The sequence below is a fragment of the Ammospiza caudacuta genome, chromosome 2 (assembly GCF_027887145.1).
Source record: "Ammospiza caudacuta isolate bAmmCau1 chromosome 2, bAmmCau1.pri, whole genome shotgun sequence".
Classification (NCBI taxonomy): Eukaryota; Metazoa; Chordata; class Aves; order Passeriformes; family Passerellidae; genus Ammospiza; species Ammospiza caudacuta.
This window is the reverse complement of record NC_080594.1, coordinates 47,162,758-47,451,115: the sequence shown is the minus strand read 5'-3', so window position 1 is coordinate 47,451,115 and position 288,358 is coordinate 47,162,758. Positions and strand designations below refer to the sequence as shown.

The 288,358-nt window shown below is 40.0% G+C and overlaps 8 protein-coding genes across 10 annotated transcripts; 4 read left to right on the top strand and 4 right to left on the bottom strand.

Annotated features, from left to right (window-relative positions):
* The first annotated feature begins 18,624 nt into the window (after positions 1-18,624).
* On the top strand, positions 18,625-55,588 carry EXPH5 (exophilin 5). Of its 3 annotated transcripts, XM_058800336.1 has the most exons (7): positions 18,625-18,885; positions 35,864-36,021; positions 40,011-40,082; positions 40,185-40,329; positions 44,930-44,978; positions 46,503-46,629; positions 48,223-55,588. In XM_058800336.1, exons 1-7 carry the CDS (start codon positions 18,767-18,769, stop codon positions 53,526-53,528), a joined length of 5,976 nt encoding a protein of 1,991 aa, XP_058656319.1. In that variant the 5' UTR covers positions 18,625-18,766; the 3' UTR covers positions 53,529-55,588. The 3 variants fall into 3 exon arrangements, with proteins under 3 accessions (XP_058656319.1, XP_058656321.1, XP_058656322.1); XM_058800338.1 differs by lacking the exon at positions 40,011-40,082; XM_058800339.1 differs by lacking the exons at positions 18,625-18,885; positions 35,864-36,021; positions 40,011-40,082; positions 40,185-40,329 and adding an exon at positions 42,102-42,316.
* A 3,512-nt stretch (positions 55,589-59,100) lies between these two features.
* On the top strand, positions 59,101-74,492 carry POGLUT3 (protein O-glucosyltransferase 3). The gene is made up of 8 exons (XM_058824962.1): positions 59,101-59,329; positions 64,068-64,265; positions 64,643-64,929; positions 65,694-65,910; positions 67,249-67,445; positions 68,423-68,617; positions 69,646-69,750; positions 70,577-74,492. The coding sequence occupies exons 1-8, from the start codon at positions 59,110-59,112 to the stop codon at positions 70,700-70,702; spliced, it is 1,545 nt and encodes a 514-aa protein (XP_058680945.1). The 5' UTR covers positions 59,101-59,109; the 3' UTR covers positions 70,703-74,492.
* Positions 74,493-87,545: 13,053 nt separating this feature from the next.
* On the bottom strand, positions 87,546-143,518 carry ATM (ATM serine/threonine kinase). The gene is made up of 62 exons (XM_058822535.1): positions 143,447-143,518; positions 143,249-143,361; positions 141,891-142,036; positions 141,326-141,490; positions 140,370-140,535; positions 139,853-140,091; positions 138,936-139,099; positions 138,534-138,703; positions 137,616-137,987; positions 136,897-137,091; positions 136,461-136,556; positions 135,737-135,962; positions 135,477-135,608; positions 134,623-134,748; positions 134,410-134,499; positions 133,301-133,469; positions 132,450-132,649; positions 131,822-131,904; positions 131,578-131,733; positions 131,018-131,093; positions 130,749-130,879; positions 130,272-130,392; positions 129,013-129,189; positions 128,071-128,240; positions 127,496-127,742; positions 126,807-126,925; positions 124,954-125,080; positions 123,528-123,727; positions 122,086-122,260; positions 120,322-120,486; positions 119,936-120,068; positions 117,962-118,057; positions 117,087-117,258; positions 116,565-116,706; positions 115,754-115,930; positions 115,216-115,384; positions 112,627-112,714; positions 112,118-112,273; positions 111,233-111,341; positions 110,390-110,478; positions 110,192-110,294; positions 108,985-109,133; positions 108,373-108,477; positions 107,728-107,847; positions 106,601-106,835; positions 105,048-105,215; positions 103,080-103,199; positions 101,556-101,773; positions 100,625-100,832; positions 99,908-100,021; positions 99,342-99,500; positions 98,061-98,199; positions 97,622-97,704; positions 96,229-96,369; positions 95,233-95,349; positions 93,918-94,067; positions 92,994-93,159; positions 91,706-91,792; positions 91,511-91,625; positions 89,882-89,945; positions 89,092-89,228; positions 87,546-88,962 (listed from the first exon to the last, which is right to left on the bottom strand). Exons 1-62 carry the CDS (start codon positions 143,516-143,518, stop codon positions 88,779-88,781), a joined length of 9,201 nt encoding a protein of 3,066 aa, XP_058678518.1. The 3' UTR covers positions 87,546-88,778.
* A 1,935-nt stretch (positions 143,519-145,453) lies between these two features.
* On the top strand, positions 145,454-168,620 carry LOC131572125 (protein NPAT). The gene is made up of 18 exons (XM_058825084.1): positions 145,454-145,597; positions 148,647-148,765; positions 150,393-150,453; positions 151,908-151,980; positions 152,454-152,497; positions 153,209-153,442; positions 153,952-154,036; positions 155,063-155,195; positions 155,703-155,794; positions 155,878-155,965; positions 157,657-157,753; positions 158,188-158,319; positions 159,060-160,754; positions 161,980-162,095; positions 162,189-162,297; positions 163,354-163,411; positions 165,430-166,591; positions 167,310-168,620. Exons 1-18 carry the CDS (start codon positions 145,561-145,563, stop codon positions 167,385-167,387), a joined length of 4,413 nt encoding a protein of 1,470 aa, XP_058681067.1. The 5' UTR covers positions 145,454-145,560; the 3' UTR covers positions 167,388-168,620.
* A 461-nt stretch (positions 168,621-169,081) lies between these two features.
* ACAT1 (acetyl-CoA acetyltransferase 1) lies at positions 169,082-183,241 on the bottom strand. The gene is made up of 12 exons (XM_058825423.1): positions 183,163-183,241; positions 181,163-181,210; positions 178,545-178,662; positions 177,556-177,651; positions 176,367-176,467; positions 174,489-174,632; positions 172,528-172,678; positions 171,896-171,991; positions 171,110-171,223; positions 170,670-170,734; positions 169,879-170,036; positions 169,082-169,454 (listed from the first exon to the last, which is right to left on the bottom strand). The coding sequence occupies exons 1-12, from the start codon at positions 183,220-183,222 to the stop codon at positions 169,334-169,336; spliced, it is 1,272 nt and encodes a 423-aa protein (XP_058681406.1). The 5' UTR covers positions 183,223-183,241; the 3' UTR covers positions 169,082-169,333.
* Positions 183,242-190,271: 7,030 nt separating this feature from the next.
* On the bottom strand, positions 190,272-218,561 carry CUL5 (cullin 5). Its single transcript, XM_058824818.1, has 19 exons — positions 218,298-218,561; positions 210,866-210,975; positions 208,469-208,568; positions 206,921-207,097; positions 206,065-206,206; positions 204,875-205,020; positions 204,718-204,798; positions 203,438-203,531; positions 200,131-200,261; positions 199,263-199,370; positions 198,609-198,673; positions 196,453-196,585; positions 195,780-195,911; positions 195,044-195,167; positions 194,124-194,299; positions 193,844-194,005; positions 193,059-193,177; positions 191,706-191,829; positions 190,272-190,593 (listed from the first exon to the last, which is right to left on the bottom strand). The coding sequence occupies exons 1-19, from the start codon at positions 218,319-218,321 to the stop codon at positions 190,399-190,401; spliced, it is 2,343 nt and encodes a 780-aa protein (XP_058680801.1). The 5' UTR covers positions 218,322-218,561; the 3' UTR covers positions 190,272-190,398.
* Positions 218,562-227,883: 9,322 nt separating this feature from the next.
* Positions 227,884-234,704, bottom strand: RAB39A (RAB39A, member RAS oncogene family). Its single transcript, XM_058825681.1, has 2 exons — positions 234,382-234,704; positions 227,884-228,310 (listed from the first exon to the last, which is right to left on the bottom strand). Exons 1-2 carry the CDS (start codon positions 234,702-234,704, stop codon positions 227,884-227,886), a joined length of 750 nt encoding a protein of 249 aa, XP_058681664.1.
* A 23,556-nt stretch (positions 234,705-258,260) lies between these two features.
* Positions 258,261-277,987, top strand: SLC35F2 (solute carrier family 35 member F2). Its single transcript, XM_058825575.1, has 9 exons — positions 258,261-258,333; positions 258,743-258,839; positions 263,595-263,770; positions 264,297-264,424; positions 269,448-269,607; positions 271,100-271,256; positions 272,044-272,096; positions 272,810-272,964; positions 276,692-277,987. The coding sequence occupies exons 1-9, from the start codon at positions 258,261-258,263 to the stop codon at positions 276,908-276,910; spliced, it is 1,218 nt and encodes a 405-aa protein (XP_058681558.1). The 3' UTR covers positions 276,911-277,987.
* Positions 277,988-288,358: the final 10,371 nt, after the last annotated feature.

The following is a 288,358-nucleotide window of genomic DNA, read 5'->3' as shown; positions in this document are numbered from 1 at the left end:
CTTAGATGGTATGGATTGGAAAAATATGCTTTGCAAAATAAAGACCTTGGAGACACACTGTAATTCATGAAGGACATGAACATCAATTCAAATTTTGAAAAATGTATGAAAAATAAGCCACTGAAAAACATGCTCTTTCTAGACAGCCAGAAAACCCTTTGGAAAGCTCAGAATCTCGCAATCACAGCATAAGCTGAGTTGGAAGGGACCCAAAGCATTGAGTCCAACTCTGGCCCTGCACAGCACTATTACCAAGAGTCACACCATGTGTCTCAGAGTGCTGTCCAAACACTTCTTGAGCTCTGTCAGGCTGGTGCTGTGACCACTCCCTGGGGAGCCTGTTCCAGTGCCCAAACACCCTCTGGGTGAAGAACCTTTTTCCAATATTGAACCCAAACCTCCCCTGACACAACCTGAGGCAATTCCTTCGGGTCCTGTCATGGTCACCACAGAAAAGAAATCAGTGCCTGCCCCTTCTCTTCCCCTCATGAGGAAACTGCAGATCCCAATGACGTCTCCCCTCAGTCTCCTCCAAGCTGAACACATCCAGTGACCTCAGCCACTCCTCATATGGGTTCCCCTCAAAGCCTTTCTCCACCCTTGTTGCCCTCCTTTGGACACTCTCCCACAGTTTAATGTCTTTTTTATGTGGTGGCACCCAGAACTGCCCCCAGCCCTGGAGGTGAGGCTGCCCCAGCCCAGAGCAGAGCAGGACAATCCCCTCCCTTGCCCAGCTGGCCGTGCTGTGCCTGATGCCCCCAGGACAGGGTTGGCCCTCCTGGCTGCCAGGGCACTGCTGGCTCATGTCCAACTTGGCACAGACCAGGACCCCCAGGTCCCTTTGTGTGGCACTGCTCTGCAGCATCTCATTTCCCTGTACATCCAGGGTTGCTCCATCCCAGGTGCAGAATCCAGAACTTTCCCTTGTGGAACTTCATCTGCCCTCTCATTTGTTGAAGTCTCTCTACATGGCCTCCCTGCCTTGGAGGGAGCCAGCAGTTCCTCCCAGTTAATCCTGTGATAAACATAGCAAATTGCATCTTTAAAGGGAATTACAGGCTAGCCATATCTCTACTGTACAAAGCATGTATCCAAGGAGTTCAGGTAAATGGTTCCTTGCAGTACCTGGTCTCAAACCCAGCTTGCACACAAAATGATGGGATTCAGTGCATTTCCCTGATTTTTGGCAGCTGGGCATCACACTGCAAGGGAGCGTTGGAGGAGCATGGGTTCACAGAGACTCTTCTGCACTTCTGCCAGGAAGCAGCTGTACTCAGAGTATTAAAACTCTTGTGAACAGCTAAGTTTACAATGAGCTGCAGATTTTTAAAAGTCTCCACTGTATATTTATGACCATTTCTGTTGCCTCTAGCAGCTTAAATGTGCAAGTAGCATTCACAGTATATTACTTTTGAACTATCTCAGTAGTCTTATTTGACATTCCTGTGTTGGGTTAACTTCTTCCTGTTAAAGAAAGAGAAGCTGCCCTGGCAACCTTGAAGCTTGATCTCATTGTGCATTCTGAGGTCTAGGATTAACCTTAACAAAGTGTAAATTTTGTTCCAAAAATGGCTTAGATTGACATCAAAATAAATTTCTTAGGTTTACTTCATGATTTTCTTCAGAAGTAGGAGACCATTATCTGAACATAAGTTCATGTTTTATTATCCTGTTCATTTAACCAGATCATTTTGCCTCTGCAGGATGTAAATACAGAAAGAAAGAAGAAAAGAAAAATAAAAAAGGTAAAAAGATAAAAGAAAAAAAAGAGAGAGGAGGAGAACAGATTATGACAGAAGTTTCACAGTCCCCAGTAAAGACATAAAAGCATTGTTTGTCATATACATTGCATGCCTTTACAAACCTTTCTTCTGATTCAAGGTCTGACTTTGGGACTTACAGAGAGATGAGAACTGGTAATAGATACATTCTTCTCCTGAGTTTCAAAATAAACAAAGCCACTTTTTTCTTTCTTAGGCAATGGATCCTTCAAAGGCAGTAGCATATGCTGGTTTGCTTTTAAATAATTTTACAATTATTTATGCACTTATTTAGTAATTTGTCATTTTGGTATTCCAAGAGCTTCAGATTAGAGCAATAAAGGTGCTCTGTGTTTTCTAAGATACCACAGTAGTTTTTTATCTCATTTGCCACTTATCCATAGTACAGCTACATACTAGGATATGTAGATTGAGATATTGAAGGTCTACATCTGTTGAAGTGTCATCATTCACAAATGTTTAAATGGATACCTGCTTTGATGTCCCATTTAGTGAGATAAATTTATTTCATTAGTATTCTGCAAAGGCTTCTATGTGTAATGGTGACAGAGAAACAAACTCTTCCTACAGACACACATAAACATTATGGAAAAAATTATCTAGCAATTTGATTCAAGAACACTGCATAACAAGATTCAAATCCTCTAGAAACTCAGTAAACATATGCAGTTGCACTGGAAATATGGGGTTTATCTCTTTATCAGTTAGGAGTGGGTGAAACAGTGGTATTCAGGGGACTGAGGACTAGACAGAAGATAAGAAAAATCCTCAATGGCTCTATTGCCTTGTACTTTGAAGAGTAGTTTAGGTTATCACCACATGAGTACAATACACTGCTATTGTTATTAACAATGCTTGCAGTTGACAGTCACTTTGCACTGGAACAAGATCTACTTTCATCAAGTTACTAACAAATTATTGAGAGTAAGCATATGGTTAAGCAGATCTCCATTTAACAAGCTACTCAGCCAACTTGCAAATATCTCAGTATACATAAACTGCTTTTACCCTTTACTCAGGCAGTTAGAGAGTATTCAGGATTATTTTGTTGCATCATTTTCACTGGAAGGAAAACACCTGCTTTATCTCTGCATTGCCCTGCCTGTGCAAATCATCTACCCAAAGTCCTGTTTCTCAAATACAATAATAATACACAATAGCAGGAGGGTAACCTCCATACTCAGAAGCCTAAGCTCTTTTTCCAGATAGGTCTGAGTTAAAAAATTTTGATGCATTTTAAATTACAAGTATAGATTTTATTGGTGTATTTTGGTAGTGGAATATAGGCATGAAAACAATTTGATGTTTACTATTTTTTGTTAAATGATAAGTATGTCATTCTAAGAGAGCAATGATAGAGAATTATATGCCATTAAGTAATGTGAATTAAAAATCCAGTAAAAGATTTGAAGTGGGCTGTAAGGCAGTGACGAAGACTTGCTCTTTCTTTTGGGTTCTCCTTCAGGTCACAGTTCCAGAGGTCTCTAATGCTCTTTCTAATCTCCTGGTTGCTTTTGTACACCTACGCTGTGTGATTCTCATGCAACCAAATCCACTCCCTGTTCTAAGAGTCACTCTGGTCTGATCATCCACTAGAGTGGAGCTGAAGCCTCGCACAAGTAGGTCAATACTTTGCCTTCATGACACAAATCAATGACCCAGTCAAAAGTATTTTCCCAGCTCAAAGTTACTCCAAGTATGTTGCTGGGTCAGCTAGTAGGCTTTGTCACATTAGGCATTGCCTCTCTGTGCGAGTGATATCTGCAGCTGTCTCATCCTTTTCATCAGTTTCTCTGACTCTCCCTCCTATTCACTGATTCCCATGGCTATTGGGTCTGGGTGCTGCAAGTACCAATTTAAAATTTTGCTTTAACATCACATTACACTTAGTTGGCTTCTTCCTAATCTCTTACTCAATCTCTCCACACATCTGTCTTCCTCGTAGCCTGTTTTGTTCCACCCTCAGCCCTCACTGTTGCTTCCACCCTCACCTTGCACCAGCAAGGTATCACCACAGCCCACGCTGGAGCCATAATTAGGTTTCCCAGGCAAGAAGGTCATTTGGTAGGTCCTTTCCTGGTTCCCTCTTTTGTCATTTTCTGGGCATGGAGCCAGGACCTGGGCGTTTTGCCAGCACACATGTTGCTCTTCCACCCCACCCTGGACCTGTGTTCTTGCCTGCCTCACCTCTGGAGCCATGCCTGGGGCCACACCTCTCTCTACACCCCTGCTGTGGAGCCACTCCTGCTCCTGGCCACAACACCTCTGCTGGCCCTGCCTGGACTGGGATCCTTCACACACCCTTGGCCCTGTGCTTCCCTGCCAGCTTCCTCCGTGCATTTCCCAGCAGTGGAACACAGCTTGGGTCCACCAAGGTGTAGTGCTTGATGCGTTGAATTTTGAATGCAAATAAAACAGATACACAGATACATTCATAACTCGCTCTGCTTGAGACAAGGAGAGAACACAGGCTGCATCAGTCAGACATCCACAGGTCATGGATTTTTAATTGATTTGTAGGTTTACAGTGATACCCAGACATATCAGGCTCCTCCATAGGTATGTCTGCTGGCACAGGGGCTCCTCTCCTCTCACGACAGCAGCTTGATGATCAGCCCTTGCACTGGGTCTGGCTGGGATGGAGTTAACTTTCTTCATAGCCTACTGTGTTTGCTGTTTGAGTCTGAGACAGTGTTAGTAACACACCAGAGTTTGGGTGTTGCTGCTCAGTGTTTGTTAAGCCCCAAGGTCACTTTTTTCCCTTTTTCTTCCTCTATTCTGCCCCACCAGCAAATAATCTGGGGGTACACGGGAAGCTGAGAGGGGATACAACCAGGACAGATGACTCAGATTGACTGAAGGGATTTTCCATGCCATATAACATTGTGCTCAACTATGAAATCAATGGGAAAGAGGGATGTTTGTGGTTAAAGCATTTGTCATTACAAGTAACTGTTACATGTGGTGAGGCCCTGCTTCCCAGGAAGTAGCTGGACACCTTCTGCCAATAGGAAGTTGTGAATTAATCCTTTATTCTGCTTTGCTTCTACAAATAGCTTTTCTTCACTCTTTATCTCAATCCAAGCTTTCAGCTTTTGCATTTCCAAGTCTCTCTCCCATTTTTCTTGGGAGAAGTGAGCAACAGACTAGATGTAGGCTCAAGATCAGCCACTACAGCACACAAACTACTTTTGCCTTGGCTGACAAAGTCTTTTTGTTGTTCTGAATGAATACAGATCTGTTGTTTGTCAGCAGGGCTGATGGAAAACAGGTACACGTGTCCCCATCAAGACATGGAGGAAGAACTGGTTTTGCCTCTCACCTTGAATGAGGAGGTGTTTGAATGAAAAAGCATTTCTGGTACTCTGACTTAATCGTGCATGGCAAGGGTTAATTGCAAAGGCAAATAATTATTTCTTCCTCCTTTTTGAGCATCTTCTACCAAGCATCACAGTGCCAAGGAAATTAAGGAGAGAGGAGAATTTTTTGCTGTTCTGGGTAACAGGACTCAGCTCCTTCTTAGGAACTGTCTGCTTTTACATTACCAATCTTTTCATCCCCATCCCCTGGACAGCATATCCAGCTCCTAACAAGATCATGAACTTTAAGATCACACAAAATACTAGATATTATTACCAGAGGCTGTCCACACATGGGATAGAAGTTAAGGGTGATAGGCAGCTCCTAACTGCCTCCATAATATTTATTTGTCCAGGTGTGTGTCACCCAGGTGATGCAACGTGACACTTTTCAATGGACTACAGCACTTGGATAGTCCATTCTGCCAGATGACAGTAGTCAATTCTATAAGTGCCTTTTTCTACCGTCTGTGACAGCAACGGATCCCCAAAACATGCTGTCAGGTGTCCCAGTGTTGCAAAATGTGGTTATATAGAAAATTTTCTTAAGAAAGTATGTTCTTTGATGTTTGATCTTTGTGTCATTTCAGGCCTAATAAAAAGAAAGGAAATTGAATCCATGAAACAGATAGCAGCTAACAAGCTCCAAGGGATGTCTGGATGTTAGAAGAACAAGTTAGTTGTTGGCAGCACTGCATTGTTAAGGTTTAGGGCTTGACAAGCTCCAATGATCTCAGATCCAGGGGGAGGTTACTAAAACATGGGAAGAAGAGTGTACCACTGATAGTGGACACGAAGAATGCAGAATCTGTGTGCCACCAGGAAATTTGGCAAAATGTACAAGATAAGGAAAAAATAAATCCATCTCAGCAACTGTGCTGAATCAACCTCAGCTGGGGAAAGGTAATTCTGGTAGTGAGAGACTGACTATGGCTCAGGGCCCACTGACTCCCAAAGCCCACAGCTCAAGAGCAGAGAATGACTGAGAAACATTAACCAATAGAAGATCAGCAGCCCTATATAAGGATCTCTATGCAGCAATGGGTCTGGTGTACAAGGGCCTGCAGGGTGAGCAAGTCATTGCAAAATTAGCCCATGAGAGCAGATAGAATTTCCATTCTATATATGGCACAAAATCATTATTGTGCAATTCCACTGATTTGGAAATGTCTGTTGCCATGCAAAACCTGTGGCAATATTTCTACCATCAAACCCAGACAAGGACATAAATGTGATTGTTTACTGAACATGTACATCTCATAAATCCCTTTGCCTTTAAAGTCAAGCCATTGCTAAAGGTTGTGCCATCTTGGTTCTGTATTTTTCTTTTGCTCTTAAGAAAGAAGCTTCTATGTAGATTTCATAAGCTTGTAAATAAAATGAGAACTTGAAACTGATTAAGTTGCTTTGACATCTCTTGTGCCATCAAAATGACTTTTACTAGCATTTTTGGGCTAGTAATTAAAGTAACCAGACTCATCCTATCTTTATAGTGTTATAAAACTTGTGTGTGATTCTTTCATCTGATGAAATAGACCAGTATAAGGCAAAATTTATGGATGGTATTACAGGAAAATAAGAACATATATAAATTTTTCAGCATGCCACTGGTCACTGTACCAAAAAAGACCATAAAATGCTGCAGTTATATCAACATAACTTGATTATATACTTGAATGTAACCATAATTTATGTATGTGTGTGTGTAGCCTCTAATGCCTTCCCTGTGGAGTATTGATAAAATTTCTCAGTTTTTCATTATTCCTCATGAAAAAATTAGTAATAGATTTCATAGCACAGTCACTTTTTAATGCACAGAAACTTCACATTCTTTTCAGTATGAAATACCAAGTTTCTATGGTTCATTTAAAAAGTGGTAAATTGCAAGAAAACTAATAATGTAGTTACTTCAATTGGAACAGAAAAAACTTCTTAATTCTGCATCCCTTCAGGACCCAAGGTTTTACCTAGTCTGCACCAAATGTTTTTAAATACATGTAGACACAATTAGAACAAGTGAAGCACAGATTTACCCAGAAGGAGAGTACCAAAGAGGCTGAAGTTCCCTGCTAACATTACAAGATATCATCTCCAGTGCTCCCCACTAAAGAGCTCTGCAGAGCACACAGTTCTCCCTTACAGGCTTACACAGACCAACTATTCATCAGTGGCTGGATCAGGTGCCACAATAAAGGTTGTTGTGCGGATTGAAGCCAGAAATGGAACAGAAGAGCTCGTTTATAGGAGAGCCTCTTGTTTAGCAGAAATTCTCATACCACAAGAATGGGGTAGGCTAAATAAAAGAAAAAAACATTCAATTTTGCATCAGTGTTTCTAATGTATTGAAGTTGCTTCTATTTCCTCAGCTACTTAAATCCTCTTCATTTACTGCCAGGTGCACTGGAGAGAGTCCTTTGCTTTCAGCCCCTCTGTACCGATCCATTTATTTCATTTAATCCTGTTATTAATATGCAGTGTTGCTACTTCAATTTTAACATGTTTAAAATCCTTCCAAGCTGACCTCCTTTTCCTTTGCATTAGGGTTGCCAAAAAGGGTTGTCTGGGGAACTTGAAACACACAATTCTCAGCAAAGAGGCAAAGCAAGGCAGCCTCCTCTCCTTCATGCAGCTCCTGGTAATGTTCTGTCTTCTCAAACATGCGTTACTCTGAAGCAGATTTACAGGTAGAAATGGAAACTGAATTAGAGAATAGATGTGTAGTGTCTAACTCCAGGATTTGTAAATCTCACTCAGATGCTAGCTCCTTCCTTTCACAGAGTTCCCTCTCTCTCCTCCTCCAAGACCTCCATACCACTTGCACATCAAATCAGTGAGCTGTGAAGCCAGTTAGGTATTTAGCAGGAATTCATCAAGGAGAAAAGAGAACACAAATCTTCTGGCTTCATCTCTCCCAGCAAAGGCCCTGTGTTACACGACATGGTCACAGTCATGTAATGCACGCCCACTGTTTCCTCAGTTCCCCACATGAAGACCAGGACTGGAACCACACCCTGGCTACACAGAAAATTTTCAATGGTTTCATTTGGATAGCCCTTCATTTCCATCTCTGATAGTAGGGCCCAAAAGTTTCCATCAGATTTTCAAACTACAACTCCATTGCACTCTGTGTATAAGTAGTCCAATAAGCCTACTGTTACCTGGGGTGCAGCGCTGAGGAGCTCTGCAAAAGTGACAGTGTAAAACAAGTTTCAGAGGTGTCACTTAAACAGAGCAATAACATCCTGCTGGACTTCATTTAATATATTCCAGGTATTAATTAAAGAGCTAATAATCCTGTGGAAGGTAAAAAAATATGCATTCCCTGATGTTACTTGAATTAGAATTGTTAAAGACAGTTATCACTAAGGATTTATCTATACTACTTACATATCTAATTTATAAGATGGAGGGGGAAAAAACTAATTTGCAAAAAAATTCTGTTCAAAATACAACCTGTATTTATAGAATATTGTTTCTCATTAAGCATTGAGTATCCATTTCTCCTTGAATTTAATTAAGTATACTTGATTAGAGAGTGAACAGCAGTAATTGACAAGACTCATTAAATTCCCCTTAAAACATACAGTTATGGACTTCAGTGGGAGTTAAATCAAACCCTAAATTAAGAGCCAGATTGCTTCAAGATTAAAACAACTTGTTTCAAAGCCTGGGGACAGTTTGTTCAATTTCATACTGTATTGGTATTCTTCTTTTATTAAGTGCACAAACAGGTGGGATGAGATTCCTCTCACCTAACTTTAGATGCATACAGTTTACAATTTGGAGCTAGTCATGCCAGACTCTCTTTACACTCAATAGAGAGAAACAGCCTCTCTTAAGGCATGATTCATCTGACCTATTTAAATGTCTACTTTGGAATGAGATAAATTGTGTACTATAATCATTTGGTGTTCTTCATTGAAAATAAAAGTAATTAGGCTAATTCATTTAAAGGGAGCTGTCTGCAGCACAAGTGCTTATATTTAGGGAAATGATTACTTTCTTTGGCAGATGAAGGTATTTAGACTCATCATCAATGTGTTTAGGTGAGGATAAGTTAGGCAGTGGTATTGAAGCACAAGTGTGTATTTTACCTGATCTTTCAGATAGAACTTGATTGCTGTACAAAGAAAAGGTAAAATATTTTTTACTCGATAATGCTCTTTATTCTTCTGATCTGCTGTATTTGTAGCTGACTAACATCAAAAGTAACTGGTATTTAAAAGAAGGATGTGAATTGCCTACTCCTTCCCCTCCACTGTTAGGGGTATTTATGCAAACACCGGGAGGAAGGGAAAGTAAAGGAAGGATTTTGTCTAATTCTGGTGATTCTCTTGCAATAAAAGGACTCTTTGAGTTAAGGGCTAAAAATGACACGGAATTGTCTGTGATATAATTAAGTTCAAGATAATCTTCTGCTTTGCAGGAATGAAAGGCATTTTCATGCCACAATTTATATTAATTTCCCCTGGCATATTCACAGAGGCATTCTGATTTAGCTGTATCATACTTGCTGTACCTTGTTCTCTGAGACAGAGCATGTAAATAAAGCCAGAGATTTCTCTGGGGCATTAATAATTGTACTTGTTTCAGGGTTTAAACAGAGTATTATATGATTTTAGCTCAAAAATAATTTTACTAAAGATATCATTAAGATTGTTTATTATGCAATTTTATTATAGATTTTGAGACTTTAATTGTTTCATTTATTTTAATTGTCTTAATTAAATGAAAATTGAAGTAATATTTTTTGTAAAATGTATTACCTTTCTTCTCCACCCAGCACTGGAGACCATTAAATTCTAAGGACATTAATCAGGGTTGCTGCTGGTGACTCTCTCTGATAATCTGATTATTAGTCTCTAGTAAAAGATTGCTTGATATATATGATGAAATAAACTTCCTCAAGATGGACTACATTTACATCTTGCAGTCAGTACACAGAAGCATTTTCTGTCTCTGATAATTTTTGTTTTGAGGAGTTGAATGTGACATATATGCTATAAACCACTTGCAATCACAGAAGCATAAAGTAATCTACATGGACTCTGGGACCTTGTCAGGTTGAATCCCCTCTCAAAGCAGGGCTAACTCTGATGTTAGATGCTCAGTGCCTTCCCCAGTTTTACACGTCTGCATCTTTCCTAGACAACCTGCATCAGCCAGGTTCCATCACTGGAAGTTTTCAAGGTCAGGCAGTGTGAAGTTTTGAGCAACTTGATTTAGTGAATAATAACATCCCTGCCCATAGCTGGGGGAGACAAACCAAACGATCTCTAGAAGTCCCTTTCAACCCAAATAAATCCAGGATTTTTTTTTTTTAATAATGGTGACTTAGAACTTTTTCAGGGAATTTATGTCCATTATTACTTGTCTTTTTGTGTTGCACCTCCAAGGAGCTCTGTAACCATCCACTAAAAAGTTGTACACAAATTTTCTTAACCTTTTCTTTGGCTGAGCAAAACCATTTACCTCACCTCTAGTCAAGTGTCACAGGCTACACCCCTCTGGTCAGTCTTATGCTCCTCTACTGGACCTGTCCCTGTGTGCTAATGTTTCTTGTATTTGGGAGCACAAAACTGGATACAACACTCCAGATGAAGCCTCCTGAGTTCACAAGGAAGTCACTTTCCCTGGCCTGCTGGCTAGACCCGTAATAAAGCAGGCCAGCATGCAGTTAGGCTTTGTTGCTGCAAGGGCACATTGCTGGCTCATGTTTGGGTTGTTCACTGTGACCCCCCCACCCCAGGTTCTTTCCCAAAAGTCTCTGTTCTAGCCTGTCTGTTCTAGATTGTACAGTGGCATTGTGTCATAGAGCTTTAGATGAGGCTTTACTTGCCTTTTTTAAATGGCTTTTTTGTTTGCTTGCTTAGTTTTTTTAATTTCCCTTTTTGAACTTCAAGTTTCTGTCAGGCTGTTTCTCTAGCCTGTTGAGATCCCCCTGATGCCCTGCCATCCAGCATGCCATCTTTTCCCCACCTGCTAATGAGGATGCATTCCATTTCATCATTCAGGAACTATAGGTGGCATGATGCTTTAACCTGCTTTAACCCCATCCAGCAAGGAAGTTGAGTCCCAGAGGTACAGTATCAGAAGAGTAAAAGTGAGAACTTGTGGATTGAGATAAAAACAGTTTAATGAAACATAAGAGGAAGTAAATCATAGTAGTGTTAATTACCATAATAATAGGAATTAGAACAGACAAAACAAGTGATACACAAATGCAGCTGCTCTCCACTTCCCAAGTGATGCCCAGCCATTTCCCAAGAGCAGCCCCTGTCCAGCTTTTGACCTAATTTATATACAGCATGATGACATGTGATACTGAATATCCCTTTGGTCTTTAGGGTCAGCTGCCCTGGTTCTGTCTCCTCCTAACTTCTTGTGCCCCTCCAGCCTTCTTGCTGGCAGGGCATGAGAAGCTGAAAAGTCCTTTACTTGATAGAAACACTATTTAGAAAACTAAATATGTCTTATCATACTAAAATCTAAAATCTTACCATACTAAAACCTAAAAAATGTCTTATCATACTAAATCCAAAGCACAACAAGATACCAGCTACTAAGAAGAAAATTATCTATCTATCTATCTATCCCAGCCAAAACCAGGCCAGATGCAGCAGTTAGATTTGGGCTAGCTTATATGTAACAGCACATGCAGAGGGAAGCACAGGGACATTTGAGTAAGTCTTCACTGTCACATGAGATTTCACTTGAGTTTGCATGCTTTGCCTATCTTTCTCATGTGCTGGTTCACATGAGAAAGATGCTGAATCTAGCATAAGCATGAAAACTGGCATGAAAAGAAATTAAGGTACAACTAGAGAAATTTTGAGTTTGAATTTAATTCCTGAAAGCAGTTTGGATGCAAAAATGCACAGCTCATTTGAATTGGTCTATTCCCAATCCTATAAAGTTGTCCCACCATACAGAGCAGCCTCATCTATCCATATTTGACACCACTCTGCTTCAACTCTGATATCCATCTTTCAGCTGCTGGTAAACTGCAAAATTTTTAAGACTCTGATGATGAAGAACAGTTTGATATCAAAAGGGGATCTGTTGGCTCCTAAGGTTACATCTTCTAGTAGGAAATATCCAGAAACTATTTGAGGACAGCCACTCCAACAAAATCTCATAGCAGCTAGTCATGAACATTAGCAGAATAGCTAGGCATAAAAGAAGAGGAATCCTCATGAACTTTATTGCTAAGACAAGGAGCCTTCCACAGCCACATGCAACACATACTCCTGATTACAGCCATGGATCTGGAATCCAGAGTGATGGCCCCTCATTCTTATACTTGAAGAAACACCAAAGTTAATTTCTTTCCATCATTTCTATAGAAATATAGAATATACAGAACTCCATATTCTAATTCTCTCATTTATTTGGAATATATATGAATTTATAATCAGAATATATATGCAGAAATCTATGTTCATAAGGTAATATGTAATATAATCTATGTTCCATACAGCAAGTATGCCTTTGTCCTTACTATCCTGAATGTCTTCATATCACAAACTTTACCACCATACCAGCAAACTTGCTCACCTCTGCTCACTGCTCATTTCTTTTCCAGGTCACCTAAGCGTGTGCACAGAGCTTTGGGAAAATCAAAGGTTACCAGTGGTTGTGACCAGTAGTTACCACTGACCTTCCACTATAATAAGTAACCTGTCTTCTTACCCTCTATTTCCCAAATTGTAACCTGTTATTGACCCATAAAATGACTTTTTATTTAATCTCATAATACTAAGTTTCCTTGGAAGCTGTTGATGATGGTACTATGAAATGTCTTTAAAAGTACAAGCAGATTACATCAACTTGGCTTTGTCCAAATATTTGCTGCCATCCTTCAAAAAGAGCACTGTCAAGTAGGAATTTTGTTTTTAGAAGTCAAACTGAATCTTCCATAGTGCTTCTTTTATATAGCATTCATTGATCTGCCTCACAGACTCTCTGATGAGCTTCTTGATGTGCTGAAGAAGGGTTTAGTCCTCATTTAGAGATCTTCAGCAAGTTGTTCCTCCCATATTTTTTTTTCTTTTTTTTTTCCCTTTTTTAAAATATGTTATCAGCCTGGATTTATGAATTGTTCTATTTTACTCATTTGGATATGACTACAGTGTTTTAAAGGTTGCCTTCTTGCTTCTGATGACATCTCTTCCTTATGGTTTAGTCATGCCTGGTTCTTTGTACCTTTACTCAAGCCTGTCTTAATGGGTTGCATGCACTGGCATATGACCTAAATATATTAAATGTATAATTCTGCCATGTCCCAAGTATTGGCCTCTGGTGATTATGTTTATGCACCTATTAGTTAAAGAGGAAGAAAAGGTTGCCTAGTTTCTGACAAGAGAGCAGATGTTACATGCAGTACTAGCCAACCTATGGCTCTGACAGTCAAGACATCAGACCTCTAAAAAAGCAGAAACCCTGCATAATTTCAACCAAACATGTTCACCCTCCCATTCCAACAGTAGTTTTATACTCCAGAGCTGTAAATTGGTTTAATACTCCAGAGCTGTAAAGGTAACAATCTGGTTTGTATGCCTCTCAGGGCTGCAGCCCTCTGCAGCAACACCCTACAAGCCAAATCTGTCTTGCCCTGTGAGGGGGATCCTACTCACAATATTCTCTTCTCTCCCATCCAGAGAAAGTGAGTATTACAAATTAAATTGGTGATTAACTGAATCCTAAAAATAAGGGAGGAAGAAGGATGGTCAGTCATAAGGAGAAAGCAAAACAAAGGGGTGTCATGGATTCATTTTCCAAAGCAGCACCAAATACACAGAGGGTAGTGTCATGAATGTCAGGGACAGACTGCAGAGTCTGACCATTTCAGAGACCCCACTCAGATTTCAGTCACCATTTCAGAGATCTCTAGATCTCTCTCATGACCACCTTTCCTTGCTGCTATGTCATGCTAATATGCTTTTGGGACATTGCTCTTACCTTTCTTCTGGTAGGCAAAAACTAGATCATATTTTGATGTCCTTAAGTCCATTCTAAGGGATCGAGAAGTCTGTTTCAGCAGAAACAACCCTGCACAGGAAACAAATTGAGGAGTCCATATTGGCAATGGATGGGGCAGGAAAGCCTTGGAGCAAGAGGCAGCAGCAAGCAGTACTTGTAAGGTGAGGAAATGTGCTGTGTGGGCAGAACAGAGTCTAAAAGTGGGGGAAGGGAGCAGCCCACACTCCAGGGATGGGGAGGGAAAAAGAAGCAGGTGAATGACAGACTCAGCAAGACAAAGTGCTTGAGGAGATTGTGAAAAGGAGCAGTCTGCAGCCACACAGATGGCTACAAGATGTGACTTGGGAACACAGTGTACCTTGAAGACTGGCTGTCCCTGTGGGAGCAGAGCTGTTGCCCATGGCATTCACAGGGTGGTCAGTGATGGTCTGCACCCCACAGCCTGCTCAGCCTGGTCTTGGCTCCCTCCTTGCCTCACAAGAGGCTGTGTAGCACACAAACAGCTACAAAAACACAAATAGCATTTGGATATTGATGTCCAGGCAATCTTCAAAGTGCACCACTTCACAGCTGAAATGCCTAAAAGAGAGGCCAAAGCTCTCTTGAAGGGGGAATTAATGGCCCAGTGCAAGATCCTGGAGGACACCCACTGCTCAGTGGAGATGCTGACCTGTGGCAGTGGGAACCATACACTGCAAGCCTCCATGTCCCCTGAAAGGCAGATGGATCTCCAAATGTTAACCCACATCAATAAGCAATGACTATTAGAATAAATAGAGGTATAAACAATGGGCTTGTTAAACAGAGGAGAGGCACTGCTTTTGTCCTTATGAGTAGTATGATCTGAGTATTTTTCACCTAGCCTAGTGTCAGAAATATTTATTTCAAAAGCAATAAGCAGATCTAGCACATTTTAAATGGAAGACGCTTCATATTTATTTTTTGCCTTGTCACAAAGCCATTCTCACTTAACTCAGGGAGTTAATTAAATCAGCCTTCACTAATCTGGCTGACACTTTAGACAGTAATTAGTGCAACAGGAACAGACAAGACCTTACAGTTCTTTCAAACCTCGAGGCTGTTACAAGCCTCAAGACCAATTGCTACAAGATTTAACCAACCCTTCTGCATATTCCTCCCAATTCCCTAGGCACAGACCAACTTTTAGAATCAATCCTTCTGGCTTTCCAGAACCCTACACTTTTAATTCATCCACTGAGAATAAGTGAAGTTAGCAACACCCATTAGTACAGCAGTATTTGTGAAACACAGTTTTTGAAGAATTTGCCCTATAATTAAAATATGTATGTCAGCATCCTCTTCAGTGGCATTTGGCAATTAACATTACTAACGATGTCTCATGTCTGCAGCCTCTCATATGCTATTTTGGCCCTCTGTTTCAGGTTTTTAAACTGGAAAACTACTTATTCACAAGAAACACTTCTGTATCTTCCTGGAACAGCTGTTAACTGAAAAACATGGAAAAAATTTAAAGCATGTCTCTTATCTTAGGTTTATCAAGCAGAAATTAAAGCACATAAGGTGCTAGGGACTCCAAATACTGGAATACAGGCAGTGTTTTCCTGTCATCATGATCCATATATGGAAAAGACATAATTTGTAAGAGAGTTGGAGTAATGAAAAGACATTTAGAAAAGTGTTTTTTTCACCAAAAAGTGGTTGTTTTACCAGACAATAAATTATTGGTAAAAGACTCCATAGATAGGAGCTGTTTCTATTCCTGGTCCAACATACACTTTGTAATGGTTATGTGATGTACCAAAGATGCTGTGTAAAATGAAGGTCTTATACAGATGGCTATGCCCAAATCTCTAAATAGAATAGAATAGAATAGAATAGAATATTTCTGAATAGAAACCACTGAAATAATTATCATTCTGAAGTCTTGCAGCATCCCTGTAAAGCCATTAGTGTATGTACTTGTCACTCTTCTAAACAATTCCATTGCTTTGTACACACACACAAAAAAATTCTTTCTTATTACCTGACAGACTTTACATTGCTTATACATTAAATGAACATCTTGTCCCTGTTTCCCTCTGCACTAAAAAAATGCCAACAAATAATGGGAATTATGTTATTCCCATTATTAATGATGGGAAGAAAAATGCACCAATTACTCCAATTTGTAGAAATTAAGGAAAAGAATGACAGAAACTTAGAAATACAAGTCCATTCTTGACTTACATGCAGGATACAATTATAGATAGTCACCAAATTTGTGGGGAAATGCCACCCTTTATTTGTAAGAATTGTAATATATAGCTTCCTTTGCAAAACCGTAAGAAAATGCACAGCCTTCCTATTTATTTTGTATGCATGTATTTATGGTTTGGTTTCAAGGTCATCTATTCCAATCTCCTGCAAAGAGTAATGACAACTTGTAAGTTGCACAAGAAGTTAAAAGACCACAACTCACCAGTAAGATGCAATATTGTTTTTAAGGCAAGTGTGGGCATTGATGAGCTTCATTGCAATGGATGTACAGAAAAAAATGTTACCATGTTCTGCCCCAGCTCTGAATGATGCAGAAGTAGAAGCACGATGCATGATGCAGAAGCACAGTGAGCAACTGCTTCCCACCCTGCAGGTGCCAGTCAGAAAGGGAGAGTGATGTCTAATTTGCTGCCTAGGAGAGTCCCCAGGAGAAGTCCATGCACTCAGCTTCTGCTGGTGAAACAGTCACTCTGTTATGCTCAATGCAACAGAATGGGAAGGACAGGACATTTGTTCTTAGAGGGAAGTTCCCCTACTGCACCAGGGACAGCTGTGGCTCTTGCACCTTTAGAAACAATGTAGAAATGCTTGGACTTTACCCAGAAGTGTCTCCCATACACTATTAAAAATTCACTGTGTTTTCTCTGTTGGAGACATACCCTCTCCACATAGTTTGCTTTTTTACATTTTCATCAATTGTCTCACAGCCTTGGTTTTGTTGTTTGATTACCAGGAATCGGGTAAGTTTCTCTTTGGGTCAGACAAATGATGCCAGAAGCTCTTTCAAAACGAGGAACCTCCTGCAACCTGTTATTCCCACTGTGCTCTAAGGCCCTCATTTCCACTTGCACCACTCAGCTCCCTAGTGGGGCAACATTCTCCCGCAGCCCCACATCAGCCTGCTGCAGGGTGGGACAGTGGCTGCGTGCATCACAGCCCAGCTCCTGCTGCACACTGCCCCGCCTTTTTCCACTAACTTGCTTTGCCATAATAAAAATTGTGTTTTCTTTCATAGAATCAGGGGTTTTTAAGGGGCCCTCAAGATTGTCTAGTCTCAGCCCCCCAGCCATGGGAAGGGACACCTCCCACTAGAAAAAGTTGCTCAAGGCCTTGTCCAACCTTGCCTTGAATACTGCCAGGACTGGGGCATCCACAACCACTCTGAGCAACCTGTTCCAGAGTCTCACTACTGTCACAGTAAAAAAATTTTCTTCCTAATATCTAACCTAAATTTCACTTCTTTCAGTTTGTACCGATTACTCTTTGTCCCACCACTAGAGTTCCTAATGAAGAGTCTACCGTCTCTGGCTTCCCTGTAGGTCCCCTTCATATGTTGAAAAGCTGTTACAAGGTCGGCACAACAAACCTCTCCCAGGCTGAAGAGCCCAAACTTTCTCAGCCTGAAATAATTGACCATAATTTTTCTTCTCCATCTGCAGTTCAGCCCTGAATAAAGCTCTTCTCTGATGGAAAAAATTCAAAGGACATTTTACAAAGTTTTCAACCAATACAGCGAACTAGTCAGACACATATAGGACAGATACAGCAATTCATGGTGCTCTCACCACAGAGCTGAGTTGCATTAGAGCTGTTAGAATGGAGTCAAGATGAAATTACTCCCGAGATTTGATTATAACTCCCAGATCAAGAACAAGAATAGTTCCCTATTATTTCTTCAGGAAAGCCTTACAGGAGATAAATAGGTAACACTGTCCCGTTGTTCCCTCGTGCAAAACTTGCCGCTTTGTATCCACTCCGCACAACTACGGGCACGTCCTCCTGCAGCAGCGGGACGCGGCGTGCCCCACGGAGGAGCTGCCGGGGGCCGAGCGACGCCCGGGCGGAGCGCCGGGGCCGCATTCGGGTGCCGTGGAGAACCGGGCATAGACGTGGCGGGGCTTGCCCGGCGGGAACGGCGCCGTCAGCGCCAGGAGGGAACCGCAGCGGCCCCGCCGTGCGAGCGTGTGCTCCCTGGGCAGTGCCACAGCAAACACCGCTCCGAGCGCTCAGCGCATCACCCGACTGAACCGGGGTACACGAGCACGGGGCGAGCGGCCACTCCAACACCAACGCCCACTCCGGTTCCGGCTCCGGCTTCGGCCCCGACGGTGGTGCCGCCTCCCCGCTCCTCCCCGCTCCTCCCTGCCCTGCCCTGCCCTGCCCTGCCCTTCCCCGCCCCATCCCGCCGGGCTGCGCTGCGTTCGCTGCGGAGGGAGTTGCCCAGCCCGGGCCAGGGCGGTTCCGAGCGCTCGCCGCGCCGGCTGTCGCCGTTCAGGGACACGCGTGTCCCGCGGTGCCGGCGTGCGGGTCCGCCCGGCGCTCGGCCATGCTGGTGCGGCTGCACGCTCCGCGGGGCTCAGCGCTGCCCGCCCGCCTCCGCCCGCCCGCCCGCCGATAAGCCAAGCCATGACCGCAGCGCCCCAGGGGCCAGATCTCAGCTTTCTGAACGAGGAGGAAGCCAGGGCGATTTTCCGGGTGCTGCAGAGGGACGCGGAGCTCCGGCGGGCAGAGAAGGACAGAGTCAGGTACCGGCTTTCAGCCCGTCCCGCCGTGCCCATCGCGCCCGTGGGGAGGCGGAGGGCGCGGAACGGGGTTTGCGGGGCGCACACGGCCCCAGCCCGGCGGTGCGGAGGGACGCTCATCCCGACGGGGAGAGCGGGAAAGGAGGTGGGCAGCGGGAAAGGGGGTGGCGGGGGGCGCCCCTCGGGGAAGGTCTGCGCCGGCCGAGGGGCTGCGGGGCTGCGCGGCAGGGAGGGCTGAGCTCCCCGCGGTGCTGCCGGGGCTCAGCCAGCGCTGCCTGCCGCCGGAGCCGTCCGGCCGGGCACCTGGAGCATCGGGACGTTTGGGAAATGCGTGTTGTGACAGAGACGGCTCTGAGTCACGGCTGCGGCTCCCCGTGGCACCTCTCCTTCCCCGGGGAGGAGGAGGAGGCCACTTCTGTGCTTCGCCGTGCCGCTGGCATGGGGTGTGGGCTAAACACCGGTACCCGGGAGACCACGGCGACGGGGAAGTTGTGCCGGACCTTGCAGGGAAACGTAGCAACTCTGAGGCTTTTGAGTCGATCCTGGCAGCTTTTGGAAACAAAGGTAGGCGCTCACCTGCCTGAAAGGTAGTTCACGAGACTCTTTAAAGTGACTTAATTGAATTCTCTCTGCCTTATCAAGATATAGGACACCTCGACCTTGTCTCTAGCTCGTATTTCTCCTTTGTGCAATCATCAAAGCTATTTGTGTTGATAGTGAAAGCAAAGGTCGAGGAGTTAGAAGAAATTATGCTGGAAAATGAGCCGTTTATTATTAAAGGTTATAATTTCCTCCCGGAGGTATGAATTTTGGCACATTGTGAAGTGAGAGGCAGTGTGTCCTCTCAGATTTGCAAGTGGGCACTTTTCACAAGAAATGCTTTCAAGTAAGATATAGAGGGAATGTTAATGAGTAACATTTGCGTCAAGTGGATTTTTGTACTGTGTATTTTTGATTTCAGTAAAGTGGATTTTATGATGAGCATGGTTAAATATTATGTGTCAACAATGACTTACATCTAAAACTTGTCTTGGTTTTCTGTGGCATGTGCACCTGGACTGAGTTAAGTTTGGCAATTTCTTTCTTCCCTAATTTGGTATTACTTTTCTGATTAATTTCTGTTACATGTGTCTTATTATTACTCTCCCAAAAAGAAAAAATATTTTGCTGGATATAGGGAATTACATAGCTGGAGGCCTGTAAGTTTAAAACTAGAGGTTTTGGGACTAAAGCTGAAGCAAATGCATTCCAATGCTGTTGAGAGCCTTGTGAAGCAGTAGCCTGCTTTTGAGCTTGAGGCTTTCACCTACCCCCAAATTTGTATTTTTCTTTGTCTATGCACTTAGGACTTTGTCAATAGAAAATGTTATTTATGTGAAAGCTGTCAAAATAAACATGGTATAACAGGTTGTTTCTGGTGATGCTTTATTGAGATGTAGTCTGTTTAAGTCTCAGCTGAAGAGGTATTGACAAGTTGAGCAGAAGGTAGGTGAAGTATTTATGACCAAGGTGCCATACTGAAAATCTAGGTTAAACCCTGGATCTGTCAAAGGTATGTGTCCTTGGGCAAGTTTCCTAATCTCTCCTGGACCTAATAAAAGTACTTTCTTTCTCACTCCACTTGTCTACCTGGTCTTATTTAGACTGTAAGCTCTTCAGGCCAGAAGACTCTCATCAGGAGCAGACAGGTTCCAGTCTGTGTGGTGTTGCCCTGTGCTACTATAATCAAAGTAATAACAGTGATCACCCTGGAGGGCCAAATCTTGCAGTTCCTATATGACCACAGTGAGCTTCAGAGGCTCTAAACAAAATTGCATTTTTTGTCTCATATGCCTTTGTCTCATATGCCTGCCTCCTTGCCATTCTTATTACTATTATTTTGATAATTAACTTCATAGACATTTTTTCAGTATAAAAGTTTTAAAAGAATGCCTGAGAACTGTGGCAGCCCACTCCTGGGATATTTTCAAAGTGTGATTTTGTAGCTATTTGATTGATGCTGTCAATCAAACAAGGCATACAGGAGATACTGTGGAATGGAAGGAACAATTTCATTAAGACTACTCTTTCTGCACAAAGTTAGTGAAGTGAGTTGCCCTTCAAACTGCTCTTGAGCATGGTTTTGGAAATAGCTAGTTGGAGCTGGGCAGGGCCAGGGAGCAAATCAGTAACAACCAGTGGTCAGAAACAAATTGGTAAAGTGTTTTCAGTGACCATCTGTATTTACAATGCATCAGGTTCCTGTATAGACCAATGTAGACTGGACTGACAGAGGGAATGAAGCATTTGCTGCCAGACCAAAGTCAGGTTCCAATGACTGCGCTGATCTTCTCCACACTGATGTCATACAAGCAAGCACATAGCTGTCTGCCAGTCTCTTAAAAGATCAATGAAAAATTGAAACTCATTCCCACTTATAAAGTGGGATCTAGAATCCTAAAAGCAGGAACAAGCTACATTTGTTATACTGAAAAATGTTAACTCCAGTTAATTTTGAAAGATGAAATAAGAAATAAAATCAAAATATTAATTCTTACATTATCTGTGGTTTATTGTGACTTCATCAAATGTATTGAGCTTGCAATTATTTCCTGACAAGTACATTTATTTTCTTGTTGCTTACCTGCGCTGGATAGAACTGGATCTCTCTTCATCCAGTCAGCACAGCCGTTGTGAAATGAAGTGTATAATGGGGAGATTTTCTGGGGAAAGGTTGCTTTATACAGCCTCTCTCATCTCCCTTTCTCTTAGTAGCCTTTATGCAGAGCAGGAACATGTGAGTTATGTTGTCAACTGTGAACATTTGTGTAGCTCTCAGCTCTGCTTGGTGCTTCCCTCCTGTTGCACATTCTTTGGGAACCGTTGGCCCTTTCTTGGCTCCCTTGGAAGCCTTCAGACCTCTAAGCCTGGCCCGGGACACCTCTCAGTATAGCTTTGGCTTTTATACAGAAATGAACTGTATGTCCTGTTGGACCTTAATTTGTTCTTGCTCTGAGCAGGGAGGAGAGCTCTTGCTGTGTCCCGGCCTGCTGGTTCCCAGGAGTGCATTTTTTGGCCGGTTCTCTCCTTCCAGTGCCCTCTCGTGGCTCCTCTCAGCTGTACCTTTGAGCAGCCACCACAAACCAGCCCTACCTGCCTCCTTCTCCTTGAAACAAGTTCAGAGAAGCAGCAACAGTCAGCTTTGGTATAACTCATATGGCTGCTCACTGCTATTTACACCGAAAATAATTCAGAAACTTATTAATCACGTATATAATAATTTAAAAGAAAAAAAAACTTACTCATTTTGAACTTGGGTAATGCTTCCCTTCAGATTTCTTTGCTCATCCAATCCAGTTTCATTCATAATACCAATTCAAAGAAAATTTCATTTATCATGCTAGTGCGGAAGAGAGATGGAATTTAGTATTTTATATATCAATATACATGCATTATTCCATTATAGTATTTGCAGTATTAAGGCAGGAGTCCAACTCAAGTCATTAAATGCTACTTAATAAGCCTGGTTAGTGAAACTGATGATTTTACAGAAGCTTGTGGAAGGAAGTTCCTTATCACAAATACTTCAGTTAGAATTAGATGTCCAGGAGAAGGCAGGGAGGAATACAGCATGTTCACAGTGCAATATCCTGTTCAGATGGCTCTCCAAAAATTCTGTTTCTATAACAGTGCAATGAATACTTGCACAGGTATTAATATCACAGATCAACTTTCTGTATGTAATGAAATAGGCCAGAAAATCACATATTTGACTAATGGTTTCAAGACTACAGAGTCCACCCAGCTCATCTTCCTAAGCTTTGTTCTGCAGCTGCTGGGGACAGAAATGAAAAAAAGAACTGACAGCTAATAGTTGCACAGAGACCTCCAGGTCCCAAAGGCCAAACAAACCTGAAGGTGTTTCTCTTTTCTGTCCTTTATTGATGAAGCAAATGGGCAGGATGAAGAGAGGCTGACTGCCTTCCATCTCTTCAGGACAGCACTTCAGAGCCTGGCAGGTAGCAGAGGAACTGGCAGTCCCTGTAGGAAGTCTCAGCAGCATTAGGGCATGAAGCTATGGGATACAGAGGTGGAGCTAATGCCTTTTATCTCCAAGGCAGCTCCTCCCTCTGCAGAGTGTAGAGAGGCAGACGGTGCCCAAGCAGGTGTCATTCCCGTCAAGTTTGCATCTCTGATGTCTCATAGCCTGAACACTGGGTGTTGAGATGCACCTCCACCCCTGGAACTGCATCAAGGCCAAGAGAACGCAGCTGAGATGAGAAGATCCAGGAGACATGGAGCCAGCTACTTAAAAGAGGCAGCAGGTAGGAGGATGTGGCATGGGATCAGGTAGCTGGTACAGTTGCAGGTTGTCCAAAAAGTGAACAGTTGGAAGACAGAGTAGAAGAGTTATGGATAAATAGAAAATGCATGTAAAAGGGCACAAAAGCTCTGTATCCTTTAATAATTTTATTTAGGAGACTTGGCTGTTTTATGCTCCTATTACAATTGCATGCAATAGTCTTGTGCTGGTTTTGTTAATCCTTGAGAAAAAGGGAAATATTGTTATCTTCACTTACAAAAAAGATATTGAAAATAACTGAGAGACTGAGCCACAGAATAGGGAAATGAACCTATCTGCCCTAATAGCAATTTACTTTATAGATCATGTTTTGAGAACTAAGTATGCATGTATTATTTAAGGATTTTTTTTCTTTTTTTCAGTAGGAAGAATGGCAAAAAAATAATTGCCAGCTCTAGAACATATCTGGCACCTCAGCCACTGTCTCTGAATAGAAACTGAAAAAAAGAGGAAAGGGAAATGGAGTTTGTGGGAGAGGAGAGCACTCATTCTATTTAGTTTAATTTGTTTTGCTCTTTTCCAGGTTGGTTTATGCTTTTGGGGGGGGAATGTTTAGGAAATTTATTTTACAGATGACTATGAGAATAGACAGGAGCAAAACAAAGGTTTATTTTAATTTACCCTCAAATTTGAAGATGAAAAGCACATGAAATTAATTGGAAGGTACAGTCAGCACCACTCAGTGCTCCACTCTTGCTGACCCATTAACAACATTTGAGTGTTGTGGGAAAGATGAGTCCCCTCCTTTGACTGTTCCAGACAGTCTCTAAATTAAATCATTTGGACATAGTTACTTGTTACAGGCACACAGCTGTTCTTACTGCCTCACGCAGATCATTTACTGAGTTCATTTGTGGCAAGTAATTCCTTATTGTATTCTCCTGACTGCCATTTACTCTCACAGGTCTGGCAATAGGAGGGGAATACAATCCTGTGTTGGAAATGTATTTTTTTTCCTTCTTCTCTTGGGAAGACATTTGTTGCAGAAGTGCAGACATACTCAGTTTTGTATGTATTTAAGCATATTCATACTTGGTGCTCCAATTATATTGTCTTGCTTACAGTTTGAGGGGTCTGCCATTGCAGGCTTTATTTTGTCATATTCACAGAAGTAGTCCTCTTTACTTTCTTGGAGATCAAGAATAACTTGTTGGGTGTTAGAGATAGGGATTTGGGGCTCAACTCCTCACAATTACAAAGAATTTTTAAAAATCAGCTCCAAAGTACATGAGCTGCATGGATGGGGAGAGCAGACAGGATACCAGGACAGCATTACTGAACAAAGCATTAATAAAGAAATTCTTTCATAAGAGATACTCCACCCAGGAATGTTTCTGGGCGCAAGTGTTCTATTGTGTCTTGTTGTGGAGGAGATACTATTATTACTTACCACTGATACTGTGCCACCGGTGTGTTTAGTGGTTTGTAAACACTAATGAAAATAGGCCTTTGAAGCCCTGAAGGGCTAACATGCTAAAGAAGTGCCAGTAGAAGCAAAAATGGCAGGGAAGACCGGGACTTAAAAACCTTTACTTGCTTTGGTAAACAATTGCTATCATAAGAATCCCATTTTGAGACTTCCCTTGTTTGAGTGGGGGTACTGTAACCAAATGCAATTGGTAAGTTGCATACCAAGTTTTTTCCTCATTGTGTTTTTTAATAGTCCTATCTTGTGGTGGGGTCTAGACTCACAGACTGGGGCTTCACACAGGCTGAGAAGGAGAAGTAGGAATGGCCAGGGGCAGGTAGGCACTGTGTGTGCCATTTTCTCTGTTGGTTTTTACTCTATCCATCTGGGATAACTAGACCAAAGGCTGTGATGTAACTCCAGTTTTATGCCTACAGAGCAGAGTCTGGACCAGCCTTGCTGCCAGCTCATTGGTCTTGTCCTTTCATACTGAATTAATTTCAGTGTCAATCCTTTCCTCTAAAGATTTGTGCTTGGTGTTTGAGGGCAGGGGGTTTCCTATGGTGTGTGTGGTGGCAGAAGGAAGAACCTTTTGAAGTGTGTAACATTTGGAACAGCCTGTCAGCAGGGCACTGAATGTATTTCTGCTTTTTTCAGGTTACTGGGTCCATGGTGGCTCCCCACAGGGCTGGCAGGGCAGGGCCTGGCCACCAGGGCCTGTGTCCCATGACACAGATGGGCAGCGCAGTGATGGCTGTGGTGTCATGGCAGGGCCGGGGCCGGGGCCAGGCTGTGGGGCTGAGTCACGCTCAGGGCTGGGGTCAGGCCTGCTCCCCCACAGCCCGCTGCTCACGGGGCAGGGCCGGAATCATGGGGCAGGGCCATGGTCAAGATGAGCAGTCAAGACAGGGTCAGACCTGGTGCCAGTGACCAGGGTCAGCCATGGCCTGTGATGGCCAGGCAGGCCAGGGGTGAGGGGCCGGGCTGGAGGCCGAGTTGGGTGTCAGCCTAGGGGTCAGGGCACAGATGGAGCTGGGGATGCAGCTGGGGCTGTAAGTGGAGCACAGCCCAGCGGGACAGCCTGTGCAGCTCCCAGGGAAGGAGGGCTCACCCCTGCTGAGCCTGTGGCTGCTGTCTGCACAACACCTTTGTCTAAGGACACCCAGCCCTGCTCTGCCCAGGCTGGTCCAGGGCCCAGGCAGCCAAACCCACAGGAGCAGGAAGGACACTCTCAGGGCACTTTCACCCGTGCTCATTCAAACACAGGCTTTGTGCCTGGTCTTTCAGACTGCTGAGACTAACTTTTGTATTTTCAAGCGACCAAACAGTGTGAAAGTGAAAATCACAAAGATTATTATTGTTATTATTGAGTTCACTTTCTGATGTCACTAGGGCTGCCAAAAAGTAAGATGGTGTTGAAACTGGATGAGATTTAAGCAAAGACTTACTGTTAAGTCATAGGCAGACATTTTCGAAGTTCAAACTTAATGGTAAAAGCAGAATTCACTGAACTCTGTCTTTATAGATAAATTGACCAGCCTTCACGAATAAATAGGTCAGACACAGCAGAGCAAGCAAGCACTAACTATTGAGTAGACAGTCAATATGGGGAGTTATTCTGGAATAGATAATGCAGAACAGTCCAAGTTTTTAAGGTTTTCCATGGACTTGTGACCCAATTACAGTCTTGTGCACCTTGTAGGAAGTCTGCACACTTCCCAGGTCTGACCTTTCCAGCAGTAATAGTCTCAACACCCTCTGTCTCCTCCACAATTCAAGTGCAGAAGTTTAATTAATAATTGACATTCTAGTTGGAATGAGAAATTACTGTTAGGTGGAAGACAGCTTTCCCTACTAGGATAGCAGAGAGTCATTGAGGTGTCTATATGATGAGAATGATTATCTCATGCTGACAACTTCTACACAGTGTCCCAACACCTCCAAGTCCTTGCATCTATTTCAGAAATAATAAATTGGCTATGCCAGTAATTCAAAAAAGTGTTTTGCAGAAACACATCTGATTCACGTTCAGAGTGGCTGGCTATCTCCCCATGCGTACTGGCACAGCTGTGCTCTGGTGGTGTGCTCAGGTGACATGTGTGTCTCATAGGCCTGTGTGTCACAAAGACTGCAACACCTGCTTTCCCTAGTGAAGCCCAAGGAGCTGGAGTTTTGCTGGATTTGGCCCCTGATGTACTTCAAACTCCCGTATCCATCCAGACATGCAGCACTTGTACCTCCCGCAGACGTGGCTCTCAGCCTGGCTAACAGCTGGGGGCAAAGCTCCTTGGGCTGTGTCAGGACTCCAGCTGATGTTCACTGCTTTCTGTCAGATACTGTTTTGATGGCATTTGAAAATTGTGGTATCTGTCTCCTTTTCTTTTTATAAATTTAGGTTTTGCCAGTGGTTTGTGTATAGTCAATTTAATCATCCTTTAAAATCTTTTTTCTCTCTGAATCTAGTTTTCAAATCAAGTGGTATCTGGCCCACTAGAGTTTTGAATTTTGGGCACAGAGACCCCATTTTCTTTTCTGTTCCAGAAATTTAACACAGGACTATCTAAATTAAGGCCTGACCTCTGTTTGGTCTTTCTTGTAATTGTTTTAAATTGACAAATTACATATTTCCTTGGAGCTTACAGTCTGAAAAAAATCACTACTTAAGTATTCAATGCAGGAAATTCATTAAAGCAGGTAGAAAAAAATAGGATTTGTTCTGAGGACATGTGCATCTAAAACATCAAAGGAAATTTATTCCTAATCCTTCTCTGCAGCTAAATTATTATGTTTACACTGTTAAGTATAATAAACTATATTTAAATGTCTGCATTTTAAACTCTTAACTGAACCTATCTTATTTTTCTCAGAAATAAATAAATCCATATCCTGGTACCATATTAACTGTGAACAACACATCAAAACCACAATAGCCAGGAGTAAATTATGAAAAGTACAGTGTATTTACACTTTATAGCACATTAATTACATTGAATTTACTTTGTTATTGGAATAATCAAGGAACTGTAACACTTATACTGGCCATGTCTTTGGATTCTTAGATCAGCAGGGGTCTGAATGCAGAGAGCTGCAGTCAGGAAAAGCTTCAGCACTGTGTCTGGGGTGCTCTGCAGTCTCTTTCTTCATTAGAGACTTGTGTGTCCTTAAATACGTATTTATTTTTCTGTGTTCTTTAATATATGCAAAATTATACACATGTAAATATTCTACTTTAAAGCATTATTATAATAAAATATTTCCATTTCCAGTGGAAGAGTTGTGATAAATTATGTGAGTCTAAGGTACTGTGGCAGAGGATCTCTGTGTAAGTATGTATTACATACATGTATAGAAGCATTACATTTCCAGATGAAAAACACCCACTGTGTCAACTTTTAAAGCTTTCATTAATTCTTATGACCTATTTCCTTAGTTTAAAGCAATGTAAATGAGGCTTTTGTAGTGTTACAGTAACACATAAACTGTGTGCAGGTACACTGACCTGTCTTACTTCTGTTGTCCAGAGCTGTGAACTCTGCTCAGTGTGAGACTCTGTACAATTATCTGAGATTGCAGAGGTGCGTTTTGAGAGCCCTTGGCTTCAGGCTTAGCTCTGTACAAGCAAATGGCCTTTTTGGAGCGTCTCAACTTCAGAACTCTGTCCAAACCCATGGGTCATCATACACAAATCTGCTTGTAGAGATGAGGATTTGCTCTTAATTTGAAACCAATTCCCCTCCTACAGAGTTCTCACCTAGCCTGTGTTTTGTTTCTGGTTTGGGGTGGTTTTTGTTCTTATATTGTTTATTAGGAAAGGTTTTTCATAAAGAAAGTCAAACAATAAGATGAAGAATAGTGTCTGCATTTTATGTCTTTGTAAGGCAGTTAACTTTACAAGACATGACTGAGCTGTAAATTACTTGCAATAGATGACTATCTCTTTGCATGCTATCAATATTTATAAAAGTTCATTGTAATCAACTAGCAGCTCTACCCTGGCAGAGTAAATATGTCTCTGTTAATCATTAGCTTCAGATTTATTGAGAGACCTGATCATCAGCCTTCCAACCCATCATGTGGTACACATGGTATACATCTTACATTTCTATGTAAGATTTCTGGGACAGAAATTCAGGACCTCACAACTTATTCCAGTGTTTTTGGACTGAGACTACATCTATGACTGCAAATAAATCAGAGTCTTTATGTGGAGAATTATATCCATTGCCTCTATTAGCATGAATTAATATTAATAGAAATTCCTATTAATGAAGTAATCTCATTAGAGACATTAATTACTACCATTCAGAAGCTATGTGACACACTTTAAAGATGATAAGTGGGTTTTCTTTCCGTTGCATCATGGGTTTGTTTTGTTATTACCTTACAATATTGGTAGGTAGCTTGCAATGTAACACCCTTTTTTCTAGACTATCATTTGTAGCCTACAGAGACATGGTAACTAATGGATAAAACATTCACAGAATGGAGCTTTCCCCTGTATTGCATGCATTGTGAAAGGAACTGCAGAGAGTCAGCCCAAGCTGGAGAGTCACCAACAGCTGTGACATTCCTAGTGGTATTCCACCTCATTCTCTCCTAGTGACCAGCTGCCCAAAGAACTAAAAGCTTTCATTTTCTAAGTATTTATAACTGCTAAAAGATCTGTACTTACAGACTTTGTTTGTTCCAGCTGGGCTGAAATGATGTTTTCACTGTAAACCCGGGGTAGCTGCTAAAGAAATAGTTTAGTGTTAACAGTAATGTCTTGAGGCATTGTTGCACCTTGTGTGCATGATTAATCACCCTCAGCTCCCGTGATCTCAGGTTTCAATGCTCTGTTTTGAAAACGTAACTTTTTGAAGGCAGTCGTTGAGCTTCTCATTTCAGAGCATTAACTAAGAGCTTCTGATTCCTGAGCTGTCAGAACACAGAGGAGTTATGTAGTCAGCGTGAGAATTAACCTTTGTTCTTGCCCTTACAACATTTCCTAGTTTTCCATTTCAAAGGAAAGTGTGTGCTTTTGCTCAAAAAAGCAGACAAAAGCTTCAAGGGGAAAGGAGTGTTGGACTTGATGAAGGAAAAGAGCAGCTAGTGTAAGTCACTATATTAATTTCACATAGTTTAATATGAGAAGCTAATGTTTTGGAGAAAACACAGGTAACTTTTGGTCACTGTACAGAGGGTGCCAAAGTTAAAGAATTGTAGACACAAAAGTCATTGTGATTTATAGAGTAGAAGTATTCGATGTCCATTGGGACTTCAATGTTTCGTGTATGCTCATAAATCTCACTGGCTTTGCGGGTTGTGTGTAATGAATGCACACAGTGCCACTGGATTAGGCTATCTCAAAGCAGGTGATCAGCTTTCATTTAAATGAATAAATTTGCTGAATAGAGATAGTGTAATAATGTCAGATTTTGTGATTTATGCTATTTTTTAATTAAGAAGAGGAGAGGTAGAAATGGAAGGGTTTTCCTCATAGCAGATAAGGTAGAGCTTTAGTAAGGGTAGAGAAGATGTTCTGCCTTCAACTCACATATTCCCTGACTGTATCCCTGACACACACAGCAGGTCATAATGTATGAATCTGATACCTGTTCTCAACAAAAGTGTTCTAAGGACAAAATTATATTTCTGTCTGCAAGAGTCTGTTTCTGTAGCCCTACTTGCTGTTTAAAGGATACTTGTGACTGCATATCAAATTCATGGGCAGAAGTGATATCTTTGTGTTTTAAGTACTTCTGACTATTAAAGGTACAGTCTGGGATGAAAAACTAGAGAAGATCAATTACTTTTCCACTTTCCTCTGCCTTCTGCGTCTTGGTTTTGCACATAACTGGAATCTAAATACTTAGGGATAATTATGAGCTGGCACTGTCATGCGACCATTAAAGTGGAATTGAAAACATATGCCATACAGTTCAGTGCTGGGCACTCCTGGCCTTCAGGTGAATATTTCTTGGCACTTCCAGTTGCTCCTTTCCACGCAGGGGTGTCACCACTAGGGGACTCTCCCTGCCGCAGCCTGACCTGGTGCCTGTTGAGGAGAGTTGAAGTCCTTCCATTGCATTTCTTGGTGTTCAGGTCCTGGTCAGTCACAGACACTGAACTCACACTCTTTATTCTGCACTGTTGTGCCACATGCTCTGTGCCCACGCACATCTTTAGTTCTGTTGGTCACATACTCGGATAAATACATCTGAGGGCAACTTGGTGGGTTAATGGGCATTATAAAATGAATACATAATGACAAAAATGTCAAAAAGATGAAAAGGATGAACACTTAGAAAACTATTATTTCAGGGGAAGAGAAAATTAAATTTGATCAGCAACGACGTAGCAGGTTAGATTCAAGCATTATTGATTGACAACACATTTTATTCATCAAAATAGAGGAGACCTTGACTTTTCAGAGAATTACTGCAGAAATGCTTAATTTTACATATATCAAATAAACAAATAAGTGAATTTTCCGTTAGATCTTTTTACATTGTCTTGTAGTATGTACAACCAAAACATGGGAGTCTTTTTTCCTCTGTTATTCATCTACTTGTGCATAAAGTCTTACAGGTAATAATGAGGCTGACTTGGTTCATTTTTCTTAGCCAAAGAGACAACAGTAAGAAAGAAAAATAAACAAAACATGCTTTAACCTGAGTAAAAGTATACCAGCTACTAAGAATAAAGACTGCCTTAGAAAACAGACCTGTTAGGTGTCTGACATGCTAGGAAAGAGTGTGTTGACTCATTGTTTTTCTTCCTGGTAGGATTAGCCTGCCACAGGAGCTTCTCTGGCACCTTGGAAACTGAAATGTTGTTGTTATTGCTATTATATGTTTCTAGGAAATTACAGATAATAAATTTTTTCAAATTATTTCACATGTGGTAGCCTTTGCCTTTCTCAGTAATACTTCTTTTCCCTTTTTTTTCTAAATAAGATGACAACTTGGAAGCATGTCTTTAAATTGTTTTCATAAAATTAAAAGGAACTATAAGTAAGAAAATATACTTGCATATGCATTTGTCCTAGTTTGGAACAAATTTGGAAGGGAACTTCCAAAAGGATGTTCCCTAAAGGGCAAAATTCAGCAGCTCTTCCCCCCCATCTATTCAGGTGATAAACAGCCTTAGAGAAAAGTAGAAAAGTCTGTTTCTTTAACAAGCAAAGTATTCACAAACACAAGAAAATGAAAAATATTAAACAATGGAACCTCTCGCTGTTCTGAAGAGACGGCAAATTCAGAGAGTCCTTTGTAGTTCAGAGTCCTTTCCGTGGGTGTGTCCTTGGCTTTCTCTCAGTCTCTCCGGGGCTCGGGTCCGGTGTCCCGGCCGTGCAGCTTTGGGTACCCCTGGATGATGGTCCTGGTGTTCCCGAACCAACAATGGCCAAACCGTTCCAAAAAAACCCTTCTGGCTTCAGCTAACCAGAGGAAAAAACAGCAAATATAACAAGGGAAAACTCCCCCTCTGTCTGCAGAGCAGAGAATTCCGAGAGCACTGCTTACCTCTGTGTTGTGAACACAGCCGCGAAAAGAATTCCACCACTTGTCCTTCTTCCCCTCTTTGCTCTCAGATCTAGTTTTAAAGGTGCAGAATGTATTTCTGGGCTAAACAGACCAATGGGGATACAATCCAGCATCATAGGGTTGCCCCAGGAGAGCGTTTTAGAGCTACTTGCGGCTGTGACAACAGCCAGAGTTTTCTAGAAAAATAGCTGGTCATAGAAGTGATGGAGTTGTACAGTTCACCAGTGCAGCATAAAGTGGTATGAAGGGGGTAAGTTGAAGTAAAAAAAAAAAAAAATTGGGAAACAACAGGTTCTTCAGGCATTGATTTTTCATTGATCTCTAGCCTTTTCTTCCTGACAAAACAAGGAATATGAACAGAGTAAAGAGAAAAGCTTGGTTTAGGTTACTGCAAGTTATCTGCCCTGCTGTATTTTTTATCTAATGCTTTCAACACTACTTTTTTTCTGCAATCTTTTCAGTCTTGTATTTTCAGACACTGAGAGCTTTGATCCAATGAGCAAGTTTGATCTGTTTATTCTTCACCTGGTGCAATTTTTCATTCTTTGTAGTTGCTGTTTATCTGTTCTCTTTTGAAGTGTGTGGTAAGAGTCCTTTAGGATCAAATCCTGCTCTGTTAAACTCAATAGAAATAATAATTTCTGCTTTTAGCAAAAATAGGATTGAATCCTCTGTCCTCTGCAAACAAGTGCTGTCCCCAAATGTCCTATTTGGCAACCCAGTTTCTACTACCTTGAACACATGTTCCTCTTTATATTCAGAGTGAAGATGGTAAGGAAAATGCCTTTCCTCTTACAGTAGCAATTAAAACTCCTTATTATGCTAACAGGAAGTGGCAGGGGAGGCTGCACATCTATGGACAGTATTTATGGTAACCCACATGAAAGTCTAGAGCACACAAACATTTAGGGTAACTTTTCCCTGGAGATGTCTGTAAGAAATACTGGGACATCCTTGTGTCAATAAGGAAGAGACGTTTTTAAAAACACTGCAAAGAAGTTGCTCCTGAGTGATTCATTGGTTTAGACGCTCTGTAGAATAATAGATGGGGAAAGATAATGAGCCTGTGAGGTCATTTAGGGTTGCTGCCTGCACTGGTTTGTGGAGCAGTCTCCTGTAAGTAATCCTGGGAATGGATTTGCCTTCAACCCCACAATAGTTTATAGGTACTTTTCCCAGTCACAATGATGTTGTCTCCTCTCAAAAGGTAGTGGCTCCAAGTGTACAAAATAGCCGTAGGCAAATGAGGAGTAAGGATGGATGGAGCAGACTGGGAAGCAGGCTTAGTGCATTTGGTTTAGAGGCCAATAGGTGTTTTGACACTCCTACGTGCAGTGTCTTAACACATAATGTGTTATCCAAGTAACAATAGTGCTGCCTCAGAGGCAGGTTCATTGCAATACTGAGTGCAGATAGCATCTCCTGCTGTAATTGTTTCTTGAGATGGGCTTTCCTTCTGGCTCACAACCGGTGTTCATTAGTGTCGTGAGGGGGCAGTAAACTTGACAGAGCAGGTATGTAGGGAAATTATGTGGTTTGGCTGGGAGTCATCGCGAAGGAGAAATACTTAACAGTCGTGCAATACTGCAACTATGTATCATGTATCATACTCATTAACTATTATTTGTTACTCAAATAACTACATATATAGGGTTCCATATATGACTCTCTGTGTGTATAAATATAAATATGCACAGGCAGTTTAAAAGATTTATTTGATGAGTTGGGCATGACAGCACAATTCAAAAGGAGCAGATACACAGATAACGACTACATATAATGCCAGGCATGTACCAGTACAGACTTTATAGTGTTTAAGCAGTGAAGTCAGTGTTTGTGCAAAACTTTTAACTCCATTTCTCCGTGCAAGGCGCGTTCGTGCAGTGCCTGGTATGGTCTATTATAGAGTGATTGTGGGGTTTTTATATTTCCCTTTGCTCTGGAATGCGTAAATGTGCGGCCAACAGCTGTTTCTCTGCCCGTCCTGTCGCTCCCCGGCCGCGGGCGCTGGGCGGTGCTGCCGACGGCCGCCGCCGGGGGGCGCCACGGCCCCGCCCGCCTGCCCGGGAGCGGCCATGCCAGCGCCGCCTCCCGCGGGAAAAGCGATTCGGCCCGCGGGGATGGATCCTAACAGATGCTCTCCGCTTTCGGGACTTCAGCAGAACCGCGCAGGGGTTGTCTCCCGGGCAGTCGCTGTGGCTGCGGCTACTTCCCAAGCAGCTCATGCCTTCCTCTCTGTGCTTTTACTCCTCCCAGTATCTTGGATCCCCTTTACCACAGGAGTGAGGTCATGGAGTTGGCTATGGAGAGCACATTGTTCATCCCCTCCTGCTTCACATCAGTGCTAGGCTGCGTTCCAGACTGCACAATGCATTTACGGTGTTTAGTCACTCCCATGGTGCGGTAATATCTGCGATGAGTAACATTTTTGCCTCTATAATAAGTTTATTTGGAATGGCTAGTACTCGTGCAGGTGGCTGTGTAATCTTCTTCAAGGGAAATACTCATTTCCCAAAAATGTCTCCCTCCAGCCTTCCTGTCCATCAGATGCCACCAGATGCACAGTAGGGGCTAGAATGGACAATGAATTCCATAAATTCCAGATCAAAATATACCCATTTCCAGACTGGATGTTTAATTTTAAGTTTGTTCTGTGAAGTAGTATTGTCTCAGATGAGTTTTTACTTAAATTGATAACTGAAGCAACTTATGTTCTCTGGGAGCATCTGTATTCTGGACACAGATTTTTACCCCTGATTAAGGAGGCAGATTTACATGAAAGCCTTGCTCAAACATTGGTATTACATCTCCAGGCTGTGCACAAGGTCTCGTTTTGTTACCATCAGAATCAGTTGGGGGTGTGGATTTGCTGTATTTGCATCTATACTTTCGACACTAGTGTAAATGTAATTTAAAAACAAATAACTTTGCATGTCCCTTGCACTATTCCCACTCCTCTGCAATTGTACCTTTTTCTTTTCTGTCCAGTTAAACAATTCATTCCTATGACCTCTTGGTTTAAAATCTGAACTTGCTACTAAATATCTTCTTCAGTTGCAGCCACATGTGTGTAGCTTGCTCAGGCTGCGCCTCAGTGTGGCAGAACATTCATATTCATTATTGGCTGCCTCCATCCATATTGAACACAAGCAGAATCACTATGCATCAAGGAAAGAGGAAAATGTGATAAACTTGTTGAACATGTTTCATGAATATCTATTAGCTGAATTCTCAATTTACTGTTCTCCTTTGCATGGAAAATGTGTAGTGGGCACCTCATTGTCAGGGCATCAGTGATCTACCCCTAGAAAATAAAAATAATTTTGTTATTTCTTCTATTTAAATGAGTGAATAAATATTTCAAAATTTGCTTTATTTTGAGTGTTATTTATTCTAATTTGATTATTGGATCAACTTAATCTTACATTCAATTAGTTTTAGAATGCATATGGATTGCCTTATTCTTGCAAGGAAAAAAGATGCACTTCCTTAAGGATGAGAATAATGCAAGCATATGAGTCATTTGTTAAACAGTAGAATGTTGCTGTCACTAAAACTTTTATGTGATTGCTGTGAATGTCCCACTGCCTTTGTAAAAGTCATTATATGTAGAGATATACTGTAAATACTTTAATGAAAAACAGGGAGAGTTCCTAATGATGGCCCTGTAATATCTAAAATGGCTTTTTTTTTCCTTTTTTTTAGCAAACTTCTGAAGAGAAAGAAATCTGAAAAAGGGCTGCAGGGAGTGACTGGAGAATGGTTTGAAGAAATAAAAAGAAGAAAATATCAGAATTACATTGATGTCAATAGAATGTTAAAACCACCATTAGAGCATCAGTTAAGGAAGAGCAAAAACACCAGTGAGTTACATTTGTCCATTTCCTCATCTATATAATAGTGGTCACCAAACCAACGTCTTATGGCATGTCAGAGTGTAATAGTTAATCCTTGTTTCTGAAATTGCACTGAGCTTCTTCTCAAATCATAGTTTTACTAAAGATGTGTTTTCAAAATGGGTATGTTTCTTTGAGCAGGTTCTGTTAAAAGCAGAGCTGGGATTCACAACAGAAAATCCCTGATATTTTTATGCCATAGTTAGAATCATAGTATGGCCCAGGTTGGAAGGACATCAGAAGATCTTCAGGTCCAGTTTTTCATAGGAGAGGGAACCTGGATAAGATTATTTGGCACCATTTGCAGTCACATCTCTAAACCTCTAGTGATGGGGACTCCACCATGGCCCTGAGGAGGCTGTTCCAGTGATTAATTGTTCTCACGGTAAAAAAAGTCTTTATTAATCAAAATGAAATTGCTATAATTATAGTAAATACAATGGTAGTTTCCCAATCAAAGCAGGGATGTCTGCATTGTACAAAAAGGTTGTGGTTTAACCCCAGCTGGCAGCAAGGCACAACACAGCCACTCACTCACTCACTCCCCCACCATGGGAGGGGGTGAGAATTGGAGGGGTAAAAGTGAATTGAGGTAACAACAGTTGATAGATAAAGCAAATGCCACGCACACAAGCAAAGCAAAGCAAGGCTTTCATTCACCACTCCTCGTGTTCAGCATCTCCAGGGCTCCATCACATGTAACAGTGACTTGAGGAGACAAATGCCATCACTGTGAATGTCCTCCCTTCCCTCGTCTTCCCCTAGATTTTATATGCTGAGTATGATGCTGTATGGTATGGGATATTCATCAGGTATGCTGGCCCCAGCTGCATCCCCTTCTGCCTCCTTGTACATCCCCAATCCACTCATTGATGGGGTGGGGTGAGAAGCAGAAAAGCCTTGGCGCTGTGTAAGCCCTGCTCAGCAGTAAGGAAAACATCCCTGAATTACCAGAACTGTTCTCAGCACAAATCCAGAACACAGCCCCATATTAGTTACTATGGAAATAATTAATTATCACAGCCAAACCCAGCACATTCTTTACTCCTTATTCCATGGCTCAGGTCCCACACTCTTCAGTGTGTCCCCATTAACCACCCCACTGCCTTCACCTTGCCTCTGCTCCAGCTAAGACTAACTCATATACTGCAGTGTCTCAGGGGTATTCCTGCTCCAAGTAGAGTCACAGTAGAGTGAGAGTCTAGTGGAGTCACAGTCTCTCCAGGGATATACTTGCTGCAGCATGGAGTTTTCCACAGCCCCAGTCCATCTGAGGTGCACCTTTTCCAGCATGGCCTCCTCCGTGTGCCACAATGCCTTCAGAAATGCACCTACTCCAACATGGCCTTACCTGTGGCTGCAGTCTCCGTGGGGGAGTCATGGGCTTATCCATGGCCACTCACTTTGAAGTTCTCCACGGATTCTTGGAGGTGTGTACCTTCTACGCACTTACTCCTGGTCACAATCCCTTCAGAGGTGCACCATAACCATGGCGTGTAACCATTGCACCAAGGAGCATAGGCTCTAACTTACAGCCTGGCAAGCAATCCCCATGGCAAGCACTGGAACCTGTCAATTAATAGCTAAACAAGAATTCTAAGCAAGAACAGTGATAAATTCTGTCTAGCACATTCCACTGAGGTCTGTTGTTATCTCAAACACTTCGAGCCTTACACTGGGTATCCTAAAGAACTCTTGTGGTTTAACCCCAACCATCAACTAAGCACCACCCAGTGGCTCATTCACTTGACCCCCATCAGGATGGGCAAGAGACTAAAAGTGAGAGAACTCATGAGCTGAGATAAAGACAGTTTCATAGATAAAGGATAAACCTTGCACATGAGGAAGCAAACCAAAGAATTAAGTCACCACTTCTTGTGAGCAGGCAGGTGTTCAGCTGTCCCCAGGAAAGTTGGGCTGCAGCACACACAATGGTTGCTTGGGAACACAAACACTGTCACTCTGAACATCCTCCCTTCCTTCTTTCCCCCCAGCTTTCCACACTGAGCACGGTGCTGTACGGTCTGGAATGTCCCTTGGGTCAGCTGGGGTCATCTGTCCCAGCTGTGTCTCCTCCCAGCTCCTTGTGCACACTGAGCTACTGGCTTGTAGGGTGGGGTGAGATGCAGGAAAGGCCTTAACTGTGTAAAATATTCCTGTGTTACTGACACTGCATCCAGCACAAATCCAGAACACAGCCCATGCAAGCAGCCGTGAAAGAAAATTAACTATACCAGCCAAAACCAGCAAAAAAAACCCTGTTTTGCCTAGTTTTCTTAAAAAACTAAAAGCACCTAAATGACATTTGGAATAAGTAGATGAATTTGGGTGAGAAAGGTTTGACTATACCAGTGGAAAACTTTTTCTGGTAACACTGGGCTAAAAGCATGCTAGTGCTTATTATCAGGGTGAGTGTCAAAGCCTGAAAAGTTGGCCTGACCAGGAAGCAATTTCTTGAGATCTCATTTCACAGATTCTGATGCCCATCCAAAATGAATATGCAGCAGAAACACAGTGTCTCTAGAAAAAGCATGGTATTCTGCACTTTCATCTTCTATTCAGATAGTTCTCATGCACAATATATGCTTTTATTCCATTCACACTTCTGCATGTTTTTTATTGAGCTCCTCCTATTTGTGCTTCATAGCAACTGGAACTAGAGTCATGGATTTCGAAAGATAAGTGAAACCTTAAACATTTTCCTCATACTACAGACCTGCACAGAATAGATTGCAGGGTTTCCTGACCTTTTATCCCCAACATCCCCTCTAGTCCTCAGCTACCTACATTTTTTATCTTTCAGAGATGGTCTGACTAAACTCTGTGTAATTGTTCTCTGGCATTTAACTTTGAAAGCACCTGTTTCTATTTCAGATCTGAAGAAGGGCTTGTGTGCCTCAGAGGCTTGTCTGATATTTCCAGCTGTATAAGCTGGCTAAATAAAAGATCCTACTTCTTCCTGCAAGCCTTGCTGTGTCTACATCCTAAGACCATCCTGGCTATGGCAGTGCTATTAGGACTCTCTTGATGTCACCTGCATTGTCAAGTCCATGCCACCAAGAGAATAGGCTCTGAAAGGGGTAAAGAATGAGGCATTTTGAAGTACACAGAGATTGTCACTGAAGGGAAAGCCATGTATTACACACAAGATTTAAATCACATTACATGAATTATTCACTTCATTTGGACAATGTCCAAAATGCTGCCCCTTGCTGTTGTTATAAATGTCACTTTTCCCTAATTTCTGGGTTTGCTTTCTCCTACACTCATTGTATAAGCCATTTTCAGGCCGTTGTGCTGTTTCAGGCTTTAAATGTGTTGCTTTAAATGAAAAAAAAAAAAAAAAAAGTAATGCCTTATTCCTAGTTATATCTTGTTTCCTTGTATTATCCAGTTTGCTGTGGTGTGGTGCTGATCCTTCTGTTTCTTTCCCTTTTCTATAAGTGATACTCATCCTCATCTTCCCGCCAAATGCCTGCTGCTTTTACAGGCAGACTGAGTTTATGTTCTGTTTGAAGAAAACAAGTCATAACCTTTCCAAAGAAATAATTCACAATATCGTGCATTGAAAATACAGATGTGATATGCAGTTTGTAGCAGAAAAAAAAAGGTACTCTACTGGCCACAGGAATCCCAGTGTAAGGAAATCTGTGATACAGAGGGCACATTAGTCCGAGTTGGTGTTATGTAGTTACATTACAGTCACTTAGGTCATTGTATTTTCTGGGTTGTTGCATTTATATTTCTTACAAACGTAAAAAGAAAGCGAGTAATGATTGTGAGGGGCCTCAATTTTCAAATGTTTGATTTGCCTGTATTTTAAAACAGGTATGATTTTCAAGTAATTGAGTTCTGATTACTTTGTGAAAATCAGCCTCATGTAGCTCACATGCATCACCCAAAACAAATAATACATTTTGAAACTTTAGACCTGTTTATCTTTCTCTGTCTTCTAGTTAGTCATTATAAACCAGTATGTCACATAGTCTGTCCAAAAATGTCAAAACTGGATTTACCTGACATAAAAGGTAAGCAAAAGCAATTTTTTATGAAGATAAAACATTTATGTATATTTTAATACTGCATTTATTAAGAGCTCAAAACAAATCTGCTTTTTATCACATTTTTAGATCATAAAGAAATAAAAATGTCATCCCGCACAAATCCTCAAGCCCAAAAGAACACCTCAGCTTCCTTTCTGGGGTTCAGATCACCTTTTGCTTGGCTTTCCTCCTTTAGAAGATCAAGGAAAACCCAGACTCAGAAGCAACCACGGTGAGCTATAATGAGAACATACATTATTTCCAGCTTCTAAAAAGTATATGAATTGTTCTGTGGTATAGAACAAAGTTCTAAAGTTTTAGAAAATTTTGTTAAATTATTTTTTAAGTCTCATGCTTTTTACCTCATTGAGAAGATTGTGATTTATTTGGTCCTGTAATGAAAGATTATCTGTATTGTGTCAGAAGAAAGGGACTAAGTCACAAGTAGTAGGTAGAGTCTCTTGGCCAAACCTATTTTGCTCAGGTTTTGCATAAAGATTTGAAGTAAATGAAAGGCTGTAGACTTTGGAGCAGCTGCATCCTGTTTCATTCCCTCTCAAGAGGACACAGCGTAAGGTGCATGGGGATCAGGTGCCCTGTGGCTGTGATACAATAGGAAAGCACAGCTTTCCCAAGTCATGGCAGAGAGTGCCGGCCCCAGGCAGCTCTGCTGCATCAGTTCCCACCATTTCTAGCCCAGAGGCAGCTTAGAGGCAGCCCTGCAGCTTTAGCTCCAGCCAGGCAAACCGGACAGCTCTTGGCCCTTTTGCCTTCTGTGCTTTGTCAGTGCTTTGGGTTCAGTACTTGGGTTTGCTTTGGTTTACTTTGGTTTTTGAATCTGAACCAAAGTTGGTCTCATACGCAGCTCAGGAGCTACTGTTTGAAGAGCATCCTTCTCCTTTGCCATTGCCAGGGTTGAAGCTGCTGTTCAGAGGAAAAGGGGTGGGGGAAGCTACAGTCAGGCTGGTTAGGCTGCCTGATCTCTCTTAACTTTTGTCCTGTGTGGCTGTACGTCAGCAGCACGTGCATGAAATCTTGCTATTCTTGTGTGCATCATAGGGTAATGCTTGGGACTGGCAATCACAGGTAGAGCATTGTGCAGTGCTGTGAAATCCAAGTACAAAGATGCAAGATCTTTGTACAAAAAGCTGATTTTGCTCGGTGCGTCTCAGATTGGTATTCTGGTCTGTGCCTGGGGCTCCCTGCTGACATGATGTAATAAAACAGCTGTAATAAACAATGACAGGGAATGCAAGCCTCTAAAGAAATTATGATTAGTCTGATACGTAGGTTTTGTAACATAGCAGCTTGCTATTGTGGAGTGTTTGTATGAAAGCAGGAGATTTAAGGAGAGGTTTAAGTAGAGGCTTTGAGGTTAGCCTTGTGGATTTTCACTGGTAACAATTCTCTTACATAACAACACAACATGAAAAAAGAATATGCAGTGTTAACACTGCTCCATACCTGTCAATTTCTCCTTCCTCTTTCTTGTGACCTGATAATGCCCCTTATTCTGGAACACAGAAATACTGGGCCACAGTCTTCCCCGAAGAATAAAGGGACACTTGTGTAACTGAGAATCAGATTTCAAGGGTGCTTTATCCTGGTGCACAGTGAGGTAGCCAATGCACACACAAAGGTCGAGGCTTTGCTGTAGAATCTAAGCACTGAAATGATTTCTTAATTGAAGAAGGCAATAAAACCAAACTGTGCCTACTCATAAGATCAGCTTTTCTTGTGTGTGTTTATCTGTTTTTTCCATGGAAAATCTATCGTATCTCAGGCTCAGATGCCTTTGATTTCTGACCGTGCATAACTTGAAAAATAAACAAGTCAATCCTGACGTGTAACTGAGCTGATTGCTACATTTTCTAGTCACGCCTCTCTGTTGAAAACTTCCCCCACCCTCTTCTAGGTGTTGCCGTGGCATGTGGTTTGTTTTATGCATAGGCAAAGCACTGAAATAATCTGCCTCTCACCAGGTAGAGTTATTTTGGAGAGCTAGTGAAACACTGTAGGAGGCAGCACCGTAAATCCTGTAAGTAAGCCTAACTGGCGGAAGCTTTTCAATGGCTGAACATTAATGGCTGGTTAGAGGGTCCTTTCAGTTCTGGAGAGGGAGTTTCGGCAGCTGTCGTGGTGTTCTGCTCTGAGAGTAAACTATGGATGCTGCAGGAAGGAGTGCGCTCACATGGACATACAGAAGATGCTAATAAAAGGTTTGTAACTGTAGTCTGAAGGCAGTTTGATCCCTTTCGGTTCAAAGGTGTCAGTTCTTGAATTCATTCTTACTCTCTTCTATATGTGTAAGTGTGATTCATCCTGGATAAAAATGCTGTTTAATTGTGTTTTCAGCATATATGATTTATGTGTTTGGGTTTTAGTTGGCTTCTTACTTAGTACTGATAAGAATAGTCTTGAAGAAAATGGATTATACTGACATTGGACAGCTTGGTGGTAGCCTGGGGAAGACAGGTGCCTTGCCTCTGTGGAAATACTAATTCACAGCAGATTTTAATTCATGGATTTTTATTATTGTTACCAGTTGTGATAGTCATCTTTTACTTTTCATCTTACATTTGATTGTCATTAAAAAGATACATATATATGGAAGTGGAAAAGTAGAACATATAATTTTTCATTTTCCATATTGAGGATAATTTTCCACATGGCAAATATTTCTGAACTTCAACATCAATTTAGCTTCTTTCCTGTTTATGAATAACAGACAATATTTAAAAGTATATGTACATATGCATTGTGTGCAAAATAATGTAAACATTGCTCCATGTCATTAACCAAAAAGAAACTGAATTACTGTTTCCTAAAATTAGGCAATATTTCTCTGAAAGTAAGAAAAATTTTAATTTTTAAATGCTGGAAAATTTAAAACAGTTCATAGAAACTAATAAGGCAGTTTGGAAAATTGAGAGATTGGCATAGGGAAAATATTAAAAAAACCTCGTCAGTGTAAGTTAGCAGGGAGAAAAATAACGCAGGATGCAATGACCAGTTATTTCTGAGAGAACAGTGACAATAAAGACACAGATGAATTTAGAATAGTGCCACAGGTGCAAATGAAAATTTAAATTTTGCCTAGACTATCAGAAGACATTTCTAACTGACATTTCTAACTAACATGTCTACTTCACGTAGGTTCATGGCAAGGAGCAATTAATACAACATCAGGTGGGGAGAGCTTTGTGCTCTTGGGCTTTGCCAAAGAGTGGCTTTGCACAGTAAAGCTGAAGAAGAAAGCTTTAACAAAGCTTTTGCATTTTTGTTATGCATATAAGTATAACTAAGGTAACTTGCTAAGCCACAGGATTTTACTGAATTTAATTTACAGGAAATCATTGTAAAAGCTCTGAAACCTAAGTTTTGTTCTTAATTTGTTTTAGAAGCATTAAAACACAACTTTATTTAAGTTTAAAGGAAAAGATACATACAGTTCTGGGTTCTGGTTCTGTAAACTTCATTCAAAGAGGGAGGTAACCGCCGTTTTAATGGCTATTTTTATTCAGAGCTACAAGGAAAAATAAGGAATTTTAGATTCAGACTGTCTGGCCAAATCCTAAGCCCGCTGAAGTCAACAGGCTTGTTTGGTTTCAGTTGGACCCCATGTCAGAGAGGAATCCTGGTTTTACAGTTCACAATTACAGAAGCAAAAACAAATTGCACCTTTCAACTGTTCTTCCCTGCCTGCAAGCACATTGCAAACAAATGACAAAGCACTTCAGGAGGAAAGGCTGGGCCACAAAGAACTTGCCAACAAGCCGGTTTATACTTGCTGTTGAAGCACAATAAAGTAGTCTACCTGAGCACAAGGAGGCTTTAAGAGCCTAAGAACAAGGTCATTCAAAAAGACTTTGAGACAAACAGGACTGAGCAGAACCATCTTTCCCTACTTCATTTTCTCCCAAGAATTAACTTCCTGGGAAAAAAACAGTTTCTGAGACGAGGAAGAATTGGCAATCAGCACAGGCTGAACAACATTTCCTTCGGGGCATTTGAAGGGACTGGGTTTGCTTAGTTGTAAAACAAGGATCTGCAGACCTGAATAGACTCAGTGACGTCTAGTCCTGTTCTTTTTTCTTTCATTTATTTTGTATTTGTCTGCAAGTCACCCCATCAGACAGAGTACTTTTTGTGTTCGGGGCTTCTCGGCTTGTTCCAACCACTGCATTACTCACGGACCCTGGAGCCAGTTCTCTGCCAAGCCCTTGCAGCCTTAAATAGCTTAGGAAAGCAGATGAGCCTTCTGCCACGTCTTAAAAATTGGTAAATAAAGGCTGTTTTGGGTGAATAGCAGCAAGTTCTAAAGTTCACTCCAAAACCAATCTGCTTTCTGTCTCTCCTCCGTTGCAGGGACAGAGCACAGCTCTGCATCTGAGTAGGGTGAAACAGAAGAGAAAAAGAATGGAATTGCAGATGCAAACCAGTCAGAACTTAACAAGTATATAACTTAAGTATGACTAGTACCTACTAAATTATAGTTGTTTGGAAAAAGAACAAATACCATCTTACCATAATGCTGGATTAAAACAATTCTGTTGCAGACACTGAGATGTCAGTAGGTTGAGTTCATTTTTAGCTGTGCAGTTATGAAGTTTGCAAGCTGACAAGGCCAAACTGAATGGTACATTTTCCAAGAACTTTATTTTTGCAGGATATTGGCAGGGGGGAGGTAAGGATGAATTCTTCATAGAGCAAGTTTTTTTTCAGATGCTTCTCAATAGTTGTTAAAATGAGAAGCTGCTGGATATTTCCTACTTGATGAAATTACAGCAAGTTCCTTTTCAAAACCAACATTTAAATCCCTCTGCCTACAGATATGACAATTCTGCTAGCCCACCCTCAAAAGTGGAAGAAATGGCAACGGTAAGTAGCTTATCAATTTCTTGTCTGCAATGTTTCAATACAGAGTTTTCAAAAACTAGTCCCCTTGCTCTAGGCTGTTGCTTTAACGTGTTTAAATAGTATTCTTGCAGTTCTTGTTTTAAATGATGAGTAAAATGTCTTTGTTGTGAACTTGTTGTAGTAGACTGAGCTTTTCTGTTAAAATCCAAAGCTTTCCTAGCTAGGCCCTACATCTAGCTCTGCAGGATTTCAGTTCTCTCATAATGACAGAATAATTGCATGGATATTTTCCTAGGTCAGGACCTTCACATATCTTGGCAACTGTAACCAACCTGTAAATAGATCAAAACTCACACTAAATCATAATCTAGTATATTTACTTTGTTTCATTTCATTTGTACAAGGATGAAAAAGAGTAGCTGGCCTTTGACAGGCAGTAATCTAGAACCTTTTGTGCAACATTTCCATGCACAGAGTTACCATGTAAATGTAAATTTTGAAGTAGGAACTTTTTTTTTTTAATGGATGGATGTTCCATTTTATAAGCACAAGCTCATTTTAAGGATAAAACAGATATATTTCTGATGTAATTTAAGTGCATGCTGTTGAAATATCAGATTTGCTTCCAAGGATTATATTTTCTATCTTAATTATTTCACGACCCTGTATTACTAACATGTTTTTCCTCATCTTCAATTGGGTGGCATAACCACAGAGGGGACTAAGAAGGTATACAGTGTATAATCAAAGGCACAGAGGATGTAAACTGGCCACCTCCCTTCTCTCATATCTCAAAAACAAAGAGATAATCTATATTAATATATGACTGAGCAAAGATCTTATCAGGGAATCTTGTCTGTTATAGAAACATATTATATAAAGCTATATTATAGCTAGATGAGTAAAATAGTATAAATATGGCAAACAAAAAGTAGTAGGGTGGGGTTTTTTTTGAAAAAAGAAGGAAGAGTTTCAGCTAAAATTATTCAGCAGTTAAACAATTGTCTGCACTTCCACCATCTGAAACTGTGAGCTTAGTGAAATATGGGTGGGATAGAACCTCTCAGTTTAACATGTAATCAAAAAACAGATGGAGAATAGGATGACATTTTCCCCACTTTTATCACTAAGTGCTGTCTTTCTATAAGAAAATGGACTGTAGTGTTAAATTATTAAATCTCTGTTGGGAGGTCAGTGGGTGAATTTTAAAATACACTGGTCAAGGAAGAGATGATTGTGGAAAACTAAATTGAGAGATACAATGCAATAAGGATGCATTAGGATAAATTAAGTAAACTATGCCCTTATCCAAAACATACAGGATGAGGACAAGATGAGTAATTCTCCTTATTATATGTATAGACCTCTATAAACTGCATGCAATTTTACAACCCTCAGTTGTGTATTTTAATAATACATTATTTAATGGACTGACAGAGCTTGCTCACCTCTGGAATTTGTGACACGGGTTGTGATGTGATATGTGAAATGTGATTTGAACCTACATGTAGAACTGAAACCAGGTTACTTTACAATTTTTAACAGGCTGAAATGTGTGATTCCCCAATGTCAACTGAAACAAGTGGTCAATCTTTTGATACAAACCAAAATGAAACAGTGGAGAAAAGTACACTGGAATGGAATGAACAGCTAGAGAAGGAGATTTTCAGTGGTAAGTGTGTCCTTATTTTGGTATTGTTTGATGGTGTTGTTACTAGAAGTTACTATGGTTTGGGAGAATTTTCTGCAAAAGCACAGCTGTAAAAAAATGGCTCATTTCTAGCAGAGTGGCTACTTTGTGTTGTCTTTGTCTGATAGCAGAATGTCTACTCCAACACTGATTTCAGGAGATGTCAGTGATCAATCACTCTTAGAGTGCATTTCCTCTCATACTGATACAGTTCAGAAGAATCCCATGTAACTGTGCACAGTTCTCTGCTGCTTCTGCCTGGAGCCCACACTGCACCCTTTAGATGAAGACATATGGTTATGTGAGAATTCTATCCGTTTCCTGCATGAATAATTTGGATCATGATGAATCATTGGGCCTGGTTTTATAAACTGTAAAGCCAGAAACCACAGAATCAAGAGGCATTATGACATTCAGTTAGTTTTGTGGAAGCCTTTTTATACCCCCAGTCAAGAGTTGCAGGTTCTTTTTCAGCTTGGCTCATGTCCTCCCAATGGAAGACTCAGAAACAACTCATCTTGTTTCTCGTTCTAAGCTGGATTTCTCAGAAGTCTTTTATTTTGTGTGCTGAAGAGAAACTTTTGAAAAATGGAGAATTTTAGTACCTTTGGATCACATTTTATACCAACTATACATATTTATCAATGCTTTCTTAATGCTTTTGTAGTGTTAACACAGTTCTGTAGTGACTGATCACTCAGTCTTATGTATTTAAGTGGATTAGGAACTTCTGTAACAAAACAATCATATCCATTGTATGTTATGTGTAATATTTTGGAAATAGCAGAATACAATTAGCAAAGGAAAAATGCTTTTGACAATAAAAATAGTTTCAATATATTGCTATCAGTCTTCTGACTGAATATCTTGGTTAATTGAGCTACATAGTGTTTAATTCCATTTCATGAGTTTGCCTATATATGTTTATATAAATACATATTTGTTGCTAGATTGAATCACAGCTTCCTAACTATTTAATTACCCTTTCTTATGCAGAAAATGCCATTTTCAGTGCTCATACAATTCAGAAGAGAACTTATTTAATGAATGGAATAAACAGTGGACATGCCAGACTGCTGAATATGCTTGTTTGATGGTTTGCAGGATTCTGTTCTCTTATAGTTATGTCATAATTGTGCTTTGTGAACAGAAAGGTCTGTGTGTGCCTAGTGAATTCTTTTCAAGGATTTTTTTGCTTACAGACTGTATTTGGAAAGTTTACACACACACACACACACACACACACACACACACACACACACAAATACAGTGAGTGAGAACTCAGACTTCAAATTGTTTTGTTCTTCCTTTAAATAGCATTTAAGACTAACATTTACATAAAGAGCAGTCATGGAGGAGAACATTTTTTTTCTTCTAGTCATAATGGGTGACTGCTGAAAAGTCCTAGGGAGGAAGAATTTGCGGTTTGGGAAGGGTTTTGAATGCTGAGAAGATGACTCCTTTTAAAGCCAGTTCTGATTAATAATGTAGTACATGAAACTTTTTAACATAAGCAGTCAGAAGATTATTAAAGAAAACAAAACCAAGTATCTTTTTTTTTTTTTTCCTGTGCAGTTCTAAGTGATCTGGATGACCAGCTGGCCCAGGAACAAGCCCAAGACCCTTTGGACAGGATCATTTCTACAAGCAGTGCATCCAATGTCCAAAGTAGTAGTGCATTCCCTACTTCAAAGAGGCAGACTGTTGGCAGGGGGCAACAGAGAAATGACTGGAGTGACATGCCTAGAACATTTTTCCCGGATGGAATGAGAACGCTGCGGGCCAAAGATGAACACAAGATTTTCATCAGACCAAGGAAGTTACAGAGTGCATATATAAACTGGCACCAAGCAGCCTTTCAGGAGGATTGCAGTTATGGTGATGCAGTGGAGGGGAACCCCCGTCTGCAGCGCAGGAGGCTGTCCGCGGTGTCCTTCGGGCGGTCTTCCGAGGGCAGCTTATATCCCCCCTCCGTAACGCACAACAGCGGATTTAGGCACAAGGCTTGTATGAACAGGGATGCAGCTGGCAGGAGTTACTCTGTGTGTTCCCTTCGAAGGTCTCCATCATCAGTATCTTCTGATCAGCTCTCAGCATCTAGTCTGCAGCATCCATTGGCAAGGGAGAGCAAGAATGGTTTTGTACCAAGGTTTGGTCGACAGAACCCAAAGAGAATTCCTCTGTCTTCCATTGTATGGAACAACACACCAGACTCTTCAGAACAAGCTCCAGAAACAATGTTTAGAACTCAATCACTGATGGAATTTCATGCTACAGACCATGGTAGATATCCCAGCTCTTTACAAGAAACTAAGAAATACCCAAGTTACCACTCAAAACAGCACTACAGAAGATCTATTTCAAGCAGCAATTGCTTTAGCAGAGTTAGTTGCCCTGACAAAGCTACTTCTCCATTGCCCTTTGATAACTGGGAAAACTATCCTGTATACAAATCAGAAAATAATCTCTCTAGATCCTTCTATAGAGACACCTCTTCTCATGGGAAGCTGTATGCAAACCAAAAAAATTCTTATGGAAGAAAAGACAGCTATCCTTCTTGGACTGATATTCCTCAGTGTTACAGTGATGAGGTGTTTATTTCCCCTGACACCAGCTTTGAAGCATTTATGGCTAATTTAAATGACCAGCAGTGGGCACATGCAAAGAATGCCAAGTTTGGTTCACAGCGCCTGCAGAATGATTTTCACATGTACTCTCCAGAAAATACAAGTATCAAAAGGATGACAAGAAGTGCAAACAGAAATTTTTCAGAACTCACTGAGGGCTGTCAGCCTTGGCTAAGTTGTACATCTTCTGTTTCTTCATCTGGTATCAGAACTGATGAGTCAGGCTTTCCCAATTCAAAGAACCAACCAGAACCTACAAGACTGAACAGGAATTCAGTTGTTGTTACCCAAAGGAGTACAAAGGCAGACTTTACACACCTGGAAAAGGCTGAAGGTGTGAAACAGGCAGATGAAGACACGCTGTTACCGTCAGTTCCTCAACAAGCAGATACAAGCTACATCAACGCACGGAGTTTTTCCCCTAACAGCCCAGCTTCTGCCATGTGGCAAAGAGATGTATCTCTTTATAGCACAATGACATCAAAGAGACAAGCCCAAGCCACTGCCAGAGGAGATCCTGCAAAAAATTATACATCAAATGGTGATAAAAGAAGTATAGAAATGAAGGAAAATGATTGTCCACCCAATAGTGCGTTCAGTCAGCCTCCCTGTATTTTGCCAGGTGATGGGAGCAGGAAGGAACCTTTTCTTCCACGTCAGAAAGAATGGGAACATAATCTGCATTATGCAGCTCAAAGAGAGAGCAGCAAACAGGACAGTTGGAGTGCAGAAGCCCTTAACAAAGCTACTCCAAAGAGGCACTCCTCATTACTGAATGTTACTGCTGCTCTATCCACTGAAAAATTAGCAAACTGTCAAGGCATGTTGTCCTGTCCTCCTGAGCTCTCATCTAGTTTCTCACAAAATTCTCCCCAAGCACTTTCTCATAAAGACAATGCTAAATGCTTAGGAACACTATCTAGCTCTTCGGTAAATAGCACTGTTACTGAATCTCAAGCAGAAGAGGGGACAACAGCTGAAGTGAGTAGGACAAGTGTTAGCAAAGAGATTTCACAGAAAACACTGCAAAATGCAAGCACTTTAGTTACTAAGGACTATAATGGACAATTCACTACTAGTTCCCCACGAAATGGAAATTCTGGAAATATTTATATGCGTGGCTTTGATGGAGAGCCCAATACCTCTCAAAATAGTTTAAGTTATTTTTGCCTTGAAAAAAGAACTGAAAAAATGAGGAGTACTTCACCTTGTATTAGAAGATTTCACAAGCAAGACAGCTCGCCAAGACATAGCAGTAGCTGTAGCATTACTGGCTCTCCTGGCAGAAACAGCTCCAAATCTTCTGACCCCCTTGTTATTTATTACACTTTACCTAGAAAATCAGCCAGCATTGCTGGTAGTATTATGTCAGAGACACCTATCTCTTTACCTAGAGAAAGCAGAGCATATGATTGTTTAAGGTCTGAAACTCTGCATAGAGCTGACACCTGTTATTCTAATCAAAGGGATGTGTCTTGTTTAGATCCAAAATGTTCCTTTCTAACATCAGCATCATTAAATGCTGCCACAACTAAAAAAGATTACCACAGTCCTTTAGGCAAAAATAGTAATGATTCAGTCAGTAGTAGTACATCAGTTGATCTGACAGACAGATGTAAACATCTAAGTAGAAGAGAATCCTCTGTGTTTTCAGATTATAAGGAAGGGGGAAATTTTTTGCAGAAATATAAAACCACAAGCACATTTACAGTTTGTGTTGATGAAGATCATGTCAAGTATCATGAACTAGTTTCAATTTATTACACACTACCACGGAGGCATTCAAAAACATTTTGTAGCCTCTTTAGAGATAATTCAGAGGATGCAGATTTACCTTGTCCCAAAGAGACTGCTCAGTCACCAAGAATACAAAACAAGAAAAATGAAGGTCATGTGAGTTTAGCAAATGTTTTTTTCCCTACTACTTCAGAAAAAGAGGTGTCTTCATATTATTCTGACCAAGTATCTTCAGTTCTGGTCACACCTCAGAATTTAAGAACTGCTGTTGATAGTGAAGAAGAGAATTCTCATTTATCCCCTAGCTCTGAGAAGTCAGTGAGTGTGGTACCTAACAGGAAAGATAATTCAGCATGTCTACCATTAGCAGAAAATGTACTTTCTCATGTGGTGACAAAAGAAATTTCTTTTGGTGGCCCACAATCCACTGCGATAGTGACTAAGTCAGGTAAGGCCATTTCTGATGCTTCAAGCAGCCAAAAGGCAGAAATACATGTAAAAGAAAAGAAGGAAATTTTACAAAGAGCCACACCACTAATGTCCACTTTATCAACCCCTCCCAAGCCAGCCAGACATTTAGAGAAGCCTTTATATTCTAATTCGACAAATAAAAATATTGTACAGAAGGGAAGCTCTGAAACTTGCTCTCAGCCCCCAAAAGTGAACAAGAAAAATCTGAACAGTTTATTCATCTGCTCCAAAGAGAAGAGTTCCCTTGGAAGGAGTGGTAGCACAGAGCATGCTGATGTGCCACTTACTCCTGTGGAAGGTATGTACAGGGATAGTGCCCAAGTTAAACAGAGAGTAGATGTCCTACACCAAACCACCCCTCTGTGTAATAATAAATTTAGTGGACTGCAATTAAGGGCTGACAGTTCAAGAAAAAAAGAGAGCGGTTCAAACTTTTGCAGCAAAGTGCTTCCAGAGTCTCCAAGCAAAGCATCTGAGGTAAGCACAGCTTCCAATGCTGATCCATTTCTTCAGCTAGACAAAGTGGCTAGCACAGATGAAGTAAAGAATTCAAAAATTAAAAAAGAGCAAAACTCACAGAGTTCTCATATGGGTAAAGTTTACAGTGGTTTTCAGGAATCAGAGAGGCATATTGAGGGCAACCTGAACATTAAAGATAAAGTCCCCAGGGTTACACAAAATCAGAACACAACACAGAGTGCAGAAGAGGAGAACAAGCTTCTCTCTGACTGCACAAGAGACAAAGTCAAAGATATAGAGAAAAGGAAAAACAGACCTTCAATTAAAAATAAATTGGCAGCTGTTTACAAAACAAGTCGTAAATTTTCAAGTAAAAATCTACCCCCCAAACCACACATAAGTAACATTTTTTCACAGAATGATGGAAGTGCTACTTCTTTAGAGGTCAACATGTCCCTTGACTCATTGATTTCAATGGATTCCCACCAGCCATTCCTGGAATTGGACAATGAAAATCAGAATCACAGTCTGAACTCTGACAAGAATACTCCAAGACCAAGAACAGCTGATAATAAGAAGACTGAAAATCAGAATGATCCCTCTTTGCTTGCTAACAGCAAAAGGAGGCCTTTTACAAGTCCATATACCCAGAAGGAAGCCATCAGTCCTCAAAAAACTGCAGTGAAAGTGGAAAATAGGCCAAGACTCACAACCCTATTTCCAGATAAATCGGTAAGCACAAGAAATGAGAATTCCCAAGTGCTTGATCTCAGGTTAGAAAGCAAAAGCCAACCCATCTCCCCCAGTGCTACTACGTCATACCCACTGGATGAAGAGAAAGGAGGAGCTAGCAGTCATACCTCTGCTCCTCCCTTGCCACTATTAACTGACAAAAACTCCAACACCTATGTAAATAGCTGCTTGCAGGCAAACACATGTCCAGAGCAAAACCTGACTTCCCAGACAGTGCTTGGTCAGCATCAAAATACCTCTCAGCCTGCTGGCTTAGAAAACGCTAACCTCAATAGCTATCAGTTGTGCAAGAGCCGTGCAAAAAGTCAGCGAGAGCGTCACCTCTCCGAGGGCATTTGTGCTCGAGATTCCCTTGAGATCTCTGCCTCAGGAAGCAATATTCTACCCAAAGATGGCATACATGGCAAGAGATTTAAATCTTACTCAGAGCTGTTGTCTTGTGATGAGAATGAAAACTGGGCATCAGATGATGAGAAATGTAACAGCACCAGAAATTTAATGTATCCATCTGTGGAATTTGGTATATTTGGCAAAGAGCAACAACTGGCTTTCCTGGAAAATATCAAGAGGTCACTCACAGAAGGGCGATTATGGAGACCATGTCTTCTGAATAACCCTGGTGCTTTCAGAGATACAGAGAGCTCTTCTATAAGCAGGGCTGAGCTTCTGAGCTCGAGTTCTGCTGGGAGCAAAATGTCATCAGCTGCCTCGTCCCCCCGAGAGCTCACTGATACCTACGGGGAAGACCCAGCCGCTTACTCGGACTCAGACAGTGATACCACCACTGATGATGAATATTACTTAGATGAGATAGATAAAGAATCAGAGCTATGAAGGGACTGTGGTACTAAAAGGGCACAATAGTGTGGTAGTTTCTGGGCTGGCAAAAACATGTCAAATATGCTGAGCCCATTCTTGTGCTGCTATAAAGTGGTACAGCTTCCTTAGTTTCAAGGGAGTTAGTATGGTATATTAGCTGAGCATTTGACTTTTGTATTAAATGCGTGGCTTCACCTTTCGTGTTTCTCTCAGCAGGGAAAAAACAATGTTAAAAAATCCCTTCCCCAAATAATAGAAGGTAAACAGCTGTGGAGCTTTGGGCAGTGTAAGTCCAGGGATGGCTTTCCTCTGAGTCAGCAAGCAGTACTTAGGTTCCTGCCAGCTACACAGTGCTGGAATGGATAAATAGAACTTAATAGAAACCCAAGCAGTTATTTTGCTGATAATTTGTCGTTTCTCTGATCTTCCTCATTATCAAGCATGACAATGCTAATCCTTCCCACTGAACAAATATCCTCACAAAATGAAACCTCTTAAATCTTTACAGCGCATTCTGCATGAATGTTCTTTTTCTGCATTCCTGGGAAGCATAGCAACACTGTCCCTGGTGGCATTTTTTCTGCTGTGCTGTTAAAGCAGATTCCACACCAGGACTTTCCAGCATTGCAAGAGCAGTGAGCAATGTGAGTTGCAGAGGTACTTCTAGTGTAGGAGAAAAAGCTCAACACAGGGCACAGCCCTGAGAAACTGGCCAAAAGAAAGAAAGCTGAGCATGGAAATCTGCTTTCCAGACATGGAAGATTTATAACCAGCACTGCTTTGGTTACAGTTGACATGACTGGCCAGATTTCTGGTCTTAGAAACAGGTTAATTTGGATTAAAATACATACACTTTTAACAATTCAAAATATAAAAAGTTTTAGCTTGTTGGTTTCCTGTATTAACCTCATAGGTTCAATCTTTAGTTGTCCTGGTAGAGAGAAAATAACCAAAACAGTTTGTGGGGTCCTAGAGTTCTGTAGCTGGCTCTGCTTGGCAGGTCTCAGGGTGAGGCACCTGCAGCCCCTGGGCTCCTCCAGAGCAGCAGCACCTGGGGCAGCCTGAGAGGGCACTTGGCTGGGGCACCACTGCACCGTACTGACTGGTGGCTTTTTACAGGCAAAGTAAATAAAACCAGTAAGAAAGGGCTCTTTGCCCTTTGTCAAATTACTGTCCCCTTTTGGTATTTTTCAACTCTTCCTGCTGTGACCACAGTCTCTTTATCCTCTTAACTGAATGGGTGTAAACATATTCCATTGGCCCTTCCTCACAACAATAATGTAATATTATTACTCAGTAGCCAAAACTTGGCCCTGGCCATAAAATTTCTAACTAAGCCTTGTTCTCTTTTTATGAAAAATCAGAAGTGGCTCACTGAGCCAAAAGATATATTTTAAAATAATTAGACATTTTCTTCTACTTTATTTCTAATTTCATATATGGTCTGAAATGATGGTCCATATTTTTATATGCTTTTTAATCCAATAAAATTTCTGTAGGACATAATTATATTTTTCTAAATTGAAGGACAGTATATCGGTATTTTGGAATAATCCATTTTACACAAAACAAGCAATGCTTGTATCACTGACTACTCCACAAAAAACTAAAAGATGAAAATATTACAGTAGGTAAGAGGTATCCTTATTTTTTCATACTGTAAGCTTCGTTAAAGAAGTGGGTCTGTAGTTCAAATCTGTACTGATATGTAAGTATCATTAGTTTTTGCTGGGGTAATTTGTCTTTTGTTGTACATAGAAAGACTAACATAAACTGTATATTTATAGACAGAACTGATCTCTACCACATGCCTGTTTCACAAGGATAAAAGAATATACTGACATAGGCAATGCTGGAAGGAGATGACTACTGTATAATTGCAGTCTTGTAAAAAATGGTATTCTAAGGAGAGATTATGTTTTTCTGTAAATGTCTCTATTCTCTGTGTGTACAGGATTCTGTAGAGTAAGACAATAAAACAAGCTGAGTATCTGTGTGGAATTTCTGTTGTTGCACATTTCTGCAAAATAAATTAATCCAAAAATTTGGGATACTAGCTACATAATGTAAAGAATAATAAAAGAAATGTGTACAAAGGAAGTAAATGGTCATACAGTTTTTCTTGACTAGATGTGGATGATTTAGAACATTTTTATTTGTAACTATTTTCTAACCATTCAACAGTAGTTGGATTAAGTGCTCACCTTGCAGATACAATTTTTTTCCATTTCCTATGCTGTGTATGACAGGAAATCAGGTGGCTTGATTTAATGTAAGCAAGTAAAAACTGCTTTTGATTGTAAATTAATTGTGGAAGACTGCAGCCTGTTGAGGATTTGTAAACTAAAATTTACACTGAATAGCAGTATTCTAACAGTCAACTGCATGAAAACATAGGGAGAAATACCTTTTGAATAGCATTCAGCTCCATTCAGTTTAGCAGAGCCCAATTTTGACACTTTCACTCTTCCAAGATTTTCTTTGGCAAAAATATATTCTATAAATATTGATAATTTACAGGATTTTCACATTTAAAATTATTTGTTTGAAAAAAATTCTGCATTTACATGAAAAAAATGTATTGGTATTATATTTGTTTTTCACATGCTGTGAATGCAGTAGACTGTTAAAAAAAAAATCCAGCATCTCAATATGGTTGCTAACATCATCAGGGTGCTGATGGCCCACAAAGCCATGGATTGAGCAGGGCAGGCAGCCTTGGTCCATCTCACAGCTGTAGCCAGCAGTCACATCAGCTGCTGGGCTCAGGCAGGATGTGCTGCCTTCTCTTGTCCTGCCAGCTGACGAGGCTCCAGCACACAAACTAGTTTTCCATCCATGGTAGAACCTTTACAGTAGATATATTAAACCCTTAGAGAGCCATATGCCTGCAACTTGCCTTGAGGTGCCAATACTCCACATAGGGGCCAAGGGTGGTGTTTGATGAGTAGTTTTACAAGGTGATGAGCTCCACGTGAAGATCCCTTCAGCTGCAATTAGGCCTGAGTGAAACCTGGCTGCCACGTGTTGTGTAAATGTGTGAGAGCAATCACAGTCTTTCAGCCTTAATTACTACAGCCAGTACTTGTGGTACCTGAGCAGTCCTTCAGCCCGGCTTCAGAAGGAAACACGGTTTATGAACTAAGGTGGTTTTTCTGTCTAGACCTCTGTCTACCCAGTAGGTCGTGCATGTACCTAGATGATCTTTGAGCATTCTACCATCTTGATGACATTTGAAAGAAGGGACAGAAATGTCATGGTTTCATCAAAGGATATGTCAGGGTGGGTGTAACCTCAGAAGGTCTATGGTCCAGCCTCCTGCTCACAGCAGATTGGCTTTGAGGTCAGGGCTGGCTTTTTAAGGCTTCATCCATTTGAGGCTTGAAAATCTCTGAAAATGGAGACTGGACAGTCTCTCTGTGCCTTGGCCTATAACATGGACATGTTACAAGGTGACAATCACTTCTTTCAACTCATGCTAGTTGTCTTTCATCCTTCTGCCCTGCACCATATCATGATCTTCCTAGGGGCTCCTGTGAGGTCTACCCCCTCATTGAAGGTATCTCTTAACAGGCTTAACAAGTCCAGCTGCCCCAGTTTCTACTCACAGGGCCGGTGCTCCAGCTCCGCCATCTCAGTGGCTTCCCCTGGATTTGATCCAGTTTATTGATGTCTTGTACTGGGGAGCCCAAGGCTGGATGCAGGATCTAGATGTGGTCTAACAAGTACTGAGTGGAGGTGGATAATGACTCCCCTCGACCTCTGGCTCTGCCCTTGTTCCTTCACCCCACTGTTACTGCCATTGATGGCCCATGTCCCTCCATGCCCACCAGGATCCCCAGGGCCATTCCCTCAGAGCTGCTCCCAGCAGCTGCTCCCAGCCCATACCAGAACAGGGGTGGCTCCTTCCCAGGGACAGCGGCCCAAGAGCACCATCAGGCCCTGATCCCCCCACCTCCTCAGGGCTCCCCCTGCTCTCTCTGCCCATGGACACCATTTCTGGCCAGCCTGGGGCCATCAGTCCCTGCCCCACTGATGGCATAGGTCATTGGTCTCCATCTCTCCTCTGCCCTCCCTGCTGAGCCTGGCCCTATCTGCAGGCTGACAACCCCAGGACAGGCAGCTATCCCAAAGTTGTGTCTGACCCCAATTCCCCTCACAGGGACTGATCCTGATCTGCAGATTGATGTCCCCACCTGACCCCAGCCCTGCCCTGTACCCTGCAATACTACACAAGTTTTCTCTCACTTGTTGGGAGTATCAGACATGGTATGTCAGTGGAGATCTGTGGCTATCTGAAGTGAAGGAATTGAAGAGACTAGAGACAAAAGCAAGGAGGAAACCAGACTTGATAATTTCCCCTTCAAGGAACCTGTTTTTCATGGTCTGTATGCACAGAGACTTGAAGTTCGTGTTATTCAAAACCAGACAGAACTCATTTGTGCTCCCATTGCTTTGCATGTGAAAATCCAGGCTTGCCCAGAAGCTTGATTTAATTCTCCTACAGCCTTGTAAACCCTCCCATCTACTCATACATTGAAATACTTCCTAGTAGCAGCAACTAGGAAAAACGATAAAACAACCTTAGGAGACAAATCATTGGAGTTTTACCCTCTTTACTAGCAACCCAACATTTTAAATCCATGAAATTACTTGGTTGTTAAATTTTCTAGAGGATAACACTGTGATCCCTTTTCCCCCCTCACCAAGCATCACAGCACTGATGAGGGCCACCAGCAGCATGTCACGCACAGACCTCAGGAGCACCTGGGCACGGTTGCGTGTCTGAGCCTCCTCTCTGGGACAGGGAGTGGAGCCTATTGACAGGGAACCGTGTGTCCGTGCATCCTAACAGGGTCCATGCTCTGTCCTTTGCTTTAAATGCAATTGCTATGGGAAATCTTAAAAACAGTGAGGAATTTTAAATTGTCAGGTTTTGGGGGCTTTTTTTTTTCCTTTTACAGCAATCCCTGTACATCAGCTGACACAAGGCAGTAACAATAAGCGATAGAGATGATTTTTTTCCTCTCTAAATTCCAGGCCAGCTGTTCAGCTGCCGGCTGAGTCGTATCCTAAACCACAGGTAACGTGTTCTTTGAGGGGGCCGACACACCCCCGATCACCTGCTCCTCAGCGCGGCCCTCAAAGCGCCCACAGGCAGGGAAGAAAGCCCCTCGGCACAGGCAGCCGCAGACCAGCGGCCCCGAGCCCGCTCCCCGCTCTCCCAGCACTCTCACAGTGCTGTATTTCCCGCGGCTCCGGGGAACTGCACGGCTCCGAACCCGCTCCTGTGCCTGTGCCCCGCGGGCGGGGCTCGCTCCCGCCGCTGGTGCGGTCCAGCGCACACGGGCTGGGCTGGGCTCTCACCCCCCGACCTCCCCGGGGACATCGCGGGACAGCCCGGAGGAGGAGGAGAACCAGGAAAGGCGGACTCAGCCGCCCGGGGAAAGCTCGGCCCTCTGCTCGCCTCCCTCAGGCTCTGACCGGCCCCGGCGCCGTGGGGCCGCCCCGCGGGGCGGGGAGCGGGCGGGGGCCGCGCAGGGCCCGAGGAGGCCCCGGACCCCTCCGAGCGGGTGCGATAGGGGGCGGTGGGGCCATGGGGGGCCGCGGGCTGCTGCTGCCAGTGCTGCTGCTGCTGGGCGCCGTGGGGCCGCTGCTGCAGCCGGCGCAGTCGGCGGACCCCGGGGACCCCGTCAGCGCCGAGAGGAGCCTGGCGTGGGGCCCCGGGCTGGACGCGGGGGTCACCGTCCCCGTGCGGTACTTCTACATCCAGGCGGTCAGCGCGGCCGGACGGAACTTCTCCCGCTCCCCGCCAGGTACCGTTCGTGTGCTCCGGGGCGGGCAGGGGCAGGAATGGAGACCCTACCCCGGGCCGCGGTTTCGCCGCAGAACCTGGCTGGAGGTGCCCAGCCCTTGCCCTCTTCCCCTCTTCTTTGCTTCCTTCCTTCCTTTCCCCGTTCCGTGTGGTGGCTGTGCCCCCGCACCCGGTCCCGCAGCGCCCGGGACAGGCGGGATGGCAAGAGAAGCACATGGTCCCAGGCTCATTTCTTCTGGTGCTGCCCAGTGCCTCCTCTGCTCTCACCAGTAGTCTGCTCTAAACAGTTTGGAATTTACTGCAAAAAACCGTAAGCTCAGAAAGAACCAGTCTTCCTGGAGCTAGTGGACGTAGATTCCCAGTGCACAGCTGGGAAGTGGTAACGTAATTATTTTTAATGCTGCACACACACCAGTTGCTTAAAATTTGTGTCTCAGTCAGCAGAGCCTCTGGGCTCTGTTATCCTACTGCTGTTCCGTTAAGGAGTAATTTTCATTCTTGTTTACTCAGCACAAGCACAAACCATCCCACGACACTTCTCCTGAGGGTGGGAATTGGGCTCGTTCTTGCAGGCCAGTGGTATGATGCCAGTCAGCTGTTTGCTGCTGCAAGTTAACTCCACACACTCTGTATTAATAATTTAAATTTGAAATAAAAATTACTTTGGTGTCACAGACTTCATAATGAAGATAGCCCCAGAGGAAATCCTGTGTTGCTAATTTACATAGGGTAGAAGCTATTTAATTTGCTGTGTATTATTTACTGTTCACAGAGATGGTACTGAGCGGGCAGCTACCAAGTATGCATGGCCTCTTCATGTCTTGTTAGTTAGAAAGCTGCTGCTTGCAGAATTAAGGAGTAGCCATATATTATACAGGGGATGTGTTCAGTCTGACAGGAGTGTGGATACTTCAGATATTTCAGGTCTGGGCTTTCTCCATCTGCTGTTGCAGCTTGGTGCTGGATGTCAGCACAGTTTGTAATTGCAGTCCAGAATGCGACTGCACTGTGGGGTGGAGGCTGATAGCAGCTGCACAGGGAGAGCCCTGGGTTCAAACAACAGGTTGGGAAAGGTGAAAAGGTGTGAAGTTCAGTTGGATTCTCATGCTAGTGTAAGTCCTCCAAGGTAAACTGGGAGGATATGGGTACTGAGACCTAGTTTTGATTGCAGTGTGTTCGTATTTATGTTAATAAATTCAGTGTCCCAGGAAAGTTTCCAAGTCCCAATGCCATCTGGCATGGAGTGATCTCCATTCATCCCATGACCTGCTGTGGCCTCCAGTCAAAGACAGCATGAGTGCTGCCAGCAGGGAAGAGCTGCTGCCTCGGCCTGTGCTAGCTGCTGTCCCATGCCAAGAACTGTTTAGGAGGGTGCCAAGCATCCTTAAAAAAATTAGTGGTAGAGTTGATCATATTCAGTGCATGAGCACTGTTTAAAGTATTCATAGAGACCCTGGGTATAAACTTCTGTTCTTTAATGATTTAAAATGTTCAATTCTGTAAAACATCATTAAGAATTACCATTAACAATATTCATTCAGGCACCACTCTCCAACATAAACTAAAAACATCTCAAAATATACCTGTGGAGATAGCAAAAAATTGACATTATCACCCCCACTGCGAAACAGGAACACTGTGATCAGAGCAGCAGAACCACAGTTAAGGCATCACATTTGTGAAATGTGTCCAAATCTATTAAATTGTTTTTTATGTGCATTAGAATTTTGGTTAAGTGGGTCAGGACTTACTGGGATCCATTATAAAACTTGTGTAGCATAATAAGTAGATTTTAAATGCAGAATTGTTTTCTGAATATCTAGTCTGTTCACCAGAATTGATATGCATCATTGCACATTACACTGGAATTTCAGCCCAGAGGCTGTAACTGTTTTACCTGCCTTTGTAGGAGGTTGTTGAATGATGCAGAATTCATTGTTTCCCTAGAAAAATTATTTCAAAGATTAAGAAAATCCCTGCTGAAAACACAGAACTTTCTTTTAGTGTAAACTGCATAGATTTTTTTCCTTTGGCTACTTGGATAAGCCTTCTCCTTCTTTTCTGCTGGGTTTTATCCTAGATTTAACAATTGCCAACCATGTCTACTATTGACCGTGATAAAATCAGCTATTAACTGTTGCTCAGATGATCTCTGATGATCTGTTCAGATTATCTGTTGATCAGGTGATACTGTGCTAATAAATATTTTTCAAGGCCTCCCAGATACTCTTGTAGTTTTCACCAAATGCTTTCAAAGAGCAGGGCATGCTTCTTCCAGCTCTCATTGCAGTGCTGCCAAACAGTTGTACATTTCAGTTCACTCACCTTCATACCTGGGCACTGCAGGACCTCCCTTTGGTGACCACAATCCCTGGGCTTTTGTGATGGTCACACACAAGGCCTGTATTTGTTTATTACTGGATGTATGCTCTTGCATCCAGCTCTCTGAAAGTATAGGCTAATAATTTGTGTGTCCCTTTAGTGAGTCCGTCGATTTTGTGATTTCCATCTGTGAGAGTAACCAGCAACAATTCTAGTAAAACAGTTGAATCAAAAAATCTTCAGATCTTTTAATTTCTCTTCTGCATACATGTCAGAAATAGGGTGACTAGGATTTTTTTGCTCTTCTCTAGCAATTTGCCTAAATTCAGTATCTTGTTACTTTTTCTCTCTTTCCCTCCATTTCGTCACTTGTTCCTCCATGCATGGCATACCTCTTTTGCAAGCTGCACAGAAGAAAAAAAATGCATAAAGCAGGTGTCATTACCTGGGTTACCTAAAGTATCCCATTTTGACTGTGTCTATATTTTAGTGTCTCTTCAGTGCTGGGAAATTATTTGTACTCAAAATGCTCTCCCAGACAGGTTTTCAGGGTAACAGAGAAGTAGTAGCACTGCTGATTCATCAAGGACACATTTTTCTTTTGTAATTCCTTTGGGCTGAGAGAAACAAAAAAAACAGGAGTGAAAGTACCATGGTAACTTCCTCCAAATAAAAAATAAAAATCAGCAAAAAGTTGTCATGATTAAGTATACCATGGAGGCTTTGGCCCCATTACACAATCAATGTTGTAAATTACAAACAAGAAGTCTGTTTCCTCCAATGAATTATTTGTACTTACATGAGACACTCAGTCTCGTTTTTCTTCCCCTTCACTTTCAGTGGAGTTAGCTTTTTCCCATAGAGCTTTGTTATCAGTCACTTCCCTTATCAAATGATTCCTGTGTCCAAGTGCCACCAGCTAAACCCAACATATCATTTGGGCAGATCAAGGGCTCCATGTCTAGAGCAGGACGTACATAACCAGCAGGGGAAAAGACCCACTTAGGTATTTCCTGTAGGTCAGGACAAGGATATAAAATAGTAATACAAGTAATACAGGACAAGGAAGTAATATTTGACTTCTGATTTCACAATATTCACTAATTTTTATGATGGTTGAAAACGTAATTTTCTTCAGTGGGAAATCACTATACTCAGTAAAAATGCTGTTTAATAAAAGGGGTACAAGGAGACAAAGATGTGATACCAACAAGAAACAGTTGTCTGTGAACCTCATGACATACTCTGGATTTCAATGCTTCTTCATCCAAATAATACTAGGTGATAGTCACCTAGGGAGAGGGTACTTGGTTGAAGTACTCAGCTACTTTCAAGCAAGTTTGTGACTTGCAGTGACCTTTAGAGGCAGAGATGTTCATTTCTTTGGGAGAGTAATTTAATCTGAATATTCTTGCACAGTACTTGACTTGAATCCAGTTTTAAGACCCAGTGATCTAAGGAAGACATGATTAATCATTAAAAGACTGGTACTTACCACATCAGTGTATTTATCTGTGGATGCAAAATATAACTTTGACATCTCAACCATTTAGTGCTGTTGGGACATATTCAGATTTTAATTACATCTTGATTTTTTCTGGATTTTTTCAGTTTCATTTATTTCTGTATATTACTTGGTGGTAGCATTGTATTTGTTTGGTTCATAATGCTTAGACTGTCACACTTAGTGAATAATTTGTCCCCCTCCTTTTTTTTAATTAATAAAGTTGGCAATGACCACTTGTGATAGAACTAAAGACTATAACAGATTTATTTTTATGCATACTCATATTGTTCATAAATTATTCCATATCTTAGTGCATTAATGATGAAATGCTGGTGATCTTTAAGCACAGGTCAGACAGATGTCCAGGGAACATCTCTATTATCATTCTCTTATCACTGCTTTTCAGTAGCTGGATCTTTAAATGTTCAAGACAGTCAGCAGCAGCCCAAAGCTGAACAATTTGTATGTGACTCCTGCATGCTGCAACTGCCTTTCCACAAGCTGGCAAGTATTCTTTTCTCCTGTTACTTTCACTTGGTTTCCTGTCTTTCTTACTCTAGAGGAAATTATTGTTCCTCAGAGCACTAACTTGAAAACTTAGAATAAAACCTGATCTTAGCTTCAAAATACTGTTAGCTTTTTCTTCTGTCTTATAATCAAATATTTAACTTTCTATCTACACCTGCAGGTTTTCCATTTAGAGGTGTGCAATGACTAAGAATATTTGGTAGGGTGATATTTCATCACTGGAAACTAGTTTTACCAACTTGGTATAATTAAAAAATTGTACTGAAAAATAAATTAAATTCCGTGGTCTTAATTCAGTGGAGTTTGCTCCTTACCTTTATTTACTAGATGTAATTCTAATAGCTTAAAGTGATTTTGTCTGGTTTTATTTTCCTCTTGCCAGGAAAAACACAGTTTAAAGTGGTAATTAAAGCACTTTCTCCAAAAGAAGTCACCAGAATTTACACGCCTCGGCCTTTGGATAGAAATGATGGTACATTCCTTATGCGTTATCGGATGTATGGAAGTGTCACAAAAGGCCTGAAAATTGAGATACTTTATGGTGATCAGCATGTGGCTCAATCACCTTATATTTTGAAAGGTAAGGGTATTTTTTGTTATAATGTAATGTGTCAAAGTTCTGAATTAGGGTATATTTCAAACTGCAGTACGTGGGCTGTGGTAGCTGTGGACAGCTCAAACAGTTCTGAGTGCCCCGTGTGCTTGGCAGGTTCACAGAAATGGACCTTTATTTAGCAAAATAATTTCACCCTGATAACACAGAGTCTTGTATTTCTGAAAAGAGAAGAATGTTGCTGTTTTTTCAGTTACACTGCAAAATTCCAGAAATTATAGGAAGGATGATTTCCTAGGAAAACTGTAGAAAGTGTGGTATAAAAATGCCAAGCCACTGTAATATATAAATTATGCGTGCTGTAGAATCACGAATACAGACTCTGGGTGCTTTGTTTTCCACAGAACCAGTTTATCATGAATACTGTGACTGTCCTGTGGAAGACCCTGAGGTCTGGCAGGACATGATGTCCTGTCCATCCCAAGAGCCTCAGATTACAAAAGACTTCATTTCATTTCCCACCATTGACCTGCAGCGAATGCTCAAGGAAATCCCAGCCAGGTTCAGCCAAACAGGAGGTGCTATTGTCCATTACACTATCCTGGATAATCACATCTACCGGCGCTCCCTAGGGAAGTACACAGACTTCAAGATGTTCTCCGATGAAATGTTCCTGTCACTGGCCAGGAAGGTACTGCTTTGGATCATGTCACATATTAAGGCAATATCACAGAACCACAGAGTGCTTGGGGTGGGAAGGGACCTCTGGAGCACATCTAGTCCAACTTCCCTGCCGAAGCAGGTTCACCCAGAACTGGTTGCACAGGATCATCTCCAGGGTGGGTTTTGACTATCCACAGCCTGTTTGAGCAGTCTGTTTCATGGCCCCATCTTCCTCACAACAAGGAAGTTTTCCCTCATATTCAAATGGCACTTCCTGTGTTTAAGTATGTGCTTGTCTCCCCTTGTCCTGTTGCTGAGCACCATTGGAAAGAGTCTGGCCCCATCCTCTTGACAGCTGCCCTTAAGGCATTTGTGAGCATTGACAAGATCCCCTCTCAGTCATCTCTTATCCAGGCTAAATATATTTAAATATGGCAGTACTGCAATTGTTGTTGTATCTTCACATGTATAATTCCTGAAGCAAGATTTGACATTCCATCAAGACAACACTGGGTGTTAGGAGTAATGTGTGGGGGCTTCTCCTGGCAGTAATGGAAATGCTTGGAAAGCTCCAAGGGCTAAAGCCCAACTGGGAGCTGTTTCCTGGCCTCTGGGTGTTCCTTTCAAACTTGCTTGCAGGGAAAAAGCTTGGAATTCATGCATTAAGCACAGTTAAATCTATGAACTATCCAGTAGGCGCACTGAGTGCATGACAAGAGAGAACTGATGCATAGATGTAAGAGTGACAGACAGCTTCTCTGTGTTATTATCCTTTCTTGGGTGCACATCTAGGTTCGTCTTCCTGACGTGGAGTTTTATCTCAATGTTGGAGACTGGCCAGTTGAGCACAGGAAGGTTAATGATACACCTGGGCCTGTACCTGTCATCTCCTGGTGTGGCTCTGTGGATTCCAGAGATATCATCCTGCCAACATATGATGTAACCCACTCGACTCTGGAAACTCTGCGTGGAGTCACCAATGATCTCCTTTCCATTCAAGGGAATACAGGTGAGTTACACTGGGGGTTTAAAAAGAATTTGTGATTTCCATCAAAAAAGCTAGTTGCATTCAAATGTGTTGAAGTCTTCAGTTCAAAGTGCCCTGGGAAATCTCTAAATACAAGCAGCTTAGGCTTTACAGATTGCAGACACTTCTCAACACTGCCACTAAGCTGGTGTATCATTCAGAACCAAAATTTAAGAAGTCCAGATCACAATAAATGTGAATTTGACATTAAAGGTATCCAGAAGATGCCTACTGTGACCTGGCAAAGGAAAACTAAATGTAATTAAAAGGCCTTTCTCCTCAGTCAAGGGCTCAAATATGTTTCTTCTAATCAAACAGTAACCCTTTTCCTGACTGTTGTGGCTCAGTGTTCTGTTTACAAAAACTTAATTTGAATACTGAAAGAAGTAAGCTGATACTATGCTGCAGCCTCTTTCAAATTAGAAAACATTGTCTATATGAAGAAATACCTCAGAGTAAGATCTCTTGAATTGCTTTTCTGGCTTTGAAAAAGGAGTCAGCTTTACTGACAGTTGTCTTCCTCCCCCTCAGGAAATTAAAGAATATTTAGGGATCAAACAAATGGCATAAGCAATACCTAAGGAGTAAAACTGGAGTGGAAAGTTACTTCTTTTTATTTAATTAGTTCTCAGTTCCTCTTTTCTTTATTAGTTTTAAAATTAAATATTTCAATTAAATGATCAGTTAGAGGCATTCTGTGTTTACTGATTTAGTACAGCTGCTTTTCCAATTAGGAGACAGTAAGAGACTACTCCATATAGTAGGTGCTCTAGGGAAATTTTCAGAAGAAAGGTGAGGAAGGGCATAGTTAATGCAGTAAGCAGAGATTAAGTCTTTCAGACTCTTGCTACGTGTTGAGAAGACACAACATAGCCATTTCTTTTCTTTTTTAAGGCATCATTTAATGGTTCTTCAAGGACCTAACTAAATTACTGGGTAACAGAGGTGGATTTTACTAAAGAAATTAGGTTTTTGTGGCAGGCTTTTTGGCTGGAGAATTGCTTTAATTATTAGCATTTTCCTTACGTATTTTATTATAATCCCTTAGGTAGCTTTCAAGATAGTTGAAGTTATTGAAATACAAAATTGTTGAGTGGAAAAGCAATTCTCCAGTTTTCCTTGTATGAGTTTCCCATCCCAAAATTCAAACCAGAATTGTGAGTTTAATCCTGTGATTAATAAGTGGTTATGGGAAACCATGCCTGTCCTACCATGTCTCCAAATGTAATACCACTGTCAAACCAAGTTCTTTATTTGCCTTGAACAGATCCTGAACATTTCACTGCTGTTTGCTTTTGTCTTGTCACTCACTGCTCATAGGCCCCTTCTGGGACAACAAAACTGAGAGGGCTTTATTCAGAGGTCGAGACAGCCGAGAAGAACGTCTCCATCTTGTCAAGTTATCCAAGGAAAATCCAGAACTACTAGATGCTGGAATAACTGGATATTTCTTCTTCAGAGAAAAAGAAAAAGAGCTGGGGAAGGCTCAGCTGATGGGCTTTTTTGACTTCTTTAAGGTAGTACTAAAATTATAGTTTCTGATTAATTTTGAAATTTATTATTTCAAATAATTAATTTCAGCTGAAAAGAAATTTGTTAATTCTTTTCAGTAAACAAAACAATTATGCTGCTATAGTAGCACAGGTCCATGCAGAGTAGATAAACCACCTGTAATCCATGTCCTAGTATGACACACTTGTAGAGGAAGCCAAGAAAGACCTCAGTGAGGCATCTTGGCTTATGTTTATGTTTTAATAGACTGAGAAATTGGATTTCTCACCATCAGGGTTTCTTTGATTTGGGGTAAATATGAAAACAATGGACACAATTTACAGCCATTTCAAGTACACTATGGATATCTGAAAGAGTCTTTATAGTAACAAATTAGAAAAATAGAGAGTATTTTTGTTGTACTTCAACATACAAATTCTACTGCAAGAGAAATAAAAAAAATAAAGGGAACAGAATCCTGTGTAAAGTCATTACAATATATAGCAATTGAAATTCTGTTCTGAAGTTCAGTATTTCAGAAATGCTGTTACAGCCAAGAACATCTGCCAAAGCATGACATTAATGGTTATTTCTAGTATTATGTTTCAGCTTATTTTATATAATAATATGTTTCAGGTTATTCTGTATAATAATGTTGTCAGAATAAATTTACTGTTTGAATTGAAGTATAGATTAGTTTTATTTCCTTCCCTGCTGTAGCCCTTGCTCTATCCCAGGACACTTCAATAGGACACCCATCAGGCAGCTCATGTGACACAAAGGTTCTTGTCTGTCAGCCTCCTGTTGAAAACAAATCCTTTTTCCATTATATTATCCAGAAGACCATGAAACTACACGTGCTTAACACTGAAATGTGTTTGTTTGAAGATGAAAATGAATAAACATGATTACTTCTTGCCTGTTAAAATAATAATTTATGCAGTCATTGTTCCCATTCTGATACAAAACATTTCACCTTTTTTCCTCTCTCTTCATACTGTAGTACAAATACCAAGTGAATGTAGATGGCACCGTAGCAGCTTACAGGTTTCCATACCTCTTGCTGGGTGACAGCCTGGTATTGAAGCAAGACTCCCAGTACTATGAACACTTTTATATTGGATTAAAACCTTGGAAACATTATATTCCAGTTAAGAGAAACTTACAGGACTTGCTAGAGAAAATAAAATGGGCTAAGGTAAGTTCCATTATTGATTCAAGTTCAAAGTGATAAACAAACATGTAAACAATTTATCTTAATAGTCTCTTCTTTTGTATTTACACACACACATATATATATATATATATATTGCATGAATGCTGTTGAGATCCTGGTATAAAGGAAGTACATTTTGTTGTTAGTATAAAATGGGAAGGCCTTATTTGAAATAACCATCTCTATTTAGGGCAATACTTAAGTGTTCATTTTAAGTATGGGCAGAAGAGTTCATGAGTCAGAGCCTTAGCATACTGACTAAGGTAATTGTGAAAGAAACAACCAGATTCCTAGATACTACTTAATTAATGCTATAGCTTTTTTAGGCCCTGACTAGAGCAGAAGTTACTGCATGTTCTGTTTGAATGTACAAAAAATTGCTGCTCTCTGTAACGTGCTCAGAGTGGGAGGCTGGGATCCTGTAAGCAAACAGATAAATTCTGTGATTGAAAACACCATTTGTGCTTTAAGTCAAAGTGCTGTTAAGGTTAAAAAAACACATGAAGAGTTTCTTTTCTGAGAGTACTGTAATTCTACCTCAGGAATCAGAGGAGACTGCTAAAAGCTTTGCAACATAGACCTAAAAAGCTTGAGAATAAATACATGAATTCATGCACTTTTTTTAAAAAAGAAGACATTGAATTCCATTGCATTGGAGAGGACAAGAGATGTGGTTTTGACCTCTGTAAAACTAAGTAGATCTGGGAGGTATCAGAACTGATTTTGAAGAAGCTTGAGGCTTGGACAAAATGGTGGAGCAGTAATCAATTGAGTTTTCAAAATTGTAAAGTTAGTCATGAAAGTTGTTATTGATAGCCCTAAGGTAGCAGTAGTGACAATAAAAGCAATCCAGTATTTTTAAACAAATCTGCAATTTTAATAATGCCTTTGCAATCTACCAGTAATTGTAGTTAATTTTGCAGATTTGAATAACCCATTTAATAAAACTTCTAATGCTAGTCAGGCTTTGAGTTGCTCTGTTATTCATTTGTTTCATCTGAATTTTCAAGGAGAATGATGAGGAAGCAAGAAAAATTGCTAAACAAGGACAACTAACAGCAAGAGAATTACTTCAGCCTCACAGGTTTTACTGCTATTATTATAAAGTGCTCCAGGTGAGTACAATAGATCACTTTATTACTCTCCCCCCAGCTGCTACTAATGCTACAAATTTCATATTCAGTCCTTACTTAAATCACTAGCAGACATATTATTCATAGATCAGTGTGAAGAGCTTTGCTAAACCCTTCTTCTTAATTAAAGAATCTACCTGACATAATGGTTATTCTACAGAATCAGGAATTTTTTTTGCCCCCATCCCCAGTCAGCCCTGTTTTCATTGTCACTTGGTATTTGGTTTCCAGTAGGTCTCTGTAGGAGAAAATCTGTATATCCACTTTTCTTCCTTTTTCCCTTCATACTTCTGAGCTACTCTACTACAAAATAATGAATAAATGGAAAAGAAGTTCCAGAAGTGTGACTAGTAGAGTGTAGGGGATGAAGCAGGCCCAGTAGTCATTTCTTCCTTAGAAAATGCAAATCTCTAGTGAACAAAGTTTCTCCTCTCTGAAAGTATCTTTTTCCTATACTGCTGTGCACTTAGATGTCACCTTCACCAGCCACAGGTTAACATGAAAGATGGAACTGTTCAGTGTACAAAAATGACATTTTTATGCATTATCTGTGTAAAGTGGTTAGGCACAGATGATGACAATATCAAAGTTACCATAATAATAGGCAGAAACATGACAGGAGGTTTTCAGAGGCAGTGTAGCCCATTAGTAGGTGTGTTGCAAAGACACCTTGTGCAGAGGCTGTGAACAATGGCATAAGGAGCCTGGATAAAGGTAGGCTTCTGAGTGGAAGGGAGGAGGAAAATTCTGCTTCTTGAATTATATGTTGGTGCTTACAGCATTCTTAAATGTTGTTTACATATTTCAGAAATATGCCGAACGCCAAGCCAGCAAACCTGAAATACGGGATGGAATGGAACTTGTACCTCAGCCTGATGACAGGGACTCAGTGTGCACTTGCCACAGGAAAAAGCCTTTAAGGGAAGATCTATAACTGTACTGGATGGAGAAAATTACCCACGTAAAATGCAGGAATAGGAATTAAGCTGTGAAATCTAAGACTCTTATGCAGTACCAGGCATTCTTAGTTATGTATTCTTGTATTTTCATACCAGTTTTCCTGCTCATTCTGATCTACAGTGTTGGTTCTCACAGTTTTGGCTCCATGACCACCACCAGACAGACAGTGAGCCTGCAGTGGGGAGTGTCTGGGGGATTTGTTTGATGTACTGCATCATCAGGAAGCAGAGCACAGAGCTGCTCATGTTCCAGATGGGACCTGTTTACCAAAGTTTTGTGAGGAACTAGTCGCTGCAAAAGATCTTGCCATGAGTCAGTGCAAGTTATTCTAAAGGAGCATTTGTGATATATTGAAACAGTGTTATGATTTCTTCATAAAGTTTACCTCAGTGTTAGATTGTTTCTTATATGCAAAACAATTTTCAAACTAGACAAAGAAAATGAATATTTGAGATTTACAGATAGCAGATCTGGTCATGCTTTCAGATTATTTTGTGGTTTATGACAGGTAACAGACAACATGATATAACGCTCATCAATTTTAGAGGAAAATGGAGAGCAGGGGGAGAGATTAGAAAAATGTGTTTATAAGCATCGTGTCTGTGAATCACCAGAATTAAATATTGCTCTAAAACAGACTCTCTAGCTGTCACAGTGCCTTGGGTGCCAAGTCACCACTCTGAAAACATGTTCCCTTCCTGTGACTGTCTGTACATGTAGTCACAGTTCCACAAAAGGACTGGGGAATTTCATGCCATGGGAAACACTGGTATCTTAGTTCAGCAATACCATCCACAGTATTCTGGACTACGTGAAATCTGAAATTTGTTTTATATTTAGCAGAGTTTTAGATCAGCGTGGTTTAATTCTTTTGTAATAGTCTAGGAGTTAGAGTCCATGTAAAGCAACTGGGAAGCTGGTTGTCCTCCTTGGTTTAATTCAAGGCCATTTTTTCCAGAGCATGCCTTAGCTCCAAACTGGGCAAGAGGTTTTCAGGTCTTCTGCCAAAGTTCCTGTGCAGCCATGAACATTGCAGCTAGCAATGCAAAATTCACAAGGGCAGAAGGATCTGGTCATACCTTTGTGATAAAGTCTGCCTTTGGATGGGGCAGAAGAGGAATCCTAGTGCTGGGTACAACTCCAAATACCTCTGTTGATTTTTGTCCAAGTTTGTCTACTTCAAAATGCATAAATAGTTCTGGAAGGAGACACCAATACTGAGACCAGTGCCCACAAGCACCTATTTCTGTGTTTCCATCTTGGCTAATGCAGCCTGCCTGAGCAGCTCCTGACTCACTACAGGCAAATAAAAGCTTTCATGGATACTGAATTCTCCCTACACTAAAAAAAATGGAGATGTCTGCAAGACAGTAGACTTGTCTGATTGATTTGGTGCACTACACACCATGCAGGCTTCATTCTTGGTTCTACACTGCAAATTGCATAAAATTTCTGCATTAGAGCAGGAAGAACGGCAGTATGCTAAATATGGAAAGAGCTTTGTCTTTCTAAAGAGGTCAGTGCAACTGTCCATCAGTCATTTATTATATTATGCCAGTTAAGAAATAAACCTGTATCATGTTGTTCTACCCATAATCCTCTTTGTTCTGGTTCTAACACTCATATTTATAGTGGTTGTGTTTTTATTTAGCATGAAAACCAGTCCTAGAACTTCAGTCTATAAATATGTGTTCAACTCATCTGACATAAAGTTTTCTACATCGAAGTTCAGCAACAGGGTTCCATTGCTGAAGCTGACACTCAGGACTGAGTCTGTGCTCTCCTTTTGTTCCATGTGCACAGTCATTTTTACTGTATTACATGATCTTATTTTGGTGCACTCAGCAAAGGCAAGTGAGCATAAAAGTTGGTTGAAAAACAAAGTGTTCCACATATTTCAAATCAAAAGTCCAAAAGTGATTAATTTGTATTTTTTAAAATGAGAGTGAATAGGGGGAGTCATGACACATACTTCATGGTTCTTTGGAAATACCTATGTAGGAAAACTTGCCTAGCTTGAAACAGAAGTCTTTCAAACTGAAAGAAGAATCAGATAAAATTTAAATTATAAATAAATGTGAATATTTTATCCTTCCTTCCTTCCCTCATAAAAAGGGGAAGAAACTGTTCTTAATTCTTCTCTGCCAAAAAAAGTCCTTTCTTTTGTAACAAGTATCACTTCAAAGACTAGTTTGTCAACAGAGTCCCTTACAGTTGCTTTTATAGCTCACAGCAAGAAATATCTTCAAAATATGACTGTACTAATCTTCTTGCTGTAGTTAAAAAATAGTAGAGAGATGGTGGAACTTTTACTACAAGTCCATATTAATTTGAGAGAATCTTGTTCACTTTACAGCTATAGCTCTTCCAAAGGTAAAAGAAGGTAAGCCAAGGTCTCTCTTCTTTCCATTGGTGCTGCTGTATGCAATTTAAATTGTAATGAAGAACAGTCGTAACAAGTGCCCCACCAGGCCAGAAAAGATGTCAGATCTATGTGAGTTTGCTGAGAGGATGATACTCATCAGCCTGGTGTGTTACAGGAAATGATAAATACTGAGTAAAACCTGGTTTTGCATGTGAAGTGTAATACATACATTAAATAGAATTTTTAAGTGGCATACATAGACTGGACTTTGTATTATTCTGTGGTAGTTCTTGAACAGTGACTGTTCAAAGGTGTAGAAATCTCTCGTTGCTGGTAATTTTGGAAAATTGCTACCATACCACAGTACTAAATTTTGCTCTAGTAATTTCAGTTTTTAAATAGAGAATAAAACCTGTCCTGTTTTTGTCAGGGATTTACCAGTGATAACAGAGGCAGGTTGGTTTGTTTGAAATAGTACATAGTTTATAACAATGTATAGTCCCAGGGCCAATGTTTTCAAGCACAGGCATCTGCAGAGGAGGGGTTTAACATCCAGTAATGTTGGGAAGGCAGAATCTTTACCTAAGATTCTTTCTTTTCAGATTTCTTCAACCTTAACAGTGAACCTTCATATAATGAACACTGGTTTTATGTTGTATGTATGTCCTAATATATTTAGGCACCCCCATTGGGAAATACCCAACCTCAATTTTGTCTTGAAATGAGAGCTAGTAAATCCTGATCTGTTATACATAAAGGAGATACAGTTTCATGTATACTTTAGACTGTATTTTTTTATATTTACCTCAAGATCACTAATGTGCTGGTTTTGTGACAGAATTGTGCCAGGCCTGCCTTGTAGATTCATAATTTTAAAAACCCTATAATCAAAGCTTGTCTGATGGAATGTTAGATTCAAACATCCATGCTGGGAAGCATACACCCAACATTTATTACATTACAAAGTAAATTATTTAGTTAGGGAGGAGAGCTGACAGGGAAAACATACATCACCTGTTGGAGCACGTCTGAGAAGCTTGCAAAGAAACTATAATAAGGAAAAGAAGCATTATATAAACCTATGATATTATCAGCTCCTTTAGCACTGTAGTTTTGCAAAAATTTTTTCTGTGAGGGTGGTGATGAAGTGCAAGATTTTATATTGATATTGTTTAAGTTCACAGGATTTAATGATGAGAATCTTCTTGTCTGAGAAGTTTTAGAGGATTTTAATGAGTTATATGAGTACTAATGCTTGAGTTTTGAGTACAATGCTTCTGTTTAAGTTGTTAATAGGAAAATCTGTACTGCAGACAGTTATGACACTAATTTTGGGTTTTGCTGTGAGAATACGGGGAAAAGGATGATTTGCATGTTTGTTTGAAGTAGTTTTAATAAACATCCGTAGCACATCCCTTGAGTCCATCATGTGCGCAGTGATAAGCAGGAGGTGTCCTAGCAGGAGGGGGGCCAGCAGGTCAAGGCAGGTGTGCTTGGCAGTTGTGAGACAGCAGCTGGAGTCCTGTATTGAGTTTTGGACTCCCCTGTACAAGAAATACATGGACACCCAGCATGGACCACCAGGGTGATAAAGGCAGTGGGGTGCATGGGTATGAGGACAAGCTGAGTGAGCAGGGTTAGGTCAGCCTTAGGGAGAGAACACTTCTCAGCGAGACACAGCAGAAATCCTAACAACAGACACTAGCTGCATCATGGGAAATTCCAGTTAGATAAAGGAAAAAGAATCCTAAACTGCTGTCCCCAAGGAGATGAAGCTTGGTCTGTGTGACCTCCAGATGTTCATTATTCTATGAACTGCTTTTCAGTCACACAACAAGCATTTATCTAGTCACATAGCAGGAGGATGAACCCAGCTCTCGAGTGTCTCCAAGTGGTGACGTGGCTTTTCTGTGCTGACACTTTTGACACCATTTGTGGTTATGTCTCACTTGCTAATACAAAGTTTTGCACGTATTTTTGTGTTGGCTTGTAAGACTATGAAGTTATATATTAATATTAATTATACTTTTATACTATTAATATATATAATATAATAATTTACCTTACTAATATACATTATCACAATATATCCTAGTCATGCAGTACACAGAAGATTTTACAGAAGTGAGATACGTTGATTTGGCAATACAGGCCTGGACTGAAAGTGCAAGACCTCTTTCAACAAGCTGCATATATACTTTACAGGTATAAGACAATTGCAAAATATTGTGAATACAGTTATGAACCATCTAAGTAATTGATTCTAAGCAGCCAATGAGAATATTAATGTATTTTTAAGCTATACATATATTTAAATGCCAGCATACTCTGTAGGCCGCTGGTGAATGAGCATGGCATGTTCCCCTCTCAACTCCCAACACTAAAAAATCAGTCAGGATCCATCTGTACCACAGGTTTGCAATATAGTGTGGAGAGACTCAAGGCAGCTCAGCAGAATGCCAGAAGGGCCTACCCATTCAGGACAGGTGAGACATGATAACCTGCCTGCTGAAAACCCACAAAATATGTTACCCTGGATGGAGCCTGTGTGAAAGAAGATCAGTTCAAGTTGTACTTGTCAGACTCAGCTTCCCCTGTAGCTTATGTGACTCAAAGAGGTCTTTTACCATTAGCAGATGATTTTGCCTATCTTTGGGTCAACAGTAGCCACACTTTCAGTTATTCTTTGTCTCCCAAAATGCCCAGACAAGCATTTTCATCACTCCAACTGCAGAGATCTGCCATCTCATGGCTGATACCCACGATAAACTAAAATGGTTGCTACCACATTAATATCCTGCACGTTCAACACCTGATTTCATCTTGTGTGTTACTCTCACCAAATTTTTCACTGTTGCAATAGAAAGGTATTTGAGTATCTTAATAATTTTTACATGGAAATCTGCTCTCAGAGTGAAAAAAGATTAGAATGAAAATTGGGTTTTCTTCCAAATAATAATTTTTTTTTTTTTTTTTTTTTGCTCAGGCTATCAGCTTTTACCTCAGGAAGAAGGTAGTTTTGTCAGCACAGTTCATTTCATTTGATGAATGAAAAAAAGAAACATTTTTATCCCAAACCAAACAAAAACCACTCTGCAGGTAGAAGTTGTTACTCTTTTTAAAAAAGATGCCTGTTACAGATACATTGGTATGTTCTTTGTAGTGAAGGCAAAGCACTTTATAAACAAAATTAATTTGAAGGGATATTTCAGGAACAAACTATTCTATGTAATTGTACACTGATAGTGATAGCCAAGATTAGATAATTCAAAACAGTGAAATTTAGAGCCTGGATTATATAAGGTTTTATTTGCTAAAATGTAAGAAACAGAAGAATCAAGAAGACATACCTCTGACATAAGCACTCAAGCAAAATCCTATAGTGAAGAGATTCAGCTCATCTGCCAAATGTCCTGAAGTTTATTTAGGCTTTTTGGCAAGGTGGGTTATTTAGAAAATGTCAGGAATGTGTGTTACTGATAGAAGCTGCATCTCTGCCAATGAATTCTGCTTTCTTCTGCCTTAGGAACAAAGGGACTTTAAATATGGACTAACCCTCACTGACAAACTCCAGCATGCCTTTTCACACTACAACCATTCCATATTATTTCGACCTTGGTATTTCCTCTATTCCCTGAAAGATTTATTTGTGTTTGTAAGATAACCAACACTCAGACTGATCCTAAACTTCCTGTAACTGAAGCTGAAATGTAGGTGTGAATTTTAAATACCTGATTGGTACTAAATTAACTTTTGACTCTTTAAAAACACCAAGCATTTAAAGATCACTTAGATTATGACTCTCTGGTAGAGATCACTAAGATTATGACTTTCTAACAGTTGTAAATATTTGGCAATACTTAAATACAGGTAGTATGTAGATAAGTTGCAGAATGATTCTCAGTATTTCTTGTGAAATAGTTTCCAAATTCTGATTACCTGTGGGATGGTAAACTTCCCTGGGAAAAAATGTTGTCTCAAATCAAAATATTCTCAAACATTAATAATACTATATATATAGTGAATTGTTCACTGGAACCATTAATAGGTATTGCTTTATTCTTGCAAGATACATGCATTATATATAGATATATAGATATATAGATATATAGATATATAGATATATAGATATATAGATATATAGATATATATAATATATTTCTCTCATTGCACTTCCATTCCTGTCACAGAAACACACACTATCAATTGGATCTTTTATTTCAAAATGGAGAGAGACATGGGAAAATTGGCTTTTCCCTGTTAAACTTGAACGGATCAATTCAGAGCAGACAGCATGTTCACTTAAGATGCCAATTCCAGTTTGAATGAGGTCTCCTCTACCATCATGTACCTATCCTATGAATCTAATGAAATAAAATCTTCAGGAAGTCCTTCATGAGCACAGCGCTCTGAGTACCATCCACAAACTCAAGCCTTTAATCTGGTGATGACTGAGCTACCCTCATATGCAGTAGATGTTTTCTCCATTCCAGTCCCAACAGTATTACCCCAAAGCCAAACAATTCTTCTGCTCAGAAGTCACCACCTTCAACCTTCTCAAGCAGCTGTGGTCCACTGTCAAATGTGTTTGCTATATTTAATATCAAGTTACACCCTGCCTTGATGACATGCAGTAATGTGTAATTGTTGTCAAACTGGATCTGTTAAGTAGGTTACTGGGTGCAGTTGTCACCAGTTCCTTGATGGATTATCTTGTTAAGGAGGCCATTAAAAAAAATCACTTTTGATGGGGAATACAAATTATGTTCCCATAGAAACGCCAGACTCTGGTCCCATTAGAGTAAACAGCACTGGGTTTTTGCTGAGTGCATTCAGATTTGCAAAAATAGATAAGGTCTTGAAGGTTACCTGAACCAATGGAAAAATTGAGAAAAAAGCGCCTACTATTCATAGACAAATGAAAAATTAACTTGCTTATCTTTAGGATTAAGACACAGGACATCTAAATCCAGCTAACCAGTTTCCTGTTTCTAAGAACTTGATAACTTAACAATTTGTCCCCTCAATCAATTCCCTTGAACCACTCCATCATTAGTCAAGAGCAGCTCAAATCCTAAAGCAAATAAGAAATTATATGTGTAACTGGCAAAGCTATGGAGATGAAATTCAGTTGCTTGTCAGTTAGATTTATTTCTCATGGTTACACCATCAAGTAAAATTTTAACAACCTCTGCCCAGATATGAAGAGCCCAATGAATGTGGATGATGAACTGTCATTTTCAGGGCAACAGAGGCAACATCAACACCCACTGAACTCAAATCGGCCCTTGAAAATTGCATCCTATCAGATTGTAGTCTCCTACTTGTTTCTGAGAACTAAATGGACTGTTCCTGAAAAATTCTTAATTCTATAGAAAAAGAGAAAATATGATATTTGTCACTTAAGTAATCCAATTTAATAAGAAAAAATTCAGACTTTTTTTGCGGCTTCTCACTTAAAATGGTCTGGCTTTTACTGCAAAACTGTGTTAATTAACCATATTATTGATTTTAGACTTCTTGAAGTGGATCACTATATTACATTATCCCAAGTTAATAAATGGTTAAAATTTTCCATACTCACTAATTGCGTGGGAAAGCAGCATTTTCTGATTAAATGGATATATTCTGATAGTGCTCAAAGACTTAAAAGAGGTTGCCTGAAAAGAAGACAGAATGAAAACAAACTAAGGCTCCCTTTCACACAAAATATTGTATATTGAGTTGAATCTAAACCTATAAAGTTTCTCCTCTTGCCCTTCTTGAAAAAAATCATTGATTCATGAAGGATCAGTTGTTCACTAATTGCTGAGGCAGATTTTCCTTTGGGAAAGAAAGCAAGCAAAGCAAACAAATCATGAGTTACAAAACAAGTGTTTCCCTTCCCAGGAACACTTGCTCCCGTCATGGAGCCAGCAGCTATTCCCTTGGCTGGTATCTCAAGATCTGAGAGCTGTGACAGCTTTCCTGGCACTTCCCCAGGATCAAGCATTCACTCACAGCAGGGAAATCAGCCCCTGTATTTTCAGTTAAATCAATGCTTATTACAGGGTCCTCTGTTTTTCCATGGAACAATGCCATATATTTATAGTTACAGCTGCCTTATTTGTATAATATTGCACCTACATTTGTGTTTTCCCTGTATTGTCAGACTAATACTTGTCTGGATTTAGCTTTGCATTTTAATTTATGTTAAATTACGTGTAATTGCTTTCTGTAATAAATTTTCATTTGGAGTACTGATGGGGATGAGGGCCTCTGGCAAGAGCTGTCCCTTACAACTGGCCTGAGTGGTTTCAAAAGCTATCTTGTGAGTGTCGTTGGGCCTGCTTTCAAACAGACTTTCTATTACTTTCGCAGCTTTTTGATCGCTGTTTCAAAGTCTTTGTCTTTGAAAAGAAGTTGCAATATCATCAGCAAATCTAGGGTGTGTTTTTTCCTGTGCTTTATGTCCTCTTCTTCAATCAAGGATTTTGAAACTCTTTGTTATATAAAAGGCAACAGGTTTTGTGGAACAGTATCTCCTGGCTTAATCAGTACAGGCATTCTCCTCTTTTATTTACCTGGTTTTATCCATCTAGCTGATCTAACAGCACTAACCATATATAACTTTTTTATTTCAAAATAAAAAAAAACTTTAGGGTTTGGTTTGTTCGAGGTTTTTTTGCCTGTGATAAGTTAAACAATACAGGATAATATGCTACATGATAAGAAGGATTAATAAATTAAAATGAAATAAAGTTTCTTCTATCTCTGATACATTTAAAATTTCCCGTTACCTGAGGCTGGATCAGCAGTGTGAATATGATAGTTATCTCTCAGGTCTTCACATTACTGACAAAGGAAGTCAAAGTAGTACACATGCTGCTACCATATGTAACTGGTCACAGGCTATCCAATGTATTTATTTGCTTATCTGGTAATCTCTGATTTCAGAAACAGAGATTCTGCTTACTTACCAAACTGATGGACATTATATAAAAATACAAATGGATGTACACATCCATTTAAAAATGGATCTATTGGGAGATTCAATTGCATGTCTACAACTGTCATTGAACTCAGTAACAAAATCTACTTTGTTGGCAGTAGGTATTGTTTTCTTCTATTATTCTTGAAGTAATTGGATGTTCTGACAGGGAAGATACTCACCAATGCTCTCCTTCCTGAATGTTCTTGATACAACTTTAAATTAAAATCTAGAACTATTCAGTAAGAGAAGTATCACAGTAAACAAATATAAAATTTTTGAGAAAATGACCGAGAGTCACTCCCTGGCAGCCACCAGGCACCCTGGGCCTGGAGCAGACAGGGCTGGCTGTGGGAGTGCCAGCTCCCTGTGAGTCACCCCCTCCTCCTGGCTTGATCCTCAAAGAAAAAGGTGGATTTCTCTGCTCATTCCCAGCTGGTGGGAAGCACATTTGTCAAGCCATGACATGAGTTTCAGCTTATGTTGCAGCTTACATCTAAGTGTCAGGCTGAGGGGAAAAAAAGCACTGTGGAAAGATACCTGGACTCAGAAAACTAAAATGGGGGTAGTTTCATTGTTCAGGGATGGCTTTCTGTGATCTCCTTGAAAGCTGCCAGTTGGAAGGGACCCACAAGGATCATTGAGTCCAGCTCCTGGCCCTGCACAGGACACGCCACGAGTCACACCATGTGCCTGAGAGCCCGAAATCCTGTGTATCCCAGCCTCAAGGATCATCACAGAACTGCTCAAACTTTCACTGGTATCCTGTTCACCTCTCATCTCCTTTCTGCTTTCTCATGGTACCCCAGTCTGTTTTCTGGACCAGCTCCTGTGAAAGGCCATTCACAAACCTGCTCCTGCCTGCTTTGCCTTTCGTTATTCCTGGTTTGCCTTTTGTTATTCCTGCTTTTTTCCTTCTGTGCATGTCTTTTGTTTTTAATTCAGAGTGACTTACAGATGCCACTCTTCCAGAAGTGAGGACCATGCTTGCTTGTCCATCAGATGACTCTAATTCATCAATTATACACATATCCTCTCTTATTACTCAAAAAGGAGGAGGAAAATAATTCTTCAAGGGTCACAAGTTGTTACTTATAGCTAGAAAAGAATTAGCTTAGAAAAGGATGTGGATATGATGAGCTAATTTTAAGTTGTGTAGGACTAAAACATTATTTTTCAGAGTATCTCTGTAAATTCTAAGCTGGAGGAAAAGAGCTGATTTTCACCCAGTGGTTTTTTCAGGAAAAATAAATTCAGGAATCTTGATGCTCTATTTCAATCTGCTTTCTATGTAGTGAATGTGGGACTGTACTTTATACCAATACATACTTCTCTGTAAGAGCTTTTTCACTATTAGCTTATTCTAACATAAAAAGAAACTATTTCTTCTAAAAATGTGTTCCGTTTCTCTTACATGAATAGGATTTATTAGACCATTTCAAGTTCTAAAATTTTCTAAGTTTGGAGCGGGAAAATCTGTTCACAGCTTTTTTCCACAGCGGTAAGTTAGAAAGACCTTTTTATTTTCTATATTTGCACTTCTCTGCAGGGTGCCCATTATTCCTTTACAGCAAAGAAGCTGCAGGTGTTAGAGGAGCAGATCTTCCTCTTCTGGTGAGGAGCCTTTACCCTCAGGAGATGAGGGCTGTACAGGTTAGGGAATGCAATGCAAAGTAAGGTACATTCTGCTGGTGAGTGGCCTGTTGGGTTCCACTACTGGCTGTCCCACTGCTTTGTAGTTGTGGCATAGGGTTGTAAAATCAGGCTCATTACAGTAATTGAAACCAGACAGTTATTTTTGATTGCCCCCAGTCTTTTCTGGGTCCCACAGTTACGGATGCACTGTGAGGCTGAAAACTGAAACTGTGATCCAAGGGAAAACAAAGCTGAACATCAAAGTAAAGACAAAACCAAAGGGAAGGAAGAACAGAAGAAACTAAGCACACAGAAGGCAGCTGTCTTTTAGAGTTAATTATGATGGACTTGAATTCATCTCTTACAAGCCACTTGAAAGCTGCTTGATAATTATGAAAATATTTATAGGCCAACTTGACTTCCTTTGCTAACTCTTGGGAGACTGAAGATGCTGTATTCTTTAGGCAGCTTTGTCTGCCTGCTAGAAACCTCACTATGCTTTGCACGTTTTCTAGTTTCTCTTCTAAAGGGCCTAAACCTGATCAAGAGCCTGTTTCTGCAAGTACTGCCAAGTAATTGAAGCAGAATATTCACAGTAAAATACTTTCTGACCTAATTTCTCTGTAGGATGCAAGCATTACAGATCATTATCTTTCCTTGCAGACAGAGTTGCTTGGTGTTGCATCAGACACTGTCATCAAAATCAGGCTAGGTACTGAGGTACTGTGAGCATCACTTTACCATATGGGGAATTCTCTGTGGTATTCATTCTGGATGCACAAAGTTGCCACTGCATGAAAGCATTAAGAACATTTGCATTCACCAAACGTGTTCAGCAAAGCAAGTCAAAGTGGCTAAAACTAGATTCCTAAATCCTCAAACTCTGCAGTGCTAACCACTCTAAGTCATTGTTATTGACTTACAGATTTGTGGGGGTTCTGCTTTTACTAAACCACAGCTTTTTTTTTTGCTTTTTTTCTTTTTTTTTTTCCCAGCTCAATCTTCGTTTCTCTGTTGATTTCAGCCACACCTGATTCTTATGGCAGACTCTTAATGGCCAGATTTATTCCACCTGTCTTTGGTCCCCTGGCAGAGATACATCAGGAAGAGTTGTTCAAAGTTCTTCTGTAGTCAGCAGGAAGAACCTGGGATCTCTGCAGGGCAATTAATGTCTTGGCCCTTGCAAAATTGCTCTGGCAGCCACAGAGGGAGCATGTGGAGTGTAGGCTTCTGACTTGGGTGCTGCAGGGAGACTTGAAAAATGGTATGAGGTGCTTAAATGTTCTGTTACTTGAAATATCTGACTATCTGCTTTGATTTAGGCATAAAATGCTGGTCTCTTGATTTTTGGTCTCTAAACAACATGAAAAATCATAGTCCTATGTAAATATCTAATGCTTTTGGGCTATTTAACCAAGTATTATGGCTGCCTCACCTGAAATTGCTGAAAGGAAGCTAGGTTATTGCCCAGATGTCTGGCATTTTTACCAAATTTCTGCTTGTCTTCTATAATGATTTGATTTCTGTCTCAAACCTCTCCCTCCTTATTTAACTTTGGGTTATGCACAGAATATCATTAGTATACCTCAATTCAATTATACACAAGGAAAATGAAGCATTAGGCACATCTATACTTTTGAATTACTCTAAGGATTTAACTGGTTTTATTGTGTTTTATTGTTGGCATAGGGATTTGTTAAGCAAGATTGTAACACCACTGCCTATGCACTTAATTATTTTAGAATTAAGTTTATTTTGGTTCTGACTGTACTTTTTGGAGAGAAGCAATTAATCAATGACTGCAATCAATGCAGCACTTTCTTTCTATTTAACACTTCCAATATTAGGAAATAATGTCTTCTTGTTAAAAAACCCCAAAATACTGACAAAGGCCATACATCAATACATGGGAGTGGTATCGTGAATCTTTAATACAAACCAGCTGTTTTTCTTGAATCTGCAAGGATAAATCATAAAAAATTGAGCAACTCTACAGCAAGGAAGCAGTTTCTAAATGGATGAGAATGCATTTTCAGTAAATTCTAGTTACCTCATAGAGAGACTTGGAAGACCAATATCAAAATAATGAGTTATTCATAAATTGGATATGTTAAATGCATTGTGACAGCCAGCAATAAAAGTAAATTACTTATTTTATATAGAGAACATGTTGTAACAGCCTCCTCCTCCAGTTAAGAAATCCATTTAACTCCTTGGTGTGTAGTCAATTGGATCACTCCTGTACTGAGATACTCATATTTCTAATAAAGAGTAACTGGAAAATGCAACAGAAATGTAAAAATATTTTTAATACAATCATATTAGTTCCTTGAAATTCTTTTGTAGATGTGCAAATTCTTAAAGCATTATTGAACTTTAAAAGCTTCAAGCATGCCTATAATTAAGAGATGAGTAGTTCTTTCATAGCAAGAAAGTATAAAAAGACCCCTCAGCTACAGCTGTAGTGCAGATGCTGTAATGAAACCAGAGAGCAATGAGTGAAGCAGGGGAGGGACAGCCTGAGAGCCACATTCAGTAAGGGCTTTTGAAATTAAAAAAAAAAAAAATGTACTTTATAACCATTAGAACAAAGACTCAGAAAATTGTGTAGGAGTGAGAAGGAAAGTGGTTTGAGAAGAACAGTGAGAAACAGGGAGCCCACAGGCTGACTTGCATGTCTTACATAAAGTAAAGCTGGTAATTTGGAGCTGAATGATGACAGGACACTTTTGCTTGAAGTAATTGTTGCATATCCTGAGGAGAAGCAGAGGCTCAAAGGTTTGTGTTTATCTTTCTGTACATAATGTCTGCCTTAACACAATCCCTCGTGTGTTGTCAGTGCTTTACGAGACCTTGTGTGTAAATGGCAGAATTAAGGTGAACAGATAAGAGATAATTACAATGAGATGTGTGTCACATGGAGGTTTGCACCCACGGTGCTTTTCACAGACCTAAATAAATTGATTTAACACCGGTTTTAATTACACTGGTAGGACAGCTGTGTGCTGATAGGGCATCAGTTTCTGTGTTTTGACATAGCCAAGGGGCTCTTAGTGTGTATGATCTACTTATGCATTATGCAATGCATAGGTGTGTTAACAGAATAAACCGATTAAGGTAGTGAGGCAAGTCTAAAAACCAAAACAAAATCATATAAAGACCCAGATTCTCCTTTCCTTTCCACTGAGATGACTGAAATGGTTTGATGTAATTTAGGGCTTGCTGTTGTCTAGAAAAAAAAAACTGCCAACAAACTTATTTTGTGAGGAATATTTTTTTATTTTAAACTATGGAAAATTATGAACTGGAAATTATTAAGTAAAAAAAAAAAGACTCAAACCTCAGAGCACTGATATCAGATAATTACAGAAACTACTTTGTTAGATGTACCATCTTAAGGAAATTTAATTTCATTATATCTCCATTTCTGCAGCACAATAGAACTGTCTCTAGCTTTGATTTTTTTGTTGTTGTTTTCAGTTAGTTTTATAAGGATTTGTAGCAGATATGCATATAGAGGAATTTTAAAGATGTAAATTATATATTTACTAGCATTTCCACTCTTGTTTAGACTTCCAGTTTATTAAGTCACAATATGATCCATATCTACAGTGTAACTTTAGTGGAACAGAGGCTTTGACTCCCTTTCAAGAAAAAAAAAGAATTCATATCAGGACCAGATATAACACCAGTAAGTTCACTTTTTCTCTGAGAAAGACCTTTTTCCAATGGATACAAATATTAAGTGTTTATTTTTTTATAGTATTTGTTTATATCTTCTCTACTCCATTGTGATGTGGAGTTCTAATTTCAGCAGAAAAGCTGACTAAACAAGCACTGCCTGACTGAAAACCCAAATGTCAGTTTGTCAGCTGCTTTTATAGTGGACTCTGCTGTTTATAAACACCAATGTCAATATCCTGCTCAAAATGCATTTGCAATAATTTAGTTTTTCAGAATGCATTACTTCACAGCACAGCTCAAGGCTTCTGCACAGTAGATGCTGAATTAATGCTCATACTTTATACTAAAAGCTGAAAAAGTTGTTACAAACTGATCCTTTATTTTTAGCTTTTATTACCAGGATTTTTTAATCTTTAGCCTGTTTCAGTAACATTTACTTAAATACATTTTGTCTGTAAAATAATCCCCTCTGGACTGTGATTGGTCTCTTTCTCTGTTCCAGGCTGTTTGCTTTACTTCTGGCAGTTCACAACACAGAAGTTCCTCAGGACAGGATGCTGTGAGGGGATGTCACAGTCAGTATTGCTTTTAGGGAAGATGAAGCCAAACCACTGGGCTTGTCTGCAGCATCAGCCCTAAGCCCTAAAGAGCTCTGCAATTCACCTCGGATTTTGCTTAACTGAAGTCTTTGCCTTTATTGCTAAATACCAAAGGGTGAGGGAGCACGAGGGCCATGGCTCAAGCAAGCTGGACCCCCAATATCCCACACTGCTCAGTCATCACCCACTTTATGGCTCAGCTTCAGGCAGCACCACTTGGCTTTTTCTCAGCTTTGGTTTGTCAGAGAGTTCATTTCAGAAGTGGTGCAAAAGGGAACAGCAGTGCCTGGGGTTTGGCTCAACAGTGTTTGTATACACTGGGCTGTGGGTGAAGAGTCTGGTAGGAAAAGGAAATGCAAACCAATGTGAAGACAGAGATACTAAGCAAGGTTGGTTAGACATTGCTTCCTTTTTTATGTCTGATTAGAGTAACTGACTTAACTTTTGGTTTTTGAGTAAGTTGATGTTACTTTCCAATTAAAGGCTTATATAATGTGTGAGCTATTTTAGGTATCTTGGCAAACTTTGTGGAATGAAAATCTTAACCAAGGAGTACTGGTCTAGTCCTGACGTGCCAGCTGTCTGAACACAGGTCAGGGCACTCCAAGAGTCTCTCCTCCATGAAAACATTTGTTTCGGGAGCTGCCCATGAGAGGTACTCATTTAGGCAAAACATCTTGATTGTTGATAAGTGATATCCAGAACGTCCATGCCATGCTTAAGGGTGTGGAAGCAGGGCCGGAGACTTGAAGAAAAAGTGCAAGTCCCTGTCTAACAATGACTGATTGTGTTGATAAAATTTATGAAGTTAAATTCCCTTAAAAGGACAGTGGGTTGGGAAGGCATGCTGAAGAAAGTTACACAATAGCTGAAGCTTGTGGTGTGCACAATGTAATTTCAGGTTTTCCTTTGGCTTGATGGGCCCAAATCCAACAGTAGTGTCCAGGCAAAGGTGACCTCGGGTACAATGACTGGAAGGTGTCTGGACATTCCAGGTGAGTCATGAAAAGTACAACTGCCTTACTAGTAGTTTATTTTATACAGCCTCAACTCTGTATGGAGCACTTTTTGGACAGAATTTCCAAAGCCACTATTTTCTCTGCAGTGGCTTGAGAAACACCTACCACTAAGCATTTGGTCTTCTAGAAATCAGAATCTATCTCTATGGGAAATCTCAAGACTCCCTACCACAGACAGAGGTAGTTTGGGGAATGTGTATGTGGAGGCAAAGCTGGGTTTGTATGGAAGAGTTAACAACTGATGAGAATCTAAAATATCTGTATCAAGATGGAAAAAAAAATCACATAAAAGCAGGATCTGCTCTCCCTTTACTGAGGATATAATGTACAAAAATACTACATTGATTATAAGAGACAGTAACAATTTTTGGGTGCAGATTGATATGGAATACACTAACATTATAGATCACCTCACGACAGTCTCTGGTGAAGAAAAATACTTAAAGGACTTTTTGTTCAGTCCTTTCCTACCTGCCATTGCTTGATAAGACATTTCTCCCTTTCCTAAGTGTCCTTTAAATTTCACACAAAGAGCATGGGCTCTGTCAGTTACTTTAATTTTCAGAGAACAAACAGATCATTGGACAGTATTTCCTCCCCACAAAAAAAAGCCAGGATGCACTTTTGGTTACAAGGATCAACAGAAATTTATGTCAGTTGCATGAAAACACACTACAAAAGACTCATTTTGCTATATAGACAATATCTTATAGCATAAAAGTTGTGGGAACACTATACAAATAAAACCACATTAAATGCTGATTGGAACAGGAGTTCTTCATTTATACTGCTGTAAAAACAATACTGTATGAAATGTAAACTAAGATAATGTAAGGGTACACCAACCTTTATTCCTATTTTGAAACATAAAGATGCTTTGGGAAGATTTATTAACTATGCAAGTTAGACCATTATTTGAATGGATTCTCTAATTATCCGTATTCACTGACTACCTGATTTTTTACTTTTAAGAAGGAGCAATGTCTTCTGTAAAACCACATGCACTCAGAATGAGATTTTTGTGCTCAGAATACAACTTCAGTGTTTCTGAGAGGTGTTTACTGCAAATACAGTGACTGGTTTTTTTACAGGCATTTCCAATACACTAAGTTTCATTGTATGGTCAATATGTCAAGGAAATCAGAGCAACAAAAGCTAAATATTTTTTATTGTACCAGCATAAATTTAATTTACAACAGAAAAAAAGCAGCATATTTTATTTGACCTAAAGTTGTCATTTATATACACAAGCTTTAGCTTAAAAAACTCCAACCCCAAAACCCCTTGATTCATTACACATGAGGTTCTCTGGTTTTCTTTTCTTTCACTGTGAAATTAAAGTATAACCCCCTTTTGGAAATGTAGTTTGGGTGGTTATATCATGAATCCTGGTTTTTGGATCATCCATTTTACACAGTCATGTCACCACTACCAGATAGAGGAGTCCTGCATTTTAGCAGATACACAGCAGTGATGAATCTCATGTTTTAAGAACACAACACATCCAGTCTGCCCAAGCAAAGTCCTCGTGGGTCACAAGGAACATCAAAGCAGTGCTTGGTGGTTTAGACTGTAGGATGAAGCTAAGCAGAATAAAAAATGTTTCACAGTTACAGCTTATTGAAAAAAAAACCCCAAGCCATCCACCAAATGCTAATATGGATAAGGCATCGTGGTTACTCTTGATATAAATTTTGTGAAATACCAGTTTGAAATGTTAGAAAACTTAGTGCAAAGAAAAATAGGTTTCTTCTAAAAGCGTGCTGGATCCTTCCAAGTCACACCCAGGGTTTCCATCCGGGAAAGAGACGGCTCAGATTTTTAGGGTCCATGGCCTGTTGGATGAGGAGGTTCACCTGCCCTCCCACACTGAGCACTGTTCCCTCCTCAACACCTTTCAGCTTCTCCTGGAGTCTCATCAGAACGCGCTCAGCCACCTTGTTAAAACTCTGGTCATCACTGCTGGCAGAATAAAAAAAAAAAAAGAGATGCTCTAGGTATGGATCCTGAACAACATGAACAACATCCAGTGAGAAAACCATAAAGCAAGGCAACAGTGCAGCAAGAGGAGGCTAAGAAAAAATCTTGCACCTGGCTTTTCTTTTAGGTTCTTGTGGATCAGTACCAAGTGTAGAGCTCATGTCAGCCTCATCCTCCGGCCTCTGCTGCAAATACAAAGCTTTCAAGGGGTTCATGGTCCAGTCGAAAAGAGGATCATAGAGCAGCACCTACAGAGGAAATAAACCTCTTTTTAATTTCAGCTGTTAATTACAGCTATTTCAGTGCCCTAGCACTATTGGAAACACACACTAACCACAATATTGGGAGGGTGAGTGTTTTGGTTTGGTTTTTTTTTTTTTTAATCAGTCGAATTGGGCTAAATTGGTCAGTAAATTATCCAACAACATTGCCTCTGGGCACTTGCAGGTTTTTGTGTGGTTCATGCTTCATAAAGTTTTGCCATCAGTCCCACCTCAGCAGTGAATTTTTTAATACACTGCTAGGCACTAAAGAGAATCATTAGCTTTTAATGCACAGTATACCCTGCTTTCAAAAATCAGTTTAATTCTCTTCTTTGTGACTTATGCAAAGAGGATTTAATTGAATCACTATTACTCCTGTTGGGAATGTTGCACTATGGCTAGAAGCATGTAGGTGTTCAAGAGAGAGAACTGCCTGAAGGAAACAGTTTCCATAGAAAATGCAAACTGGTTACAGCTTTATCAAAAATTACATGAATTAACAAATCTGACCAACACCACTATGTTCTAATTCAGTACAAAACACTCTAAATGAGTATCTGGTGCAGTGATGCATACAAAGACAAGAAACTGAAGACATTCTGGCAGGTTACTATCCAAAGGCAAGAAAAAATACTTACCTCTACAATAGTCAACAAGGCTTCTTGAGAATTTCTCATAACAGCCATTGTTTTCTCACAGCATCTAGAAAATATTTTACAGTATTTTAGGCTATTTTGGTAAGATGAAATGGTATTTTTGTAGTTTAAATAATGGATATTTGTGCTCTACTTAAAGTGTGGTTTCTAACATAGGCGTTAACCTCTCTGATATTTTCACCTGGGGAAAAAAAGAAGAGAAATTTAGACATGTAAAACCAAGAGAAGACTGTGTAGTTCACTGATTGTTATTTCTCTGTGGAAAGGGATGACCTGTTTCACTGTCTGGAATATTTTGATATGCAGGATTAACCACTGAGTTAACACTGCCTATTAGGGTGTGCCACAGTGGCAGCAGTGCTTGGCTGGATGAAAACACGTGCTGGGCTGCTCTGGGATTGGAGAATCTTGGTAGGGCTGTTTCCCATGAAATGAGCAGATCCAGTAGCCACACTGTAAGCAATTTCTGAAATCTTCCCAATGAGTTTTGGTACAGAAGTGGTTACCTGCATTCACTCCCAAGCAAACTAAGCTCCTGGAAGGAATGCCAAACTATCCTATGGGACAGGGACTCCTGTGAAAGAGGGTTTGGGATCTGTCTACCTCAGGATGAGAACACACACACCAAAGTTCACTGAACACATTCACAGCCAAGGGCCTGATTACCACTGACACCTGAACTGTTAAGTACAAATCAGGCTGGCTGAGGCAGAAACAGCAGCTGCACCAGTGCCTTTGATACTCATTTACTTCAGCTGGAGCCCAACAAGTCAAGTTTTTCTGTATCATAGTTTCAGAAGTAATAGCAAACTGTGAGTTTGACAGAGTCATCTTTAGACTAGAACTGGCAGTGACTGCTCCTTCATGGGACAAAGGTGTACTAGGAACTACTTATTAGCCTTAATTGCTGCCTTAGAAAGACAACACCTACACCATGTGATTTTTTTAAAGACATGAAATTTGGGGATTGCAAGCATTACTTCACAAACATCATCCAAGTCTGGAATGAGAAATGTCCTGCTATTTAGGAATCCCTTGGGTCATTCACAGCAGGTAGGATGGAGGTTTACTGAAACTCAGCTAATTTAGGATTCTTCTGTTTTGCAGTCCAGATCTATTATGGGATTTAGATTTTGCACTTACAAAGTAATATAAAATATATGATCCAAAAGGGAATAAAATACTCCAAATTAAATTCATAAAACTAAACAGAAATTAGAGTCAAAACAAATGTTTTTGGTTCAAAGACATTTAACAGCTCCAAATATATAGTATAGCTGTGAAAGAAATACACAGTTCTGAAGGAAAAAAAATCATTCTGAATCAACATTTAGCTGTGGAGCCTCTGGAAACTGAGCCCTCCCTGAATTCCACAAGAGAGTGACATTAACCCATTGGCAAGTGAACAGTATGAAACACTGAGCAACAAAAATGAGCTTGCAGCTGGTTATATAAATACAAAACAGGAGTTAAAGGTCAGGATTTAGGTTTGGGTGTTACCAGCAGAAATCTGAGTCCCCTCTCAAGCACCAGAATTATTTAACATGTGACAATCAAAAGCTGGAAGTACTCTGCTGCCTCCTCACCCCTGTGCAGTTCAGGAGCACTCACCTCCTGAAGACCCCTTCCACGCCGGTGATGCCCATTCCATCCACAATGTCCCTGGTTAGCCTAAATGGAACAGTCTCTGGTGTGGGAAGGATTTTGCCTTGCTCAAAAGCAACCCCTAAATAAAAGGAATATAAAAGTTTTTTTAAAAAAAGTTAAAGTAAAGAAAAATTAAGGTTCTCTTGCTGTCCTACTTACCCAGATCTATATGCACCAGTTCTGCAGTTTGTTCATCTATCAAGATATTCTGAACGTGTCTGTCTCCAAGTCCAAGAATGTAGCCAACTGAAACAAAAATGTAAGTGCTGAAACCATGTCATAAAAACCACAGAAAGCTTAAGAAAGATTACTGTGAGAATATTTCATCCCCCATATATAGTGTTGACTAGGGAAAGAGCAAATACCATTCCACAAATCCAAAAAGAAAATGCTGACTGAATGAAATTGCAAAACGTTTATTCTCATACAGATGTGCTTTGTTTTATCTGCTCCACAGATTTCTTCCCCATTTTCTACTTGTAGATCAAAAATTATCAAATAATATTGCATCTTGCAAAACAAATTTAAAAATTAAAAGCAAGTGCACAATAAAATCAGGTTTTTTGTATTATTACTAACATTAGCAACCCCCTCCAACAAAACAGCTGTTGTCCAAGTCAGTTTTAAAAATCTCCAGTGATCCAAATTATAGGAAAGACCTTTCATGTAAGCCTATTTCAGTGCTTTACTATCCTTAAATGTAGAAAACCTCCAAACTACATTTCCCTTACTGCAATTTACACCTTTAATGTTTTTATTAGCTGATGGACATGACAGCAGTAGTATTTCCTACAAAAATATTTCTTCTGAATTGTATTAAACTGCAGATTTACCTTTTTTTTCAGTAAAAAGGGCGTGCACAAACATGTTACCATCTAAAATGGGATCTACTGCAATTTCTGAAATCTACTAACAAATGTCTTCAGGAGACTCAGTACAGAACTGAGTCATCAAGAAAAGAATCCACAGTACTTGCATTTAAGTACTTCTCTTTCTTTATTATGACAGGGAAAACAAAGGCTTAATAACCAAGCTTAAATAACCATTTCAGTCATGGATAATAATGCCAGTACAAAGACAGTAAAAGATTGAGCTTTTCAATTCACCTAAAGCATCAGAGGCTACACATGAAATGAATAAATTTTAAACTAAGACAACAGAAATAAAATCAGGTTAAAAAACCCAAAGTACCAGAATCTAAGAAAACAAATCACTATATAAACAAAGAGGAGCAGATTTTCATTCTTCCCTCTGCAGCAAAAATGGGGGTGTGGAGGAACAAATCAGAAATCTTAATTACAAAATAATGCTGATGTTCTTGCTGGCCTTTTTTGCCCCCTACTATGCCTTTTTTGACATGCCACAAAAGCAGGACAGCCACTATGTCTGAAATGGTAAAAACTCTTAGGCTGTGTAACCTAAAAAGGCCCTGTAATTAATGCAATACCTATAGAAGATGTAGCCACACTGCGAGTGTATGCCAGTCGCTTTTCAAACCACACAGCTGGGTCCAGGAATTTCTCCATGCAGAAATACCGGAACACAGGCTGAAAATTCTCACAGACTTCCATGAAGATTCTGTATTTCTCTTCAGAATGTTTCTTTTGGGCATCCTTTAAACACATAAGAAACATTTTAGCCATGACCAACTGCTTCAGAAGGAAACGAACTCTTCTTTCCTTTCTACCCACCTCCCCTCCATCAAATGCTGTTATCACTTCTTTCTCTTTCTGAGCTAAGAATTATTGTCTTTTTTGCAGCAATTATTAATGTCCCTAACTATCTGTCTTACTAAACAATTCTATTTTTATACACAACTTAGAGGCTAAAAAACATGGGGAAAAACCACTCCTATTTCTTTGATGCAGCAGCTGCATGTCTTTTAGGCATGTGGAGATATATGGATCTTGTTGAGAGACACTTCCTTTCTTTGCACTCTGTTCTGGCACCTCTGCTTATCTGATGGCCTCATGTCACTGTGAGAAAGTCATCCTCACTGATTCCCATGCAAATGCTCCACCAAGCATAAAAATACACTTTTATCCTGTTACTATGATAGCAATTTGAAAGGAAACAGATTCTTGCACAATCATGGGTATAAAAGTAACAGCTATACTTGACTGCAATTTTGTACACTTATGGTGAGGAAACTTATCATAAACTTATGATCATAAACTTAAAATCATAAACTTATGATCTGTGGAACTGAACTAAAAGTTTAAATATCTATCCATTCCATGCCACTGGTCACATTCATTATTAGATATACCAAAGCTATAGTATGTAGTTCTCTGTAAATTCCACCCCCCTCCCCCCAGTAAATATTATGAATCAGCTTTTGTTTTGTTTTTTTCAAGTTATTTGGACTCACCAGAATTATTTTATGACATTGATAGCTGGAGTAATCCTTTGGCCTGTATCTCTTGTGAGCTCCTTCTTCAGCATTCACAAGGAACTCTCCAATGGGAGTAGTTCCTGAGCACCACTCCAGAACTCCACTTCTCTGGGAAAGGGGAACCACCTGGAAAAGCAAAACCACAGAGGGGAGATTATACATGGGGGAAGGCTATACACACTCAACTGTGAGTACACACTCTGCAGAGCATGGGTGCACATTTCTGTTTGTTTAAAAAGACAAAGAAGGCCAAACCATGCAGCTGACACCTCAATATATCTTCTAAATAACCACATATACAAAAATCCACACAAATGTTTTCACCTAATAATTGCAATTTTTCCCTAGCCCATGAACCTTCCACTAGACATGTAATGATTAGCTACTGCCTGTTTCCTTCAATTTTTTTTTCTTATGGAAGTCTCTATATCTCACAATTCTATTTTTCTCACTCATTCTATTTTTCCTTGCTGTTGTTCATTTTTTACACACATAGAAACCTGAGTCTTACTTGAAAATTATTCCAAAAGTGACTTTAACTATACCTGAGAATTCTTAAAACCACACTAGCAATTCAGATAAGCACCTTTAGAGATTCCAGAGTGCACATTTCTCATTTGTCAAAGAGAATAGGTTATACTTTGAGAGTACTTATTCAGAGGTCACCTTCACAGCTATTATTATAATGCCAAGTACATAAAAGGAAGAAGCAAAAGTTCCTGTTTAAATACACTTTCTGCATTCACAATAAGAATTTATTGCAATTCTTATTCCCAATTCCTATTCCCAATTCTGATTCCAATACGATTTGGATCATATTCCCAATTCCAAAAAAAAACCAGTTCAAATTCTGCATGAAAGACCCTAGATGGGACTTCTGGATTTATTTGTAAGGAATGTTGCAAGACTAGAATTAATTGCTAATTAAGGAATATCACATGGCAAATTAATGAGAATTCATAAACAAACTTGTGTGTTCAAGTTTAATCACTAGCAACTTACAGTTTAATGACAGTGTATTACCTAATTTCTTTTCAATTAAAAGTTCATATAAAGAAATCTTTGAAGAGTATTTAAATATATATTAGGCATCAATAAATTCACTTTAATGATTTGAAAAAAATTAAATTGTAATAAATATATTGCCTATTCCATACCTGAAGGCACAGTGACTATTTTAATAGCCCATAACTAAAAATCCTTTTATATTGCATTTGGGTTAAAAAGAGGAGAAGAGGGAAATATGCTTTATTTCTCTACTGCCACAGAGAAGATTTAGTGTTCGGGTTACCTTGTATCTTCGGATATTTAATTTCCTCTTTCTTGTTTCAGTGTTTTGCTGGAGCAATGTATTGCACATCTGGAAAACTTGTTGCATGACAGCATCTTGTCTCAGGTCATCACGTCCCTTCAGCATAAACAGAAAAAGCTGTTGAAAAACACTTCTCAGCATCTATTTTTGCTCAGCAAGTAAAAAAAAATTATTTTAAAAATTGCACAAAACACAAGTTACTTTTCCACAATAATCACTTGCAATAAAATGTAATTAACAGTTGTTTTTTTTGTCTGTGTTTTGTTTTCTGTTAGTGCTCAGCTGCTTAAACAGAACCATCATTAACTTAAATCATCACCTTTTTTTTTTTTGGACAGATGTTATTTGATTCAGATGTTAGTTGATTCTATCAACCTAAATGTCTTATGGTTCTCTTTTTAAAAAACAGGTATTTGATTCACCACTATTTAGCAAGTCAGCACACAGGTGAAGCAGCATCAGTTGGCACTGCAGTTCTGATTGTTGGATGCAGATCTGGTGATTCATGCTACTCTTTAAAGCTTTCAAAACTAACCCATACTTAGCAGCAAAACAGAATTCTCCCAGCAACTGCCAAATGTTTGTTTTCAGAGAATGAAATCAGCTGAGTCTAAGAAGAAATAAAGTTTTTTAGAGATCTTTACTTCTATGTGCATGCTTTTGATTGTCTCTGAATTGCAAATACTGTTTTTATGTGGAAGAAGAAAGGAGGTATTTAACACAATATATTGATAGTTCTTATTTACAGAACACTTCAGGTCACCAGCTGAGACATGACCAGGCAAGTCTGGTAGTTGTCAGGTAAGCTACTAGGTATTAATTACATGCACTGCTGAATTACAAACATATTTAATATAATTACTTATTATTTATATTATATTACTTAGTAATACTTCACAATTTCGTTTATTAAAGCATTCCTCAACTAAGGAAACTGACAGTGAAGTGTGAAAAGTCTGCTCTGACAGAACCCACCTTAACCAGCTGCCTCCTTTCTTTACCATCTGATCCTACACAATCTATTATTTTAGGCAGATTTATGCCTCCTGCTAAACGAAATTCTCGCTTGAACGAACTTATTGTCACCAAATTTTCATATTGTCCTGTGGGATCCACCTGAAATTAAAAATACAGTTAAAATGAATGTAAATATTACCTCCATTTTACTCAGACAAAGCAGTAATAAGTTCTTTGCAAACCTCATTAGCAGACTATATGCTAAATATTAACATGAGCACTCTATCACCTACAAGGATAATACCACAAAGGCTATGAAAATATGCTGAGCAAAGGATTTTTTTTTTCTTTTATTCCTCCTTGTTCACCTCATTGGTAGAGGGGACATGGTACTGCAGACTTGCACTAAACAAACTGTGTCACAATGTCCCAGCTAGCACTGTCCCAAGAAACAGCTCACATAAAAGCTGGGGAGCATTAGGCTTAGACCAATCTAAGGACCAAATCCACAATCCCAAACCTGCTGCAGGGTACAGGATCTATACCTCAGCCACCCCCTGTACCCTCGTGCCCCAGAGGAACACTGCCCCAGGAGGCCACATCACAGAGCTGCAGCCATTTCAGTCAGTCTGTACTGGAGGAGAAGAAAGGCAAAGAAAAGAATGATCCAGTTGCACAAAGGAGCAACACCTGGGGCCAACTGGAGCCCTACAAACAGATGATATTTAGGATGGGTGGCAACTTCTGGTTTCTGAAGTCAAATACCTTAAAGCAGTCCCTTGACTTATTCAGCTTTATAGACATAGCCTGAGGGATTTCAACAGGAGGAATTCTGGCCTTGCAACATTTCAACTTATATGGTGGTCAAAAAAGCAACTCTATGCCCCTGAAACTGTTCAGTTTCCCAGGTGGAGTGCGTGGTATCAAAAGGTGAGCTCCTGTGCACCCATCCAGGGAATGGGAATGGATCATTGCCCATTACTGAATGGTAAAAGCACAGGAAAGCAGAAGAGGCACAGCTATTAATTCTCACACCTTCTGTGACATTCAGTTGCCTCCCTGAAACTCTGAGCTAGCACCTACAACACAGGAGATTCCCACTCCCAAATCCCCTAGGTGAGTTAGGGAGCTCACTATGGTACCACCTTTGGATAATGAGAGACTACTCAGAGGTAACAGTGCCAAACTGTCTTTGTACAATAAACCACTATCCAGCACACACAATGCCTGGGATCATGGTCTTCTAAGGAAACCATCTCAGCCTGCACCTCCCACCTGACAAGGAAGTATCCCCAGAGGTGGACCTGGAAAGACCATGGGAATTGGATGAAAACTTGACTGCCATTACAAAAGCCTGAAGATGGTTCTATGATGATGGGACTTTAGTGTGTATTTTTTCAACTTCAGTCACCTTAATTTCCATGGTAGGAACAACAACATCCTCCAAGTTCTTCAGTTTAATGATTGGCTGGTCAGCTGGAATACTTATTCCTTCTGTAATTAAGAGGCATTAACATTTTTAAATTCAGAGCTATAAAATACACCTGAACTGACAAAACCCAGCCTACATCGCTTTTGGGACCCAAAACCTCACTGCATGCCTTTACTGAGGAAGATGACCATAGGACAACTGTGGTGATTTTTGGAGTTTTGTACTAAGGGTCTGAGCCCTACAGTGCAAGTAATTACTATGACTTTCAATCCAGACTACATTATGTATCTATCAAAAACAGGACACAATGCTACTGCCTCTTTTAACTAAACATCAGTATTTAAAGTACACTTTTTAATCTGGGAAAATAAAACCTATCTTCATTATTAAAACACAAACCAGTTTTCATAAGACTTACTTCTTTCAGATTTCCACTGAGTACAATCTAAATTTGCTAATGTGATGTAAGCATCACAAAGTGCTTCCATGTCTCTAACCATAGGAGCTCTTCTTTTCCTTACAATATTCATTATTGCCCTGGCAGCTTCCATTCTGTCCTAAAAAACCCAAGGAAAACAAAGATCAGATTTTGTAAACTATATTTTTAATATTAAAGATGCATCATAACATGCAGTCAATTAAGTACAATTGAGATATGTCCTATGAAAACAGAGCAAATTGCAGCAATGGACAGCCCTTTGTGAGATGACCTGAAATAATTATAAGAAAAAATTCTGTGCTGTCTGATCTGAGATAATGAGTACTGTAAAATTTTATTGGCAATGGAGAGGGAGCAAACCTATCCAGGCAAAGCGCAAAAGACATGCAAAAGTTCTTCAGAAAAAGGACAAACAGGTTTTTAGATGTTCTTCCACCCTCTGCCTGCTTCTGTTATTTCCTCCCAGCTGAAGACGAAAATCTTGTATGCAAAAGACAGAAACCTGTCCATGCATTCCTTTGTGCCTGGCTCTGAGAGACTTACTTTAGCATAATTCCAATCCTAAGGGGGGGAATCACAAAAGAACTACAGATGTGAGAGAAAGGCCAAAAAAAAGCCACACTAAAAATGTGGTGAAAAAAATGTATGTGGGGGGTAAGAGGACAATGACAACCAACCATGTCAGGCCTATAATGATGGGGAAAAGAAGGGGCAACACTTTAGATGTGGGATGATTCCAAAGACAGGTTAAACAAAAATTAAGCAAAACCAACATTATCATGAAACCACAGTTCAGTGTTACCTATCAGCATGGCTTTTAACACGGACCAAAAGATGCACAAGGCAAATTGCTTAGATGGAACATGTTACCACTCAAAGCAGAAAAAATATCCAATTCAGTATGTACTTTCAACAATAAAGCCACTCAAGTCTTTCTTGCATCTAAAATCCTTTTTACAGAATGACACACCAGGGATATCTATCACAAGAGTCTGCAATAATCAGGGCTATTTGTGGCACAAAATGTTAACCGTATTTTCCTCAACCCTGTAATGATTTCTTTCAATAATAATTACCTACTTATGCACAAAAGGGGTTTTTAAATTATTAAAAGTACTGTTTCCCTCCTACTGCTTCTTAACAAAAGTCTGCTAATGAGCTCTATACTAAAACACCTCTCTACATGTTTTGGGTTTTTTCATTTTTTAACAAAATTAAAGGATTGAATGTGATTAATAGAATAGAAGTTTTTGTAGTCACCACATCAAGCTGGGAGATCTCTTTTGGTGCATTTTTAATTAACTTATTTCTTCTTATTGCATCTGGTTTTGTGAGAAGTTCATCTTTGTTAGCATTAGCCAAAGCTAATATTATAAACAAAGTATGATGCGGATGATCCAGTGAAATTCGAGACAATAGCTGCCAACAAAAGAAAAAGATCCCATTATTGAAAACAGTACAGAAGAGAAAAAAAAATACTTAATTAACATTATTATTTCTTTTGAACTTCTAAGGTTCCTAAGATGAAATAAAAGGTAATACTTTTCCACAACTGAAAAAACATTCAAAGTACATTTCTATAACTCCATAAAACTACTCTTATATTACAAGAAAATCAATAAAGTTGATTTTTTAAGTTAAGAAATGAAAGAAGTCCCCAATCCTCTTCCCCCACCATACTGATTAGGCATCACTCATTTTTAATACACTCTTATCACCACTGTAACTTGTTTAGCTGTAACTGCTCAGAGGAAGGTGGATATTGTTTAGAAGTAGGCACTACCAAGCCAGTCAAGGTATCTTTAGATAAGAAAAGCAAAAATTACATTATTCAGAACTTCATGAAATCCTAAACCACCCATCATCTTGGTTCCCATTCGAGCAGCCAGCTGGTACATCAGAGGCAAGAACTTGTATGAAGGGATCTTCTGTGCATTTTTCTGCAGGAGAGAAAACTCAGTTAGAGAGCTGTACTAAACTAAACTAGTTGTACTAAACCTAACAAAAACTGCAATAATAATAATAATAATAATAATAATAATAATAATAATAATAATAATAATAATTTTAAATTAAGAATTATTATGGCTGCCTGATCAAGCAGCAATTCAGTGGGTATCATATCATCCTGACCCATGTCTCCTAAATGTTGCAGGTCCTTCATAGGAGTACTATTTTCTCTTCTACCTTTCATGGCTTTTCACCTGAAAGTATATATAATATGAACAAGAATAATGTACCTAAGGATGTTGGAGATGGGTAGATTCCAAGGTATGTGAAGAACAAGGGGACCGCAGTAAACGATCATGACATATGTTTAATCATACAGACTTATCAAATTAAAACGCTAATTAAAGTTAAATTAATATGCATTGAGGACTACAGATCTCACTGATGAAAAACTAACTGATAAGCAATGACAACTGAAAAAAGAAAGTTTTCAGGAAAAGTTAAGGGGCTACATAATTTGTCTTTTAGAAATACAGGAGAAGATGGCTATTTATTTGCCAAAGCATTAGGAAATAAAGGGAGCAAACATATACCTTCATCATTTCATTGACTCTGTCAACTCCAGAATTTTCAAGCCAGAGGGAACAGAGTCGGAATATCCACATATCATGTTCTTCTCCACTTAGTAAACAGCTGATGTAGTTCTCCACTGCTTTACACAAGAAGCGTTTGCGGTCCTCAGTCAGGGCTTGTATTGCCCCTTCATCCAGCTCAAGTTCTCGCTGAACCTTCACTGTGTATCTACATGAATAGATGTCATGTTTAAACAACAAATTATTTATTAATCAACTGACAGCAAGGCCTTCCCTAGGTCTCACTATTTTAACATTTTTAAAGTTGTTCTGTATGTACAAGCACAGTAAAATAAACAACTAAGAAACTGTATGGTGGGAGCTACTCCTTTACTGGTATGTGCACACAGACTCACTGCTGTAAGTAAACTTCCTGTCTTCTGTCTCTTCTTGATTTAATCTCAATATTGGTACAAATGTGAATATCCAGTACAGATCATTTGTGTAACGACTTCAGTGTCCAGCAGCTGAAGTTCATCCTTTTCTGCTCACTTGCAGGTGCTCTTACTAAGTCTTTAAGAATTCTGTATTAAATTTCATTCTACTCTCTCACTAAATGTGAAAGAGAGAAAAATGCCAACTCATTATTTATACTATGTAACATTTTTGTCAAATAAACTGAACAGATCCAGGCAATCACATGAATTCCAGGCCATGACCATCCACACTGTGTCCCTGGCTTAGTTTTGGCCCACGCTATCCAGCACACACCTAGACCATGTCCGGGCACAGTTCAGAAACCATTCACAAGCAGCACTGTGGATCTGACCGCGGCTTTGTGGAGGAGGGAAAATGCAGCTGTAGAGAGGTCACCCACACTGCAGCTGTTGCCCAGAGAGTAAGCTGGAGCCTGCGACAGCTCCAGAGTATCCAGTCTCCATTTATTGCTCACCTGTTGGTCTGAACTCTACGCTCCCTGATGAGACCAACCTCCTCCTTGGCCTTCTTCAGCAAGGCCTGCTTATTTTCAAACTCCGATGATTTCATGTAATTCTCAATCCGCTGGTACTGATTATCAGAGAAACGAGCCAAGGAGAGGAAAGCCTTCATTTTTCCTTTCTTCAGCTCTTCACTGCTGTCTCCACTGTGGCTTGCAGCAATTTCCACAGCCTAAAGGAGAAGTTACAATAAAGGTAAGATCAATAATCAGATAAATAGTGCTGCATAAAACTTGATGAAACTCTGTTCTCACAGAAAAACGGAATGGTTGAGGCTGGAAGGGACTTCTGGAGCTCATCTTGTTCAAGTCCCTCCCTGCAAAGGGTCATCTGCTTGAATAGATTTAATACTGCCTGTGATGGAATAAATATGCATACAAAATGAATCTAACAGGCTGAATATTTTTCTCCTAAGTGAATTTAATCTTTGATAAATGTTTCAGTGCAAACAGTCAAAAAATATTGTCCTGTATGAAACAGCTTTAACAGCCATACAGGAATTTTCCATGCTTTTATCTTTTACAGTAACAAGGCATGACGTTTTAAAACAGTCTTATAGCCTTGTATCACAAGCTGGTGAGAAAAAAAAATGGAAGACAGTCCAAAAAGTGCCAAAAGTAAAGGAAATTATATAAGAAAGTCATGGATTCAAATCAGAGTGAAGAAAGCATATAGATAGCAACAGAGAAAGGCAACTATGTTGAGTTTCATAAATTAGTGTGAAATAAAGAAATGCAGAGCGGGCAAATATTAATACAAACATTTCTATTACTGGCTAAAAGTTAAAAACAAAAAAATTACAGCACTTTGAAACAACAGACCAAGACTTTGCAGCATCTCAGGGGTGACCTTATCACTATCTACAACTGCCTTCAAAGGAGGGTGCAGCCAGGCAGGAAGTCAGGCTCTTCTCCCAGGTAACAACCAACAGGACAAGAGGACATAGCCTTAACCTTAAGCTACACCAGGGGAGGCTCAGGTTGGGCATTAGGAAGAATTTCTTCACAAGAGGGGTGATCAGACACTGGAGTTGGCTGCCCATGGAGGTACCATGGTCTGGTTGACATGGGGATGTTGGGTCACAGGTTGGACTCCATGATCCCAGAGGTGTTTTCCAACCTGACTGATTCTGTGCAAATGCAATGCTGTACTAAAAAGCTGGTGAGTGAATAACCTGTCCTGAGAAGGAAGAGGAAGGGATAGGGAACAGGAAAGGGAAACTAGACTAGTAGTGGTAATCACTGCACTTCTAAGCCAATAAAAGACATTGCACTGTGATTTCTACAAAGCCATATTCTGAACTTTTAATAAGATTACAGTGTTACACAATACAATGTAAAACCATAATATTTATATAAGAAACCATATTTTCAATAAATAAAAAAAAGATTGCACTAAAAAAATCTACTTGACATTTTAACACTATATTTTAACACAGCATAATCTCACAGATAGCACATTTCAAAGACTGGATGCACCTTTTCTAAGTATTTCTGCATGATGACTGTAGGGTTTTCCAAGCATGTTTCAGCTAACCAGGTTCCACAGAGCCTCAGGCACTCTGTATACATCAATTTCAGGTGAGGATCATTCTCGACCTTTGAAAATGCAAGTTTTGGAAGAAAAAAATTAAAGAGAGAGAGGCATCAAACAAAAACATCTTTTACATATGAGGTAGGAAATTTCTAAAGCCTTTAAACCCTGAACAGAATTCAATCACTGAGGCCTATTACACATAATGCATCCACAGAGTCATTTTCCATCCACATCTACAGTAGTCAATAACCTTAAATCACATTCACATTCTATGTAAGGCAAAAGGAGAATGCACATTTTAAAATACCTGATAGCTTGAACAATCAAAAGCAGAATAAACCAATGACAAAATGTCATAAAAATTTTAAACATTCACAGCATGTTTTGTATAAATATCCCCATTTGGTCTGAAGTACATAGACAACTCCATAGGCAACAGCCAGGAACCACAAAAACAATGTGTGATCATCAGATTCTTCAGACAGATGGAAACTTGAATAAATTGTTATGGGAAGATGATGGAGCATGCTTCCAAAGGACTTTTCTCCAGACTGGATGTTCAGCTTTAACTGCAGAGTAGGATAAATTTGCAAAATACTTCTAATATAGGGTACACGTGAAAGACCATGTGACCAAGATGGCAACACTGACTGTGAAATACGTATGTGAACATCACAGGCTGTGAAAACACAAATTCTCCTTACATGGACACGGTAAATGTAAGAAAGGACAACATTTTTGGAGCGCCTCATCAACTGATTCATGGAGAGATTACAAAAATCAAAAGAGCAACAACTCTTGATTTTGCCCTGGTATGTACAGAAAACTTGGCCCAAAATAATGCAGCTTTTCTGAAGAGTGATATTCTTTAAGAACATACATGGATTAAAAGCAAATGGCTTTGAAATTCTCAAAGAATGCCATCATAGGTAAATGCAAAGGTATAGCCTTAAAGGCTTTTTTACCACAGTGGTACACACAATTAAGTTCTAGTCAAGTATTTGTAGACCATATTTTAACAAACATCATCCTGAGGAATCTGTAAAGGCTGGATTGATGGGCCAAGGCCAACCGTATGAGGTTCAACAAGGTAAGTACCAAGTCACAACAACCCCAGGCAGTTGTGAAGCTGCCCAGTGGAAAAGGACCTGGGGGTGCTGGCAAACAGCAGCTGAACATGATCCAGAGTGTGCCCAGGTGGCCCAGAGGGCCGATGGCATCCTGGCCTGGCTCAGCCAGGTGTGGCCAGCAGGAGCAGGGCAGGGACCGTCCCCCTGTACCCAGCACTGCTGAGGCCACAGCTCCAATCCTGTGCTCAGTTCTGGACCCCTCAGTGCCAGAGAGACATTGAGGGGCTGGAGCGTGTCCAGGGAAGGGCAGCGGAGCTGGGGAAGGGTCTGGAGCACAAGTGCTGTGAGGGGCAGCTGAGGGAGCTGGGGGTGTTCAGCCTGGAGAAAAGGAGGCTCAGGGGGCCCTCAGCACTCTCTGCAGCTGCCTGACAGGAGCGTGCAGCCAGGTGGGGGCTGGTCTGTTGTCTGAGGCTACAAGCAGTAGGACAAGAGGAAATGGCCTCAAATTGCACCAGGGGAGGTTTAGATTGGATATTAATCACTAAAAGGATTGTCAAGCATTGGAACAGGCTGCCCAAGGAAGTGGTGGAGTCACCATCCCTGTTTAAAAGGGATATGAAAGACATGGACATGTGGTGTTCATCTCTTTGAAAATCTCTAATGAGATTTGCTAACGCAGTTTTTTTTTTGCTTTCAGACATTCTGAGAGTACAACCCACATTTAGTATTTAATACTGCAGAGGGGTTTTCAATTTTCTTCTAAGGGAAAACTTCTGAGAGTGGAATTAGAATCTTAAATAATTTAATTCCTGTAAGTTCAAGACATTATGTAATACATACCTGAAACCAATCTGCATCTAATTTTTTTATCATTGATTTAAGTATATTCAGTGCAAGACTCTCTTCCTTTTTGGCCCAGAAAACCTGAGCTTCTTCAAGTTGCCATTCAGAAACTCCATTTCCATTTGGATTGTGTTGTTTGATTTGAAACATAGCTCTTTCCGGAAGCTGAAAATGGAAAAATAATAATGAACGATTCTTTAAGTAAAATATCTGTAACTCACAGCAAGTTTTGTTTTTAGGCACTGTCTCCATTTTCTCTATTTGTGCAGCATAGTCTGCCCATACAAATAAAAAATTTATTTGCAGCAAAGATGTGAAATTATTTTTCTATATACTTGCAGAAAATCCTGATTTGCAACAAGAATAGAATGGAATTAAACTTCACAAACTCTAAAATAAAGTATCTCTGTTTAACACTTTAAATTGGAGGTAAAGAAATTCTATAATCAGTACCTACCAAATTAATGGATTTACAGCTTAGCAATTATTATTACATTATTACATGCATTACATACATTATTACAGACCACAGAAAAATAATTATAAAAATGGCACCAGCATATACTAATTCTTTAGCATGCCTGCATCTTCACACATATCACTGGTAAAGTACCATCCTCACTACTTAGTATGACTATGACAGCACAAGGAGCAAACTGTGCTTTTAACAAACTTGAGGCTTTTACAGAATACTCACTGCCACAGTGCTGGTGGCTGGGCAGTCATGAGACAAAAATATCTGAAATCATTCTCCCAACAACTTCAGAGGCACTGAGCAAACTGTCTCTGCAAATTCATGAAATCAAAGACAGAGCTGTTCTACTGATTTCATCACTATTCATAAAAAGAGTTTTATAAATAGTGATGTGTGAAATAGCAAATAGTGAATCAAAGTTTAATTTAGTTTTGCATATGTGAAGTGTTAAACACCTTTCCAGGTTCTGTATTTATCTGGAACTGTTTTCTGTAGAGGTCCTTGGAGAATACTCTGTTGCTCTGTAAATTCTCATGTAGTTACTGATCCAGATGCACCACCTAGAACAAGCCAAGGCTGACTCTGGGCCTTAAATGCATGAGCAACTGAAAAAACCATTGATAGTGCAAATCCCAGGAAGCCATTCACAGAAAGAGATTTACCACAGTGCAATGGTGTTTTGAGAGTATGAAGCTTTAAAGACAACACTAAATACAGAGATGCAATGAAGTTATCTCTGCAGTTTTACTCTGGAACACTACAACATATGATGCAAGTGAAAGCTGGATATGTAAAGCTGCACCAAAATGAGAAACAGAGCTAGAAGAGCATTCTTCACTAAAAATGTCATTTCTGTATTATCTACCTCATTCAGTGGCTTACACTTATGAATAAAATTAAAAAAAACATGCTCATAAATACAATTCATTAATAAATTCTACATAATCTAAGTCTCAGATTGATTTATTGAATAAACTTAGAATACAGTTAATCATTAGTACTGTTAAAAATTAAGTCCTTTTATAAACTAAAAACAACTAAACATCTGTTCCTGGTCTTTCCTGAAATTTGTTACCTGAGTATTTTTAGCAGTTCTTGCCAATCTAGAGAGCTCCACCAGATGTTTGGTCAGGAGGTCTTTAATACATTCTCTTTTGGTGTTTTCACTCTCCTTTTCAAGCAAGATTTCCAAAATTACAGTGCGCAGAGCCATGACAGGCTCCTGGAAATGGAAGTCACTGTCTTTGAGAAGCTGGGACTGTCTCTGCCATTTCAAATAAATGTCATTCAGTTGTTGAGTAGTAACAGATCTGCAATAATTCCCAAAAGAAAAAGGACTTATTATTAATTTTCAGTAAATATCAGTGAAATGCAAGATGGGTAAAAAGTAAACTGCTGAGAAAGTTCAAAAACCTACACTTCAAGAAATAGTGATAAAACCCCACAATGGTTACCATATGCAGACTAAACTGGAAGCCTTCCAGTTTTAACAAACATGAAGTACAACAACACTCAGGAGAACTATTCCTCTGTAAATATTCTTGATTAGGCATCAAAAACTTGTGTTAAAGGTCCATCAGTAAAGGGAATCGCACTCAAACACAGAGCTGCTGAAAAGACTGTGGGGTGACTATTAGCTACTAAACTGACAGAACTATAGCAGAGAAAATTAAATGTTAATAGCACAGAGTTACAGATATAAATACCTTTCTGTGTTTAAAAAGCAATCTTAAGAATTTAGGAAGAATAATGATGGTAATAGAAGTCCATTAAGAAAATGATTCAAACTGAAACAGCTTTCAGTAAAGCTATGGATGTCATTAGGGAAATGGAAAACATTTTTAGAAAAGAAACTAAAAGAGGAGGACTCAGTTACTTGAGTAAACCAGAAGCTAGGAGATATGACTGCTACCTTGGAGTATGAGGGAACTCAATATAAAGGAAAGAAAACAATTAATTAAAACACTATATTGGCATGATTTCAAATAACTTAAACTAGACTGCAAACTAAGGCAGTCTGGAAATAAAGAAAATCTAAAATTGTCTTCATGTAGTGAAGCTAAATTCCTTGTCATTCTCAATATGAAGTTTGAGATGTTGATGAATACAATCTGTTAGGGTAATTTTAAGTTTTGTGCTATGTTTGATTACTAAAACTCCTGCAAACTGAGGAAGTGGTGTGAAACAATCTTAAAACATCACCTGGAGAACAGCAGACCTGCATTTTCCAGCTCTCCAATTAGCTGTAGTCTGCAAAGGGTTGGATATAGTGAATAAACAGACTCAAGACTGCCCTTGCACAGCTCTTCTACTTCATTCACTCTGTGGATTTAACAGAAAAACAGTAGATTATTTTTTATTTCATATCAGCTAGTAATTCCAAATATCCATAACATAGTTTCCATACAGTGAAGAGAATTTAAACAGCAAAACTCTTCAGTCTAGAGTTACTTTGCACTACCATTCAAATTAAAAAAAAATTAAGTTTGTCAATAAAGGAAAACACAGTAAGGACTCAGAAATTCCAAAATCCATGTGACAGCTCAGCTAAAGAAGTGCACTCAGCACTGGAATCCACTTAAGAAGTCCACAAAGTAAGGGGTGTGTACAGGAAATGTATCTTCAATTAGCACACAAATTACATATGCAGATGACATACTGAAGTTAAAAAATGTAGAGTTGCAGTCTGGAAGTAGTTTTTATTCTATGCATGAGCCTTTATTTGAGCTCATAAAATCCCTTGATAGTCTTTTATATATAACCTGTAACTACAAACACACACATTGTGTCCATCTCTCTCTCCCAGTATTTGCACATAAATGTCACAGTATTTGCATACAATGTTACCTGGCATCTTTAAGACTGTCATGGAAAGCAGAGAATTCCGTATCTCGTAAAGACTGAAGAGCATCATACAATGATTCATGGTACCCTGGACTTCTTGCTTCATCTCTAACAAATAAAACAAAAGTTAACATAGAATAAAATGAAAACCTATTTCTCTATGAAGAAGTCAATTTTGTCTTTGTGACAAACAGTTTTAGTTGTACAGTAGCCATTAATCAATACTGGTGTTTGCATATCCAGGACTTGATAACCTCTTGCGGCTTACTGTGTAATATTTCCCGTTTTCTTATAAATGAGATACTAAAAGCTCTCTCCATCCTTCTCTTGTATTTAAGATACAAGTACTATATGAATCAAAAATGGAAAATTTCAGTTTAACGTTATGAGCAATCAAAAAGAAGAATCACCTGTGTACAGTTTCCAAGGAAAACAAAAGTTATGTGCATTCAAACAAGACAAATCTAACTGAAAAACACAGCTTTTCAGTTCAATGATTAAGATGAATTAGGTGACCTGCTTTACAGAAACCATGTTCTGATCTTGTTTTTTTTTGCTTGGATCTGACCCCATTGCCTTTTGCTTAAAGAACTAGCAAAAAGATAAGGTGTTTACTTGACAGAAGAGATGTGGCTCCACTGCATATTCCTCCATGCTGCCTGGTACCGTATTTCCTGCAGTTCTGCACACCACTCGGTGTTTTCATGTTCCAGACCTTTTAAGTACATGGAAAGAGTGTGGGAAAGCCCAAAATTCTGCAAAGCCTGGAATTAAGAAAATTACTCAAAATTTATTTTCCTCCTTCATCAAACTGAACTGGTATTTTTTAAGGGCTTTGTTTTACTTTTGGAAACAAAGAACCCTTTGCAGGAAAGACAGGACCATGACTATTTCTAAACTCTACAGGTAAAATGAAAACTTTTTAATAAGACTACCAAGCACACTACTGATATCTGCAACTCCAGGAAAATGGTTTTATTACTATTGTGGCTGGCATTTTTTGAAATAATTTTTCACACTGTGAAAATTAATTAACTACCAAATTAACTATCAGCACACATTTCTCCATGCCATCATTCCTGGGTGGCAAGTCAAAATGAATTTTACTTCTTAATGAACTACTTCTCCTGATGAGGATTTGAAAAGATTTCCCACAACTCCTACCTGTTTGAAGGCCATAACATCTTTACAATTGTGACCAATTAACCAGATTACATGTCAAGCCACTATGAAGGACAACTGCAATGGAATTTTAACAGTGATACTAAATAATTTGTGGCAAGAAATTAAAAGTACCATAAGAAAATTAAATGAGGGGAAACACACATACATCTGTGCTACATTTTTTATAGAACTGGTATAAACATTTTTAGGCTAAAAAGGCAAAGCATATTAAGGATTAAAAACAACATCAATTCTTTTTATCTACTGTATCAGAAAAATCACATAGTCATTCATAGTGGAGTGGTTTAAGAATGAGATAGCAAAAATAACCAACTACATTACTTTCTGTATCCTGTCATTTTAGGAGCTGGCCTAAATCTGGAATAATATTGAATATACTTATTTTTAAGTATTTCACAAAATTCATTACCCATGATGCGGATTATGGGTGAATAACAAGAGGACTAAGAACCTTAATGTTTTCAGAACAAATACTGAGTTGTCTTATATCCACAGTTTGGATGCCTATGATAATGGGCTAGACTTAATGAAAAAAGAGATAACTTTCAGTCCTAAAACCATTTTGGACTCACTGCAAATGACTCAATATGATGAATATCACTTTTTACAATAATTTCCTCTTACAAAATAATATTACCTCTATTATTCCTGCCTGGCGAGTAGATGGAGAGAGGCTTGTCTCAAGGTCATATGTTACAAGGGCTTTCTCCCATACTGCTTCATGCTCATATGTTCTTATCCTGTTGTAAGTGAAAAAGAAGTTTTCAATTTAAGTTCCTTACTAGTAAATGAAAGCAATGCCTTTAAAGACCATAAGAACATGAATAAATTATACCGTGCCAATGGCTGCAACATTCTTCCTCCACCACAGCCATAAAGACTGTCAGGTTCTCCAATGCTTCTGTAGATGTCCATGAGAAGGTCCTAGAATATGCACCAAAACAAAGAACTATTTTTTAGAACCAGCTTTACATAAATCATATCAGTTTATAAATGTTTTTACAGATAACATCATTGCTTAATTTTCCTTTATGTAGTATCTGAGCCTGCTATCATGACAGGGAAAAAAAAGTTATGCAGTCTAGCCAAACTCTTCAGGCCTACTTTCAATGCTAATTTATTTTTTAAAGACCTAGAGCTGGGCCTTAGGTGGGCTAGTTGAAAAGCAAAAGGCAATAGTAGTAAATGGCATCAGATACACCAACTAAGCAATGCATCTTAAAAGTTATACAAGCACAGTCCTGAAATAATGACCTATGGAAAGAAGTAACTTAGATAAGGCTACTGGATCAGATTTGATATATCAAATAAACCTGAGGGAGATGGTACTACTTTGGTTTTGATAATTACAACTTCTACATCAATTGCTGATTTTTAATGAATATATATCTGCGACAAAACAAACTGAAAAATATGTGGCTGGCTACCACCCTGAAGGCAGTTCTTTTGGGAATCAAATCCTGCTTTACTGTGATTTCAGACTTGACAGTTAGTTAGTTTCAGGTGAACAAATACTCAATTTAATTTGTCTGAGTTCACTTTTAATTAAAATATGAGAAGAACTTTAAAACACATTTTTTGAACTCTACTAGACCTACCCTCAGCTCAGATGAAACCTACTGTTAATTATAATTATACGAGATCATTTGCATTCAGATTAGGAAGCACATACAAGTACCTGCAAACTTAGGCCAGTTTCTTCTTTACTTTTTTCATTCAAGGTAGCAATAGGTGTTCTTTGACTTTCCTCTTCAAATGTCAAACTCTTAGCTGCTTTAAAAGAAGATCTAAAAGAAATGCTTCAATATGAAATTTCTTATTGAGAACTAAAGAAATTCTGAGACAATACTCAAGAAATAAGGGGCACAAACAATAAATGCAAGACTATGATAATGATATTCCCAGGTTATTCAGTATGGCTCTCCATCAGAATGAGCAAGTGATCAGTTGAGCTGGGAATATCAACATCAAAGGATTTTAACACCAAGGTGTTTTTTTGGAGAACACACACATTGTAATTCCTAATCTTTTATTAAATCAAATTGCTTTTGTGAATGCCTGAAGTGTTCTTTCCTCTGTGAAAGAATAAAAGCAATAAAAGCAATAAATTAATCTATGTGCATACAACCAAACTTTTGTTATATTTCCTACTTTGTGGTTTGTCACAAAACCTAAACTAGTTCTATACTTTGATCTTGCTAGGCCAGAAAACAAAAATAATTGTCTGTTATGGAAGACAAGTGCCTACAAGGACCATTTAGCTCTATTCACAGAATTCCAGTCATCATTCTGAGTTTACTTTCTCCCCTTGATTAATTTTTGGCTGTAATTTCACCAACAGCACTAGGAAAAGTTTCTGATTACAAGTCAACATGACACTCTTTTGAGGCTTGGATCGCATTCAAGGACTGAAATATTTTCCATGTCCATATACACACCTATGGAATATTTTTAAAGCTTCCCTGACTTTTCATATAATTAAAACCAAAACACACATTGCTGGGACTCACAAAACATGATTCATTTAACCAGGTATGTCAGCAAACAGCACTCCTCCTTCTACCTTTTTTGCTGCTTGTCCCTATTTATCTTGTCTGCGTAGATTTCTGCGTAGAGCAAGGCTGTGAAGTGAGCAGCACAAGACTGTGCTGCTATAGCAACCTCCAGATAATTCAGATCTAGCCAGAAGCTGTCGTCAAAAACTGTACCTGAAACAGATCTGATTAAATAAAGACCTTAATATTGCTGTAACAGATCTTTTATGCAGCATTAAACATAATTAATCCAGTATCAACTATAAAGCTTTCCGAAGGCTAACTTTATCTTAGCTCCTGAAAAACCCACACTAAAAGAAGTACATCAGACAAAAGAGTTTAGAAAACTCCTTCAGCATAGTTAGAACCCTTTAACGGTAGCCATATCACTTCTGTAACAAATGCAAGGTCACCACTATATCTTTTCTTTTAAGCAACATGTTCTCTACCATGTTCCTTTTCTTTAATCTAGAGCACCAACAGATCTTTGAACAGTCACAATTCAATTAGGGCAACGTTTTGAAAAGCTTGGATTCACCTCTTTTGTCTTCTCAAGTAATCAACAACAGCAAGCATGGCTCGTCGAGATACTTTATCCAAACTTCTAGAATTATGGGTTTCTTGATCTGGGATGTATATTTCAAAGGAAAGAATATAATGAATTTTGTCATATCACATCCATTTAAAAAGTAATCACATCCAAAATAAAAAGTAATTAATTTTCAGTCAAGAAAATAACCAAAAACGTCCTTGAATTGCATTTCCAAAATTAAATTAATAGCTGTCACAAAATGTATTTCTTCTCCTTACATGACTGTTAGTGAGATTATAGTAATTTGTACCACAATTTGATGAAATTAGCTTGGTATTATTAGTTTATGGATTCTATTTCTTCTTACAGAATTCAGAGATAAACTAACGTCATTGCAAAAAGCTCTGTAACAGACTTCTGCCATTTGGCTTCCATTATCTAAGTTATTCCAAAGTCAGATAAATACTTCTTATTAAATTACTGTACTGCATAGAGTGTGTATGGCTACACAAAACCCCCTACTTTCCACATACAGGCACATACTTTCAAACAATCTATGTTTCCATGTGTTGCTTCTGGATTAAAAAAAAAATAATCAGACAGCTACAGGTTGTGTTCTGGTATTTGGGTTAATAATTTCTTCATTCCTCTGGTCATTTCTGAATTACCAATTAAAAGAAGCAAGAAATAGGGAGCACACAAGCAAAGGTTTGATTACAGTAAGGTGCAGAAGTAGCAATTTCCTCTAAAAAAGAAAAAGCCACATTTAAAAATTATCTGGGCATTTTCTGTGTTCCAACAAACAGAAATGAATGTGTTCAGAAGCATTTGACTCTCCCACATCTAACTGCTTGTTTTATCCCATTTGGATCCTGATGGATTGGAATAAAATTTATCTAGACTTTCTAGGAAGCGTTTTCTCCTTGTTTTCACAGGATAACAGATTCTCCTTGAGGATGACTAAAATTTTTGCTTCAAATACTGATGTTCTAGCACTCCAATTTTGGAATTAACATATCTTTGTTCTGTTGGCTACTGCATCTCCAGTTCATCTGTAAACAATTTGTCATACAATGAGCTGTGCGCTACTTCATGGTTTTGGGGGATTTTTTTGTTACCAGGACAGTTTTTCATCTGGAGAACTCCATTTAAAGCTTCTGTATGTCTTTCTTTATTTTTTTTTCTCTTTTTTTTTTTTTTTTTTGCATTTATTGCCTCAGTAAGATTCCTAAAATGTAATAATTCTTTTTAGGAAAAATTTCTTCACAGAAAGGGTGATTAGACATTGGAATGACATCCCAGGGGTTGGTGAAGTCCCTGTCCCTGGAGCTGTGTAAGGAAAGACTGGATGTGGCACTCAGTGCAATGTGTAGTTGATGTGACAGTGTTCAGCCACAGGTTAGACTCAATGATCTCAGAGGTCTTTTCCAAACTAAGTGAACAGAAGGTGCCTCCATCATTTGCTCACTGCTATTGTTGAACTAACTGCAAGTTTCTAGAACTTGGAAAAATCCCTTCATATTTTTCTTGGAACATTTTGGGTCACCCTGTACATCTGAGCATAAATTTGTGAGTTGTAGAAAGAGCTTGTTATCTGAATTCAAAAATATGAAAGAATACTGTTCCAGAATTTCAGTCCAGGCTAATGAGCATCCAAGAAAAATTTTTAAAATACACCTAGCATCATTAGGGTTATTTATACCACTCTTAGTAAAAACTGCAATACTAAGGGTTCCCCTTCCTCTCTGGCAACCTGAAGCTTGCATGACTTGCCAGTAAAGAGACACTGCAAGACATGGTACAGACTCTTTTTTCCAATGATCTGTCACTGAACAAGGGAGTTAGAAGATGTAGCACAGTAACTACTGCACAAAATACCCCAAATCAAACCAAAAAACAAACCTACCCTAACCTGAAGTTACTGTGTTTATTTCAGCTCCTGAAAAAAAGTGCATGTACAATTCCCAGTGTCTAACAACAAAGATCTTCCTTTTACACAGATTTCTGCTAAATTCAACCACAATCTAATTGGAAAGGACGTAAACAGCTTGTTTAAATGGTGCTTTTCTTTAAAAATAACTTACTGCCTTTCTCATACTCTGGTGCAGATATTTTGGTTACAACTTCCTTTTATTTTGCTGGAATGGAACAGATCTTCTGAATGTATAAGAAGACCATTAAAAATATTAGGCAATACTTAAAGCAAGGGTTAGTCTTCTCCAAGGGGAAAATTCAGGTGAAAACTGCTTTTTATTGCTCTTGTTTGAGTAACAGAGGAATTTATCTGCCCATCAGTCATTTTAAAAGACAGTCCATGACTCAGTCTTGCAGCATTTAACATTAGATAACACCTAAATTCAGCAAAAACATTATCTAGTTATGGATAAAAAAAATTAGTTAGACAGAAGATACTTCTTGGGTGCTGCCAATGAACAACTTCAAAATTATTGGCATCTCCATCAAAAAAGATCAGTCGGGCAGAAGCTTCTAAATTCTGCCTGCCTACAAGTGCACATCTTACATTTGATATCAGAAGATAGTTTTTTCACAACCAGAATTCCTCAGTTAGCTGAAACAAAACTATTATGGCATTACCTGAATCAGAATTTGGAGTACATCTACAGGATGAGGTAAATTTGCAACAGGCTGTAAAAAACTTCTGGATATGAAGTGACAAAAGATTTCTCCAAGATTCTTCTGAGTCATGAAGAAGGATATCATGAATCAGGTATGGAAGCAAAGTTTGACACAAGTCTGTTTTCACCTAGAAAATAATAATATACAGCAGCTGCTAAGAAAGACAACCAAAAACCATTCCTTTCTCAGGTTACAACCAAACTCACAACTGCCCAAACAAACATGTAATGCATGAGAAAAAAAACACAAACCACTCAACAGGGTTATGCTGGCATTCACTTAAAGCAGCCATATAAAGTTCTCCTATGTTTGCAATTCTCTCTCAAATCCTGTATTTTGAGAGTTTTTGAGATATTTTATGAGTACCCACAATATATGATCACAAAGGCTCTGAATTATTTAATAGCAGAAATTACTATCTGCTATCAAGATGAGTAATCACATTTTTTTGTGTATGACAGCACACATACATGTAAAAATGTATGATTTAGCTCACCTCACACAGTGGCTTCATCAGCTGGAGAACTTCATTTTTCACACCTCCACTGTCCAGGATTGAACTAGTTAGGTGCTTGATCCAGGTCTCATGGCTTTCCCCCAGAGGAATCCACAGGTTTGAGTCATCCAATCTTTCTAAAGGAGCCTCTGTATCATTAGCAGACACTACAAGAAACTACAAGAAAAATATACATATTGCAAATATAACAAAAATTCTATGGCATTTAAAAAAGCCACACTGCAATGCACACATTCAAACATATTAACTATTACTGGTCCTTCAGCTGATTAACAATATCAGTTTTGTTCATGCAAATATAAGTTTTTGCAAGGAAATCTGAAATTATTAAAATTAAAAGTTTAATGGTGACATCAACAAGGTCACATTAGGCATCATATCTAATTTACAAATAAAAAGTTTGAAAATCAGGAAATGTCTGATTTATGCACTTTTAATTATGCGCTTTTTTCCTCATTTATTTTCCACCATTTTTTGCATCAAATAATACTGGAATCCTGAGAAAGTATTACACTATCCATTAGGTAATCAAAAATGGTCTGTCTAAATGAAAGCACACAGCTTTCTAATGTCAAAATTGCAATTTCTTACATGAAGGGAAAGCTGCAACTGGTAAAACAGAAATGAGAAAGACATAAAAAAGCAATCAGATTTTCAATTATATTGATGCCAAATCCAGCATTTATCAAAGCCTACCTCAAATATCTTTTCAAATTCACTTTTTAAAAAAGATAGATATTTCTTTTTTCTCTACTCCACATGCCATGCATATAAGGTGTATCACAAGTACCTTTTTCCTGGATGTTCTGAAAGGCTGTAGATAGATTAACATGGGATCAGCTTTACTTTTATAAACCTCCCAAAATTCATTGCCAGACTTGGTGGCTAATATGTTCTTCAAACAGGAAACAGCAGCAGCTCTAACATCAATACTGAAAAAAGAACATACACAATATTGCTATCATTAATTTCATTCAGGTACTTGATTTTCAAAATCACCTTTGTAAGTACACAAGATAAATAATTCCACCATCCATGGCGCTATTGCATATTTTTTTACAGAACAAAGCCTGAGTATTTACTCCATAGCACTGCTACCCTCTACAGCACAGAGGAGACTCTCTGGCTTGCATCCTACTACAGAATTTCCAGGAAATATCTAAGATTGACTGGGTAAATAATCTGAGCCTTGGAGAAGCACATGGCTGGTATTAAGAACACTTTCAGGGAGTTATTCTGAGGTCATCTGAACAATGTACAACTTAATGGCTCCTATTTTGCTGTTGTGTTAACTAAATAAGTAAGTACTCACCAATTATCTGTTAAAGCAGAGTTTATTTGAATTAACATTATGAAGACACACTGAAGTTTTCTATCTTCAAGTAAATCTGCTGCTCTTGAATCCAGTGCGTTCTCAGCCCGCTGAAGAGCAGTGGTGGAGAAATCCATGGGACCTATTTCTCCCAAGCAACTTCCAACAGCCTCTGCAAATGGATGTCATTTTACAGTCTTTCTGTAGTCTTATGCACACTAAAACAAGGTCTCACCCTACTTTTAGAACTGAGACTTATGGGGTAAAAAGCAGCAAGCATTTATAAATAATCACTTATGGAGTTTTATGATTAAAATTACATGTGAACAAATTTTGCAGCTTAAGACTCATAAATATTACAGTTATGCTTTATAACTGAATTTTCTAGGAGTGCCTATGGTTCTGGATTTTCCAGCTTATATCAGATATGTCTTTTATGTTTGCTTCTGCCAGAAACTGGCAAATGGAAAAGGTCAGAATTACTCATTTTCAATGCCTAAAGGGTAGGGTAAATACAAACAGAAGCCTGTGTGAGCCCAAACATTTATTACTGCAAATTCAGTAAGAATTAATCTGCATTTTACATTAAAATGTGTATCAATGCTCATTTGCTCATTTGCTTTCCAGATAAAGTATTTTATCAAAACACACAACAACTGAAAAAAATAAAAAGTGACCTTGAAACTAATTTTTAACAAGGGATGTTAAATGTTCATTAGAAAAAATCCAAAATCTATTTCCCTGCTCTTTCCTTCATACTCTGCAGGTGTGTTGAAGTGGAAAGCACAGTGGGAAGTAACACTGAGAACAACCACAGTTTCAGTCTGGTGTTTGCAATGACAGCCATGATTTACTGGTGGGTCTAATTAACTTACCCAGCACTGCTTTTTCTCCTGTATGGTTAACTGCCATCTTGGACAGCTGCAGTAAGCTCACCACCAGTTTCACTATTACAGAATCTTCTGGCTTTTCTATCATTCAGAAAGAAAAACAGATGCCAAGCATGTCAGTATACTTGTAACGTGAAGTTACTAGAAGAAAATACTGCTTCAGTGTCTTTTGCCTACAAATGTCAATATGCATTATTAATGCTGAAGCAAGATGGTATCAAACAGTACATCAACTAAATTATTGATTTTTCTTATTCATCATGGCTTGGAAAAATGTGTGTGCACGTGAGTAAGCCAAAGAATCCCAAAACTAGAATGCACCTATGCCATTATTTTCAGTGTTTTGATGCAAAAATAATAATTTAATACATGAAGTATTAGCTTAAGTTGGTGTAAGAATGTTATTTGAAATAGTGAAGGCATACTATGTGACTCCACTGACAGCCCTTAAGTTAATGTCATCATTCTGTTCTAAATCTGAACCCAAGGAATACCTCAAAATTAGGCTTAGTGTCAGGAAATTTTAAGAATTTGATTAGCTTTCAGTTGACAAACTAACTGTGCCAAATTATAAACTCTCAAGACGAGTATTTCCTTACATATTTGCTCCCTGCTGGAGGTCTTTTTTTAAAACAAACATTCCAAACAAAATGGTCTAGGAAAACATATGATGATTTGTTAGTGTAAGGAAGAAAAAAATCCCAAGAAAGAGTACTTTTAAAAAAAGTACTGATTGGAGTACAAACCTAGAATCAGACTTTAGGCTTACTTGACATCTTTAGAAAAATGAATACACAGAATAATAGACTTGTAGGTGCTTAACAGAATTTTATTATAGGGCAAAAGCCCCATTAAGTTTGCCAGTCCATCTCCAGCAAAGCAAGAGAATATACTTCTCAGGGTTTGCCTGAGCACATTTTGACACCTAATAATCTCTATAAAATATGTCCAACTCCTTTTAAGGTCAGTTATATAGTTACTCTTCAGAGTAAGTATGTGCCATGGTGAATGTATTTTGAAGAAATTACATGGTTGCTCTTGTATAACTGCTCCCAGATTATTTAATGTGTTTTTGTCCTGTGATAAAAGTGGTAAGCACTCCCTACTATGCTTCATCATTCCATTCACCAGTTCATTCAGCTCCATCTATTCCTACTCAATCTCTTTTCCAATCTCATAAGGCTCTCCTCTGATGGAAGTTGTTCAAGACAAGCTTGTTGCTCTTTCACTCACTCTGTTCAAAGAGAGTTATTTGTAAAATTGTAAATTTGGGGATGTGGGGGCCAAAATGCACCTGGCACCACAGCCTTACAACATTACAATTCTTATCCAAATTTTACTTTGTACTTGTTTACAATTAATCACATCAATGTGTTTTATCTTCATGTCATGCACACAAGCTGATAAAGACTTGATAGAGAGGAGAAAAGTGAAATGTTCTGGCACAATTATCTGAAAACCAAACTAGGAAGGAACTGGGTCTGGACTGAGGGCTGAAACACAATCTTGGCACGTGTCTAAATTCTACTAAACTAAATCCTACTATTTGTTCTGAGAGTTTTACTTTCTAACATGCCTTTAATAAATTGAAGCTTTGTTTCATTTAAAAGAGTAGGGAGATTCATATACCAGAAAACGCATGAAGCAACCACAAATCAATATACTTATACATTGTCCTGGTCACTCACAACCATACATGACCCATGCCAAATGCCTGAAGGGTATTTTATCCTCTCTACCATGTAACATCTCATCTATTAATTTACAATTCACTTTGCTAAAGATATTTTTGATGTTGCATGAATCATAAATGTCAATCTACTCTGTGTGTCAAATTATAATATGATTACATTGTTAATTATACCAAAAATATTTCCATGTCAAATTAGAATAGGGTACACCACTAAACACCTAAAACCAGGTAGAAAAGAAATAAAACACATAATCAGACATCAGTACCCTGGAAAATTTTCAGGAGATCCTTCATCTGATCTTTATACTGTTCCAACTTTTTGCGTAAATCATACAGTCCTTCAAGCCGTGTCAAGGGCAGTGAATCACAAACCCCAACTGAGAGAAAGTGATTAATTTCCTGCAAAACAACACTGTATTAAGCACATACAGCATACAAGTAAAGGCTTCAGGTACAGAAGTGGCTCCAAGCAAGTGCACAACAAGGATGCAAAGTAAAAATGGAGACCTACAAGTATCTCCGTGGCTGAAACCAGCAATAAAAGAATCCATGTGTCTCATTTAAACCTAAACTATAGTAAGAAAATTTTTCTTCTGGGGAAAGTCTGCATTACAGAAAACATTATGTGAGATGTATTTTAAAATGTAATTACCTCCAAAAGAGAATATGGTCCTTTACTGTATTTTATTTTCTGTTGAGTTGCCCGCAAATCTTTAAAAGCAGGGTATTCAGGAAAAGGATCTAAGCACTTGATTGCATGGTACAGACATTCATTATCCTTATTTTCTATCACCAGGTATTTCAACAAGCCTAGGACCTGAACATAAAAAGTAAATGAAAACCAAAAAAGACAGAGGAACATTTTTGAGCTGTATTTCTTATTCAGGTTATAAAGTTTGTATTTCTCTAAGTTTCATTAAACTAGTAAGATAATTTATTTACATTTTTAAAAGTTGTAAGATTATTAGAGGCTTGGGGAAATCACAGATACGTTCTCAAATGGTGGAGCATTTTTGCTGTTCCTCCTTCCAAACAGAAATCAAAGCTTTTACTATCCCAGCCTGCAGTTTGCTCTGTCTTTTGAGGAAGCTGATATCAAATGCTGGCCAATATGATCTCTATGATATTCACAAAGATTTAACAACACGCTGCACCCAAGCATTTCTGGAGTTATTAGGACTTTCCTGTTCTCAGTAAAGTGCTGGTAATTTGGAATTTAGACAAACACCTATATATCATACCTTTCCACCCAAATCACTGAACTCTGGCAGAATTTGTATAACAACCTATCTACAACTTGAATAAATGTCAATGGAGTACCATACCTTCTTTGGAAAAACATTGTCTTTATGCTTTACTTAAAAATCAATGCAACTGGATATTAAATCCAAGCACCTTTGAGAAGTTTTAAATCTAAATTTTGGGGGTTTTATTTGAAGACTTCTATTTACCTGAAAATTATCAACTAGCCTCAATTCAATGCTAGAAGAAAAAATAAAAAAGAAGGAACTGAAAAGTGATCATTAGAAGGTGGGCATCCCTGCAGGAGTAGGATATGAGAAGGTTTCACATTTGACATCAGTTCCAATTCAGAGAAATTTCTGTCCTCCCCACTTTGCTCCTGCCCAGGGATACCCTGACACGTGGCCTTTGCAGATGTGCACGTGCAACTGTTCACACAGACATATTGTAAATCTGATCACAATCAGGAAGCTGTGAAACAAGACTGCCAGGTTATTTTCAGCTGGGCTGGCACAGCCCTCCAGCTGAACTGGAAGTACAAGGAGGACAGCACAGGGCTACAGTGCAACCATGTAGATGCCTATGGTACAGTGGAATCAGGCTAAGCCAGAAGGCAACATGAGGACTGAAGTGCAACAGGCACACTCTTCTAACCTACAGCTACTAATTGTAAATCTCTGAATCCTCTTATATTTCCACTCCCAGCAGAAAGCACATAAAAAGCAACACTAGAGGGGAAACAATGCTTGTCACACAACAGAAACTGCTTTGTTTCCCATTTAAGACCTGCATGCTACATTTTTTTAAAACGATCATTTATTAAATAAATAGCTGAACTACTGAAATCTGTTCTCTGCACAAATTTCCTTTTTGTCCTTTAGACACCTTGTACTAAAGATTTTCATCATATTTCCCATTAAATCATCCACAGAGTTTTTTAAGGAGTTGCTTAGCTGCTTGATGTGCTAGTTGGCAAAACACAAGTACCAGAAGTGAAATTGCATTTAAAAAAACTAAAGGCATAGTATTACATCCAAAATATAGTTTTTATATAAATCTCCAAAGCATAGGAAAAAGAAATTAAAACTGAACACAAGTACAGATAGAGCCTTAAGAACAGTGAACATGAACTGGAAAACTAACAGGTAAGGCATAAGCAGCACCACAAAACTACCTGTTCCTGAATCTGAGACTGGTCCATGGCAAGAGGTGTCAGGGTTCCCACAATAACATGAAGGTGGGTCTCCAGAGCATCGCTGCAGCATGTAACTGCTGTGTGGCAAACATGATGCAGCAGGTCACAGCACAGCGAGAAGCTGCGCATGGAAATGTCCCTGATTACCATGGGTCTGTCACAGGAAACAAAGGGAATTAAAGAAATACAAACTGGCACTGTCTTGAGTACCAACATTTTATGCATCTTGGAACAATAAGGGAAAAATAATAAAGTCAGGATGAATTCATTCTAAACTTTAAATTTATCAACTCAATGATAGCTTTAAAGACTTAGCTCAGGAAACACAAAGAAACACAGTGAATCTGACTGATCACTTCAGAAAATGGAATAAAATCTTGTTAAAAGATAAATACCATAAAGAAAAAAAAATCCCTAGAAGGGTTTTAGATTATTGCTTGTCAGAACAATCTTGACAGAAGCAGAAAAAATGGAAAACATGCTCTCTGAATCCTCCTCCACCTAAAATTACTATTAGTTAAAAAAAAAAAAAAGGTTATAAAGGACACCTGGAGATTATGCAGTGCAGCTTCCTCCCTTAAGCAGTGTCAGCTTGAAATTCAGATCAGGTTCTCAGGGTTTATTGAGCTGAATTCTGAGGTCCCTCTGAAAGGAAGTGTTGCTCTCCAGTGCATCAGCAGCCCCTGCCTCAGCTGAGTGTTCAACATAAGAACAGTAATGCCATAATAATGGCATTTACTATAAAATCCACACATCTCAGGGTATGAAATGCTTCAAACCAGCCGAGGAATCAATTTATACATAAACTCAGAGACATGTAGGCTAATAACTGTCTGGGAAACCCTAAGATGAAGCTCAAGTCAAAAAGTATCTATAATCTTCTTATGCAAAAGGTAAGAATCCCACTTAAATTTCAACCTGGTGAAGGTGAACCAGTTTTCACAGTCTGAAGGCAAGCTAAGAGAACATGTACAATTCTCACTTTGCTATAGGTACTTAGGGATGAGAATGTAAATGTCAACATTCATTAACTCAATAAGCACACTTTATTTGACATGTGCTGACTTTGCACTTAACCCCACATTTTAAATTTTTCTCCCATATGATTTAAATTCCTAAACACCACATCATCAAAATCTCCTAACACTGCTTATTTTTGCAATTTGATAACCTACTACAAATACAAAACCTTCAATATAGCAAACATCTAAATACAAGGCTAGCACAAAACATTCTATATTTTAGTAAGAGTTCTATGTTTAAATTCTGAAATTATAAAAGAATAGCAATTTTGTTTTTAATTTTAGCAATTTATAATTAATTTTACAGGTTAATTAACATCTGCTAGCAATATCAGAATGTAAGGTTACAGGAGCAAGGGAGCACAGACAGGAAGAACTAGAGATAATTACTTTGTTTACCTGCTGTTGATGTGGTGAATCAGGGTGTAAATTACATCTCGGAGGACAAAAGCCCAGGCTCCTCCTAAACTGTCTTTGATCTCTTTGAGTAACAGACCAACAAACAGGTGATAAATTATAAGAACTCTGTGTTTCTTATACATGTTTTTTGTTTCTGAAGCATGCTTACAAAGAGCTAGAAGGATTTTCTGGAATGAATCCTAAAAGTGAATAAAATACGAGCACAAAAAATTATTCATAAGGTCAATACAGATATCAAGAAAAAACTTTAAAAACTTAAAACCTAACATGGGCAAAATAGCTTCATTATTTTTATTGCTTTAAACAAACAAAAGACCTAGAGAGAAACCAATTCCCCAAACAGGACTATAAGCCATATACCTCTTCATTTTACTTTCTTTATTCCCCCCACATGAGATATGCTATGCCCATTTTTCAGAAAGCCAAACAATGATGGCAATGTCTATCAACAGAGAAACATCAATTAAAAACCATGAAAGCATCAGGTAAGAATTCAACCTGTATTTTTTCAAACATAATGTTCATGTGTGCAAGATGCACAATTTCACAGGACACAGCACAGCAGGCTGCAACTGTTGAAACTGTGAACTTATAAAACACTAGGCAGGTAGTGTAACATTTTAAAAATGGCTGGCAATATTAACTTTTACACTCAAAAGATTTAGATCAAACATGGTTTAGAAATTTTTTTTCCCTATTTTTAGATTATTTATAGATAGGCAAAGGAAGATGTTGACAATATATGGAATAAAACAGTATAGCTTTAAACAGATACATTTCTAAGGAACAAACTTAGAAGACAGTAAAATATTTATGATTTATTGCAAGGCTGCATGGTTTCCTATGTCTTCATATTTTGCTTTAACAAATGAAAATCAAATGTCAAAAAATATCCCTCAGTATAAAATTTTCACACTGCCAGTAAAAGTAAGTAAATTTTATATTTTATTTGTAGGCTGCATTTAGTTACAAGTATAATTGACCAAGTATATTGATTTTAGAACATTCTTCAAACACGTGACAAATATGCCACGTTCTAAACTGTGACTGCTACACAGAGATTTTAAAATAAAAACCTTTAAAATAATCTACTCTACTTCATATGTATTATATAATGTATACAATTACATAATTTACACAGTTATATAAGACATTTTACATACATAATATAATAATTAATGAAGTAATATAATTATATAGTGCACATAACTCTGTCCCTGAATTTAGGACATCTTCCACTTCAAGAGGCAAACAAATGAATAGAAAAGGGTCTAAGGCTGGTTTTTTGATTCACATAGAAATGCTGAAAATGTCTAATTTAACTAAAGGGTACCCATAACAGAAATTTTGCATTCTACAGGAAATAAATTTATCATTTTCTTACATCATACATCATCATACTTACAGGGCTTTTAGAAAGAACTGCTATAATACTTTTTAATTTGCTTTTATGGCAGTTGCTAATGTAGTCCAAGGTTGCTTTAATCACGTAAGATGGAAAATGAGGAGGATTAGGAGCAGGATCCAGTTCTCTAAATGAATAAAAAATAAATTTATATTTTTCTTCTCAAAAGTCAAACCACTTGTATTTAATATAGTAAGTCTTGATGAATAAACACATTAATTCCTAGAAAATACCGGCTTTCAATAAGAAGCATCAAAAGCATCCAGGAAAGTGACATGCATCTTATTTTGTATCTGCTTCTTGTTCCTCTATTGTAGCTTTCAAAACTGTACTTTCTAAACATTCTTTTACTTTTTTTTTTTTTTTTTTTTTGAGAGATGATATTGTTAAAAACCCACACATTTGCCTCATCTAAGGTACTTAGCACAAAAATCTAATTACAATTCATGGCTAAATCTTCTGCATTATGTAATTGTGGGAACAATTTGGTTGAGGAAAAACAAGGGAGTGAAATTTTCTGGGACCTCAAGAAGAAAAGAAATGCATCATGTTAGTAATAAAGGCACATAACCTAAGTTTCCTCACTCTTATTCTTACCATTTCCTTCTTAAAAAGAGCTTTGTTTACAAGCAGACACCACAGTTTGTTAATAAACTCACTGCAGAAAAATTCTTTGAAGAGTTTTTAAATTCTCAGCTATTTAACTTTTGGCAGATTTTCCAATAAATGCTTTGGACTCTTTCAACTAACTATTTTTACAATAAAGGTATCTTCTTCAAGAACTTTACAAATCGCAACATTTTTCCAAAAAGTTTGTATCTGAACATAAAAATCTGGAAAACTGTTTATGCAAATATGGATATTTTAGGACAAAAACAAAGACAGAAAAGGTAATGAACATGAAGATATTTCTGACACTAGGCTATTTCTATTAATTAGGAATTTATTTGGCATTGCCTAACTGATCTCCTTACCAAAGACAAGAGCTGCCACTGCCAGAACCACTAAGAAACAGCTCACTTTCCCTCTCTGTGACTTCAAGTTACTAAAAACCATTAAATCACTTCAATTTATAGACTAGAATCTGACCAATTTTACAGAGGGCAGTCCATCTAGGTTTGAACTTATGCCAATTGGCAGTGCCAACTTATGTCAATTGGCAGTGACTGTGTGGCAGTCCAGCTCAATGCCACACAACAGCACTCCCTGGCCCACTGTTCATTCCTTCCATTGCCTGGAGTATTATGGTGAAGCCATGATATTTTCTGAAAAGTCCCTTTGCCAGGATTTGTCTCCTGAGCAGCTGAGAGGCCTCAGAGGAAAAGAAAAACAATAATTATCTGCTGCTGTGGAATGCAACAGGTGCATCTTTGATTGGTCCATGTTGGTTGTTTCTAATTAATGGCCAATCACAGTCAGCTGGCTTGGACTCTCTGAGTCATGAGCTTTTGTTATCACTCCATTTCTTTCCTTGCTAGCCTTCTGATGAAATCCTGTTTTCTATTCTTTTAGCATAGTTTTAGTAGATCATTATCTTTTAATATAATAAAGTAATAAATCAGCCTTCTGAAACATGGAGTCAAGATTCTCGTCTCTTCCCTCATCCTGGGACCCCTGTGAACACCACCACAACTGGTGACCTTGAGTGAAGAAAAATTCCACATTACAGAGCTTCTCATCCTGACCTTGGGGAGTAAGTAACTACCTGAGGAGGTATGACTATGATTTATCACTACTAGTAACAATAAACCCTCTCAGCTGCAGGGTTACCTCTTCTTACGCCTGAAGGGCACATTTTAATGCACAATGTTACACAAACACACTCAGCATTTAGAAAATCTACAAGTACACACCTTATGTATTTACTTAGATGACACCCTTCTTCAACCGTGGTACCAGCTGGTTCATGTAAAGTCATCAACAGTTCAACCACAATCTCTGGCAAGTTACTATGAGATAAATTGTCCATTTGCTACAAGAAGAAAAATAGCATTTTATTAGAAAAATGTATTCCAGACAGAATGACTTCTTTGGCTTCTGAGAAAGCCTACTTGTATAGATTCCCTACTTGTTCCATCATCCATGACATATAATTCAGTCATAAATTAAGCCTGGTTAAGTTTCTCTCTGGTAGCAACAGTAGAATAATCTGCTTTCCTACAGTATATAGAAAAAAAAGTTTCACTTTACTGCTAGTTCTGAACATACAGTCTGCCTCTGGAGAAGATGACTCATCATAAAGCATTAACAAAATATTTTAAGAGGAAAATGTGACAGATATACAACAGAGAAACTCAGGGCTGTACAATGAATGGAAAAAAAATTATTGCATTATGAAAAAAATTATGCTTTAGTCAACTTTCTGCCTAAAGTTTCTATTGAACAGCACCTTGAAATCCTTGGGATAAAAATTCATCTAGTTTGTATTTAATAAAATATTACTTTTTCACCTATAAATTTGAACTATTTACATAATATATACATTTTTCTCTCTGGTCTGTTAAACACCATAAAACTCAACTTACATATTTTAAATGGATACCTGTTTTCCTAAGCAGTTTTCATCCTTAAGCATGTCATAGACTTTAGAAGCCATTTCTCTTTGCTCTGCTACTTCACTCCTTTCATGGCTTTGATAGACAAAGTATGGGAGGATATTGACAAGTAACTTTGGAAAGCAGTCTGCCAGAACTTCTCTCCAGTCCTTCTCAATCTTGTTGGCAAGTGATTTCACATCTTCAAACTGACTTCTAATCACCAGGTGTGGAACCAAAACTTTGTAACAAGACCTACATGTAGTAAATACATTTCCAAAATGCCCTTAAATTACTTTTTAAAAAAACCTTGAGCATCACATAGTAAATACCATTTCTCTACTAAACTAAACTTCCAATCATTGTTTAGCTACTGCTACACACACACACAACACACACAAAAAAAAGAAAAATCTTACCTGCGTAAATATAATACACATGATGCTTGGAATACACTTCAAATGTTCTCAATACATCATCTTACAACAAAATCCTGATGCATTGCTACATTCAGCAACTTGAGACCCTGTATCATAATTGTACATAAAATCTAAATAATACTGTCATCATATAGCAAACTCACCTGTAGAACTCCTCAAGGCTAGTATAGTTCAGAAGAACATAAGGAAAAGCAGACAGGCTATATCCAGTATCATTTATTTTCAGCCACTCCATCACCAAATAGTCTAAATGTGATGTCATGAAGTCTTCTATACTTTTATAGCCAAAAATGTCAGACACTTTTTTCAAAACCTGAAATGCATTAATTAATAATGCAAAAATAACATAGAGAGTAGATGGTATTATGGCAAACTGAAAATATTACACCTCCATGTGTACCCTCCAGCCTTTAAATGAATATCTGTGTAACTCAGCCCCTCTTAAGTCATTTTAGTATTTGTATTGCCATATCTCAGGAGATCCTGGAGTGCAATCCAGGAACCACAACTAACCCATATGAGTAAAGAAAGGATGGCCAGTACTCATTTTGCACGGTACAGACTGTGTGCAAAAACATGAAGCAAGCAGTGAATAAAAAGAAAGGATAAAAGGAACATGTGCACTTAAAAAATGCCTGGTATGAAAGGCTGATGTATAAGCAGCAATCATTTCAGTACACTCTTGTGAACTTCAAAATAGAATTCATTCCACAAGACACATACCATCTTCCAATACACTGCATTTATTTTACATATTTTCCATATAAGAAAACTTGCTTCCTCTGGGTAGAATGATTTTTTAAAATGAGATCTGCAATATTCAGCATATAAAAGTCTATTTGTATTTCAGATCTGTGCTTTCAAATCATACAAGACTGGCCATTACAATTGCCTTTCATGATTTTATTATTTCTATGTAAGTCATTAAATATAAAGACAAACTAATTCAGTAATGTAAGTACCATATTAGTTATACCTTTACAATATTTAACAAATTTCAATACTGAGCAAAACATCTGGTAGTCTTCTAATTTTAACCTAACCTTAATTTATAACCTAAATATCAAATGAAATATCAGACTTGCCTTTTTCACAAGGTGAGGCTCTAATCCATTCTCTTTCACAGACTGGCATATAGCAAACAGAGCTTGCTTTTCACAGACTGGGCTGCAGCACAGAACCATGGTTATAAGCATCAGCAAAACTGCTTTTCCATTACTCTGTTTGTCCAAAAGATCTTCAGGAGTTGTATCACCCCTGACCTACAATAAGAAATCATGAAGACCTTGAGCAAATATTCTGTTAAAGCAATCTCCTAGTTAATAAATCAGCATAAATAATGTAAAATTAAGGGCACTGACATCAATACTGCTGAACAAGTCAAGTCTCCTTTTTTAACTCCTTGAGGCACATAGGGAAGAACTGCCTTGCTATTTAAATGCAGTTCTCCCCCTATTAAGGCATTGTGTTGACAAGTGATGAGTTTAAATAAAAGTTACAAGAAACAGCAGTTAAAGGAGAAAAGCTAACAGACACCAGCAATCTGAGGGGACAGAACAAGGACCCAAAGCAACATAGAAATCAGATGATGACAAAGAGCTGGAGGTGACAGTACAGAGGGATGAAAAAGATGACAGAGAGAGGAGGCCTCAGCAGCAAGGCCACAGCAGACAAAGGGAGGAGAGATGACATGCAGGTAGGTAACAGCATGACAGAAAAAGAGGGAAAATGATGAACTAGACAACTTTACATGGTAGCAAGGAAGGGGGAAAACAGAAAGACACTAGAAGAAAAATTAAGAAATTCTACAGTACTGCATCACACTGTTGTATTTCCAGTCACTGCACCAAAGTGTAACTTTTCCTTCACTTCAAGCTTCCTCTGAATAGCTCAAATTTTGAAGCAAATCTCAGTTTTGTGCTCTTCATACCACTGGAAACATGATCTTTCTGAAATTTACAAATCTGGTTTTATACTGTGTAAGCACATTATTTAATTTACACTGCTCCTTACTCATTTTTTATATGGTTTCTAGATTATTGGGGCTACATTTTTCTGCAATTCCTAAGTGTTACAGTACTGAACCTGCCAACAACAAATAGTATGATAAAGAAGAGAAGTCTAAAACACACAGTTTACAAATTTACAAACTTCAAATGTGAGCAAAACTCTGAGTGACTGGATATGAAAGGAATTCGCTGACTATCACTTTGTTTCACGAGCTCAGATTACGAGGAGTCCAGAAGAATTAGTATTTTCAGAAAACTAAACATGATGATGTTATAGGTAATTTTATTCAAAACATCCAAACTAGGCAAAAACTAATAACTAGATGTTGGTATACCAGATTGCTCATTCCTTCCTGAACTCTGAGGTATGCATTCTCAAAAGCCTTTTGCTGAAGCTTCAGGGGAAGAGGTCTTGACATTCCAGAAGAATCTCTCTGTTTCACATCTTGAAACAAACTTTAAAAAAAAAGAACAATAATTTTTAGAATAACACCAAAAAATTACTGTATGTTATGCATACCAGTAAGATTCTGATTTTCCGAATATAATTATTTTTGTCTCAATTGCCTTATATAGATTTTTCTTTATTTTCTTATAGAGAAGTTTCTCTTTCTATATCAATCTCTCACATCACAGAATTATTGAAATGCAAAGTTGGAACACTTCAACAAAATTTGATAGGCTTTTATATTCTGACAAGACTGCAGTTCCACAGGTATTGAAAAGAGCAGCTATGCAGTAGCAGAAGTGACATCCAGTTAAGTGAAATTAAGCATTATTCCTCCAAACAGAAACAATATCTATATTATTACCTGTTAATTGACTTTGCAGCAAGAATTCGAACTTTATGGTGACTGTCTGCAAGGAAATGTGGGAAAGCATCACTCACAGGGAGATCTTCATTTTTCACATCAAGGATTGCCCACTTGCAATGAGGATCAACCTAAAGAAAATTAATATTGTGATTCAAAATGTACAGAAGATACACTGCAATATGCAAAAGATATTTTACACACTGTTTTTAAGTACATCTTAAATAAATATTTAGTATGCTAATGAATGTCAGAAAATCTGGGATTACCTCAAGCAAGGTTTTCATGCAATTTAAAAGGGCCACTCTTACTGATGCCGTGCACTTCCCTCCTTGAGATAAATGCCTAAAACAAGGAATACTCAATTAACAGAAAAAGTTGTCCACAATTTTGAGAAACAGTCCAGCAAGATAGTTTCTGCTGCTCACAGTTGACTCTTTTGTGCTCCATGGGCATGTCTGGGAGGATTTGACATTTTTACTGGTAATTGCAGACAGTATTCTTTTTGGGTTGCTGAAGTTCAGTCCTTGTCATAATTACTGATACAATTCAGCCTAGAATCAGTCCTTGTTTATATACAGCAGTGTAGTGTTTATTATTCTGGTACCATCTTAAGGATTAACTTTTTGCTACAAATATAGCATGACACAGAAAATCTGAGAAGTTAAATGCTGCATAAAGATTCCACAGTACACAAAAACAAGACAAAAGAAAAAAAACAAACCCAAGCAAGACACAGACAGCACTACAGTCTTTTTACTGATAGCAAAGATAAAAACTAAAAATCAAAAATTTTATTTCCAAAAGACTCCTGCATTAAGTAACATACCAGAAGGCTCCAACAACTGTCAAAAACTGTCCTTTGGCATTCCCTGCCTCTTCAGCAGGTTCTTTGAACTGGGCCAACCCTGCTGCTATAGGGAGCAAATGATTTAGGATTACTTTACAAACTTCTTGATCTCGACGATACAAAGAACACACAGGACTGTAAAGAAAGAAAGAAAAAATATGTTGAAAAAGCCACCAAATCCCCTGAAATAGATGTAAAACATGCTGAACAGTTTCCTTCTTACGAAAGAGGCTTAAGAAGCATCTCAACATCGACTGCAGGCAAGAGGTGTTCTTCAGTAGGGAGCTCCTTCAACAGGATCAAATACTGTGGAATAAAAAACTCGAATGGAATAAAAAGCCCAAACAAAACTAAAATGATGAACAGTACTTGGAAGAATAAGTAGTCAAAAAGAAAAATTAGGAACTTTTTTGTTAAGTCTTACACAAAACCATGTAGGAAGACACCTATCATCAGCAACTGCATGCTTGACTGGTCACCTTTTCATGCAAACACTGTTACACAGCAATACAGATCATCAAACTTTTAGTTCTGACAGTAAAATAAATGTGCCTTTGTAAACTAAGCCACAGATATTATTCTACTGCAGAGACTGTTTCTAGTTCTTTAACAAATAATTACTTATAAAGGCAAGATATATCTTTTTCTCAACTCTTCGTTTTCTGGCTTACAAATTTGAACTGCTGTTTTCCTGGCTTCCACACACTTCAAAACCACCAAATGGAGCCATTTTAAGTCTTCCCAGGGGACTGATGACAGGAGAAAGACAATGTGCAATCGAGGAGACTATGCAAATTTAGTAACAGTACAATTACAGAAGTGGGTCTGCTGTAAAAGCCCCTGAGACTCACCATGTGCAGATGCAGTGGCTTGGTGCTGTCAAAGACACTGCCTTCAGTCAGCATTAACAGCCTCCTCTGAATATCGCAGGCGCGGAAGCTCAGTGTCTGAACCCGGACCGTGGTTACACAAATACATAAGAACCTCACAATTTCAAGGAGAAGTAAATCCTGCTTTGTCAACTGCTCTTCAGCTAATGGGCTCAAAGCACCTGGAAGTAAGATTTTCATGTAAGAAATCCTTCCCAAAGGCAATAGAAGAGGTGGTAATATTTTAAGTCTTTGCAAAACTAATATAAGTTCTCAAAAAAGATAGAGTACAAGCAACCTTTGTGTTCATTTGTTATTGAGCAGCTAGGGCATTTTAAGTAAGAATTTAAAACAAAAGGTAACATCAGTACTTGTAGCTCCTAACACGAATAAACAGACAGATTTATGCTCCTGTCCCTCTGAAGGTCCAGATATAGTGTCAAGAATTATTGATCAGGAGAAGGAGAAAAGTTAAATAGGACTATTTTTAAGATAAAGAAGCACAATATAATGAGAGACAAGCATTTTATAGACACGTTTTCTAGTCTTTTCTATGCCAAAACTTCTGTCCAACTCTGAAAAAGTCAGTGTCTCTTCTTCCCTTATTTGATTTATAAAATTAAAAATAAATTACTACTTCTAAATGAGCGCGAACACTTCATTAACGTCTTTAAAGCATTGATGAAAATTATAACTGCTTAGAAAGTACCTGGTTCAACCACTACCCTTCAACTACTAATAATGCAGCACAATTTTATACCTTAGTAACTTTCAAGCAGAGATATTTGCAAAAACAAGCTTTTGGAAGTAGTCTGGAGGTAGAAAAGACTTACCTGTTACAGTTTGCATGTCACCAGATTCATTTGTATCACTGATGTCAGTTATTGAATGATCATCAAACAAACCATCAGATGCCTGGTTATCTACTTCCATAATACTTTCCTCAGGATCATTCCTGAGATCCACTTCTCCCAGTACACTTGGCTTTCCAGTAACTGTCATCTGACAAAAACACCACAGCCTTTTACAGTTTCTTTTTAGGGACAGAAGAAACACCACAGACATAGCACAAGGAGAGACACTGCATTTTTCCAGTGAACTAGAGCAGGTGAAGACAGTAAGGGTGACACAGAATTGATTAATTACATCCTTTGTGATAAATCTGTTTTCTATACACTGTCTGAACTATTCTCTTTAGGATAGAAGCCTCCTCAGATAGATACTCACCTCTGCATTCTAGATTCTGCCAAGGACAGTGTTAGTTTTTAAAAAAACAGTTCTCTTTGTAAGACTCATGAACTTCTCACCATACTTCATAATTAGAAAGAAATGAAAAGGAGGCATGTGACTTTCTGAGGGCAAATTAATTACTGCTTTCCCTACCAGATGGCAAGTTAACACATGGCAAAACCCCCAGCTCTTCCTCATCTGAAAAGCAGGAATTTGCCTACCTAGACCTGACTACAGAACCATTTGCCAAAGAGAAATTTTAAGTATTGTGCAATGATGTGTATACTTCCACTTTTCCCAGTGGGAAAGGAGTAATTTACAGTAAGATTTAATACATGATAAACACAAAAAACCCTGCTCCTTTACAAGTGCATTAATGTTAACCATCCAGTGGTATGGAATTCTTCTGTATACACCTCTACTGCAAGAAAGTATTAAAAACATGAAAAACAGCATAAATTTGTTTTTAATGTGAGCTGGAATGTTCACCTTGATCAAATGTTATCCATCTGCTCTTCTTTTTACCCTAAGCATGTGTTCAAATGCTAAACAGAAATGTTTCTGTTTAGAATTTTCTATAAAACTCATGTATTTCAATTTTATTTTTTTCAGTAATATGTATCTTGTTTGATTTGCCTCCAGATTACTGTGCTGTAAAAACAATCCCCTCACAGAATAGCACTGCATTCAGAAACAGACAGAATGTACTTACCAGATTCTGGCAAATATCTATCAGATCGTTCATAAATTTTGATGTTAACAAACGCAGGAATATATTAGACAGCATCTTATTAGCACTGTTCTGTAAGGAAGCAAGAGGTACAGATAGCTGAATTAATTATTTGCAGGAATTAAAGGTATGATATACTCAATTTCCTGATCTCATTAATGAAGAAAGAAATTTAAAGTCCTTTATAAACTTTACCTTGGTACAGTTGCACAAACATTTTGTACACTGCATTATCAAGGTCCTCAGTGTGTTGATCTGGGTATCTTCATTTAGTTTGTTTTTAGACTGGGAAATGCTTTCTCCAGCATAATGAATGAGAGACTAGCAAAAATACAACATGGTTAGAAAACCCCAGTGAAATGCCCCTATACACTGGCACCTACACAGTACACACATTACACACACAAAAGGAAAGGGTTCTCATTCATACATTCTCATTCATACAGCTTTGATATTCATAGTGTGCATTAATGAACCCACTTGCTTTCTGTGATTTTTGTTGTGCTCGTTTTGCTCAAGTAGCAACAAAAACATGGTTTAGGCATGCTTGAAACATTAATATTTTCATCACAAAAGAAAAATACAGCACATCTCCATACAGTGTATGTTTTGTGTTTCTGTATTTAAGCCAGGAACCACCTCAGTGTTAACAATAAAAATAATAGCAATAGCGGTCTTCATACTGGTTTAAACCACCAAATTATCCTAAATTCCTGAATAAAAGACCTACAAATAAAAGGACTTGCTCTCCTATAATTAGTCCTTTGTCTACATGTCCATGACTTCCATTTTTTGGAAAGCTGTGACTCAGAAATGTATCAATATTTAGAGTAATCTCCACTGCAAAACTCATGAGCTGGTGTACTGACAGAATTTCAGTGACTCCTCTCTTTCAGCGGCAGAAACTTATTTAAACCTCTCTAACCTGCCTTTTTCTGAGGAGACACCTGTGCTCTGAAAATGTGCCAATACAAACAGAATTTTATGAAGTAGTCAATATTCAATGCTTTATTTAATTTTTACTAGGTCCCAAATGCATTAGGGCTTACCTTAGCTTTCTGGAACAACTCTGACTTACAGGCATCCTCCTCTTTAAAAATACCAGTGTAGCAATAGCAGCCCAGAACGCCAGCCAAGAGACTGACACATCGGACAAGGTGCTCAGCAGCAACCACCTTAGACTAAATCAAATACACAGTATCAATACCAGCAGTTCATCACCACAAAATACAGACTCCATACACTTTGCCTTGGAAATAGATTGTTTGGGAGCACAAATGTAAGGATGTAACAACAATTTCTAACTTACCTTAGGACCACAACTGCTTAAAAGCTTTTCTGACATTGCTAAAAGGCAGCTCTCCAGTGTTTCCCTAAGATTTTGGTTGATGACAAGTCTTGAACCAGTCACATTTTTATCTGTAACATTTACTCCAAAGTTAGTGAAAATATCCATTTCATCAAATGTAGTCTGCAGGTACAGCTCTTCAACATCAGAAAAATTATTTTCTTCTTTCACTTGCACATGTTGCTCACTTGAAGAAGAGACACAGCTTTTACTTTAGCAGCCAGTATATAACTTAAAAGTCTTAAATACTATTATTTAAATACAGGAAATATACAAAAGCAAAACAAAATATTTTAGCTTTTTGTGCTTCTGAACCCTGGTTGACCAAGTCACTTCTGACATGACTTTCACTGTGGAATGGACAATACCATTCCAGCTCTAACTGAACTGTAAGGAAACATGAAGCCTGCTCACAGATCATGCCTTCTCCTGCAATTATGGAGTAGCATCTGCTTTAAGTCAGGGTCCCTGACTTCAGCCTACTTGACACAGCTGAAGCAGACATCCACAAAGCCCCTGAAAATAGTATTTTTAACTTCTAGTAGGTAAGTCTTATATTGTCTCAGAACAAGTTACACACATTTTAGTCTTATTAAGAGGAAACTGGATATAGTCCAAAGCATTGATGAGAGATGCAGCAGCATTCCTAGCTTAAGTACCTGTAATGATTAATTTAAAAACATACCATTTAGCATCATTTTGGAAAAAGACCATGGAGGCTCTGCAGTTCTTCATTGTAAGGCTCACAAGAATTTTTTGTAATACAAGATGAGGAAAATCACTGTAAGAAAGAAAATGTTTTCAGATTTTCTTGCAATCAGACAAGCTCTTGGGATTTGTGAAGCACACACAAACACTGACCAGATTAACAGGCTATCTTCAATGAAATTTAAGTTTCCACTGAAGATTTCTATTGCATAGGTCACATATCTGCCATGATATGGACAGATAACCAAATTATATCCCCAGAATGACATTCTTCAGGAAGCTGAAAAACCCTACATCCTCTGCTTAAGCTTTAATATAACAGAATTCTGCATTAATATAATACGTTTTTCTCTGCAAAATTTTTTGTGTTACAGGGTGAGCTTACATGTAAAATTATGCCACAAAAACTTTACCTGAGGAGCACAGGAGGCAACTCTGCACATTCTTCTATTTCTTCCTCCAAGCAGCTGGACAGAAGCCATTTCATTATTGCCTCCCTTAACACAGAACCCAGATTTCTTTCAGAACTGTTGTGTTCCATTCCTATGTCCAAATTTTCTGGCACTGAATAGGCAGACATTACTAATGATAAACAACATACAGCAGAACTGAAACAAAAATGGAACAGGGGATCTGTGAGAAACCATGTGGTATTTGTTGATTAGCACTCTAAAGCAAAGTGAGTATTTCTGCACGCACTGGAAGCATCAAGTACATAAGCAAGTTAAAAAGCATGCACACTGGTCAACTCCTTCATTAAAATCTTTGCGTTTTCATTTCTCTTGGCTATTACAGACATTTCCTACCTATCTAAAAGACTAAGTCAGAGTACTTATTTCAGAATAAAAATACAGAAGAAAAAATGCTTAACTTCAAAAAAATCAACATCTGTCTGTCAGATCTTTAAATTTTTTGTCCATTTAAAATTTTAGTATATTCTAAATGTGAAGATGATTGCCTCTTCTGCCTCTGCTTTCAGTCTTTTTACATATTTATGATAATTTCAACTGCTTAGAACACAAATGTGTGCAGTTCTTAAGCAGAAATACAGTCACAACAACAATAATATTGAGTAACACAGTAAAGAGAAATGTGAATCAGACACAGGACACTATCCTTGATTCCATTTTACCTTGAAGGTTTGCATGCAGGTCCTGAAAATATCTTCCAGAGCTCTTTATCTGTTACAACAAGATTCCCTTGGATCATAGCTCCAAGCAGCCCAAAGCTCTCCACTTCAATTTGCTGAAGGCTAACGCTGCGAATGGTAAGAGTCCAGATCTTTGCCCAGGTTCTCTGGAGCTCCAACTTGTGGGTGCTTTTCAAATCAGTTTTCTGGTTTTGACACAAAGCCACCTCTGTGAGACACTTCAGCACGTAGGGGGTCCTTTCTCCTCGGCGCTGCTGAGGCAGTAACTGGTGAAGGACATTAAGTAAGGCAGGCAGCTCACTGCTAGGAATACTCATGGGATACTTGGATATTAGCTGACTTGCAATCTGTAACCTTGAAAACACAAAGTGAAGCAATTAATACCAAACATACAGAAATTTGCACTTTCAGAAATAAATTAACAAACAAACAAAGCCTTCTTCAATTGCCATTTCTCATTTACATTTTACAGTATTAAGGTGATTTGTTTACTATCAAAAGTTGAAGATCCAGTATTTCTACCATTTTCACTTGTAAAGAGTCATCTAGCCTCACTATCACTAACAGTTTCTTACAGTTCAGAGGTCCCTCATGGCAAACAAAATATCACTCAATCAAGGTCCAAGGTAAGAAGCCAGGCCTTGGAACAGTTTTCAGAAGAGGTATTACAGAAAACTGTGTGAACTATGGCCAAAATGGCCAAACTCTTAATGGTTACTGTACCACGACACAGTCAGCTTAGAGCAACTTTCCAAGTGCTCTGACATTCTAAGTTCACTGCTTAGATATATAATCACAGCACATCCAGACACCCAACTTAAACACACAACATATTCAGGAGAACATTAAATGTAAAAAGATGTCTGGAGTGATACTTTTTTCATGTGAAGATGTTATTACCAAGGTATGACATCAGAATCCTTCTGGGATCTCTGCATGTTGTCTCGAATGACCCCCCAGCCAAGCTCAATCCTCCTGCGCTTGTTTGGCGCCGTGTCCTCACTGGGCTCTCTTTGTGAAACAGCATATGACTGGGTAATTTCCAGGACTTTGGTATCCTCTGTAAAAACCTTTCATAAAGAGAAATTTAAAAGCATGTAAATTAAGGGGAAAAAAAAGCAACAGTATTTACAAGTAAACTGAAATACAGGCTAACAAGAAACACAAGTGAAATACAGTATAATACATTTCTAAACTGTATGGAATTAACAAAACACAACACATCACAGACAAAAGTTACGAATACTTCAGCAAAGCATACAGCTCAGTATAGTCAATCACGTATTCAAATAAAAATGTTACCTGATGACAAATATCAGCCATTAACTCAATTAAATTTTCCTTTATAGCAATATTACGAGAGCCTGAAGAATACTTCCCTCTGCTACTGATGATATTTATTTCATTCACCAGCAGATCATAGAGGTTATGTAAGATGCTTTGCCACTTTGTTAAGTCATATGCACCTGTACATGCAAAAACAATTAAAAGATAGCATGTATCACCCACTCAATACAATACATAAACCTACCTAGGCAATGCAAAATACAGACAAAATCTGAGTAAGGCAAACAAAGCTCACCAAGTGCAGGCTTGAAAAGCAAATTCTATACTTTAGAACGGATAAAGTAAAAAGAGGAAAAGTTTAAGAGAGAACTTAATCAGCATACAGAAATAATTAGGGTAGGAATTAAGTTTCTAATAAACAAGTCCTCATCTAACTGGAAAGAATAGAGTTAAAGGTAATGGATAGATTTGTACAAAGCATAAAAAAACTATGCTAGACTTAAAATAGACCACAACAAACATAATTACTGAGTTATATTCTCTGACCAGTTTTACAGTGTAAGTCAGACTCATTCAACAGTAGTAATTTCTGGGTTTAAATAGATTTGGTAAGACACCAATACAAACCAAATCTAAATTATTATTTCCTATCCCCAAAGACTTAGTATTTTCATTTAGCAATTAAAACTACCTTTTGATTAAAAGATGCCTCAACCTTTAAAGGACTTAACACAATTAATATGATCTTAGTAGAAATTTGAAAACTCCTTTTCACTTTCACTCAGTATTAACCCATAGCATAAAACTACTGAAAAATAATCATCACTACCATTAATGTTTCCAAGACTCAGCATCAAAATTCAGAGTTGGCATAATAATTTAAACAACCACATGCAGAAAAAAAATTTAAAAAATTAAGCTTTTCATTGTACCTCTTCCCTGAGTTTTTGCACCCTTTGGATGATGAATATGAACTTGGAGACGAAATAACTCAATTATTGATTCTTTCAGGGAATCCTTTGGTCTATACTGAGTCCATATGTAAAGCACTGTAGGCAAAATTTCTTCCCCTACTTTGCAAATCTGTATGCGACAGTTGTCAGCAAACTTGTTGCAGAAGATATTCATTGCTCCAACAATATGATCCAGGCCTGCAGTATTCTTCTCCTGCCTGTAACACAAACCTAACACTCAAACTTCCAAGAGAAATAATCTTATTTATTTTCATAAGTATTGTTTAAATGCAAATTCTAGCAAGTAACAACATTCAGAACAGTATTTGCTTAATAAATGTAGAAGCCATTTGTATTTTAGAGAAGTTCCTTAATTGACATTCAAAGACAGAAGAAAATATATCTGAAGAAGTATCACCTATTATTACTCAAGTCTAATCCCAAGTACTTAATATAAGTTATTTTCTAGCATACAAAAGGAGCACTTGCAACGTACCTTGCAGACTGCATTGCTTTTGAAAAGAAGACAAGCATGTCAGAACACAACCCATCAGTTTGGAAGCAGTACCCTCTTGTAAGTGTGTGAATTATCCTAGCCACTAATACTCTATTAATGCTTCCAGAAGGTTTGAGGTATAAATGGCCATACCGGGTCAGCAACTCTGCAAACGTATTAAAAAAGAATGCAGATAAGTATAAACATACATATTACAGAGGATTATATTAAAAAATATTGACACAAAATATTGCATTAAAGATACAGAGACCACCACTCTGAGGTCAACAGCTGGAATCCATGTTCTTACTTTCAATGGCAACAGATCCCTGATTTTATAAATAAAAAAGCTGACTTCTCTGATGTACCCCAGGAGTTATAAGCAAGCATTAAGGTGGAATCACTAGAAAAGGTTATAGTAACCTTTACAAAGATTATATACCCCTCCTTTAATAAAAACAACTTGTTCCACTCACTGGATTAAAGTCTGACTTGCTCTAGATTTACGGCCTTCAGCCCTGCCTCACCTCAGTAACTAAATTCCACTGTGCTCCTTACAATCTAATGTCCACACTTCTGCCACACTTCCCAGTTTTGCCCATCCACAGACTCAGCTAACTTCCATGTTCCTAAAGAAACCACCACACAGCAACCCACTGGCTCTACATGCCTGTGCTCTCTCCCACTGACCTGTGCAGACCATGCAAATGTGACCTGACTGCACAGAAGTGCTTATGTTTCAGCAAGAATAGACAAACAGTACACAGAAAAAAAAAAATCAATTCCTAAACTTTGCTGCTTTGTTTACTTCAAGTGTAAGCCCTTAGAGGCTGACACCACTTTACTCCATATTTTGTGCACTACCTCACACAACAGGACATCAAACAAATTAAAACGCATCTAAAACATTCTTCTACAAAAGGAAACACATTTCTAAGTAAGTTAAAAAACGTTACCTGACCATTGCTGCTGGGATATCTCACACCAGTATTTTCTTACTGATAGGATATCCTTCAGGAGTATACTACTACAGTCAGAACCATAAGCAGCACAACTTATTGGATCTCTTATAATTTCCACGACATAAATCAGAAGTTCCTGACATTTCAGCCTGGGTCCTCCTATATGAAGAAACAACATGAGATTATTTAATTAACTCAAATTCTACCAAATAAATCTGTAATTAATTGTTTGTAAATTAAAAAACAAAACAACAAAACCCCAAACTTCCTCCTAGTTCTATGAGGAAATATTTTCTTAAACTGTTTCTAAAATATAAATTACCAGTGGGAGGATATATCAGTTACACACACATTGAGTAATTAGAAAAAGGCACTGTGAACATCAAAAAGGACAGATAAGGAGTACAAGTGACAGATTCACATTAAGATATTTAAATAGCAAACATCTGGAAGCAAATATGACGAACCCTATATTGGTAACTTCAAAGTTAAAATTCAAAGTTGAAAGCAAAGTACCAAACCAAACCAGTAGCTCTATATGATAATGCATATTACTGACGTTTATTAGCACATCTGATGAAGTATTTGACCAAGCTTCCAACTTCTTGTATTTTTTTCTGTCTTGTAGTTTGAGTTGAAGCAGATGCATTTGGTTTTGTCAGCTGCAGGTTTTTAAGTTCTTTCTGGAAATATTTCTGCAAGACGCTTCAAAAATAAAAGAGAGATTAAACCAAGGACCTGCTCATTTATGACTGGAGCAAAATAAAAAAATGTTAGTTTAGGCTGAAATGCCAGTTCCTGTTCTTCTCACAATTCTAATTAATTATCAAGGACTAAACCCAATTGAAATACACTACAGTCCAAGCATGACTGGAAAACAGTCTATAAAAGGAGATGCAAGTTTTAAAGATAACCCAAAAGCAACTCAGAGTAGGAACCAAACTGTCCTTTAAACTTTGCCCAGTGCTAAACATGCAACTTAAAATTAGGAAAAAAAGCCTTGCTAAGTATTTTTATTTATGCTGCAACATTATAAAACAAAATAATAAGAAGTACTTGTCATTGGTTTTACTGGGAAAGCCTTCAATTCCTATTTCCGTATAATTTGAAGTTAATATATGGATTACATTTTAGATCTATGAATAAATTAAACTTTTCACTGTATTTGTCACTGTAATTGCTACAGATTTTCTGGCCTTCTATTTGAATTCAGTTTAGAGGCTCTATTTTTGTATTCCTCCTGTGTATTCCTAATATACTACTGTCTCTAAAGCAATGTATAAAATTTATCAAGCACTTTTAATGAAACTTTTGGTATACCTGTGAAACAAAAACTATTCCAATGCTGTCAAATTAGAAAAAACATCATGGAAAGCAGGAACCCATTCAATGAAAAGCAATAATTCACATGAACTTCTACTATGAAATTTAACATTGGCTGAAGCTGCTGTAAGAACTTATGACACTCATGCTTAGTCCAATCTTAAAGTACACCTGAAGCAGATTGTACCAAAGATCAGCCCCTATAAACATGCCACAGTCCTTCTACTGTATCTTGAGGAATTCAGCAACACAAGAAACTTTAACAAAGCTACCTGTAATCCACCTTATGGACTGAAAATCAGAAGTGAAGAATAATTTTCCATAGAACAAAGCAACTATTATTTTTGCAAGTAAAAGAATCTACCCAATTAATGAGTTTCCTAGCAGTTTTCTGTAAGGGATAAGTGTGGCACTTTTGGCCATTTTAAATCTACTTCCCTTGGAGACTAAAGTAAGTAGTTACTTGCTTATAAGCTGACAAGAAGTCTAAATCAATATACAAAAAGATAAGCATTAAAATAGGCCTAACAAACAAAAGAATGATGTCCCATTCAAGAAAATTGTGACCATTCACAAACAAAACCGAGGAACTACCTAAATACAGCATCCCAGTTGAGTTGCTTTGCTTGTTTGGAATCAGAATTCCGGTCCAGCTGGAGAACTGTTTCAGGATCACGGAGAAGTCGTTTGAAATTTTCAATTTCCTTCTGAAAATGTATTACAAGAAGAATAATTGTTTATGATTCCCTTCATTGTTATTTTAGGTACACTGCCCAAAAGAAAACTTGTTACCCTTCGCTCCACAGCTTTCTCATTTTCAAGGCGACGACAGCAAACCAGCAGATCGTGTAATGCAAGACTCATGATTCAGCTTAAAGAGTCATTTATATCTGCACACAGAAGAAAAACGGGTAAAACAGTAATTATTGACTACACAGCCAAGTAAAAAAAAACTATCCTGAAAGTCCAGTATCAAACAGAACCATGATGTTCAATGTTTCATGGAAAAGCTTATTTGTGGCCTGGTCAGTCTTATTGGTTGCAAAACTGAAGCAGTTTCATGTTCCCACAGACAACAGTCACAGAATAACTGCAGAAAACCCCTTCACATAACTCTGACTTCCTTTCTGTGAGTGCTGAGTAGAGCTGGGCAGACAATAGGGAGGACAATTATAGTGAGAATGACAGAGCTAAATACATTCTGGCAAGGGGCACTAACTTTCAGTAGCTCTTTTAATGTGATACTGCCAGGAGAAGGCAGCACTTGGAAAATGCTCTCTCACATTGTACATTTTCATGGGTATGCACCATCTATTGACAAATCCCCAGGGACTCAACATGTCAAAGAATTATTAAGTATCAGTCGCATGAAAAAACAACTTTTTCCTTCTGTGATCACGTAAAGTTACACCCCTTCTTTGACAGAGGTTGGAATTAGCTAGACCTTGCAGTACATAAAATTGTGATGCTGCAGATCACAACCATGTCACTCTATTTAACTGCCATGCTTCTACTTTTACACCCTTAAAGCAGACCCAAGAGAAACCCTGTTTGGAAAAGACAGATCACAGAAGCTGGAAGTAACTCCCAACACATACTGCTGCTGTAATAAGCAAGGGAGAACAGGCGTTCATGATGCACAGCACTGCATCTTGAGTGCTTACATGAGAATATAAAAATAGCTATTTAATTAAGTAAAACTTTAAATATCTACTGTCTTAGACTGCATTTATTTCCTTTATTTCCTATTTCATTACTTCCTATTTCCTTGGCTTCAATCAAGATCAGGCTGGAGCTAAGTACAAACAGAGATTTGGTGACTGATAGATGTGTATGAAAAATATAGATTGGAATTACACTGTATTTACACATTTGAAGTGTGAAGGCTGCCTGTACTGTACAACTGTACTTATTTAAATTAAGTGCTCTTTTACTAACTCCAAGAACCATGGAATATCCTGAGTTGGAAGGGACACACAAGGACCCCCGAAGACCAATTCCTGGCCCTGTGCAGGACACAAGAATCACACCATATGCCTGGAAGTGTTTCCAAACAGCTCTTGCATTCCGGAAAGTTGGCGCTGTGAGCTTTTCCCTGGGAGCATGTGCCAATGCTCAACTACTCTCTGTCCCTCTCTGTCCCTCTGGTGGTTGGGCACTGGAACAAAACATAACCCAACCCAGCAGAGCCGATGTTTTTGCTGGAAATGAAACAGAAAGAAACTTGCTGAACACCAGTGGCTTCTTGCGCTTGGTCGAAAACTGTGGCAACAGGGGTAGGGCCTGGGCACTCACGAAGGCAGCCCCCTCGACCTACTGGCATTTCAACAGCCATAACAAAAGCAGTGAAAAATTCCCAAGAATGAATCCACTACTTCTCTTCCTGGCTACACAGTTTTCTAACTACCACATGGCGGCCACTTTCACGCGCTACATGACCGACCCAGGGGAATGCAGGCGACCGAATACCGTGAAGGGCGAAGAGAGGAGCTGGCTGAGGCGCTGCGAGGTGCCTCGGCACAGGCAGACCCGCAGCGCCGAGCGGCGGCTCCGGTCCCCGGCAACCCCGGGCCGCCGCCCCCCGCGCCGGCGCCCGCGGCCCGCGAGCCGCCCCTCAGCACCCGCTGCCGGGGCCGCGGCCGCCCCGCCCGGGCCCGGCCCCTCACCTCGGCCGGGGCGCACGCAGCCCCGCTCCCGGCGGCGCGGCGCGGAGCCGAGCGGGGCTCACGTGTGGAAGCAGCGGCTGCGGGCGGACCTGGAAGCGGATGAGCGGCCGCGGCGGGTTCCGGCGGAAGGGGCCGGGCGCGGCGCTGGCTGGCGGAGTTTCCGCGCCTTCGCCTGGGTGGCGGGGCGGCCGGCTGCGCTCGGGGAGCTGCGCCCGCCCGTGCCCCGCTCCGCCTCGGGCCATGCTGCTGCCGTCCGACGTGGCCCGGCTGGTGCTGGGTGAGTGAGCCGGCAGGGACGGAGGGATGCACGGGTGGGGCGCGGACCACCGGCCGCGCCGGGAGGGCTCTGCCGGGCATTGTCAGCCGCCCGAGGCGCGGCGGGACGCAGCCGGCTTCGCCCTTGGTCCTCGGCAGCGCCTCTTGGTCCCCCCAGGCTGGGATTGTCACTGCCGGGGTTCGTACCGGGCGGTCCCTGGGCTGGCCCCGCCGCTCTCCGGCCCGGCCTCTGCCGGGGAGCGGGCGCAGCTGGCTCCTGAGGGATTCGGGTGCTGAGGGACCAGGCCGCTCCCCGGCCGTGCCTTGGGCTCGGCTTCTGCACGGCTCCGGGGAAACGTGGTGGTCCCCGGTGCCCACCTGCGGACTGGGAGCTGCTGAGCGGGGCTTGAACAGTTCCTGATTTCAGGAGGAGTCCGAGGGTGACCTGAAATCCCAGGGAAGGCTGCGTTAAGGGTCAGATGGTTTTTCTTTCCGGCTGTGTTTTGCTCACCTTTGAGGGTGCACTAAAAGTTCAGGCGTGACCAGAATCTGTGGAAAGCACAGCATAAGTGCGTTCAGGACACTGGCAGCAGACAGTGATTTTTTTTAAATTACTTAATGCTTTGGATTATTTGGATCCTGTCGAAGGTGAGAGCAAATCGATGGTAAGCAAAATTTGACCTACATATTTCAGTCCCACACATAGTAAGAACCTATTGGCACAGGTTGCCAAGATTTCCTGGCAGCTTGCCCTGTGAGATTCAGTTTTCAGTTGTTCACAGTTTTTTAAAATCCAAAGCCATTACTCTCTTTTTCAGTGTTCCCCCACCACAATTTCTTTTTAAATACTACCTGAAACGCTATTTGCTATTGTCTTGAGAAAATAGGCTAGTAAGAGATGCAGTTTTTTTATTACTGTGAAGTAACAGGATTTTTAGAAGCTCTATGGACTGTAAAAGAACATTTGAATTCATACAAGTGAGATCTCTCATTGCAGTCTTCCAAACAAGATTGGTGAAATTACAAGTTTCCAGGTAGAATATTTTTCTTATGTGCTTACCAGAGACTTGAAGATGTAGTACACAATCTTGGCATCATGTACACTGAGAGTGATCCATCCTATCTTGTGTCTGTTGTGGCGTGGAGCATGCATCATGTCTGGGAAACCTCTGAGCAACCTAAGGGTGTAGAGCAGGATATTCCTTGTAACCATTTCTGTTCTCTAATAGGGATTCCTCTTCTGTGAGGCATCTCTGAATTTCAGTGGGTAAACAGACTTCCCAGTGCAGCTTTTCCATCTTTCTCCCTCAAGCTCCCCCCAAAATCTTTCTGGTGATGGGAAGGTTGATGAATATTTGTTCAAGAAACAAAGGTTAAATGTTAAGCTGAGCTCACGAACAGGAACATGCATAAGGACATTTATCTTTTCCTATTTGATAGAGTGAATGTGTCCTATGGGTTAGACGTTTCTTAAGGTAGAACAAAATATTGAAGAATTTCCATATGTTCAAAAGATACATTACTTTTTGTGCCTTTAATTTGATTTGGCAACCTTTGGGATCACATACTCCTGTGTCATTATACAGTGTGAGCACAGGCACTTTGGGCCAGCTGCAGAGGCATATTCAGCCTTTGGAATGCTTTATTACCAGGAAATTGGTGTGTGTAAAACGTACGCGAGCATTCAGCCATCCCTTGTGATACTGTAGTAGCAGGTTCAAGAAAGAGAAATTGCAGCTTGTTGTGTTGGTGTTGAGGTGAGTTTGATTGTAAGAGCAGCCATACCAGCACAGATCAGAGCTCCACCGAGCCTCATACCCCATCTACCCTGGACAACAGGGAGGTATCATTGTGTTTATGAGAAATACACATTCAGCCACTTGTGGCTTGAGATTTTTCTAGAAAAATGTAATTGAAAGATTAAATAAGATATTCCTTATCCATCCCACTAATGTTTTCTGTCAGATAGGCCTGCTCATACATTGTGATTAAATTCACAGTGGTTATTCCCAGGCTGTGTTTAACTTTCAAGTTTGCCTACTTGTTGAAGACTTGAACAAGGCTTGCATGTTGGAAAGACTATTTGTTTTCTTCAGCTGTATTCAGATCTGCTGAAAGATACTTGTTTTCTTTTAAACTTAAAGGGTGCATTTTTTTCATGAGCTGAGGTAGACCATTTTGGGGGTCCATTGAAATAGATAATGTATATGTCCTGCATTGTTTAACTAGGCACATGGTTTATCTTTCCCTTAAAACATTCCATGCTAAGCTCTGCTAAGAGCAAGAAAGAAGAAACCTTTTCTTTGTGGGTCTTTGTTCTAAAATCCTTCATTAGGATTGGTCCATTTCTGTCTTTTAGTGTTTAAGGTGTTTGAAGATTAAAGCAGGGTATATTGATTAAAGCAGAATATATTTGATGAGGAACGGAATTTTGGAAAAAACTTTGTCAGTGCATTTCCTGTGCTGATAATTACTGAGTCTTAGGGTGTAGAGAGCACAATTTGCATCTAGTACATCTATCCTAAATGAAAATTACTGTAAGTGAGGAGGGGAAAAAACCTTTTTCTGTTACTAGTTTTTGTAAAATGCCAGTATTTTTAATCTTATCCATTGTTGAAGCAGCTGTACAGGTTTTACCTCTTTTCAAACAGTACAACGTTTGGAGAATTACTCTCATAGCAATGCATTTTATTAACAAAATGTTGTAGATTTCTGGTGGAGTATCAAGTAGGGTGGTTCAGCCCATATGAGGGTTTGTTTGTCAGCCTTCTGAGCCAAGAACTTCTATTTTCTTGTGTGTACTAAAGATAGACCAAAATTTGTTCATATTGCCTCACTTTCAATCTTGAATACTTTGTAAATACAGTGTAATTCCAATCTTTATTTTTTGCTCTTCTGGGTTTTAACTGTTAAATATCTGATAGGAACTTAGGTATTTTCAAAATAACATAACTTTTCTTTTCTTACATATAAATTTTTATCTGATTGTTCTAACACTGTATCCAGCTTTGATGCCTATTGAGCAGAAGTAATGAATGAAATGGCAAAGTTTTCTATCTGATTTGTTGCAGGCTACTTGCAACAGGAAAATCTTCAAGCTACCTGCCATCAGTTTATTCTGGAAAGCTCAGATTTGAAAGAATATGCAGAGCACTGTACAGAAGATGGTTTTATTCCAGCCTGCTTGCTGGTGAGTTTGTATTTGCAAAGCAGAAAGTTATATTGTTTTGCATCCATGGAAAACAATATTGGGGATTTCTCACTGTAACAATTAATTCTCAAATGTTGCTTAAACTGTTTGATATTTGATTTGTTTAGTGTTTTTCATCCTATGATATTAGCAGTTATTTGGTTTCCAGTATTTAAGCTTACTAAGAAACATTTAAACGTTTAAGTGTGAAATATGCAAACTGAATTTGCAAATTGGTTTCAGCATATTATGCTTAGTCTGCATTACAGCTTTGAGGTTGATTTATGGAAGGGTGTTCTTACAAGGGTTTTATTGATTTTAAGGCTGCTTTTGTAATTTACTGAAGATCACTTTCCTGTTCTAGACATGGCAGCCAATAATGTTCCATTTCAGGTACATTGTAAATATTTAGGTAAGGCACCTCAGATTTGCCTGAGTCTGCCAAACTTTATTGACAAAAACTGTGTTCAGCCTCTCTGTTCAGTATCATATCCATTGTTCTGAGTGAAAGGCAGAATTTTGGGTGTGCATGAATAGTGTGAAGCTACATCTGTAGATACATGTGTAGGGCTAGAGCATAATTAGATAGTTTGCATTTTAAACAAATATACAAAATGGAATTTTTACTACACTGTGCAAATTACAGGGTTTAGGTATTGCTGTGTATCAAACTTTTAGTGTTTATGTGTGTGTCCTGTTCATGTTTTCTGTTTCATTCTTCTAGTATGTTAGTTAATTTCATGGTCTGGGACTTTGTCCAGTATTCAAAATTTGTGGAAGTTTTTTCTGAGATCCAAGGTGCACTTTCTTGATGCACCTTTTCAAAACAGACTGTTGAATTTATTTCATTTACAAGTGTTCAGTCATCTGTACTTTGGTGTTAGGGAGCTGAGAACCAAGCTGTGGCCATCAAAAATTAGAAAACCTAAATGTAGATAGGTTATCCAGATTAATAAAGCTTTTTTATAATCATCCTTTTCACAGCAGAAATGTTTTTCTATTATTCACATCAAAGTGATATCATAGTATGTAAGACAGAATTCTTACTGCAGCTCAAATACTTGCAATGAAGGGCTCTATTTGTCATGTCTTGTAGAGTTCCCACTAGTAAACAAGAGAGGAAGGTACAGACAGCATAGTGGTAACTTTAAAAATTTAATTATCTTTGTGTAAGCTAAAATTACAGGACAAGTAAACATGATAAGAAGGTTAATTCTGTGTGACTGTTAAAAATTTGGCTTCAGACAGAGGTTCCTTCACATTTGCATCTTAGTGCATGTTCTTTTCTACAATGATATGTACTCATTAGTTACTGCTCATCAGTAAGAGACTAATGAGCATCATGCTGTTCATCATCTACTTTTCATGGGTTTATTCCATAATAAAAAAGGTCAGTGAAGGTCAGACAGCTCTAACTACCAGTGTTGTGCCTTGAGATAGAGTACTTCACATTTTGGGTACATAAGAGGATTTTAATCCATTGATGGCTCTCTCCCAAGTGCAGTCCCTGGTACTGAGGGTCAGCATGGTGTAGAGTGCTAAAGAACTCGTTAAATATGATGTGCTACAGTAGATGAAGCAGAAGTTTTTAGTGAAAATTCTAAGATCAGTTGTTTTCTTTTTCCAGTCGCTGTGTGGAAAAAACTTGACAACTATTCTTAATGAATATGTAGCCATGAAAACAAAAGGTAAGCCTTCAGAATGAGGTGTTGTTTTATTTTTATTTATCTCTTGTGACCTCCTTGAGGAAGAGGTGTATGGTCTAAGAGTAATCCCCCATTTAGGCTACAATTTGAAGGTTACCAAATTACACAGCCAACAGCCACTAGATCTAGTGAGGAAAAGTAATTGATTATCTTAGTTTGCATGTGCTAGCATATAGTTTCACTTCAATTGTGAGCATTTTTATATCTCAAAAGCATAGAGATATAATAAAATGTGCAAAATGTATGGGTTTATGCTTATGAAATTATACTGTTTATTGTTTGTACTATCAATAGGAGGGGGGGAGGTGCTTATCTCTCAGGTGACCAGCAACAGAATGAGAGAAAAGTGAAATGCTGTGTCAGGAGAAGTTCAAATTGGATCTTAGGAAAGGGTTCTTCACTGAGAGAGTGGTCAGACACTGGAACAGGCTACCCAAGGAAGTGCTCATGGCACTGAGCCCTGTCAGAGTTCAAGGAGAATCTGGACAATGCTTTCAGTCACATAGTTTGGAGTTAGGTAGCCCAGTGGGGAGCAGGGAGTTGGGCTCAATCATCCTTGTGGATCCCTTCTAACCTAAGGTATTGTGATTCCATGAAATAATCAGGAGGAGTCCTATGGTGTAACATATATCTTATCTTGTTTTTAAGATTAACTAAAATAGTTTCAGAACTACTTAATATTTTGTATGAATACTGCAGGCAGAGCTAAAGCATTTGCCGGTTTTTAAATTAGTTATCAAGCCTATGAATGTTTCCAAATCTTAGAGGTCTTTGATATCTGTTGTATTATCATATTTTAATGGTGCTTGGTATTAAAAATTATACATGGAACATTTCTGAACATTTTTTTCCTTTCACACTATCTTTGACAGAAATGGTAACTAAAACACACATGTACTTCCTTCAAAATGCTTTGTACTTGGCATCTTGAAAAATTTAGTAAATTGAACTGTTTACTTATCTTTTCCATCACACTTCTAATGTTCTGTGCTTCAGAAAGACCAAATGTTTTTACCTGTTTGGGTCATATCATAAAATAAACTATTACTTTTAAAGGCCTGTCTGCCAGGTTATGATATTCAAAGGCACAAAAGTGACTTGGGAATATGAATGCCATTTCCAGAAGTGAGTTGGAGGGGTTAGCATGGGTTAGGTTAGCATGTGTTTGCTGAGGAGTCAACACCATGTGCAAATTCCAAGAATTATAGTCATTAATTCAGTTTCATCAAGGCTTCTAAACCAGAACTGTATCCATATCAATCTGAATTCTTTAAATTAGGAGTTAGGACTCTCTAACTAATAGAATATTAAGAAGGCAACTAGGCATCTAAAGTTAGATGATGTCTGAAACACTCCATAATAATTATTTTGTGATTTTACTTTTCTCTCAGCATATATTGGTTTTGGGCATCGGTTTGTTTTGTGGTTTATTTCAGAAACAACAAATGAGGTTCCAGCAATGATGTCATCTCTGTGGAAAAAATTAGACTATACACTTTCTCAGATCAGGTAATGTAGTGTTGAAATGAAGAAAGTAATATTTCATTCTGAGAGTCCCTGTGTTGACTAACTCCCCTTATCATTGTATGAGAGTGGTTTAACTCTCTGTTTCCTTTTAGAGACAGTGAGAAAGATGGGTATGTTAGAGCTGATAGTTGAGCAGACATTTCAAGATTTTAAGGAGGGGCTAGCAAATAAGGACGGCATTAGTGTAAGCATGTGATCTTCTTGTAGTAAAACAATATACTATGACTCATTTAGAATCTGATATCTTTGTGGTTACTTGATCAAAAATGAAACAGTAAGCTGTACTTGAAGGATCTGTGATGATTGTTGGAAAGAATAAAAAGAGCAATCAATGGGTTTTTCGGAAGGAATTTGTGGTTAGGATCAGAGTGACATTAATCACGAGATAGGTAGTGTCACACTGTGTATGTAGCTGAGTGCTTCCATTCATTTCTGTCACTTGCTTTATTTTTTAGGAGCATGCAGAATTCAGATTTCAGATTTTCTTCTAACCAGAGGAGTAAGTAACTGAGTCAATTCCATGGGATCAGTAGGTTTTATGTTAATTACCTCTTTTGGCAAAAAATAGGGGCCTTCTGCAGCTGTCAGTAATGCCTGTCTGTTGTCTTCATTTGGGTCTGTGAAATACTTTAATGATCAGGAAAGGAAAATAAGAAAAGCTGAGCTTTTTGCAAGGGGCATAAATTCTCTATTATAGCATTTTCTCTGCTAAAAAAAAAAACTTTTTTGGAAGTTTCCATGGTTAAAAGGTTTAAAAACTGCTGTTTCACTCCTGAAACTGCTGACTTAATTTGTGGTTCATAGATGAACTAAAACTGTAGCTGGTTTAATTATAATGTGGTTGGATTTCTGTAGGAGAGGAACATAAAAACATTACAGTCTTGTAGCATTTGTTATATATACAAACATATATCCAACTAAAATATAAAAACACACTTTTGTATCTAAAGTTGTTTCTTTCATTACAAAAGCTGAAAATGTGCTGTCAACAAAGAAAAATTGGTTTACTTAAAAATAAGTTGTTCTCTGTAGCATTTGTACTGTATAAGAAAAGTGTGTGTGAGATACAGATAGTGATTGTTCCCAGATTTGAGATTCACTGGATTGGGTGGTGTTCCATTGTTTGGATTTTTTAAACAAATTTTGTGTGAATATCAGCAATTTTTAAAAATTCCTTTATCTTGTGTTTTCATCTTGTCTTTATTTCCAGTACGTACAAGAAGTGGAATTGTAGAAATGAAAAGACAGAGAATGCTTCAGCAGTCAGCTCCTGCAAACTCAGGACTGTTGTCAGTAGCCCATCAGTCAGGGCAGCAGAATTCCTCTTCTTCTGTTGTACCTCCTCAAGCAATTCACAGGCCAGCAATAAATCAAAGTATGCCACAGGCAAGACTGAGTACACTGTTTGTGAACCAGTCACAAGCTCAAGAAAACAAGATCAACAGTAAGTTGCAAAAAGTTTTGAACCTTATTTTTCTGTGAAAAATCTATGGCTATCAATGGAAGTTTACTAAAATTAGGGCTAAACATCTTCCACCAAAAAGTTCCAGAAAATTCATGCTTTGTTCTCCAGCTCTCCAGACTGGTTCAGGTGATTAAAAGAAAATAAGTGCCCAAAAGAGAGAGGGCTCTTGCATACTTGCTTGCCAATGTGAGTTCAGAAATCAGAAGTGCATTAATTTGTGGTTATTCTGTTCTGTGCTCTCATCCTCACCCAAATAACTTGTTTCATCAGATAGGGATGATCCACATTAAGTGGATGTCTGGTTCAGGATATGTTTTAAAGGACTGGTCCTCATTTCCATGATAATACCAAATTCTTCTGTATGACTTTCCAGGAATTGATTAGAACATAGTAAGCAACATGTAGATCATGTAGTGCTTTAGCAGTGTCACTGGAGAAGGTGTTTGCATCATGACTTCTATTTTTGTTTGTTTTTTCCCTCTATAAAGCAGGAGGTCTCATACACATTCAAGTTCCAACATCACAAGAACGAAAGCTTCATTCAAACTTGCTTTCTCCAGGAAGGCGAAAAAGGTAAACAGGGATGTCTGCTTGGTTTTGGGTGGTTTTCTTGCTTAATTGTTTAGAAATTAGACAGTGTTCTAACCTTTAGTGTAAGTTTTCTTTAGTGGTGGAGTGTTTCAAATGTAAGATCTGCTGAGGTGGGCCAGTGTTTGTTTGTTGTTGAGGAAAGGAAGTCAAAGAGCTTAACAGTAGGCTGATAGGAGGCTTCTTTGGGTACACACTGTCTTTACTCCCCTACTAGACTTAGGCAAATAATCTTGGAGCTGAGACTTGGTGTTCCTTCCAAAATGCCCTTTTCAATTAATTATTAAAATTCTTAATATTGATAAAAATGTGCATTTAACTTCATAAAACTATTGAGTTGGGTAAATTTCGTCAGAAAAATATTAATATTTGCACTAGAAGTTGTGTGAAAAACTTCTTTTATACTAGTTTTGTATTTTTTATTCTCTGATTCAGATGTCCATTTTTCCCCAAGTCTTTCCTAATCTGTCTTGATTTTTTTAAATGTAATTTTAGTGCCCCTGCTGATAGATGTTTTCAGAAGAGCCTACACTGTCTCCTATAAAAACATTACTTTTCCTATTTATCAACTAAATTTCTACGGAACTTAAGATTTGTTTTCTTCTTTGAAAATAAGTGCTCCTTGAGAAGTCTTTGTTTTCAGTGGTAATGCCCAAATCTGATTGTGAGTTGCAGTTAATTAGGATCCATTAACTGATACCACCAGTTAGAGTAACAGGTAGTGGAGGGGCAGTAAATGCTGAATAGTGGGCATGGAATTCAGTTTGCCATTGAGCTGTTTACCTACAATCTCTAAATTTATAACTTCTCTAAAGGCAGACACAATAGATGCATAAGAGATAGTAAAACAGGTACCAGCTTTTACTGCATTTTCAATATGTACTTAATTTTCTAGTGATTAAGATCTTTTGTTTGCTAAAGAGAAAGAGAAGCACCTGATTTACTCACCATTAGGTCTACTGTTTGCAATTTTCTCATAAACTGTGTCATAAATTGCCTGGAATGTTTCAGTGAATCTCAGAAGAGGAAAAACATTGCAACATCTGGACCTCTTTCAGCAGCTAGAAGTTCTCAGGACTCTGAAGAAGCAGTAGTAGAAAAAGAAAGTGAGCCCCTAGAAGAATTAATTGATGGTAACTTCCCAGTGAGTATATGCCTACAGAAGGTATTTACACTTAAGAAACAAAGTCAAACTCAAGAGAACTAATCTTTAACATGTTGTTCTTCCTGTTTTTTACAGAAATTACATTTAAAAGATAAATGTATTGGTTTGTATTTGAACTAGCTCTTGTGTGTACTAAATTCATAAAGTTGACATGGCTATGTAGAGTTTTGTTTTTCTTGGTTTATTTGCTTTGCTAAGATACCTGTAGGCTGTCAGAATACAGTAATTCTTCAGAGAATGGAAACCAGAAGGCACATTAAGCCTTGCTGTCCTTCGGGGGAGTAGAAGCACAGGAATGTTTTGGGTTGATTTTTGTAGCAATGTAATGCAGTCACAGATGACTCTCTGTTATAAAAGTCTTCTCTCTTTGAATTGATTTTTAAATTATTTTTTACTGGTTAGTCAGAAAATTTCTTCTGATGTTTTTTGCTCCTTTTCTTGTGATGTTAAAAATAGAAACCTGACCACTTCAAAACTGTTTTCCAGCAACTGGTTATTGAAAATGCCAGAGAAAAGATCCTGAGCAGCAAATCTCTTCAGGAGAAGCTCGCTGAAAACATTAACAAAATCCTGGGGAGGTAATAAAAGGGACCTCTAAACTTAATATGTATTCTTATTAAAATTGTTTTTGACTTTTGAACTAATGATGTACGTGTTGCAGTGATGGCAGTGTTGCTCAGGCCCCTAAACAGACAGACAGTGGTCTCACAGAACAGGAGACTTCAATTGATGAAATCCTTGGACTTCAGGTAGGTGTAGATTGCCCTGATCACATTGTTTTTAGGCCCAGGCATGTGAGAATGATGGACCTATGCTGAACCTCTGACATCTGAGGATATTTTCTCCTCTTCCTATCCTTTCTTTTCTTGTTTCTGTTTGCAGCACAGCTGAGCCTCCCTGATGCTCCCCTCTGTGCAGGGGCAGCTCCCCTTGCAGAGGTGTGAACTCTGACCTTGTGTGGTGCAGGGCAGGTTCAGGGAGCTGAGCTGGCAGCACACTGGTGTTCTGCAGGAGCTCGTTTTGTGCCAGTTTAGCATTCTGAATTCATTCCCATGCCTGTCCAAGGCAGCAGAAGCATGCAGCAGGGTTGAAGCCGAGAGTGGGATTGATTCTGTCAGTAATTAGCTGGTCACCCTACACTCAGACTGGATTTAAGAACTGCCTGCCTCTCACTCAATCTTTCATACCAGTAATTGGCTACCAGCTTCTGACTGGGGATCTAATCAATAGCCTTAAAGAAAAAAAAAAAATTTAAAATACCTTGCTGTCTCCAAATACATTTAATCTGGTCTGATTTTGTGATTTACTCCAAGATAACCATGAATCATTTAGTATAGCAAGAGAAATTATTTTTTGAGCCTAAATAATGATACTTTTTCTTCAAATTTTGTATTTTCTTGCTTTTGATGGAAATGTGTGTTCTGCTTCTACAAACTAAACATAATTATAGTGTTCTCTCTTAATTTTTCTGTATGTCTCAAGCTGGCAATCATAGAATTAAAAAAGACTTCTAATGAGAGAAATTTCATAGCCTTCATGAGAAAGACAGGAGAGAGGCAGTTCCCTGCTTATGAAGTAGAGGTGTCTGGTTTATAAATGCTATTCTTCTGTTGCTTGGTGATTTTAGGTCAGTTGTCAAAATACAGAGCTACAAAGCTGTATTCACTCTTCTGAGCAGAAATAAAGCAGCTTCTTGGTTTGGTTAGAGCTCCTGAGACAAAATCAAGGATATGACGTGGAATATCCACCCTTAAAGGTGGAGATATGTATCAAAGGTTGGAGAGTGCTTAGAGGGTCTCCAGAAAGGCAGGAGAACTTTGTATTTAATCGCTTGAGTATGTATTGGATACTCATTTTATTCCTGGGCTGCCACAGAACAAGAATCAGGAACCTTAGAGCACTGTCCCATGTAGCTGTGCTTTCCAAAATGCCTTCCAAAAGAAGTAGTTGGAGGCTGTAACATAGAACATGTAATTGGCATATGAAATAAAACTTCCATTTGCTTAGTGTTGGCTTCTAGATATATAATATATTCAAACTTAAGAAATTAGGATTAATTTGGGGATTTTTTTAAACCAGTGGTTTGTTGGTACAGGCTCACAGCATCTATACCACATGCATAAGCTTCCAGTGTAGCCTGAGATTTAGTCCTTCTTTTTGGTTAGTGGTGGCCATTATTTGGAGAATACTCCAGTACACACATGGTGGGGGTGATGTCTGACAGACATATTTGGGTTTTGGAGAACCTCATTTCTTCAACTTCAGTCACTAAGATTTTTGAAATCTCTGGCAGAAATGTTCCCAGCATTATTCTTTTTGTTTCTGTGCTGAGCAGAAGTAATAGAACTAAAAACAACCTGCAAAGAAAACGCTTCTTGTCTATTTTTCTTTTTAAGCTGTGGAAGTAACTAACTGTTCTGTATCTCGTGTCTTTTCTCAGGGTGAAATTCACATGTCAGAAGAGGCTATCCAGGACATTCTGGAGCAGACAGAATCAGATCCAGATTTCCAGGCTCTGTTTGACTGCTTTGATTATGGTAGGCTACATTGTACTCACTTGTGCTGTTACTGTAAAGCATCCTGAATGATGCGCTTTCCCAAGCATTGCTTGACAAAGTGAAGGAATTCAGCAGGCCTCTTGCCAGAGAAATGACATTGGTATGCCTTAATACAGAATCAGATTCTTAGATACATTTATACACAGCTATAAAGTTGTGTGTAAGTGCAGCATTTTTCTGTGGCTGATATTCTGGGTTTGTGCTGGCTCAGTGATTATTTTCTTGCTTTTTTTTAGACACTCCAGCTCTGCAGGATGATAGTTTATACTTGTTTGCTGTTGTAAAATTTTCAGGGGTATCCTCACATGAACCATAAGGAGATCTTTACACTCTGGTTCATTTAAAAGGTAGTGATGACATACATGTAGAAAATTACATATTTAACCATTTTTCATGCTTTATTTTGAAAATAGGAAAGAGCAAGGTAAACAAGAACTTACCTGGTGGTATTTCTGGTCGGAATGGAGTGGAGAACGAAATCCTGGTGGCTGAGGATAGCCTGGAAACATTTGGAAGTTCTTTAGGAACAGAAGAAACTAACAGATGTATGGTTTTGTTTTGATTTTTTTTCCCCTCTAAGATTTCTCTGTTAACTTTTCATTATGAAAATATTTTCAGACAATTTGTTAATTTCGGAATTTTATTTTTTCACTGGTAATATCCATGTGGACTTCTACGTTGTGTGAACATACAGATACACTTGGCCTGTTACAAAGTTTCAATCTATTACATTTGACAGTAATCCCATCAGTGTACTTTAAAATTGTGCAAGCAGGATGTCAATAAATGGATACTTTGCAGTGTCTGTTGGGGAACACATAAAGAGAATATTTTACACCTAACCATATTAATCTTTTATCTCTATTCTGTAATGTATCTGTTAATTAATACACAAAAAGAGTCTTACTCTGGACAAAGGGGATGTTACTTTGTCTCCACCATTCTTAACAATAGTTCATGAGTAGCAGGTATTTAGTGAAAGTATATGAGCAGTAGAGCCAAGAGGTTTTTATCATGAGATGGTTTTTGTGCTTCTGGAAATCTGATGTAGTGACCTGAGATATTTACATGTGTGTACTTACTACTAATGTGCAAACTGATTTTCCAGATTATCTAGTTTATGTATGTTTTTTATATATATTCCACTCAACTTGAATGTAAGGATGAGTAACATTATTCCCACTTAGTTTCATAGGAAATAGTTTTCCATTGAACTGATAGTTATTTCTAAAATGTTCTAAAAGGATCATCTGATTATGGAACTGGTTTATTCTGTCTTTTGCAGGTGATAATTCTAGAGAACCACTATCCTGTAAAGGCTTTCAGTTAGGAGAAGCATCATGTACCTTGAAGACCAACATTAATGATGATGATATGGCTAAGAAAAGTCCAGCCAGTGAACAGCTGCATGGAAACTGTAGACCAAGGAAGCAGACTGAAGAACTTACAGCCATTACCCCTGAACATATCAGAGAGCATGAAATTGCTTTTGACTCGGTGTCTGATTTGACTGAACCTAACAAGAGACCAAGTTCTGACAGCAAATGTAACGAACAGTGTGCAGACACTTACATTACAAAAGAGTCATCTACATTAGTATCTGAAAGTGAGAGTGCTATGGAAATTGAAAAAGGCCCACTAAGTGATAGTTCTCAAAGTAGTCCTAATTTAGAATACGTTCATTCTGGTACTCCACAGATTCCTTTGATTTCAGTGGCAGAGGATACTATAGCTGGTGAAAACAAAACTGACTCAGGAAGTAAATGTCCATTATCACCAGATACATCACTGTCTGAAAAAAGACTTCCTGGAAGCCCTTCTGATGGGGGCCCTGGCCACAGTGCACTGCTGAGAAAAAACAACTCCTCCATTTCTAGCCCACTGGCAGATGTAGGAAATGAACAGACTGTAACCAGTGATCCAGATGCCTTGCCTGGTGTTTCAGAGGAGAACTCCAGCCACCCCTCTAACCATCAGGACCAGAGCACACAGGCAGACTGTGCTGCGGGATCTGTGGTGGACATCACAGATCTTGACAAAACAGAGCTGCAGCTTGAAGTTGTTGATACATCTAACAAAACTTACTCAAGTGATCAGCATACACTTGATAAGCCTTGTAAGAAAGATTTTAACCTCCCTTCAGAACTGCCAAACACAGAGGGAACACAAGGGGAGATGCAAGAACCTTCATCTTCTACAAAAGTAGACACTGATAGTTTATATTTCTCATCTGGTAATAATGCATGTACAGACATTTCTGTAGTATCCACTGAAAACAATCTTACTACCTCTGAAATATGCCACTCTCCTCTCCCTGAAACTGCATCCTCAGCAGAGGAGTCAGGTACTGAGGCCAAAAGTATAAGCAGTGTATCTTCTAGTAGTCAACCAATGGATGTTGATCCTTCTAATATAATGTCCCTCAAGATCATCATCAGTGATGATCCCTTTATTGCATCAGACACAGAGTTAAATAATGCTGTTTCCAGCATCACAGGAGAAAATTTGCCTACTATAATATTGTCATCTCCAGCCAAATCCCCAGCCAAAACCCCAGGCCTGCCCAAATGTCTGACTTCAGAAGACACAGAAAAAAATGTGGATTCAGCTCTGGCAGAGCAGAATCTTCTCGTGCTTAGACCTAAGGATCCTGTGGTGACCTCGGTTAACACTCAGAATGAAGACTGCTCTGGCTTTTCAGTTGCAAGTTCAACTCATCTTTCCAATGAAGGGGGATTTATACAGTTGATGCCAGCCACGAGCACAGCTTTTGGGAATTCCAGCAACCTTTACATAGCCACGTGTATGACTGATCCAGCAGCCTTGGGTGCAGCTGTAACACCATCAAATGTGGTTGTATTGCCTGGCAGTTCTATGCCCCTGGCCTCCCAAGCTCCAGCTGTACAGCAGTTGCGGACTCCTCCTAGATCCAGCAATACATTTCCAGCAAATCAGACTGTCTCCCCAAACTTCCCACAGGGTAATCTCATTATTAGAAAAGTACTGAAAATGTGGTGTTTGTTATTTTTGTTTTTCCACTAAGTAAACATTGAAAGTAAAAGGATTTTTAAATTGCTCTGTCTGCCACTTGGAAATATCCAGGAGTTACTTTTTTTTTAGTATATTAGTTGCTAGTAGAAATGAAATAAAACTACCTCTATGAGAAGTCATTGATCAGGCTACTTTGAATAAAAAAAAAAGCTTCATATTTCAGAAGCTGAACTGATACAATTTTAGCAGCATTAGATGTAGTAAACATATTTTGGTTTACATTGGAAAGGATTCCATTACTTTGGCTAAATAAAACAGGTTTTTATTTTAATAAGATTCCAGTTATAAGTGCAATGCTCTATGTTATAGGTATCCATATTTTGTGTAGATAACTGGGTAGATGTATCTATTCCTTCCCAAGTCACTTTCTTGGTTTTGTTTGATATTTCAAAACCTAGTCTGCATTAGAAGTATATTTAAGTAAACATGAAAGTGTAACATTATTTCTTTCCATGATTTAATATCTATACAAGCGTTTTTATTACTACAGCAATAAACATCTTGAGTGCTTTTTGAAATGAAAAAACAGCTATAAACCAGCTGTAATCACCACATTTAGATTTCTTTCAAAAACTATGAACTTTTTTGCAGTTACCTTTGAATTTCTATGTGTAGTCATTTAATTGAGGACAGAGACCAGTACATGCAAGGTCTTAGGGTGACAGCCTTTTCTGCCATTTGATTTCTTTATGTAACTCTTACCTTCAATGCTTTTGTCATAGAGAGAGGAACAGTTTCCTTTCACTTTTGAAAATATTCTTCCACTTTTCAGTTAATGTGCCAGGATAGTTTCCATATTTTATAATTCCCATATATCTGGCAGCTAAATATGATATTTAATGTTACTTTTACTGTTTTTTATAAATCACTTTAATTTAAAGTTTAAATGTTAAGATAGGTTTATCATACTTTATTTTGAGCTACCTCTTACAAAGGAAAACAGACTTTAACTAAAGAATGCCTTATAAACTAAAAATAAAACTGGTGCTTACCCTGTTTTCTAGTAGTGATCTATAGCAAAGGACAGTGAAGTTTTTGTAAAAATCCAGAGCTGTTCTTGCCACGGGTTTTGACCACAATAATTTTAAGAAGCTTTTCTTTTTACTGAAGTATTTTTAGTTTCTGTACAATTTTAACACTTTGGTATTTTTTAGGTTCTGCCATTATAATTGCATCTCCAGTGCAGCCAGTTTTGCAAGGAATGGTGGGAATGATACCTCTCTCTGTAGTAGGACAGAATGGAAATACGTTCTCAGCACCTGCCTGCCAGGTAGCACATCACAAATAAAGATTTTCAAGATTAAAGCTGCAGTGATAAGAAGTGCTTTGGTAAATTGTAATAGGATATTTTGATTCTTTCAAGGTTCTTCACATGCCTGTGGCTAATCCAGTGTGCAATGGAAGTGTCCCAAAGCTTCCCATCCCTCCCAAATCACAGAAGATTCCTGGAGCAAGAAACAGGAATACTACAGGTGCCTGCCTTGCGTTCTTGAGAGGGGCAGAAGAAAAGCAGAGGGTTCTAAGGACAAGTCAGTTCTAAGTAAAAAAAAGTTTTATAAATATCTCTGCTTCTGTTCCTGGCGGCTGCTGGGCTGTCATGAGAGAGGTCTGTACCTCCAGTTAGTGACTCTTGTTTGGTCAGTTTACAGAGAACTTCCAACATATGACATAATTCCAGTTTTTGTATCAAGCTTATTTCCAAAATGTAATGTTTCAAGGCTCTCAGGCAGTTTTAGAAGTTTACTTTTCTTTATGTTTCTGGTTATTTTTCATCTTGTTGGTTTTAAGTAGTTTACTGCTGCCATTGGAACCAAGCCACATAGTAATGAAGATATTAGAAGAGTCAGCAGTTCTAAAATTTTATTAATGAAAAATATTTATTAGAAGTGTTGGATGTTTATATAAAAAATACACTCTACTACCTGTTCTCCTTTTGCCCTTTCAGGCATATGCTTCTGTATATTCTTTTCATTGCGACCTTGCTTCTTTAAATTGTTAATTGTAACAAGACTGGAGTTATGTTCCTTTCTCAGTGTTGAAAAGGGGTAAAGAAAAATAATTGAAAATAGAAACATGGAGTTATAAGGAAAACTTGTGCTTTAGTTTATGTGCCTTTCTTAAAAAGAGTAGGCTTGCACATAAAAATGAAAATAGAATGAAATTTCAAATTAAGATAAAATCTAGGATTGTATCGTTGCTTGCATTCTGGTTTGCTGATAGATAGCTGAGGGTTCCCTGAGTTAATTTCCTGCTATGTGGAAATCCCCACTGTGCATTTTGAAGTCCAGGGTAGTTTGTTTTGTCTTGCCAGGGCTGTGCGTTATCCAAGTGTAGGCAGCAAGCTTCTTCTTTGTTCTTAGTTGGGGACCTTTGCTGGTCTACTAATTAGTGAAGTTTGAAGTTACAATATACTGTGGAGTTTGTTGCTGGGTTTTTCTTTATTGGTTCTCTGTCAGGTGAAATGTCATTGCACTAAAACAGTGAAATTATTTACCTATCATTCATTAACACTTCATCTCTTGTTCCAGGAAAACTGGTACCAAATGTAGCTGAGCCTTTGAGCCATGCAAATCCTCGAACACAGAGGTCAGTAGTGCTAAGTATTGAAACTTGCTTTCTTTTTCTTGTTGTGAATTTTTCTATCCAGTAGAAAAAGTGGTGAAGACAGGAGCTTTTTTTAGTAGTGGCATAAGCAGTACCCCCTTTCTTGCTGCCTGTCTGCTAGGAGTATCCATACAGATGTGTGCTGGGACTGTGCTAGAATTGTCTCGTCAATGTTTCTGTGTTAATTTTGTACAGCTTTGTCTTCATTGTCTCCTGTCTCAATTGTCAAATAAAAATTGTTTGAGCAGAGTCTAAGCTAGGAGAATTGCCTGTTACATATACTGGGAGATTTAAATGACTAAAACCTTTGTTTCTTCTTTTCACATGAGTGGTACTCATGGTTTTGTAGTGTAGTCTCATTCTCTTTGACCTCCAGTAGAGATCCAGTAGAGTGTATAAGATTGGGTTCTGCATCTGTATTTCAGCTGTATAGATTAGAACTCTGCTTGATCATTTAAAAATGAGAACTGAATGCAAGGTGAGGACAACGGCATGCTAACTTTATGTTGATGAGAATAACTTAATTTCTTGGGGTAGGCACTAGTTTTCTGTTGGGCAAATGAGAGAAGGCAGCAAGGCTGCAGTAGTAACTCTCCTCACCATTAATGGACTTCTGAAAGAAAAGGATTTTGGAATGAGCAAAACAGTGTAGGTGCTGATCAGAAGCTCAGTTTAAATATAAGAGGTGAAATGATCTTTTATTGGAAAAATATCACATACTTAACAAAACTACCTCTTTAGAACTCACTTAAAATGTTGGAAAAGTGGAGATAAAATAGGACCATTAAAGTCAACTTATTAAAAAATCCCAAGCATACATCAAGTTATACCATATACCTGCATGCAAAAAGTACTGATTTAAAAAAAAAAACACAGAAGCAAGATCTTGGATAATACCACTTCAGTAATTCAGCTTTCTGTTATCTTTAATTGATCTCTAGATGTATGTTTTGCATAGCAAAGAGAGCAAAATCTTCCCTGCAAAGAGGTGTAATTTCTTATTTCCACTTTCTATCCTCTGTCTCATCTCAAATTTCATGGAAATACAACAAGCTGCTACCACTCAGACCTTTTCTGCCATTTCAAAGGTACCAAGTTAGCATCCCAAAAACTTGACTTTTCCTCTTAGAAATCATAGAGGGAGGTGTGCAGGGAGATGCAGCATAAGCCAGGCAGAGGGCACAGACAGAACAGTGGCATGAGCTGACAGAGCAGAAGCATTTTTCTTTCCACAGTGCAGTGGTGGCTTTTTCACATGATGGGGCAGGTTGTCAGGTGGAGACCACACCCCAGGCACTTTGGATGTTGTTGTCCAGATGCCCACCAGAAGCTTTTTGTCCTGCTCAGTGTCCCCCCATGCACAGCAAGTGCATAGGGAAGAGTACAAGGCACACGTGATTACATTGTCCAATATATTCTGGCAGCCTCTTAGGAATTTCAGCTCCAAGGATCCCAGAGCCATAAGTAGTATTCTGGGAGGGGCTGTCCTGTCATGAATGCACTCAGTTTCTTTTTGAAGTCAAGTAAACTACCAATATCCCAAGGTAAAAAAGTTCCCAGGTTTAGTTACATGCAGTGTTCAGTGTCCTTGTTGTGTTTTGAACCTAATGCCAGTGTTATTTCATGCCCTTAGTTTTTCTACTGGAAGAAAAGCAGCAGATAGTGTCCTTTTTGTGAGCTTCCTTCAGAGCTCTGTTGCATTTCCCCTCTGTGATCTCTCTTCCCAGGCTGAAGAGCCCCAGCCTACCTAATTGTTCAGTGTGCAGACTCTGTTTGATACCTTTTTGCCAAGAAAGCCTTCTCTGAGCTTTCTGCAGTTGTCATTCCTTACTCTTGGTCTTTATAAAAGATAAAGTACGTGTATTTTATTGTTGATCAAATACTTGTATTTAGGCTGGAGAGAGCTTTTCAGAGGGATGGGTGGGGACTTTCAGCCAGCAGAAGTTAACTTGCCTAGTAAGAATAAACACATCAGTGAAATGTTTTCATCTCGTTTTCAGGGCTGGAAATTGCGACAAGCTTACCAGTGCGGAGGCAGGAAGGAAAGTGGAAGAGAGCTTACCTGTTGCACCAGCAGAGAGCACAAGCTCAAATCCCAGACAGAGTGAGAGTCACAGGAGAGTGCTTTGCTTTGATAATGTCCTACCTACTCCAGGAGGAAGCACCCAAATTCAGCCTCCTAAGAGCTCATCCCAGAAAGAAAGAAACGAAAGCCCTTCATTTGCTGTTGACTCTGCGTGTTCCTCTGCTAAGGCACAGGTACCAAAGAGAGACAAAGACAAAACATTGCCCAGAATTCTGTGTAGGCCAGAAGTTGGCAGCAACAGAGGTGCATCTGCAAAGGAGCCACAGCCCGAGTGGAAGGCGGCAGCTGCAGGGCTTTCATTAGATCCCTTCCACAAGACGACAGCAAACAAAGAAAATGAGCTACGAAGGGACACTGATGAAAAGCAGAAGAACCAGGACACTGCCAAACTCTCAAACGGCCAACAGAGCGTTGCCTTATGGAATGAGAAGACAGTTGCTTCGGTACAAGAGCTGAACAAAAAGCAGGGGTCGCTGTCAACTGGGGCTGGCAGCTGCAAATCGTCGGTGTCTGTGGCGTTGTCCTCAAAAGAGCCCAAGCGAGAAGCTGCGAAAGTTTCCGGCCAAGGTCTGGGCCTGTCCAGCCCCTTTGGCAAGCAGTGTGTGGAGATGCTGCAGGACATCCAGTGGCAGAGCCCCGCTGCCAAGACCGCCGAGAACGGAGAGCTGCCGGTGCCCCGCACGCCGTCCGGAGTCGGGGACAGGCACACGGAGGACACGACGGACAGCGTGCGCACGCCCACGTGCCGGCGCTTCGCGGAGGAGAGCGGCACGCCGCGCATCATGGTGCCGCCCGCCACGCCCGACCTGCCCGCCTGCAGCCCCGCCAGCGAGACGGGCAGCGAGAACAGCGTCAGCATGGCCGCGCACACCCTCATGATCCTGTCGCGCGCCGCCATCGCCAGGACGAGCACCGCCACCCCCCTCAAGGACAACACCCAGCAGCTCAGGGCTCTCAGGAGCACCGTCAAGAAAAGGAAACCCGAGGACTTGAATGAGGGCGAGAGAAATTCCCGTTCTGCAAATAGAAAAGAGCTTCAGAGCTCTCCAACACCATGCAAAAAAAAGAAAATCAAGGCAAGTACAAACATCTACTTCTTCCAGTTAAAATTCTAAATATGTATTAGGTATCTTTGTGTGTACTGTTTGTAATGGAAGGGTTCAGAGATGCTATTGCAAATCCCTGGCATCCTATTTAGACTTTTTCAGTTTTTCCAACTTTGCCTCTTGAGCGTACTCTGAACTAAGCTTGAAGATTGGTTTAGTCTTCAGATACATACAAGTGACTCCTACTAACTCTCTAAATAGACACAAATGACAATTACGTTATTTCTCCTAAAACATGAATGAGTTTCTAAATTCCAAGTTTTTAGGTGGAATGTAGGAATTAAGCCAAAGTCCAAGTAGGCCTTACTAGAATTCATGCTGCTCTTGCATCCTTCTTTAGTACCATTGGATTTGAGGATTTAAAGGCAAATAGCCAAGGTGTGAGACACAAAAAGGTGTCTTTGCATGTAAATAACCAAAAAGCAGTATAACTTTATAATTCCCATACTTCTAGCATGCTCCTGAAACACTGAGCCTGGAAAATGCTCTATTTCATAGAGGGGGGCACATGGGAAGGGCACATGGCAGTGTCTTGAGTTCTGGGGCAGATTTGTGCAGGAACAGATTTGTGCAGGAATGGGTGGGTGGGTGGGTGGATGGGTGGATGGATGAGGAAGAATGCTTGCCAACTCTTCAGTTCTCCTAGATTCGTTGTATTTAACACAGTTGTTACTTTCCTCTCCTACAGAAAAAGAAGCTCCCAAATTCTTTTCCAGCAGGAATGGATGTGGACAAGTTCTTGTTGTCTTTGCATTACGATGAATGAATAAAAAGAAGTTGAAGTGAGGCCATCTGAAGCTCAGTGGAGCAGTGCTGAGGTTTTGCATGGGAAGAGAAGCTAACTCTAAAGGGCAAGTTGCACTTTCAGTGCACTGAAGTTTCACTTTATAGCAAAGTCGTGCTGATTCTGAAGCAGGTTGCAAAGTGTAAATATAATTGAGTTGGTATATGTTTATTTTTGAAAAAGCACTTGCATAATTATAGAGCCATTTAAATTGCAAAACTGTAAATTTGTGTAAATGAAATGTAAGAAAGATTGTACATTTCCTGTTAGACCACGTTGTCTGTGTTCTGCTGCTTTCTCTACTTACCCCTCTGAAGCACTCAGCCAGTCTGTGAAAAGGTGGTGTTTGTCACTCACCACTCTAAGATGGGGCAGCTACCTTGGCCACTTCTCATTGTTTTGTTGAATCTGAAAGGGACTTAAATATTCAGCTCTTAACTGGCCTATTCAGCTCTAACTGTGCTCACACTCTGTTGTTTCATCACTGTCAAGCCCATGTTGTAAGGCTTTGAACAAAATAACAAAAATAACAATAGCTAACCATAAGGCCAGTAAAACCTCAAAAAGCATTTCTCATCTGGTGGAGCTTTTTCCCAGCCACTCATTCAGAAAAGAACTTTAATTTGTACAGGCCTTCTCTGTTTACAGTACTTGCTGCTGAATGTCATTCAAATGCAAAAGCTGTTTTTAAGCAACATATTTTTTGTGTGGGGTCATGCCTCAGTATGAATACTTCAACTGAAGCAACAGCTAAACAAGAATTACAGTGTGTTCTAATGCAAAAGTCAGTTCCCTCACCTTTCATTTGTACTGCTGAGAAATTACATTATCTAACTCTTAAATTTTTAGCCAGACATGGAAGGATTTGCATCTCATTTTTCTGTTTAACATAGAGGTTGTCATAGCTATTACACAAACTCTCCAAAAGGGGTGCAGGAGGAGCTCAGCCTACATTTGGCTGAATGAGCACACCTTTCTCCAAAACTACAGAATTTTCTTTACTGGTATTTCTTCTTGTTCTCAAATTGTTGACATCTTTTAAAAAAAAAATTGCAAGTTTTCTTGAAAGAGATCTGTACAGCAACAGGGCAATGTTTCAGATACAATACAAGGATTCCTAAGGAACCAAGATTATGCAGTAGATGTTTATATTAAACCCATCCAGTGACTAAATACTGCATAGCATTTACAGCTTGAATAAATATTTTTGTTTGATAAAAAGTTGTGTGTCTTGATTAATTTTTTAAATTCCCCTAAGCAGCTTTGCAGATACTGAATAGAAAAGTCCTGATGGTAGTTGTTTTTGAAGATGAAGAGTCCAGTATTAAACACTAAGTTCTAATTGCAATTGTCAGAGGGACTAGGGCAGGCAAGCACCAAAACTGTCTCTAAGCAGAAAATGCTTAATAGTGATTAATAGAAAATTAATTTGCTGTTTGAGACCAAAGGGCCATCCACTACCCACCATAATGTTTCAGCTCAGGCACTCTGGTTCTAATGAAGATGTGAATTATCCGTTCACTTTCATAAGAAATCAGTATCTTCACTACCAAGCTCCTGTCATACTGCAAATGACTTTAAGGAGAAAACAGCCATTTCCAGTAGCAGCTCTCTGGGGTTACCAAGAGAATTCCTTTTCAAGGGCCTTTAAGAAATAAGTCAGTGACAGAGGGAGCCATAGTTAACATTCTTTATTGTCAGATGTCAAGCCAAAATTAAAATTTGACATTGCTTACTTGTACTGTATAAAAAGTTGAACTGATAAAGCAATAAAGGGCCAGTTGTCTGGATCAGTAATCATTGATGCCTTAGGAAATTTTAGAATAGCAGTTACAGAATTCATCCACTGATTGATAAATAAGATGTAACAGCTACCACTCAATTTTGATCAGAGAGCTTTTAAGGCTGTGTTTCTCATGCTGCTTGGGCTACAGCTTCTGTATCAGTATTGCAGAAGCACCTCCTCCTCCATTGCAGATTCCTGCAAGACCGTATTGTCCTGGTTTCAAAGCATGCGCCATGTGAACGACAATTCTTGCCCCAGACATTCTGGATATCAGAAAAACAAAAGAACATAGCTTAGTTTAAAGGAAATTCTTAATTTGACCTACACAAAGGGACATTGGCAGAACATAGCACCAACAAAAAAACTGAAACAATCCTTTTGTCTGCAGTTCTCTGCAGTACAGATTAAGTACTGGAGCTAGAGAGGAATAAACACAAAGGTTCTTCAACATGGCATTTTTGTTTGTGTATGTATAGATAAAGTTTCTTTGGGAAAAAGAAATCACCTCCATGCCAGCCTGTATATTACAGAGTACCTCTACATGCAGCAAAGCTCTTTCAAAGAAGGGAACAGATCTCCCACAACCAAATCAAGGATTAAATTCAAACATACTCTTACTTGCTTAAAACTCATTACCTAGAAGACAATGCCTCTGTGCAGAGCAAACCCAGAGCTTACTTTGCTTACCCTATTGGATGTCCAAGAGAGACAGCTCCTCCATGAATATTTACTTTTTGTGGATCAATGTCCAGCATTTTAATATTGGCCAGCACCACAACACTGAATGCTTCGTTAATTTCCCACATTGCAATTTCTTCTTTTTTCAGGCCTGTCTCACTTAGAATCTAGAAATAATACAAAATAATTACTACTATGAAAAAATTAGGAAACTAATTAAAGAAATAATAGGTCTATTTTGAAGTCAGTGACTCAGGCTCCCCATAGTCTGATTCACAAATTCACATTTAGGAACCTTTTTGTCAGATGGGAAAAAGCAAAACTGAGGGACTGAACCAGAAACTTGAGTTTTCACCAAAGAAAGAATGGAGAGCAGCCCATTCAAGGATGCATTTCCATCACACAACACTAAGACTGCTGCTACAGTAAATCCATTTAAAATGACACAATACTGCCTCACACCATACACTTCCCTTCAGTTCCTTTTAGAACAAGTCTACCCATGTACAATCATACTTATTTTGCCTTTTAGCCATACAAGCTGCAAAACTTCAAAGGTGTAAACATGTCAAAAGTTGCTAAAAGCAATACAGAACAATACTCCCTTCAAAATAGGTGTGAGAAATTTGTTAACTCTGAAGATCTGCAGTCTAGCCTTGGTCCTCTGCAAAACATCTGTTCTCTGTAATTATCATTAAAATTTCAATCCTAATTCAACAAGACCCACTGAGACAGGATGAACCAACAGTGGAATGCTAGGGAAGCTTTTTTTTCCAAAACCCACTCAGTTTTATTCTTACCTTAGGAACAGCATATGCAGGTGCAATTGGAAAGTCAATAGGATCAACAGCAGCATCTGCAAAAGCTGAAAAATGAAAAAAATCAGAAAAAGTCTTTGAAGACCTTGTGTTTTTACCATACATTATTTTCTTTCTTTGCAAGCAGCAAACACTGCCAAGATAGAGAAATTCTGAATACCACGGTCTATGAAATAGCTGCATCTAAAATGTAGTGCTCTAAGTAAGTCACACAATAATATTTTCAGATTTTTATTATTATATATAGAGTATTCTGTTTATGGTCAAAAGTCTGCTGGTGTAACACTTGAAGCTTCAAGGATTGTGCTGGGAAGATGCAGCCATAACAGGACTGCCAGTAACCAGCCAAACAGGACTCCCAGCCTGAGAGCACACTATGGGAGTATTTTCCAGGACTTTCCTAGAGGTAAGGCAGATCATACCTACTATCCGTGCCAAAGGTTTGACTTTCAGTCTGTTGGCTGCATCTGTAGTCATCAGCACCAAAGCAGCTGCTCCATCATTCAGAGTGCTGGCATTAGCAGCTGTAACTGTTCCTAGAGAAGGAAAAACATTCCTTAGGCAGAGGTGAAAGTGTTATGCAAAACAGCTCACGTATATCCTGTGAAGGATTGTTTCTCCCTGAGTTCACTGACCATGAAGTCTCAATCATTTGGTGAAACCTGTTGCACTGAGTTAACTAAAAATGAGTTGATTTTCGATACCTGTTTGATGAAACAACTGCAGCCACAGGTACTTGTATCCTTATCCCATGCTAGCTTAGATCACACCTTCCATGGCAGCTGCACTGCTGGCATTGTCACAGAATTCCAGCTCAGGAAGGGTTGTGAATGAGGCAGTTTTAGCCAGGAAAGTTTATCAATTACAGATTCAGGAAGCAATGGCAACTCTGTAAAGCCACTCCAGCTGCACAGCAACGGGAGTTTACACCTGGCAGAGACCAAAGCCCACTGAAACTGAAACCCACCTGTCACTCTTGTTAAGGTGAATGTCCCAAACAGAGGTGTTCACTGGTTTAAGGCTCTTGGACCATCTTTTAATCCAAGCCAGTTCATGCTGTTGTGCAGCACATTTCTTTACCTCAGCAGACATTTAAAAATAAAAGGGCTGTTGTTGAGCATTCAGGCTCTTGTGAACAGTACTCTCCACCGTGACAAAGCATCCCTGCACTTGTCAGAAAATTAAGCAGCTCTGTTAACAATATTTACCATTTTCTTTTTGGAAAACAGCTTTCAGCTTTGGAACTTTACTGAAATCAACACGTTTGTATTCTTCATCTTCTTTCACTTCTGTATCTGGCTTCCCTGAAATTCAGATTTGGTTTAGTATTCTGTAGAACAGTTGACTAAATACTGCCTTATATAAATAACTTATTTCAGTAAAAAAGTGCAAATGCATGTAAAAATGCACATTATGAAATGTGCTTACATGAACTGAAAAAAATAAAAGTTATTCCTTAATCAAATTCATTTGCAGAAAATCCATTTATACTTCCCAGTGGCTGAACAAAAAGGACAAAGAGCCTATCTTTAATGTAAATTAAAACAAATAGATACAAATAGATGTCCTTAAGCCATAACTAAATTCAATAGCTAACCTTCACTTAGACCAAAAAAGAAAAAGATACGGTATGCAACACTGAAAAAAAACTGAAAAACAAAAACCAGATGACAGGTCACTGCTGTTGACCAGAAAGTCTGCCTAACAGAAAATTCTTGGGTGATCAGAATGAATGTTCCTGAGATTCACATGTTTAAACAATCTAATTTGCACTCAACACAGACAAATTACAGCTTTCTATAAGAAACAAAATTCATCTCATCACACCTTTCCACAATACCTTTTTTTGAAATAGTTACAGGAACTATTTCATTTTTCAGTACTCCTGAGTCCCAGGCTGTTTTGCTCTTGGTGTAAGAGCCTATGGCATAAGTGTCTTGCTCCTCTCTGGAAATAGTGAACTTCTTGGCAGTGTTCTCAGCACAGTTGCCCTTGGAGGAAAACAGGCCTGTTAGGTTTGGTGTTCCTGAAGATGCAAAGCTCATCTACAACTGAAAAAACCCCAACCAGCAGATTTCCAGAACTGAATGTGACTAATACTTGGTGTCCATTTCCGATTTACAGTCATGAACAAATAGCAACTTCTGGTTTTGAAATATAATTGTCAGATTTAGCAAAAATGTCTTCTGGATCCAGATTAACAAAAGCCATAAACAAACTTTCCTTATAAAGCTTTTTTTTTTTCAGTTAAACTGCATGCAAAAGTAAGTTTAAAGTGCTTAGGGCTGACATCTTCAGAGACTGATGATCATTTTTCACCCACAGTACCACATGTTCACATCATTTTCCTAGTGTTTTCACTGCATTATTATTACCCTGTCTATTCCAAAGATTACAAAAACAGGACAACACACAGGGCCTTCAGACTCTAAAAACTGCAGAAATAAAAGTATGTATCCCTTTTTTCTAATAACTATAATGAAATAAGTAGAACGAAACAACTAAATCATTTTTATATAGGCAAATCATGATTGTAATTATATACTCACAATTCATTACCATCACTGTCTAAATATCCAGTGATAATTTTTTTTAAAAAATCATTTAGTCAACTGGAAGGATTTGCCCTTGAAAGGTTTTGTTCCACCTCTCATTCCATTGGAAGACTCAATGAATCAACACAAAACCCTTTAGTATTGTGTCCCTCCAGTTATTCAAGTAAGCAAGTTCACTTCTATGCAATGAATGAAATTGAAGTCTTCAAACCTCAAAGCACCAGCAACTTAGGCTATTGCCAAAACACAGACAAGAGTAATTCCCAAAGCCATCCTATGGACTTTCTTGTATGTTCTCACAGACTGTCAAGGCTTTCTAAACAACCTACATCTGCTATAAGATAGACAAAAGGTTCCAACATACTGTCCCAATCTATTAAATCTTGGTGTATTATAACCAACTGCTAGAATTTTTCCTCATATGAGGGAACTATCAAAGTCACCCTTTAGATTCCTATAAAATCCTCACATTCAAAATCCATTTTAGCTGAAATGTGGGAATGAGTTTCAACATTCACACATAGCCTAAGCACTAGAGTACAAAAAGAATAAATCATGCACAAGTGAGGTCTGTACCAAATCTATGGATCAAAGTAAATATTCTTCATGACACATTTTCCTGTATCCCAGAAAGAACACCAACTGATCAATCAATAATGCCCTACAGCTGTGAATTACCACTGGGTAAAGGTCAGAAATATTCATAAGCTGAAAGCAGCCATTCCCTTTTTAAACTCTTCTTCCCTGGTGATTGTTCTTGACTGCCTTTGCATCAGTTGTTTTCCAAACCCATCCAAAGTTTGCCCTTGTTTGTCCAATTTAAGTTACCCTGCTGATGAGTAAGCACACCAGCTGACTCAAACCTTCCCACAGGAGATATGAGATATGTACTCTGGGGGAGGGAAAAACATGAGCTGCTGGATCCTTCAGAGCAGATATCCTCACAGACACCAAGCAACCTGATGGCTCCCTCCCTCAGATGGAGCAACAGCAACCCATCAGTAGCAGAATTAATTTTTCTCTTAATCCTTGCTTTAGGCTATTCCGACTGCTGAGACAGGTAATTACAAACTACTCTGCTATTCTGGGCTGGCACTGCAGGAAATCTGGAAATGGAAGACTTTTTTGCTTCCTCATTTCCAGGCTTGCTAGAGGAAGCAGTTTCATAACAACTGTAAGCAAGCTTTTCAGATCTGCATCAGGTCTATCTATGGTTGATACACGAGCACTGTGCAGGAATATTTACCATATGGATATGGTTGTAAGCATCTGTCAGCCCATCTTTTACTATCAGGTCTTCCAGCTTTAGTCCTCCATAAGGTGTTGCCCCTCTGCTCATCGTGTAAGGAACATTGGACATGCTCTCCATTCCACCAGCAACCATGACGTCCTGCCCAAAGAAAACAAGATAAAATTAATAATCATGCAGTGTGTTCTCCATGACTTCTTGCAGGAACAGTATTAGTAAAAGCTTAAGCATGGGCACTTTACCCTTCTCAGAAGTCTTAGAGAAGGAGATAAAAAGAATACCCTTTATGCATTTAAAAAGCAAACAGGAACAACTGAAGATAGGTAATCCAACCTGGCAGAAACAAGACATGAAGTAATAAAGAAAAAAAAAAAGAAGGCTGGAGACAAAACTATTGAAAATACAGATATATTGGAAAGGCAGTGGAGGATATGGAAGCAGCAGCAGACTAGAGGAACAAGAATCCCTGGCATTTAAATTCCATGAAGTGAAAGACCTGGAGAGAGAGCCAATACAATTGTTTCTATAATGGTGTACACTGACTCAAGCCACTGGGAACCATCACTGTCATACCACAGATACCTCACAGCCCACAGCCAGGAAAAACAAACCAATACCAACCCCTCCATAATTAATAGCTCTAGAGACTAATAACTGGCTGAGTCTCTGATTTTGCTGAGACTGGCAGCACAGTTTGTATGATTAATTCAGCTGAAAATTCCACTTCTATTCAGAGCTCATGGCCTACATCTGTCAAACCAACCAAAGGCACAACCACTCTCATGAAGTCATTGGATATAAATGACTGCATCCAAATGTAGCTGTTTACAAAGACATGCTGGGCCTGGTTCAAAGTCTGGTGACAAGATTTCCATCAACTTCAGCAGGCCCCTGACAAAGTGCTGTTTTCTGCAGGGCAAGGCCAAAGCAATAAAGCAGTTGCTTAACTCCAGTTACACTGTGATTTCCACAGAAGGCACATCAAAATTTAAACACTTTTGTTTTAAACACACACAGAAAAGTATTCTTCGCTTATGAGCCACTTACTTTTAAAGCCAAAAATATATATAATTGAACTGATTATATTTTCACTTCAGAGAACCAAAGATGCTGCCAAAATGCTTTGGGTGTGGAATTAAAAACAAAACTGAAATGTCTTTCTTCACATTCACACTTCTCCCACATTCTTTGCCGCACAGCATTTAATGGCTTACTGAAAATGATGTATTCTCCTATCCTCCCATCAAGTGACAGAATTTTTTTTCCCATTGTACAGAAAATCTTGTAAGAAAGTTGACAGAGATGAGCAATTCTCCTTCATCAAACTCTGTAATGAAAAAGCTTATTCACCAACAATAAATTCTGCTTCTTCTAAAACAATAAATAAGCCTGAAAGATCTTTAGTGTACTTGGAAACAACATTGCTTGAATATGTGTATTAAATTCATTTAAATGTTAACACTGTCTGGAAGTCAACTCACCAAAAACTAAGTATATAAAAATTTCTTCACCTTTTCAAAACTGAAAGCTTGAAAATTCCCTTAATTATATTCTGGGGGCTGGACTGGTAGGTGGGGTGGGGGTAGAGAGATGAGATAAATACCCCAAACAATCCACCTTGTTTCTTCAGCTCTAAAAACACATCTGAATTTTCCAACTATAGTATTTACTTTCTTTTCTGTTTTGAACTCAAACATACTAAAACAACTGTAAAATTAGGGCTGCATAAACAAAACAAAACAAGCCCTTGCTAATTAGCTTTATTATCCCAAGCCAAAACACAATCCCTAATCAAAGAGCACAGCTATTGGTAGGACAGGATATACAACATGAACAGTGTGGTTTTTTCCACAGAACGGCACAAAATCCACATACCTGACTCCCACACATCAGGCTTTGTGCTGCCATCATGATTGATTTCATTCCTGAAGCACAGACTTTATTGACAGTTGTGGTAGGAGTGGCGATCGGCAGACCTGAGTCAGAGAAGTTTGTACAGCTGTTATTTGGAGGGTAGACTTCAGTATTTTATTGGTGTTTCAGCAATATTTCATATGGCACTGGTTTTTATCTAAGCCCAGGATGTCCAGCTTGCACTGTTTAGCCTGCCAAGGCAATTTATCTACACTTATTCATAGTTCTTGGAAACCCCTGTTGTTTCTCCCTTTCCAACAACTGACTTGTGATAAGGGGAAAGGCAGGAAATGGAAGATCAAGGAAGGGACTCCAGAAGTGCATCTGTTCCCAAAACCCTGATCTCTGCCTCTAAGCAGCACCCAAGGCTGAAAAAGCATAAATAAGTAGCAGAATTTAGCAACTGGCAACAAGACAGACCCCAGGCCAGGCTGGGCAGGGCTCTGAGCACCCTGGCCTAATGGAAGGAGTCCTTGCCCACAGTAGGGGGGCTGGAATGAGATCTTTAAGGTCCCCTCCAACTCAAGACACTGTGTATTTCTGTGAATGAAAAGAGCCATATTTATCACTTTGCCTAACATGGAAGTACTTCCTTTTCCTTCAAAAATGTACAACAGATCCAAGAAAGTACATAGTTCCTCCCTGACCTACAGTCTTACCTAGAAACAAGCTAAGGTATGGAATCCCACCCCTACAGAAGAAGGGAGAAGAAAATAACTTCTGCACCCCAATAACTTTCATGTTATAGCTAACATACAGTGAATCCTTCCAGTGTCAGCTCCAAACTCCACAGGAAGATGAGTTGTACATAGTCATGAGCTGAAAGAAACTCACTGACTCTTCATCCAGTAAGAATTGAGAATAATGATACACTGAAAACACTCCGTTTTGTGAAAGATTCAGAGCAGCCATCACTAATGTAAAGTACTGTGGAATTACCAGCCTGGTCTCCAGTACTGCAAACACTTTAGGCAATAACATCCCACTTGCATGAGTGCAATGTGCACCCTTCACCCATCACAGGGCAAAAAGCATCCATGGACTGTCCTGACAAAGGGCTGCCCACCACTCTGCTTTAACTCACAGCCCAGTAGATCCCAGCTACACAAAGACAGAAAACCTTCAACCCCAGTGCAAAGAGAAGGATTACCTGCACCCAAAACTGCTTGTCTGGCTGGAGCTTGTCCTTGTCCAGCCTGCAGGACATTGCCCATATAAGCCTCTTTCACTTCTTCTGCAGGGATTCCTACAAAACAAAATTGTTTTGATTCAGGATCCTTTTGACAAAAGTTCCCATTGAAGTTTTCTATCAAAGACTAATAAAACTTGCCACATCCAAGCCATATGCTAACAGAACCCAGGCCTCAGTGGGTGTATTCCAGATTTCTACCCTCATATTCATGGAGCATGGTGAACTGGTGATCCCCCCAGAAGATAATTCCTCGGTCACCCTGCAGGACAAGCTGCAGTTATTTCAATGAAGTCAACATTTCCAAGTCTTACGAATCACCTGAGAAGCTCAATTTCCATGGATAGTTAAATGTCCAAAACTTTTTTTGTGCTAGAATTATGTCTAAAGACAATTTTGTTTGTTTAGCAAGGGCAAGTCAAGGCCACAGCCAGCTGCCACCAGAGGGGTCTGCTCTCCTGCTGCATCTCTTGTAACAGCCCTGGTGTCCAAGTTCTTGTAGTATAAACCCTCCTCTTCCCTAAAAAAACTTTTTTGCTAGACTGAATCCATCAAAAGGCTGACAAGGCTGTCCTTCAGGTACATGCACCCACATAAAAACCAGGCAGGGAAAGGAAAGGCCACTGGTCTCAGCAGCAAGCAGCCTTTGCATCAGCTTACACATGTCATGAAAACCCATCCCAACAAACCAAATACCATGTTCAATCACATTTGGAATAGCACACATACCCCTAGGCTACATTCTGCTCCTAGGAGCCGCCCTTAATTCAGATTGAATTAAAGTCTGACAGTCAACTTTACTTAAATGGCTTTTGTGGATAGACTTAAAAATGCCACAGGAGCAAAAAAATCCAGGACACTGCAGGTTTTTTACATTACCACGCCATTGAAAAGACACCAAGCTACTTAAGGTTTTCTTTGTCACAGGAAAAAAAAATGTGTATGCATACCTGCTCTGGCAATTGCTCCCTTAATTGCAATGGAACCAAGTTTATTGGCTGGCAGTGAGGAAAGAGACCCTTGGAAAGATCCAATAGGTGTCCTTACAGCACTTGCTATCACCACCTCCTAAGTGCAGAAGAACAGAGTAAAAGTCACAATCTCTCTCACAATTGCACACATATAGCAGTATTTTTAAAATGTATCTACTTGTTATTATTTCACTGAGGTCACAGCCTCTCTTTCACCCTGCAAGTGTTTCAGAGCACTAAAATCTGTATTAATGTGTGCAGCATGGAGAGTAAACATAAGGAGACTGGTGTGCAGCTGCAGCGCTACAGCCTTGGGATCATGGAGCTGTGTGAGATGGCTCACATGGCTGCAGTGCTGCCTTGAGGGATAAGGGCTCTCCAGGAAGGACAGGTCAAGAAGACAAGGCAAGGGGGCAGAGGAGAGGCCTTGCACGTTATGGGACAGAACAGGTGGAGTGCATGGAGCTCAGCCTTGGCATTGAGGATGTTTGCAAGAATCCTGAACATTCTGGAGCAAAGGGGGAACAAAGAAAGCTGGCTGATGTTCAAAGAGGACCCCTCCAAGCTCCAGAGCAATCCATTCCAATGAGCAGTAAGTTGGGTAAAAATGCCAGGATGGATAGATACCAAAACTCACACAAAAATGAATCATACAAGAGATGGAAACAGGGACTGAGAATCTGGCACACAGTCTGAGCACGCAGTGATGAGGTCATAAAGCCAAGAATTAAATCTGAGAAGGAATGTCAAAAGCAAAGGAAGGGCTTCCATGAGCACCTAAGAAGCAAGGAAAATATGGGCCTCCTTGGTGACAAAGGACAAGGCTGAAATACTGAATGCCTGATTTGCCTCAGTCTTCAGTGCTAAGAGCAGCCTTCAGGAATCCCAGGCTCCAGAGACTGGGGGAAGGATGGAGCAAGGAAGATGCACCCTTAGTGAAAGAGGAACAAGTCAGGGCAAACTGGACATACATAAATCCATGGGTCCTGACCAGATGCCCCTATGAGTTCTGTGGGAGCTGGCAGGTGACTTTTTAAGGTCGCTTTCAATAATGCTGAGATAGTCACAACAATTGTGTGTGGTGCCCAAGGACTGGAGGAAAGCCAAGCATTACTCCAATCCTCAAGAAGGGTAAGAAAGGGAACTACAGGTCAGTGAGAGCCATCTTAACCCCTGGAAAGGGATGAAACAACTAATCCTAAAAAAACATTTACACTAACAAGAAAATCATCAGGAGTCATCAGCAGGGATTCACCAAGGGGAAGCCATGCTCAGACAAACTGCCAGGCTTCTACAATGAAGTGACTGGTCTGGTAGAGGAGGGGAGAGCAGACATGGCCCACCTGGACTACAGTGAGGCTTTCACCTTTGTCTCCCATAAAATCCTCATACAGAAGCTAATGAACTGTGGGCTAGACATGCAGATGGTGAGGGGGATAGAAAAGGGCTGAATGGCCAGGCTGGGGTGGTGATAGAGGTACAAAGTCTGGTTGGAGGCCAGTTAGCAGGGATCAGTACTGGTCCAGCCCTGCGTCACATCCTCATTAGTGACCTGGATGATGGTGCAGTGCACCTTCAGCAGGTTTGCTGGTGACACCAAAGGAGGAGTGGCTGAAGTGCCACAGAGAACTTCAACAGCAGCACCTCACCATGGAGGTGAGTATATTAATACTGCAAGGAAGGGTGCAAAGAAGGTAGAGCCAAACTCTTTTCAGTGGTGCACAGTGGGCACCAATTGACACAAAGGAGCTCCCACTGAACATCAGGAAACATTTCTCCACTGGGGGTGTGGCTGAACTCTGGCACAGGTTACCCAGAGTGGTTGTGAAGTCTCCACCCCTGGATAAATTCAAAAGCCCAGGTGCCAGCAGAACGTGCAAGCAGCAGTTTATGACATCCAGCCCTATGCTAGTAGTAAAGACAATTTACTCTTATTTTACCTCTTAGCTTTAGTGCTACATCCACGTGTGCACCTGATAACCCTGTGAGAGCAGCATGAGAACCTGGCACCAAAAAGATGCACATGCCAGACTTCTGGCTGTCCCTGACAGCTGTCAAGAAGCAGCAATGACTGCTTCCAGCTGTTGTAGTTTCAGTGAAAGTTAATCACAAAGCTTTATGGGCCTGGTCATGAGGGTTTTTCCATTTAGACAGACAGGCAAAGAAAGAAAACACTAGGAAAAAAATAAAGACAAACAATACTTGTTTAAAACTATGAAGGGCTGTCTATTACTGTAATCCCTTCATCATCAGTGACAGTAACAAACTTGTCCTCACCTTTCACATTGTAATAGCAAGTTGCAGGAAACACAAATAATTTCAAAGGGATCAGTTGATATCAGCTGTATTTTCCCACTCTGGCTTGACAGTTACACGAAGCTTACGTCAGCTGACACACTTCTAATTTTGTCCCACACTTAGCCAACCAAAATAAACTGCAATCTGACTTATTTCACATTTTGCAGTAAAATGTGGCTTGGGCACAAGTGACACTGTCTTTAACCCAGTTTTTTTGTGATGATTTTCTTAAAAATGTCAGTGATTAACAAACAGATCGAAACTAGCAGTTGACTAGTCAGAGAGTGCTTTACACTTACATTTAAAGTACGCTGTGATGCATAGCCACGGCTTGTGTACTTCAGAGCCTGAAAACAAGAAAGGCCTCAGAATCTCACATCAAGAAAGCCAGTGCCATACTGTTTCATTCTGTAATGTACCCATGTTCATAGAAGTGATTATTTCAAAAATTAGTATCTAAGAAACACTGGAAAAATATGAAAAAAATCATAACATGCCTTTGCAAAGAAGTGTAGTCTAGTACAGTCTCACCATAACATCTGTGATAAAATGTTTTCTGAAAAATAAACAAATACTCCTTCAAAAACAACACCAAATTCATTTTGTCCAAGTCTGTTATGTACACCTACAGCATATATCTAAGCCAGGGGTGAGTGCTGTTATCTTGAAAAAGTTTACTAGTCCCTCTGTCTGCTTCCCCGGACTTTGTTCATTCATTCCTACCACTAACTCCACTGCTTCTAAACAGCGGCAGTTTGCATCTACAACTCCCACTCCCTTGGTGTTTTATAAACAAAAATGAAGATATCATATTCAGAACACCACACCAAGATAGGATAATAAAACAAAACCAAGAAAAAGGGATTATCTGAGCAGTTTAATTCACCAGCCAGTAGCTTCATCTAATTAAGCAGTGCAAATATACAAAATTATATCTGTAGGCATTATTTCATATTAACAGAATGATCTTTCCATTAGTGGCTTAAACCACTTTCTTTAGCCATTTCCTGAGACAACATTTCAGCACACTGGAAACTTCTGGCCTTCTATCTGTAATTACTGAATTACAGCTAAATAAATAATAATTAAAAACAACTGCTTAAGGACACCTTAAGAAAATTTAGCTGAATTACAGCTAAATAAATACTAATTAAAAACAACTGTTTAAGGACACCACAAGAACACCAAATTTTTATAAATTGCACAATGCCTTCTGGTTGTGTCTCAACACAAAAATTCAGCCTGTTTCTCCTCTTCATTTACCAGCCTTCAACTAACAAAAAGAAGGGGTTTTTTACTGTTCTGAATTAGTTGTTTGATTTTTGTTTTGTTCGGGGAATTTTGTCTGGTTTTCTCCCCAGCTCAAGTTATAATAGCCAGCTGGAAGTTTAATTTAAAACTTCTCCCTGAAAAAGAATTATGTCCCTTAGAAGGCTTTAACAGCAGTGCTTCCATGGGCTAGAGCCAAAAAAACAAAGCCTAGTAAAATAAATACCTATACGACCATAAATACTCTTACTGCACAAGGCCTGAAATTTAAACTGGACTAACCAGACAATTGTTTACCAAGTGCAGCTGGCATCTGCTAGGAGTATTCATGCTCTGTCGCGAAAGAAGGAAGGAAGGAAGGAAGGAAGGAAGGAAGGAAGGAAGGAAGGAAGGAAGGAAGGAAGGAAGGAAGGACCCACTTCCACAGCTGGTAAAATGCCACCTCCAGCTAGGCATATGGCAATTCGGATGCGATCCACCTGCCCTCCTTTCTCCCAGCACAGCTCCCACCGCCGTGCCGGTGCCAGCACCTGCCCCCACAGCGCCAGCAGCGCCGCCAGCCACACCGGCTTTGGGGGCAGCAGCATCCCACTGCCCAGCTGAGAAACAACAGCCGCAGGTGGAAATTTATATCTGCACACTGCTTAATTAGAGGAACCCAAGCCGAGTGCAGGCCCGGCCCGGCCGGGACACCGCCATGGCTGTAGCGGTACCGGGCAGGGCTCGGCACCCGCGGCGCTGACAGCGGAAAAAGCCGCGCTCAGGATCGCGGATAAAGGTCCCGCCGGGCTCAGTGCGGGGCCCGGCGCTGCGGGGCGGGAGAGGCCGCCTTTCACCCCCTCCCGGCCCGGGGCTCGCTCCCTCCGCTCGGCCGCCTCCCGGCCCGGGGATTCCCGCACGGGTGAGGGGAGGGGGCGCAGCCGCCCCGCCGCAGGGCAGTGTGACCTTGGCCGAGCCTTTCCGGGCCCGGCGGCGGGCCTGGGGCTGCGTAGGGAGGGAGAACGTAAAGCCAGGCCCGCGATCGCCTCACCCGCAGCAGCCCCGCTGCCGGCCGCCGCCCGCACAGCATCGCCCCCGCTGCCGCCGCCATGTTCCCGCCGGCGCCCCCGTCACCTTCACCGCCGCCGCCGCCCCCGCCTATAGGCGGTGGCGCCCCTCCCCCTGCCCGCTGCCATTGGCCCCGCGGCGCGGGGCGGTGCAACACCCGCCCCTGCCATTGGCTGGCGCGGAAGGCGGGTGGCGGCGTCAGAGGGGCTGGCGCGTGCGGTGCCCGAGGGCCGCTGGTGCCGCGTGCGCGGGACCGCCCCAGCCGGAGCCCCGCCGGGCTGGAGATCAGGCGGAATTCCTGCAGGGAAAGGGGATCGGACATCGCCACGGGCTGCCCAGGGAGGCGGCCCGGTCACCTCCCTGGAGGCGCTTAAGGAAAGAGTGGGCGTGGCACTCAGTGCCACGGTCTGGGTGACACGGTGGGGCTGGGTCACGGGCTGGACTCGGTGATCCCGGAGGTCTTTTCTGACCGAACGGATTCTGCGGTTCCGCAGCGCCAGGCACGTTGCTCTCGCCCGGGGGCCAGGCGCGGGGTGGACAGCCTGGGATGCCGCGCCGAGAAGGAAAGTCACTGGTAGCGAACCGCATGGAGACAGCTGGAAAATCCTTGCGGGAAAGAACCAGCCCCCGGGGGTGTGTCCTGTCCGCCACCGCCCCTCCTCGGCCCGGCCCTCGCCCGCCCCGCGCTGCAGGTTAAACTGACCTGAGCCGCGGACATTTAATCCCGTGTCGGAAACATCCTGCGCACGCCAAGGCCGTGGGGATGAAAGCGCCGAGTATGGCTGAGCCCGGCACGCTTTGTGCCTGGCGTGCCCTTGTGCTGCAGCCGAGTGCTGCTTTCAGAAGAGTCAGCACCTTAACTCCCGCTAAACCCCTTCCTGCCTGGCCATGGCATAAACCCCGGACTTGGTTAGCTCAGAATTCAAGCGTGGCCGAGAAGGGTCCCAGCAGCTGCCTGCACGGAGTGACCGACGCAGCTCAGCCCAGCTGAGCTCAGGCTGCCCATCCCGGTCCCACGGTCCCTGCTGCACTGCGCCTTCTCCCCACATGCTCCCTCGTCTCTGAACCTGCATTTGTGCTGGAAGGCCAGCCCAAAATCTCTACAGCTGTTTGCCAGCCTGACGGTGCCCCTCTTCACCCTGTCTCTCCAACATGCACAGAGCTAGGCCAGGAAAAGCCTGGATCTTTCCTGGTCGCCAGCTTTGTATCTCAGAGGAGGTTCAGAACACAAAATTACTTTCTCTGAATTGTGCTGGAGCACACAGTCTAGGACAAGCAATTCTCTATTTGTTTCTGATCCGTCTCTTCTCCTCAACCACTTTTTTAGTCCCTGAAGGCGTTAGCATACTGCTAGAATAACCCACAAGTGAATGAAGCATTCCCCAGAGCTGAGGTCTGCCAGTCACATAAACAAACATTTACTTGCACCTTTCCTTCCACTTGTACCCCAAACTAGAAAAAAATGCCAAGAACCAGGCTTTGGATATAACACTAGAAAGCAAGAGTATTTCAACAACCTGTTAACATCCATTTGCTACCTTGACTTTTTTTAAATATTTGATCTTCATATTGTAGAACTAACATTTGTCAAAACTACTTCAATCGATTTTCTGTTCTACATCTCATTCATTTGCCTGTGAGAGAGGATTTCACTTTGCTCTCAAAAGTAAAATACTTCTTGCTTTCCATATATATCCAAAGATTCTCCAGACATGCGGCAAGAGGCTGATTGGGACAGGCACTGGCAAGGGAAGCATTTGTACTCCTTTGCTTCCTTGACTCTCAGTAGCTGATGTTCTAAGGTGATCTAAGCCTTTGATTTAGACACAGTTTTCAAGTTCAAACCATACATAACATAGGAACTGATAAATACTGTCTCAGGAAAAACTGAAGGTTTTACTCTGAAAATATGTATGTACCATATAGCAAAAACATCCAGGTTGGATGAAGATATTTTTCAGAAATAAGTAATGCTGAAAACGGGTAGAACAAAACCTAGAAAATTCTCATTTAACTTGCCTTTACACCTGCGGTATAAAGCTCTTTTTCAGGGATATAACCTGCTAACATTATTTAATTTTTTCATCATCTCTTCTCACCAAGACTGACTATGATGTACTAATTTCAAGGTCACTTTTGATGTCCAGTCACAGACTATTAAAAAGTTGCACTGTGCTGCTCTTGCTTAGCTCAGCAGCTGGTATTTGTTTTGGCCATGCCCTGGATCCACAGAGGGAAGCAGCAGCTGCCATTCATGACTCCAGCTGTTCTTTCTAACAGGTGTTTAAGGCTGTGCAGGAGCTGAAGCACAGTATCCAACTGAATTTCCATAGTGGATCTCCATCACTAAAATAAATGAGGATCAAATGCCAGGCACCATGTCTACCTAGAGATGTTGAGATATTCAGGGAGTGGATCAAGAGCATAAGTGCTGTGAGGGGCAGCTGAGGGAGCTGGGGGTGTTCAGCCTGGAGAAAAGGAGGCTCAGGGGGCCCTCAGCACTCTGCAGCTGCCTGACAGGAGCGTGCAGCCAGGGGTGGTGGGGTTGGTCTCTTCTAACAAGTAACAAAAAAATGGCCCCAAGTTGTGCCAGGGAAGGTTTAGATTGGATATTAAGAAAACTTTTTTCATGGTAGGGGTTGTCAAGCAGTAAAACAGGGAAGTGAGTCACTATCCCTGGACTTACTGGATGTGGCACTCAGGGACATGGTTTAGTGGTGTCCTTGGCAGTGCTGGGTTAACAGTTGGATTCAAGGGTCTTTTCCAGCCTAAACAATTCTATGATTACATGTTGACAGGTAAAGCAAAGAAGAAAATAAAGCCACATTCTCACTTTATTAGAAGAATGAACCAGGTTAAGCCTTTTGTATTTACGTCAACGATTCTACCTAAACTGTGATCAATTTACAGGGGTAAGAGTTAATTCAGCCAAGGAACTCCTGGAATAATTGGCTTCTAGAGAACAACTTCTCCTGAAAAAGCATTGGGAAAGACTATATATTGCCCTAACAGAGGGAAAAAAGTTTGGAAATAATAGCAACCTGCCATCAAACTCTTCCCACATGAACTGCCAGTTGGCCAATTGCCATGCACAGTACTGAGCATCCACTCAAAAATAGCTGTTTATTCCATACAAATAGTTCTAAACCCTGCATGTACCAGAGCACAAAACACCGATGGTTAGCTGATGCACTTAAAGAACAGAGTTGAAACGTAAAAAGAGATTCACATTAAAAGGCAAGAACAATCAGAGAAGAAAAGCCATTACATTAAAAGCACTCCTTCAGGCAAGTGACTGTTCCCACATCACGATTTACTGCAGGATCAGCTCCCTGAAGGTCCTCGCAGCAACACCAGTAACTTTCAGTGATGCACCTTGTAAATCACTTCAGAGACAAATCAACCAAAACATTCGGCAATCCAAGTTCATCCCTGTGAGTTGCAGAAACATAACCTTTTTAAAAATGCCATAAACTAAGTTAGGCAACTCCCAGCCACTTTTGGCATGGTAGGCTTTGATACACTGACTGAAAGACTACAGCTCATCTTTTAATAGAATTCAGAAGACTAAATAGCTCTACATATAATCTTACATTCGTAAAAATTTTTACCAAGAAAAGAATTTCAAGTCTCCACTTTTGTTTTTTAATTACTCTGATCATAACATCTGCTGGGACTTGAAGTCAGGCAAATTTCATACATACAGTGGCAATTTTAGGAGCAGCACCTGAATTCAACTTAAAAATTTTGTAGGGTGAGACACCAAAATACCTTGCTAAATGAGTAGTCTTTTAAATTACATTTTTATTTTGCAAGAAAATAAATTATACAACTTAAAAAATAAAATTCAAAAATTAAGCAGTACATCAAAATAGTTCAGCTGGACTGCCATACAGAAACTACCACCATTCAAAATTGTACAGCATTATTATCTTGGTAGTGGCACACATTCAAAATTGTAAATACCATACGGAGATAGTTATTACAACTCAGGAACCCGAGTTTGCTCAACACTCCAGACTACATATAGTGTATATGACAGGAAAGCTTTCATGTATTGTTTATTTCACAAATATGACCTTAAAGAATTACAAAGATAGCATCCCAGTCATTTAGATGAAAATAGAAAACAGTTTGAGATAGCAAATCTTTCTGTAAAACTATCAAATCTTTTTGCCAATTGTATTTTTAAAATTTGCACTTTACAGGACAATGGCATCCCAATGCAGATAAATGCAAGATGTGAACATTCAGAACATTTATATTAATTTTAAAAAGATGAAAATGAGAAAGTCACACTGTCATTTGGAAATGTAACTGCATTACAGTCATAACGAAAAATAAATGAGTAAAAGTAGGAGCTAGGGACACCAACTGTGGAAAGAGGAAAATGGAAGACTTCAGAATTGAAACTGAGATTATCATCAAGTTGTTGGGACAGAGAAAGATTTAACAGTATTTCTTAATTAAACCCATTATGAGCGATTTCCCCCCGCCCCTTCTATACCAGATTTCATTCCTTAGCTATTCACCGTGGCAGTGTGTGTGGCAACATGTTTTTCAGATGCAGCACCTCCTTAAGCTAGGTCTTTGGACATATATATTCTTAGCTAAAAATTGCAGCCTTAAAAGTGCATTGTTGCCATATTGCAAGTGAAGAACAGTTTTCATTTAGATCTGAACTCTACCCTCCCCAAAAGAACAGCTTACCCCAGGTATCTCCCTGTGCCCCAGGTAATACTAGTTTTAAGTGCATATTGATGAAGTGACCTGATGAAGGATGCTAAACGTGATTCTGCATCTTTAACAAATTTGCTGGTGTCTGTCTTAGATTTCATTAAAAACCCGACATCCATTTCTGGTATATATTTCAAGAAAAAATGACCACGTCATAGGCACATTACCAACTGTATTTCCATCCCAGGTTTTCAGAAATGTATAGGTAACAATCAGGTTGTATTGTATTTATTAGTTGAGGGAATGTGTAGCTCCTTAGCTTTTAGCAAGCTTTTCCTTTCTGCATACATTCCAGATTCCTAAAGAGTTTGTATCTGTCTTAAACTTCTCTCTCAAATTTAACCAATGGCTTCAAAATTAGCATTATCCCCTTGGCAGCTCTTTCCATGTGACCATTTCACACCTTGCTTCTCTGGTTAGGGTTGGAATTTTTCATGTTGAAGAGTGTGCTCAGACTGTCATGTTCTCCCCGTTATCCCAAGTAAACATTTATTACTTTAAAGTTACAAAGACTGAAAGTCTTGCAGCACAAAGTGTTTTATTAGAATTTTGTTTTCTAATGTTCAAATAGTTTCATTGGTTAACTACACAGAGCACCACTTCCTTTTGATTCTGAATTGCAACACCACAGGGCCAACATAAAAGATGAAATATTTTTAAACAGCATCTACTTTTGAGTGTCAATAGAGGCATGGAACACAAGCTATAGGATTTCAATCAATTGTAATTGGCCAGGCCTTGATTTCTCAATCTCTTGTCATGAAACCCTCACTACCAAAAACTTCTTACTCAAACAGATGTCCAAATACACTGTTCTCAGGCAGTCACACTGGCATTTACATTAGTAACAGAGCACACAGCCTGCTTAAGGGTGCCAACAGCCATTCTTGGAGAGTTGCTTTTAAACCACTCCTCCTGCATACTTTACTGTAACCATGTGAAAGTAAAACTCCTCCTCTTACTTACTGGAAGGCTTTCTTTTTTGACTAAAGTTAATTTTATCCTCTTCCCCATTTCATCATCAAAGATGAGGCCTTTAGATGTCATAGTTCAACTGGTTAATTAAAAAATAACTTCACACACTTGTAATTTATAGAAGAAATATTCATACAGAACTGAATAAAGCGCAACTTACCTTTGTCCTAAGACAGGCACTCTGCTCCTATGACTCATGGAATCGCTCCAGTACGTGCTGGGACATTTCAGAACAGCAGAGAGTAGGGCAGTGCCAAATGACTATCTCAGATGATTGAGAATGGAAGAGGTAACATTAAGAAGTTGAGATTCCTGGTGTGTGTTTGGCACTCTCTCTACATACACTGAACAAGGTATTTTTCCTTAGCGTTTTATCATTTTCATTAGAAGAGTACTTCCTACCCTACCAGATACCAAATGGAAAGCAGAGGGTTTGTTTTTCATATAAAGATGTTGACTAGTCCAATTGGATTAACCTTGCATGTATATAAAAGTTACCACTGAGGAAATAGTACAGGGATCTTCAAGTGTTATTCTCTTTCTGCGGGAGTTGTGCATAAATTACTCTTTAATGCATCCTGATATATGAAGACATACTGAAATATTTGGAATATAAATATTAAATGTACAAGGAAATACACTTAATATTTCTGTTCCTATAGCAGACCCACCCAAGAAAACTGCTTTTAGAGTCAAGTATCATTCAAGAAACTTTTACCTTGTCAAAAAGGATTGTAGCAAATCACCCATCCAAATTAAGGTAACAACATATCCACTTGTTTACAGGAAACAATTTAAAAACAATGACCTCTTGTTTAGGGAAAAATATCACCGATGACTTGGAATTACTTTTGTGTCACTTAATATGTTAATTATTAAAATCCAGTTACTAGATTGAAGCACTGCTCTAGCAAACAGGTTTTAACTGTAACAAATACGGATCAGTTGTGACGCATGTGTTTGTGTCTCTCAAATGTTATTACATTAAAAGGATCAGAGATGGACAGTACATTACTCTGTTGATCCAAAACACAAAAGTGAAAGTGCTACTTCTAGTCCTAATTGCATTAAAAAAAAAAAACAAACCAACAACCCAAAAATCAAAACCAAACAAAACAAAAAACAAACCCAAAACAAAACTAATAGCAGTTCCTCAGTGCATGAATATTTGAATATTTTTTCCTTGTGCAAGTACTGGTCATCTAAAAACCCAAACCTGTATTCTTCCTGGTGGGTGTAAATCAAATCTACTTTAAAAAGTTCACAATGGGCTCTTCATGAATGCAAGTTTCCCACAAAACAGCATGCTGTTAAAAGTGTGCAACATGAAGGGAATGCCATCATGCTAGCTGAATGAGATTGGCAAAATATAGTCCTCTGTAAGGTAAGGCAGGGATTTTAATATGTAACGAAAATCAAAACAAGTCCTTCTGCAGCACAAACTGTTGCAGCTGTCTGTCCAAGCACCCTTCCATTGATGTTCTCAGCATCCCGCAGAGTCCTCCAATTATGCCATGTATATAAAGGTGTTGATATCCGACTCATCTCTTCTGATATATTTGTGCTCTATAAGCCATTCAATTTGCTCTTTTATCATTTTCTTTTGTGGCAAGAACATGTTTTTCAATATTTCTACCAGTTCAGTCTGAAGCTGGGCATTAGTAATTTTCTTGCGCATCTTCATTATTTGGATGATAGCCTCCTAGTGGGGCACAAGAAAAAAAAATTAAATACCTGGGTGAAGTGACAAAATGAACACAGCATTAATAGGAGGCTCCTGGTAAGGAAAGACAGCAAGGAAATCTGTATTTTTCCTTAGAAATCAGAAATACACCGCATTTTTTTAGCCTGTATAGAACTGCTTTTACAAAGAAGCTGATAAAGGAAAAGAATGAAGCACTGGCAAGATGAAAGAGATGTAAGACAATTCCAGTCAAAGGAGCAGTTAAATCCTTTATCTAGAGTGTGAATTACTCACTAAAACCAAATGTTAACTCACACCCTGAGCAGAAGTTGCAATTCACTAGGTGACTCGTGATATACCTTGTTAACATTTCATTCATTTCCTAAGTACAACCAGGCATTAACCCTGCTGCTGCCAGAATGGTTACATCGTGTTACATGAGGTGGTACAACCCACAATGCGCATGGCCTGCAATCCAGCCTGACTGACAGAACAGACCTGAAACTTGAAGGCAAAATTAGACTCCATTGTATGTAATGATTCCTGATGCCTGAAAAAATTCAGGCTTTTTTAAAATTGTCAGCTCAAAAGATTTGGCATGAGTAGCTGACTATCAACCACAGAGCAGGAAGCTGCAGTTTGTACAGCTAAGATGCACTTTTCAACTTCTCCTCTAAGGAGAAGTCATAGTACTGTACTACAGCATGATTCCACCTCCAAGATTATTCTTTTCATACAGATCAAAGAGATCTCAAGATCAGCAATGCTGTTTATTCATGGTGGTGGCCAGTGTCAGTCAACTTGGCCAATCTGCTGCTGTCACCCACCCCACACTGTATGCCTTCACCACTTGTGTAACATCTGCTTTGTCCTCTTTGAAGATGATGACCTGGTACCTCAGAACAGGAGGCTGATAGCTGTTAAGTGCATGAACACACATGCAGAATCAGGTATTCACAAGGATCTAGAGTCATACAGCAGAAGTGACTTCCAGTGGCATTTAAAGGCACCCATTTCATACATCAACATCCAATGGTGGGCAGCATGTAATGATAATACAACAAATTACAGTAACGACAATGCAACAAAAGAAATAGGGGAATTTTGTATTCCTCTGGCAGGTTACTTGCCTGGGTTCGCAATATTCTTAGCTGGACTATTCCTTCATTCTCCTCTTCCCGCATCCTCTCTGTAGTAAGTTGCAATCGACCAATCAAATTTATCTTGCCCCTTTTCTGAACTTTAGCGTTTTTTCTGAAAAAAGTTGTATTGCATGAAAGTGAGCAAAAAAAAACATACAAACCCCAACACTTTCAATCATAGAATTCCTGTTAAACTTAAACTACAGCAGCAACAAGTACCATGACAGATCAGATATTTATAGGTTATTAGCATTGCAGCAGCGAGAGAGCTGATAGATCAAAACTCAATGCCAATGTCTCTGCACAATGAAATCTAAATAATGCTAGCTGAAACCACAGAACTTCAGAAAAATATATTTCAATTTAATTACATAAATGTAGAGTTTTTGGAGGAAGGTTTTACAACAAAGTTCAGGAAATACTGATAGTTAATATTCCATCAAAGAACTGTCTGGGACAAAACCCAGCTATTGCAACAAAGAAAGGTGATGACATTCTTCAGTGGTGACCCACAAACTTTCTCTACAGCCTGTGTCTTCTGTCATGTCCTATCATCATTTCCCAAAGTTCAGAATCCTGATGACAGGAATAAGCATTATGGTCCTGGGCAACAAACTAAGCCCCAGGAAAGCAGATTCGTCACTTATCTCTTTCTCGACAGATCCAGATGTCCAGCTGCTGCTGAGAATGAGGCACAGAATCTGAGGTTCCTAGCAAGGAGCCAGTTCTCATCATAGACATTGAGAATGGAGGCAAGCATAAGCAAGTAAACCACATTGAACGTCGTATGTATCACTTAGACATTCTCTCTTTGTATTATCTTGTGCTCAAAGGATTTCAAAGCACCAATAAAAGAGCACTGCAATTCTCACAGAAATAAAGACACTCCTCTCTGGGGAGAGCCACACCAAAAATCCTGGCTCTTGACAGCACACTACATCATTAAGCAGCTTCACTTCCTTTTTGTTAACTTATCATTGTTTCTGAACTTGTGTGTGTGTATGATAATCAATACAGCACTACTGCTGTGATTAGAGGCTGTCTTTCATGAAATTTTATGGACTTACTCCTAACTGGAACATAGCAAAGCCTCTAATTTTGCACTTCATCCCTAAGTGTGTAAGAAATTTAATTTCACAAAAATTAGAATTATAGAAACATTTGTTTGAAGGGGCTGCTGGAGGTGATCAATCAACTACTTGAAGCAAAACTATTGCCAAAATAAGTGAGTGCAGGGCAGCAAAGCATGTGTCTAGGTTCAAGAGCAAAGGTTAAGTTAAAGTGAATTCCTTTAGTTATAAAACAGTACATTGTTATTTTACTTTTCAAACATCATCTTACATTAAACTGAACTCCTGGTTCACCGAGAAGAGGGTTCCTTCTGTAAAGTCTTTGGGTGAATTGACTTGAGGTTCATATAATAAAACCTGACGTTTCAGCTTTGGAAATGCTACAAGAGACTACAGAGAAAAGGGAAGGGGGAGAAAGAATGAAAATAAAACACCAGACTTTCTAAATGGAAACAACTACTTTCTATAACCATAATTCACTACAATACTGACTGTAGTGAGGGAACCACATAGCCTTGTTTGGAACTAGTAATATCAGAGCGGGGACATGGTTTACCAAATCTCCTTCTGAAATGGGTTAGTATAAGCAAAATCATACAAAGTAGAAAAACACACAAACTCATGGCTACAGAAGTGGTGTCAAGTCTGACTTACGTGATTTCTCTCTTTATTCATGAGCTAAATAATTAGTAGTATGCTAAAGCAAACACTGAAGTTATTTCTAAGGAACATTTACCAGGTGTCACTAATTTCCTAGAGTTAGACCAAACCTACTTGACAATACACAATTGTAACTTTCTGCTTTAGACAGCATATGGTCAAAAAATTCTTGCAGTTTCCCAAAGTTTGTGAAGTAACACTGGGTAGAGAGAACATGTCAATGTAAAGGCTGTGTGTGTCCAGCAGCAGTGCAAGGAGCCAGCACTACAAGTGATTAATTACCAAGAAAGGCGTTCACATTTTAAAGTGTTATCAGGCAGTGCTTTAAAAATACTAATCCAGTATTTCAGAGTACAAAAATCAAGAAGCAATCTGTTTCAAGAGAAAGGGATATACCCATAAAGTCCTCCTAAGTTCTGCATCAGGGAGCTCAGTTGCCAGTTTAAGATTTTCAAAGCTGATCTTCTCTCTGGGTCTTTGGTTCCACGCAAACAGCACAGCCAGCTGAAATGTTGTAACCTCCAAGTCATACTGGCCAACCTCGTTCTTAAATGTTATCTGTGAAGAGGATGAACATTTTACTTATAAGCCTGTCTGAATCACAAGCTTTCTTACTGTCATAAATACACAGAGAGTGCAGTCATTAAGACTGATACAATGAAAACTACACACTTACAATTCCATTTGACATGAGGTGGTGCCAGTGGAGTTTTCTACCACTGTGATTCTTTTTATAAAATTCTTCGACCTCTGGGATGAGATCTTCTAATTCCGTGGGCAGCGAGACAAACACCTTTTCAGAACTTCGGGACCAGGCACCAGCATTTAAAATTTTAATATTCACAGAGTCAGCTGTAAGATGATATTGGATGATATGAATCTCCACGAATAACAGATAGATATACCAAAATGTTTTGGGTTTTTTTCCTACTCTCAACACAATTATGAAGGATTGAATTTTCAGAAAGTTGCAGGGTGTCTACCCACTGAAACATTAAGGCACTCTATGCACCACTGGCTTTCTGCCAGCAGCACTGATCAAAACCTGTTTTTATCTCTTGCTGCTGCAGAGCTCCTTAAACACTGGTGCACCTTTACAGCTGATGCTTATAAGCACTATCAAGGGTTTTCAGCATGGCAGGTCCAATGCTTGATGTTCCTCAGCCTCTCTCATCAGTGAAACAATCTCAGAATGTGAGTTATGCTCTCCATAGCATGCATTCAGCTCTCCTGCTGGCAGATGAAGGAGGAGCACAGCATAGAGCACTAGAAGAATGATGAGGGCATAAAAGGAGGTAGTTCAGGCATTCACCTGGCTGATGCCAATTCAAGCCCCTGCTTGCAATTTGTCTACAAGCGAAGGCAATCTTTATCTATGAGGCTGCTGACAAAAAAACCCAAAACAACTCACAGAGTGATACAGCTCTAGTATCAACTGCAGGAGAACGCAGGGTCTACAGACAATTCCAATCTAGGGGCAACAGAGCCATGGAGACTGTGTTCAACCCGCAGTTGACATTATTTTTAACCTAAGATTTAACTGAGCTATTTTTCACTAAGAGAAATAAAAAGTAGCAAATAATTTGAAAACAATACCTGGTAAAGCAAGCTTATTATTTTTGTGCATTTCTTTGAAGGCCTGGTTCAAGTCTTCAGAGACTTTGATATCCTGGAACATTCTAGCCAGCTTGTTTACATAGTCTGCTGGCATTCCCACTTCCTACATAAACAGAACAGTAAATATGACACAGAAAACTATGAACAAAAATTTTATGTTTAAAATAATAAGCTCGAATAAATAAAAAGCATAAAGAAGTACACTGGTATCATCACTTTACAGTAATAGTGAATCTGCAATACAATATAAAGGGTTTTTTGCATAAATCATAAGTAGTTATCCCTTAAGGGCATATGGTGATTCTTTTAAAGAAATTCAAGTGCTGAAGAACATATGCATGCAATAAAGAATCCATGACTTCTGAAATTTGAAGGAATGTTTCAGGCATGCAAATAAAATTCAAAATTAGAATGCATCTCAAATTATTTACATAATTAAATAAGTACACTGCATTTTGCTTATATGGAATATATGAAACCTTTAGATAATTGTATGTGAAATACTTTAAAATCTGTCACTGGCACGACTAAAGAAGAGCCAAAGAGTTTTACTTCCACGAAGTACTGTGATAGAAGGGAAGTATTAAGATGCCCTGAGGGGCCTGCTATTAAAGATAAAACTCACCTAAGCAAGAAAGATATTTAAGTTCAAGAGTGGAATATTAACTAATCACAAGCATGAGACACAACCAAAGAGAGATGTGATGCTACTTACTCTGAGCCATTCCACCATATTCTCCTCAATTTCACTATCAGCTGATATATCTAATATCAGACGTCTCGTTAAGTGAGCTTTGTGATATCGCATGAAAACGTCTTTATTCTGTACATATTTAAGTACCAAAAGCTGTCAAAAACAGAGTTAAATATATTTATTTGCATTGTCAGCCAGACAAGTCTGAATGCTGATCTAATGGCGCTGCAGACTATGACTAGAGAAAGGCTACTTGACATTGCCTTAAGAGTAACTGTGTTAGCACTATCATAGGCATCAGCAATGAATGTTTCATAATATCACACCTTCAATTTCTTAATTTTTCAAACATCAAGAAATTATCTTAGATCAAAGAAGACATTGACACTGGTATGTGAAAATCCCCTGTATTATCTTCTAGACAAATATCAGTTATTGTAATATGTTACAGTCTCAGATAGGTGTTAATTTAATATACCAATTTTGTGAACCAACACAGAAGACATGAAACACCAAATGATTTACAATATTCAAACACACACACACACTTTATAACAAAATAAACTCTTTTCTCTACTATCACACCCCACACAACTGCTTTTGAAGATCAAGGCCTCAACCCACATAAGGAAATAAATTAAACCAAATAAATTCCTTCTTCAGAATAATTGTGAAATAAAAAGCAAAAACATACCACTTCTTTAAGCTTTGCTTCAATTTCTTCAGAGGTTAGTTTTTTGCTTAGTGGTGTTTTTCTTAGCAACATGTCACAGTAATTAGCAAGAAGCTCAGGGCATTTGGATTCAGGCTGTGTTTTCAATCCAACACTAGATAAAAGAAGAACAGTATTTCTTCAAACCATACAGCATCCTGCTATTCTGGAGTAGTCACATTGTTAACAAGACAGACTGCTCTCTCCTGATCCCCTTGGCAAGGATCCTGGTGGTGAATTTATATCCTTGTTAAACTAATGAAAAATCAGGGATAACACCCTTTCTTCTTGAAAGAATAAATACTGCCAAACTTTTTGGCAGTTTCAGCTTCAGAAAGCTTCTATAGATTATTTTAATTAATTACAATTTTAGAACTGTAAAAATGAAGTATACAGGTGAAACTACAGTGTGAAACAACAAAATATTGTATGGAAAGAAATATTCCAGTAAAGAATTAACAAATGCTACAGTGAAATGTTTCACTCATCTCCTCAGTATGCTGTAATGAGTTCTCAAGAGCAGCCTCCTGCACCACACTTCACAGACTGCACAGACTCAACCCATCTAACACTTAGTAACAGGATAAAGTTATTTCATCACAGCTATAAAGGATGGACTAACAGCTAGGAGATTAAATGCAGACTAAAGTTGAACAAGATGCCACAGAAGACAGATTGTGGTTCTTCAAAATTCATCAAGCACAGGTCATGCTCCAAACCTGTGTCTAGACTGGTGAATAAAACCAAATGGCAAGGACCAATCCCTATTCCTAGAGTCAGATGGCACCAACCTGACTGCTACTTAAGGGCCCACAGCAAGTTCAAGAATCCATTTTTCTTGCTCATTATTTCAGCCTCTCATCAATTAGTATAGACACAGCTAACACTCTTCAGACAACTTGCCCTTCTTTCAAATTCATGAAGCAGCTTGCAGGCTAATGTCTTCTGCCCTCCTAAAGACCATTTGAAGTACAAGCAGATCACAAGTCTTTTCGCTGTTACAGAAAACTAAGGAAGATGAAGTTTCATTTTGCTCAAACCAGGCTGCATATCTAGACAACTTCAAAGTGCTTAGGAAGAAGAATGCTGAACAGAAGATCATCACAATTACAGTGGTTTCTAAGAAACCACAGGCTGGGTTCACTTTAGGAGTGAAACAGTTTGAACCAGGTATCAATTGGGATGGTCTGAGAGGAAAGGAAACTATTAGAAGATACCTAAGAAACTCCTCTACCTTACCTACATCTATGCAAAGTATACAAAGCAGGGATCTAGTCTTTTGTGACAGCATTCCTCCAATAAATACAAGGAGAAAGACTAATCTCTATTCTGGCTTGCCATTATCCAAAACCAAACCCAAAATATGAACCAAGACGTTGGACAGATATTTATAACCATCCACCCCTAACTAAAAGCAACTGGAAAGGGAAGCTGGCAGCCCAGCTACAAAAGCTTTGTTTCCATAGTAAATCAGACGACAAACTATATATAAGCCATCCCAAGCACCTAAATAAACACAAGTTCCTACTCAAGTGGCACATCACACGGTAAATATTAACAATCAATAACTGACTGCTACCTTCTCTTGGCTGAGTTAGCAGAGCAGGCTCTGTAAGCATGGTCCTTCTTCTTGAGTCACGCAGGTCTGCCTAATCTACTGGAAGTTGTTTAAACTAACCTGGTTAATCCTGCACTGAAACAAAAATGCAACAGCTGGACAGGTCACACTCACAACTGGCACAAGAGGAGGTGGAAAACAGCTTGTGGATGGATACACCTTAATCAGCCACAGTTATTCCCAAGATTACTGCCTCATTTTTCCCCAGGACCTTTGCTGAAGTTGTGGCAGAGTTATAGAGCTGAGGCTTTTGAAATTAATAATCCAGGAAACCATTATGAACTTCAGCTAACAAACTGACTCATAGTGTAAAAGAACAGATCCCCAAATACTACAAATAAATTTAAGTTGAACCAGGCTGCTATTCACTGATCCGCTTCCACACAGAGAGAGTCTTACCAGAGGTCAATAAGCAATCTGAAATTCTATAATGCAAATAACACAAAGCCCTTTTAAAAACAGCATTACTTTTTGAAGAGACATTTTAAAAACCTTGATTCACATAAAGTTTACGGCTTACCCCTTTTGCTTCAATGGCAATTCAAGTTTAAATATTGTAGCATCATTCACAACTGCTTTGTATGCCTGAAAAATAATTAGATTATTGGTGCTTCACTCCATTTCTGATATGAATTGCAAAAGTTTTCTCTCTTTTTACACTACTGTAACATGGAATTAATTCAAATTTTTTTATTAGCCCAAAGTTTGCAGATTCTATTTTCAGTTTGAGAGTTCAAATTCTATGACTCAATTTCCCAATAAACTGCGAATGTTTATTGGGATGTTTTCCTCTTTTCCACTAACATACTAGTTTCCTTTAAACAACAACTTAGCAAGGGATTACATGGAGCATGTTGCACATCTGAAGTCATGACACAAATACAAAGTAAATTCCAAACGCAAATTATTGCTGAATTGGACATCACAGTTCTCAATACAAAGATCATCTTCTGATGTGCTCTACACCATTACAAAGCTGAAGATATGCAACTTTATGCAGCTGTAACAGAAATTGAAAGCTCCTAAGTTGGTAGTAAGTTTCATCAATATTTTAGTTTGCACATTTAATAGAGCTTCTAAATTTAACAGTGAATGCACACAAGCGTTTTGGAGACATCATAACATAAATTGCAACAAGTCTTATAGTGAACAAAAGACCAGCAGAAACACATACCTTATCTCTGGCAGTAAGAAATCTTGGATCATCTTGAAAAGCTTCTTTAACCAACTTGCTAAACCGATTAAATAGCGTGAGCAATTGCTCTACATACTTCTCAGAATCCTAAAGAGGCACAAATCAAATAAAAAACCAAGGCTCCACAGAATTCAGGGTGAGCATACATGTGATTTCCTAATCTGTAAAAATACTGTACCCTAAAAAACCTGCATACTGTGAATTTGTATTTTATCTTCAGTCTTTGGATTGAAGAGCTCTACAGCATGTAGGCTTAAAGACAGACTTTCAGGATAGTATTTCAAATATAGGAAAAAAAATTTTTAAACCCTAACTTTCTAATACTATACAGTAATGTTTTATTTTAAAGGACATTTTCAAGGATCAATAAAAGACAAATGCCACATTCTAACTGCTGCAGCCATCTAGGTCTCCTACACCCTATGGAAAAAAAGATGATAAAAAGCTGAAAAAGTACAGTGGAAAAAAAAACCCTATGATTTCCACACTGAACAACCACTCTTAGATTGAAAGCAAATGTCAAATTTCATCAAGAAGTTATAATTCTGGGAAAACTGATTAGGCTTTTAAAATTAAGATTCTAGCATAATTGTGTTGTATAAACAACCCATGCACTTAATTTATAACTTTTCTGCAAATTAGATTCACTTTCTAAAGCCACAACTGAAAACAAAAAATAAAAAGTTATCCTAAAGACATTTAAAACTTTCAGTGGACCAAAATTGGACCTCTAAACACAAATCTTAAAAATTATTTCCATTCATGTATTTGTCCCAAAAATAGAGAATATTTAACTTCTGGAAAGTTGTTTTCCTGTTGTTATTTTACTAAAATCCAATACACTTACAGTAGTAATAGTTTCAGCAGCTGCTACCATGTCTGCAAGTCCAGCACTAACAATATGTTCTTCCAAATCCTTCAGCATAGGCTCTATACCATTTGGAACTTTATCCATCAGTGAAAACATTAAATGCAACTCTGAAAGATACAAATACCAATGAAGCCACCAGTCAAAGACATCTATAAAACCCAAATATACTGTATTTCTCCTAGACATGTCTCAAGTGGAACATTAAATACATGAAGAATGAATAATCCAATTCATCTCTTAAAAGGAAAGATGTCTTGAGTACTGTTCTAATTCTGGTCCCACAAGAAGATTCTTTTGAAGGCAAAAAAAGGTATGTTTATTGCAATGTAATACTTGCTTATGCATATAGTATCTTATATAGTATGCTAATGCATACAGTATCACAAGCTTGAATAAGGCCCCCTAAAACCAATGCCAATTTGGATTAAGTCCAGGTTCTAACACATTGCCTTTAAATCCCTGGCAAGAATGTCTCTAATTTGGAAGCCTACAGAAGTTTATGCAAGAAACTGTATGGATTCAAGACATTTTTATATTTTAAACTAAAGCCAAACACACCTGTCTTTGTGTATGTTTCAATACCACTTACAATGCTTTGTTTTATAAAAGCTTGCAAAGTTCTGAAGTAACCAAAACTGACTAATGCAAACACTGAACTCTTCTTCTCAAAGAGTTTATTTAGTTTTTTGGAAAGTTACCAGTACAAAAACTTCAAAATGTGATGCTTTATTTGTCTACTTTTTTGTGAAGATATTTCAGTACTGCTTAAAAAAATAAAGAGGATATTGAAACATCAATAATCATCTTGACAGAGCTGTCCACAAAGAACACTGGGATTATTAAGGTCACCAGGTTGTAGTAAAGAGACCACAGAGAATTGAACCCAGCTTGGCAAAGGACTTTGCTTCATGAAGTAGAACAAATGGACACTTTTTTTTTTTTTTGTCAGAAAACAAAATTTATAGATTCACTTAGTTCCTTAATGTTATGTCTACTGTGAAAGTGGAAAAGTCAGAGGCCCTGCCTTTGCTTCCTTTTCTGCATTACTTTTGTCAGCAACAAACATCAAGATCCCATCACCAGTGAGGATGAAATATGCTACTATTATCTGCACCACAACAGCTGCTGCAGAAGCAAATAGAAAAGCATAGAGAAGAAAAGAAATCCTTTTAGAACACAACAAAGCAAATTAGAGAATGGAAACTACAAACAACATTGAATAAGAACTTGCAGTGGTACTACAACTCATAATGGGGTGAATTCCAGGAACCAGAAAAAATGTAGTTGGAGGCATTCTCAGTGCAATTTAGATCTGCTATAACAAATGGCACTGTTTTACATACAAAAAGTCCAAAAAGCTCAACTTTTACTGGATCTTTTAATCTAGGCTTTTAAAAAGAGTGAGAGGGAGGAAAAGATGGCAGAAAAAGAGAAACAAAAATATATGTTAAAGGGCTCTACATCTGTTTCTGTACAGTAGTGATGCCATAAATATTAAAAAAATCAGTGGTTTCTCTTAAGAATCAGTAGCAGACTCCAGCATCTCTAAGACTGCAGAATCCAAAAACCTATAAATTCTTCAAAGACAGATTTCAAAGTAACAAAACAAAAAGGAGTATTTTACTGGAACTTCTCTTAGAATATATTATGACACTGAAGAGTAAAGAAATCAATGCAGTAGCTGTAGGGGCACTTTAGGTCTGCTTTCATTCTGTATTCATGAAAGCCAAGCATACTTTTCATTTCTGTTGCACTTCAGGAATAAAATTTAGGCCTCACTTCCCCAGTACTATAGGCAAACAAAACCACAGAAAGTCAGTTCTGAAGTGTTTGCAAGCTATGACATTTTTGATAGAGTTTAGTTGAAAAATATTATTCCTAACATAATAAGAGTATGTGCACAGCTCATAACCAAAAATCCCCACCAAAACAGCCCTTTTTTGTCAGTGCTGTTTAAGAAAGAAAACATCACTGAACTCTTTGGGGCAGATAATATCAGCAAGTCAGATGAGTAAGCAAAGCAAAGTAGAGCAGAGGACACTATCAGATGTATCCATTCCTATGCATAGCTCCAGTCTTTAATTATGTTTTAGCCATCTGCACCTGCACCCTTCATTGAAGCATTTGAAGCAGTTCTTACAGACTGAGCAGAAGTGCCTGCAAGCACAGGACAGACACAGCCACAAGAGAGGGCTCTGGGAATAGCTCAACAGGTTTCTAAAGAAAGGTCCTTGGGCAGATGAACCCTTCTGAAGCTCTGTGTTTACATAAGCCTCCTGCATTCCCCCAAAGGCTGTAACATATACTCATAAGAAGTTTCACTGCTTTCTACATTTAGCTCTGGGCAATTGCCAGAAATCATGCTGCTAGATGAACAGATCAGTATGACATAGTTTTGAGGTCAAATATTTTCTTAAATGCTGGCTTTAGAAGTATTTTCTGTAATGTTCTAAGTCATAAAACAGTTTTCTTATTTCAATAGAAATGAAAACCTCTGAAGACATTAGTAAATATTCCCTGGCTGCAGGATACCAAGACCTCAAACAAAAATTAACCTGTGATTTCAGTTTGGTTTCTTTTTTTCATTTTTCCTACCTGAATTACAACATTTTAATGACATATTTAGTTTGTTTTATCATAGTAACTTCTCAAATTCTGGCAGCAGAGTTAAAAAAATCTTCTGGAAACTTTCAAGAGGCATGCAGAGCTAACTTTCAATACTCACACTGATATATTTGCCATAAACCCCCATGAACAGCTTGCAAAGATTTTGTTCATTTGACCTACAGGTCCTGCATCAATAATCAGAATAAGAAAATTTTCTCTCTGCCTTTTAGAAAAAAAATCTTTTATAAAGAGATGTTTCACTTTTTTCCCAGGTGTAAAGAGGTAATGGGGTGAAATAAAGAGGAAATGCTTGTATCTGAGTACTCAAAGACAAAGTGAAGACATATGGAGCATTTACCAGAGTTGATCAATATAATGCCAGTAAGTGTAGGAAAAAATAGAGAAAAAAGAGCACAAAATATTTTCTTTGAAACAAGATTAGAGCTATTCACTCATTCAAATTAAAGTATTGTGTACATCAATTTCAAAAGTGATAGGAAAAAAATATGAATCAATGATGGTAATTTTTTGAGGGATTGTTCATGTGCAATAATATTTTTATATGAAGAACTACCACCATCTATTAAAAACAGTAATTTGATCTATCTACACACAAATCTATTTTTATGCAGTTCATGCAGGGTTCACCCTGCACTGCTCTTGAAGCTCCACTTACTTTCTGTTTCATTTCGTTTGATCATGCCTTGGCATTCAGCTAAAATAGTCTCTTTAAAAGATGTCACCAGGGCATTGACGCAGCACTCCATGAGCTGAAATACATTAAACACAGGATTAGCTCAAGCAGCCACCTGAACTGAAGTCTGATGTGTCTCCAGTTTGCCATGACACAAAAACCAACCTGTTCTCAACAACTAGCTCTACAAAACAATGAACTCATTCACTGATTCATAAAACTATGTGCAGTTTGAATAGAGTCTATACAGGAACCATATTTCTTCAAAATGTTTATGTTAGTAAACGTGGCAAAGTCTCCTCCAAACCATTAAGGAGCTTAGTATTTCTGTCGACTCTTTTCTCTCAAGGGAGCCACCACTTTTGGAACAGTAACTACCCTACTTCATTTCCAAGTATACATCCAAGAGCTAAGAATAGTTCTCATTCCAGCATACCCTATTTGGACCAGGCTGGATGGCTTGAACAAGGCATTAGATCTAGAACAGAAACCGCCTGTACATGTCAGGACCATCTCTCCTTTGTCAGCCTCTTTATATGGGCTACAATTGATACCTGTGCAAAATGAATGACTCACAGCTTAACAAAAGGTGTAAAGCACATTTTGATCCACTTCAAAAAATGATCAGATTTAAAAGGTATTTATTTAAAATAACCTGTTTCCTGAACTAATTTCAACACAGACAATTATGACATATTCATTGCAGTCTTCCTCTAGAATCTGAACTGTGTAAAAAACTGCTGAAGAGGGAAGAAGGGGAAAGAAAAAAAGAAAACCCATCTTTTATATTAAATGGCCATATTTCAGCCTAAGAGGAAATATATTACAGCTTTAATGAAATTTCTATTGCTCCTTTTGATTGCAATGAACAATAACTCTTTCAGGTGTTCTAAATGAGCACAGAGAAACCGTTAGCCAAACAGATTTGACAGTTCATTTTCAAACATGATTCTCATCCACTGTTAACCATAGGGAAAAATCCACCATACCTAACTCAAAAGGAAAGAACAAAAGCCAATCTGAACAAAAACCTGCCTTTCAGTTTTAACTTTTGATCTACATGTACTATTTAAACATTTGCAGAAATTGTAGATTACCAGATTGGAAAGTAACACATGTTTTTACAACAAATAATTTAGGATTTGTGAACACAAAATAAACAGTTCCAATTTAGTGCTATCAAATAATACTGCAACACAAAACTAAAGACTACAACACCATATAACTAGGAAATACACAATTTTTCTACACATTATACTCACTGCTTCTACAGAGTTACATTCACGTCTTGTTTCTAAATATCGTAGTGCTCTTTTCTCTTCTTCTTTTAGTTTAGCATCTGCCTGTGCAAAAGTAGAACAGCAATCATTTTAAGTACTAACACATTCAGTACAAAGTTACAATAGAATTTTTACTTACATATTTCATATAATTCTGTACACCGTTTTGTTGTAAATAAGAAGGAGCCTGTGTTCTATAAAATCTCTCTGTAGAATCCAAATATGCCTTTTCAAAGTTATCCCGATATATCTGAAGTTTATCTTCAGGATTAGAACAAAGGTTAACTGCAAAGAGAAAGTCCAAACTTACTCTCAAGTCTTGGAAATTTATGTGGCTAATAATAAGCAAATTTCAATGAGAGAGTGAGACTTGTATTAAAAGGTTGCATTGAACAACCTGAAAGATCTGATAAATGGCCTCTGATCACAAAGGTAACCCAATTTGGCCAATCTTTGCTCCCAGAAACATTCAGATCCACTATGGCAAACTGGAAAAAAGTTTCATACTTAGTTCCAGCACTTCAGTCATTCAAACTTGGTAACCATAAATACACATACAACTGCAAAATTGTAAGGAAGGAATAGAAAAGCTCAGAATAGTGCCTAATAAAGTGAAAAGTTCTCCACCTGACTGAGCAAAAAGCTTCTCTTAGATACTGTTCCTGAAATCACAATGTCTCCATTTTAGACTTTTTTCCCTGTTTTACAAGAATGGAGACAGTAAGCTTATTGCAGTGCTTTGCACTATTTGAAAGAGAGTTTCAGCTGTTACAGAGAAATGAATAGTCATTAAATGGAATATGCTTTAAAAAAAAGTTAGAATTTGACTTCTATAAAAAGCTGTCTTAAAGAATATTAGCCACAAGTTTAGTTCAACAGGTTGGAAAGCTTTCAGAAGTAGCAGGCAATGGTGAAATATCACAGAAGTTTCAGATACACAGATCTGTTCTGCAACAAAGAGAGACTCAAACTCTTAAATGTAGCCTGTTTAGCATTTCTTCTTCAAACTGTCTGAAGAATCAGAAACAATATATAAAGGAGTACAGACACTGCTGTTGTACAGTTATATGTGCAACCCCAAAAAGTCAAAAACTACTCTTCTCTTAGAAAACATCGATTCTGCAGTAACTGATACACAGGCAAATTATTTAGAAGCTAAAGATTATGAACAAAAATTAATTGGTACCATGAATCAACAAGCACAACAAAAAAAAATCAATTCAAAATGCTGAGATAATTCCAACCCTACCACCACAACTGCCAACTTTGTAGGAAGAAAATTCATTTATTAAAGTGAGGAGGCAACAGGTCAGTGTGTGCAAGACGTACCATATGATTCTCGAACTCCAATAACGAGCTGGGAGTCAAAAGCTTCTCCTAGCCTTTCAGCATGAACTAGCTTCATTGCACTGTCCTGAAGTCTGTTTTTTATATTTGAAAATATGGATTCATTCCATGTATCTAGCATGAGCTGCATATCAGGAAGAAAAAAAACAACAACCTGTTAGAAAGGTACACACAGACCTAAGTTCATGCAAAAAAGTACAAGACATCAGAAACAGGAATCAAGCAATTTATAATGTAATTTTCAGGTCCTACACAGCAGTTCAACTATGTCAGAACTTGATCTTGCTCTGAACTTGTTATACAAGTTATATTCAGCTCACATTCTAAATTTACTTTATGTAACTGGACAACTAAGGGGATCAGTCTTGAATTCATGTATTCACTCCATAATTCTCTATTACTTCTACAGTTCTTCATAATCAGTCAAGTAACCTTCCAGCAATACATTGTGTCAGGAGTTGCTATATGAGGGGTACTTTTGAGGCAAACACCCAAATATAATTCACCATTTGGCAGGCATAGTCTAAGACAAAACGAAAAACTCAACTAACACCAAAGTTACGTGAAGAGAAAGACTGATGGATTTATATTGCATTTATCCAACAAGAAAGTTCAGTATGCACATAATACATCTGTAGTTTATAAAAAACTCCCTATCTCATCTAAGCACTGCAAAGTGTTAAGATTAGTTACGGAGGTTCTTATCAAAATCCTCATCATTCAATGTGCCCCTTTATACTCCATTGTGTGATTTGTTATTTTTAGTGACTGCTGCTAATTCTGCTGCATCACATGAGGACTGGTGCAACAAAGCTCTCTGGCAGTACAGCCCACTCACCTTTCGAACAATGCTGTCTTCCACGTTGGACTTCTTGTTGCTGCCCTGCTTGCCCATCAGAGTGATCTCCAACTGACAGAAGGGCTTGGGCAGAATGTCGCACTGGGTGAAGAACTTGCGCCACTCCACAATGTAGGCTTTGAGCAGAGCTGTATCATCCTGGTGACTCAGCACTCTCTGCAGGTGGGGCGAGCAGAGGAGGCAATTCACAAATCAATTTATGCACAAAATACGGGCTCTGTTTATGCTGAAAATAACTCCCCATATAAAACTCAAATATACACATATATCAGACTAACGAAGTCTACATATTGAAGTGCCATTTGGTTTCTTGAAGCAGTTATTAACCCATGTCATATGGGTCATTTCTAAAGGGCAAAGAAAGACAGCAGTAAAAAAGTACTCAGTAAGTTCAAATTTTCTAAATTAACCTCTTTTTCTCTTTTTAAGTCATGTGCAAGTAAAAAATTAAAATCTTTGGTCTAAAGGCATGTGCTGGTACAACCATATTAAAAAAAAAAATTAAATCAACATAAACCTGTAAGAACTGTGTTATATTCCGTACACTGACAGGTTTTGATTCAATGGCACCTACTAACCTTTCATTAGACCCAGACAGATAGTTAACATCTATATTTTATTAAATCCTGAAAACTTAGCTACATTGTACACTGGCTATCATAATGCCAAAAATAAAACCTGTCTATCAAATAACAGCCAACACAAACCACATCAAAAGGCCTCAGCTCAGCATAGCATTTATGCATATAAGCAGGTAAGCTATTGAACTTAAAAAACAACATTTATATGCCTGGTTTTAAAAAGGCCTCTATAAAAAACTATCTTCCTTGAAGGGAAGCCTTAGTGGTGTAAATCACTTCACTTAAAGGATAAAATGAAAGTTTACAGAATTTTTCTAAACCACTGTCACAGGATGCTTTAGAATTTTCTTTCATTTCACAACTCCCTCTTTTAAATTCCTCATAGCAAAAGATGTCTTCTGTAGTATGTGTTACAAACACAAGAACTTCCTTTGAGTCTACTGACAGTGCCACTCATTTGGAGGGAAGCCCATAAAACTGGACAGCTGAGCTTGCTGAGTGGATAGCACAGATATTTGTAGTACACTGTACATATGGCTTCTTTTAAAGCCATCCATGAACAACTCAAAATAGCACTGAAGCTATATAAACATTTTTTTTCTGACAATAACTTATGAAAAATTCTGCCTTTAGAAGTTTTCAAGTAGAAGAAAATTCCATTAGTACTGTTGGATAAACAAAAATAATGCTGTGTTTTGGCTTTTTTTTTAATATACCATAAAAATCACTGCCCATCCCAGCTTCAAGCACTGTGAGAAAACAATGAGCCAGGCAAACGCTCAAGGGTCTTCTTTTTGTCAGCAGAAATTTGCAGGGTAATTACAATCTCCAGGACATCAAAAAATTTCCAACAAAAAAGCAATGCATTTAGATCCAACAAAAGTCAGAATTATTTGGCTATTTTTCTAACAATGTGAATAAAAGTTATAAAACATTAATAACTTACTGCTTGTGCCTGTTTAATAAAATCAAGGATGTCTTCCTTCAGAGCTTGATGGATTTTTGCTGGACCTTTATCATCCCACAAACACACTGCATGTACATCTCTAGAAAACAATTTATCCACCTTTTAGTAACAGCTACTCAAAATTTAATGCTGTAATATATGAGACTTTAACAGTCATGATTTCAGCATGTCTAAGAAATTGATACACTTATTATCTGCTGTTGTTGAACAACACATAACTAGATCCCATAACCAGAGAAAGCATGTTTGGGGAAGAGACTGAAGCTTTAAGAGAAGTCCTGGAAGCAAGTAACTGCAACCTATCTAGCAGAAGGCTATGGTTAAGGAGACGTGTAAGACAATTCTGTTTTCAGTACCTAGTCAATAATCCATATTGAATTAAGGACAATTTTTAAAGCTTTTCTTTGACAAAGACAGACATCACTTGCCAGTAACAGCATTACTACTGAGCCCATGCTATTCTAAAATGCTATCATTAACATGCAGCCTTCCCTGACAGTTTCGCAATCCAAGCGCTACAAATCCTACAAAGGCAATAGACCGTCCTCGTGAGAAATCTGAACCCTGATGGATCAGGTGATTTAAAAGACGATTCAATTAGTTTAAAAAGATCCCTCAAAACCTTTCATGGCAGTGGTAGCATTTTCAAGTGAAACACTACTGGAGAAAAGTTACTAAACAGCACTGCAAAGCAAAATTCTGAATTTTAATTGTCATTCAAATGAAATTTTTCCTACCTTACAGCTCAGCAAGCGTATCTTAACTCCAATTCTTTCCATACTGAAGAGTAAATAAAGCAAGTTACACTCCTAACCATATGTCATACATAACATGGCTCAGCAAGCCTTTTTTTGACTCATTACCATCCCCTGGTTCTTCTTCCACCTTTCAGTAACAAGGCCACATCTCTGCAGAAAAGCACCCCTTACAGTCTAAAGCTATTACTTTGTTCCTATTAAATCAATACACTTATTTCAATACAAAAGCAGCTTTTTTAGTTTAACCAAAAAGACAAAACTCACAAGTTGCTTTGACACAGATTAAAGGTGCTGGGCCAAGGTTTCAGAGGTCTAACTCAACTGGTGAGACTTACACAACATTCACAGGCAGAAAAGGTGTTACTGTATTTAGAATGTCATTGTTTCCTGACAGCAGTGAAAAAAAAGCAGTACCGGATAATTATACTCACAGGGCATGTAGAAGACACCTACAGATTCTGCATTTTTATTAAGAAGCTTAACAAAGAACACTGTCCAAAAATATACATCTAGGGAAGTGGGATCCTTTACCTCAATAGCTTTAATTTAGCCATAAAGTCACTTAAGTTCTATTCAATAACTCAGCTACAAGAAAAAACCAATAAATATGAAGTTTTCATTCCAATGCAGAATTATTGAACTACTTATTAAAAATTAAAGCAATGACTCAGAACTGAATTTTTACCTTAACTATACCATGTCAGGCAACTACTACAGCAGAGGCATTGTAAGATATTAAAACCCACATGTTAGATTACCTTTCCTCTTGGCTGGCAGAAAGATGTGACAGGTGCATTAAACTGGGTGTTAAAAGTCACTACACTGTCCCCATCAAAAAGAGCAATAAAGACAGAGTGCCACAAGACTGCATTTGAAAAAAAACCTACTATTCTGACAGATTTTAAAAAGCAAAAGAATAGTCTGCAGATTTGAATTACGACTACATTAGAGGGCAAATAACTCCATTGAGACAAAGATTATTTTAGATATACTTTTGATGTTTCTTTTGTAACTCACTTCCATATCATGTTTTCAAAAATCACACAAAAAATTATCACCTAAGCTTCTGGAAAAGCAGCTTCTTGCTTTTTGGAAGGAAGAAAATGGCAGGGTTTATAGAAAGCACATTAATACCAACATTGTCTGAAAACTCTTATATTTCATTCTTAGGGTAAAAAAGTATTCAAATTAATCTGTTAATTCAAGTTAAACTGCACCACCCTGTTACTTCAGTTATTTTAGAAGAAAGTCATTCAAATCAGAATAATGTAACATTCAGCAGACTGCCTTGAAATTAATTTACTGACACAGCAGTAAACATTTTCTCTCTAATTCTAACAAGAAGTTTGTGGGCAGGTACAAAACTTGCTTACTGAAGTCAAAAGCGCTGCTTTTCTTTCTCCACCCTGTTAGCAAAGACCTGAATCCCAGCAAAGCTCAACTTCTGCACACTTAAGAGTGATGTTGGCACACTTACCCCTTAATAAAACTTAAACTAGTATTTTTGTTCAGTGTTTCCAAACCATGTGTGTCACATAAGTTCTGTGTGTATCAGGAGTAGCTCAGTAACTGTACTTCTGTCATACAGAAGGATGCAAGATACAAAACAATTACTTACGAAAACAGATCGAACCATTGCTGTTTAGTGACCGACTCCTGACGAAGAAGTTTCAGAACAATCGGGCGCATGAAATCCCATTTGTCTTCAAACTGAAGTGAACCTTTATTCTAAAAGAAACAACAAAAAAGTCATGTTAATAAACCAGTATCTTACTTTGTTTTTAAGGATTGCAGTTTATACAGTTAACATAAAAATATTTTCTCAGGTGTTCCTCATAAGCCAGCACTTAAGCTACACTACCACAGCTGAACAACACTTTTCACAATAAGTATTATTTTAAGAAGTGACAGAGCTATTATTTGGTTCAAAGAAACTGCCAATTCTTCAGTTAATCACTGCATTAGCTACAAGCAAAGTTCTAGCCAGCATTCTTCAGCTGTTATTGGAGTTATGCACAGACAACACGGATGGTATTTGGGGCAGCCTCCCTGTTCCAACCAAGATACCTGTGATGGAAGTCAGGCAGCAGTTGCAAACCTGTCTCGAGTAAATTCCCCTGACCAGAATGACAGCCAGGAGTCAGGAATGGTATTGTGGATGCTACCACAAACCTTTTTTCTCTCACTGTGCAACTGGCATCAGCAGCAAAGAGGGAGGAAGGAAGCAGAGTAACGCAGGAGCTGCTGCATCGCAGACTCCCTTCCTGTGGGTTAACTGGCCACAAGACCAAGACTACAGCTGGTGTAGATAAAAATTATTTACTCCATGATGAAAATTCTAATCCCAGGTGGACTTTCCAAACTTATGATACAAATTAAGAGGAAAAGTAAAGAAATTAAGTGCTCCCATATAATTCTGATTATTCTGAAAAATCTCACCACAGTATCCAGGCTAACTTCCATTATTTAAAAAAGCCAAACAAAACACAACTTTGAGAGAAAAACAGCAGTTCTACCACAAATGTTGTGATTCTCTTTGCTTAAAGCTCCACATTCTAAAAAGAGAAACCTGCAATTAAAAGAATACACTGATTAAGAGTTCTGTGGCAGAAAGACTACTGCTTCAGTTATCTGCAGGGCTACGTTCCAGTGCACTGTTTACTTCTGAACAGATCATTGTCTTGGCTAGAAATACTACATTTGACACAATTCACTTCAAATACAGCAACTAACACAGTCTAACGGCTTTAAATTCTCATAAGTGCACTGTTCTGCAACTAACATCTCTTCAGATAAACAAGTACAAGCAGCACACCATGTTCCCTCAATCACCTCCTTCTGATTAATTTCTACATGGAAATTTACAATTAAATCTGTTATTTAGTATTCAGAATAAGCAGAGTTTGGCAACCATATCCGCTGGTGTCCTCAAGTAAGGATACCTCATCTTCAAGGTATAAAGATGCAACAGGCACACAATAACTATTTTTACAGCCACAGCATCTGAAGGCCTCACAGCATTGTGGTAGGTACTGAACACAGCTTTCATGGAATCAGCCCCTGATGATAAAGTCTATAAATCTTTCAACATAAAAAATAAAAAATTGTTTGCCTATTCAGAGAAAGTTTTACCTATTCTTTCCCTGTGCAAAAAAAGAAAATTTGAATGCATCATCTTTGAAAATCATCAACTAAATGCTTCCCCCATATAGAACCAGCTTTATTATTATTTCCTAATGTTTGATGCATTGCTCTAATCTTTGCTAGTCCTCTGAAATTTGTTAGTTTCTACTTGCAGATACTTCTGTTCCAAGTCCCTCTTGGAACGATAATGAACATAAAATATCAGCTACTGAACAGTTAGAAGTTCCACAAAAGGCATTATAAAAAAAGTAAAAGCAACTTCCTTACAAGTTTTCCTTTTGAATGAAAAATCAGAGAAGACCCCTTAAGCTTTTTGGAACAGATAAAAAAATCTGTTCTGCAATTATTGAGAAGTGCAATTCTGCCCTTCACCAAAATCAGCTGAAGATAAAACCTGAATGCTCTATCTTTGTGAATAAGATTAGATTCAGTGTAAAACATGGGGAGGAGGAGGACTGCAAACACAACCGTTTATATGATTTACACTGCAATTCCCTACTTAATCCTAAGAAGCACTAATAAAATTCAACTTCAGTTGTAAAAAAAAATCCTGTGTCCACTTGTAACCAACATCTGCCTACTTAAAAAGAACTCCTCAACTAAAGCTTATCCTGAAATCCCATTAGAGAAGTGTAGAATTTTGTTTCGTATACATAGGAGTAAATTTTTTTCCGTATTTCCTTCTTTATTCTTTAATTAGGCAGAAGATGAAATAAAATTGATGGATGAAAAATCCTATTTAACTATTCTTTAAGTTCAATAAACAATTCACAGAAATATAGGATAAGCTGAGTTGGAAGGGACCCACAAGGACTATCAAGTCCAACTCCAGCTCCTGCATAGGACCATCCTCAAGAATCACACCATGTGCCAGAGAACATAGTCCTAGTGCGTCTTGAACTCTGCCAGGCTGGTGCTGTGACCATTCCCTGGGCAGTCTGTTCCAGTGCCCAAACACCCTCTGGGTGAAGAACCTTTTCCTGACGTCCAACCTAAACCTTCCCTAACACAGCTTCTGGCCATTCCCTCAGTCCTGTCACTGCTCACCACAGAGAACAGATCAGTGCCTGCCCCTCCTTCTCCCCTCACAAGGAAGCTGCAGCCTGCAATGACATCTCCGCTCAGTCTCCTCCAAGCTGAACACATCCAGTGACCTCAGCCACTCCTCACATGGTTTCCCCTCAAAGCCTTTCTCCACCTTGTTGCCCTCCTTTGGACCCTCTCCCATAGTTTAATGTCTTTTTTATGTTGTGGCACCCAAAACTGCCCCCAGCCCTGGAGGTGAGGCTGCCCCAGAGCAGAGCAGAGCAGGACAATCCCCTCCCTTGCCCAGCTGGCCGTGCTGTGCCTGATGCCCCCAGGACAGGGTTGGCCCTCCTGGCTGCCAGGGCACTGCTGGCTCATGAAGTGTAAAAGCACTGTGACAGGTTGTGTGGGGAAATCTGCCCATACACCCAGGGCTGCCCCATCCCAGGTGCAGAATCCAGAACTTTCCCTTCTTGAACTTCATCTGGTTGGTGATTGCCCAGCCCCCTCATTTGTCCAGGTCACTCCGCACTCTGCCATCAAAGGAGTCAGCAGCTCTTCCCGGTTTTGCATCATCTGGAAACTTCCTTAGTGTCCCTTCCAGCCCTGTGTCCAAGTCATTTATGAAGATGTTGAAGAGCACAGAGCCTAAGATGGAGAATGGAGTTCCATGGAACCATACTTATGACAGGTCTCCAGTCTGACATCACCCAACTCCCTACAATGAACCAGTTGCTCACCCATCACGTGATGTGTTTATCCAGCTGTGGGCTGGACCTTTTTTCAAGAAGGATGCTCTGAGAGACAGTATGGAAAGCTTTACTGAAATCAAAAAAGATTACAGAAACATCATTTAGGTAGATTTAGGCTTCCATGACATTACAATTTTATACAGTAACTACAGGAAGAAAGGGTGCGTTAAATACCACCTACTGTGTGGTATTCCCATTCATTAATTCCATCTCTGTTATGCACGACAGATTTTATAGAAGAGGAGGTCCAACAGTGGCAATTCTTAGTTACCAAAGTCACACATGCAGTATTTCCCGAGCAATTTTTCTTTCCTACTTTGCTTCCAACCACAGTTCCAAAGGAAAGGTAAACAGAACAGCGAGGCATACCTTTGATGAAATAAAATTACTTCTCTGAAAACACAGACTACAGATGATAGCCACACCCTGGATAAGTAGCCATTCTAGTTGTTAAATTTCAATGCTTCGAAAGACATCTCCACTTATGAAATATTTTGTTTTAAAATTCACTTGAGTAAATTTATTCATAAAGATGTAAAGTTCCATTTTAACACTAAACTTTACTTGAAATACATACTGCTTTACACTTTATACTTTTCCCTGTTCTTCAATTCTATGCATAAGTACTTCAACATTACAGATATAACAAGGCAAAGCAATACACCAAGACCTTCATGCTACTCTCCCTCTGAACCTCAGGATGTGGAACTCTCTATGCTGTGTAGTCTCTTTACTTCAGACCACACAGAAATTCAGCCCTGGTCTCTGCCAGATGCTCTACAGTACTGTAGAAAAGAAGAGTTCTCTAGGTCTTACTGTACATCTGATCTACAGCTGAGTAACATCTTCACCTTTAGAACTTCACTGATTTTAGACAGTATTTTTATTAAAGCCAGCTGACAGAGGGATGAAGTAGGAAATATGATGTCCTAGATGGAAACAAGCACTGTCAGATTAATCTCCGCTACAAGTAGCTCTAAAAATCAGTGTAATGCTTGTAGCAAGTTTCTGCTCAAAGCAGAAAAGTAGCCACAGGAAAAGCTTTTGTATGTAACTAACGTGCAACACTCCCTAGCTTCTTAAGGATATCCTAAATGGAAACAGCCAGGAAGAAACAGACAAAATACAGACTGGAAACATGTACTTCAAGTCAAAAAATTCAGAAACTTCAAATGTGTTTCTAGTTGTCAGTGACAAACAGCTGAAACTGATGCAAGGATAAATAGTGATCCTCATTTCATTTAAGCCCAGGGAAAAACTGGTGCTTCCTTTGCTGCTTCTTTCCTAGTATCAGGCTCATGCTGGAGTTCCTCTTGCAAGGATAGACTCCTGCATTTGCTGGCAGTTCCAGTAAGGCCCTACAGTAGTGTCAAGATCTGCCAGCATGGATACAGCTACAGGTTTCCTTTGTGCTACAATAAGCTAACATGCTTTCTGCTCCACAAAATGCAGAAAAACTCAAGTCTCTTCATGTCACAGGGGTGAATTGGTTTAGACTGTATCATCACTGCAAAGAGAACAAGTTACAAGTCCTACAGGGCCCCTGAAACCAAGTACCCCTTTTTAGAAGTGTCACACGTGTGTTGAGACAAAAAACTCTAGGGGACTGCTGGAAGTGGCTTGGTCACCTACCCAAAAGCCACTGCCTCAACGAGGGAGAGCAGCTCTGCTACAGGTAGGGCAGGCACCAGCTGAGCCTGAAATGGCTCTTACTAAGTACTGCAGCATTTCCACCACATTACAGTTTGTTCTGTCTCACCACGATTCAACAGGACTGGTCATTCTAATTTTGCATTTAAAGAAGGCTCTCCAAGAATATGCTTCTCACTAAAAAAAAAGAATTTACAATTAGGAAAATTAAGCACTAGTGGAGTTTAAATGATGCCCTCTAAAATTATGACAGCCAGTCAGATTTGGATTCAGCTAGATCTGTTAATAGAATCAGAAAGGAATATTTCACTTCATTGTCTCAACTATGCAGAAAGCTGGACCAGGATGGAGGAAAACAAAAGAAAATACTCATGTTCTGCTCATGCTGGCAAAACTAAGGCCTGTCTATACCCAACCTAGATTTGATTATGCAGGCTTATTTGGAAAAGATATGGAAAAAACTTACAGATGTTAACACCTCTCCTTTCTTATCCTGGTATTTATACTGTGCCCAGACATTGCTTTTTTTTTACCCCTTAAAGATGAAAGCAGAAGTGAGCTGGACAGACTCAGATGGCACAAGGCACTGCCAGGCAACACTGACCTGGAATCAACAGTTTGCTCCTCGGAGAGCACTCTGATGAGTGGAACTGGGGAGCAAAGGACCTTACCTAGTTCTAGTTCTCACACTGGTTTATCTTGCCATTATAAACAAAGGCAAATCACTGTGTAATTTTTCCTTCTGTAATGTGGGAATCATACTTTGTTATACTCACTAATTAGTAGCTATATGCTTAATAACACTTTGAGTGACCAGAAATGCCTATTTTAGAAGATATATCTCTGCAGCATTTTTCCTAAAACACACTGTGCATATATATTTTATTGTCAATATAAAATACTGATGACTCAAAGGTCAATGGCAAAAATATGACTAGTTAACACAAAGACTTCAGTTTGGCAGGAGCCATCTCACCAAGTCAAGGCCTCTGTTTTTACTACTTAGTGTTCTTTCAAAATAGCTGAAGCAGAATGCTGACGAGTCTTAGAGGTCTATGTTTCTCCTATCTGCTGTGGGCTATCCCACCACGTGTATCATCGGAGCACGTGCTGGACTTCTGAGAAATCCTCAAATGTACAGAAAAGAGATGGTCTAAAACATTACCAAGTGGATAAAACTGTCGGAGCCCTGCTCTGAACACATGCATTTCCACGAAAAGGACATTTCTTCTTATGAGATATTTTTTTCGCCTGTGTTCTTGGGTTCCTCAATTTTAGATTTTTAAGTATTTTGAAGTATTATCTGCCTAAATATCTAAGAACCACTAACAGGCATAAAAATATGCAGGAATTAATTAAAATTCATTTCAATTTCAAGGAAGATTTTTTTAAACATATCTTTTTAATATAGAGATTTTTCTGAATATGAGGAAGAAACAAGGCGATAAATTACTTATCATTTCTTCACACTGAATGTCTCAGAGTAATAAATAAAACCAGCAGATTCAGGCTAGAGCTATACATCCAAATTAGGTCAGGTTAATAAAACGCAAGCAACACTTCTTCAGGACCACAATGAACTATAATACATAGTGCTGAACACATGTTTATGCCTATATTTATATATATCTTCAATTGTCAATTCCTCAAGTTAAGCAGACAGCCTGCCCTAGGCCTATCTTAGCACTGTAGCTAACTGGTGTTTTAGAAGCACTTACTGGCGGCATTCATAACAGTGGTTTCAAGTAGGCCCATCTTCCCTGTGTTAGCATGGCCTCAAAGGCCACAGAGTCTTCTCCTCATATACATACCACAAAGATCAGGACAGGCAGTCCTGAGCTCAAACACTGGACTGTCCCACTGAAATCTTCCGTTCCAACCTGCGGCAGCTTGGGGTGACTGACATCTGCCATCAAACGTCGGGAAAGTGCTTGAAAACATATGACTACAAAAGCAAAGCTGCTTAACGTAAGCGAAAGGCCTCCGGGAGTTTTCCTTTGCAGGAAAACTGCAGTTAACAAAAAAACTGGAACACGGCAGCCACCCCAATAACGGCACCTGCCCCCATCGAAGACATTTTCCAACTCTTTGTTTAACTTAAAACTCATTTGCCGTACACCCGGATTTTCTTAAATAAACAAAGAGAAGACACCGAGCCCTGTCTATCCGCACGACGCAACGCTGTTTCCCAACGGGGCGTGTTTGGGAAGGGAGAGCCGGGGGCAGGGAGCGCGGTGCTGGCAGCAGGCAGCAGCAGCCGCCGCCGGGGCCGGGCCGGGCCGGGCCGAGGCCGGCAGCCCAAGGCCGCTCACCTGCGGGGGGGCCCCGGGAGCGGCAACTCCGGCCAGCGGCACCCGCGGCCCGACCCTGGCCCTGCCCCCGTCCCCGCCGCCCTGTCCGGTCCGGCCACCCGCAGGGCCGCCCGGCCCCGCCGCCTCCCCCCTCCTCCCGCAGGACCCGGCCGGGCTCCGCTCTCACCTTTAAGAGATTAGACGTCGCCATGATCCCCACTGCAGGGCCTCCCCGGCCGGCAGCGGCGGCTTCTCTGCTCGAGCTCGGTTCGGCTCCCACCGGCCGCTGCCGCTTTACATGGCCCCGGGCCGCTCGCCCGCCCGGCCGGACCCGCGGCGGCGGCGGCAGCAGCAGCAGCGGCGGCGGCAGCCTCAGCGTTAGGCGTCCCTGTCCCGCGGCGAGGCTCGGGGAGCTCGGCAGCGCTGGGACCGGCCGGGTGCTCCGCACGCAGCCGCCCCTCAGAGCCTCATGGCGGCGTCCGCCCGGGCGGCGCTCGGCGGCCGCGGTTCCATGGAAGGGGCCGGGCCCACATCATGCGGCGCCGGGAGCGGCCCCGCCGCCCAGCGCGGCTGCGGGCCCCGCCTGCAGCGCCCCCTGCCGGCCCGCCGCCCGGCTCCGGCGCCGCTGCCCTCACGGCCCCGCGGGACGGGGCTCGGCGCGGAGTTCGGGATGATGTGGTTTGTAAGCGCAGAAATAAGTTGACTTCCAACTAACTAACTAGGTATCTAACTAACTAGCTATGTAACTAACTAACTAGCTACCCCCGGCCCGTGCCGCCGTGCTGTCCCCGGGGGTGCTGCGGCACCGCCCCCCGCACGCCCGGCCGGAGGGAGCGGAGAGCGCCGCGGGCACAGCCCCGCACGGCCACCCGCACTCAGCCGAGTGCTGCGAAGCCAAGCCGCTGCCCTACACCCAATCTCCGGCTAAGCCATCACGCTTCGTGCCAGTTGCCACAAGAGTTCTATTTACAGAATCTGTAAGTGTGTAAGCGTCTGAAGGCAGAGTGTCAGGAGGACACCCAGTGGTGCCCAGCAATCGGGACATAAGGCAATGGGCACAGAAGTTCCACCGGAACAAAAGGAAGAACTTCTCTGCTGTGAGGGTGATCTAGCACTGGAACACATTGCCCAGACGACTTGTGGAGTCTCCTCACTGGAGAATTCAAGAGCTGTCTGGACACAATCCTCTGCTCTAGGATGGCCCTGCTTGAGCAGTGAGGTTGGACCAGATGACCCCCTGTGGTCCTTTCCAGTCTGAGTCATTCTGTGACTCTGTGATCACGGAGCATGTTCAGAGTTGGACAGGACACACAAGGTTCATCCAAGTCCAATACAAGGGAATATTCAGTAGGAAAAGTTTGCATTTAGGCACCTTTTGAGAAGGATTTGGAAAATTTCAGGGTTTCTTTATATATTTATGTAAAACAGAATCTCACTTTTCTCTTAAAACATTTAGCCTTTGCCTAAAAATTTATCTTGAAGGAAATGTCACCAAGGTTTCTGGACAGGCTTGGAGCCCTGAGAGCTGATGCTTCCTGTTCAACCTGGCCTGCCCTGAGTCATTAGCATGGACAGCCACACCGCTGGCCACCAGGGATGGCAGTGCTCCTTTTGCCTTTCCTAGGCCACAGGATTTGAAGATAAATTCATATTGCAGAGGATAGGGACCCTGACGTTAAGGAAAAGCTGTTAAAAATATTTAAGAAATGTGTATACTGTTGTGGAAATTTTGATAATGCTGACCAAATGTGACCTGCAGCCTTAGTAAATGAATAAATGATGATAGTCATATTAAGGCCTTCTTTTAACTGAGAAGTGGAAACAAGGTGTTGAATAATGTCCTATTCTGACAAGGTTTCCAGCTTCCAAATGCTCCAATTTATGATTTTTTTCTTTGCTTTGTTATTATATGTTCTATACTATCAATATTTCAGTATATGGTATTTATTGCACATATAATGAACTCAGTTATACAGTTTTGCATATAATATATAATTATGCAATGTAGATCTCATTGTATTATGCACTTTCTATTGCACATATATTCTACAACAGTGCTGAAGTTAGGAGGTCTCCAGCAGGGGCAGTAAAATGTGTACATTGTGCATTTGTGCTTCAGCCTCTCCACTGCCCAGTCTGTGTATTACGTTACAGGTGTGTAAGTACCTGAGAAGCTGAGATACAGGTAAATATTCTACAGAATGTGACATGGAGACAGCCATTTCTATGAGCCACTATTCTGTGAACTGATTCATTCTCTTTTGCTCATACCCTTTAAAAATGTGAGCATTTCCAATTATTTAATATGTTTTGTTCTTTTCATTTTTATCTGTTTCTTTTTTAACATATGTTTGCTATTAGTGCCACAATTCAGTGATGTTTATAAACTGGTTTTGATACATAGAGCCAGAAGGTGAACTGCTATAGAGAGCTTCATCTCAGGTCCCTTTGATGCAAAGCTTAGACAACAGCACAAATCATTAGAATGCTGTAAAAACTGCAAATTTTGCTTAATCAACATTGAAGCTAAATGAAGTTGGGCAGTGTTTTAAAATGCTATGTTTGAAAATGATGGATTTATCTGTATTTGCACTTTTCATCCAATCTTTCAACCAAATGTTGCCAGAAAAGTGAAAAGTGTGGGAGTACACAGGATGCAGGAGCATGCAGAGTACTTTTCGTGGTCTGGTCTTTTCTAAGTCCCCTGGGGCACCTAGTAGACGTTATGTAACACTGGATGGGTCAGCAATGACTGTGCTGAGTATGAGAGTTTCTGCATCCTGCCCCAGTATGCTCTTGTGCAACAGTTATGAATGGGCTAGCCAAGGAATAAAGAGAACTTGAACATCTGAGAAGCACAGAGACAAGGAAATGCTGGTACTTTTTACTGATATTAAAAATAGTGTGTGTCTCATTTTGCATGGTTTACACAATGACTGTAATTGTTGGGGTTTTTTTCCCTGAAGATCTGTGCATGAATTTTCTGGGAAGTAAAGACATCTGTGAGTCTTAAGGTTTTGTAGTATTTTAGTACCACTTCAGGGTGTTTCTACAGTGCTCAGAGTTACACAATATTGTTTTATTTACTTTAATTCTATTACAAATGGATTATTAAATTCTGCTGGTAATGAAGATAATTATTGATTGGTTCTACATTGGCCCACAGTTTTAATCCTTTGCATGGATTGTAAAAGGCAGAGGAATGGCAATCCCAGACGTGCACTACTTCAAAGTGATTTGCAAGGAGCAGCTCATGAAGATTTGGATGATCAGTGAAATTATTACCATCATAATATTCTAGATATCTTGGAGTAAACTGATTCCAAGCTTTGAATGAGTTCCATCAGAGAGAAATATATGTTTTAATGACCTGAAACCAATAAGATGAACCAATAATATAAACATGGTTCTAATCTTTGTCCATGAAGGGAAAAAACATGTGGTGCTTGAATAGTCCATTTTAAACTCTTCTCCCCTCAAACTAGTTATATTCAGTAGGGATACTAAAACTTACAGATTTCTTTCAGTTGGAAATTCTTGTTTATCGCTGCTGTGGACTGTCACAATGACCTCATGCACAAAATGTGCTGTGAGTCACCGAAGACAATCCTTTTAAAAGGGCAAGAACACTCAGACATCTACCTGTAGCTGAGAAAAGCAGCATTGTCAGTGACCAAACTTCTGTGTTTGTTTCCATTTCAACAAGTAAGCAAACACTTCTGGCGTTTACTATCTGGGCTTCACATCACCTTTTCTGCTAATAGCAATGGCATTCTGCAGAAATTGCCTGCATGTGGCAGTAAAGATTACTGCTGCTTTCACTTAAAGCAGCCCAAGGCTTTGCTATCTTAGCGTCACCAGAACCACCTATCCTGTGCATCTCAGTATGACCCCTTTGTTCTCAGGCCAACATTGTCCTGCAGCTTAAATAACCTTTCTCACTGATGTTTGTTTTTCTCTGATGTGTTTTTTAGACCACAGTGCTATTCCTTCATAGTTTCCTTGCTGGAAAACCTTACACTTTTTATCCTGAGTGTCACTGAGGATGGTGAGGGGTGGTGCAGAGTGACTGTTCGCAGGCAGAACCTGCAGGAGGGTTTTTGTTGGGGCCAAATTCCTCCTGGGACACAGAGAAACACGTGGCATGCGTTAGGCAGAATGTGGCCATTGTTCCTCACACAAGCACAGAGTTGCAGAGAACTGCTGTGGGGAATTACATTTGATCTCCCAGTGGTTTTTGGACAGCTAGAAATTTACTGTTCCATTCACTATGTACTCGGGGAGCTAGAGTTGAGCTGTGAAGCATGGTAGTGTGAAAGATGATACCACAAGAAAAAACATGTTCTACTTTTCTGACACTTGTTCACATATGAATCTCTTTTTCAGTGCTCAGTAAGCTTTGCCTCTCTTTTGTTTTAAAAGCTTTTCTGAGAATCAGACTCTTTTCCACAGAGAATTGGGCAGAGAAGAATCCCAATAAGATGAACTGTTTTGATGGGATTTGACTGATTGATGGGATTTGAGACATGTATTTTAAAGTTACGTCCTGGCATAGCTTGTTCTTTTAAAATATACAACACAAGTTGTATGTCAGCAAAATTACTAAAATGATCTGCACATAGAAGACTTTTCTTCCTGAATAATATGCAGTAATTATTTTTAAATTATGAACTAATATAAATTATTACTAAATAGCTGAACTATTTCTTTGGCATTGAAAACTTAACCAAAATGGACAATTCTCGAAAGTACTACAGAGCAGTGCCAGCCCTGGAAGGTTTTTATTACTAAGATTATGACTGGAATATTTTCCACAATTCTTCCCCTCAGTTTTAGTACCTTAATACTGAGCAATGACCACTAAAATTTCCACCTATTGCCCTGCTCACTGTCAGACCCTGGTGCCAGATATGCCTTCTGTCAGTCCCTTCCTGTAAAGAAACCACGTGGGGGAGAAGGTGGAAGGGGGAAAAGCCTGCAATGTAGACATTTGCCTTTATGCAATATAGACACTATGCAATGTAGGCGTGGTGCCGGCACAGAGTTATACCCAACCATTCCTGCAGCTGTGCCCCACAGATCCTTAGGGACTGCTGGGGTTAGGGAGTCAGGAGCCTGCATCTCTGTGCAGACTCCAGGTCCTTGGTGCTCTCTTTCATCCCACAAGTCCCACTGCAGTGATGGATATTTCTGCAAGGTCTTAAGGGCTCTGGCAGTGGTCAGTCAAAATTCTCCCTCAGGGCTGTGCAGAGATGGAAGAAATTATCTGTGTCCTCCTTCCACCCTTATCTTGTGCAGCCCTCTCCCTGGTGACTGACTTTATTGCTACAGGAGGTTCAGTTTGTCCTTCCACAATTTTCATGGAGCAGGGAAGCTCAGTTTGCATAGATTGCACAGATTTGAAGCCATAGCAATGAGGAATGGCAGTAATTGAACTGTAGCTGAAATGCCAGTTTTTTACCTAGACATTGTTTTTATTTACAATGCACAGCTTTTGGGTTTGCTACTTCTACTGTTAGCTTTCTGTAGAAGCTCTTCAGCTGCAAGGGGAGCCTTTGGCAGCCTGGGATCAGTTAATCTCAGTTTGAGCTGCCCTTGTAGCCTGTGAGGCTGCTGGGGGCTGCTGTCATCTGGCTCCCAGGGAGCAGTCGTCTCTCTGCTGGTTACACACTGAGCATCCATCCCAGCATCACTCAGGCCTGGCTTGAAACGTTACTTTCTCGGAGAAGTGAATTAATTAAATACTTGCAAAGACAGTGATCCACTCTAGCAGTTTAGGATTGGGGTTTTGAATTCCTCAGTTTGAATTTAAATGAAGATTTACCTACCCTTCATAAAGAGCCTGCTACTCCCAATGGCCTCTGTGGGTGATGAGCAATTCCTCTTTTAGAATTTTCATTTCATTCACTTATTTGAAAGATAGTCTCTAGACTCTGAGAAATGAGCAATGCAAATTTTTGCAGTTGACAGTTGTTTTTTGATATTTAATGATTTCTTAAACTGTCCACCATGTTTGTGGTAAGGTTCCATGCCCATGTAGAGGATAAACCCTTGGCCTTTCTTCTTTTTCTTCAGGACTGAATAAAGGCTGCTGAAATTGCTGTGCCAGCTCTGTGTAAAAAGGAAAGGTGGAGACTTGGAGGAGCTCCCATTGTGCTGGGGTCTTCAGTGAGGGAAAAAGCACTCTTCCTGGATGTTAATTATGTAAAAAGAGGGCAATGAAGCATGTACTCCCTCAGGGAGCTGAAATGCTGAGACTGAAATATCTGTGATCATGCCCCCCTCGCTTTCAGACAGGCGGCATGGGTACCAGCAGCCGTTCGTGTGGGGCAGAGGGGATCTCAGCACAGGCCAGCACAGAGGGCCTGGGGGCTCAGTCAGGCCTGCATCATTTTCTGTGAGCACGGGACAGTCGCCAGTTTGAGCTTAGATCCGTCAGTCTATTCCATACTGAAGGCATAAATGAACAAAACTAAATCTAAAGCTTTTCCTTGGTTGATTCCTAAGGTATGAGGCTAGTTTCTGCTTCTTACATGGGATGGATACAATTATGAGTAAGCCAAAATATCTTAAGAATTCATATGTAAAATATTTTAATGAGGAAGATATTTACTCTTCTTTATCAAACTTAAAATAAAGCAATGGAAGTTTAAACATTTTAGGAGTCCAAAACAATACTTTTTATCTGTTCATTTGCCAGGCCTATGAATCCAAATAAAACCTTTGTCAAGATTTTTCAATATTTTTCATTTCCTAACTGGGATTGACCAAATCTTAATTTGCAAAGTTTGTGGCTTTTTATTAAATATTTTCTATTTTTTAAATTTGGCTACCATGTAAGATTTACCTAATTGCTGTAATTTCTGGGAATTTAATTCTGTTGTCAATATTCATGCTTCCTTGGGGAGAAAAAGAATATACATGCACTGAACTATTACCCATTCCACAGCTTATTCAAGCTGTTACTTACATATCATCTTGCAAAGCATCTGAAAAGAAAATAACGCATTTTGACAAATTATCTGTTTATCAGACATTTCTATCAACTGCAAGTGTGTAGTGAGAAGACACAGTAGTGGTTTAATATAGCACAAAGACAGTGTTTGAAAGTACATGTTAATCTACATTTTTAGGAATTACAAATAAGACAACTATGTGTACAGTACTTTAAAATGTAGTAAACTTCTCTTCTAGTTGCATGGCCAATACCAGTTCCTTACACAGTTGAATCTGGTTAAAAGCTCTATTCCCAGTGTAATAAACGTGACACCACAGGTACAACATTGACAACAGAGATTAAGGCTCTGCTCTGATGATTGTTTCTCTGTGCATACCTCCCCTCCACTCCCCTCTTCTCCCAGTCCTTTTACCCCCAGTACAACCCAATTTTTTTCATACAGAATGACAAGCTAATTGGCTCCAGAGTATTCAGGAAGAAAAATTAATGATACAAGACTTTAATCTAAAACTAATGAAATATGCAATGAAATGTAGATTCACAGGAATACCTGGCACTTATAAGTCTGTTTTAATTTTTTTTGTTATTGTTATTTGGGTATGTCAGAAGAAACCAGTATCCACATCCCATGATGGTAAACACTCAAAACCAGGTAGCACACAGAGGATAGAGTCCAGGACTGAAGATCATATAGACTGATTTGGTTTCAGCAGTTTTTGTAAATTTAAGGAAGAACAATCATCTCTATATTTGAGATACAGAAGGTGAGGCACAAAACCCACAAATGCCTTGCTCAGAAAAACACAGTGAGCCAGCGGTGGACTTTGGATCTGGTGACTCCCTAGTCACTGATTTAATTAAATTAATTAATTAAACAACAAAGATATCTTCTGAGATGCACAACATAAGCCTCATATCATAAAGAAATGAGTATGAAATGCTTGCAGCCTGATTCTGCACTACCTTTTGGCATCTGTAGTCATGTTTGCTTTGTAAAGAGGGCTTAAAATACCCTACAAAGTTGATTTGGTATCAACACATGTAGTTTAACAGAAAATCAGGTTCACAGCAATTACTCTCTGGCATGCTGAGACTAGAATTATCTGTCCTATTTGCTAATGAATTAAGGCTGATTCCTGTTTATATTAAGGCCTCTGTATCCTTCCATAATAGTGTAACTGTGCCTCAGTGCAAGTAAGACTCAGGCTTTAGAAAAACTTTAAGTTCTAGTTCCCTTTGAAGTCAATGATTTTAGTTGCCCTAAATGTACAAAGTAACTGGAACCAAACAACCTGTCTCCATAGTATAAAATATTTGAAAAAGGATTGTAAAAGAACGTCAAAGTAACCTGAGAGAAAACCAATCATATGCTTGTTGAAGAAGAAAATTAGATTAGATAGACTTGCTGCCGGATCTTGAAAAAGAAGAATTGTACATGATAACACACTTTTATATGAAGATAACTGGCTTGATGTTTGGTGGCTATGATTATGCCAAATAAATTGTAGATGCTTATTAACTCTGGAGATCAAGTCATCTTTCATTCCACTACAAAACAATAGAAATAGGTTTATTTGGTATTTACGTGCTAGACCTAGTTTGCATAAAGCTAGTGTGTGTTATATTCAGAGGAGTAGAAAGATGACTCCAAGCTCAGTAAAATGCTACATGATCACAGATTTCTCCTACTGTTGTTATTAAAAGCTATTATGAGTTTCTTTCTTAGGAGCTCTCTTACTTTGCTCTCTGTAGACGAGCATCATTTTAGAAATTCTTTCCTCTCCAAATGCTCTGTTTGTAACAGTTTTAGTTTAAAACCTTCCATTTTTAAACAACAGCTTAACATTTGCTGGCTAAGAATAAAACTGTCCTTGCTCTATTCAAATTTAAGGCCTGGGTTCCCATGGGTTGCAGCACTTTTTAACTATTTTTACTTCTAGTTAGAAGTGGGTTTATTTTTTAAAGCTAATGTGGAAATTGTTTGTGTAAATTAACGTGATTCTGTAGGCATCAATGTGACGATGATAATTACCCAGCTGAGGATCTGGCCACTGAAATGCAACTCCAGTGATTGGGAAAGCTGTTTTGTACACAAGTCAAATAACAGCTGGATCATATGTCATGTTATGTTTAGTTTCATTGGCAATTCAGAAAATATTTAATAATAAATTCCATTGTTTCTATTCCCCATTTTCGTATACAAATAAATCATCTGTTCTAAAACATTCTTTTTCTTTAGTAAGGCTTGTACTCATTGTCATATCAAAAGTGTTTGCTATTTGAGCAATCTTTCAGTTTGCTTTCCTTAGAGTTATATTTACTATCAAATTCTACAGCATTCTAACTTTAATGGTCATTAGCAATCCTGCCCTTGAGTAAAGAATCACATTAAAAAAGTATAAGATATAACATTTTCTTGTCCAAAGCTAAGGCAGGATGAACAATAGTAATGAAATCATCTGATCCTCATCTAACAAGACTTGATTTTAAACAGTATTCAGAAAACAAAGCCCAAGTGAAGATGTTGTCGTGATGGTTATTGCACTTTCTCAGTGTCTTGCTATAGAACTAGGTTTCCCTTTAGCAATATTTAATTTATTTTCCTGAAGACCACACAAAGTTATGTTGTACTCTGTAAAGAAAAAAAGCACTTAAAGTGTTATGGATTATAACCTTGACAGAAGGATACAAAACCAAATTACCGTTCTATGACTCAGCTATGCCATGATCTAATGTTGTTTCAAAATTATTTTTCTGTCATTTAGATTGGCATCATCTTCTAAACACCCCATGGGCTCTTTGGCATGCTACAAACTCAGCAGATGCACTGTCTCCTGGGCTTTACAGCTTCTTCTGATGAATGTACAACATTTGGAACAAAGCCGCTCTTGACACCTTCCCATCCATCTTGTATTGAGATTTCTCCATTTTTTACAAGTTCATAGATATCTCGGGTAAGAATTGTAAAGGACTCTTCAACGTTTGTGGCATCTTTTGCTGAAGTTTCTATATACTTCATACCACAGTCAGATGACAGTTTTTCAGCTTCTTCTCTCGTAACCTCGCGCTGTGACACTAAGTCACATTTGTGTCCTACTAACAGGAACACAATCTGAAAGGGCTGCACATGCATTTTTGCTTCTTCCAGCCAGTCCTTCACATGCTCAAACGATCGTCGATTTGTGATGTCAAATACTAGCAGGCCACCCACAGAATTGCGATAATAAGAGCGTGTTATTGATCTGTGAAGGGGAAAAAAGAGAAAATGGAAAATTAAAATGCATTTTCATTTTATTAATAAAGCAATTACTTTTCCATATGGAAATGTGTTTTTATAAGTTTTATTAAATAACTTTCCTTTTTTAAAGCTGCTTGAAATTTATTAATTTAATGTACTAGACTATTATTTTATTTCCTACATTCAAAATTCACTTTCTAAACATTCCAGAACCCAACACCTCTACGGCAAATATTGAATGCTGGATTTTTCTGTAAAGTAGTCTTTATTAGGAAACTGTGGGACATGTTCACAGAAGCAAAGATATATACTTTTGGTATAAAGTTTGAGTCATTCAGCTTCATATAAACATGTACTTTACTTTGTTCTAAACAATTATTTCAGACTGAAATATGTACATATATGTCAAGAAACCTGGAGACCAAACTTGCCAATGTTCAAGCATATCCTTTTGCATCCTTGCAGAAACATTCTTTAAAAGCTAATCATAACTCTTTGTGCATGCAGAAATCAACAGGTAGCAGGCAGAGAAAGGAAACTCCCAGAACAAAACTGTCCAAAAGTTTTGAGTGAGCTGGGCAAACACAAACTAATTACAAGAGACACATCTACCTCCAGCATCTCTCTCACAGAGAAGTTCAAAAGCTCTTTATATTTTATAAATTTGCATGTTTTTAGCATGAGGGCTGGCAAGAGTTATTTTTACTTTTGGGCCCTCTAAGCTCCAGAACATTCACTGGAAGGAATTTTGGAAATAGGAGACTCTTCTTCTGGTTGAAAAAAATTTCAATGTGCTTTAGAATAAGGAAAAAAAGTTAGAATGTAGAGAGATAGAGTAAAAGATATAGGAACGAAACAATTATTTTCAGTCTCTAATCATGAGCAAGTAGGAGAGAATGGAGAAGGTGAGAAGAGACACTTTAAAGGAAGTGACAGCTTACCAAGGAATGTACACAAGCACTTCTTGCTGGCATAAATACATAACTAGTGTATATATAAGTATTCTCCAAATGAAATGAGAAGCACAGTTTCTAAACAGTCATTGTTTGAAATCATAACCTAAGCTAAGAATTAATTCCATTTTATCTCATGATTATGAAGAGGATGCTGACGCCAAAAACTCAAAACTTTAGCAAGCAGGATGAAGTGTACACAATAGCACAACTTTTCATAACAGTAGCTCCCTCCAATTCTCAGTTCATCACATTTCATACAGTCTTTGATGACAATTTGAACACAGAGGCATGATTAGCAGCAATAGTCCTTTTACAGATAGGTAAGTGCATAGATAAAGAAGACTTAGATTTCTTGGCATATCCAAATTAATTTAGCCACAGCAAACAGCATTTGAAATTGTTTTATTTACATAAGAAGGAGGGGCTGTTTCTCCTAATGCTTAGAAAGATCTTTTCTATATTCCCAGTAATAGAGTCCATGCAGTGTCTCTCTGAATGTGAAGACAACAGGATCTTAACCTCAGATTAATTCACAAGGCCTGGATATGAAAAATGGCACACTGTTTCACAAAATTGTTTAAGAACATAAGTGAAGGGTGTCATATCTTGTGAAGTATTAAATACAGGTACTATAAAGATCTGTTTCTGTTTTTCCTAACCATTTTTTTCCTTTAGAGTGTCTGCAAACACAAATGAAGGCAGAAAAATAATTCAGATAGTTCTAGTAAGAGCAAATGTGGATGACAAAAATGGGATTTGATATGGAGAGGTAAAAGCTAATAAAACCTACTTTCATTAAGAAATAAAAACAAACCCAAAATAAAAAACCCAAACAACCCTGCTCCCACCCCAAACCTTGAAAACAAAGAAATGCATTAGCCAGGAAAGAAAGTAGGTTAGTATTGAAAATGCAATGCATCACCTGCCAAGTATTTCTATATAAAAAGTTGTTCTATCATTTATCTATAAACTGGAGTACTGAAACTCAGCCCTCTGCGTGTTTTTGGATACTTACACACAGCAGTCAGTACCCTCATCTCTTGCAAGCCCCTTCATTAGAGATGTGCTAATTTACAGTAGCTGATGATCTAAGGCATTATATTGAATTATGTGTATGTATTGCTTTTATTGGAGATGACTAAGAAGTATCCTGTAACTTTGTGCTGTACATCACAAAAACTGGGTGAATATATTGGAGAGACAACAAGTCATTTTTTGTGTACTTCTGATATGTATAATTTGAAACTACTTTTCTCATTACCAAAAAAAAAAATTGTGTAACAGAGAAGATTTAAAAAACAGCAATTCAAGAAAAAAAGCAACACAAAATTTTTTAAAGAAACATCAATACATACAATATCATGTTAAGTGGTTTTCTAGAATCTGAGAAAAGGATCATAGAACCACAGAATCTTTTAGGCTGGGAAAAATCTTTAAGATAATTGACTCTGATTGTTAATTCAGCACTGCACAGTTCAGCACTCTACCACTTCCTTGAGCTGACACACCTACAAATATTTAAATAATTCCAGGGATGGTGATGCCACCACTTCCCCACACAACCTGTCACAGTGCTTTTACACTTCATGAGCCAGCAGTGCCCTGGCAGCCAGGAGGGCCAACCCTGTCCTGGGGGCATCAGGCACAGCACGGCCAGCTGGGCAAGGGAGGGGATTGTCCTGCTCTGCTCTGGGCTGGGGCAGCCTCACCTCCAGGGCTGGGGGCAGTTCTGGGTGCCACAACATAAAAAAGACATTAAACTGTGGGAGAGTGTCCAAAGGAGGGCAACAAGGTGGAGAAAGGCTTTGAGGGGAAACCATGTGAGGAGTGGCTGAGGTCACTGGATGTGTTCAGCTTGGAGGAGACTGAGCGGAGATGTCATTGCAGTCTGCAGCTTCCTTGTGAGGGGAGAAGGAGGGGCAGGCACTGATCTGTTCTCTGTGGTGAGCAGTGACAGGACTGAGGGAATGGCCAGAAGCTGTGTTAGGGAAGGTTTAGGTTGGACGTCAGGAAAAGGTTCTTCACCCAGAGGGTGTTTGGGCACTGGAACAGGCTGCCCAGGGAATGGTCACAGCACCAGCCTGGCAGAGTTCAAGATGCACTAGGACTATGTTCTCTGGCACATGGTGTGATTCTTGGGGTCATCCTGTGCAGGGTCAGGAGTTGGACTTTGGTGGTCCTTTTGGGTCCCTTCCAACTCAGGGTATTCCATGGTTCCATGAGTCTTTGTATAATCACATCAGACTATGGCTTTAGGGAGGCTTTAAGTCAGTGTTTCTTTTTCATTATGATCTTACTGATCTTTACCAGATGAACCAAACTTTCACTAAAAGCTTTATGTAATTTTGAAGAGTTATTTTTATACTATGACTAAAGACTACATTGTAATGTAATAATTTTGAAAATATATATTGCTTACTGAAAAAGAATAGGATAGTGTTTTATTTTCAAGATGTACTAGAAACAGAATGTGTCTAATATCCTGGTCTACTAAAAAGTGGGTTAATGGAAGCATCCCCACAATATTTTGCCCCTACGGAAATGAACTCTCAGTCTTAGCACCACGAGCATTTTATGGCATTGGAGGTTTCATGATTTAAATATATTATTTGATTTAAATACAGGAAAATTATACAAACAAACAAAAACCATGGCAAAGTAGATGATGTAAAACACAAACAAAATAGCAGATTGCTCTAAATGACTGATCTGAAGATAGAAAGAAACTGAGGAGGTACCTTTCATTTACGTTAATCCGCATTACAGACCTGAGTCTATACTAAGCAAGTCTGTAGGTTCTTGTTCTAGTAAGATGTTAAAGGTGTTACTGACTATGTTGTTATTGTCCATGTGGCACCTCAGACAATGAGAGAGTCTGCTTAGTGATGCCTGATTGATGTCAAAATAAATATATTCAATAGCTGCTATTTCAGGGCATGTTAAAGATGATTTATAAGTCAATGTATAAAATCCTGTTAAAATACAGAATCATCAGTGAGCTAGAGACATGTAAGAATTTTTCCCAAATAACTCCTCCAAGGAAGTACATGACATCTTTCAAGAGAATGTGATGGCAGGTGTGTCACATCTTCCTTTTCCCCTGGGAGTGTCCCTAATGCCTGGGACCAAAAGAAGGGGGTTATTATGCAGCCAGTAGTTTTCCCTGCATGCAGGGAACTCCCCAGAGAGCTTTAAATGCAGGTTTTACGTCCTCTAAAATCCCAGGGCAAGTGAGCCAGAGCAGAACTGGAAATCAGAACTGCAAACTGCTTGGTGTTCCCCAGTATTAGAGAACTTCTTGGAGTAATTAGCTCCTCCCTAAATCGTCTTTGCTTGTGATCTGTAATGTTCTCCATTAGCAGAACAGAATGCAACATTGTAACCTGTGGCGTAAGGTAGTAAAATATTTATAATTTCTTTGACTAAATGTAAAACAGACTGTACAATAAGCACTATTATATTTAGTACATCAACTGACAAGAAACTGTCTTAGCAGAAAATCAAATGCAAATATTTAAAACTACTTTCTTCAGGCTGCATCTTCTGAGTATTAGAAAAAACACAGAGGTAAATTTAAGAGCAGCTGACTGCATGACTCATCAGTGTATATTCCCTGAGCATTCCGGGGTTAAACGATTGCCATCATTTGATTTTAAATGTATGCAAGATTCTGTGTATTTGCATTTCTTTAAGTTGAATGTCTTGTCATTGGCCATCCTGGTTATTTGTCAGCAAATTCAATAATTTACAAGTATTCTACATTCTGTCTGGAATGCACAGATGGTGAAAAATGCCAAGAGCTTTCCATTAACACTGTTAATTTCTTTGCTAACCCTTCAGAAGCCTACCTGCAAAAATACATCTGACTCATGCAAGCCCAGGAAAGTTGTTTGTTGTTTCACTCTAATGGTTATTATAAAGAAAAAAAAGTTGTTGTCCTCCAGTAAAACAGTGCAATCCACCTCTTCAGCTGGGTGTGGGCATCTGCACAACTGTTGCAAGAGAAGACAGGCAGTTCAGAGGAATTGATTGTGGCCAGTGAAGGGGTCCATTTTAATCCTCCTGCTAGTGTTCCAATAACAACAGGTGTGTGGTCACAGAGATGGGCTATGCGTTTGCCCATGCCATGAATTCATATCTATTGAGCCCCAAGTCCAAACTAAAATCCATGCACAACTTGCCTGAAGTGGCAAGCACTACAGATACAACAGAGACACAAGAGTGAGTGAGTGACAGTATCAATTTGCAAACTGGGAAACGACTGAGACTTTTCTGGGGGAGGAAAAGAGGGTAGTTTTGCTACTGTTTGTAACAGAGGGGACAAAGGAGAGTGTTTAATACTCAGTGCAGCATTTGAGCTAGTTTAACTACATTATAAATGCTAGCAGTATTAGTGAAGACTTCTAGCAACAAACAGCTCACAGCAGGTGCAGAAGGCAGACAAAACACTGAAATAAGGGACTCTAGCTGACTGCCCAGTGGCTTCCACGCTGCACTGGCTGCACTGGTGCAGACAGTGTTGCTGTGCTGGAAGGCAGAAGAGCTGGGAGGTGGCCTGGTCTCCAGATTGCTTGGGAGAGTTAATGGCAGAGTGAAATACTGCAGGGGAGGATGAGTTCGGAGGTGATGACAAAGTAAGAAATGCAGAGTTAGGCAGAGGCCTTTTGCAGCAACAAAAGAAAAAAACGTGGAGGAGGGATTGCCATGGTAGGTCCAGGACTTCAGAGGAAAAATGAGGAAGGGAAGAAAAAACAGGACAAGGCCACTTGTTACCCCACAGTGACAGCTGGAAGGAGAAGAGTAGCTGTTACCTGCTGCGTCTGAAGGGAAAGGGTGGGGAAGGAAACTACTGGGAAGGAACTTGAGGGCACTGAGGCAAGAAGGACGGTGGGCCACAGGGCTAGGGCCACTGGAGGGCAATGAGATGGAGGACTGCTTGGGGCACAGCAACCAAGTGGGTGCAGGGAAATTTTGCTAAAGGGCAAGGCAAAGTCCTTAGGGCCGAGGATGTGTCAGATGAGGAGGGTACAGGGCCGGGAGGGCAGCAGGGTGTGCCCGGAGGCCGACAGATTTGGGGAGAGGGCAGGAGAGGGTGTGGGTAAGATCCCAGGTCCTGTACCTGAACCGCTCCTGCCCCGCCGTGTCCCAGAGCTGTAGCTTGATCCTCTTGCCGGGCTCGATCTCTACCAGCCGGGAGAAGAAGTCCACCCCCACGGTGGGGTCGGAGTGCAGCGGCCCCGGGAAGCGGCCCTCGGTGAAGCGGTGCAAGAGGCAGGACTTGCCCACGGTGGAGTCGCCCAGCACGATCAGCCGGAACTGGTAGATCCAGATCGCCGCGTCCATGGCGGCCCCGGCCTGGCCCGGCTCTGCCTTGGGGCTTTTCCTGGGGCTCCTGCGCGGCCGGTGCCTGCACCGCGCCCCGATCGCCCCCACGCCCGGCATCGGCGCGGCGGGCGGGCGGCGGCGGGCGCTGCGCGGGGCCCGGGGCGCCGCTCCCGCGGGGGCAGCACGGAGCTCCCGCGCTCGCCGCTCCGGGCGGGGGCCGGGAGCCGGGTACCCCCGCCCCGCTCCCGGGGCTCCGCGCCGTGCTCCCCGCCGGCTGGCCGGGCGGGGCGGGGCGGGGCGGGCGCTGTCCCTTCAGCACCGCGCTGCCCCGCTCCGGCCGCGGCTCCACGCCCGGCTGCCCCCGCTGCCCCGGCTGCTCCCGCCGCTCCCGCCGCCCCGGCCCTGCCGCCGCGGCCCGTGCGCGCTGGGGCCGCCTCTGCCGCCCGCTGGGCGGTGGCGCGGCCGAGCCGCCCGCCGGGGCCGCCCTCCCACCGTGCCGTCATGTGCGCGGCCAGACGGGCCCTCCTCCGCCGCAGCGAGCGCCGAGCGCTTGGGGCTACCTTGGGGCTGCAGCCCGTGCCCAGCGCCCAGCTCCCCCCGCGGGCAACAAGTGCAGGCTTGTGCCGGGAGAAGGGGGATGCTGGGGCAGGGAGCCAGGCCGGCATGGAATGTCACGGGAGAGAGACTGTTAAAGCATGACTTTTGCAAAGAAATTGGGAGCAGAAAGGAGATACTGGGCGAGATGTGGAGGAACGAGATCGGCAGGTGAAAAAGGGGCACGGACCTGGAAAGGAAGGTGTCTGGTGGGGTGGGATCTGTGCAGGCCAACAGATAGAGAGGAACAAGTGCCAGACTGTAATGATGTGCTGGGAAAGTGGCAGAAGGAAAAAGAAGAGTTAGCAATCTAGTTATCCCCAGAGAGAATCACACAAACTGCCTAGAGAAAGGACATAATACTGGAAATGACAGGAACATATACTCTTCATTTCCCAGTGAAACAAACTGTATTTGGCCTTGGTGAAAGTGCCTTTACCCAAAGTAATAGAAGAATTGTGTCAGAAGAGATTCCTGCGTCAGAGAAATTTCTTTGCCCTCCTGGGATGTTCAGCTGACTATCATGTTATGATAAATCTGCTGAGCAATAGATTCCTCAGATTTCTTTTAAGTCTCAGAACCACATGGGATAACAAACACTAACAAGGGCTGGTAAGGGCATTAGAGCCAAATAAAAGGAAATCGTTGGACTTCTGGTAAACAGAATTGTATCAGCTTCTTCTGTAGTTTGGGCTGGGGTGAGGGAGCCACGGGCAGTGAGCCTGAAAACTCAGCTGAGTAGGCTGGGACAGCTGGGAAGTAGGTTGTTGTTGGCAGAAGGTCAGCAGCAAGTGGATACTGATATGAATAGGCACTTTGATAGTGAAAAGGACAGGGAGAGGAGATGGGTGACATTTTTCACACAGCCTGTTTTCCTCTGTCCATGTGGGGCACAAATGCAGCTAAACCCTTAAGTACCTGTGGTTAGTTAGAGGCATATCTGAAACCACATTTCTTCTGTAAGGCTTTGGGGCAATTTGCTGTGACAAGTATTCTCATTGCCTGAGTCTGGTATTGTTACTGTGATGTGTTACTTGGTCACCACTGTGGGACAGGTAGATTTCCCTTGTAGGCTTGGGTAGATCTTGCAGCTCCACAGAGTGGATGAGTGAGACTAAGGACAGGGTGAAGTTGAAAGAGGGGTTTGCATGCACTGCTTAGGAGATGATGTCTCCCAGCCCCAAAAAGAGTTTTTCTGGCATGTGACTGGGTGGCTGGTCCTGGGGAACAGATCCAGATGACCCCAGAACCTTCCAGCAAAGATGTGGCATGGCAGTGTAGAAGCTGTAAAAGGCACAGCCAGGAGCTGCCAGAGGGATTTATCTTGCTATGCATGCTGAGCTGAAGCTGCAAGATGCCACCCGCTCCAAGAACCTCTTTTCTCTAGGGACCTTTCAGGCTGTCCAGTCAGTCCCTGGGACACAGCGACTCTGCATCTGCCTGTATCTCTGAATGTGTTCCCTTTTGATTCCTGCACATTTCTCCATGTACTTTCACCAGCTCTTCTTAAAACAAACTGAACATGGCTTATACTTGACTAGTTGCTCCTTTAAGTAGCAATTAAAATAAAACTGTATTAATAATGATAATGATAAATGAACTCTCATAAGGATGAAATCAGTGAATTTCTTGCAGTTCTTCATGGGCATGATTACAGGTGATTCCTAGGAACCTTTCCTAAGTGTTCTGAAAAAAGTGGCACTTACATACAAGAAGTATTCTCATGTGAAACAGAGGTTCAAGGTACATTATATCAGTGGTTCAGATACTTCCCAAACGTGAATACTGAAAAATTTCAAGTGGACTTTGTTCACTGTATAATACGTGGATCAGATGCACAGCAGATGGCTGTCCTTTGTACATCTGGGCTGGAAGAACCCCACACTAATCAGCTACACAGCTCATTTCATTCCTAACAGGTGAACAAAGCCAATTTGCCTAGGGCATTTACAGTTGAGCTAAATAGGTCTCCAAATATTATCAGGCTTCCAGAGTCTGGTCTGTCTAGCTAAGCTTGTCATTGTAGAAAAGCTATGGCACATACATATCTAAACCAAAAACTTTGATTTCATTTGTGATCTTTTGGCTGTCATATGATCAATGCTACCTGACGAACCTGCATTTGAATTGTCATTTTGAAATGAACACAGTGGGTGAATTTTCTGTCCAAGTCATTCAGTTTTGGTTCATTTACTGGTGAGTACAGAGGCCCTGACAGCACACAGTTCTCACAAAGATCTCAGACCAGCAGTCAGAAGAAGCAATCGGGAATTGCTGCTTTGAGGAGCTGGGATGGCTAGATCAGAGTAGTTAAAGCATCATCAAGAACCTGACTTCCCTTCAGACAATTCCTATCACTTGTGCATTGGCAGCTTCAATCTGCTCTTCCCAGAGAGAGTGAATCAAATCTAAATTCTGGGGGGGGGGGGGGGGGGAAGGAGCCAAAAAACTCCAAACTTCCAAATCTTCTGCATAATCACCATTATGACTTCACAAAGCTGCAAATCCAAGATGTTTCAATCTAAAAATTCCTCATTTCTTGTTATGTTTTTGACCCAACATGGATTTTTCTCCAACATTGGTGACTGGATAGGGGACTACATAGATCACAGCACTCCTGAAGAACATGCTCATGTGCTTATATAGAAATTTAGAGAAACATAGATGAAAGCAATAGATTTTTAACCCCAGACAGCCTGTGACTGAGAAACTGTGCCTTCTGCTGCCACCCAATGATCTAAGAGAACTGAAGGACAAGTCTGGAAGCAAGATGCCATCCATGCCTGTTTTAATTGCCTAGGCTATTAATCTGGAGGCTGATACAGCTGTTAATTTTTTTTCACAGAGCAAGTTTCAATAGATGCAAACTATTGATTTTTTTTTCTGCAAGCTCTTTTCTTTTGTTAGAGTAGTACTGGAGGTGAGATACTCCCTACTAATTAGCAGAGACTTTCCTTCCTCTGAGATGTCATCAACCAGCTCGGTTTCACTTGATGGTGGGAAGGACATGTCCTAAATAACAACCTCTTAGAAGATGTCCTTGTTTGATAACGGTGTTCCTTATGTTGTTGAGATAAATATGTGCATAGAAAATCATTGTATAAACCTCAGGAAAAAAAGCCAAAAACAATTTGCCCAACTGAGTGATCAGAAACCATGAATGGACTTATAGAAAAAAAAAATTAAATAAATAAATATCTACATAAAGGTCCACTTTGTGAGGCATTAAAATGGGTCTGTGGAGATGATGCAAGTGAAACTACTCGACAGCTGAATGAACTCATAAAGACAGTTTCAGTGAAGAAGAGAAACACCCACCTGGGACAAGAAAAACTTCTAACTGTTCAGACCTGATATTCCAAAAGTAACTACAACATAATTTCAGACACAAGCCCAGGGGAAAAGAATTCCTTACTTAACAGGGTATTAAAAATCAAGGAGTGGATATTTACTCAACAAATGCTTTATAACCATTAGATATTTTTATATTTTTCCTCACATCTCATCACCTCTTGAGCCCTCCTTTTTTCACAGTGGTTAACAGTGTGTACCTGAACTACAGGGCCATAATTGTCTTACCCTCTTGGCCAACTATCTCCTCCCTCAAAATGTTAGGAATATTATGTTATACTCAGAGCAATGACTCACATCTTGGTCTTTGCAGTGCCTAAATAAGATGCACTACAGGAAGTGTATTTCCCTCCCAAACACCTGTGTATTCCAGGAGCAACAGAAGATATCTAGCTCTGAAAATCTTGCCATTTTAGACATCTAAGGTGACATCTTAGACAGCCACAGTAACAGAAGCACATCTAATGCAGTGAAGTGTCAGGAAAATACAGGAACATGTAACCTGCTCCACTAAAATACTAAAGTGAATTCATGTTCATTGATATGTCAGAGATAATGCCTAAACTGGCTGAGAACCTGTCTTTAGGCAGGATTAGATTGCCTTTAGGTGAGATAAAGAACCAAATTCCAAATGGAAATTTATTCTGTGACACTAAACAAGTGAATTATGTGTTCTCCTGCCTCACTCTTCCATTTGTCACTTGGAATGGATCCTTCAAGTATTCTATGCATCTTTTGCTCTGATAAAGTCTGTCTCTTACATTTCCTTTCTCTTTAGGAATGCTGGTGTGTGAAACAACCTAGATTTCCACTAACAAAGAATGCTCCTTGTCTGAGATTTGTGGCATGAACCCCTCGGACATATTGATCAAAGGGGTACTTTCTTCTGTTAGCACTGCATTTCTAAAGGAATCCTACAAGTCATGGCCCACTATCATAGTCAACTTTGACAGAGTCCCACTTTTGGTCAGATGCAATCTCTGATAATTTCTTAAGAGGTGTATTACTTTTAATTGCCTTCATAAATATAATTGCAGAGATAATTCAGGACAGGCAAACAAGTCTCCCTGCACTGCTGGCAAATATTAAACAAAGAACTTCCCTGTATGGTAAGTTCTGCTGAGTTTAGTCTATCTGGAAGAATTGCCCAGACAAATAAGCTGTGATAACATCTGCCAAGTTTGAACTGATGAATCCAGTATGAGCTGGTAGCACAGGTAATGTTTCTTCTCTTGTACCTTGGATGGAGGGCTGGAGGGTTATAGAAACTCTGGTGGGAACGAATAATTTGCCTCTGGGATGGAGGAGTCAAAGATGCTCAGCCTCAGGCTGTGTGATTAGCAGAGCCATTGCCACCTTGTATCAATGATTTAATATGAAAGGTATTAAATTGTTAAAGTGATAGTCCTTTGGGAGCAACACCACACGTGGTCATCTGATACCATGCAGGAGCTGAAGCACAAGAACTGCAGTGCAGGGAAGCTACACTGTCATCCATAGACCTAGCATGTTGAGCAATCAGAAGGAGAGACCTGTTCCTCTGGGATTACCAGTATAGGACTGGTGGGGCTGAAGCTCTGATCTGTGTGGGATGTGTTTGCAGATCAGGAATCCTCATTACCCACTTACCCATCCACTCAGGCAAAGTGTGTATCACACCTCATCTCCTCGTGACCATGGGATGTATGGTGTAGATCAGAGACAGCTTTTATTCAAAAAACACTGACAGCTGCCCTGCAGTCCTGCTTCTGGTGTAAAGGCTTGCCTTAGGTTTTGCAACTGGAAGTGGGCCCCATGGTCTTTCTCCCAAAACACCATCCCCAATGCTTCTAGTTGAAACTGCACCTTGTTTGCTCTGGAGGTAGAGTGAGTGACTTTAGGACAGGAAGCCTTCCCTCTGCCCATGGGAATTTAAAGCCTTTAAAAAGTGAATAAAATTTCTTATAAACTTAAGAGACTGTGTCTCTGCTCAAAAAGCAAACAACATGAGGATATTTAGAACAAAGAAGAAGTTCGTAGAAGGGAATTAGCAGAAATGAGTGGACAAATTTTTTACAGTTAGGGAAATCATCAGAAGGGGTTAGACTTAAGAGACTATCTGGGTCTCAGATAGTGGTCACAGAGCTATCTGGGGACTTTTTACCCCATAGAACTTCAAGAAGTGAACCTAAATGAGTACACAATTTATGGACTATGTAAAGATGAAATTATGTGACTGAAGGCTCATTCCCATGAACACAAAGGAGCAGAGACACAAAATGACAGGCAGGAGAAGTCCAGTAACTGCACCAGAGCTGAACGAGCTCCTGGCAGGGTTGTTCCAAGGGCTGGAACAGGGGAGCCACCAGCCCTGTGGGTTGGGGGTGGCACCCCCAGCTGAGTCAATTGAAGACAATCCCCATCAATGCCTTTGCAGACTCAGAGGGAATTACTGCCTACAGGACCATAGGACTCACCGTGGGAAGCTGGAAAGAACATTTTGGGGTTGTGCAAGACTTACTATGGGATGTTTAGGGGAAGGATCAAGGACAGGGGAGGGAAAGATCAAACTGGACCTGGGAGTAATAAGTATGAAAAAACAGAGAAGAAAGAAGACAAAAGGAGCTGGACCTATGTAAGTAGGTTACTGGTCAGTACACTTGTGCTGAAGGACAGCACTAGTTGGGGCCTTCGCCTGGGCTCCATTCCTGGGTGATGGCTTTGGTGTGCTCAAGGACACAGACAGCCAATCTATGCCAATGGTCGTCAGGAAATGGAAAAGCATCCAGAAGTAACTGAAGCAAGAGCTGGAAAACAACAACAAATCAGAAAACAAGTGGGGTTGTCATCAATGAGGTACTTTGTAACCAGTCCTACAAGTAAGGACATGGAAGGGTACTGAGGTAACTGGAGGGGACTTAAAAATGACCCTGGGGAGGGAGGGCCTATGACTCTGCTATAAAGTGCAGGACTGTATCTGTAGCTTCTGAGTTCAGAGACCTGAAAAGAGTGAGGGAAACCCAAGACCCACCCATGTTCCTGTGCTAGGATGCCAGAGCGTGGCAGGAACAACCACACTGACCCACCCATGCTTCCTTCAGGATTGCACCATGTTTCCTGCAGAATGAGGATCTTGTGAATGAAACCACAATGCCAGCCTGCCCAGCTGCTCCACTTCATTGCACCATCACTCCCATGGCACAGGGAAGTCATATAATTTGCAAAATGTCATATATCTGTCTACTAAACATAACCAGCATGTTGGGGAAGGGGCTATATGGATAAGCTTCTGTGGGAAGGTCACAGCCACACTGGACACAGCCAGTTTCCTCTTGACTCACCCCTGCAGGCCAGAGCTGAGCACACAGCCAAGCTAATTGGTGGCTCTGAGCCACCAGATGGGTTTGTAGCACCTCTGAAGCATCTGCTTTAAAAGGGCAGAAAGCACCAGCAGGGAAGGAAAAAATGACCAGGAGTATAGCAAAACCCATGCCTGAGCAGGGCCCACCTGGCATGACTCTGAAGGGACTGCTGCTGATGGAGGAACCACTCCATACTGATCCCAGTGTCTGCACTGGCCATTGCCTCACTGAAGGGACTGAGTGCAGTGCATGGTGTGAGGGAACGGGACAACAGCAGAGGGGACAGCTGTGCAGAGGGAAAAAGGGTGTTTTCCATGAGGGTTTGTTTGCAGTCCAGTTAAGAACTAATTCCTGTCCATCCTCCCAAGAGGGTTTCACTTCTGTTATGCCTTCTGAATCACTTAATGTTAGTGTCAGGAATATGCCTGTAGCCAAGACTAGACAGTTCTTTAGAAAGAACTACAGACAAGCCTTCCATCAGTGAAGTCCTGCACCTCATCTCAGGTAAAATACACTATGAATTGAAATAGAACTCAGCAGACCTTTTGACACCGGGAATGAAAAGAAAAACTATTATCAACATGTCAAACCGTCACCCTAACACCTCTCTGTGATCTCTCAAATGTAATTCAAGCATCTTTGCTCTCACTCCTTTAATTCTTATGTCCCAGAACGTGTCTGGGTTCAAAAGAAAAGCTCTCTGATTTTGCAGGAATCAATCAAAGACAATTACAGATTATCAATATTCAAACTTGGAACACTGCCACTCACATGCATGTTGTTCTTTTTTTATTTGCCAAAGGATGTGGTGTGGAAGGACAGGAAACACCTTAAATCTGCCGTGTATGCCACGGCAGACAAAGCTGACAAGCAGCACTTTCCACTGGAGGGCAGTGAAAGGCTGGGGAAACCTGAGGTGAGGCTGAGAATGCTTCTGCCTAAACACAGCTCCTAACTCGAAAGATCGCCTCAAGTGGAAACAAAATGCTACACTGTGCGTAGCTGGCAGAGTTTTGGTAGCAGTGGGGCTTCAGGGGCGAGCTGTGTAGGAGAAGGTCTGCCCTTCAGTCACAGCTGGTTCCAGCTGGCTTGGCAACAGATACCACCGACCCACCACATGCCAGAACCTAAACCAATTACAGAAGCATGCAGCATCTCTGTGAAACACGTTTAATAAAGCAGCTCCTGGGAGATTGGTGAGGGTACAAGTGATGACACACAAGAACACATAGGTGCAGGAACATCCTGAGATGGCTGCAGTCCATGAAGGCATCCCTGCAGGAGCAGGTACTACACTGAAGGGGACTACAGTCTGGGAAGGAATCCAAACTGCTTTTCAAGAAATTGAAAAGCGTAAGAAATATGAAGTGACAAGGAAAGAAACCACTACCAGGTGCTGTAAGCAAAAGGCAGCTCCTGTTCTAGTGATCTTTGTAAAGCAAAGTGATTTGAGCAAGTGCAGATGCAATAAATTTGTTTCAAGAGAGGATGCTGCTTTTTTGGTGAAGATTGTTTGCTGTGAAGAGATGTATATCAGTGTGTGCATACCTGCAAATATCAAGTTGGATTAGTTGGTGAGAAGGACAAGAGGCTTGGAAGCTGTAAAATGGAGAAGCTGTAGGTCTAGGCTGGGTACCAGGGAGACCAGAGAGGTCTGACAGTTGGCTCCTGGAGGGACCAAGAGGTCCAACCCATCCACTGGAGAGGCTATGAGGTCAGTGGTCAGCCTGAGACCCATCTGCAGGTTTATGTCTCTGAGTGTGGCTCAGGGGGAGACAGGAGGAGCCAGGGACAGTTACTGGGAAGATCCATAGTGCACACATGTAGGCTGTTGGTTTGTGTGGGGTCATGCAAAGTAAAGTGGAAGGCTGAGGGTCCATGGTCAGTTACTGGACAGAGTGCTTGAATTATACTCATTTCATGGCCATAATAAAAAAATTATTTCACAATAGAAAAACCCTTTATCTTCCAAACAGGAGGCAGGATTAGGATGTTTGTGCCTCTGGTGGTGTGATCACCTCTGTGTGTATATATATATATATATATATATATATATATATATATGTATGTATGCACACACACTCTATGGGATTACTGGTAATACAAGCAATAGCCCACCCCAGTACTTACTGCCTCTGGCAGCAGGGAGCTCAGAAGCCTCTCCTCTGTTGGACTTCCAGCTGCAGCAATCCTCAGGCCAAAAGGTTTCTCTCACAACACAAAGACAGCTCCAGCACTTGCAGATAAGTGGTTCTGCACAAAGTACACCACACTAATGCTGGAAGTGGATGCACTGAGTCTCTATTCAGAAGAGTACTTGTCTGTATTGCATGGGCAACAGCCATTTAATCCACCAACAAAAGGTCACTGTGAATGACTTGCAGCAGAAAAGTGCTGAAGCTTCAGTTCACAAATTTTATTTACAGTATGCAAGTGCAGAGACAGGATTTGGAAATTTTGCTAACCGGAGAAATTAAACAAAAATCTCTGGAGTATGTCCAACAACCTCACAGCTCCTAAAATATACCTATGCCATAAAACAATGGCATAACATCTGTGTATCTGTAATGTTTCCATGTGTGCCCTCTGAGTCTATTATTGATTTGGCAGAACTCACACCTTAACATTTAGAGTATGACAATGAATGTTAAAGATTTTCCTGGATAAGCAATCAATGAAACCATTTTTTTATTCCTCAAAATATATTATGTGGTCTGGCAAGCTGAATAAGTGTGATATATATACAGAGCAAACTGCTCTTTACTCTTTAAAATCAAACATTGCCAAAGAAATAGTTAATAATTACCCAGAATTGCAGAGAGAGCTTTTTAATAGAAGAGCACTTGCCTTTCCCCATCCCCCCCAGTAATTGTTATAGGAGCTTTAGAATAGAATAAAATAGACTAGGACTGTTTTTGTTGGAAGGAGCTTACAATGATCACCTGTGGGATCTCAGCACCTCAGGATGGAGGTGCAGAGAGGCCGAGACCACCCTTGGGGGGCTCGGGAATCCTGGAATGTTGCCAGAAGTGTCTGGTGGCAGGATTTTGATCCTACACAGGAGATGAGACCTGTATGAGGATAGGAGGAATTCACTGGGTGTATGGTGAAGGGATAAGTTAGTTAAAGTGTAAAACACAGGGTTTAGGATTTTGGTACAGGGGGGTCTAGAGAAGTAAGATGGAGGAATTGGGGCGTGTCCTGTCCTTCTTCTTCTTCTTCTTGGCCTCCATCTTCTGTGGTGGTGGTGGCACTTTGGGATTGGTCATTACTAGAAGTGCACAGGTTAATAAGGGTAGAAGGTATTGGAGTAAAATGATAAATATTGTACACGTAACTTAGGGTATAAAGATAAGTGACCGCCCGGGGGCTTGGGGAGTGTGCCCATGGCTGACTTGCTGTGCAGACCTCTGTCGGGCTGAAAGAAAATCTTTTAGATAAACAATTAATAAACACCAAGACCGAGACAAGATCAGAAGTCTCTCCTCGTCCTTTGAAGCGTCGGCTCTCCAAGGACATCCTTGAGAATTCCAGCACACCTAAAACAACAGCAGAAAACCATACAAGTGGCGTCCCTGAGAATTCCCTGGGAATTCCCTGAGAATTCCAGAACAGCCCAAAACACCACAGAAAACCTTACAAGCCTAAACAGCCAAGAAACAGAGCAAATGTCATCCCTGAGCTCTCTCTCCGAGCAAAGAAGAACACAGAAAAATTTACAAGTGGCGTCCCTGGACATAAATCAGCCAGAAGAACGCCAGAAAATTTACAATCACCCAGTCCAGCTCCCTGACCAAAAGGGCTGAGAAGAGGCTAAAGCGTGCTATTAAGGGCATGATCCAAATGCCTCTTAAACACTGACAGGTTTGGAGCATTCACACCTCTCCAGGAAGTCTTCTCCAGTATGTGACCACCCTTTTGGTGAAGAAATTCTTCCTAATGTCCAGTCTCAACCCCTTGTGACACAGCTTTGAACCATTCCCACACACCCTGCCATTGGATACCAGGGAGAAGAGCTCAGCACCCCCCTCTCTACTTCCCCTCCTCAGGAAGCTGTGGAGAGAGATGAGATTGCCAGTGAGCCTCCTTTTCTCCAAAACAGACAAGCTCATTCAAGGACCTTTGCATCCTTCTTAAATTGCAGGGCCCAGAACTGCACATGGCAATCAAGATAAGGCCACACCGATCTGGAATACAGTGTAATAATCACCTTTGAACCCAATGCTCCAGTCTATCTAGATCCCTCTGCAGGGCCTCCTGTCCCCCAAGAGAGCCAGCAGCACCTCCCAGTTTGGTATTATCAGCAAACTTGCCAATGGTGCATTCACCTCCTGCACCCAGACCATTAACAAAGACATTGAACAGAGCTCACTCCAGAACCGAGCCCTGAAGGAGCAACGCTGCTGACCAGTGGCCAGCCAGATGCAGCCCCATTCACTGGAACACTTTGAGCTCTGCCCTTCAGCCAGTTCTTCACCCAGCACACCATGAACCCACTCATCCCACAGCTGGAGGGCTTGTCCAGAGGGGTGCTGTACTAAAATCCAGGAAAACTACATCCACTCCTTCCTTTCATCCACTATGGAAATTACCCTCTCACAGAAGGATACCAAATTACTTAAACAAGAATTTCCCTTTGTGAACCCATGTTAACTACAAATTCTTCTTTAGATGGCTTTTAATAGTACCCAATATAACCTTCTCCATATTTTCTCCAGGAACTGAGGTTAGGCTAACAGGTCTGCAGTTCTCTGAGTCTTCCCTCACATACCTTTTTGTAGGTGGGACTAACATCCTGCCAGTAGGTGTTGGAACCCAGGACATTTCTGGTTGTCCTGGCTCAAGCCCTTGCCAGGGGGCTCAGTGCCCAAGACACCTGTGACTTTGATTTTGACCCATAGAGAAAATTGCCACCTTTAGATGAAGAATTACAAATCAAGAGAGTTTAAGTAGAATAATAGTTAGTTTGCCATGGGGTGAAAAGTAAATTTTTGGAGTTTTAGAATGGGAGCTCAGAGTCCCAGGATGGAGGAATTTGGGTGTGCCGTCCTTTCTTCTTCCTAACCTCCATGTTCTGGGTGATGTTGGCACTTTTAGATTGGTTTAAGGTAGAAACTCACTGTCTAACATAGGTGATAGGTATTGGGAAGTTATTGTAAATAATGTACACGTAGTTTTTAGTATAAAAAGATAACACCGTCTCTGAGGGCGGTAAGTGTGCCTCTGACTGACCTGCTGAACAGACCTTGGCAGGCCAGAGAAAGAATGTTAGAGATAAAAAATAATAAACAACCTTAAAAACTGCAGCCGAGGAATTCTGACTCCTTCTTCCACTGCCAAGCTGAGAAAAGAGACTTGTACGTATCTGTGAGTCACTCTGACCAGCAAACATCCCGCCAGTAGGGAGCTCCCCAGACTCCCAAGACCTTGGGTAGATGATCAAGAGGAGTCCTGCCATAATATCTGCGGGCTCCTTCAGACCTCTGGTGTGAATTTCATCAGGCCCCACGGACTTGTGAGCGTTCACCCAGTGAGCCGCTCCTTTGCAATTTCAGTGTCTGCAAACGGAAGGTCACTGCTCCCACTCTCGTGGTCCTCAAATTCAGGGGACAGGGCAGCCCAAGGTCTATCATTATAACGGGTTGAGGACAAAAAAAGCTTTGAATGGCTTAATTCCGCTGAAGTTGCCATGCATGTTGCCTTTCTTAATTGGAAGGAGCGGGGATCCCTTCCCGGCTGTGAGGCACCTCCGTGAGGCGCCGCCTGACCGCCAGGGGGCGCCCTCCGCCCGCGGCAGCCTCGGGCTCTGCCGGGGCCGCGGGCTGGAAATCCGGGATCGCCTCATGGAGCTGAGCGCGGCTGGGGAGAGCGAGCGCCTCCTGGGACACTGGCGGCCAATGGCATCCTGGCCTGGCTCAGCCAGGTGTGGCCAGCAGGAGCAGGGCAGGGACCGTCCCCCTGTACCCAGCACTGCTGAGGCCACAGCTCCAATCCTGTGCTCAGTTCTGGGCCCCTCAGTGCCAGAGAGACATTGAGGGGCTGGAGCGTGTCCAGGGAAGGAGGCACAAGGGCACAAGTGTGCTCAGGGACACAAGTGCTGTGAGGGGCAGCTGAGGGAGCTGGGGGTGTTCAGCCTGGAGAAAAGGAGGCTCAGGGGGGACCTTGCTGCTCTCCAGAGCTGTCTGACAGGAGGATGCAGCCAGGTGAGGTCGGCCTCTCCTCTCAGGTAGTAAATGGCAGAACAAGAGGAAATGGTCTCAAGTTGCACCAAGGGAAGCTTATACTGGATGTTATGGAGAATTTTTTCCTTGAAAGGGTGGTCACGCATTGGAACAGAGTGCCCAGGGAAGTGGTACAATCGCCATCTCTGGAAGTGTTCAAAAAACCTGTGGCTGTAGCACCTGGGGACATGGTTTAGTGGTGAACACAGTGGGGTCAGGTTAACAGTTGTCCTGTATGATCTTACAGGCCTTTTCCAACATCAACCTCAACCATCCTACAATTCTATAATTTTAACACAAAATTACAGAAAAACTCTACATTTTACCTTCCAAATCTACACCTTGGCTTAAAACACATTGTCTTTAGCCTATTGTGTTCTGTGGAACACACTAGGTTTATGTGGCTGCATTAGAAATAATTAAACATAGTAAGAAGTTGTAATGCCATGTTGTGCCCTTTATGAGCTATGCCAGAGATGTGTCTGCATGCACCAAGGGCATTTTTAAGATGGGAAAAACCCAAACGATTTGACAAAGTTCTTTTTTTTTTTTCGCTGAAGGCAAAGGAAAAAAACCCTTGGTGCTGAGGAGATTCTCACTGATTTTCAGGGTCATACTCCCAGATAAGTTTATAGATGGATCATTTTTATAAAAAACCTTTTCTGGGAATAAATTTCAATTGCTGTGATTAGAGTATGTTTCCTACTCTCTCCTCTGTGATGTCTTTGGAAATGACAGTATCATGTTCACTGCCCCAACAGAAACACTGTCATGAATGTAGTTTAATACAAACAGTTGTCCATAGTTTAGAAGACAATTATTTATCAAATAGTTTAGAAGACAATTACCCAGCTGCTTTTAAGAGGGAACACAGGATAAACATGTTCAGCCTGTTGTTTTTTTCTGGGAGGTGCCAAACATGCGCAGGTCTCTTGGCATTACAGATCAATTACCAGCTCTCTTCAATCCAGACTTGAAGATAAAATCTATTTCGCTTGGTCAACATTTATTAAGCCTCATTAGTCTTTTTAAACATTCAGGATTTATGCCAAACAGTTGAAATGACAATTTTTGTGGGTTTTTTTTTTTTTTTTTGCCTTCATGTAGTAGTTACAGCTAGCTAAAGGCAGCTGGCAGACTCAGTTGCCTGGTCCTTTGATTTGGGTCATTTTTCTATGCAAGGAAAACAGAGTGTGACTAGATCAAAGCTGGAGTTCAGATATATATGTACAGTCTTGGCAGCCACCCTGAATTTATTCCAGTCTAACTCAAATCAAAATCTGGCTTGTGATTTCCAAATAGCAGAATGCCTTGTTCTTTCTTTTGGTTAAGTTCTGACTGACTTGTAAGGAAACGGGAAAAGGTGTGACTGTTCCAGATAGATCCAAAAACAGAAGTAAGTGCATATTTGACTACAAATTTAGGAAGTTTTTTTAAAACGTGCATTGTCTAAGATATTGTACTATTTACAGCCCCAGGAAACACAATGGCCTTTTCATAATGCAAAAATAATCAGAGTTATTTGAAAAAGTCTTTAGCTCACTGTTAATGCAATGGAGATAACAGGAGTTCCCTCCTTAGCATGCTGAGAGAATTGAACAACCATTGGCTTGTACATACTGGCTATAGAATCAGAGGGTGAAATCAGGTCTTGGAAGTGGTCACTGTAACCTGCGACATTTGATGTGACTGCTGAAGTTATGGCTGATATCACTGCTTTGAAGGGATGGGCAATGCTGACAAGGGGTTTCGTGGTGTAAGTGGGCTGGGTGGTAGCGGTGGACTGAGAGATATTGATGGATCAGTATCTCTGATTGCTGGGGAGGGGGGCAACATGAAAATGTGTGTGCCAAACAGAGATCCCACACAAAAGAAATGTAAACAAAGGAGGGCACACAACAAAAATGACAGTTTTCATAAAGTAGTGACTTAGTAATAATGTCATGCACATGATTTCGTAAATCAGTCTACACATTCTTCTTCTTTCACAGATGTTATGCCAGTTTTCAGGCAGGGGATATTTCATTTATCATACCCCAACAGCATGAAAAAGCAACATTATAACACCCTGCTACACCATGGTTGTTCAGTTTTGGACACACACTCTCTGCCTGTGTATTTCCTGTGGAATTACCTAACTTGTACCTACTAGAAGACCAGGTAAGAAAAAGTTCTTAGAAAAAGACCAAATAAAATTCTGTTCAATGCTATGATTTGCAAACTTATTACTACCTTACATTGTTATAAAGATGTAAAAATGTGAAACACAGAGCACACTTTATCATAAAACAGCTAAGCTTTCAGATAAGTGCATGTATTTTTAAATCTTCCCCTCCAAAAAGAGTGATTTCCTTTTCATTAACTTACATTTCAGCATAGCACTCAATTTTCTAAGGTTGCTTATATATTAAGGCTATCAGATAAAGAGAATTCTGTGATCAATCTTAATCCTAAAATATCTAAGTCCTATGATGGAATCATAATAGGAATAGGAATGAGTAAAATTATCTGGTTACACTTCTTGGTGAAAAATGTTTAGGAAAACACTTCAACATATGAAGCTAAGTGGGTACTTAATATTTTCTTAACCGGGCAACTAAGCTCTGCAAGTGTCTCAAAGACCAATATTTTCTGACAGTCATATTGAAAACAAACAAGCAAACAAACCTGATCGGCATTGCTTATTTTGTGTCAATTTTTGAGAACAACTAAAAAATTTCTCTTGGAATGTATATTAAACCGTAGTTCAAAATGTCTTACAACATCTTCCCACAAGGTGAAAGTTCAACTGAAGTAATGCTACAATCAAGGTGCAGCTTGCATCATTTACTCATTAGTGGAATGCCTTGCCAAGATTAAAACAGAGAGTGGAATGCAGCCCCACAGGTCTTGTTGAAGCCTAACCTCTTTGCCTTTTATTCTGCTTTTGCAAAACCTTCCCCTCTCTCTCCTTGCTTAAAGAAGGTGTTTAGGAACTGTTCAGAATAAAAATACAAACTCCTCAAGTCCAATATGGGTAAAAAAACAGAGATATTTACCCCCCTCCTCCAACTTTCTATACTTAATACAGAAAAAAAAATCTTGAAAATAGATAATTATTTTTGTGAGAAGGAATAATTTATTATTTATTATTTAACTAAAATAGTATTTAACTAAAATTTCTTCAAGCTAGACATTTCAATGAAATGGCTTTTGGATATGTAAGAATTAAAATAAAGGAGTAAAACTGCTTACTTCTGCATTATTTATATAATATCTTTTCTCCACAGTATCTTTTTATACGTAGAATAGTTTTATTTTACACCATTCAAATGGTTTTACTTATGCTTTGTTGGATTGCCAAAAACTAAAAAGAAGAAAAAAAATTTGGTCTTAATTTCACACTGAAGTTGATACTCAATTTTTGCTTTTCCTTGTGTAACACCTCATATGCTTCTACAGAATGCTTTTCCTCCAAGTATGATTTAAAATGTCAGAATGCATATTTTTATTTCAAGAACAAAGTCTGTCCTAAGAATAAGTAACACTTCTTTCAATATGCACAAAAATAATGAAGAATTAATAGATCAGTAAGAGAATGTGAGTCTTCAGAAGGGAGCTGGCAGAATCCATGTTTCTGAGACAATAAATATTAAAACTGCTGAAATCATTTTGCATGATCACCTTCATTGCTGTGCTCAGGTTTGGTGTCTCCAGTACAAGAATGACAATGGCATTTAGGAGGGTGTCCAGCAATGGAGATGGTGAGGGGTCTGCAGCATATGACAGCCAAGGTGGAGCTGAGGGAAGCTGGAGATGAAAAGGGGGGGTTTTTTGCACTCTTCACGGTCCTGATGGCACACAGCATAAGGAGAAAGGCTGGCAATCATGATTTGCAACAAGGGAGTTTCTGAGCATGGAAAAGGATTTATATATTTATTTTGTATTGTGTATGCCTATGTCTAAGTAGGCTCTTTTATTGTGAGCATACTTAGACACTGGAAAAAGAACACAAAGAATTGTGAAATCATCAGCCTTGGAGATATTCAAGCTTAACAGGCGAGGATCCTGAACAACCTGCTCAAGAAGACCCTGCTTTAAGCAGGGCTTTGGGCTACATAGCCTCCAGGGATCCCTTGGGGGTTTGGGCTGCATAGCCTCCAGGGATCCCTTTCAATTTGAGCTACTCTGCAATTCTGTGAAAATCTTTTGATATACCCTAGGGTCCCTGTCTTCATAATATTGCATTGATGCAGCCCAAATCTGCAACAGTGCAAAGCCAGTTGGATGAACTGCTGTGTGTCTAGCTAAACTCTTTTCAAATTTCACTAGTTGATTTAATTAAAGGATTTCTTCTCCCTGGAATACATGTTTTGTTTGTGGTGAATCATCACAATGCTGCCTTAGATGATGCTACCTACAACTTTTTCATCAAGGTGTGAAGGAAAAGTAGCAGTTCCAGTAAAGTGTAAAAACAATTATGGAAAGATTGTCCCAACCGTTCTGTTGGGTTGGGAGTGGAAGCAGGGGCCTCACCTGCCTGTAAAATACTATCCTACCCTCATACCTGTTTTAGCTGGGGCCTGGCTCTTCTCAGCCCTAGTCTGTAAGTGAGTGGTAAGATTTAAAGATGCACCACACAATGCAAAGTCTGGCATTCACATTCATGCAGGGAATTGTGGATTCTAGCTTTCACTACTCTAAGTTTAGTCTCAATTACTCTAACAATATCCCAGCATGGACAAGCAGGCAAACTGAAATGAATACTACACAGTCTTAATCAAGAAAGATCTCAGACTGGCAAATTTTGCAATTCAATTTACACAGATTTTATTTTTCATGTAATAGCAAGGCCGAATGCAGTGTCATAGGGTATTCTGATAAAAAAAAAAATGTCAATGTAGTAAAATGACTATTTTCTTTGTGATTTTCTTAAGACTAAAATCCCAAACTATTCTGTATAGTCCAAAGAGCCAAAGATGAATGTTATAGAGGATCTACTGGATCCTGCAGATGCAGAGACAGAAGTATTCCATGAAACCACTGTGAGAATGCAATTCTTTTAAGAGAAAGAAATCTGTCAGACAGTTGAAGAATATTTTCTTTTATTTCAGGGACAGAGAGTTTTGATTAAAAAAAAAGCCTTCAACATGTGCTAAATAGGCTTAAATTTTGATAGTCCTTGGGCTTTATTATGTCTGTCTTTCTGAGACTGAGTTCATGGTTTGAAGCTGTAATCTCCAGTTGTCCCAGTAGCTCTTTCAATATTATATATGTCATGTCAGTGTTGGAAGGTTAAAGATTTGAGTGAGCTCTGTTTGGACTGGTACAAAACCAGAGTCCTTTGAGATTTTGCTAGTTATTAGTGAAAGTAACACTCACGTTGGTTTATTTAGGCCTTGGAAACACTAAATTTGCAATAAAATCCCACCTTTTTTTTTTTTTGTCTGGGTACGGTTGTAAGCAGGGGGTCACATTTCAGGTGAGTTGGAAGTGAGGATGGTGTGTGAGATCAGAATTACAGATGCATAGACTTGTGTGACCTCATTCTGATTGCCTCCAAAAGGCATCTGTTTTACCACTTCTGTTGGCTCCGCTGATTTTCAATGCAAATCAAGTACCTAAACTCCATTCTTTATATTTCCTCATCAATAAATCTCACCACATATTGACATTCTCACCTCTCCTCATTCAGTTGCTTTTGCTTAGTAGATACCTTCTTTGACATTACAATGTGAAAAGACATCTTTCTTCACATTTCCTTCTTGGTAGAGACAGCAGAACCACACGTGCACCCCAGGATATGGCAGTGCAGACATAAGATGTGTTTTTCCACTAAATTTCTTACTGTGACATTTCTCAGATTAAATTTTTTTAGAGAATTTTAGAGAATATTAGCGTATTTTAATTTTAAAATAGTGATTTCCTTTATCTGCAGATTTTTTTTTTTAAGATACAGGATAGTAAGGAGTCTTTTGGCTATCAGGGCCTTTGCAGTGAACCCATGGCAGTGAACCCACAGATCTTTTTGCATCTTTCTGCACATTTGTCCTGAATATGAGTAACCAGCACATACCCCACCTTTCATTAAAAGTTCCCCCAGGACTTTTACAGGGTAACACATCTCAGTGTTGATTCCAGCTGATGCATTCTGTGATTCCATTTGACCTTTGTGCAGCTATCAGGCCTTTCCAGCTCATGACCATCCCAGGAATATCAAGTAATTCTTGGCCTTAGTTCCTAAACATTTCCAACTAATCAGCTATGGTTTTTTTGTTACTAGTTTCCCAATAAATTACATTGTGTTCTGTAGTGATAAATTTAATGTCAGTCCCAAGGCTGCACAGTTCTTCCAAACAATGTTCAGACATTTTAAACCAACTTCTAACCAGGAGAAATAAGAAAATAATGACACAGCAGAGAAAAATTACCTTACATCTTGTTTTATTGTTCCAGTTGTTTATCCTAATTTCACTCATTAGTTTGACATTTGTTTCCTTCCTTTATTTTTCTAAGAGAAAAGTGATTATGTTGAAGATGTGGTATAAGACAATGAAAAATTGTAAATTTAAAAACATGCAGTTAGTGAAGTGAAAATAAATAACATTTATTATTTCATAATAAAACAAGAGCTTTTACTGAATAAATGCTATCTGAAAAATCGTATTGGTATCTTCCCAGAAAAGGCTTCATCACGATAAAACCACTCCATTATTCTAAGAATTTAATACATTAAACCAAATAAATATCTTTAGAAATCATAATTCTCATATATACCATGGATAAAAGAAAAAAGCCCTCCCAAAATGCTGTGGAGGAAAACATAAACTGACCATGAAGGACCTCTAGTGGCAAATATACTTCCAATCAAAAAACCCCTGACATTATGCTTGCTCAGCATTTCAGAAAGAATCACTTCTGCAGTTTCGGATTTTGACTTCAGTTCATGTAACATTTTTTTGTCTTTCCTTCAGTTGGCACAGATGTAAAAAATGTAATTTTGTTACACTAATGTACACAAAGTGTCTCTCTGAACAATGACTTTGCCCTTTACTTTTTGTCATTGTTATCTACTTTTATCACCTATTCAAACTTATGATTTTCTCAGCAGGAGGGACAGTCTGATAAGACACATGAAATGAAATTGTTTAGCAAAAAGGAGTTGAAAGCAGATGAGGATACCAGAGCAATGTCTGTCTCGTATTTGTTATGGCTTTGCTAATTCTTTTATTTGTCCTCAGTGCAAAAGTTTGTTTTTTTAAAAAAGAAAAACAGTAAAAAAAGCTATGCTGGTACTTTTGAGTTATCCTTCATCCATTCTAGAAGATATCCAACTGTAAGAAATATCTGGATTCTTAGTTCCTTTCAGTCATACTTCAAAATAGTTTGATAATTTAGATGCAACTTTTGAATATGAATAATTAATTTTTAAAGAATTCAGTAAATGTATTGCAAAAAATTCTTAGTCAAAAAGGAGAAATATACCTACCTCTTATTCTAGGCCCCCAAGTTCATTTGCAATTAGCTTAGTCCCCAATGTCTAACAAACGGCACTTAAACAGTTGTTGCTGGGTTTTTTTGTTTGTTATTATTGCTAAAATTTAAATTAAAAAGAGATCAAACTTTATTTTGTTTCATATTTTTAGAATTCATAGATACCCCTCTGGCACTGCAATCTTTCTGCAGCTGAGCAGTCCAGGGTAAAGCTCTGGCCTGGCAGTGTCTTTTTGGTGTGAGGCTGCTGCAGCCTACCTGTAGCGAAGAATTCCAAGAGCTGAGCTTAAATGGAGACAAAGAGCACCAAAGACAAGATTCCCCATCTCTGGAAAACTGGCAGCAGATTGCAGACATAGGATGAATTAAATGTGAAGATAAGAGAACCACAGCTGTGGAACTCAGATATGACTAAATACACAGGGACTGATAAGTCAGTTTCTTTTAAACTTTTCTTTAGTTTTGGTTGTGAAGAATCAGGACCAGCATGACCAGATTCATAACTGTCATAACACTGAGACTAATCTTGGCAGACTGATTTCTTGCAGGAGCCAGAGCAGGACTTTTATTGGATTAGGAATTCAAAATTTAAATACCAGTAAACTATTCTGTTATACAAGTAAAGGAAAAATACATAAAAACTCAGTTGAATAAACAAATAGGTATGTATGTTATTAATATAGAAGTATATTTATTAATGCTTTTAAAACATGTAATTATACAGCTTTTCTTTCATAATGACCTTTAAGATTACACCATCACAGAGTCAAAGAGGGTATTTGGGGTCCTCTCCCATATAGCCAATACCTTAGTAGGTATTTGAGCCTGGGCCCTTGGGGAAAGGGGAGACTAAAATTCACCTTCATTAATGACAGGTACATGGAAATGTAAAGATAACCTGAAAATGGCACAGTAATGCCTCTTTGACTCCTAAATCTAATCTTATGAGGATGAATTTGAGGAGTAGAATAAATAAACACAATGTGAATGAGAGAACTATGACAAAGAAAAACGTCTGAAAAAGAATGTTATAGTGTTGGGGGGAGAAAAATTAGATTGTGGTGCCCTGCGGGGAAAAGCTGAAGGTAGAGACCGACAGTGTCTTGTGGCAGAAAATCCTTTCTGCCGGCTCAGCGAGGACAGTGATAAATATTTGCCCCAATGAGGGCCGAAGGTTGCTCTTCCTGGAGACACTTTTGGGGTTCAATTCCACCACATACATCATTAGAAGTACTGTTAAGAAACCCATCAAAGTATGCAAAATGTCACCAGGTTCTCCAGGTGAGCTGCCCTGAGATGTAGGTGAAGACAAACAGGATGTGAAAAATCCAGAGGCATGGCAAAGAAGCAGCAAAGAAATGGGAGACGTTAGAAGACCCGAGGCTGCGCAGAAAGCTGCGAGAAGTTGAACTCGAAGCGTACACAGTAACTCCTGTAACCGGCGGATGCGCTTGAACTGTCCGCGGAGCGCCCTGCGGCTGCTGCTGCCAGGCTCCCGCGTGCCCTGGGGCTCGCTGCCTGCGCAGGGCCGGGGGCACAGCACGGCCCCGCACCGGGGCACCGGGCTGGGCTACTGCCGGGGGGCCCGGCGGGAGAGCGGGAACACCAGCGTGGCGCTGCTAAAGCTCCCCACCTGCACCCAGCGGCTGAAGGAAACTGCGGGGCCGGAGAGGAGAAGCAACATCAGGAGAGCTCCGACCCCCCGTGACCCTCCCGGGGGCGGCCCCTCGGCGGGGACAAAGCCGAGCTCGGCCGCCCTCCGGGGAGCAGAGTGCTGCTGTCCCGGTGCTGCTGCTCATCCCTTCCTTCCGCCGGGTGCCGCCTTCGCAGCGCCCGCCCTCCATCGCTCCCTGCCCGCTGCCGGCGGGCGCGGGGCCGGGGCAGCCGCGCCATGGAGGAGGCGGCCGCTGCTGCCGGGGCGCCGCGGCCCGCGGATGCCACTGCCGGTGCTGAGGCTGCCGATGCTGCCAATGCTGCCAATGCTGCCGATGCTGCCGATGCTGCCAAGCCATCGCCCGGGCCCGCCGCCTCCTCTCCGCGCCGGCTGCTGGCGCTGCTTGGGGCCAAGCTCTGCACCTGGTGAGTCCCCGGCCTCCACGTGGAACCGCGCGGCGCCGGCCTCCCCGCCCGCCGGCTTCCGGGCCGCCCGCCGGAGCGAGGGAAGGACGGGAGGAGAGGGGAAGCGTCCGTGCCGCTCTCGGCGCTCCGACGGCGGCGCGGTCGGGATGCGGAGGCCGCTCTGCGCCGCCGGGAGCAGCCGCGGGGAGCCTGGACCGGAGCGGCCGCCGGGTGCGGGCCCGCGGTTACGGCCGGGGCTGCGCGGGGCTGAGCAGAGCCCGGAGCCTTCGGCCGGCCCGGCACCGGGGAACCCGGGGGAGCTCCGGCCGCTGCCTCCGGAGCGGGTGCTCTGATACCGGGGCTGCTCCGGGAGCGCCGCTGAGCTGCAGCCGGCGGATGCGGCTGGGCGAGAGCGCTCGGGGTCGCCTCGGCTGAGCGCGGAACTAGCGAGTGACGTCTTGACTCTGTGGAAGTAGGAATGTGCTCTCACACCTAAACACATGCATTTGTATTTTTTGTTCTTCTGTTTTCCGGTTTTTTTCCCTGCACTTTATCTGTTTTGTAGTTCTCGATCATTATGAAGAACAGGTCATGGGGGAATAGCAAAGGTAATAGAACAAAATAACTGAGACGAAATGTGGAGTCCAGAAAGACCAATATCCCCTCTTCCTCCTTCCGTAAATCAGCTTAGGATAGAGACTCGTTCAGGTATATCTCTTGAAATATGAGCACTAGTTAAGAATGGAAAACTTGTGGAAAAATATCTGCCAAGCTGTACAGACCAGCTGGTACTTCAGAAGCACTACCTTCATGAGAGCAGGACTGCATCCTCAGACTTCTAGACCATCCATTTACAGCTTCACTTTCCCTCTAAAGGGGGAAAACAGTCCCTGTTTAAAAGGCTTTTTTATAAGTTTGGTCACTAATAGTTATTGCATAGGATTTGTCAGCCAAGGATGTTCTGGCTTTCCTGGCAGCCGCGTGCTCATAAACTGTAGTCTGGCTGCTGGACTATGAGATGGTGTATGCTGGCCAAGAAGAGCCTCATTCCAGTGAGCAAAGTCTCATCTTCTCTGTTGGTTATAAGTTTTTCTCTTTTACTCCTCATGCCTGTGAGGAGAGACCCAAAAGGCAAGACAGAAACTTGAGTTGTTCAGTAACGTCACCTATGCCATTAGTTTTGCCAACGGCTACACTAAGGGAGTCTATGGAAGGTATTTGAAAGAAAATCAATAGCTTTCACTGAATTTTAAGAAGTGTTGTCTGAGATACTGAATTGATATTTTTTCTTATTTTTTTTCCTCCAGGTGACAGCAGGCTCAGCCACTTCAGTTTTGTTTGAGGCCTTTCTGAGTCGTAGGAAGGTTTAATAGTTGTATGTAATAAACTAGGCCGGGTCTGGGTTTTGTTGTGGGGGTTTTTTTTTCTGCTTTTTTTTGGGTTTTTTTGAGTAGAACCATTAGCAAATATATTTCTGATGCTTTTCTATTTTTTACCTTTTGCAAATTAAATTGATGTCAGTTTCAAAGCAGAACATGGAAAAACTAACTTGCGATGATATTAGTTCTTAAAAATATATTCTGTTCTTCTTAGTTAATTACTAATTATGTTGCAATATGGTTTGGTCTGAACCTGCATTTTCCCTTAATCACTAGCATGAAAAAGTATGATCATTGAAATGAAAAGGCCACCTCCCTGTTTAGGAAGGGTTCAGTAGTTAAAGCTAAGTACAAGTACACTCTATACATGAACAGTGTTGCCAGGCTTTGCCATGTCAATATTAGATTAGTGGCAGAATTAAAATGAATATTTAATTAGCTGCATTTTTTATAAGTTAAAAATTCACATTAAAATTACAGGATTTAGTTAACTAATTGCCAGTAAAATTGTTAACTATGGTCTTACTAAATTTCCTTTAACTTCCTCCTATATCAATTGTACTTTAGTATCTTGGTGTATTTTTTATTCTGCATTTCACATGGAGCCAAGGAAAGCCAGCCTGAGTTTCTCATGATGTTGAGAGCTGCACATTGTTCAGGGTACACTTTAGACCAATTTGTGACAAACTTTCATGCTCTAAAAAGTCCCAAAATGTCTTTAGTTTTGCTCAAAGCCATAGATACAGCTAGCTAAGATAGGGTGGCTGAAGGGAGGGAAGGACTAATCTTAGTAGCTTGCTACCAAGCATTAAAAGCCAACAATAACCCACCCCGCCCAACTATGAAATGAAACGCCTTTTCAGAACACTTACCTTGCATCATCTGAGACTCCAAAGTGAATTTGTCTTTTCCAGTGCATTAAAAAAAAAAAAAAAAAAAGCTGAGAGGATTAAGTTCTGGCATGGAAAAGTTAATAATTAATATATTTCAAAATCTGATCAATTATTAATAAGAAAGTCACTGTCATTGATACTCATATCAATAACAAATTGAATGGAAACTTGTGTCTTTCAAGCATTTTTCTCAGAAGAAATTGTCATGCAAAATGCAAACAGTAGGATTTAAAGTTTGCTCTCAAGTTTAGAGAGGATCAAACATATTTTTTAAGATAGGCTATGAGCCCAGTGCATCATGCCAGGAGCATGGTGATGTCATCTCAATTTGAAGAAATTGTTTTTCATGCTTTGGCAAATGGTACGAGAGAAACCATTGCTGCTTCCTGCTGAGGCTTCCACCTGGCACTGGGGAGCAGTCAGGGCAAGAGGCTGTTACCTTACACACAGCTGAAAAACCTGCCAGGTATGGAGCATTTTGGGATTCACAGAAGACATTTTTGAGGGCAATTTTTCCACTAAAGACTAAGTCTTTCTGTGTGTTTTTTGATGTTAATATTTTGAATCTGTACAGGCAAGAAAAAATTTCCTTGAATTAAAATAGACAAAAATAGAGAAGGGCATGAGGTGGGATGAAGCCTGCTTGCTTTGTCACACACCTTTGTTATATAGTACTGCCAAGACATATATTAACTAAATAGCAATGATTGCTAGGGCAATAACCACAAAGCAAACAGTTCTGGAGGTTCTGGACCTGCCTCTGTTCCCAAATGCAGAAATGCAAGGAGATAATTCCTTAGGTACTTTGAACTGGGGAAATTTGATCATTAGAAAAGCTGAGGATTAGTTTAGTGGAGTTACTCCACTGCAAGAGGGGAGATGGGTCTGTCTTGTTTTCAGTAAATGATGGTTGGAGTAGCTCAGTTGTTAACAAATTTGAGTGGCAGCAGGTTTTCCCCATTTTATCCTCCCACTGGAACATGGTTGCTATCCAGTTTGCCAGAGGGCTGCACATAGAGTCCAGGCCTTTGCTGTAGAGAAGGTGCTGTAGCTCAGGAGGAGCAAAGTTGCCCCTTGCAACTCATATCCTAGACAAAAATGTTTAAAGCCCTACCACACCAAAGTCCATGTTAAATGAGCCTCCTTAAACAAGCCTGTGGGGTGGTATTGCCTGTGCTTCTGCCCTTCCAGATCAGGGCTTCTGCCAGCCAGGGCAGCTTTGGGATCTCCTGGTAGCATACTGACAAGTGCAGTTCATTTTGTGCAGCACACAGGCTTTGCTCCAGTAAAACTGCAGCAGTTTTGCCCAGTCATGCCTCTATTCATGTCTGATCCCAACCTCCACACTCTCCTCCCAGCTAGTCCAAGTGCAGGGTGAGTTTAGTCCAATAAACTGCTACAGGCTTGCTATGTTACTTGAGTGCTGATGGTGAAGAAGAAACATTTTTTCTGCTAGTTTGGGGCAAGAGGCTTTATTTCAATAATAATAAAAATGTGTATTTTTTTAAATGCCTGAAAACAAGTTTTGTATGTTGTTCACCACAGGGTATCTTCCTTTGAATTTCAGTGGGTCTTCTGTCATTTTACCTGCTGCAAAGGAGCCAGAGTTTGCAGGGCTGGCAAAGGGCAAGCTGGAATCCTCATCCATGCCTGCTTGAAATTTTAGCTAACTTATATCACATTTGTTCTAATGGCAACTGGTTAAATTCTTTACGTGACTATAAAACAATCTTTCTGCATCAGCCAGAATAATTAGCCAAAATGTGTCTGAGTTGTTCACTAAATAGCATAGACAAATTGACCAGAATATTAAGAAATTAAAAACAAATCAGTTAAAATATAACAGAAGTGAGGTTGCTTCAATTTTTTCTCCTGCTGTTTTTAATGAAAACCACCCACCACCCCTCACCATATGTATTTTAGAGATCCGTTTAGAAATGAGAATGTATTTCTTTCACACACCAGCAAGAGTTACTTAGATGAGACTGGACAGTACCTTACAAGATTGTCACATGATATATAATACTTGGAGTGTGAATGTGCACCATTCCTGGGATTGGCAAGGCAAGCTGTAGCAAACATGGGATTCAAATCTCTTGGAAGTACAGTGTGCCTGGACTTTGTAGAGATTTGCTGTCTCATCAGAATGGACTTGGAGAGCAAAGTGTGCCCAGCAGCATTTTCAGTCAGAAGAGCTTGGTGTCAGGCTGAATTGATAAACAGGAATCGTGCAGGTGCATTGGAGTCTGTGCTAGGAAGATGCCTCCCTTCCAAAAGGAGGGATTGATTGCATGATTGTGGTCAGGTTTAGCACTGTCAAACACACTCTTCTAATTGCCTGGCAGCTGGATTGCACAGCACAGCAGGGTGAGCTGGTCCTTACTGTGTTGGGGTCACCCACCTTGGGAAAACAGGCAGTGATACTCTCAGGTGCTGTGCCTGACACGTGGGTGTCCTGCCAGAAGTCAGCGTGGAGAGATGTGAGCACAGGGTAGGTGCAGAATCCTAATGAGGCCCTTTCTTCCCTTGCTTGATTGATTTGAGTGGAAACAAATTTATTGATTCTGCAGACAGTCAAATTGTCATCAGTAATCTTCAGAGTAAACAGATTAAATGTGAACTTTGCAGACCTGTACAGATAGCGCAGGGCTGACCTTCTGTCACTGTGTATTGTGCATGTGCAGAGACTTGGGGTGGTACAAATTAGCATAGCTCCACTGGCAGGAGAAAGAGCAAGCCAGGAAAACCCCATAGAGTTACATGCCCCTGTTTGTCTTGGAGCATCTGGAATAGGTCATCTTATATTAAGTGAAGAATTGCTACTAAAAGAGCATGAGCTTTTTTTCCCCCTTTTTTGTCCCTGCTGGCTGTGGGTGGGACTTGAGCTGTAAATGCAAACATGATCTTACCCAAAATACATTCTTAACTCCATCCTCAGCTGCAGCAGAACATGATGTAATAGAACTGAAAAAATCCACAATAAGTATTGATTATAATAATTCAGGTTTTAAGAAATATTTTATGGTGAGAGCAAGCAATCACTGGAATGACCTCTGCAGGGAGGTTGTGGAGTCCCCATCACTGGAGGTTTGCAAGATGCAGCTGGACAGGGTGCTAAGTAGTCTCCTCAAGGCTCCCTTTCCCAGGAAGGTTTGGACCAGATGATTTTTCAAGAGCCTTCCAAACTGAACTGTTACTTGGTTTTATCATTAATACTTTTGTGTTCCACTGCTCATCTTAAGGTCTCAGCTCACTAAAACTCAGGTCTCAGACGAGCCTGAAAGTAGTTGTGCTTTATCTCCTTGTTGTAGATCTTTGTAGATGAGTCAGGATGGAATTCAGTGGAGACAAAGGATTTAACTCAAAAGTTGCCTGATAAGAATAGGAGCTGCTATTGGGAAGAGCCTGCCCAGGTGACCTGTTTGCAGATCTCTGCGAGTAACTGCAGTCTCCATGGCTGGTGGCTTGAGCTGGCCTCACTTCTCACGTGGCTGTCCTGAGGTCAGGCTAAACCTTCTGTGCACACAAAACCCTGCTTACCTGTAGCTAGCAGGACAACATTGGTAGGGAGTAGGAAAAAAGAAAAAAAAAGTGTCAGTCTAAAAAAAAGCCATTTTTCTTGTAAAACTAGAAAATATTTTTTTAGAAACATGAATGTTTAATTCTAAGCTTACTGTTGTGTCTTTTATGTTCACAGGCATATTTGGAAAACTGTAATTCTGGGCCAGATGCTCTCCATGTTTATCTGTGGGACTGCTGTTACAAGCCAGTACCTGGCAGACAGATTCCATGTGAATACTCCAATGTTGCAAAGTTTCATCAACTATAGTTTGCTGCTTCTGGTTTATACAACAACGCTGGTATTTAGGACTGGTATGTGAAATACGGGATGGGAGATTCTCGTTCATCTTTTTTTTCTCTCTACATTTTCCTGTCAGAATTCGAAAATTAAGACCTCAATACTCCTAGTTTTTGAAGTTCCTGCTCTATAGCAACACGTGGAAGTTAATTTCACAGGTTAAATGTGCATTTAATTTGATGTAATGTCATATCTGTTCAGAGTTTTGTGCTCTGTGGTTTGAAATCTTATGTTATATTAGGTAAAATAAGTTTTGTTTTAACACACTTTGTTACCAGAGGCTATTTAGTATTCCTCCTGTTCTTATTAATTTACTCTTTGGACAACTCTAGTCTTGCTGTGTTTAGCGTCATGTGGAAGAATTTCTGTGCTTTTCAGCATTTGCATTGTCTCCTCCCAGGCTGTGTTTCCTGTTATTGTGTCTTAAGCAGGGGAAGACAAAGTCAATCTTGGTATTATTTATGTTTCTAAAAAGCAAAATTCCCGTGCAGTGTTTGGTTGGAAAGAAACACATATTGATTGCTGCTTTCTTCTAAACAGGCAGTGACAGTCTCTGTCAAATTTTGAAACAGAGGTGGTGGAAGTATCTTATTGTGGGACTGGCTGATGTTGAAGCCAATTACACGATTGTAAAAGCCTACCAATATACAAACCTCACAAGTGTGCAGGTAAGGACCAATCTCTCTTTTTAATAAAAGCTGTTGCTTTTATTACAGTTTTGGACTGGTTTCTAAAATGAGATTCATAGGACAGACATGGAAGCTATTTAAGCCTGAAAAGAACTTTCCAGCATCTTTTTCTCTCTGCAGTACAGGGAAGAGCATCCTGTATCATGAATAACCTTTCCAGGAAGCAGAGAAGATTGGCAGGTAGAGCTGTGCCAGCTCTTGAGTTGAACCCTAATTATTTAGATAAAAGCACTTCTAAGAGTTTGCTGACAGCCACTCAGTTTTTTCTCGTGACACAAAATAAAGATTTATGACCAGATACAGTCACTCAGTGCAGGTTCTTGCTGATGACAGTGAGGTGGATTTTTTGCCTGGAAGCTGCAGGAGGCATTGTGAGATGCAGCCCCACCTGTGAGACACACTGAGTGTCAGCTGGTGTTGCTGCCCATGCAGAGGGGTACCAGCCTTGTGGCTTTTGTATGTGGCAGTTCAGGGCCCTCTCTGAAAGAGGTGGAAGGAAGTTCAGCATAAATAAAGTAATAGTAGACATCCTCTCCAACACCAGTGCTTGATGCTGCATTGCTGCATTAGGATAAATATTGTGTTCTGAAAAAGCTCTGTAAACAGAAGGGCTAAAGCTGGGGTTTCTCTGTCACACTGCACAGACAAAAGCTGCTGGAAGAGTCAGTGCTTTCCTCCTTCAGTCTTCTGAGCTTGCAGGGACAGTTTCCCTGAACAAACTAACTCAGAACACTGAGCAAAGTGGGAGTAAACCCTGCCTTTGGCTGTACTGTTAGTGAGCTGTGTCAGGCCCAAGTTTACTCACTGTGTGAGTGTGGTGTAGGGAGTGTGTCCATGTTGTGCCAGTCCATGCCTGCTGTTACCAGTGATGGGGATCTGTAGCTGGGATCATGGCCCCACTTAACTGAATAAAAAAAAATAGTAACATGAAGACTTGGCTGTTAGTTGGAAAGGAGTCAGTGTTTTACAGAGTCAGAGTAATAGGGGTTAATGTTTAAGAGAATTACCTGTAAAGCAATAAACTCCTGCACTCTGGGCTCCCTTTAGAGAATTGCAGTAAATTTTCATTGCACTACTGAAGATCGATTGTGTCTCTTGGGTTGTTTTGTCACATTTCCACTTCATACTTATGTGTTATGACTCATTAGGTCTTTAATCTCCTTACAAATAATGCCTAAGAAATCAAAGTTTTAAGAGTGACTTGTTTCAGTCTCAAGATCAAGTTAAGCTGGTAAGTTAGACACTATTTGACCTTATAGTTCACAGCTGAAGAAGCCAGGGCTTTGATCCAAGTTCTCAGAAATAGTAAAGCTATTCCCATGATTTCTTTCATAGAAATTAAGAAAGAATATATATATATATATAATAGATTGTCCTGTCCAAAAAACTCAAGCTTTTTCTGAGCCTTTTTCACTTTTGGTAACCTTGCGACTGATCAGTTCAGTAATTGCGATTTTTTTGCAGTTGCCCTGAGGTTTCTTGCACATTCTCTGCAGTCACCAGTTTCTCTCCATTGTCAGAAATGAGATACAGTGAAAAAGAGCCCACAGCAGAAGCCTGTGATTTGCTTTAGTGCAAGGCATTTTCTTTTTGTTTTTGGCAAGCGATTTTGCAGCTACACCAGTGGTTCAGAGCCTGTGGTTCAGAGCACCCAGCCTGATGGCCTGTCTGCAGTACTGGCTGTGAGTGGATTCCCTGGGACCATAAAAACAACACAGGGTTTATGGCACCTTCCCAAAAGCAGTGTAATCATTGTTAAAATGCTGTCTGGTTGGAGCTTCAGCTCACCACCATGAAACATAGCTTCAAAGATAAGTTTTTTTCAGCTCAGCAAGGAACTTCCATGTATTTTCTCACACACGCACACACAAGCAGAACTGGTTTCCCTTTAGTTCTCAAATACCAGCATTTTACAGGAGGGGTTTGGAGATTTTTAGGGTGGTAACAGTGGGATGACGGCTCTCGTTTCTTGGTAAATACAAAGACTTTGGTCCACAACTGAACTGTTTGGCTGTGGCTGAGGCAATGCCAGGATACTCCTTGCTGCCAGTGTCCTTTTTTGCCTGTGGCGGGACTTGACTGTGCTGCAGTTTGACTGCCTGTTATGGCATGGAGCTGAATTGGGAGAGGTTGAAGAAGTTGGATATCAGGAAAAGATCCTTCCCCCAGAGAGTGGTTGGGCACTGGAACAGGCTGCTCAGGGAAGTGGTCACAGCACCAAGCCTGACAGAGTTCAAGAGCATTTGGACAACAGGCACAGGGTGGGACTCTTGTGGTGTCCTGTGCGTGGCCAGGAGTTGGACTTAAAGATTCTGATAGGTCCCTTCCAACTCAGGATATTCTGTGATAACAATTATGTGATTTATATTAAAAAAAAGCAGTATAGCTGTGGTTTGATGTTTTTAACATGTTATTGGGCACATTTACAATTTGCTTTGTAGATAATTCAGATAGAAATGTTTTTCAGGCAACTATTGACAAATTGTCAACTGATGGAAGAGTGCCAGCCTCAATAGGAGAAAATAAAGGATGAGCCCCTGGGGCTCAGCTGGAGGCTGCCCTTGGGGAGCCTTGTGGGGAATGAGCAGGACGAGCAGTTGAGCATTCTTGCTTACAAAGCTGTCTGAAGCTGGCAATTATAAGCAAACCAATGACCTCCAACTGTCTATGATAATTTATTAACCATTATATTAAAATGTCTTTTAATAATTTACCCTACTTTTAAAACCTCCTATAAACATTGTGGCCAAAGCATGGCTTGAGTCAAAACATTTGTAAATCAAATCACCAGGTTATCTGGTTCCCTCCCCCCACCTTGTTAAAAATACAGGCTAGAATTGAATAAAATGAGAGTTTGAAGAGGCTGTACTGGAAGTAGTAGTCAGTACCACAGTGTGTTGTAAATGTTGTAAAACCTCAATAAATAAACTTTATTTTTTAATTGGTTCCATTGATACAATTCATTGTGGTATTACATCTGCTTTGCACTTCTTTGATCTTGATCCTGTACAGAAGAGCTCTGTAATGTACTAGATGAAAGGAAGGTAAGATCCAGTAGATGGAAATCTGATTTCATCTGTAATTGAGGGTAATTGTCTCCTGGAACAGATTACCAATGTTCTTCATCATTTGGTGCCTCTGTGCCCTGGCTGCAAGTCCTCTAACCATGGTACTGTGGTTCTCCAGTGTGTTCTTGGTGTGGGTGCAGCAATTCCCCATCTTGCATTACTGAATGAGCTTCTGGTTCATTATGTACTACTCTCTTATATCCTAATTAAGATGTTTTTTAAAGGGTTTCTGCTCTTTCTGTTTAAGTTAAAAAATTGTTTGGAGGTTGGAAGACTACATGCTAAACATCTCAGTTAATGAGAGTGAAAGCTTACTTATTAGTAGAAGACTTATGTCTGTTTTTACCCCTCTGGTAGATATACCACCAGAGGGGTAAAAATTTTGCTTTCTAATGCTTGTAGTACTTCTTGTTGTTTGATACTAGTCAAATTTGAAGGAAATTTTAGAGGTTTTCTCAAGTCTAGACTAAAGGTGAGATAGAGAACAAGACCTGTGGCAAAATAGAAGGTCACAGTGTGATATTTTCCATGGTGTAAAGTTGTATTGAAATACTTGGTATCACATACTGAGACTTAAGTACTTGTAATGTCTCATAATGGCCTGAAGAAGTACTTTTACACTTCATAGACTTTACAAACTGGACAAGCTGGAGGCAATCCAAGGAGCAAAGACAAATAGATGGAAGGATTAGAGGCACTGTTAGGATTTAATCTTTAATAGCTGCTCTTAGCACTATGCTTCTAAGACTTTACTATGTATAGTTATGAACAAGTAGAACCAGACTTACCATCAAAATGTTAACAAGTTTGTTTGAAGCCCTTGGGGAAATGACACAGCACAGAAGTTAACTGCAGTGGTGCACTGAGGCAGGCAGAGTCTGGAAATAAACATTAAGAACCAAGAGCTCTTGTCATGATTGCAGGGATTATACCCCAGTCCTAGTGATCTGGACATATTTTGTTGGGGCTTCAAGAAGCCAGGTTTTAAGGAGTGACATTTGAGAGTAATTTCTCAGGAATCTTTGGGAAGTTGACTGTATGTACTGCTGTAGGCTGTTCCCTTATGTAGTTCTGTGGCACTTTACTGAGACAGGTCAGGAAATACACCTTTTCTTTCCTTTCAAAATTCAGAAACAAAATCTATTTTGTTGAATTAAATATTAAACCAATTATGATTAGCACAGTGGTCTTGATGGTATTTGATTATTTTAGAACAATATGCCCATCTTATGCTGCAGTGTATGTTCTTCTGTATTAAGTACACAGCTGAGTTCCTGTCCTAAAGGGGAGTAGGTAGGAGATCCTTGGAAGTGTCCAAGGCCAAGTTGGAGTGGTTGAGTGGAAGGTGTCCCTACCCATGGCAGGAGGGTTGGAACTAGATGAACTTTAAGATCTCTTCCAATCCAAGCAGTTCTGTGATTCTGTGGGTGGGTCAAACAGCAAAGCAAAGATACATAGAAACTTATAGAGAAAAAATAAAGAAAGGAAGGATAAGTCAGAGCATCAAACTCAAAGCTGCAGGGTCAAGTCCTTGTCACAGTCACATCAATGTAAAATTAGATTACTCGTACCCATCAATAGTTCCATATTTTTGCTTTGTGTGCATGGAGCCTCGGGGAGCAATGCTGTTTCAGAACAGCATCCTAGCATTCGTTTGTGAAGCTGCAAAGATTGATTAGATCCATCATTAGAAGAGTTTCTAAATCAGTCCTGTCCCACCAAGAGAAAGAGGACCCCTGTTCCAGCTCCTCCTTCACTTGCAAAATGCTTTTAATGGTGAAAAATGGGTCTCATCCCTCTCTTCTACTGGGGCTGCTTTGCAGGTTTCATTAACATCGATGATTGGAAGTAAGATCCTGTGCATTTCCTTTCAGGGTGTTGCAGTCTGGATTTGGGGTGAGTTTCTAACTCAAACAATTTTTCTGTACACACAGCTCCTGGACTGTTTTGGGATTCCTCTACTGATGGCTTTGTCCTGGTTCCTTCTCCGAGCAAGATACAAGCTGATACATTTTGTTGCTGTTGCCATCTGTTTGCTGGGTGTGGCAACAATGGTGGGTGCAGACATTTTGGCAGGGAGGGAGGAAGGTGAAGGTAAGGAGTCGTTTATTGTTGGGGGGGAACAGCAAAGAGATGGTTCCTGCTCTGGACAGGAACTTGTAAAGCAGAAATAGTAGCAGATACAGTTCTGTTTTAAAAGAGAACATGTTGCTGTTTTTATTTCTTGTCTGGGAAGAGGACATGTTGATTTTATGGGGAGCTGTGGAATTTCTTTGCTTGTATGTTTGGAAATTTCTACCACCTTAAAAAAAACCCCACTTGTGTTAAGTTTAAATTTTGCTGCTGTTCATTAGACAATGTGATGGAAAGTCTCATTCCCAAAAGCTTGGTCACTTTGACTGTCATGTGAGATGGTTTAATAGAAGAAATGGGCTATGCCTGCAAACCTTGTCTTGTTTATACAGTATCAACCTGCTGGCAGCCAGACTTTTCTGATTTGCAGTTTTCTCTGGGTGCAAGTAACACATAAAAAGCTGCTCACAGCAGCTGACTTCTCCTGGGACCTCTGTGAGGGTGGCTGGGCTCTGGGGCCGGGAGCCAGCAGGGTGCAGATAAGGGCAGGTTTTGTTTTTTCTATGACAGATGCCTAAATCAACCCCTATCATAGTGATCTTATTTTGAATAAGAATTTAGAATTTTCAGAGCCACAGGCTATGAGAGAAGGTAAATTTCAGGGCATTGCCTTCATCAGGCAGCATAGAGATAAGAAAGTGTGCTGTTATATTGCGGTCTTACTGTAGGTAAGATAGGACAAACTGAAGTTCAGCTTTACTACTATGTGGTACAGGTATCTTGGAGGGAGAAGAATATTCCCCTGAGACATTAGGAAGTTGTGCTTTATTTGCTGACTTGAGGATCCTTACTGCTGCTTACCCTCATATTTTAGACATATTTTCTCAGTGATTGCTTAGGGAAGGAAATTTTAAACCAATCGAAGGATTTGAACAGCAGTGATCCTCTTGCTATTTAGCTGATGCACAGAGACATTTAATGGTGAGTGGTGGTAGCACAGGGAGTCCCATTTGCAGTATAAATACATTGCAGCAGGACACACAGTACCACCCCTCTGCAGTGCCCACTTAGGGCATGTCATAAACCTGAAGCTGAGTCCAGGTCCCTCAAAAATCAATGGGCTGATTTTAGCAAGCCTTGAATCAGGCCTTACTGCAAGAGTGGGGGCAATATTCCTGAAATGCAGATAGCATCTCTAACTGGGATTGCTCAATTCCCTACAGGGCCTGAGGTCAGCAGAAGCAGGATTGGACCGGATGATACAGCAGGGTCTTGGCTGGGATGAGATGTAAATGCTGGGTTTAGCTCCCTCCACACTGTGCAGGGTGAGGTGAGCAGGCAGCAGAGTCTGTGCTCAGACATTCCTCTGCACACACAGGAAGGGTTTCCTTCCCCCTTCCCCTGGCATGAGCTAGGAAGATAGAGATGTTCAAGATAAATTTGCTTGTTTTTTAAGGAAAGTTAAAAAGTATTTGCGGCATTACCCTTATTGTGGATTAATATTTCTGTACAGGTAGTGACGTGGTGATTGGAGATGTCTTAGTGCTTCTTGCTGCTTCTTTGTATGCCATTTCTAATGTGGGTGAGGAATACATTGTGAAAAATCTGAGCAGAGTGGAGTTTCTAGGAATGGTGGGCTTGTTTGGGACTATTATCAGCGGTCTACAGCTGTAAGGATCTAATATTTATTTTAAAACTAATTAAGAATATACTACAGATGATTGCTTGTATACCCTGAAATGATGTTATTAAATTCTTTGTTGCATCTCTATGTGGCCTATGTGGGAGTCCTTCCACTTGAATTGATTTTTGTTGCTGATCAGCATCTGTTTCATATCCTTTTTATTTGCATTGCTCCTATTGTGGCAGTTCTAAAGCTAAACTCCTGCAGTTGAACACATAGGATATTTGGCTGTATTTTTTATTTTGTTGATGTTTGTGAGGACACTCAGTATGCTGAGGACTGTTCATAGGACTGTATTTCTTAAAGAATTTTCTCTGTGGAAAAGATTAGGAGATAATTGTTAGCAGGAGATCTTCCATAATAAGCTCAAGTTTAAAATGAAGCCATGTATACTCTTACAAATAACCACATTTGAGTAACAGCCCAGATGCACTTAAGTCTGTCTAATGAATTCTATAGTCCTCATTTCTCATCATTATAGTTAATAATTTCCTCAAATGGTATATCAAATAAAACTGAATTGCTGAAGGATTAAAACGCCTGTGAAGAAGGCATAAAAATGAAATAACAGTGCTCTTGACTTTCAGGCACTTTAATTTTTATGTCTTTTTTCATGCTTGTTAGATGTTTGAGCTAGTGTCATTCAGTAAAATTTGAAACAAAAAATGAATGGCTTATAGATTAAAAGTTTCTTCTATATTTGGTAATTAAATTCTCTATCTTAGTATGATTTTTTCCTTTTTTACTATATTCTATCTTTTCTCTAACTCTAGAGCCATTGTGGAACATAAGGAGATAATGAAAATTCAGTGGAACTGGAAAATTGGTATGTGTATGACAAAATAATGTGCATGTTACAGAACACTGGGAAATGATAATCATTTAGACTTTGAATGGTGGGGCTTTTCTTTCTCTGAATAACAAGCAGCATTAGTACTGTATTTCACAAGTTTATTTTCTTCAAACTTTGCAGCTCAGCAAAGAGAGAGGGTCTGCAGGATTGAACATTAAAACAGGTTTTGTATTTTACATATAACTTGAAATAATTTTTCAAAATAAATTGAAATTAGTAAAAAATGAAACCTCTTTAATTACTGACATGTTTGTTGTTGAAACATCACAAGAACACTCTTCTGTTGTCCTTCCTAAATGAAGTACAGGAAAAGTGGGCACATTTTGACTTGAACAGAACTAAACGTTATGAAGAAGTGTGGCTCTAAATGTCTTCGGTCAGCTCTTAGGTTATGTAGGAATGAACAAGAACTTACGTGTATATATACATCTACATATATATATATATATATATATATATACATATACATCTTGTATATGTACATATGTATATATATCTTCTATACTGTCTTGTATAGGTACAGTAAATCTTGCAATGCAAGGTAGTCTTTCATGCTTCTCTTGCATGTACATTCCCATATCTTGTAGGAGATAGAAATGCATAGCTTTCAGGCATCTTAAGGATGTCAGTGGTCTATAAAATCATGGTTCTATGCCTGAGGAGTAAGGTGTCACCTTGCTTTGCAGCTCTGCTGTTCACAGCCTTTGCCCTGTGCATGTTTGGGCTGTACAGCTTCATGCCAGTTGTGATTAAAGTTACCAGCGCAACCTCCGTCAACCTGGCGATTCTGACTTCAGATCTCTACAGTCTCTTCATTGGGCTTTACCTGTTTTTTTACAAGGTGAGTACATTCATTCCTCCACTTTCACATTCTTTCAGTTGCGTTTCTACTCCAGAATGATGAATAAAGTGTAATGTTGTTAAAAGCCCCAGAAGAGTTGTTTGCACCTGCACATTTCTGCAGTTTCTGTCATTCATTGTTGGCAGGTGTCAGTCAGGAGGAGTCATGTCAGTTAATGGCAGAGCCTTGCACCATTAGCCAGAGAGCCACTCTCAAACCATTTCACACTTGAAGGGATAAGTTAATGTTAAGAGATAGTAAATAATTTCCTGAGTTGTAACAATAATAGAGTTCTCACTGAAAGCCCTTTGTGGAATTGTATGTTAGATCTGGTTCATTACTCCCAAGTGTCGAAGGAGAGGGTTTGAATCTCCCTGTCCTGAAAGGCATTTGGTGTCTGAAAGAGGACTGGTTTGATTTTCAGAAAAAATTACTTTCTTTCAGAAGTTTAATATGTTCATTACCAACATTTTGGGATGAGAATCAAGCTCTCTTAGGGCTGCTGCTAAGGAGAGACTAAAGGATCTGAAAAAATACAGATAAATGTATTATTCTCTACACTCTCCAAAAGGCAGTTACTTCTATTGTGCTCTAAAATATTTTTGGCAGTGTCTGCTCAAGCTAAATGACAGTGCTGAAAGGATTTCATTCCACCCTCCACTTTCCATCCAGAATCACTTGTGAGAACTTAGTTCATTAAAGTAATCGGAGTAATTGAGTCAGCCGCTCGGTGACTGGAAGGGCTTGTGAGAGTGAGAAGCTTGTGAACTTTACTTAGGAGCTTAATTTGTATTATTCCATGTGGTTGCTTTCTCTTCAGCCAGAAGCTTTTAGGTCAGATTTGTTTTCTGAAAATGAAGGCAGTGCAGAGTCTGGTAATGGTAGGGTCTGACAGCAGCTAGATTTTCCTTTTCAAGAGTCTCTTAGCTCAGTTTTCCTCCCTGTTTTGGGTTCCAGACTTTGCTCCAAACTACAAAGCATCCATTAAAAATGAATGCAGGAAGGAAACCATACTTACGGTCTAACAATTAAATCCTTTCTGAGTCATTTCCAAATGTGGATTTTGGTGCCCAGATAGCTTAACTCAAGAAGTGATTATAAATTTATATTCATTATAGTGAAGAGGAAGAAGAGCTTTGGAGGAGATATATTAAATTTTTATTTTTCATGCTTTTAGCTTATTTTGGAAGGTGGTTTTTCTGGGAGCAGGCTATCTCATAAGTTTTAACAGTGAGGTAATCTGGTACCAATAGGAAAAATGAACAGATGAAGACTTTGGGATTATGTTGAGAGAACTTCAGGTATTTATTGAAACAGGAACTTGGATCTGGGATTAGAATCAATGAAGTAACAAAAAGGGGAGCAATAGTAATGCCACATCTTCAGTGATCAGAGGATCTGAGATAAGTTATTATCTCATCTGTTATCTGAGATAATCATGAACTAAGAAAGCCTAATTTTGACATGGCTCTTAGCAGTAGAAAATCTTATTGCCAAGTTAACCATATCGTTTCTTTACCTCTGGGGCAAAGGAACCAAGTAGGATGTTTGCTGGATTAAAAAGCACTCTGGATAAAGGAATCTACAAACAAAAAATACAGGGAATTATTATTCTCTATTAATTAGTATTCCCCATTATCAGATGATGTTCTCAACAAGCAACTGGAGGCTTGGCTGGGCTGTAGAGTGGAGAGAGCCATGGAGAGCTCTGAATTGCCATGGTCTAAACCTGCTCTGAAACAAACAAACAGAACCACAATCAGTGGCTGCAGCAGAAACCAGGCCCAGGAATTGATAAAGTTTTGATTTGTGCACAGTGTTTTGCTAATGCACTTAACTTTTTGGCCCCAGCCATGTCTGTTTCAAGTGAAATGTGAATTTTTCATGCTGGCTTTGAACTCTTTTTAATTTTTTCCTTTTACTCCATAATGAATCCTTGCTGTGCTTCCTAATGAACTCATTATATAGATACCTGTAATCCCTCAGGAGATACTGAGAAAGATCTCATCCATTAGCTGTATAAAGCACTGTAGAAGGGAGTATACATCTCAGACACTAGATGGAGATACAGTCCTCCACTAACATTTGAAGTACTCTCTATGCTCAGCAGTGGGAGTGAGGATATCAGCTGCACAAGGTATGACTGAAATCAGTGTCTGAAGCAATCAAGTTGTTGCAATATATGAAATTAAAAAAAAAAAAAAAAAAAGAAGAAAGAAAAATCCCAGGGAAAAAACCACTTAAGTTCTCCTCGAAAGGGAAAAAAAAAGAGTGTAGGTCTGATAGGGCCGCATGGGTAACATTCACCTGTGTCAATAAATGTAAAAATACAGGCAGGCCTTGAGTCACAGCTACACTGCAACAGCTTTGGCACTCTGCCTTGGTGACTGTATCCACTCCTGGAGGAATTGACTCATCAGGATCAGAGACACTTCCAGGCTTGTGGGCACTGTGCTGTGAGGGATCTGCAGTTGCAGCAGTTCCAGTTCCTGCAGTTCCTGTGACTGCCCAGCCACAGGTCCTTGCACACAGGCACATGCTCACTCAGGGCCTTAGGCTGGAGAATTTGTGGTTGGATACAGCCCCAGGCTCTGCCCATTTGCTCGGAACAGGTCAGTGGGAGATGTGTCCACGGGCGGTCCTGCTGCCTCTCTCAGTCTGCTTTTTTTTTTGGTGTGCTGCCATCCAAGAGTTTCCAAGCCAAGTGACTGCCAGCTAGGAATTGCAGTGCTTAAATTCTAGATGCCTTAGTCTTTTTTGGAGGAGAGTCCACTGTCTAGGTCCAACCATTAATTTCATCCTGATAAACTAGAACATATTTTTCAAGCATGTCTAAGGTGGCTAAGGAAGTTAGAGGATATTGACAGAGGATATGCTGGTCCTTCCTCCTAGTATTTAATCTGTGTGGTTTGACAAAAGGAATATGGAGGATTTTAATAAACCTGCTGAAAAATGTTCCTTTCGGTGGATAACTTCAACACTTGGTATTATTTAATCTGGTGTTATAAAGTAAGTATTTGTCTTTCTGTCAAGGTGGATGAATCTTGGCAATTACTGGAATTTTAACAGGCAAGTGAACAGCAGAGTGCCTGATGTACCTCTGCAATTTGTACTCTTTAGCTCTCACCACTCTTCAGAGCTTGCAAATGCCAGTCTTGTAAAAGGAGCCCCACCCTCTGTCCCCTCAAGTACCTGTTGGGTGTAGGGAGCAAACTGGTTTTGATCAAGTAATAACACTCATCTAGCCCTGCAGATGGCTAGAGATCTGTGCAGAGAACTAACGTAGTGGCTTGCAATAGCACAGAGATTCATCTTTGCCAGAGCTTGACATACTTGCGCATGTGCTGGATCAAAATTCTCGTGGGGGTAGAGTGTTTCAGTATTCATGTGAGTAAACAACTTTCATTCAGTATGATGACTGTGTTTACACCCATTTGTTCTCCCTGTTAAGATTCTTGTGTGTAGACCCCAGGAAACTCCCTGTCCAGCAGTCTTGGTAACGAGGTGCAGAGAAAATCAGCCAGTGGTCCAAGTCTTTGAGTAAATAGAGCTGTTGAATTCTGGTTTTCAGACCTGAATCCAGCTCACGGTGATAATCCTCATCAAAATAATTTTTACAAGGAAGCGTAGCTTTCACATTCTTGAAACAAGGCAACATTGTGTTCTTACGTGCGGCGTGTTCTCACATCAGGCGAGACTTAATGCATCTCTTTTTCTCCTCTGCCAGTTTTCAGGTCTCTACATCGTGTCCTTTGTTATCATCATGGTGGGCTTCACGCTGTACTGCACCGCTCCCCCTGCCACGGCAGAGCCCACGGCCATGCCGCAGCCCGGCTGCGCCGGCCTGGACAACGCGGCCCTCAAGCTGGAGGAGACCGACGGCCAAAGCCCAGAGGTGGCTGTGCAGTCCTCCAGGGAAGAAACTGAGGTGCTCAGCACCAATTAAAGGAATGACAGCACTTCAAAACAGATATTTTTTTTTTAATTGCCAAATTTCCCTCAGTATTAATTCAGAGAACTGTCCTACTGCCAAGGCACATGTCATACTGTGCTGGGTTTAATGCACTTGATAGACTTTTAAGGCCAGATCTTCAATCAGTGAAACTGTATTGATTTGCCCTTGCAGAAAATCTGGCCTTTAGATGAAGACAGATTATGTGAGTCTCTGGAAAGTGAGAGACTGTTATTTTTAAATGCTTAATTAACTTAACAACAAATGCTTGGGGGAAAAAACTTAAGCCAAAGCAAGCTCCCAGGTCACTTAATGGGAGCAAATATGTTTTATATTGCATTAGGGACCTAAATCTGCACGATGCTGTCTGAGGGCTTCATGATTTTCACCCCTCACTGCAGGGTGCCCTCAGACAGCATCTTGCAAAAGCTGCTCAGCTTCTCCCAGGACCTGGTTCAGCAAGCCACAGTACATTCACACACCGTCTACGTGCCAGTGGACTTCATTCCTCTGCAGAAGGATTTGCTGCCTACATTCCACCCAAATGTTTGTCTCTTCATATTGCTGCAGTCCCTGTTGCCACTGGGGCTGCAATGGTATTTTATTTTGAATTTTGCTAGTATGGGAAGTTTGAGTATGTGTTTTTATAATTCTTCCTGTTTCTCTCTGTGGCCTTTTTTTTGGCGCATTCCTATTAGCTGTGGGGGAGGCAAAGGCAGGCTCTTCCTCTCTTCAGTAGAACTGAAAGTGGGCTTTTTTTCTGGATGAGGTTTGAATGGAAGTTCACTTCTCAGTGAATTTCTGTCTGAAATGGGACACATTTCTGCTGAAAGAGTTGTAATAAAATTGGCATTTCTTCAAAAAATTGAATCAACGAAGCCAACTCTCATGGCAACAATAATGACATAATATCCAAAAGGTTAGATGCTTCCAGTAGATACACTAGCAATTTTCATACCCCTCTTTATATTTACAATAAATGATGAAAAAATACAAGGCTGCAGTTTTAAGATCGGTAAAACCATACTGGTGTTTTATTTTATTTTATATTTTGTACAAGCCTTAAGAGCTCAGGTGTATGAAGTAAAAAAAGAATAAAGTATTCAGCAACTGGACACTTGGTCCTGGTTTACTCATTTTTTAAGCTAAGATTTCTTTACTGTTCAGAATTGTTTTCATTAATTTTGCCAATTAAAGAAACCTTTTACTGGCTAAACTTTGCTCTAGAAGGAAATGTGACATTTTCTGAAGATACTGGTGATTAAATGACACTGAATGGGTTTGTGCTTCTGGTTTATTCAACTAATATTTTCCTGGAAAAATCTTACCTGGTTGTTATTTACAAAAGGAAAACAAAGGTTCAACAGATACTGCAGCAACAGTTGTTGCTTTTTCACTGTGTCATTCATGCACAGAAGTGTGAACAGGTGCTGTTTTATGGAAAGCATTTGGGTCCTCTCCCATGTAGAATGCTCTTTTTGAGGGGGGATGGTATTTATTTTATTTTCTAAAATGATGTGGTCATAACATCAGAACACAAAGCAATGTAACATAATGTAGATTTTATCTGAAAGTGCATGGGAGTGTGTATTGGCTGAGGCTTTAGTCTTCAAAACATGGGACCATCTTGTGGTGTGGTGAGAGTGCTCAGGCAGCAGCTCATCTTCTCAGCATATAGACCACTGAAACCAAAATTGTGTAAAACATGTCTTGGATGTTTTAAAATCCACAGCCTAGCGTTTTTCTTCCAAGGCTTTTAAAATCTGACTGTAATAAGAGGTTGGAATCAGATTCAAGCAAATTGGGCCAGACAGGACTTCTGCAAGGAGAGTAGAGCAGTGTGGGGCAGCTTAGATTCCCCAGTGTAGACATTGGGACACCTTAGTGATTTGACACTTATATTCTGAGTTGAAAACTTTAAAACTGTTTCACAGATACAGACTGTGATTTAATATCTTATGCTGTGGTTTTACGCCATGCAAAAGAGTTCCTGGAGTATTGTGGGGCAGCTGAGATTCATGTGTGCTAATGCTACCAAGAAGGTCTTTCAAGCTCTCAGTGAGGACAAGGTTGATATTTTTTGTCAATCCAATCAGATGACTCTGTGCTCTTGCCATCCTCATGAGGGCTCCCATTTATCTCCTTGTGATCCTGCTGGATGCAGGCACCTCCTCTGGCAGCCTGGGACAGTGGCCAGCCACATACTGGTGGTCATGCACACCTAGTGTCCTGCCTTTCATCACCTTAAATTTCTACTGCATTCCCATGGAATGGCTGTCTGGGTGGAGAGGAGGCAGAGTTGCCTTGCAGAAGAGTTCTGCATCACAAACCAGCACCATGGTGTGATCCAAGCTCTGGGCACATGGGGTATTTGAAGCCTGACCTTAAAGGGTCCTCAGCATGGGGTGCTGGCCCCTTGAACCTGCTTTGTGTGGGAGGGGGCCAGATATATCAGTGGTCCTTGCTGTCTGTCCCATGAATCAGAAGGAAGTGAGTGCAGACTGTTGAAGAAAGATGCATTGCTCCAGAGCATAAATGACACAGGTATTGCTCGTGGGGAAACAAGGAATCACATATGCCAGATCCTCTGGTACCTCTGAGACAAGGTGAGTCTTTAACATAAATCTTTCTGGAATATTGGAATAAGCTGGAGAAAAAAAAAAATAAATCCATCTGTCACTTGCATTAAACGCAAGAATCCAAATAAAAATGTGTGACATCCAGCCTTCCTCCAAGGTTTGGTTACAAAACAGCAAAAGTTATCTGGCATCAAAATGTCACGGTGTGTTGGGAAGTAGGAAATTAGTGTGGCATTAATTGAGTCCTAACATCTCTAGAGCTTGAGGGAGAGGATGGGCTTGTGGACATCAGCTATTTTAAGGTTTTTGACCTTTTCTAGGTCGCACATACTCAGTTCTGTACAATGTGATGTTTGGAACAAGCACATCAGTTCTTGTCAGCACCACTCATTCACACTATTTATTGTGGGATATTTCATTGTGTTATATATATGCTTGTCTTGGAGCAATCTATTTCAGTCAATTCAGGAGGTTTGACAGAGAGAAACTGCACATGCTCTCTGATCAATCATGAACAATTTTGAGCAGGCAGACAGAGACTCCAGAAAATGCAGAGTGAAGGATGCTCTGACTGGTTTGGTCATTCACCAAAATACAGCCTTCTGGCAATTTCAGTGTTATACCTGATGAGAATCCAATGAGCTGTGATGTTGGAGATTTAATGTTTAACTTGAGGCTACACCTAAAAATATATTCATCAGACAAACAGCATCCAAGGTATTGGAACCTCACCCTCTCGAGCTCTCTCTTTGCAGTCCTTGGAAGGAGAAATTCAGCCCTCCCTTAGAGATGCCAATATTTAATTATTGAGTTTGCTTGTTTTGAGTGGAGTCAAGCCAAACCTAGAGATCCCAGCCAAGTGCAATGTCCCATTCTTATGGACATTGGTGTCTGTAGTAAGGGGCTATACAAACTGAACCTTTTACAATTTATGTGAGAGATAAAAGAGGCACAGAGAGATTTTCTTAGCAGCTATGGGAAGCCCGTGGCAGGTTCAACAAGGTTTTGTGTGTAGTGGTATCTAAAATGTGCATCCTTCACTCCTCTCCTGATGCAATTTAATTTTTCTCTTGTATAAGAGCATTCAAGACTGAAAGTTATAGATTTTACAGAAAAAAGCCAGAGGGAAAAACCTGATTTCTTGTACAACATGGGTCAACATATTGCTTCTGATTGCTCACAAGTAAAAAATACAGCACTGTACCAGCTACTAGGAAGAAAAGTAACTCTATCCCAGCCTAAATCAGAAAAAGGTATAGGTTTTAGTAATGTTGCAGCATTTCTTTAAAATCTTGATTAAATTCTCAAAGCAATATTGAATTCATCCTTTGTGGAAGTAGGAGGATTGATTTTATTTTCATGAACTGGCTCTCGGATATATAAACTGTGAAGAAAGTTACAGTTCTCAGAGCTCTCTGAGAGTAAACAGCCTCCAAAAGCAGGTTTCCATGCCCTTCAAGACTGATGTATTGCTAAGGTGCCAGCTGGGAGCAGTTGTGATATTTTCATCTTGAATGTATGGCCTGGGGTCAGTATCACTGAACTGAGGCTCATGACATCACCCAATTCAAAACAGACTTTGTTTCACCAGCTCATCTCCAGCCTGTCTCCCTGTGTCAGTACCAGGAGCAGAGCTTGTGCAGCAAGGCAGAAGGATCACTGGCACTACGGGTGAAATGTGTGTTTCATCCCCATAAATCATAGTACCACAGTCTTCAGAGTACTCTGAAGTGAATTGAGACTGCATTACAGACAAAGACAACTTCCAAAGAAGGCATTAAAGAAGATGGCTTAAAAAAAAATTAGAGACATATTATTACTGTACAAAATGAAATGCTGATGTTTATTTGAGGTGTTACGATGTTTCCATAGAAATACCAAAGTTTATTATGTACTGATGCCTGGAAACTGTGCAATATCTCCAGAAGTACCCATCACTGAAAGTTTATGTAATCAGCAGTGGTTGAAGTTCTCTGGAATATTTTTGATTGTACAGCAGTCCAGGGCAATGCTGCTGCTCTTCAGCACCATCTGTTGACACTGTTTCTAATTATTTTAATTAGGAACAGCGATCATACAGGCAAAAGTGCAGCTTCCCCAGCACAACCACGTAATTCAGTAAATGCATAACCAAGGGGGTGATTTGAAATGGGATAAATGTGGCAGAAAAAGGCTGCACAAGAGTATGGCTGCTTGCAAGTAGTCCAGAAAAAAACTGGTTTTGCTTTAATCCATTATTATTATTTAATAAACTGGATAACTCATCCATACATAGATCGTTGTAACGAAGTTTTATGAATGTTTTAAATTTCAGCCTCAAACTATTGGGTCACCTTTCCTTGTCAAAACAATGGCAAAATTCAAACTGACTGAGAAGTCTTGTTCAGAGTTAAAAAGATGGCACCAATCTCAAACAAGCCAACGCTTCATGGACTGATAATAATATATGTATATGCACAATATCTGTACCCTTGAAAATCAATGAGCATTTAAAAACCTGCACAGGTAGAGGATACATTGTGTGTTCTTGCTTTGCTGTATTGTTTGTGGCAGAATTCCTTCAAGTCAGTTGCAAGGAGGCTGTGCTGCTCCCTGAAGCTCAAAAACCTTTGCATTTTGTTTGCCTCTGTGTCCAACAGTGTAAGTGCCTGTTGGACTTCCCTGGAGAAATTGCTTTCATTTAATAAAGTTTATACATTGCAAGTGTTTAAAAAAGAAAACCTACTGGGTAATCCTATCTCTTGCAACATCTGTAAATTGATTTGCTTCTTGAGAGCAAGAATGATTTGTAACTCACAGCAAAGCTAAAGTAGCATGACTAAATTAAGAGGAGCATTCAGGCAGCTGGAACGCAATTACAGCACCAATGCCCTTGCTGTGTTAATGTGATATTAAGGTTATGAATGTAGTGAAACTGGAACCAAAGATGTGCTTGCTTCCTTCCTGTGGTGTTTGTCTGCTCGAGCTGCCATGGAAATGTCCGTGTTAGCTGAACAGGACCTGAGGACGACCTGCGGGTGTTGTGCGCGCAGACGGGAGATGCCAGCTCAGCTCATGGGCAACGACACACACTGTGCTCTGTCGGAGAGATTTTGCTCTTATCCCCCTTGCTCTCCTCAGTCTGAGGGAGGCAGGAAGTGAGTTGCTGTGGAGAGCTGTTGCTCTCTTTGCACAGGAGCACCAGGAGACAGGGCAGGGGGCTGGGCACCCCTCACCTTCACCTAACTCTTGCAGGAGCTGCTGTGGGGCTTCCCCTGGGGCAGCAGGAAGGGCCTGCAGGAGCCAACCAATGGGTCTCGAACATCCTAGCTCTTGGCTGGGATGCACTGCAGCTGCAGTGGCTTTCCCAGGGTCTTGGTTTCTAGTGGAACATCATCTGCCAAAGGTGAGTGTCCCCTGGTCTCTGCAAAGAGCATTTACTGCAGCAATAAAGCTGCCATGGGCCCTCTGCAGCATCATCTGTGCTCACAAGGACAGAGTGAAGGTGTAGGTCCCAAATCATCTTAACTGCAGTGAAACCTGGGTCCAGCCTCACTTTCTGGAGCCCACTTTGGGATACACAGGTGATGACTTCCTGGAGGGGATTTGCAGCAGGCTGTGAGGAACATGTGGCAGGATCTGGACTTAGCTCAGCCCTCCACTCTGGTGAGGATTTTAACCAGACAACAAGTGCAGGGTTGCCATGTAAATCTGGGATGCTTCAACTCTGGATGCAAAGCACTGTATGAGACACATTCTGCAGAGCCAGGTCACTGACACGACTTTATGGATGTGTTTGCACCAGTAAATAGAAGAGGGCCTTTTCTGGCCCCTAAGCCAAAACTGCAGTTTCAGCCACAGCTGAGGTCTTGTGTGGAGGGATAGAATCTAAGAAAATAAAGATAGTGCAGAAGGCAGTCTCACACCTGGAGAGTTGCAGCTGTTCTAATCACCAAAGATTAGGAACAGCCCTGCCCTTAACAGGCCACAGCTGTGTCCAATAAGAAGACGAGTGCTACAAAAGTGGGTTAGCTGGGTGAGGAGGGAGTTGGAGTTTGTTGGTTGTGCTGTGGAGAACAAGGAGTCAGTGCTATGAGGAGCTGCCCATGCAAAATCACTGAGAAGGTATGGGAGCTTCACAATAAGATGACAACAGTCTTGCTTCTGCAAAGTGGAAGGTATCCCCATCTTCATGGCAGCTGATATGAAAAAGGTCCTGAGAGACACCATGAAAACACCACATTTAACTTAGTTTTTGCATTTGCTTTCCCCCTTCCTGTTTTGCTTTATATTAATATATTTCTTAACATTTCTTGCCATGAAAACATTTCTCAGCAGAAAGGAGAAAGCACTGGGAACAAAAGAAATCCTCTGTCAGGCTGGCTGCCTCACAAACAGACCTGCAGTAACAGCAGGTTTTGCTGCTGAGAGACTGTAGATCATCATGGACCTTGCCTGGTGCTCACACTCTGGTCTCCTGGAGTGGTGTGGAGCTGTAAGATGTGCTAACAGCTGCCTCCCCTGCCATGGTGCTCAGCCCTCATCCTCCTTGGGCTCAGGGGAAATCCCTGAGATGCTGGTTTTCATTTTGGGGGTTCCTTATTTGCAGAGTCTGAGAAAGCATGAAGGATATGCCATAGTCAATCAGCAGAATGGTCTCACCTCATGGAACTGAGGATATTCACAGGCCCTGGCAGGTGGTGGGAAGTTCTGTCTGAGGCCCACAGAACTTATCCTTGTTCACCTGGAGCAGCCCTTGGTGGGGTTTGGTCCCAGAGGATGCTGGCTTGGATGATCAGAGCAGCAAGATCCAGGGGTCAGCAAGGAAACTGAGATGTTTGAGAGCCATTGATTGGCTCTGCATGCAGGTGGTGTGACACAACTTGTGTCCCTGCACCTACACTTCCCTCCTTAAAGGCTGGGGCTTCATGGATCTGCCTTCCAGGATGAGCTGCTGCTCTGCACTGCTCTGTGTCTTCCCTGACTTTGCCTGGGGAAGTTCAGCCAACACAGGCCACAGTTTGCCAGTCCTTACTTTATTTTCCATATTTCACCCAGTGAAGACTCTGGCAGATGTTAGTTGCACCTTTGGTTATCACAAGCAAGGTCAGTAGGGAAGGATCCAGTGATTCCCCTACTTCCTCATACGCACCATGATCCTGTTGGGACACCTTTTCAGGAGACTGAGCAAGGTTAAATGTGGGAGGCCCACCTCACCCATGCTCTAGGTTCTTTTTATAATGTCCTTTGCTGCTCTCTGCTGTGTGATTTCTGCAACAAATCACTTGGATGTCAGGAATCTGCACATATTTCACCCAGGAACAACCAGTGATGAGCATTAGTGCAGATTCATTAGTGCTGTGTGAGGACAATCTCTCAAATGTCAAGTTGTGCACACTCCTGGGCCCTGTTTCTTCCAGTAAGGTCTATTTATGTTAAAGGACAGCATGGGAATTTTCAGAGTGCATGCTCTTCATCCCTTAATGCTGCTCTGCAAAGTCAGTATTTTCCACTGTGAGGGGCTGCAGTGTTTGGGATAGGGAGAAATGAGTCACCCAGAGCAGGGGGTGAGATGCTTCAGAGGCTCATGAGCTGCTACAACTGCTGCTAATAAAATTTGTGATGTTGTATCACACACCCATCTGGGTTTTCTGTAGGTCTTCTCAAAACTCCTTGGAAGTTTGAGGTGTCTGCTCTCTTTTGTCTACAATTCCTTCACAGATTTTTCATTCATTTTTGAACAGCTGCTGGGAAAAAAGGTACTGCATTGAGGGAAAGGAATGATTTATCAAAGCATGAGAGACATTTCAAAAGATTAATGCCCCAACCCAGGCTGTTAACCTTAAGACTCCATCATGAGGATTATGGTCTACTGAGAGCTGGTAACTTTTTTTGTAAAGAAAAGGACCTTTCACCTCAGTATTGAATGAGGAGAACTGAAGAACTGCTTTCCTTTCTTTCTGCAGGAGAGTACAACTGTCTTTTAGCAGCATTATCAGGCTGCTGGCAGAACTTGGAGTCAGGTTTATAACAAACTGAATTAAGACTGTTTTTAAGAAGACCTGCATTTTTCTTTTTAATTTGCTTGTAGTGCTAAGAAGTTTTCCACAGGGTCTGCCTCAATTTGCCCCAGGTCATTTAACCACAGTTCAGTTAACAGAAGTGATGGATTAATTTCATTTAAATTATCCAATATTCAGTTTTGATTGTAATTTGGAGAAGCTGCATGTTGAGTTACTCATTACTGGATTGACCTTTAGCCTCACAGAAAAACTGAGGATTGTGCCTCACGTCCTCCAGAAAATGCTGATGTGTTTGTGTCCATGAGGTGCTTGCCATGTATTGAAAACATGACAGGCCTGAAAGTCAGTGCAGGACAGATGTTGACCTGTGACCAAATCCTTCACACTCTTCCCTTAAAGCAGGGAAGAGAGAGCAGATGACAACTGCCAATTTAACCCCTTGCAGTAAGGAATTGCCATGTGGATGCTTCTGTTGGATGAATTTTGGTCACATTCCTGGTTTGACTGACCAAAGCTGGCTAAAAAGAACCTGAATGCGCTGGTCTGCCCTTTCTGCCATCAGCCTCAGCAGGGTCAGTTTTGGCCCACAAGGGCCATGTCCCCATCAGTGTTTGCTGGCAGCCCGGTCTGGCAGGGCTGTGAGGTCCTGGATGGCCCTGCTGCCAGCAAAGCCTGGCACCTGCCTTTGCAGCCACATTCACGGGGTTCCGGTTCTGCCCAGCCCCTGGCAGCCTTTGATCCCACACAGCATCACGATGCAGTGGAGTTGTGTCCTTCTGGGCCCACTTCCCATCCAATTAAGCTTCTGTGTGCTGTGATCTCTCTCTCTCAGTAGTAAGCTGATCCTCTGGCAGGGTATTCCATTGGAAATTAATTAGTGGGAGCAAAATGTTGTGAGTACATACACTGTTAAGATTTTATTCTAATAACCTAGTTAATCTTATTGCTTCCTCAAGAAAAGGAAAATAGTGTGAATTCCAGCTCTTTGATCAGTGACATTTTGATGCTAAATTGCCAAGATAAGTATCCAGACCAATAGTGTTATACAAAAGCAATTTGAAAGCCTTCTGGTCGTTTTTTAAGTGCCCTTTCTGGAAGATGGACCAGACACTCAAAAAAGTGTCTGTGCCCCAACATGATACCAAAAAATATTGGTGTTATATGAGGTGGGGCAAAAGTTGTGCATTACTCACGGTAACTGGATTGAATTGCAAAGTACTCAAGAGTTTAATTACTTTCCTTAGGCTCTGTTTGTGAGTGGAGGCTTTTGGGAATCTCAGTGATGCAGCTCAGGCTGCAGGAAAACACCCCCTCTGATGCCCCTGCTCCTTGCTCTGCTATTCCTGTGCAGCCAAAGCAGAACATGATTTTTCTCCTAAGTTGAGCAACATTTCATGTTTTTCTTCTTATTCTTTTCATTCACATTCCTCAAAAATATGCAAGGACTTTATCTGCTTGGTACAGATCTTCACCATCTGCCGGTGACACTCAATATTCTCATTTTGTTTTGAAGTGGGCTAATTGATTGGAGATCATGTTGCAATGACAGGTCTGCAGGCAGGCTGCAGGAGTCAACAGAGGCAGCCCCTTCTAACTGGAACAGATAGAGCACCATTCCAGGAGGAAATAATGAGTTTGACCATTTACATGGGTATTTACATGAACAACCCATTTAACACAAACATCAGAGCAGAAGGGCTCCAGCATTCCAATGCCTTGCAGCCGTGAGCACATGGGAATCCCAGCCAGCCCAGCAGACAGCAGCACTAACAGGAGCTCCCTGTGTTCTGTAGGACAGGTCAGCAGTGCTCATCTGCAGGTTTACTGCACCACAGGAGATGATTTAATGCTGGCATTTTGAAATTGGTTGTTTTACTGCAGTAGCACAAAGGCAAGGACGTGGGGTTAGGGGAGGTGGGATGCTTTTCCACATCTGGGACTCTATTTACAAGCTTGCAGAATGTTTTATTTTGATTCTGAGCTTAGTTTTCCCTCTTTCCTTTCATGTAAACCTTTTTATTTTGACATGAAATCACTAATGCAATCCACTGGACATTTACTGTGGGCTGTCATCATCACCAGAGTGCGCAGAAATATTAGCTGTGGATCAGCCTGGAGTTGTCTGGGGCAGAGGGCATGTGGCTCAACAAAAATTGTTTGTGAGATCATTCTTAGTAGAGTGAGCTTAGACAGGGATTTTTTAATAAATCTGGCATGAGAGCTGTGACATTTGTGCCCTCTGCTTGGTGGAGGTTGAGCCTGGAATACTCCAGGATTCTCTGTGCAACCCTTCATCAGCTGATTAAAAAATTCAAATCTTTCTGAACAGAAAAATAATTGGAAAACCTCTGTCAAACTTCTCCAAGTTCAAAAATACAGTTCTGATAATTTGCAACATCATAGCAGCCTCCAGAGACTGGGATAGTACTTGTCTGTTAGATACCACCTGCCTTGGTACCCTTAAGCCCTTTCTAATGGAGGGGAGCTGTAAGGAAACGTGATGTAGACTGCAGTCTTGTACCTGATTCCAAGCACTGGATGCCTTGAATAATCACTTTTGGTGTTAGTTAGTTTGGAAATAATGACAGTTATTGCTTCAGACAATTTCTGTCTAGCTCAGCATATTTCTGATGGTGGCCTTGTGCAGTTAAACTTCTGTGTTTTGTAAGTGGCTGACATTAGCTGGTCAAACACCAAATAAATTTGTTTGCAGTGACTTTACTGAGCTCTGTTTTGATCTTTAGATCCTTCTTAGGAGTGCTGTCTTGCAGACAGCACACTTCAGTTTCCTGTCCCTGTCTGGAGAAAGGCTTTCAATTGCAAAGGTGTTTTAATATTTTCAAAGCTGTTTTTCATCCTAG

Bases quoted from the DNA above. Each gene is read 5' to 3' on its own strand.
- EXPH5 (XM_058800336.1), top strand. From the start codon at position 18,767: ATGACCGCAGCGCCCCAGGGGCCAGATCTCAGCTTTCTGAACGAGGAG. The intron at 36,022-40,010 runs GTGAGTTACATT...TCTGTCTTCTAG, and splicing joins AAGGAAGAGCAAAAACACCA to TTAGTCATTATAAACCAGTA. The intron at 40,330-44,929 runs GTGAGCTATAAT...CTCTGCCTACAG, and splicing joins CAGACTCAGAAGCAACCACG to ATATGACAATTCTGCTAGCC.
- POGLUT3 (XM_058824962.1), top strand. From the start codon at position 59,110: ATGGGGGGCCGCGGGCTGCTGCTGCCAGTGCTGCTGCTGCTGGGCGCC. The intron at 65,911-67,248 runs GTGAGTTACACT...CACTGCTCATAG, and splicing joins TTCCATTCAAGGGAATACAG to GCCCCTTCTGGGACAACAAA. The intron at 69,751-70,576 runs GTGAGTACAATA...TACATATTTCAG, and splicing joins ATTATTATAAAGTGCTCCAG to AAATATGCCGAACGCCAAGC.
- SLC35F2 (XM_058825575.1), top strand. From the start codon at position 258,261: ATGTGGAGTCCAGAAAGACCAATATCCCCTCTTCCTCCTTCCGTAAAT. The intron at 258,334-258,742 runs GTATATCTCTTG...CATGCCTGTGAG, and splicing joins TAGGATAGAGACTCGTTCAG to GAGAGACCCAAAAGGCAAGA. The intron at 264,425-269,447 runs GTAAGGACCAAT...CTGTACACACAG, and splicing joins CAAACCTCACAAGTGTGCAG to CTCCTGGACTGTTTTGGGAT.
- RAB39A (XM_058825681.1), bottom strand. From the start codon at position 234,704: ATGCCGGGCGTGGGGGCGATCGGGGCGCGGTGCAGGCACCGGCCGCGC. The intron at 228,311-234,381 runs GTACAGGACCTG...TCCCCTTCACAG, and splicing joins GCGGGGCAGGAGCGGTTCAG to ATCAATAACACGCTCTTATT.
- ATM (XM_058822535.1), bottom strand. From the start codon at position 143,518: ATGAGTCTTGCATTACACGATCTGCTGGTTTGCTGTCGTCGCCTTGAA. The intron at 140,536-141,325 runs GTAACGTTTTTT...ATACGTTTGCAG, and splicing joins ATCCCAGCAGCAATGGTCAG to AGTTGCTGACCCGGTATGGC. The intron at 89,229-89,881 runs GTAAGTATTTTT...TTTCCTCTGTAG, and splicing joins CCTTGTTGACTATTGTAGAG to GTGCTGCTCTATGATCCTCT.
- CUL5 (XM_058824818.1), bottom strand. From the start codon at position 218,321: ATGGCGACGTCTAATCTCTTAAAG. The intron at 205,021-206,064 runs GTACGTCTTGCA...TTCTCTTTGCAG, and splicing joins TGGAGTTCGAGAATCATATG to TTAACCTTTGTTCTAATCCT. The intron at 195,912-196,452 runs GTATGTTTTTGC...TGTTTTTGACAG, and splicing joins AAGCAAAGCTTAAAGAAGTG to CTTTTGGTACTTAAATATGT.
- ACAT1 (XM_058825423.1), bottom strand. From the start codon at position 183,222: ATGGCGGCGGCAGCGGGGGCGATGCTGTGCGGGCGGCGGCCGGCAGCG. The intron at 177,652-178,544 runs GTATGCATACAC...TTTGTTTTGTAG, and splicing joins GGGAGCAATTGCCAGAGCAG to GAATCCCTGCAGAAGAAGTG. The intron at 172,679-174,488 runs GTAAATATTCCT...TTTTCCTCCAAG, and splicing joins CTTACAACCATATCCATATG to GGCAACTGTGCTGAGAACAC.
- LOC131572125 (XM_058825084.1), top strand. From the start codon at position 145,561: ATGCTGCTGCCGTCCGACGTGGCCCGGCTGGTGCTGG. The intron at 155,795-155,877 runs GTAATAAAAGGG...TACGTGTTGCAG, and splicing joins ATTAACAAAATCCTGGGGAG to TGATGGCAGTGTTGCTCAGG. The intron at 162,298-163,353 runs GTGCCTGCCTTG...CTCTTGTTCCAG, and splicing joins AAGAAACAGGAATACTACAG to GAAAACTGGTACCAAATGTA.